The sequence below is a fragment of the Bos indicus genome, chromosome 14 (assembly GCF_029378745.1).
Source record: "Bos indicus isolate NIAB-ARS_2022 breed Sahiwal x Tharparkar chromosome 14, NIAB-ARS_B.indTharparkar_mat_pri_1.0, whole genome shotgun sequence".
Lineage (NCBI taxonomy): Eukaryota > Metazoa > Chordata > Mammalia > Artiodactyla > Bovidae > Bos > Bos indicus.
The window spans coordinates 55,128,745-55,361,346 of record NC_091773.1 but is presented as its reverse complement, the minus strand read 5'-3'; the positions used below and the strand labels follow the sequence as shown (position 1 = coordinate 55,361,346).

Genomic DNA, 232,602 nt, shown 5'->3' with positions numbered 1-232,602 from the left:
AAGGAATGATGCTAAAGCTGAAACTCCAGTACTTTGGCTACCTCATGTGAAGAGTTGACTCATTGGAAAAGACTCTGATGCTGGGAGGGATTTAGGGGAAGGAGGAAAAGGGGATGACAGAGGATGAGATGGCTGGACGGCATCAACGACTCGATGGACATGAGTTTAAGTGAACTCCAGGAGTTGGTGATGGACAGGGAGGCCTGGCGTGCTGCAATTCATGGGGTTGCAAAGAGTTGGACACAACTGAGCGACTGAACTGAACTGAATCACTTTATTGATATATTGAAAAGTTAGGAAAGTTTTCCTTTTTATTATAAACAATATAGATTCTTCCTTCAAGAAAGTGTGCCTATTTCAACAACTCCTGGTTAAAAATCACAACATCAGCATATGTCTGTAACAAGATTTTTCACCTACTTCTAACTTATTCCATATTTTTGAATGACATTTTCTACTTTTTAACACTAAAAGCATTTTAAGTATCCTCTTTAGTATCTTTTAGCCTCTGCCTCATAGTCTATTTAAATTAAAAAATTTAAAAGCCTGTGCAAAAATCAGAATTTTGAATAAAATTGAATTCACTTTTTACTGAGGTCATCTAAAATTTAATTTAGATTATTTTAACTTGAATTTGAAAGTGCCAGAAATAAATCAAAATTAACCAAACAATTCCATACAGAAATTCCATAAATTTTTATTTTGTTTATTGATATTGAAATATATACTTCTACATGGTTTAGTCGCTAAGTCAGGTCCAACTCTTGTGACCCCAGGGACTGTTGCCTGCCAGGCTCCTCTGTCCACAAATTCTCCAGGCAAGAATACTGGATTGGGTTGCCATTTCCTTCTCCAATTGCTATTGCTATTGCTAAGTCACTTCAATCGTGTCCGACTCTGTGTGACCCCATAGACGGCAGCCCACCAGGCTTCCCCATCCCTGGGATTCTCCAGGCAAGAACACTGGAGTGGGTTGCCATTTCCTTCTCCAATGCATGAAAGTGAAAAGTGAAAGTGAAGTCGCTCAGTCATGTTCAACCCTCAGTGACCCCATGGACTGGAGCCTTCCAGGCTCCTCCATCCATGGGATTTTCCAGGCAAGAGTACTGGAGTGGGGTGCCATTGCCTTCTCCGTCCTTCTCCAATATGTCTACATATTTCATAGCTAATAACCTAAAGTGAGCATTTTTGTTAAAGCTGTTAATTACTGCTCTATTCCTCAGTGATCAGTGCAAAGAAATAGAGGAAAACAATAGAATGGGAAAGACTAGAGATCTCTTCAAGAAAATTAGAGATACCAAGGGAACATTTCATGCAAATGGATTTCATGGGCTCAATAAAGGACAGAAATGGTATGGCCCTAACACAAGCAGAAAATATTTAGAAGAGGTGGCAAGAATACACAGAAGAACTGTACAAAAAACATCTTCAAGACCCAGATAATCACAATGGTGTGTTCATTCACCTAGAGCCAGACATCCTGGAATGCAAAGTCAAGTGGGTCTTAGGAAGCATCACTGCGAACAAAGCTAGAGGAGGTGATGGAATTCCAGTTGACTATTCCAAATCCTGAAAGATGACGCTGTGAAAGTGCTGCATGCAATATGCCAGCAAATTTGGAAAACGCAGCAGTGGCCACAGGACTGGAAAAGGTCAGTTTTCATTCCAATCCCTAAGACAGGCAATGCCAAAAATGCTCAAATTACTGCACAACTGCACCCATCAAACACACTAGTAAAGTAATGCTCAAAATTCTCCAAGCCAGAATTCAACAATACATGAACCATGAACTTCCTGATGTTCAAGCTGGTTTTAGAAAAGGCAGAGGAACCAGAGATCAAATTGACAACATCTGCTGGCTCATTGAAAAAGCAAGAGAGTTCCAGAAAAACATCTATTTCTGCTTTATTGACAATGCCAAAGCCTAAGACTGTGTGGATCACAACAAACTGTAGAAAATTCTGAAAGAGATGGGAATACCAGACCACCTGACCTGCCTCTTGAGAAACCTATATGCAGGTCAGGAAGCAACAGTTAGAACTGGACATGGAACAACAGACTGGTTCCAAATAGGAAAAGGAGTCCGTCAAGGCTATATATTGTCACCCTGCTTATTTAAGATATATGCAGCGTACATCATGAGAAATGCTGGGCTGGAGGAAGCACAAGCTGGAATCAAGATTGCCGGGAGAAACATCAATAACCTCAGATATGCAGATGACACCACCCTTATGGCAGAAAGTGAAGAAGAACTAAAGAGCCTCTTGATGAAAGTGAAAGAGGAGAGTGAAAAAGTTGGCTTAAAAAGCTCAACATTCAGAAAACAAAGATAATGGCATCTGGTCCCATCACTCATGGCAAATAGATGGAGAAACAGTGGAACAGTGGCCAACTTTAGTTTTTGGGCTCCAAAATCACTGCAGATGCTGATTGCAGCCATGAAATTAAGACACTCCTTGGAAGGAAAGTTATGACCAACCTAGAGAGCATATTAAAAAGCAGAGACATTACTTCACCAACAAAGGTCCGTCTAGTCAAGGCTCTGTTTTTTCCAGTGGTCATGTATGGATATGTGAGTTGGACTATAAAGAAAGCTGAGCACCAAAGAATTGATGCTTTTGAACTGTGGTGTTGAAGAAGACTCTTAAGAGTCCCTTGGACTGCAAGGAGATCCAACCAGTCCATCCTAAAGGAAATCAGTCCTGAATATTAATTGGAAGGACTGATGCTGAAGGTGAAACTCCAATACTTTGGCCACCTGAAGTGAAGAGTTGACTCAGTTGAAAGAACCTGATGTTGGGAAAGATTGAAGGCAGGAGGAAAAGGGGATGACAGAGGACGAGATTGTTGGATGGGATCACCAACTCAATGAACATGAGTTTGAGTAAACTCAGGGAGTTGATGATGGACAAGGCGGCCTGGTGTGCTGCACTCCATGAGGTCACAAAGAGTTGGACAAGACTGAGCAACTGAACTGAACTGAACTGAATTAACACTACAATCTTTAAATTTAATAAATTTGGCAAATCATAATTAGCAAGTTGGCATTCAATTAGATAATCTTCTGCTTATTGGTCTGCTTCTGGATAGAAGAGGGGAAGAGTAAAAAAAGAAACCCTGCAGTAATATCAATTTTCAGAAGTGATGGATGAGAAAAACATTAGATAGAAGCAATTGGAGAAATAGGAAGAAACCCAAGCATATTAGGAGGAATGGAATTTCAAGAAAGATGTCAACAGTGTCACGAGCTTCTGCGATTTCCAGGAGAAGTAAGGAAGGTTAGGGTACCTATGCAGGCATTGCTTTCAGCAGAGCAACTGACAGTCCGTTTGCACAAAATTATAAGGTGACTATAATTAACTGAATCTAACAACAGCAACAACATTTTACCCTGCTGAGATTCCTGAAGAGCAAGGAAGCTTGCTTTTTTTATTTCTAATTTTATTTCACTTATTTTAGAGTTCTGTCTTTCCAAGTAGAGTTGTCAAATTTAGTAAATAAAAATACGGAATGCCAATTTAAATGCAAATTTCAATAAATAATGAATAATTTTCAGTGTGAGTATGTCCTAGACATTGAAGTCTGCCGAATAAGAGCCAGTGCAGGGCATAAAAGCCCGGGCTCTGAAGTTTCTGGGCTCAAGTCCTGGGTCGACACTTAGGTGTGTATGGCTTTGGGCCAGTAACCTAAAGTTCGCCTCAGTTAGGGCGTGTGAGGATGGGGGTCATAATCACAGTAACAGTCCTTATGGAACCATTGTGAGTTGAAGTCTCTAGGGCGCCTGTTTGCGGGGTTGGGGGGACGTGCCCAGAGATCAACAAACACTGAAGTCCAGAAATGGTGGGGCGGGGGCGGGGGTGAAAAGAGAGAAAGGAACGAAGGAGCGAAGGAAGTTTGGAAGGAAGGGAGGAAGGACGGGGTGGGGGAGGAGGTGAATAGCGGGAGGGAGAAAAGGCGGAGTTGATGAACACTTGCCGCTGGATCTTTCTTGCGAAGAAAAAGTGGGGTTATGGAACCTGTGGAGACAGCCTTGCAGCGTCAGCACTCAAGTCTGAGTACGGAGGTGCGATAGCGACCAACGGGCCAGGGCGCCAGGCGCTGGGTGAAAGGTGTGCGTCTGCGCGCGAACCCCGGGGGCGCCGGGGCCGGGGGGCGGGGCGGGGCGGGGCGGGGCGGGCGTGGGCCGGCCCCGGGGCTGCGAGTCCGCCTGCGCGCCTGCACGAGGCGGGCGCGCTAGCGGGCTGAGCGCGGCGCTGGCCGAGCTGCAGGCGAGTAGCGGGCGTGGACCCTGTGCCTCTAGCGCTGCAATGGGACACCTGTGGCTTTGGGGGACCTGCGGCCTCTGGGGGCTGCTCCTGAGCATCGTAGAGCCCCGCGCAGGTAACTCAGTTGGGGCACCAGGGAGGCAAGCAGGAGAGTTTGGTGTAGACGCTCCCGAGGTCCGGGGAGGGGCGGCACCGCCTGGCTCCTGCCTAGGTCAAGGCTGAGGGTGCGCAACTGCATGGCGATACTGGGGACTAGGTTTAGTAATCCTGGGACGCAGGATTAGCCTGAGACAGACAGACACGCAGTCACAGAAAGACATACGAAGACAGATTGCTCTTGCCGTCAGAGGTGCTGTTTGAATTATGGAACCTCACGCCTTTCATCCGTGGTGACTCAGTTGAAAAATAGACTGCAATTTGGCTGCGGGTGGGCTTCCCTGTTGCCTCAGACGGTAAAGACCCCGCCTGCAATGCGGGAGACCTGGGTCGGGAAGATCCCCTGGAAAAGGGTATGGCAACCCACTCCAGTATTCTTGCCTGGAGAATCCCATAGACGGGGGAACCTGATGGGCTTCAGTGCATGCGGTCGTAGAGTCGGACACGACTGAAGAACTAAAACCTCACCTTTTTCACTTGGCTGGGGGAGGAGGACACAATCCGACCCCCCTCTTCTCCATTTTTGGGTCCCTTCTCCATTAAAGAAGGACAGAGTCTCCCAGTAGGACAGGAATGGGTCTTTGTGGCGGGTGTCAGTCATTTCCAGGGGCAGCTGCCCTGTGCCTTCAACTAATACCCAAGAGAGGGCTGGGACGAGACTTGATAAGATAAGAAACTGGAGTTGGCGGTGGAGATAACGGGAAGGATGAACCTGAGATAGGTGAGAAGCAGTGCATCTAGGAGATAGGATCCAGCCTGTTCACTGGAGTTTCCTACTCCTGGCTGTGGACTGCTCCAGGTTACAAATGTGCCTGAAGCAGGAGTGGCCTTGAAACTCTTGACAAAGACAGACGTCAGGGACAGTCATTGGGTCTTGGAGCGGGGAGGCAGTCTTCTTTATGGTGGAGAGCTTTTGCCACTGTAGGTGAAGTCCACACTAAACTTTTCTCAGGCAGGAATGAATTAAATCATAATTTTTAAACTTTTTCTCAGTCGTCCATTTCAAACATCTGTGGCTTTTCTTTGTATCACTTAACTTTTCCCACCTATTCTGAGAATTTGTTACTGGACTAAATAATTACCAGTACAGTTTAAGCAGAAAATAAATCCCTTAAGCCATCCTGTAACTTTTGAGTTATTTTGAAGCATGAATTCCAGTTCCCCAAAGAAACTGCTCACTCATCCCTGTGTTTGCAGAGGCACCTGTCTTGGCCTAGAAGTCTACCTTGCCCCCGGTTTGTCCAGTCTAGCTAATCCGTGTTTGCTCTCCCAGGTGCAGCAGCTACATTCTTTTTTCAAAAAGCCAGTATGACCCAAGCAGTGTGGATGAAATACCCCCTTCTTACTCATGTCACCCCTGTGCTCTCTTCTGTCACTCTACAAGTTGAGCTTTTGGAAAAGTTGGGAATGCCACACATTTGTCAATGCCCAGGAGCCTAACACTGTTTATTGAATGAACTAGTGACCTTTACATTGAGAACTCACTATTATCAGAAAGTTTCAGAAATGATCTTCCCTGAAGTCTTAACTCTGTCACAGAAAACAGTTTCTTCTTAAAACACACCATTCCTTTCTGTACCTGGACTATTCTTTCAACTTACCAGGCTATGCATTTCTTAGGGGTTTTGATAATGACCATATTCTCCACAGAGCTGTTTCTCCAGCCTTGTCTGCTGCTCGTGTGGGCTGATAGCTGTAGTTATGAAACTGACTATATCTAGCAGAGCTCTATATGCAATTAAGGGTCTAATAAATGTTTAATATGATAGGTACGAATGCTGAAAATGATCATGTATTATTCCTCTTTGTAGCAGGTAAGATAGTGCTCTACATGAAGCCAATGAGTATTAACTAAGTTAAAGACTTAACTCCCTGTCTGGTCATTGGTTAGGAATAGAACCAAAAATAAAACATAAGTGTATTTACTTTCTGTCCTGTAATCTCCATGATGATTTTCTTATACCATTGTAATTTGTAACATAACATTTGATGCTGAAATGACGTACTTTAGGCTTTTACTTCTACTGTACTTTCATATCTTTCAGATGGCTCTAAAATAATTCCCAAAATCACAGAAATAATACCTAAATATGGCAGCATAAATGGAGCAACAAGGCTGACTATCAAAGGAGAAGGTACGGTTGCCTTTTATTTTTCACCAAGGTTGAGGTATTTTAAAGACTTTCACATTTAGAGATTGATTTTTTTCCTCTTCTAAATCCACTAGAGTTGCTTTTCTATTTGGCCAGAGTAGGAAAACTCTATCCTCTTTGACACCTAATGAAACCCCAGAGAGTCTCTATCAACCTGACAATCTGAATTTGTATTATAATTACTTGTTTAACTCCAGGATCTGGACTATAATGACTGAATTGAAAGGAACATCTGTAACCCAACTCTGCATTACCTACTTTGTTCCTCATGGGTCTAATAGCATTTATTTTTATATTAAATAAAATATTTGTGGAGTTCGAGGGAGTAGGATGTTAGTAAGGAGGTATGATGGAGAAGTAGAATGGTTATGAAGGGAAAAAGACAGTTGAAAGCAAAGCTTTGGATCCCTTCTTCTGCCACGCAATCCTTATCATATACTTCATCAGAACATGGGTTATGTATGACTTTCTCCTTGCCTGGTCTTGGGATGGAAACAAAGTAGGCAATTACCAAATATATTTAATGAGCAACTGTTTCTTGAGTTAAATAGAAATACATGGTTCATTTAGCCATTCAGCCTTTACAATCTAAATGATGGTAGTATTCAGATAGTTATGAATTTTTGAAGGATGGGAAAGAAAGGTTTTTAAAGAATATTAATAAAAACTTTTATTTAGTCTTTAAAATAAAAAGTGCAATGGGATTTTTTTGGAGTCAGAGAATTAACAAAGCAAGATATTTAACAATTCTGTCATCTGTATTGAAGTGTCTTTCAATATTTCTAAGTAAAATTTCTGTAGAATTTTAATCTCTCGGGTGTACTTGAAATGGTTTGTGCCTCTAAATTGTGAACAGTACATTTTGGATTAAAGTGTGTGTGTTTGTTTGTTTGTTTGTTTTAAGAGTTAGACACCTGGAGACAATGTGTTTGTTAAAGACTTTTTAAAATGTCTTTATCCATAGGTCCCTTATAATATTTATTGTTAGTATTTCTTAGATAGTGCTGGATTTTTAACAGAGATTTAGATGCCATGAGAGAAGCACCCGAAACAAAACAAAACAATAAAACCGCTCAGCTATTTCCTTCTGCCGCAAAAGTGGGAAGCTGCTATATTCACACAGGGAGCCCAGCCTGGTGCTCTGTGACTACCTAAGGGTAGGATGGGGGTGGGTGGGAGACTCAAGAGAGAGGGATATGTGTGTGTGTGTGTGTGTGTGTGTGTGTGTGTGTGTGTGTGTGTGTGTGTGTGTGTATAGGGCTTCCTTTGTAGCTCAGTCGGTAAAGAATTTGCCTGCAGTGCAGGAGACCGGGGTTCGATCCCTGGATTGGGAAGATCCCCTGGAGAAGGAAATGGCAACCTACGCCAGTATCCTTGCCTGGACAATCTCATGGACAGAGGAGCCTGGTGGACTGCAGTCCATGGGGTCGCAAAGAGTCGGGCACGACTGAGCGACTAACACTTATTTACTTATATATATATATAATTATGACTGATTTGTGATGTTGCACAGCAGAAACCAACACATTATAAAGCTGCTGTTGCTGCTAAGTCGCTTCAGTCGTGTCCAACTCTGTGCGACCCTATAGACGGCAGCCCACTAGGCTTCCCCGTCCTTGGGATTCTCCAGGCAAGAACACTGGAGTGGGTTGCCATTTACTTCTCCAATGCATGAAAGTAAAAAGTGAAAGTGAAGTCGCTCAGTCGTGTCTGACTCTAGCGACCCCATGGACTGCAGCCTACCAGGCTCCTCCATCCATGGGATTTTCTAGGCAAAAGTACTGGAGTGGGGTGCCATTGCCTTCTCTGCATTATAAAGCAGTTACCTCCAATTAAAAATAAATAAATAAACACCTACACCTTTTCTGTGGGCTTCCGAGGTGGTGCTAGTGGTAAAGAACCTGCCTGCCAATGCAGGAGACGTAAGAGACAGGGTTTTAATCCCCCTGGGTTGGGAAGATCCCCCTGGAGGAGGGCACGGCCACCCACTACAGTATTCTTGCCTGGAGAATCCCATGGAGAGAGGAGCCTGCTGGGCTGTGGTCCACAGGGTCACAAAGAGTTGGATGCCACTGAAGCGGCTTAGGACACATACTTTTTATCATCCAGAAACCATGGCTTGAGTTTAGTTACATAGACTCAGATCATCCCTAGTTAGAAATAGGGAAAAACAAAACAAACCATTCCATTCTTAAGGCATTTTGGAGGAACATCCTTATTAATCCAGCTATAACCTTTTCTCTTTGGTAAACTTTCTGAGTCTCAGGAGTAGTCCTCTTACTTATGAAGCACAAAATGTCATGATGAATTTGTATTTCTTCTAGTTTTCCCATCAATCTGTATTTCTGGATGCTTCTGGCCAAGAATTATAAAATAGTTAAATCCTATTTGAATTGCAGATACGTCTGCCTACTCTGATATGTCTTCCCTCGCCTTGCTTTAACCACACACAGTAGGTGACTAAAATTGTGATACCTAATGTCTTTCTCAAAGGTGGGTCTAAATACTGTTTGGGGAGCAATGATATATATAGACTGTGTCTAAGGTAATGATAATGAATTTACAAAACACACCAGACCTCCAAGGCTACGTGAATGTGGTACTTGAACAAAATTTATTTGGAGTAACTACTTTAACCTGTTAGTGTTGTGTCTGACCCAGACTCCATGTTTAGAATTGAATACAGAGATAATTTATTAATCACAAAAGAATACCTTCTAATGGGATTTTAAATACTCTATCACCTAAATGTTGGTAATGGCTTTTTAAATACTTGATCACCTAAATGTTGGTCCCATATAACTTTTAAAATTTTTGTAGTGGTCACGATGAAAAACTAAATATAGAAATATTTAACTTGAATTCTCTGAAATTCCACCTTCCAGAAAGATCTATTGTTAGTATATTTTTGGTATCCAAATGGCTTTTGTATATTTCCACACATAATGAACTTTACAGGTAAAAATTTGCTAGTGTTTTACTTTCTTCTAAAGTCTATCTTCAGGAGTCAAAGTTATACAGTTTTATAATTATGCTGCCCAAGTAAGTGTTTTGAGCAGCGGCAAAATTGTAGAAATCATTGTATCTCCTTCTAAGATGGCTGATTTAATGAGGAGTGTTATCATTTTGATAAGTTCTGGAGTGTTTCTAACTTTATTGTGTTTATTTCTTGATGTTCATTCCTTGTATTTCTCAATTGTCTTCCTTGATATTTCTCTTTGTTAAAAAAATCAATTGGAAGGTATAACATTTTACTTTTGTTGTTTTCTAGATATTCCCTTATTACAATGTCTAGCAGGTATATTTTTGTTTAACTGAAGTGCTGAATTATATAAGCTTTATAATATTATGGAAAGCACATAGACTTTAGTCAGGTTCAACTGGCTTTCAGCTCCAACTTTGCCACTTCCCGCTAGGGGACTGGGGCAAGTTTCTTATCTAAGCCTCGGCTTCCTCATCAATGAAACGGGCTATTAATTCCTACCTGTTGGGGCTATCGTGAATATTGAAAAGGACGATGTAGCTAAGGCACTGGTATATAATATCTGCTCCATAAATTAGAGACATTTTATTTTTATTATTCTTTTGCATTTATGTTTTAGGGATGGTTTTCTTCTTTAGAAGTTCTCCTCCATCACACTGCATCATTTTTCCCATTGTTTTTAATGTTACAGATTTTAAGTGGGTTTGTACTTTCTCAACCCTGATTTTTTTATTTTTTAAACCAGAGGAATCAAAACAGCCTGCATGGTACATGCCAACTGCTGGCTGTGACAGCACACGCATTTTTCATCATAGTAGCACAGGCTGCTATCAGGAGACCCAGGACTGCGTGCCTGGCTAGTCTTGTCTCCAGTTCTTCTGAAAAAAGGAAAAAAATACATCAACATGTCAGGAATTTCCATCTGAAGCCTCCACCTTTTCTGTTTCCAGGGTACACCCAACCCTTCATGTAATCTTTATGCTTTGGAGTACTTCCAAAGGTATCTTCTTTATACCCAGTGACTGACTTAGAATTATACTTAAGCTGATTCTTTTCTATTTCCTTTTAACTCTTTGGAAGTAGCTAATAAGTTATAATATATAAAACACATTGAAACAATTCCTAAGCTAAAAACAATATCATCTTTTGTTGGTGTTATTTTTTAGATTTGTATTTGTCATAGAAATGCTGAAAAACATTATCCACATTACCATATCATTGATGTGACATGTGCCTAACAGGAAAATAAATACACATATCTCATCCTGAGCCACACCACAAGTAAAACTCTGTTCTTTAGTTAGTGGCCAGCAGCCCATCTATGTGTTCCAAACTCAATGTGAAGAACAGAGATAAGCAGAAATTGGCAAAAGGAAAAAGTGGCTTTGCAAGTAGTTTGCTTTTCTGTTTTCATGTATCCTCTCAAAATTCCATTTGAGCAGTAACTGCCTTCCTAGATTGCAAACTCAATGCAAGTATCTTTCACATGTCAAATTGATATGTTTGTATTTTAACCTACATTGGATGAGTCCAATTTGGTGAAGTTTTAAGCTTAGAAGAAGAGAAGAAGTTTATTAAAATCCCACCCTTTGTTTAGTTTCTGCTTACTTTTTCTACCTACCTACCTACTTTTTCTACCTAGTTTCTGCTTACTGTTTCTAAGCTAAGAACATAGGTTCTAGAGGAACTTACATTGGATAACTGGGAATGGCTTTGTAATGTGCATTTTTAAATATTATTTTTCTCTGAACATCACAAGGGTGCCAGGTTGGCATCACAGCCGTGGTTCAGATCCTGGCCTCTTACTTATTTGTTCTGTTATTTTTTTAAAAGGATATTAATATTCACTAATAATGACTATAATATTTTGTGACTTTGTATGCACGCTAAGTTGCTTTAGTTGTATTTGACTCTTTGTGACCTATGGACCATAGCCTGCAGGCTCCTCTGTCCATGGAATTTTCCAGGCAAAATACTGGAGTGGGTCGCCATTTCCCCATCTAGGGGATCTTCCCAACCCAGGGATCAAACCTGCATCTCTTATGCCTCCTGTGTTGACAGGTGGGTTCTTTACCACTAAAAGCCACCTGGGAAGCCGACTTAAAATATAGTATATATCAACTGAGTATTTATCAATTGAGCTCTTAACCTAGGAGCCAGGCACCATGTTAAGTACTATATATAAGGCCTCATTTAGTCTTCCTGATAATTCCTGCTAAGTAGATTATTGTCATTTTTCTGCTGAAAAATGACTAACTGCGTTTATGTCTAAAGCTAATGCTCAAGTTCAGACAGCAAGGAATTGCTGAAGCTGGGATTCCAACCCAGGATGTCAGGGTCCAGACGCCCTTTCCTGTAAACAGCACTGTCCCCTAGCATGCAGTGTTCCCACAGCTGTAGTTTATGGCTCTGCCATTTGATGAACCTGACACAGTGACCCAGGGATTGAACCCAGGTCTCCCACACTGTAGGCAGATTCTTAACCATCTGAGCCACAAGGCAGGGCTGCAAACCTGCAGATCTCAAGTTAATTTCCACAAGACAGAGACAGCAGAACGACTGGGTTGACTAGATGACTCGTTCAGAAGCTTCTCTCCTTCACTACTTGAGTGCTTGTCCAATGACCTATGAACAGAGGGCCGTGGGGGAAGGCTATGCGTGGGCCAACACTAGGAACCTCTTTTCATCAACACTGAGCTGCCTACTGCTGCTGCTGACTACCTGCCCTGTCAGTAGCAGAGACTAGCACGTAGGGTAGTCTCAGTAGGGACCATCCTCAAGAAGTCCACCCAGCCACTCAGTCATGTCAGCTGCGTCACTTTCCTTCCCTCGTGGACAAGCAGAGATTCATTATTCCTGGTACTGACACCCGCTCCACAGAAGGCTTTTGCCTTCTCTTTCCACAGTGCCTTTGCTGGCCTCATCTTCTGAGAGTATAATTCCACAAAATACCATGAAATTCCATTAAGAGCCATAATATTTCACAAGATAGGACCTCAAAACAAGGAACATATTTTATCGTGAAAAGTTGTGATATTGGACACATGACCATGAACCTTGCGTCTTCCTGAAACATGTGGCCTAACAGAATGATGGAACAGCCCACAGCTGGCAAGACTTAGAGCCCAGCTTGGGAACAACATCCTGTGAGGTGGGACACTGTCTGTCATCAGAGCCATAGGCACTGAGCCAGTGGCAGATCCGAACTGTTGTTTCCCAACAGATGGATACATGGAGCTGGGAATGAAGGGTTACTCCCTGTCCTTATCACTTCCAGTCATCAAAAGATTGAATCTGTGCTTTCTGTTCTTGCAATTTGAGGTTCTGCTGGGTTCTGGGTCTGAGTTTCCAGATAGAAGATGCTTCTGGCAGGGATCCCAGTCTGGGTTCCACTGAACTGAAACTACTGCTACTATCCTGTCAGTTTGAATTCAGCAAACGTAAGCGGTGGACTGCTAGAGATAGTCAGTTCTGATGATCCTGAAGAGGCAAGGTTGCTTTTCCTTAATACAGAGAGGGAGGAGTGTGTCTGGAATTTGTGGTATTCTTGGGGCGTCTCTTGGCTTCCGTGTGCAGTGATAACTGTCAATAGGCATAGGAGACAGCCACAACCACACGTGGGGAAGAAAACCAAGGGCTCAGATCCTCAGGATAAAGGTTAGCATCACTCCATTAGCTGAAGTTCTGGCATATGGGTAGGGAAAGTACAGTGGCTGAGAGAGGTCAAACAAGTATCAGTTGTAGCCTCAGGGCCCGGGAGGCCTGTTGCTTGTCCCATTAACCCTGTTGTGTTAAATCTTTTAGAAAATGTTTTATTTTTTTATTTGACTGCATTAGGTCTTAGTTGCCCCAAGGCAGATGTGATCTTAGTTTCCTGACCAGGGATTGAACCCACGTACCTTGCACTGGATGATGAATTCTTAACCACTGGATCACCAGGAAAGTCCCTCTATTACATCTTTAACAGAGCTCTTAGCTGACCACTGTCTGGTAGACTTGATAATGCAGTCTACTTCAAATGTAGGGTCTAAGCATATCTGTGGGCTTCCCAGGTGGCACTAGCAGTAAACAACCCACTTGCCCATGCAGGAGACGTAAGAGACATGGGTTCGATCCCTGGATCGGGAAGTTCCACTGGAGAAGGGCATAGCAGGGCATTCCAGTATTCTTACCTGGAGAATTCCATGGACAGAGGAGCCTGGCAGGCTACAGTCCATAGGGTTGCCGAGAGTCAGACATGACTGAAGTGACTTAGCATTCATGAGCATATCTGTATGGCACAAGGAGTCAACTCTGTCAGATGCCTTTGTTACTCAGCCGCACATCCTGGTTCCCACCTCTTATTCTAGCCACAGCTGTGGCAAAACGTCCCTGTGTACCCTGACTCAGTCCACGCTTCCAGCTCTCACCACCAGGCCCCACAGTGTGTCTTTGTCCCAGGGCTTCTTGGATGCAGTGGCGTTGGAACCTAGATGGCATGTACCTATGTGCAGCCTGAAGGTGCAGGAAAAACCATTTCCCCCATGGGGAACCCTCAGTGAATGGGAGAGAATTCGATGAATATACGCTTCTTCTCGTTGATTCTTTGCTTCTGAGAGGCTATCTGTGTTTTCCTTAAAAGTCTTTCCCAGCAAGATTGAGCCCCAGCTGCCTTCAGTGGAGTCCAGGTTTTCTTCTCTCTTGTTCCTAAGGGATTAACTCTCAAACTCTCTACTTGCAAGTCCTTACCTCAGATTTTGCTTTATAGGTACTCAAGGTAAAGACCCCACGCCTTATAAAATCCTGTTCACTTTGTCTGATCTTGCTGTGCCCCTTTGCCTGCTGTTTTCATAGTAGTTATCACCACCAGATACAACATCTGGTGGTATGTATTTGTATATTCTCTATTTCTTTACCCATCTCTCCCATTAGTACGATATAAGCCATTTGATTCCAATGCCTTTAATAGATAATAGACATAATAGATTTGCAAGCATTGCTTTTATGAATTCATTAATTATAGGCTAATTTTTATGTTTTCAAAGAGGGTTGCAATCACAAGGGTAAATGTAGATTAACTGCTTACATCAATACTCTTCCTTATTCATTTGGTGATTCAACACAAAATGATAATTGTTAGATCTTTGAAAACAGAGTTCCGTTAGTAATAATTGAGTGTTTTTACTCTTCCAGGTTTTGCTCAAGCAAACCAGTTTGACTATGGAGTTGACAATGCTGAATTGGGAAACAGAGTGCAATTAATTTCTTCTTTCCGATCAATTTCTTGTGATGTAGAAAAAGATTCAAGTCATTCAACCCATATTACATGTTATACTAGGTATGTTGTAAAGTGTCTTTAATAACATCATTTTCATCATATCAGAACCACAGTTATACATATTATTTTTATAATAGTTTAGTCACTCTGGCAATTACAATAATATTTTTCTGATTATCAGTTATTATTTTTGACTTCATGATGTTTAGACCATTTTATATCTTTATTATATTCACTTGTAGTACTCTTTCCACATACTGGCATGATCAAAATGTGTTCTATATCCTTTCCCAGGTTATTAGAGCTATTATCTAATCATTATTGATCTCTTTTAGAAGATAAATGGCCACTATTAAATTGCAATGATGCTCCTCAAAATATCAAAATTATACCTTCCTGTCTGGTTTGATTAATTTTGTTCAGAATCTTGACACACTCATTAAGATTAAAGATGATCATTTTGTAGATTGACATTTCAAGTTCTTTACTATCAACTCAAATTGATGTTTGTTATTAGCTACTTAGGAGAAAAATTAATCATTTTAAATGGCCACTTTGAATACTGAGACAGGTAGCCTGTATTCCAGAGGATTCTATCCGTATTAGGCTTGTTGATGTTTTGCAGCTTACTTAGAGAGAAACATGATTAAAACTTTTTAAAAAGCAAAGTATAAAATAATTGTACCAACGTGATATGTTACAATTTTAAATGATTGTTATTATTGTTTTTCTTCTCAATAACCAGTGCATTGGTCAGAATAAGCATTTGCCTGAGATCTATGATGTGAGAATTTGCAGTACAGAGTTCAGGATGGAGAGCATCTTTCCATAATATAGAAGTGAATTGCACAGAAGCACAATTAATTTTGAATTTAATTCTACAATAGCACAGTTGTACAACAGCAACTTAGCATGCACGCACACACATACACAGTTAGAATTTCAGACACTTTTTTTTTTTTTTTTTACCAAAATGACATGTAGTCTGGGATGGTATTTTTCATGAATGCTATACATTAAGTAACAGACTTTTGCATTCTGTATGTGTTTTCCATTTGCTTTCCAGAGCAATGCCAGAAGATTCCTACACTGTTAGAGTCAGTGTGGATGGGGTTCCTGTTACAGAAAATAATACCTGCAAAGGTCACGTCAGCAGCCGGGCCTGCATCTTCAGTGTAGGTGGCATTTTCTCTCTGACTTATGTGTACTTGATCTTGTACTTGGTTTCTTTCAGAAGTGGATTTTTATATTTTAATTTACAAATTGTTATCTATTTCCACATTAAAAAATTTACTGGCATGATGCTGGGAGGGATTGGGGGCAGGAGGAGAAGGGGACGACAGAGGATGAGATGGCTGGATGGCATCACTGACTCGATGGACATGAGTCTGAGTGAACTCCGGGAGTTGGTGATGGACAAGGAGGCCTGGGTGCTGCGATTCATGGGGTTGCAAAGAGTCAGACACGACTGAGCGACTGAACTGAAGCTAAGGATAATTTCACCCAGTTTAAATTATCTTCTATAGTAATGAAATCTTACCATTTCCTGTTTTGCTTTTCAAATTAATTTTATTAATGAATTCAGCTTTTTTTACTTTCAAATTGTTTTCTTGTTCATACTGTTTTTTCACTTTCTCCATTTCTGCTCTTACTTTGATTTCCCTTTTTCTGTTTTCATCAGACTAAGCTTCATTTTATTTTTAAAAATATTTATTTATTTGACTACAGTAGGTCTTAGTTGCCACATGAGGGATTTTTTTTTTAGTTGCAGCATGCAGAATCTTTAGCTGTGGTATGAGAATGGCATGTGGGATCTAGTTCCCTGACCAGGGTTCAAACCCAAGTTCCCTAGTTGGGAGCATGGAGTCTTAACCAGGGAAGTCTCTCATCTTCATTTTAAATAGAAACATAATTATGTTCTCTTTCTTTGTATTTTCTGATGCAGTGAGCACAAATGTGACTGCATGTAGACCAGAATCATTCAAAATTTAGTTCCCCTAAATATAGGTGTTCATAATAATAATATTTTCTTCTACAGACCATCTCATGTAATTTAAAAACTGTATTTATGTTTTAAGTTGTTGATTACTGAGTGCTATAACGTTCCAATGTAAGACAAAATGCTGAGGAAATTAGTAATGACTTCTGTCCTCAAGAAGCGCCTATGATTCTCAAACATATGATTCCCAAATATCTTTGGCTCACTTTTTCTTCCTAAATTGGGAGCCATCTTTTGTTTGCCAGAATAAAACACCTAAATGGCCCCAAAGCAACCTCAATTCAACTAATCTCAAATTGGACGTCTAGTATTCCTCCTTAAACTTCAGTTAAGTCGCTCAGTCGTGTCCAACTCTTTGCAACCTCATGGACTGCAGCAGGCCAGGCCTCCCTGTCCATCACCAACTCCTGGAGCTTGCTCAAACTCATGTCCATCGAATCAGTGATGCCATCCAGCCATCTCATCCTCTGTCGTCCCCTTCTGCTCCTGCCTTCAATCTTTCCTAGCATCAGGGCCTTTTCCAGTGACTCAGTTCTTCACATCAGGTGGCCAAAGTATTGGAGCTTCAGCTTCAGCATCAGTCCTTCCAATGAACACCCAGGACTGATTTCCTTTGGGATGGACTGGTTGGATCTCCTTGTAGTCCAAGGGACTCTCAAGAATCTTCTCCAACACCACTGTTTAAAATCATCAATTCTTTGGCACTCAGCTTTCTTTGTGGTCCAACTCTCACATCCATACATGACTGCTAGAAAATTTCTGATATTTATCACACATCTCAAGCTAGAAGTCTGTTACATCCCTAGTGTCTTCCTTGACTTCATCTTCAGCTCCAGAGCTATTCAGAAACCAAACCATGATGATCTTACCCTCCAACTTAGCTCTGAAGTCCATCATCCCCTTATCCTCTTTCCTGCCATACCCTTGGTTTTAATTCTGGTCTTGTCACTTCTCACCCACTATCGCTGTGGCCCATTGGGCACATCCTTTTTGATGGCACCATTCAGATGCCGCATTCAAAACCATGCATATGATTATGTCTTTCCCCTACTCAGTATCTCTCCTTTACCCGTTATCTGTAAGTTTCCTCTGTTATTTCATAGTCTGGAACCAATCGTTTCCAGCAGTGTCTCCTAACATTCTGCCTGACCAAGGATCCATACAGCTTGCTCACTTCTGCTTAGCGAGTCCTGCTCTTTGCTCGGGACTCTGAAGATTCCCCCTGCAGAGCTAAGTGACTTCCCTTGTGTTCCTCAACTGTATAGTGGCTCAGTGCTGGTCAGGGTTCATATACAGGCTTCATTATCTACTCTGACTTGGTCATAGTGAAACTCTGCCTCAGTTTCTTCGTTTTCTATAAAATGGAGATACGTAAAATGAAGACTATCTCATCGCATCATGTAAAATGGAGGATTAAATAATAAAGTGATCAGAAAGAACCCGCACATAGTTATTACTATATAGTGTTTTATCTATATATTCCATTTATTACTATTTTAGCACCTAATCCACTGTGCAGTGATTATATTTTATGTGTTTTTCTGAGTTAGAGGGTTTTATTCAATGTTTCATCCCTAGAACAAGCATAACATTCAGCACTTAGTAGGAGCACAGGTTATATTTGCTGACTGATGCTCTGTACTTTTCCTCTGATTAAGACAAAAATAAGAGATTTAATGCCATGCAACTGAATCTTCTTAAATTATTTTTGTCCTTTAATAATTTCAAATTTTAGTGGTGTGTGGCCTGAAAATGTAATACAGAAAATTAAAATTTTTTTATTTAACAAAGTTATAGTTTTATATAATGAAAAACAACTGGTTCTACAAGGTTAATCAAAAACAAACAGGACCTCTTTGACTACTCAGTCCACTTCATGTTCATTCTTCACATTCCCCCACTTTCAATAACTTTAGTTTTTTATTGTGGTATTTCTAAACAAGAAGAATTTTTTTATGGTTTTTAAAAAGTTGAAAAAATATTTATTTTGGTTTCACTGGGGTTTTGTTGCTGCGCTTGCTTTCTCTAGTTGAGACAAATGGAGTCTGCTCTTCATTGCAGTGCACAGGCTTCAGTGATTATGGCACAGGGGCTTAGTTGCCTCAAAGCCTGTGGGATTTCCCCAGACCAGGGATCGAACCTGTGTCCCCTGCATTGGCAAACAGATTCTTAACCATTGGACCACCAGGGAAGTCCGAAGAGTATTACTTTTAATGTATGTAGAAGTATTTCATATTCTCTATTGTGATATTTCTAAATAATATGCTTCTTATTAAGAAATATGTTTATTGCTATTACTGAGTCTTTAAAGTTTATTATCTACTTTATTCTTACAATGGAAGATGAGATTTTAACACCTGTTTTCCTACATCTATTCACTACTACTGCGTCACACAAGTCCCAAGCTTAGCAGCTTCAAGCAGCAACTGTTCATATTGCTTATGTATTCATGGGTCAGCTGTGTGGTTCTTCTGTTCTGGACAGAGCTAGACTGATCTCTGCTGCGCTTACTCTTGTATCTATGGTCAGCTGTGGGTGAGGCAGGAGGCTTTGCCACCCTCGACTGGGTACTTTGGATGGCTTCAGCTGGAACAATCCAGCTAATTAGGCTTTGTTCGGTGTAGTGTCTCTGCCCTCCACAAAGTAGCCCAACTTATCAGATACTAGAGGCAGGGATCCCTCAGGAGAGCAGAAGTGTGCAGGGAGCCTTTAAGACTAGGCTAAAAAATGTCATGCTACCTGTACTACATTCGAGTGGCCAAAGCAGGTTCTAAGGCCAGTCTGTATTCACATCTCCCACTAAGAAGAGCTGTAAAGAGAAATTGCAGGTGAAGATATGGGGAGCGAAAGCCATGTATGAAATAAACCTGCTACCGCTTCCCACGTCCAACACACTTATCCTCCCACTGCTCCTCTAGTTAGATGTGCCCCAGTTTTTAGTTGCTTCCCAGGTGGCGCAGGGATAAAGACTCTGCCTACCAGTGCAGGAGACACAGGATATGCAGGTTTGATGCCTGGCGCAGTTCGTGAAGATCCCCTGGAGTAGTAAATGGCAACTCACTCCAGTGTTCTTGCCTGGAGAATTACATGGACAGAGGAGCCTGTAGGGCTACAGTCCATGGTGTTGCAAAGAGTCAGAAACATACACACACACACAATCTTTTAGATCAATATTCATAACATCATAACATGGCTCAGTATCATGTAAAATACAATAAAAACGTGACAGCAATGTCCAGTTGCTTTAAAAGTCTCTAAGTCTCTATGGCTCATATGCCATGCCATATAGGGCCACCCAAGGTGGACAGGTCATAGGTGGAGAGTTCTGACAAAATGTGGTTCACTGGAGAAGTGAATGACAAACCACTTTAGTATTCTTGCCTTGTGGACCCCATGAACAGTATGAAAAGGCAAAAAGATAGGACACTGAAAGATGAACTCCCCAGGTCGGTAGGTGCCCAACATGCTACTGGAGATCAGTGGACAAAAAACTAGAGGAAGAATGAAGAGATGAAGCCAAAGCAAAAAGAACACCCAGGTGTGGATATGACTGGTGATGGAAATAAAATCTGATGCTGTAAAAAGCAGTATTGCATAGGAACCTGGAATGTTAGGTCCATGAATCAAGGCAAATTGAAAGTGGTCAAACAGGAGTTGGCAAGAATGACAATCGACATTTTAGAAATCAGCAAATAAAATGGACTGGAATGGGTGAATTTAATTCAGATGCCCATTATATCTACTACTGTGGGCAAGAATCCCTTAGAAAAAATGGAGTAGCCATCATAGTCAACAAAAGAGTCCGAAATGCAGTACTTGGATACAGTCTCAAAAATGACAGAATGATCTCTGTTCACTTCCAAGGCAAACCATTCAATATCACAGTAATCCAAGTCTATGCCCCAACCAGTAACGCTGAAGAAGCTGAAGTTGAATGGTTCTATGAAGACCTACAAGACCTTCTAGAACTAACACCCCCTAAAGATGTCTTTTTCATTATAGGAGACTGGAATGTGAAAGTAGGAAGTCAAGAAATACCAGGAATAACAGGCAAATTTGGCCTTCGAATACGGAATGAAGCAGGGCAAAGGCTAATAGAGTTTTGCCAAGAGAACGCACTGGTCATAGCAAACACCCTCTTCCAACAACACAAGAGAAGACTCTACACATGGACATCACCAGATGGTCAATACCGAAATCAGAATGATTATATTCTTTGGGCCAAAGATGAAGAAGCTCTATACAATCAGTAAAAACAAAACCTGGAGCTGACTGTGGCTCAGATCATGAACTCTTTATTGGAAAATTCAGACTTAAATTGAAGAAAGTAGGGAAAACCACTAGATCATTCAGATATGACCCGAATCAAATCCCTTGATTATACAGTGGAAATGACAAATAGATTCAAGGGATTAGCTGTGATAGACAGAGTGCCTGAAAAACTATGGACAGAGGTTTGTGACACTGTACAGGAGGCAGTGATGAAGACCATCCCCAAGAAAAAGAAATGCAAAAAGGCAAAATGTTTGTCTCAGGAGGCCTTACAAATAGCTGTGAAAAGAAGAGAAGTGAAAGGCAAAGGAGAAAAGGAAAGATATACCCATTTGAATGCAGAGCTCCAAAGAATAGCAAAGGGAGATAAGAAAATCTTCCTCAGTGATCAATGCTAAGAAATAGAGGAAAACAACAGAATGGGAAAGACTAGAGATCTCTTCAAGAAAATTAGAGATACCAAGGGAACATTTCATGCAAAGATGGGCTCAATAAAGGACAGAAATGGTATGGACCTAACAGAAGCAGAAGATATTAGGAAGAGGTGACAAGAATACACAGGAAAACTATACAGAAAAGATCTTCACGACCCAGATAACCACAGTGGTGTGATGACTCACCTAGAGTCAGACATCCTGGAATGCGAAGTCAAGTGGGCCTTAGGAAGCATCACTACGAACAAATCTAGCGAAGGCGATGGGATTCCAATTGAGCTATTTGAAATCCTAAAAGATGATGCTGTGAAAATGCTGCAGTCAATATGCCAGCAAATTTGGGAAAGTCAGCAGTGGCCACAGGACTGGAAGAGGTCAGTGTTCATTCCAATCCCAAAGAAAGGCAACGCCAAAGAATGCTCAAACTATCGCACAGTTGTACTCATCTCACCCGCTAGCAAAGTAATGCTCAAAATTCTCCAGGCCAGAATTCAACAATATGTGAACTGTGAACTTCCAGGTGTTCAAGCTGGATTTAGAAAAGGTAGAGGAACCAGAGATCAAATTGCCAACATCCGTTGGATCACTGAAAAAGCGAGAGAGTTCCAGAAAAACATCTACTTCTGCTTTATTGACTATGCCAAAACCTTTGACTGTGTGGATCACAACAAACTGTGGAAAATTCTTAAAGAGATGGCAATACCAGACCACCTGATCTGCCTCTTGAGAAATTTGTATGCAGGTCAAGAAGCAACAGTTAGAACTGGGTATGGAACAACAGACTGGTTCCAAATTTGGAAAGGAGTACATCAAGGCTGTATATGGTCACTCTGCTTATTTAGCTTATATGCAGAATACATCATGAGAAATGCTGGACTGGATGAAGCACAAGCTGGAATCAAGGAGAAATGTCAATAACCTCAGATATGCAGATGACACCACACTTGTGGCAGAAAATGAAGAACTAAGGAGCCTCTTGATGAAAGTGAAAGAGGAGTGAAAAAGTTGGCTTAAAACTCAACATTCAGAAAACTAAGATCATGACATCTGGTCCCATCACTTCCCCCGTGGCAAATAGATGGGGAGACAATGGAAACAGTGAGAAACTTTATTTTTTTGGTCTCTAAAATCACTGCAGATGGGGACTGCAGCCATGAAATTAAAAGACACTTGCTCCTTGGAAGAAAAGTTATGACCAACCTTGACAGCATATTAAAAACCAGAGACATTACTTTGCCAACAAAGGTCTGTCAAGTCAAAGCTGTGGTTTTTCCAGTAGTCATGTATGGATGTGAGAGTTGGACTATAAAGAAAGCTGAGTGCCAAAGAATTGATGCTTTTGAACTGTGGTGTTGGAGATGACTCTTGAGAGTCCCTTGGACAGCATGGAGATCCAACCAGTCCATCCTAAAGGAAATCAGTCCTGACCATTCATTGGAAGGATGATGCTGAAGCTGAAGGAGCTCCAACATTTTGGCCATCTCATGCGAAGTGACTCATTTAGAAAGACCCTGATGCTGGGAAAGATTGAAGGCAGGAGGAGAAGGGGACGACAGAGGATGAGATGGTTGGATGGCATCACCCACTCAGTGGACATGAGTTTAAGTAAACTCTGGGAGTTGGTGATGGACAGGGAAGTCCAGTTTGCTGCAGTCCATGGGGTCACAAAGAGTTGAACACGACTGAGTGACTGAACTGAACTGAAGTGCTCACTCTTACTTTTTGTTCTTACTGAGAACCAATAACATTTGCACACTTTCATTGAGTTTTTTAAAACCCTTTACACTGTTACACATTTGTAGGATCTAATTCTCATACTATTTTTAAATTTTATCATTTTTATGATATTCATTTATCATGATAAAGCATTATCCTTGATTGCTGTTGTATTTCAGGTTAATTATTCTTAATTTTCAGAATCTTTTACCTTCTTTTTCTGTTTTCTATGAAATAATTTTATCTGCCATCTTCACTGATCCTTTGCTGGTGGTGTATTGAAAATCTGTTTCTGATCTGTCTCCTCAAATTATAATAGTTACTAATCTGTTGTTTAATATGCATTCTTCAATTATTTTTTACCACAGATATAATTTATGTGAGTATACTTTGACTTAGAGAGATTGATTTGCCCACAATTTGGCAGTTCCTATAGCTTCTCTTCCTCCACCTTCTCTATTATTCTACCTCTAAAAGTGGTATTTTGCCCAAAATAAAAAAATTTTTAAAGTAGTATTTTGACTGGGTGTTTTACATCCTACTACCTTTACATTGATTCTCCATTAAGCGTTTCTAAAGTGTGAAAGAATGAGTCCAAAGTCATCCTTAGCCTCAAATTTCAAAATTTATCTCTTATTGGCAGTCTTAAAAAAAAAAAAATCTGTCCTTTTACTTCAAGTACCTGAGCATCTTTCTTTTAGGTTGTTCCTGAATGAGAAGGAGTGGGGAGGGGGACAGCTGCCATTCACTGAGAGTCTACTTCGTGTTAAGTTTTTTTTGCTAGTGTAGTTTTTGTATCCATGCAGAGGTCATCCTTTTCTCCACCAGCATTATTCCTCCTCCAAAAACTTCAGTTATTCCTTTAACTCCTGCCCGTGTTCCTGTCCTCTTCCATTTTCTGAAGCACCCTTTTCTTTCTGCAGATGGACTCTTCTTGATCTATTTCTAGCTTGTTTTCTCCTGTATTGTTTGTTTCTAGGTGTGGATTTTGATCTGCACGTATCCCAGTCATTGAGGAATCTTAATCTGTCCATCAGTTCTGCTTTTCACCTGAATTTACAAAATTCAGAATTTTGTTTTTCAATTATAGTATATTTCCCTTTTGTGGTAATTATTTCTCATTTTTTTCTTTTCAAACGAAGTTGGCATATGTTTACTTGATTGACTAATAATAACCAATGATTAATAAAATGTTGATTTTACTAATGTGTCAGGTGGTGGTCTAAGTATTTTTTGTGTAACTCTGGAGTTATCATTAGCTTAGTTACTAAAACTTACTTTGATGAACTCTTCCCAAATTTTGCTTCTATGTTTTTGAAAAATGCTTTGCTATTTTTTCTTTATGAGTGTAACCCATAAAGGGTGAAAACCCATGTAGGCTTTATTTAATTTTATTCCACCAAATTCTTAAAAGTCTTTACTTGACAGCTTTATTACTGTGGTTTGGCTTATACTGATGACAAAGAGTGATTGAATTTTAAACCTTCAAAAAGAAACACTTTGAAATGAAAGATGATTTTTAGGGACAGGGAAAAAAATTTGGAATAATCAATAATTATCTAAACTCTATTTCTTATATATAAAAAAGAATATTTTCATACTCATATTATGGCTGTTGTTCAAATATAAAATAATGAAAGAAGCAGAGATATTTCATAAAGCTAGGAATAAGATAGAGATAAGATTGCTTATCAACAGTATTATTTTGCAGGCAAAAAGTTTCAGAACCCCAACAATAAGGAGCATCACACCTTTATCTGGAACTCCAGGTCTGTTATATAACAACCAAAATATCTTTTTTGGTTTATAGTAATTAATTTTTAGTATGTAAAATATATGATACCTAAAAATTTATAAATAGCATTTTCTGATTATAAAATATTGTTTAATGCTTTTTAATAGCTGCATCTGAATCTATTATAATATATTAAACTTTCCCTATATTGAATGTTAGTTGGCTTCCAGTGTTTTTTATAATAACTATAGTTGTATCAGCTTGTAATTCCAACAGGAAAATGTGAGAATGTCCTTCTTTTTAAACCTTGACAATTCTAGGTACTCTTGTATTTTCAAGAATTTATGTGAAAAATGTACTCCTACACAGCCCCTAGGGGGCTGACCCTGGCTTCACCTCCTCCAAGCCCAGTGGACATTGGTTACTGGGAGGCAGAAGGGCTCTTCTCCTTTTCCTTTTTTATAAAAAGAATTTATGTGAAAAGTATTGTAGATTTTGTCCTGAATTTTTCCACTTCTTTGATTTATGTAATTAATTTTGTATTTATTAAAGTTTTTTATTTCTTCTTTTCATGAATTACCAATTCATCTCTTTGATAATTTAAGGCTAGTCGTTTATTTCCATATTAAGTTACAAGAATTATTTGTATCTTAAGACTGTATGTCATATATATATCTTACTGATGGGAAATATTTTTTAATTTATTATTTGCTTTTTAAATATATTAATGATGTTTCTGTCCTCACTTAATTTTTATTATTAAATCTATAGATCTTAACCTTTGTTATTTCTCCCTTCATTTTATGCTCCCTTCATTTTATAGTCAGGATCCCACTATCCTGACTATATAAATACTAAATAAATTTACTACATAAATCTTTGCTTATTTTGCAAGAGTTTTTGTGGTTTTATTATTTATATTTAATTTTTATTTCACCTAGAATTTACTTCATTTTTTGGTATAAAGTAGGGATCTTATTTACATTTTCTCAAATAAATCACTCATGACCCGAGCAATATTTATTGAATAATTCATCCTATCTTCCACGAAACACCTCTTAAGCTATAAATACTTATAGATACCTCTTTAATACTATACATATTTATTTATGATTTATTTTTTTATTAGAACTTTCAGAGCAGTTCTAAATGATACAATGAACACAAGATATAAGTGTCTGAATGCTGGTTTTATTGGGATAACCTGTAAAGTTTTAATATTAAATGTATGGATATATAGATAGATGATCTTGCACTGAGTTTTTTTCTATTTGCTTTTAGGTACACTAATAACAATCCGAGGCAGAACCTTCACTGATGTCTATGGAAGTAATACAGCACTAAGCTCTAATGGGAAAAATGTGAGGATTTTGAGGTAAGTTTTTGATGTGGCAACAAAAAATTCTTATAACTCATAGATGAGATGTGATAGCCCATGAATAATGGGTCCAATGATATTAAAAATCACTACAATGTGATGAGATTCCCAGTATTTTCCAGCCATATTATGCAAGGAAAAATAGACTGTTGCATAGTTCATTGACATAGAAACAATGGCCATCATTGTTAATCAGCTATATTCCAATACAAAATAAAAAGCTAAAAAAAGGAGAAACCATGGCCAATATACTTTTCTCTTTTGGTCTGACAAAACTGCTTATTTTTCTATGATGGACTTTATTAATAGGAGGTACATGGAAGAAGTCTAATAGTAATTGAGCTGAAATCGCAGAACTTCATTACTGGAGAACTTTATTACTTTATCAAGCTGCCTCATTTTGTACATATTAAAGAAAAAAAAAACAACAACAAAACCTTTAAAGCCTGGAGGTCCATGAGTTAGTAAAGGTCAGGAGGAGAACCCAAGTTTCCCAACAGGCATTTTGGCACTTTTTCTACTGCACATGGTGTATTAGGGGAGAGCTGAAACTGAAAAAAGTCAATAATGTATTAACAGGCCAAGATTTGAATCCTAATTCCTCCATGTTCTAATTGTGTACCAGATGGTAACATTGCTGGTTATCAAAAGTACTGTCCACACTTTGGGCAGGAAATAGCAATGTCGCTAGAGTTATATAACTTTCTGCAGCGTTGGTGGGGTTATCTCCGTCCTGCCTTAAAAGACCGGAAGTCTTGCTCATTTCCTCTGTAGTTGAAATTTACTTCTCTTTAATACAAAGGAATGGATAGAAATTATTTCTTGAAATCAAAAATCACAGTCAGACAAGACTTCAGAGATCAGGCTACCCAGCCTCTATATTCTGGTAACCCTGAGATACTATATATAAACATAGAAAAAAATTCACACAGAATCAAATCATAGTTTCCAAGATACTTCATGCTTATTGAATACATGTATAAAATGGGCAAATGAATAAATTAATATTCAGCACACATATATGTACATATATATATAATTTTATAAAACATGCAATTTGAAAGGTTTTGCTAAATGAAATAAAGATGATTTGTCTGGCATTCTATGGGGCAGAGCTCTCAATTAAATCACATTTGCATGAATCTATTATTCTAGAAATATTTTTATTGATTCCTTATATAAAATAAAAGAACTACTAAAATAAACAAATATTTAACATTTTATATGGACTGTTTAGTATAAGTGTTTTGTCTATTTCTGTATAGTTGAGTATTATGAATGTTTTATATCTCAATTCTAAAAGCAGATTTTCTAAGTTATCCTTTCCCTAATGATGCCAGGAAATAGAAAATTTAACTTTCAAGTGATTCCTTTTTTCCTCCTCTGTAGTTGAAATTTACTTCTCTTTAATACAAAGGAATGGATAGAAATTATTTCATGAAATCACAGAATCACAATCAGAAGAGACCACAGAGCAGGCTGCCCAGCCCCTATACTCTGGTAACCCTGAGATACTATTAATATATATAAATGTAGAAAAAAAATCACACATTGAACTATAGGCAAAAGTTTTAGAACTGCTTTTATCTCATTTCTATCACATTCATTTTGACACTGGAGCCCTCAAGGCACTCTGTTGTGCCTGAATTTTGTAAGTGGGAGCAGTGAATGGGCTGAGTCTTGACAGGAAGTCAGGAGACCAAGCACCCAAGCTGCTTCTGCTTCTCACAAGCTTTGTCAGTTTGGCCAAATCTCCACATTCAGACCAGGTACAAATGATAGAGGACATGCAAATGACTCAAGGACCTAGTGCCTACTAAAGGAGCTTTTGGTCTTAAAGTGAGGGGAAAAAAATAATAAATATATGTATTTAAGGGCAAATAGGGTAATATTACCAGAGAGAGGCAAACCCACACCACTGTAGGAATTACAGGGTATGGTTAAGAATGTACACTGGAGCAGAGCTTTCTAGGTTTGAATTCCTGCTCTGCCCCTTCCTGGCTGCAGGCTTGGGCAAGCTACTTAACCTCCCTGGCTCAGTCTCTTCACCTGTAAAATGGAAGGATATTAGTTACTAATGTGTAAGTACTAACACATAAGTTGCCAGGACTTAATGTAGTAATGCTGTAAATGCTGGCTGCTAAGTTTGTTGTTTATTTGCCTGAAGCAAAAGGTTAGAAAGAGAATATGAACTCATACATTTCTGTAATAGGTATAGTAATTCAGTTTATTCTTTATAACCTAATGTATTGATCAAATGAAAGAATTTGTATGAAAAGTATGTTAAAAAGTTCAAAGTTCTCTGCTAGGAGATATGCTAGTAATTCAGGCTTGTATCTGGCCTTATTTTGTATCTGGATTTGCTGTCCCAGAAGCTGGGGATTTAGTCTGGTGTTGCAAAGAATCTGATAGCTGTCAGTTACCTACAAGCCTCCAGTATCACTGGGTTCTATCAGCCTTAAAGTAATAGTTCAGTCTAGTCAGCTGGGGAAAGAAATGTGAAGGCAGATTTTCCTCTCGGCTTCTAATCCTTCTCAGCTTCTTGTTCCCATTTCATTGGCACTGATCCTATTAGACATTCTTTTCATCCCAATTATTTTGTGAGACGTGAGCCTTGTTTAACTCATATGAAACTTAACTACAAAATTATGTTTTGTATTGGAATTAATTGAACTTCAGATGGAAGAGTCCCCGTTATCTACATTTGCTATCCCTATAGTATTCATCACTTTATAACACACCAAATATGTTATGATTATCATGTTTATTGTCATTCTTCCCCAGTTAGATTGTCAGCCCTATAACGGCAGAGATCTTGGCTCACTGATGTGCTCCAGCATCTAGAGCAAAAACTGTAACATAATAAGTGGTCAGTAGATGTTTGTTGAATGAATGATGGATACTATTAAGTGATTGGGAGAAAAAAAAAATAAGGTGGCAGTAAGCTTGGTGGGAGGAGAGCATTTTGAAACAATATATTAAACACAATTTGATCTTTTCCAATAAAATATTTATACAGGGTTTATATTGGAGGAATGCCCTGTGAGCTTCTCATATCACAATCTGATAATTTGTAAGTAATTCAAATAATTTTCTTTAGAAAAATAAATAGTAGATATACTAGATTTAAATAGTAATTTCTAGCAATAGTGCATATCCAAATGCTTTATAACACAGTATAAATTGTAATATTTGATATGGTAATTTATCAGTCATTGATATAGTTAGATGTAACCTGATCTCCACTATCTCCAGTGTATTATGATATGAACTGTTTAAATTATTTTGAATAAAGGGTTTTGAGAAATACCTTTATCAAATAATTGTTTCACTTGGTAGTGTTTTGAATTCTTTAAAAGGAATATCAATGGGGATGACCAAATTAATGACAAAATATTTAATTTTTAAATAACTTCAACAAAGACTGGGAAATATTTATTCAAATAACTTCAGCTAATATTGGGAAATATTTATTCAAATAACTTCAGCTAAGATTGGGAAATATTTTTATTTTACAAAAATCTTTGTTGTAGCAACAGTTTCTGTCCTGATACATATTCTGAAATTCATAAGATTTTTTGAGGGAAACACAATATTTTAAAACTTCAATGTCAATGTAAACTTTGAAATTAAAATGCATATTTTATTAGGTATGGTCTAAAACTAGATCATCCAAATGGAGACATGGGTTCTATGGTTTGTAAGATGAGTGGAACTTACATTGGTAAGTGTTGACCATCACTTATCATAGTTCTCAGAAATGCCTGACTGTATTTCCTTGTTTGGTATTCTCTTAGACCGCTCCTGTAGCCTCATCCCTTTTTTAAAAATTAGCACTTCCTGGCTTTTTTTCAGCATCATGTAAGCATGTATGAAAAACCTTTTTCTAAGATTTACACTGAAGTGTCTTCAAGTATCTTTTTTTCCATTTCTTCTGTCATTTAAATGTTTCCATTACTAATTTAGCTGTTTACCTATAGCTTTAATTTTACTCTGATTTTTATTCCTTGCTCTATGTACTTCAGAATCATAAGCATTTTAGTTAATGAGCTTTATTCCTTCTGCCTCGGGCTTCTCTGGTGGCTCAGACAGTAAAGAATCCACCTGAAACTCGGGAGATCCAGGTTCAATCCCTGAGTTGGAAAGATCCCCTGGAGAAGAGAATGGCAACCTACTCCAGTATTCTTGCCTGGAGAATTCCATGGACAGAGGAGCCTAGAGGGCTACAGTCTATGCAGACGCGACTGAACGACTAACACACGTGTGCGCACACATATACACACACGCACACACACATATACACATTCCTTCTGCTTCACAGCCTTTGCAAGTTCCCGGTCCTGAAAGTTTCAAATAAAATGTCATGTCTTTGAAAAAACCTGATCCCCAGCTTTACATTCTCGAAGTTCGTTCTCCTTTTCCTTGATAGCTTTATCACAGTACTTAGTTCTCTGTGTCGTTGCTTTTGACTGACTATATCCTCCGTTTGACAGTGTGCTCACCCTGCACCTCTCAACCCGTCACTGACCCAATTAAGTAGCTGTTAAATGAATGAAAGAAAATTGAGGGCAATATGATTACATATATGTTCTTTTATTCTTCATTCATTATTATACTTTGTGAGGTTTTCCTGGTTACAACGTTGAGACATCTTATTTGTATATCTTAAAGTAGTAGGTGTTTCTTTAAGATATTTCGTTTTCATTTCTTTGAGGATTAGTAGATGGTTGCATAATTACGGTGTTAATTTTCCTTGCTTTTAAATCAGCTTTATAATATATAGTTATTATTCTCCTGTGATTGAGAATTTAATTGATTGTGTATTTTAATTAATTCCAGGTCATCACAATGTCAGCTTCATCTTGGATAGTGATTATGGAAGGTAGATCATTTTGTAAATAATAATTTTCATAATTGATTCAACTGGGAAAATAAAAGTGTATATTTACTTTGTGCTATATATCCCTAGATTAAAAACTTAATTACTTTCAAAAAATTAATCACTTTACCCAAATTAACATTTAAGGAGTCTGTAACTCCTGTTCACTAGTAATTTGTGTCTCAGACATGGCCTTTCAGTTGCTGGGAAATCTAGCATTACTTAAAACAGTAAATAAAAAAAAATATTTGATTGTGATATGAAAAAGTGTGATTTTATGTTTTTAGCCCTTCTTGTTTATAAAGTTGTTTTGATAACTAATTAAATTTTTTTGAATGTAGGAATAAATAAAGCTTCATGATTAATATTACCTGATAATGATTTTCTCCTGAAGTATCAAGACAAATAGAATTGTGAAAGATGGTAGCTACAGCTTTTAATTGTTCATTCTAATACCAATATTAATAACATATTTATGATTTCTAGTAAAACTAGAACTTATTTCCAGATATCCTAATTTCAGTCAGAAAGACCATCACATACTTATAGAAATACGAGAATATGCAAATCTCAGCACATGTTGCAAGTCTTATAGATATAATAAAGAACCTTTAGTGGCAGGCATGGCATTAAGCACTTTACACATATTATCTAGCTCAATACTCCCAGAGAACCTATAAATTGGATGTTTTCATCTATCCCATATTGCACACTGGGAAAGCAACACTTAGGAACATTAAATTATTTGCCTAGGAATATTCAGCTGGTAGGAAACAGAGCTAGAATGTGAACCCATGCAGTCTGACTCCAGGACCTAAGCCTTTCTTCCCCATGCTTTGTCATCACCGATGGAGGGTCTCAGTCAAAGAACCACATCTCATCACTGTTTAACGCCCTGACCCAGGATTCTCTACCGTGGGGGGATTACCCCACTCCTGGAGCATTCACAAAGGTGTGTGTGGGGCATTCGTTGGCCCTCCCAGTCACTGGAGCATGCTGCTGGCCTTTTATGGGCAGGACTATGATGTGCCAAACCTAAATTGTTCTTCCCAAAATGTCATAGCATCTCCCATTTGGAAAGTGAACTGGTTGATTGAAATCCAAATAAGTCACATCATTTAGCCATCCAATACTAATATAGTTGTAGTAGACCGATGATGAAAAATTGTTTATTTTTTTGTCTCTGAAGAGAGACTCAGTGATTAGAAGTTTGGAAAGAGTGGCAATATTATAATCAAAGCAGATGTTATTCCTGTTCATTGTTTACAGGCTGTAAGAGAAGGATGAGATTTGGTCCCTGCATGTATGGAAATGCAGTTGGGTTGGTGAAACTAAATCCATTATCACTGTATTTACAAATGAGCTAGTTCTAGACACCTAAGGTCAGTAGATTTATTGCCAAGTTATAAACGTGGGCTGGACTTTTTTTTAAAAAATTAGTTATTTTTAAAATTATTTATGATAATAATAACCATAATACTTAAATGTGAGACTTACTGTGTTCCTGCCCTATTTTAAGCCATTAATGAGTATCAAAACAACCTTATGGAATGTGTACTATTAGTACCATTTTTCAGCTGAAGAAATTGAGGCACACTTTTTAAAAACTTGTGGGTTCCCAAAGCCCAGGGACTGTATTTTTTCTTTTTTACAAGTTTTTGTTATTATTTGTTTTGGACCATGACTCATGGCTTGTGGAATCTTAGTTCCCCAACCAGGGATTGAACCCAGGCTCCAGCAGTGAAAGTGTCAAGTCGTAACCACTGGATCACCATCAGGGAATTACTTAAAGTGCCAAGTCCTAATCACCAGACACTTTATTATAGAATAAAATACACTGCACTAAAATCGTGAAGAATTTTATAATTCAAGATAAAGCCAGAGTGGGTGATATGTAAACAGTGCTAAGATTTACCTTTATGATTTACAAGGGACAGTGACTTGTCCCATAACTTAACTGTGATTTTCTGTAAGGACATGGCCTACTTAGATATAACTTGATAAGATCGGACAATAGGATTTTATTGAAATATTAGCAAAACGTGTTAGAAGCAATGATATGGAGTTTTAAATGATTTTGTGAACTATATATGGTTCCTTTATGCTCTCAATGTCATTCTTCCTAAGGTGAGAAAAGTGAATTCTTAGTTCCAAGTCTGAATGAGAGGTGCTAATTGCCAAATTCATCATATCTCTCTCAGAGAAATAATTATCCAAAAATAGAAGGTTTGAGTGATTGAGCTTGATTGTGATTGATAGGTATACATAAGTCAATATGCAGCATTAACATACCCCCCAAATTAGAAAATTTGTGCATATGTAGGCAAAAATATTGCATACAATTGTTATTGCATAAAATTTATTGCATAAAATTCTGTGATCTTGACTTATAATCATTGTTTCCTTTTTTAAGCCAATGGATTTCCTTTTGTTTTAGGGTCTCAGAGTTTAAGAAATTGTATTTCTATATAAAACAGTCTTAAGAATTTAAGGTGATTGTTAAAAACATGATATTTACTACTTAAAAATCTAGTTTTAAGATTACATGGCATTTTTAAAATGTCATCATTTTATAATTAATAAAATCAATATTTTACAAATTTCTGGAGCATTGCTGAATATCAGATGAACCAATTGGAGACCATGTGACATCTATTTTGTATTACTTTTAAAAAGAAAATTTGTTGAAGTATAGTTGATTTACAATATTGTATGCATTCTCTATTTCTTTTAATGGGCAACCTTCCCTCTTCTATTACCCCAAGTCAAACAACAGCTGTTCCAAACTGATAAGGTTTAGATGAGACTCTCTTAATTGAGAAATGCCTAGTTATTATCAGTGAATTAGTGAAAATCACCTCAGTGTCATACCAAATAAATTACATTCAAATTTTATTTCAGGAGGCAATTTCCCCACCAGCTTAAAAAGCAGACTTAATTTTTCAGAGACAGGATCTGACCACAGACATTGTTGGAACTGGCTTCATTTTAAATCAACTGAAAGGCTTATAATATAAACATTTAAAATCCAGTGTGAACTTCTTAAATAGCTAAGTTAGCATAGCATGTTTTCAGGGACTCTCTAGCTTTGCAGATGCACATTATAATGCCTGTGTTGGATTCACAGGGAGTTGATTGCTGGTCTCCACCACAAGGTTTCCGTTATCCTTATAGATTCCGGTTCATTGTGCTCTAATTATGATGAATGAGTTTGGAGTCTTAGATAACGTTAGAAGATCTTAACCTTTCTAATTATGAATTTAATGGAGGTAACTAAGAGAAAGCATTCAGTTTTAGGATCATATTCTTTCCATCCCTAGCCCTTTAGGCTATGGACGTCCAAGTACGTATCTATCAAAAACATGAATAGGCTCCATGTTTATTAAGGGTGACTTAGCTGTGGCGGACTATTGTGAACTTGCACTCATACTTTGTATCTCATGTAAGTTAGTGGCTAGAGAGGAGAACTGTGTAGTACCCAGGGCTCTGGACTCAAACTGCCTGGTTCAAATTCCATTTCTGCTACTGTCTTTGTGATCTTGACTAAGATAAATGTCAACTAATTTTTTTTTTTTTGGCCATGCTGCATGGCATGTGGGATTTTGGTTCCCTGGTCAGGGATCGAACCCATGCCCCCTGCATTGGAAGGGTAGAGTCTTAACCACTGGATCGCCAGGGAAATCACTGATCTTGACTAAGAAAAAATTTCTCTGAGTATTACCTACCTCATGGGATTGATACAAGAATTAAATTGCATACTAATTAGAAGCTTAAAAAATTTAAAATTTTAGCATACCTGATAATAGTTCAGTGATCTTAGTTACTCTATCACTAAATGGGTTATGCTGCTGCTGCTGCTGCGTCGCTTCAGTCGTGTCCCACTCTGTGCGACCCCATAGACAGCAACCCACCAGGCTCCCCCATCCCTGGGATTCTCTGGGCAAGAACACTGGAGTGGGTTGCCATTTCCTTCTCCAATGCGTGAAAGTGAAAAGTCAAAGTGAAGTCGCTCAGTTGTGTCTGACTCTTAGCGACCCCATGGACTGCAGCCTACCAGGCTCCTCCGTCCATAGGATTTTCCAGGCAAGAGTACTGGAGTGGGTTGCCATTGCCTTCTCCGAAATGGGTTATAAGAGCACAGAAAGCCCAAGATGGTCATCTATAGAGCCCAACTTTTATGAAGGGCAGTCCTCCTGTGTGTTTATTTTTTATGTTAATACAAATTCTTACTTTACTGAAGTTTATTTATTTGCGTATAATAAAAGGTGCATATTTTAAATGTGCAGTTCAGTGAGTGCTGGCAAATGTGTTTGGTATATTTGTGGATTTAATAAACCAGGCTCTAGAACATCTTTATTTTCCTCAAAAGTTCTTTCTTGGTCCTTTATAAATTTTGATATGATTTCTATCACTGAAGTAAAAGAAAATTTCCTAAAATAAAGGTCATTTTTAAAGCAAGAATTTTTACTTTTTTTTAAACAGGAGTTTACCAGAAAAAATGGCATATTTCGTTTCTTCTCTCAATAAAATTTCAATGTTTCAAACATATGCAGGTATGTGACCTTTCTGTGTGAGGGGAAGGCAGGGGAAGAGAAGTGCATATACTTTATTTCATCAAATCAAATACAACAATGATTGTAAAGTGTACTGTATTATTTTATGTAGTTCTAAGAAAGAAAAACACCCAAGATAAGGAGTGTACTAGGAAGCCCTGACATTAAGCCAGGATCTACAAAAAGCCAGGATCTGTAGCCAAAAACTACATTTCTGGTGTCAGGTTGATTGAGAAATAAACTTATCTCACTAAAAGAGACAGCAGGGAAACATGCATCTCAACTTGGAATGTTGATCAAGGAAGGAAAAAAAATCTCTGCTGTCAATTTAAACCCACAAACCAGCACTCTCGGGGATTTATGCTTTCAGTGTGGTCCAAAAAATTCCTCAAGGAGAATATAATTTATCTCAATTTAAAGAGATCTCAGTGCCAGGCCTGGGGTGATTCAGACGTGAAAGATGTTCAAAAATGAAAAAAATATGTGTCTTGGAATCAACCAAATATGATCTATCCTGTTTTTTTCTGGAAACATACTGTGAAACTTACGTGAAAATGTTAGTTGTGTCCAACTTTTGCCATCCCACGGACTATAGCCTGCCAGGCTCCTCTGTCTATGGGATTCTCCAGGCAAGGATACCAGAGTGGGTTGCTATTCCCTTCTCCAAAGGGTCTTTCCGACCCAAGGATGGAACCCAGGTCTCCTGCATTGCAGGCATATTCTTTACCGTCTAGGCTACAGAACTCTGTTTTATTCAATGTGAAACTCCTATGGAAAAATACATAGAACTTTGATAGAATGAACTAATAAGAGTAAATTTTAAAAAGAATGTACCTTGTATCATTACTGGTCTATTTTACCAGTATACCTAAGACTCTTATATACAAAGCTGCAAGCATTCCAGTTATAGTTAATGTATTAGTATGTGAGAAAAATATAAGATGTTGGTCCGTAAATATAAGAAAGATTTCATTTTTAAAGAGCATAGAGAAGAGGCTGTTCTCTTGCTTTCTTGTTTTCTTTTGGAATCAAACATCTGTGCTTAGCCCAGGCTTTCCTTGTTCTCTGGATCCTTCCATTACCAGTGTCTGTTTGGTACCAGTTACCACTTACCCTTGGTCCCCAGGAGATGCAGGTCTGTGTGAAAGCCATGTTTATTGTTCTCTTTGCAAGACTGCATCAGAGACAAAAGAACGAAACACCTGCTTCATTCCTTTGGTAATCCAGTACCTTCGCTGTGTTATTTGCTATGTCTAGGGAATTTGGGAAATTTGTAAAAGACAAACGTTTACGTTTATGTGGAACGTTCATGACATTTTATTTCTTGTCCTTCCCCTCCCCATCCCAGAGATTACTAGGATTTCACCTTCACAAGGAAGCACTCAAGGCGGCACTTGGCTAACAATCAGTGGACGGTTCTTTGATCAGACAGATTTCCCAGTCCGAGTTTTAGTTGGAGGTATTTTTCATGATTTTTTAATAAAAGAATGAATACTTCCTTTAATTATTTCTGTGAAAAATAGTAGTTGTGCTCAATTAATGTCTTAATTTAAGAACTGGTATTTCCAGGTGGGCATTTGGTCCTGGAGCTTGATGCTTTTCCCACTGCAATTTTCCAGTGAGGACTGCTCCTTGCAGCCTTATGTGACCAGGATTTGGGCTCTGAGGTCAGCACTGAAGGGCATTGCACAGCAGCATCATGGCTGCCATCAACAAATTGCTCGCCACGCTAAAGACACACATAACCTCTATTTAATAGACTTTCAAATTACCTCTCTGAACTGTTACTATTTCTTAATGGGTTAGATAATTACAGGGAAATTTAAAATGGCATTTCGGGAGACTCCTCATCCCTTTGTCATATACTCTGTCTTGTCTGGACATCAGTAATTACAGATTGTTTTGGCCTTAGAAAAAGCATTAATTGATTCACAAAATGTACATTGGGCTTGATTCCCTGGATGTGCGTCACTTTCATATGTCTGGTTCAGCTGCTCAAAGGTAGGGAGCTAGGCAACTCAAATGGGAAGTTGGGAATGAATGTATAATGGGGATCTTCTCACTGAGTTAAAATGACCTTACCTACCTTGATGGACAAAGAACAGGACGTCTGTCCAAGTACCTGGCATGTAATTTTTCTGATCAAGCCTTCTGCTCAGATGATTTCTGCTTTTAAGGAATCTGCTGATGAGCTAGCCAAAATGTGATTTCAAGAAAAGAAATTCACAGAAAGCAATCCTGTGTAGCATTCATAGGACATCTTTCCTATCCCATGAATTCTTCCTGGCCACCTGCATAGGCCAAAAAATTTTAACATTTCATATAATATATTATTCTGTTTTACTATCTTTTAAAATATTAAAAACAGGAACATAATTTTGAATTTGTATGTTTTACATCTGACATTATGATACAGCTGATATACAAAGATTACATGTTAAGTTTTTTTAATAGTATTTCTTTGCCATTAAAGTGCAGGCAGATTTGAGATTCTGAATCCTCAATAATTTCTTGAAAATCATTGGTTTTTGTATCTTTCCTTTGCTCCAACAAAAATGAGTTAAGTTGGTTTAAAATATTGTTAAAATGTACTGTTTTATAGTTCAGTGACTTTGTATCCACAAAGCATTCAAATAGTGAAAGGTTGTATTGAAGTATACATTTTCCAGGCCACCAAACAAAACTTGGTAAAGATGCTTTCCTCCGTTTCCCTTACTTCTGTATTCATGGATTATTTCCATGTCAATAAATAGTTAATGAGGGTCGACCTTTCATGAAGCACTGTGAGGAGCACTTGGGAGTCTAAAATGTACACTCTTACTCAAGTCTATTTGTGCTTATGTATTACGATAATCGTTCTTATTTAAAACCTTGTCTGTTTTGGTTTCCATCTGTCTGTGACATAAATTATTATAAATTTATTTTAAAATTATTATCCTTTTTGTTTTTATTTTAAAAACTTGAACAAAACCACTATTATCCTAAGAAGACTGGAATCATCTACTTTTGTAAATTTTAAACATGACTGATTTATTCCGAAACTTTTCTCCAGGGAACAAAACATATAAGGCTTCACTTTGGACCCAGATAAAATAGTTTACAGTGACATCATTTTATCAAACTTTTAACTTTGTTTCTCAGAAATTATTAAATATTCTAACTCAGATTTGTGAGATTTTGCCAGCAAAGTGTTGCCCTGTGGAAGTACAACTAAAGTACAATTAATGAGTGATAAGCTTTGGTGGAGAACATGTAAAGGAAATGAAGACCCTTCAGCTTTGCCTCTTGCTTGTGTGTCTTGGTTCTAGTTGAAAAAGCACTCCAAGTTAGGCTGGTGTGATTTGCATTCTGAAGCTCTGTAGTAATGGCTCTGCCCTTGCTTCTCTGTAGGTCAAGCCTGTCATATTTTGAATGTCACAGAAAATAGCATATGTTGCAAGACACCCCCTAAACCTGATATTCTCAGAACTATATATCCAGGTAAGTCACCATTGGAGAGAAAGACCATTTCTATATTTGCATAAGAGGAATATTACTGACAGATATCTATAGTGTCTTAGTCTGTCCAGGCTGCTATAACAAAACATCATAGACTGAGTAGCTTATAAACACCATTGATTTCTCAAGATTCTGGAGGCTAGGAATCCAAGATCATGGCCCTGGCAGATTAGGTATCTGATGAGAACCTGTTCCTCATAGATGAGGCATTCGAAGGGGTATGGTGCTCTGTGGGGTCTCTCATAAGGACACTAATCCCATTCATGAGGGCTCTACTCCCATGGCCTGAACACTCCCCACAGGCCACACCTCCTAATACCATCACATTGGGCATTAGGTTTCACTAGGTTTCAACATTTTAGTTTTGAGGGGACCCAAACATTCAGCCCGTAACATAGTAACAAAAAATACTATTTGAGCTTTTTACAATTTGTAGTGAGAATGATAATAAATTTCTTCCTAGTTTTTCTTTTCTTTTTATTTCTGGATTAGGAAATATTTCTATTCAATTAGTTGAATCAAGGCTATACCAGTGGAGGTAAACTTGGCCTAAATTTCTCAGACACCCTGTGAAAGCTCTTTTGGTAGAGTATGAAGGTGCTTTTATTTCAAATCAAAGATTGTTACTAAATGTTAGTACAGGCTAATGGAAACATTTTAAATGCTTTTTTCCTAGTGAAAAAATAAATCAGTTCAGTTCAGTCACTCAGTCATGTCCGACTCTTTGCAACCGCATGGACCGCAGCATGCCAAGCTTCGCTGTCCATCACCAGCTCCTGGAGCTTGCTCAAACTCATGTCCTTTAAGTCAGTGATTCCATCCAACCATCTCATCCTCTGTCATCCCCTTCTCCTCCCACCTTCAATCTTTCCCAGCATCAGGGTCTTTTCCAATGAGTCAGCTGTTTACATCAGGGGGGAAAAGTATTGGAGTTTCAGCTTCAGCATCAGTCCTTCCAATGAATATTCAAGACTGATTTCCTTTAGGATGGACTGGTTGGATCTCCTTGCAGTCCAAGGGACTCTCAAGAGTCTTCTCCAACACCACAGTTCAAAAGCATCAATTCTTTGGGGCTCAGCTTTCTTTATAGTCCAACCCTCACATCTACACATGACTACTGGAAAAACCATAGCTTTGACTAGACGGACCTTTGTTGGCAAAGTAATGTCTTTGCTTTTTAGTATGCTGTCTAGGTTGGTCATAGCTTTTCTTCCAAGGAGCAAGTGTCTTTTAATTTCATGGCTGCAGTCACCATCTGCAGTGATTTTGGAGCCCCAAAAATAAAGTCTCTCACTGTTTCCATTATTTCCCCATCTATTTACCATGAAGTGATGGGACTAGATGCCATGATCTTAGTTTTCTGAATGTTGAGTTTTAAGCGAACTTTTTCACTCTCCTCTTTCACTTTCATCACGAGGCTCTTTAGTTCTTCTTAAATGGCAGAGGTTAAATCCTTATATAGTATGATTTAGGTGTGATCACAGGGAATGGGGAAAAATGGAACTCAAAAGTCTTTCCAGATTTTTCACCTGTGGCCATTGAAAGTGCAGCTGAGGGCTTTGAGGTCTGAAACTAGACCCCCGTGATGCTGTACATGTGTGCAGGTGGATTTTGTATCTCATCTTGTGCCCCCAGTGAAATCAGTTTATAATTGTATTGTTGGTTGGTGTTTGAAGCCAAACAAATTCAGTTTATTAACCTTTTAAATGTCTTTGTTTTGAATGATATTTAAAAAAATGGTTTTATTTATTTATTTACGGTTGTGTTGGATCTTCATCGCTGTGCAGGCTTTTCTCTGGTTGCAGCGAGCAGGTGGTGGTGGTTTAGTCACTCAGTCATGTCCAATTCTTTGAGACCCCATGAGCTGTAGCCCACCAGGCTCCTCTGTCCATAAGATTTTCCAGGCAAGAATACTGGAGCTGGTTGCCATTTCCTTCCACATTGCAGCTCTCTAGTTGCAGTGCACAGGTTTCTCATTTCCGTGGCTTCTCTTGTTGCAGAGCACAGGATCTAGGGCACGTAGACTTCAGTAGTCATGGCCTGTGGTCTCAGTAGTCGTGACTCCCAGGCTGTAGAGCACAGGCTCAGTAGTTATGGTGCACGGGCTGTTGCTCTGCAGCATGTGGGATCATCCTGGGTCAGGGATCAAACCCGTGTCTCCTGCATTGGCAGGTGGATTCTTTACCACTCAGCCACAAAGAAATCTCTTGAATGATATTTTTTAAATGACCAGTTTAAGAGGAGAATTTTGATATTCATAATTGATTACTTTAAAGAAAGTTGTGTATACCAGAGCATACTTGTTGCTTAAAAAGTTTGAAGTGCTCAAGCACTTCAAAGAGAAGAGTTGCAGAGGAAGAGCTGCAGTCATTATTTTCCAGATTCTGACACTCCAGCCAAGCCTAAACTGCTGGAGAAAGACCTGCACTTGATTGGTGTTGTATTTTCAGGAAGAAGAATAAAAACTGAGATGGCTCCATTATAATTATGAAAAAATAACACTGGCAAGTGTTGTTGTTGTTCAGTCACTAAGTCATGTCCGACTCTTTGTGACCCCATGCACTGCAGCAGGCCAGACTTTCCTGTCCTTCACTATCTCCCTGAGTTTGCTCAAACTCATGTCCATTGAGTCAGTGATGCCATCCAACTATCTCATCCTCTGTTGCCCCCTTCTCCTCTTGCCTTCAATCTGACAAGTGTAAGCTTACTTTAAATGAGAATGTTTTCTCTCTGATTCTGTCCAAGAAGGAGATGAAATCCTAGAGCACAAAGTAATGTTAAAAAGAAGAAAAGTACTAACAGAAACCTAAGGCCAACAGTGTGTGTTCATTGAGCCATTAAATGAGTAACTTTTATTGGAGATAATAATCAGGGTGAATGTTTTGTAATGAAATAGTCTGAATCTTGAAGTTTTGAGTCTTGACTACATAAAGCAACATCAGTCTTATCAAAAGTAATAATTATATTATTACTATCTTATGTAAGGCATTCACTGAGTACCAGGTACTTTGCATGTGTGTGTGTGTGTGTGTGTGTATAATATGTAATCCCTATAGCAGCTACGCAAGTCATAATATTAGACTCATTTTATAGAATGTAGAATCAGAGGTTTAGGTGTATGAAATAATAAATAAAATTGTAGACTGTCTTAATAGCATTCTATCCTCTGGGCACAGATACAGGTAGAGATATATGTAATTATTTTGTTTATACATATAGTCTAAAAATATGAATAGAAATAGAATATCTATAAGCACTACCCAAGTAAAAGTTATTGAGATACTGCATCAAAATTCTGATGAGAGCCTTCTTTATTACGTTCAGGAGGGAGAGGCCTAACGCTTGAGGTGTGGAATAATAGCCGGCCAGCACGTCTTGAAGAGATACTCCAATACAGTGAAAAAACTCCAGGGTACTTGGGTGCCATTTGGGTAGATTCAGCTTCCTATGTTTGGCCCATGGAACAAGACACATTTGTTGCACGTTTCAGTGGATTTTTGGTGGCTCCAGAATCTGACGTTTATAGATTCTACATCAAAGGTGATGACCGTTATGCCATTTATTTCAGCCAGACTGGACTTCCAGAAGATAAGGTAGGGAAGCCACAGCATACCACATGGTATCATAGAAACAATATGGTAACCTTTATATGTGTCCCATTTATTCGACACTAAAACCAATGAATATACTAAAGAATCTATGTGGTGGGTATTTGACTATTTTAACACATGTGATATGAGCCATAAAGTCATTATGGAAAACTTGTTGTCTAAAAGAAAATGTTTTTCCCATACCTAAATTTTCCTTCACTAAGAAAAAAATAGACATTTTCTTTAAAATTAAAGATTATTTTTATTATGAAAGAATTATAATCACCCATAGGGAATTTGGAGAAAAGTACACATATTTCACTGTTCTACTAGATCTGTTTCACTATTACTTGATCATGAGATTAAAATCTTTTATCTCCTTTTGTCTATATTTTATTTTTTACATAAATAGGATCCTGTGACCAAATTTATAATCACTTTTATCATGTATTAGTCTTTTCACATATTATTAAATAGCTTTTATGATGCAGTGTTTGATGACTAAATAGTATGTTATTGCGTGAGTTACTAAACTTAAGTAACTTTCCACATACTGATACATTTTTAACTTCTGATATTTTATGATCACAAATAATACTCTGTTAAACATTTGTGTTCATTACATTATTACATGTTTTATGTTATTTCTTTAGGAAGTGAAAGTGAAAGTCGCTCAGTCATGTCCGACTCTTTGCAACCTCATGGTTTGAGGCCCCAAGGTTTGAGGCCCCAAGGTTTGCGACCCCATGGACTGTCCATGGAATTCTCCAGGCTAGAATACTGGAGTGTGTAGCCTTTCCCTTCTCCAGGGGATCTTCCCAACCCAGGAATCAAACCCAGGTGTCCCACATTGCAGACAGATTCTTTACCAGCTGAGCTACAAGGGAAGCCCAAGAATACTGAAGCTGGTAGCCTATCCCTTCTCCAGCGGATCTTCCTGACCCAGGAATTGAACCGGGGCCTCCTGCGTTGCAGGCAGATTCTTTACCAACTGAGCTATGAGGGAAGGACCATTTCACAAATGTGAAACTGATAGATCAAATCAAAATGACTCACTACATATATGGCAAGGTTGTCTCCCAGACTTAAATGCCTGCCTGTAACACATGAATTCCAATTTTGCAGTAGTTTTTCAGCATGTTTCTTTTAAGGACAGTGTAGTCATTTCTGTTGAGAAGCCTCAAGTCTTCTCTTTGTAGAGTGTAGACGCATTTAGTGATCTTTGGCATCTTTCATATTTCTTTTTAATGATCTAATTTGGATTAAGTCCCTCAAAGTTTTCTGCAGAAAAAAAGAATATTTTACTTAACAATAAGCAACCTTCCTCCCAGGATGGGTCTTTAAAATTTCCATTTGCAGTTCTAATTGTGAAAAAGCTATGATCTGTGTGTGTTCATGGAATAGTATGGTTGATATTCATTAAGGTTGGCAGGAGTGAAATGAGCTTTGATAATTTTTTAAGATCCTTTTCATCATGAATAATAGAAGAAAAATATGAAGTATTTTCATGTTTTTCTGTTCATAAAAGGTCTAAGACTGAGAGAAATAATAAATGATAAATAAATGCTGAAAGTCTTATTAATAAGTTCTCTCTCTCCTCCCCTCTCTCTTTCTCTGTCTTTTTGGGATAAGGTGAGGATTGCCTATCATTCTTCCAATGCCAACAATTATTTTTCCAACCCAACACAGAGATCAGATGATATTCATCTTCAAGAAGGAAAAGAGTAAGATTTGTTTTCTTTTCTTTAAACTATTATGTGATATTTAAAAGCCATAAGTTTATATGTAAAAACATTTTAAATTTGTTTCATGGGTGGAAGTGATGCTAATTTATTATGCTAATAATATTATTATGCTAATAATCAATTTGTAATTGGCCATTCTCCATAATTTTGTTACATTTTGTTCCTATATTCTCAAGAATACTTCTCCATGTAACAGCTCTTTTGCATATATCACGTTTTTTACCTCCCTGTTTTCTAGGAATCCTGAAGAGCTTTTTGAATGGGATTATTAGCTATTTATTAGTTAGCATTCAGCTAACTAGGGAAATTCGAAATCTAAATTATTCCTGTTACAGAAATTATAATTTTGTGAAATTTTCTTAATCCTGCTTCAGTTTCTTACTAGGACCTTTCAGTCAATCCAGCCATCAAGTTCTCTGCTCTTATTTTCTCTATTGCTGGAGATAAACCACAAAACCACATTAACTGGTGCCACAGTTAATATGTATTTAATAGTCTCATGATTTATTTCAGACCCTGGGCCTGCCAGTACTGGAAATTTAATACTAAAGATATTAAAACATACTCCCTGCCCTTAAGTGGTATATTTTTTAGTGCTGAAAGGTCCAATTTCAGAAAGAAAATGAGAATATTATTCAAATAGCTAATAATCCCATTCAAAAAGCTCTTCAGGATTCCTAGAAAACAGGGAGGTTAAAAAATGTGATATATGTAAAATAGCTGTTACATAGAGACCATCAAGAGGTACATGTGAATTACCTTCCATTTACCATTTGTATTTGTTAGGTTTTGCTGTGTAAGAAACCATTCCCCCAGATTTGGTAGCTTGAAGCAACCCAATTTTGTGATTATCTAGGTAGGTCTTTTGATCCTGGCTGTGTTAGCTGGTGATTAATGGTCCAGGACCGCCTTGTTCGCATATCTGGAGTCTCGGCTGGCCTGGCAGGGACTGAAGTATCGAGGATATCTCCAGCCAGAAGGTCTTTCATGACGGTGTGTTGCAGTGTCCCCGCAGACAAGAGGGCAATTCCTAATGCACAGGGGCTTTTTAAACTCTGCTTATGTCACATTTGCTAATATCTCAGTGACTAAAGCAAAAGGCCAGACTTAGATTCAGTGGGTGAAGAAACAGACTTCAATCCTTTTATTTTTTAATTTATTTTTGCCTGCACTGGGTCCCTATCGCTGCACTCAGGCTGTCTCTAGTTGCCGCAGAGAGGGGCTCTGTTCGTCACGGTGCACGGGCTTCTCGTTGCAGTGGCTTCTCTTGTTGCAGAGCATGGGCTCTAGCCACACAGGCTTCAGTGATTGAAGCTCTCAGGCTCTATTGAGTGTGTCATTGGTAGTTCTGGCACATGGGCTTAGTTGCTCTGAGATATGTGGGATGTTCCGGAACAGGGATCAAACCTGTGTTCTCTGCTTTGGCAGGTGGATTCTAAACCACTGGACCACCGGGGATATCCTGGGCTTCGCTTCCTGGTGGGAGGAGTTTTGTTTTTCATTCTACCACATCACCCTTCCAGATATTGATTAGGTTATGCTCATAGGCAGCATCATGGAGTTGGTCAGAGAGGGTTGGGATCAATGGTACCTGAGAGAAGCTACACTTAATGTTCTCACTGAAGTCTTAGGAATAACAAGCATTGCATTCTTTTTCTCTTCCCCCTTCTACTATCACTGCTTTATATACTTAAGCCTTTTCTTTTTTAACCAAGATTGCGAGGCCAATTCAGAGAAAATGGACTACCTTGTTAATTTCTATTGCTATTCAGTGTCAGTACACCTTCAGGCTTTGCTTTGACCTTGGAAAATGAGTTCAATTTACCTGCTTGATAAGAGCACAGAGCTTGCATGAAGGTGGCTTGTAATACATCTGCCACCTGGTTTATCTGTGCTTCTGCAAACTAGCTTGGAATTTACACATTGGCAGGAATAATGATGCCTGTGAGTTCTGAAATTGAGGCCACATGGCTGGTTTGTTGCACAATGGTCCCTGGGACCTTTTTGAAGATAACTTGTCTTGCCAGTTCATTTTACTCAAATAATACAGCCTATCTCTACATGCATATCTCTTGGGTCACCCCCCTTTCTATTTGAATCCTACCTCAGTTACTAACTTCTAAATAATTTTTCAGTCTTTAAAATTCTTAGTTTCTGTAATTCATATAAACAAACAGAATAATATATGTATTTATAGGACTTCGTGACACTTAAATAGAGTAATGTCTGTGAAGTGCTAGCATGTAGAAAGTGCCTTAAAATATATTTAAGCTGCCAATAAGGATACAGAATTTAGTGGTTCTTCTCCAAGTCCAGGCTTCCCTTATGGGTCAGCTGGTAAAGAATCCACCCACAATACAGGAGACCTGAGTTCGACCCCTGGGTTGGGAAGATCCCCTGGAGAAGGAAAAAGCTACCCGCTCCAGTATTCTGGCCTGGAGAATTCCATGGACTGTATAATCCACTGGGTCTCAAAGAGTAGGACGTGACTGAGTGACTTTCACTGCACTTCACTTCTCCAGGTCCTGCTCCACAGTTAGTATTGCCCACCTTGATTTGGCAGAGATGGCAAACAGGTTTCTCAGGGCAGCTGAAAGCCTGACATAATCCTCCAGTATCAGTCCTGTGGAGGAAATGACCCAGAGCCCCATCTCCTTGCCAGATGGGAGATAAAAAATGCACTCCATTCACAGTCTTTCATGAACCGTGGACACTTCATCTCCATATACAAGAGTATCTGCTGAATGATGTGAGGCCATTTAAAGGAACTCCTAGCTGGCCTCTTCAAAGATGGGAGCAGTGTGACACTGATTGAGACTTAGGTAGGAAAGGTCCCCTGGAGGAAAAAATGGCAACCCACTCCAGTATTCTTGCCTGGGAAGGCTCATGGACAGAGCAGCCTGGTGGGCTATAGTCCACGGGGTCCCAAAGAGCCAGACACAACTGAGCGACTGAGCACACACACAGTAGTAGCTTTGCACTCACCTGTAACGACTGGTGGGTGAACAGCTAATTCTCAATAGGCAGTTGGATGATGGGCAGGGACCCTCAGGAATCAAGAATTCCAGATTTAAGGTGTGAATCTCATCCAGCTTGTTGGAGGGCCGTCATCAGCCTAATCAGTAAAAGTTTCCTAAGGCAGTGTTTTATTTCCCAAGTTACAAGTGGAGACAATATTTAAGGAACTTAGGGGAGAATTTCATCCCTGACACATACAACCACTCAGATACAAAATATGTGGTATGTCTGAGTCTACCTGACATTTTCTTATACACATTAGAGTACTTTAACCTCTTTGTGTCCTCTGGTTTTATGTCAGGAAGTTTGTTATAACCTACAATGTAATTGTTTTCAGCTCCTTGAGGATAGAAGGTAGTATCTCTTCTCAATTCGTCAGTTTCTTTATCTCTAATGCAGATATCTTACACAACTCATTTTCTTTTAGCAAACTGCTGTGAAATAATTTGATAGTTAAAATCAGGGATGTGTGTATGTGTGTGTGCTAGTCACTTCAGTTGTGTCTGACTCTTTGAGACCCTCTGGACTATAGCCCACCAGGCTCCTCTGTCCTTGGGATTCTCCAGACAAGAATGCTGGAGTGGGTTGTCATGCCCTCCTCCAGGGGATCTTCCCGACCCAGGGATCAAACCCTTGTCTCTTACATCTCCTGAATTGGCAAGTAGGTTCTTTACCACTAGCACTACCTGGGGACAATATAAATCATTTATTGGGCATGTATTTTATATCATGTAGAAATCTATTCATTGAAAGCAAAATTCATGATTAAGTGCTCTGGAGAAAAAGTTCCAATCTTTAGTTATTCTATTTTCCAGATATTACATTGAAATCTTGCTGCAGGAGTACAGACTAAGCGCTTTTGTGGATGTTGGACTGTACCAGTATAAAAGTGTCTATACTGAACAACAAACAGAAGATGCAGTGAATGAAGAACAAGTCATCAAATCCCAGTCAGCAGTTGTCCAGGAAGTACAGGTTGGCCGTGGTTATAGATTCACCTTAGAAAGAGCAAATATTCAAAGATAGAACTCTATTTGGTTATTAACTGTACGAGGTAAGATACTGTTTGAAGGGGAAACACTCGTGGAAAATTATTAAGTTGTGCCTTGGAATATCTGTAATTATAAAGAGCCTGTTATTTGATGACTTACACTTTAAAATAGTTTATTGTTTACAGTAGCTGGTTTATGATGCTTTTAAAAATGTATTTTTCCATGTAGTAAATAGATGCTTTTTTTAAATTGGGGAATAGGTTATAACATTGGAAAACTGGGAAACAACTCATGCAACAAATGAAGTGCAGAAGGTCGTGGTAACCAGCCCGTGTGTGGAAGCTAATTTATGTTCACGTTACCAGTATAGATTGATCTACAACATGGAAAAAACTGGTAAGTTGTAAAAAATAAGGGAGACTTTATTTCCCTTTATGTATAGACAAAATTTTAAAAAGGTATTTGCTCTAGTCAAATTCTACTATCTGGAAAATACAGTTTTAATAGTATGCTTGGTAAAGAAGCAAAAAAAATATTATGAAGAAAACTCCTCAGACTGGGATAGAAAATGGCATCAATAAAAACAACTTTCAGGTATATACTGTCATTTTCTTCTATAAGGATCATGATAAATGCATATTTAAACACACAAAAACATACCTGCAACTCACAGGTATAAGTTAATAGGAATTAAATTTATCATTACAGACAGGTAATCATTTCTTTCAATTTCTCAAATTAAGCAATAGACCTATAAGACACTAGTTTATCTGTTAATAAAGATATTGTATTTCTTATTTTATAACAAATCCAGAAAAATAATTTTTGCTACTTCTATCATTTCAATAAGTAAATACTGATGAATACTTACTGTTTGCCACATGGGATGCTTATTACCATGGGAACATTGAAACAGTAAAATATGAACCTGTCCTCAATAGATCACAATCCAATTAAGTACTCAATAATATTGAATTTGAATCTTTCAGAACATAATTTCATTAATAACTTATGGTACAGGCTATAGGTACTTTAAAAAATTCAAATATAAGGCATCACTGCTGGTTGGGGTAGAGCAGAGATTGCAACCCATTTTTTTTCTGATTAAAGTTCCTAATCATTTGACTTTTAAATTTTATTTTATTTCGTACAAAGTCTGGCTACCTGCTGATGCTTCTGAGTTCATACTGCAGTCAGCCTTAAATGACCTCTGGTCTATAAAACCGGACACAGTGCAAGTCATAAGAACACAAGACCCCCGAAGCTATGTTTACCTGATAACCTTTATATCAACTAGAGGTAAGCCTGTATTTCATTTTGAAGTTCTGTAATGTTTTTTCTAGGAAACAAATTCGTATCCTGTGCACCTCCACTGAAAAAGGTAAAAGCACCATAAAATGAGAGGAGAAAGGAAGTGGATTCATAGTGCTGATCAACTTCAGGAGAAACAAATTAAATGGTTAATTTTTTATATTGTAATTTAAATTTTAGTTGTATTTCAAAGAGTGTACAGCTCCAAATGCATGAGAAATACACTGCACTATAAACTACAAATACTCTATTAGTAATAGTCTACTTTATATTTAGCAAAAATTAGTGAAGATATTTAATTCTGGAAATGAAATTTAAGTAAATCAGTATTTCTCAGGAGACACTTAGTCTGGCCAGATCTTGCCCACTGAAAGGATTCTCGGGTCAAACCCACATAGGAAACACTGCATACCACACCTTCTCCTTGAAGATTTATAGAACCCATTAGAATATTAAAATCCCCAAGGAACCCTGCAGTGAGCAATAAAAACAACAAAGCAATAAAAAAAAAAAGCAGTGCACTTGTATTTAATATAGCATTTTCCAAAATTATTTGATTTCTTTACCCTTTTCAAGTAATAGCTATTAGCTTCCAATTACATTTTCAAGTCTTAAAGACAAATTTAGCAACCAGTTTGGTGTCTCAGACAGTAAAGACCCTGCCTGCAATGGAGGAGACCCAGGTTTGATCCCTGGGTCAGGAAGATCCGCTGGAGAAGGAAATGAGAACCCACTCCAGTATTCTTGCATGGAAAATCCCATGGATAGAGGAGCCTGGAGGGCTACAGTCCATGGGGTTGCAAAGAGTTGGACACAACTGAGCAACTAGCACTTTCTTTCTTTCTTTGGGTATTTGGGATTTCTGGCCCATGAAATCGATCCCTGAATAAATTCCTTTTTTTGAGCAATCACTATTTTCTAATTCATATAAGTAAAATGTTACATCAATATTTATGTCTCATTGAATGAAATTGTTAATTTCATTGCTGAGTAGAGAATTTTGTTTAACATAAAGTTCTAAAAATTTCCCATAGGTTATCTTGTCAAAATGCTATATAAATAAAGATATTGTTATCTTTGTTCTCTCAGAAGCATGGTTTTAGATCAAAGAGAAATTTTAAAGGTTCAGCAGAAACCTTAACCAATATGGTACTTAAGTCATAACTGGGCAGATTCTAGTACTTTACTCAACAGAGAAAGGCAATAGGATTCCATTGTTAAAGCATCTTCCCAGTGAAGAGAAACATCTGAGGACAAAGCCTGATTTCTCTCAAAGTGAGATGGTATGAACAAGCCTCACAGGCATGAGACTGTTTCCTGTGATTCACCTTTGTACTCTATTCATATCTGAGGAAAAGAGCAGTTCCCAGCCTAGCCCTTTACACTATGATGGTGGTACTGGAGCAAAAATAAAAGGATTTTTGGAATATTCTGTTGCCCATTGATTTTTACCTCTTGATTCCAATGCCCAACTTCTATTTATCTTACAAAACATCCTTTTAAGCTACAAAAACAGAACCTTAAAATATATAGGTTACCTTTATCTGCTATTTTGCTATTTCTACTATGGCTAAATGGACTGGAAGAGGTAAGTTTTCATTCCAATCCCAAAGAAAAGCAATGCCAAAGAATGCTCAAAATACCGCACAATTGCACTCAACTCACGCGCTAGTAAAGTAATGCTTAAAATTCTCTAAGCCAGGCTTCAGCAATACGTGAACCGTGAACTTTCAGATGTTCAAGCTGGTTTTAGAAAAGGCAGAGGAACCAGAGATCAAATTGCCAACATCCGCTGGATCGTGGAAAAAGCAAGAGAGTTCCAGAAAAGCATCTATTTCTGCTTTATTGACTATGCCAAAGCCTTTGACTGTGTGGATCACAATAAACTGTGGAAAATTCTGAAAGAGATGGCAATACCAGACCACCTGATCTGCCTCTTGAGAAACCTGTATGCAGGTCAGGAAGCAACAGTTAGAACTGGACATGGAACAACACACTGGTTCCAAATAGGAAAAGGAGTACCTCAAGGCTGTATATTGTCACCCTGCTTATTTAACTTCTATGCAGAGTACATCATGAGAAACGCTGGGCTGGAGGAAGCACAAGCTGGAATCAAGATTGCCGGGAGAAATATCAATCACCTCAGATATGCAGATGACGCCACCCTTATGGCAGAAAGTGAAGAAGAGCTGAAGAGCCTCTTGATGAAAGTGAAAGAGGAGAGTGAAAAAGTTGGCTTAAAGCTCAACTTTCAGAAAACTAAGATCATGGTATCCGGTCCCATCACTTCATTGCAGATAGATGGGGAAACAGTGGCTGACTATTTTTCTGGGCTCCAAAATCACTGCAGATGGTGATGGCAGCCATGAAATTAAAAGATGCTTACTCCTTGGAAGGAAAGTTACGACCAACCTAGACAGCATATTAAAAAGCAGAGACATTACGTTGCCAACAAAGGTCTGTCTAGTCAAGGCTATGATTTTTCCAGTGGTCATGTATGGATGTGAGAATTGGACTATAAAGAAGGCTGAGCGCCGAAGAATTGATGCTTTTGAACTGTGGTGTTGGAGAAGACTCTTGAGAGTCCCTTGGACTGCAAGGAGATCCAACCAGTCCATCCTAAAGGAGATTGATCCTGGGTGTTCATTGGAAGGACTGATTTGAAGCTGAAACTCCAACACTTGGCCACCTGATGCGAAGAGCTGACTCATTGGAAAAGACCCTGATGCTGGGAAAGATTGAGGGCAGGAAGAGAAGGCGACGACAGAGGATGAGATGGTTGGATGACATCGTCGACTCGATGGACATGGGTTTGGGTGGATGCTGGGAGTTGGTGATGGACAAGGAGGCCTGGAGTGCTGCGGTTCATGGGGTCGCAAAGAGTCGGACACAACTTAGCGACTGAACTGAACTGACTATGGCTAAGTCTCAGATTCGAGGATCTGCATCTTCTCCGTTCATCCTTTTTTGTGTGTGATAATTCAATTCCAAATAAAACAAGTTTTGTTAAATCTAAATTTCTTTCATGGCTATATTGGTAATTAATTGACTGCCTCAAGTTATGTTTTATATTTCATTACAGGAGACTTTGATCTGCTCAGTTATGAAGCATTTGAAGGGAACAATGTCATGCTGGCTATTACAGAACAAACCAAAGGAAAACCCAGTTTGGACACCTTCACACTCAACTGGGATGGGATCACTTCTAGGCCTCTGACACCGCAGTCATCAGAAGCTGAAGTATGCTGTGTTCATTTTTCAAGCAGAAAGCTACTTAAACATCAGCCTTCTACAAAAACATATTTTAAGGAGTGGTAATACATCTCCTACTTGGCATGGTGGGTTAGAGCCAACTCATAGCGAGCAGAGAAGTGGGAGATACCACAGTGACAGAGGGAATGAATGGGGAGTTCTTAGGTCTGTGCCAACAGGGTCCGGGTATCTGTATATGGGGCATCTGCTCATAAGGAACGTTTGCTTGTGAGTTACTGCATTTCCACAACTGCCTGTACAATGAGCATGAGTTAATATTTGTTTGATGACTAAAGATCATACGCTATTTCAACTCTTTAATTCTAAATATGTATGCTTTGCCAGAGAAATAACAGTGTGGAAATTATAGACCTCGTGAATGTGTGCCAATTCCTGTATTATCTAGATTTTTTCTTAAATAATAAAGGATTGCATAATCTGTATTTCTTCTTTTGAGAAACAGAATGCATTGGAGTATATATATATTTTCCAGTTAGTTTTTCATTTGATTGGGAAAGCTATTTATTTGAAACTGTTTAATGAGGGGCTAATTCACTTAGTTTTACCTCATTGACGCTTTTAAAAAACTGCTAAACAAATATGCCTACAGTATGTAATAACATAATAAGCTAAGATCAGCCAGTTGGATGTAACTATTGACATTCTAAAATAAAAATCTTTTTTATTTTAATTAAAAAAAATTTTTGGCCATGCCAAGCATCTCATGGGATCTTAGTTCCCTGACTGGAGATCAAACTCAGGCCCTTGGCAGTAAAAGTGCCGAGTCCTAACTGCTGGACCATCAGGGACTTCCCTAAAATAAAAATTTTGAAACAGTCATTATACTGAGATTATCATATATAAACTTAAAAATTATTTAAGAAATTACCTCATAATTATGGCTAACATGGGAATTATCTTATGAAATTATTCCTTTAAAACTAATTAGAATTAGTAGTAAAATTACTAATGTTCTAACCCTTCATGAAGAAATTACTAAAGCTTTAGTTATTATTTATTAATTATTGTTAATTTAGTTTCAGGCAGCACTGGAAGAAATGGTTAGCAGCAAGTGTCCACCACAAATTGCAAATTTTGAAGAAGGATTTGTTGTGAAATACTTCAGAGATTATGAAACTGATTTTAACCTGGTATGTATTTAATCAACCTCAAAATGGACAAGATAAGAATTCATATAAATGTTTGGAATTTTGTCATTTTTTGATTAGCATTAATTACTTTATCATTTAAAGTCAAGTTACAAATATAATTTTGTTATATGTTTATTGATAAGGTTCTAGCATCTTCCTGCATTATAAAATGATTCATTTGTAAAAGCAGTATTTCTACCACATATGAATTTTCTTAATCAAGAGACAGTAGGCAAGATGGGTAAATGTGAGATCTGTAGGGTTTTTTGTTTGCTTTCTTAGATTCAGAGTATATTCTTTTTCCTCATGGCTTCAGAGAATATAATTTGTAGTAGAGCATTATATAGTGAAATTGCTTCCATTACTTTTTGAGATCACCCTCTGGTCAGTTAGTATGAGGCCTAGTCAGTATTTATTTCTTGATAAAATACAAAGATTTTTCTTTGATTTACAGTAAAGAAAATTTAAAATATATTTATCTTCCTAATTCTTATTTTGAAGACTCAAGGAAGCCAGATAGTCACCATTTCCAAGTGAATACCTCAGGAGTAAGAAATGTTTAGGCAAGTTATTCAATTTAGATCAATACTCCAGAACTAAATGTGTCTTTAAAAAAATATATATATATATATATAAAACATACATCATGTCATGCTTTATGCAAACAGATATGTTAGTGAAAAGGGAAAATCATTTAATGGGCCATGTTTTAATATACATGTATTGAGGTTCTTCTGTCCTGAATGTGATACTTGCAGACAAGGAAACTGAACAACTAATTTACATTATACTCCTTTCCTACTTCATCTACAGTCATCGTCATAACACACATTCTTGACTCATGTTACCTTGACTCCTTTAGTTTCCCAGCACCACTCTCACATCCCCACTTCTCTGCATATATTTTAACCCTTTCTCTGATGCTCCTTAGCTCCCTTTTCCTTTTAGATAGCAATCCATTTGTCTTGTCTCCTGAGTCATCTTTTTTAATACTATTATATGAATTAGACACCTCCCTTCAGGCTTAGTTTTATAATACTTGGTTCCTTTGTCCCAAACTGGTAGGCCCCTGTGTGTACAGGTAGGGTGCTTCACTCCTTGAACCCTGAAGATTAAACAAAAAACAAGCAAATGAACAAGCAAGCAAACACCAGGCACAGAATGAACACTAAAAATCATTTGTGAAAAGAGTGAATAAATATCCTTAAGGAGTTCATAATGTAAAGGGAAATATAGGACTTAGGAAATAGTCAAATACAGGTACAAGGATTATATGATTATGGATCTAAGTGAATGATATAGAATGAGAGCATTAGACTTTCAAAGAAGAGAGAAAACATTTCAAGTTAAAGCAGTTTGGGAAACAGTGGGATCTGAGTTGGAACTTGAATGACTTAGGTGAAGAGGCTGGGGAATAAACCAGAAAAATAAATCATGTTTTCATTTGAAATATTATTATTGCTGTAGGAGCATATTAATAGAGGGCAGAAGACAGCTGAAACGGATGCTTACTGTGGTCGTTATTCCCTGAAAAACCCAGCTGTTCTTTTTGACTCAGCAGATGTTAAACAAAACAGACTACCATATGGAGACATTTTATTATTTCCTTATAATCAGGTAAGCTCAACAAAATGATATGCTAATTGAATTTGTAAAATACCTTGGTAATAAAATTTCATGAAATTTTGAGACAAGGAGAATTGCTTGTCATGTGAAATCTCATCACACTGGCCTCGCTCCATGCTTCACCTTCTGGGGGCTTGTGATTTCCTCTTCAGCTGATTCTCAAGTAAAGAAATTTGGAGTCACAGATGTAAAGAACAAACTTGTGGACACTGAGAGGAGAGGGTGGGCTGCTTTCAGAGAATAGCATTGAAACATACATTACCATATGTAAAATAGGTAGCCGGTGGGAGTTTGATGTATGACGCAGGGAACCCAAAGCTGGTGCTCTGTGACAACCTGGAGAGGATGGGGTGGGGAGGGAGGTGAGAGGAGCCTCAGGAGGGAGGGGTCACATGTATGCCTATGGCTGATTCATATAGATGTATGGCAGAGGCCACCACGATGTTTCAAAATAATCATCCTCCAACCAAAATAAATAAATACATTTAAAAAAATATGTAGTGCCACACACATGTATTCTGCTTTATCTTATAATTTTGGAAAAAATTATGTGCACATTAGTGTAAATAGTAAAACAATTAAAAATATATAATCTCCTCAATATTCCTCATTATTTAAGAAGAAACAAAAATGGATAGCCATTATAGTGATTTTGGGTATCCACTCAGGAAAAAGTGAAAGAAAATCACAGAGGAAATGTCAGTTTTAGGATAGATATTACACACATCTAAGCCAAGAGATCATAGATTTACCCTTTCTATTTTTAAAAAATTTTCCAGTTGTTACAACACATGTTCTGAACTTCTAAATTCTAGATATACCTGGCATTCTTAGGAATTATGGACAATTAAAATTAGTATTTAATGAGTTTTGTATGATAACAGGGCTTCCCAGCTGGCACTGGTGCTAAAGAAGACACCTGCTGATGCAGGAGACACAGGAGACACGGGTTTGATTCCCGGGTTAGGAATACCCCTGGAGGAGGGTGTGGCAATCCACTCCAGTGTTCTTGCCTGGAGAATCCCACAGACAGAAGAGCCTGGCAAACTATAGTCCATAGGGTCGCAGAGTTGGACATGACTGAAGCTCCTTAGCATGCATGATGGTAACATGTCCATCTGTAAATGCTCACCTGCATTCACATCCTAGTTAATCTACCTGAATGCTTCTGTCTTCTTTATGCATGTAAAGGGCTTTTAAATTCACTGAAGTGTTCAGAGTTGACCTTCCTCTTTACATAGCTTTATGACTAAAGAGAGTGAATTATTTCCTTTTCTTAAGGAAATAATATCTAAGAAAACAATAAAAGAATTAATCATTTATTATGAGGTCACATCACTCCACTTCCTCTTCTATAAAACCTTCCCAGTTCTTCTGTATCTGTGTGTCCAGAGTTAATCATTCCTTCCTCTATGTTCTGATATATTTTGTATTAAAAAAGCTCAGTAGACATTTATTGGATTGTATTGAATTAATTTGAATTTCTAAAAAAAACCTTAATGGTAAGATATTTTAATAATTTTTTTATATTTTCTATGTAGTTATGTTTAGCATACAAAGGATTCCTGGCAAATTATATTGGTCTAAAATTTCAATACCAAGACAGAAGCAAGATTACTAGAAGCACTGATACGCAATTTACATTCACGTTTGCATATGGAAACAAGTAAGTTGCACTGTGAATTTGAAAACTTTATACTATAGTGTGTAAACTATAAATATAAATTCATTTCTTGTTTGTTTGTTTTTGAGAAATCTTGTGCCCCATGGGTCCAACCACGATTTTTCTGCCTTCTATATAAGTTTCCTTACAGAAGTAGTTGTGCCAAAAATATATCTGTAGATTATGAAAATAAAAACTGTTTGTTTCATCATCCATGACCATTTAAAAGACAAAACAATGGTAAACTTTAGAATTTAAGTTATATATTATTAAATCTAATAGTGTTTCTAGTTACTGAAGGAAGGTAGAGACTGCTTTATCACAGTATTATCATTAGACTGATCACTGAAAAAAAAGTGAATGTGTGAATGGAGAAAATAAAATATTTTGATGGACATACCAAAGGGAGAAAAGAAAGCATTCGTCGCTTAGTCCTCAGTCGTGTCCAACTTTTTGCAACTCCATAGACGGTAGCACACAGTCTTAACCACTGGACCACCACGGAATTCCTGAAAAGAGGGTCTTGATGGAGGACTTTGCCGCTGGATGAAGAAACTGCTCCATTTCAGGAGCAGGCCATTTCAGGCTTCCTGCTTTCTTGATCATCTCAACGTTGTTTTCAAAATGTAGGGATCAGCTTTTATTCCATACCTTCAGAAATGTGTAAACTCCAAAACACATATAAATATATTGGACGATAAGGGGAATTTTATTTGTTAAAGATTTAAGAAAACTTTTTAGATGGATTTCCCATGAATGGGAGGGAAGGAGTGTTGTAAGGAGAAAACTAGAGTTGCCTGTTGGTGCTCCCTGAATTCCATCAGGAGAAAACAAGATGTGCCCACTGGCCTGATGACAGGAGCAGATGACAGGACCAGACAGGTGGGAGCAGACAGAGCCAGTCAGAGTTGTGGACTTGGATGCAGTATCTAATGATACACTGCACTTCTGTGCCCCAGCCCAGCTTTTTGTTGTTGTTGTTGTTATATCTTATGTATTTAGTTAAAATCATATTTAACATTCACATTATTGTGCCAATGTAAATATCTATGGTGAGCTCCTAGAATGTACCGTTATTATGTTTCCTTGTTTCCTCCCTTCTTTCCTTCCTTCCTCCCTTGTATGTATTTTTTAATTAATTTATTTTTTATTGAAGGATAATTGCTTTACAGATTAATTTGAAAGTTTTTAAGTTTTGCCAGTGCTCGTAGCTTTCTCCTTGCAGAAGTGGGATGACCTTTTGTTAAGAAAAGAAGGGAAGTTATAGTCTTTGGTTTTCAAAAAAAAAAATGTTGTATTTCACGCATAGCCTTCTGGCATCATATCCTGAGCATATAGCCCTAACGACCTTCGAGATTTTCTGCTCAGTTAGATGAAGTGGGGGCAACTGGGAACCAATTTTAGATACTGGTGTCAGAATCTCTAATCTTGAGGTAGGAAGCCATAGTTGAAATGTAGGTACCCAAGAGATGTTTGTCAAAGAGGAAATATTTAAGAAGAACCTTTCAAAGAATGGTTCAGAACACATGAAAATTCTACCACTGAATATTCCTTACATTATTAGACTAAGCATTAAAGGATACTTATTTGTGTTTTACCCAAGGAATAAAATCTAAAATCATGTTTTCATAGGGTAGGATGTAAAGAAATAAAAAAAATTTTTTATACACAAAGACAGAAAGTTCATCAGGTTCTGAAGTTTGGTAAACTTGAAGTGGACTTCGAAGGGCAGAGAGCTGAGGGAGCTCTGTGTATAAAGTGGACTGTGTTAGCACAGAACTATGGGAAGCTGCTCTCTGAGAAAGTTGCAGGACACTCTTGAGTCTTGTCTTAAGATGAGTCAAAACCAATTCCTTCCCTGCCCTAATAAAAGAAAAGTAACCTTCCTGAATTAATGCTTTAAAAAATGTCCTTTTCCTGACAATTCAGATTTCACTCTCAAATGACATTGATTAAACTGAGTATGGCTCTTATGTTTGCACTTTTGGCATGTTTTATACATTTGCTCCATCTTTGTCTGGGGCTTCCCTGGTGGCTCAGATCATAAAGAATCTGCCTGCAGTGCAAGAGCAGACCTGGCTTCAGTCTCTGGGTCGGGAAGATGCCCTGGATAAAGGAATAGCAACCCACTCCAGTATTCTTGCCTGGAGAATTCCATGGACAGAGGAGTCTGGTGGGCTACAGTCCATGGGGTCACAAAGATTCAGACACAACTGGGTGACTAACACTTTCACTTTTTCACTTCATCCTTATTTTCGACAGAAGATGAAGAAGATAGGCAGAAAAAGAGAGAGTCAGAGACAGATAGAGAGAGACAGAGTATTGAAGAAGGTGTTGGTTTCCCCTCCCATGCATAAATATATCTTTGAGGCTATTATAACAGTTTAATCCAATATATAAAATCTGACCAAAGTTAGCTCCTGGAATGAATGAAGTGACTGAGAACAATTCTGCAATTCCCTAGGGTAATTGTTGAATCTGAAGAGGCCACAGCCACTCTCTGTTAGCTGTCACACAGGAGGAAGCAATGCCAAGGATCAAGGTAGCTCTCTCCATGTTAATAGGCAAGGAGCATGGAAAGCCTGTGCACAGAAAGAACGTACCCAATGTGTCATACTCAGTTTGATTCAAATCAGGGGTAGTCTGTGAGGGATTATTGTGAAGCAAAAGTCCTTCTTGAAGGAACATCCCTCATACCCAAATTGAACTATGGAATCACAATTTTAATTTTGATCACCACCACCTATATGCATTTCATTCTTCTTATTGCAGCGGGATTTTGGAAGATTTCACAGATCTCAGTTCTTCCATGTTAGTCAAACCGTCACTGAGCACATCACTAAGTAGTCCTTCCTTTAGTCTGCAGTGTATCTGCTGTGCATTAATGTGAAGATGCATTACATTTGGTGAAATTAATGGGCTTCCTTTACCCTAAATGCCACAAGATCTTTCAACAAGAATATCATGCTTTAAAAGAGGATGGTTCTCTGGTTAAAAACTATTAATGTTACCAACGAAGGCAAAGTAAATTCTCCTGCTCCTAGCTGATATTTCTAGACCTGCTTTTATGTAGGTAAGACAGTCCATTTATAGATCAATTAGGTGTGTTAGCATTAGTTTATTTTCTGTACATTGTTAGTATCAAAAGAGGCACATTTTCTCAAATGTTGTCTCCAAAACCAGTGATATGTATAGCTGTAAATTCAGCTTCAAAATCCCAAAGATAAAATCTGGTTTTCCCTTAGAAAATGAAATTATCTATCCACAAAACACAAAGAGTACTATTTGCTTAAGTTTTGATATCGTCTGTAGTCTCCATTTGTCTTATAAAGGGTCTGGCTCAGTGGGCTATTTTTTCCTAAGTAGTTTTTAGAACTTCAGAATCATATAATTAGTCATAGAGGTCTGCTTAGAATCCCAAAGTACTTTTTTATTTTAAAGAGCACTTTAACTTAATGTAGTTCTGCATATAATTTTTTTAAATAATGCAGTCTGAGCTTTGATGCACTAGAAATGGACTCAATGATGAATTTGCAAACCATGGAGTTTCAAAATGAGCATAGAAGGTGCTCAAACAATCAGTTAATCAGTTCATTGGTAGCTGGCGCAAAGATTATTGTTAAATTGTATTTAGTTATTTGAATGGCAGTATTTATCTCTTTATTGCAAACTCCAGTTACTGAATTGCTTTTGTAATTTATGAGATTCCAATGCAGTTAATATTTAATGGAACTCTGAATCTAAATTTAGATGGTACTGTGAAACCATTTGTATGGATTAATAACTTCTGCAATGTTTGTCCCTTAGTTATAGTGGACAATGCAACTCCACTGAGCTCTTTTGGAAGTATTATCAAGTTACAGCCTTGCCTCTTACTATTCACTGAATTCACTGCTCTATCCCTGATAAATATATTTTTTTACTAAAATGATTTCTTTATTCTTATGTCTTAATTCTATATGCTTTCCATCAAGGTGCATGCTCCTTAGTTGACTTACTTGTCACTGTAGAATATTGCTTTACATTCCTATGCCTACTGCCAAGGCTACAAATAAAAGCTATCTTCGCAACATTAAATCTTTCCCTGCCAGTGTAAGTTTCTGCCTGCTATCCCTTGTTGTGACTGCTTTTCTGTGCCATTAAAGTATGCTTATAGTCTTGTGGGGAAAGAAAGACTTTTCTTCCTTAAGATTTTAATGTGTTTTATAGTGTATTGGTTTACATTAAACATTGTAACTGAACTGTACATCTAATTAAACAACCATATTTCAGCTGGACCTACACTTGTGTAGACCTTCTGGATCTTGTACAAACCAAATACACTGGGACCAGTTTTTCTCTTCAGAGGATTAGCTTGCAGAAAGCATCAGAATCACAGTCTTTCTATGTGGATATTGTATACATTGGACAGACATCTACAATGACAACATTGGATGGTACATAGTATCATTTCATATCTAAAACTTAAACCTTTTAAACCTATTTTGTACTAAAATCTTATCATAGATGTTATTTATATTCTGTAGCTTAGATAGAAATGTTTCATCTCAATAGTATTGTGGTTTAAATCATATTTTCAATGAATAGGGCCAGATGATTATTCTAAAGATGAAAGCATCCTTAATGTAAACTTTGTCAGTACAGCAGGAATTCGCTTTATAGTTCTAGATTCTATTTATAGTTAAGTACACTGTGGAAGGGCTTCTCTGGTGACTCAGTCGGTAAAGAATCTGCCTGCAATATGGGAGACCTGGGTTCGATCCCTGGGTAGGGAAGATCCCATGGAGGAGGGCATGGCAACCCCACTCCAGTATTCTTGCCTGGAGAAGCCCCATGGACAGAAAAGCCTGGTGGGCTACAGTCTGTGGGGTCGCAAAGAGTCATACATGACTGAGCGACTAACCACCACCATGCTGTGGAAAACATTCTAATTTTGCCTAGTTTGATTTTTGAGAAATGAATCACCAAGCTAGAGATCTGTTCCTGAAAGGCAACTATTGCCATTTATATCTGTCTAGTAAGAATGAGTTGAAACCTTCCATGGGCTTTATTGTGATAATTAGTAAAAATATAAATGAAAATCTTATTTCTGATAGTTTTAGTTTTTTTTTCTAGTTATGTTAATAGACTCATTTATGTGAAATGTGCTAATAAGATAATAAAAATTAAACTTCAGTCTTCAAAAAAGTGAAAGTGAAGATAGCTCAGCCATGTCCGATTCTTTGCGACTTCATGGACTATACAGTCCATGGAATTCTCCAGGCCAGAATACTGGAGTGGGTAGCCTTTCCCTTCTCCAGGGGATCTTCCCAACCCAGGGATCAAACCCAGGACTTCTGCATTGCAGACGGATTCTTTACCAGCTGAGCCACAACGAAAGCCCAGTCTTCAAAAAAAAAAAAGATCAGCCTAATTCCAAACAGTCACCTTAATAAGTGACTTTTACCATATTTCAGAGGAGTTTCGGAGTCCTTTTCTTTGGAACTATTTTAAAACTAAATGAACCCGCTCTCACTGGGCCTTTGTGATTGGTGGAGCACAGAAGACAGGTGATTTGTGCCGGGTTAAAGGCTCAGGTCATCGTGAGCACCACATTCAGGGACCTAGGCCCGAACAAAACTAAGTGGCCGGCAGAGGGCTGCATGGAGCCCAGAGCTTGGTGGCGTTTCAGTATTTTGTTTTAATTACCCAATGAGACTCATATATCAAAAGACTTCAAAGCTTTATGTTCTAGAAGTGAAAGTTTGCCAAGCCTCACAAACTACTTACCTTAAGGTCTTTCTAAAAGTTGATTTCAAACAGTTTATTCCATGACACATGGCTATCATTTGATGCTTTCTTTTTTTAGCAGCAGAAGCTATGCAATTTTATCTCCCATTATTTTGTTTATTTGTATTCTTTAGAAATGTCAAAGAGAAGACTTCCAGCATTAGCAAATAAAGGAATATTTTTAAAGGACTTTCAGGTGAATCAGACCAAAAGTAATGGATCCAGTATAACCAACCAGTATTCTGTCACCATGACATCATATAATTGCAGTTATAATATACCCATGATGGCTGTAAGCTTTGGGAAGGTAAGCTTAGAATTTTACAAGTAAATATCTTCAACTTAACATTAGATTTGACCCAGTAAACCTAAAACATTATTACGAATAGATGACACAGAATAGATACCTTTTAATAAGACAAGACAGTTATTCTAAGGATTAAATGAAGATTTAGAGGCTTGAAATTGAGCATAAATTTTCACATTGACCATGATAATTCACTTTAAACATTAAAAATTTTTTAAAGAAATGTATCTATGGGGAAAAAAGCGGGAGGAAATAACCTTAAGAATCAGCTAACCAGATTTAAGTTTTAAATCAGCTAGCCAGAGTTTTCTCTGGTGATGTAGAAGAAAAAGCTGTGGGCTCTCCCAATAAAGATCTTTGAACATAGATTATTGGAAGAAAATTTCTGCATTAGGTTGTTAAATTGTTTCTGTTATAAACACTGTTTATTATTTGTATAAAAATTGATACAAGGGGAAAGAGATGGTTTTCCATAATTCCAAAAGGATCTAAAGAGTTCTTTTATACTCTTTGAGTATGAGATCTGTGTTAAATGTTACAGATATGAGAATTAATTTTACATTTAATTTTTATAACATCTACAATTAGTTATATAACTTCCCACAGCAAACCAGAACCAAGTATACGGCATTCAAAATTCAAGGTTCAATAATAATTAAATATTATCATTTGAGCCTCACAAAGAACTTTCTGTTAAGTTTTATGATTTAAAAGACTAAAACACTATAAGTGTTCCACAAAAACTGCTTTTAGCCCTTCCAGACCCAGTGTTTTAGTCTTGGTATCTCTAAGATAAACATCGTATGTTTTTCAGTCTGTGAGCTGACACAATGTGTCATATGTGTATATGCGCATACTTAAATGTCCACATGAATGAATTGTTTTAAAAACTAACTTTGAGATCATTGTAGACTCATGTGCAGTTGTAAGAATTAATACAGGAATATTCCCATACCTTTCACCATTATCCCCCAAGGATAGCATCTATAAGCATAACATAATAGCACAACAGGAAAATTGACTTTGATACAGTTTACCAACCTTACTTGGATGTTATCAGCTCTACATGCTTTCATTTGTGTGTGGTGTGTGTGTGTATGATTCTTACACACAGCTTTTTATTGCATGTATAGATTCAGCTGACCACCACAGAACAGTTCCATCCTGAGAATCCCTATGGATACACTTTCATATAGCCACACCACCTACCTCCCTTTGCCACTGTCATATCTGGCAACCACTAATTATCTCTGTAATTGTGGCATTTACAATGTTACATAAATGGAATTAGACTTTATATAATCATGCTAGCATTAAGTCTTTTGATATGGACTTTTTTCACTCTGAGTAATTCCCTCGAGATCTCTCCAAATTGTTGTATATATTAATAGTTTGTTCATTTTGATTGCTGAATAGTGTTTAATGGTATGGATGCACCATAAGTCTATTTAACCACTTAATTCTTGAAGGACATTTGAGTTGTTTCTAGGTTTTTGCTGCTTGAATAAAGTTACTATGAACATTCATATGTGGGTTTCCATGTGACATAAGTTTTCATTTTCTGAGTTAATTGCCCAACAGTGTAATTATGGGGTCATGTGACAAACACATGTACAGCTTTATAAGAAACTACCATACTCTTTTACAAATGGCTACACCATTTTACCTTCCCTCATACAGCAATGTATGAGTGATCCATTGTCTGCACAAATATGCCAGCATCTAGCATTATCACTATTTTTTGTTCCAGCCATTCTGACGTGGTATATACTGTTAGCTCATTTTGGTCTTAATTTGCATTCCCTGATGGCTAATGTCAAACACCATATATGTCCTTTTGTGATATCTGTTCATGCCTTTTGCCCATTTTTTAATTGGACTATCTTCCTATTGTTGAACTTTTAAAGTCTTTCTGTATCCTAGATATAAGTCCTTTGTCAGGTGTGTGCTTTGAAAATATTTTGTCCCAGTCTGTACCTTGCCTTTTCATGATCTTCATGAGGTCTTTCACAGAGCAACAATCTTAATTTGACGAGTCTCAGTTTATCAAGTATTTTCTTCTATGAATGGTGCTTTTGGTTTCAAGTCTAAGAACTCTACTTTTAGCCCTAAGTCCTAAATATTCTTCTTTGCTTCCCCTGAAAGTTATATAGTTATGCATTTTACATTTAAGGCCACGATCCATTCTGAGTTAACTTTTGTATGAGATACGAAGTTCTAGGTCCAGGTTCACTTGTTTGCTTATCCCTATGGTTGCTCTAGTACCATTTATTGAAAAAACTATCCTTTCTCCATTTGAATTACTTTCGTATCTTTATAAAAAAAAATCAGTTGGGCATATTTGTGTGGATATGTTTCTGGATTCCACTCCAGTATTCTGGCCTGGAGAATTCTGTGGACTGTATAGTCTGTGGGATCACAAAGAGTCAGACATGACTGTGTGACCTTCAGGTTCACTTCTCTCTATTCTGTCCCATTGTTCTGTGTGTCATTCTTTCCACCAATAAATACCACACCCTCTTGATCACCGTAGCTATGTAGTGAGCCCTAACATTGGGTAGAGTGATTCTTCTGACCTCACTCTTCCTGTGAAAAATTGTTTTAGCTATTCTAGGTCCTGTGTCTTTCCATATAAAATTTGAAATAAGCTTGTTAATACCTACAAAAATCTTGCTGATATTTTGATAAGAATTGCATTAAATCAATATATTCTTTTGGAAGGAATTGATGCCTTTACCATATTGAGTCTTCCAATCTATGAACGCAATTTGTCTCTCCATATATTTGATCTTCTTTGCTTTTTTCCCCAACATTTTTAACTTTTTGATTACATTTACCAGCATTTTGTAATTTCAGGTCAGATTCAGTACATGTTTTGTTACATTTATATGTAAGTGTTTCCTTTTCTTTGAGGTCGTTGTCATGGATCTTATGTTAAGTTCAGTTTCTCCATGCTTGTTATTTTCACATAAAAATATGATTGGTTTTTGTGTGTTGCTCTTGTATCCTGTAACCTTGCCAAAGTCCATGACTTTTTACAAAGTAAAGGCACTCATGTAATCACTTCAAGATAAAGAAAATCATTAGACCCCCGAGAACCTTCTTTGTGCCTTTTCCTTGTCATTGGATTATTTGCCCACAGCCCTAGATAACTACTATTTTAACTTTACCAACATTAGTTAGTTTTGCTTTTTTAACTCATCATATCAATAATAATACACTATGTACTCTTTTGTTTGTTATTATGACATTCATGTTGTTGCATACAGCTAGCTGAAGTTTGTTCTTTTTCACCGTACAGTATTCCATGGTGTTCAGTTCAGTTCAGTTCAGTTCAGTCGCTCAGTAGTGTCCGACTCTTTGCGACCCCATGAATTGCAGCATGCCCGGGCCTCCCTGTCCATCACCAACTCCCGGAGTTCACTCAAACTCATGTCCATCGAGTCAGTGATGCCATCCAGCCATCTCATCTCTGTCGTCCCCTTTTCCTCCTGCCCCTAGTCCCTCCCAGCATCAGAGTCTTTTCCAGTGAGTCAACTCTTTGCATGTGGTGGCCAAAGTACTGGAGTTTCAGCTTTAGCATCATTCCCTCCAAAGAAATCCCAGGGCTGATCTCCTTAAGAATGGACTGGTTGGATCTCCTTGCAGTCCAAGGGACTCTCAAGAGTCTTCTCCAACACCACAGTTCTAAAGCATCAATTCTTCAGCGCTCAGCTTTCTTCACAGTCCAACTCTCACATCCATACATGACCACTGGAAAAACCAGAGCCTTGACTAGACGGACCTTTGTTGGCAAAGTAATGTCTCTGCTTTTGAATATGCTATCTAGGTTGGTCATAACTTTCCTTCCAAGGAGTAAGCGTCTTTTAATTTCATGGCTGCAGTCACCATCTGCAGTGATTTTGGAGCCCAGAAAAATAAAGTCTGACACTGTTTCCACTGTTTCCCCATCTATTTCCCATAAAGTGATGGGACCAGATGCCATGGTGTTAACATACAACAATTTATCTATTCCGTTGATGGGCTTTTGCACTATTTCCAGTTTGGGATTATTATAAATAAAGCTGCTCTGAACATTCTTGCACATGTCTTTTGGGACTTATATTTGCTCATTTGTGTGGGCAATAGGACTTATAACTTTAAATTCCACAAGATTAACAAGGATCAGCAGCCGGAGAATATCATCTTCACTATTAGAGTTACAATCTATGAATGTTTATCGCACACATTGCTTCTGTCACTTGGCACTTAATATTAGACAGGTATTTCCTGAGTCTGGATTAGGCACTGTATTGATCATATATTTCTTTATATCATTAGTTAAGTTTTCAAGTTTTTGTATGTTATTTTTCTAAAAAGGTTTTTAATTTTTTAATAGCCAAGACCATGTTTCGTACTTCTTTGCCTCACCACCCAATGTGATTAGCATTGTACCTTGAACAGAATGCCTGCTCAGTAAATATTTGTTCCTTGAATGATGGCGGGCACTCTCTGAATTAATGAGGTATTACTGTGGTTCCAGCTGATTGCCGCGCAGATGACTGCGTTGACTTGAGCCTCATTAGCGCAGCCACGTTGGTACGGCCTGTGTTGATTTATGTGACTCTCCTTAATGTTCTGAGGAGTCCTGAATACCTGAGGCTCATTTATGTCATGTCACAGGATTGTACCCTGGTGAAATAGAAATCGTGTTCACCATTGTTATATTTAACCATTTTATCAATATTTATTTTGGAAATTAGAGAATCACAAATGAGACAGAGAATGAGTCTGTTTATAGAGGAAATAACTGGCCCGGGGAGTCAAAGATTCGTATTCAAAGAATTCAAGCAGCATCTCCACCTCTCAGGGGCAGCTTTGACATTCACGCGTATGGACATGTTCTCACAGGTACATGAAAAAGTCTGTAACTTTGGTCTGTGTATCAGTTGAACTGTACTGATCTAGATAACCATCATAAACATTTCAGTGTATTTCCTTTTAATATTATTTCTTTATGTAATTTATAGAGTTGAAATCTTCATTAATGTAAAGCTAGATTATTGAGAACAAATGACATTTTCATGTTTTCTTCATCACCTCACCAGATACCCTAGGTTAAATTCCCAAAAGTTTGTTTCTCTTTTATGTCCATAGCTTTTTGGTTACCTGTGAAATTGTTTTTAAGTATTTGAGCCAAGGATCAATGTCTGAGGTACATTACTCATGTAATTTTTGTTTCTAAGAAATATGTAAATTTGTTGCATAAGCAATATAGAAATTTCATTTTTTTTTCCGTATTAGAGGAGAACAGTTGGTTTACAAGTAATAAACTACATCTCATGTATGTTAAAGGTGACCATGGGCCTTCCCCAACGGCTCAGCGGTAAAGAATCTGCCTACAGTGCAGGAGTCGTAAGGGATGTGGGTTCAATCCCTGAGTGGGGAAGATCCCCTGGAGGAGGGCATGGCAACCCACTCCAGTATTCTTGCCTGGAGAATCCCATGGACAGAGCGGCCTGGTGGGCTACAGTCTGTAGGGTCGCAGAGAGTCAGGCACGACTGAAGCAGCTTAGCATGTACAAGAGTGACCACGGTTTTGTGAATTTTTGATTCCCACTGTTTGCCGTCCTTCTGCAAGTGCAGGTATCCCCGCTGCCGTGTCCGCCGCAGATTTGCAGTTTGCTCTCCAGAGTCTTGAAGAAGTGGGACAAGTCTCGGTGACCCGAGAGGGAAGCTGTGCTGGATATTCATGGCGTGTCAAGTGGAGAAGTACATGTGGAAAGCAGCCTCTCCTGCAGGTTCCCTCACATCACCTGGGTTTTGTTTTCTTCTATGTGTTCTTTGCTTATTTGCACCCTGCCTCATGCCAAGGAGACCTGGAGACTGTGTGTATTTTAAAAATGCAAATGATAGACTAAACATTCAAGGAATTCCTTTCCATTCTTTTCCATAAAAGAAAATTGAGGGAAAGAAGATTATTCAAAATGAAGTTGACCAGGTATTCTCTTTTGTGGAGAACAGCTGTTGGTGCTTTATGCCTGACATCCTATGGGGGAAGTTCAGGAATATATGGATTAGAAGACCCTTGATAGGGGCAGGAAGAGCAGAGGCAGGGCCAGTCTCAGAACTAAATCTGCATAAACTGTGAGGGAAGGCATTGTGTAAGGGGGAGGGTATACTGGGGATATACTGTATGGGGGGCCAAGCGTAATCTGCCTTGCTGTCTATAATTCTGTCTGTTTGCTAGAGCTGTATTCTGGGTCCTTGGATAGTTTTCTGGTTCCAAAGATGACCTTTTCAAGTTCATAACAGAGCCACACTTTTAAGCGCTTATCTAATGACTTTCGCTTAGAGTGTGGTTGGGAGTACAGGAGGGAAGTCACATTTAGAATATGTGAAGGTGAAGGGTCTGGAAGAGACTTTGGGCTCAGATGGTAAACATCAAAAGTGTGCTTTCTAGTGATGATGAGAGTGTGAGAGGCACTCTTATCCTCATGTACTATTGGTGAGACAGTAAAACTGGTAAGGCCATTTGGGAGGATAATTTAGTTGCATCTGAATACATAAACCTTATGATTCAGCCATTTCAGATCTATAACTCCATTCTACTGAAATAATAATACAAATAGGAAATGAGATAGGCACAGAGTTAGTCAATGCAGCATTATTTGTAATAGTAAAAGAAAAAAACCCCTAGAAACCTAAATCCCCATCAATAGAAAAATAGTTGTTAAAATGACACAAATAGCATGAACACCAAGCAGCCATGTATAGACCCACATATGTTCACCTGGAAAGATGTCCTTGACAAAAGGTGGAAAAAAATACAAAACTGCTTTGGGAAAATAACAGAGGAGACTCAAAGAAGTATATAAACATAGAATATAATATGCCATAGACTGTATGGATGTCATACAGAGGTGGGCCTTATTTTAAGAAAGCACATATCCTGAAACTAGACATGTTCCTGAAATTAGAAAATTCTGTAACTGAGACATCTCTAATGACCGATGTCCCCTTGGTACCTCTGCGGGTGTCTGCGCACTCTTCCCTTCGTTCTTCCCTGACCGGCCTCCTCTGCTTGTTCATCATTTCTGCTCCTGGTCACTTTGGCTCCCACAGACCCAGCATGAAGACTCCTGTCTCTTTTCTGGCCTCTGTATGCATCGGAAGGCTACCGTGTTAACAGTGAGCTTTGGAATGACCAAAGTATGCATATTGATCCGACTTGGTTTCATTTTTACCATTGGCAGAAAATATAACTTCATCAGTAGATGAAAAACCAGGGATAGTCAGAGGCCAAAACTGCTAAAGGGGAAACATTGACTTTTGGGTGGAAAGAAGATGACTTTTTTTCAATTATTTAAGAATCATTAATCAAAATGGTCATTTTCAGAAAAAGCATAGAATATTTTGACAAAAATTAATAAATTTGTGTTTCTCAGACATATTTTATTCTAAATATTCAAGTTAATTTTAGTCATTTAATTCAAGTTGTGACTGCTGCAATATCTAGTAATGCTATGATGTTACCAGTTTTTTCTTCAGTAGATTTATGATCATTTTTGAAGAGGCTTCTTTTTCAAAAATGTGACCAAATGGTTTTGAAATTTTTAATCTTCTGGCATTTCACTTTTAACCATGCTTAAATTTAAAAAGAAAAACTGGTGTGGTCATATTTATCATAACATTGCTAGTAAAATAGTCTTATCTAAAAATAGATCAACGATTCCAACATTTTTGGAGAAAATGCTAACATGACAGTAACAAAGATAAAGGAAGGTGGCTTATTCAGACAGCGTATACTGGGAGACCTACTTCGTACACCCAGCAAACAGCCACAGGTATTATTAAAAGTTTCTTCATAATTTTAAACATATAACTATTTTGTAATAAATTTAAGACCCAGTAAAATTGAAGAGGTGACATCCTTATTTTCATGTGACTTTTTGTTAACAGAGGATCAATTCAATAATATTATTTCATGACTTTTGGGAAAATTATTAATATCTTCTTTATGATAAAAATGGATTTTAAGCTCTGCTGTTGGTATTTGAAAATATATCCTTTCATTTAATCTTTGTCGTGTCTCTGTAAAGCGATTATTAACCTTACCACTTCCTGAGAGAGAGGGAGTTAAAGAGTAAGGAGTTAGATGACTTTCTCAAGAGCAACCTTTGTTTTTATCCATAGCACTACTTACCCCCAGGGCATAATGTTCATTTATTTTTTTGGATAAGTTTATAGCCTTATGCAAATCTCTGCCCTACCTCTACTAGAATGTAAGTTGAGTGACAACAGGAATGTCATCTGTTTTGTTAAATGTACTCGTCCATTTACAGCTGTGCCTGATACAATGGACACATTTGTAGAATGAGTCAATGAAGTGTCAAAGCAGAAAAAGTATGAGTAGAATAGACTAATTTTTGGAAACCAGCAAACTAGCAAACAAGCAAAATTCTATTACTTTTCTAAATCCTACATATATTCTGTTTAACCATGCTACCTCTGTTATCTCTGTGTTTGTTTATTTGTAGGTTGAAGTCTTTGTCAATGAAATTCCAGCTAAATGTTCAGGCAACTGTGGGTTTACATGGGAACCCACAACTACTCCTCAAATCCGGGCCATAAACCCTTCCCAAGGTAATCTCTTGCTTTCGAATTTGGAGTGTAGGGTGGAAGACAATTAGCAAAAATGTAAACTCTGATAGTGGTTTTTAATTTCTAAATAAGGTAAGCAGACAGTTCTACATAGTGAAAAAAATGTATCAAATCAGAAAGCTATGGAAAGATCATTAATTTTCTTTGGGAAAAATATCAGTGTTTACATTGGACTCACTAGTATTCTACTTTTCCCATTTCACCAAGTTAAAATCAATACCTAAGATTTCTGATATTGAGGCAGTTTTGTTGAACTCTACCACCTAGGGTTTTAACTGGAATCTTTCATCATATGAGACCACTTCTCCTAGGAGATATAATACTAAAAGGTCAGTAACAGGACAGCTGCTGTTTAGTAAAAGAAAATAATTAGGCCCCAGGTTTGAGGATAAGAGAAAAATTATTGTCAAGAACTCAGTCTAGAGGGACGCATCATGAAACACTTTCATGGTATGTGATTGCTTTTAAAAAGTATTACACTTTATGTCTGAACTTCAAGGGTTGAATGACTAAGATTGTAATGACTAAGAATTACTAAGGATTGTAAGGGATGGCTTTTTTTCAGACAGAAAGATAAGCTCAGATACTGTAATCACTTATTTAGTATTAATGGCTAGTAGGAAAACTCACCCTTTCAGCAAGCAAAAAAACACCCATTGAAATCTTTAAAATATCACATTATGTTGAAAGAATATATTCTGAAGAATATATAGTATTTTATCATAGTATTATAATTGTAATACTGTTCATAACTTTCTAATGTAATTATTATACTAATACCTTTTTATAGTATTATATATAAATTCATGTTATCCCAAAGTTAGTATCACTACTGTAAAACCTTCAGAACTCTCAAGAATAAAGATTTCATGAACTTTAATTTGGTTTTAGTCCTTTGATATTCTTGTTTTTGAATCCATCCTTGTATTTTGTAATGGATTTCCACTTTTAAATTCCACTTTGGTATTCTTGTTTTTGAATACATCTTTGTACTTTGTAATGGACTTCCACTTTTAGGGCTTCCCTGGTGGCTCAGAGGTTAAAGCGTCTGCCCGCAATGCGGGAGACCTGGGTTCTATCCTTGGGTTGGGAAGATCCCCTGGAGAAGGAAATGGCAACCCACTCCAGTATTCTTGCCTGGAGAATCCCATGGACAGAGGAGTCTGGTGGGCTACAGTCCACGGGGTCACAAAGAGTTGGACACGACTGAGCGACTTCACTTTCACTTTCCACTTTTAATTCTTGAAAATAATATTTCTTACTCAGTTAACGTGAAGTACCTTTTGCCACACTTTAAATGTAAAAGTAATAAAAAAAAAAGTAAGTATAATAATGCTATTAAAAACACCCATTTTCTCCTCAATGAAAATTTAACAGCTGTTAACACTTGTCATATATATTTCTAACCATCAGAAAGGAAATATTATAGGAGCAGTTATAGTTGTCTCTAAGCACTGTGCTCAGTGCAAGTGCCCTACCACCTTCCCCAGAGGCAAGCACAATAATTAATTTTGTCTGTATTCATCCATGCCATTTTAATTACCCTTTGTGTATAACACAGACATGGTAATTTTTCCAGTTTTTTAAGTTTATGAGCTATTTCGTTGTATATATCACTTCCACCTTACTTTTGTCATTCAGCATTTGTTTTGAGAAATATATGGTTTTATGTATATGTAATTAATCAGTTTAAAATACTTCATAGATAAACCAGTTTATTTGTTCCTCTATTGATGGACATTGAGACTGTTTACAAGTGTTTTTGTTTTTGCCCATGACTGTATTGAACTTTCTTATGCAAATCTGCTGTAACATACATGCTAGAATTTCTTCAGGATTTGCATCCTACATATGGATTACTAGGCATATGTGTATTCACTTCATTAGATGACCAAATTGCTCCCCTAACTGACTGTACCTCCAGTGGGTATGAGAGCATCATATTATCCACACCCTTAGCAACAGTTAATAACATGAGTTTTCTAATTTTGGTCAATTTGATGAGTGTAAGAAGTTATCTCATCATTGTTTTTATGTTGTCTATTCCCTAGTTAGTAATGCACAGGAACATCTTCAATGTTTCTTGGACATTTAGATTATTTCTTCTTCTGCAAATTGCTTGTTAACATCTTTTATCCATTTACCAGATTGTCTTTTTTCTATCAACTTGCACTGTGTATTATATATTATGTTTGTCAATTCTTTGCACATGTCTTTTCCTAGTGTATCACTTACAATTTGTTTTAGTATCTTGTTCGTGGAAACATTTAATCTGTGTATGTTTTCCTTTATGGGTAACCATGGCTTTTTGTGTCTTACCAAATCCATCTCTACATAAAAGTCTTTAAGATATTTAACTATGTATTTTTCTAAAATGTTGAAGTTTTGATTTTTCATTCTTAGCTATTTAAATCCATGTTAAATCTATGTTGTGTGTGATGTTATATAGTTAGGGTGACCATTTCATTAATCGATCAAACCTGGATACCTTAAGAGTCAATGGAGAACATTCAGTATAAGATCCTGGGCCAGAGAGTATAAGCCTGGAATAGCCCAGGCACTTCAGGATTGGTGTCACTCCAGCTTAAGTAATCATATCCTGTTTCAAATGGAAAGTGTCCACTACATTACTTGCACAGTTTATTCTTTTTTCATGAGTTTGTGATGGCAGTTCTGTCACAGTCTAAGTTACCATATGGAGATGTCTGTTTAATTTCTTTGTCATAAGAATAATTTTCCTTTACTTACCTCATTCCATTCCTCAGATAATTCTTGCCACTAATCTCTATCAACACACAAATTCCAAACACGAAGCAATGTGCAGTAATAAAATGGGAAAAAAAATACCATTGCTAAATAAATGTCTTTTTTCTCTGCTTGCTTAAAGGCTTATTATTTATATATTTTAGAAGGTAGAGTCATTTTCCTCTAAAATGTCTGATTTTAAGCAACAGATTCTATGTTTTGTCATTTTAATATTGTCATTTATATTTATCATTTTCAGGGTCCTATGAAGAAAGCACAATTCTAACCATCTCGGGTTCAGGATTTTCTCCTAGTTCATCTGTCTCAGTCTCAGTTGGGCCAGCAGGTTGCTCTCTTCTTTCTCTGAGTGGTAGGTTCTTTTAAAATGACTATTTTTGAGTCTAATTGTTTTTCTATAAGAGAAAATAGAATCAAAGAGCGGTGTTACGATAATAATTTGCCTATAGAGTTCCTTTGTGGTCATGAAATTGGGAAACTCCTCTAGATAAATACCTTATCTTTTTAATCTTTAGTTATAACCACAGACTAATTCTTGTTCTGTTGTGTAGTACCTCTATCCATAACAGATGATTTTTGTTCTTTTTCCCCTCAAATCTTTCCTTCTTTGCTATGTCTCTGGAACACAAAAACACATAGATTGCTGCTCTGATATTCCGCAATCCCCTCTGCTCATGCTTTGAAAATGTCACATTAGTCATAGCAAGAGGCCATAGCCATCTTCCTGGACTTATAGTCCAAAAGAACCTCTACCCATTAATATAAAAGTTAAATATCATTGATACTTTCTATTCATGGAAATGAGGAGCATAACTATTTATTTACCTAAAAATTCTCTTTCATAATCCTAGTTATTTTCCCTAATTTTAGTAAGTTTAGATTATATAAGTAAATTCATCTTCTGTATCATTTACGTCTTTTTTTTTTTGTACCACATGGCACAGGGGATCTTAGTTCTCTGACTAGGTATCGAACCTGTGCCTCCTGCCTTAGAAGCACAGAGTCTTAACCACTGGAACACCAGGGAAATTCCTTATTTAAATTGTTTTAAATTTGCATCTTCTATGGATTCTTGAGATCTAATATCCAATATTATTATATGGTATATAATAATAACAATGATGGTGATGACATGCACTGTACTATAAATATACATATACTGTTCTAAATGAAGAATTGGTTTTTTAACTTAGTTTTTAATCACTTTTCTTGTTGAAACCTAGTATTTTACTCAGTTTGTGACATAAACAATGTATTGGACCAAAATCTTTAAATTATTGATATAAATTACCTTATATATTAGGATTTAAAATTGTTATTATAGTAACTTTTTTTGCCACAGTAGTACTCAGGAGCAAATTGTTTACTCTGACCTCATTATTATTTTACCTTACTATTTTTCTGGGAGGGTCTGATCCATAGCATTAGGTAGATTGTAAAGGTTTTCCTCCTATTAATACATGAGTAATTTTCCTTAGATATGTTTCTTTGGAATATAAAAATGAAGGCCACTTTTATATTTGCAAACATAAATTTTCAGTAATTTTTTACAACAAAAACATTTCTTGACCATTTTCTTCTTCTTTTATCACAAGAAAATGAGATCAAATGCCAGATTCTGAACGGAAGTGCTGGACGTTTCCCAGTTGCTGTGTCCATCGCTGGTACTGGACTAGCACAGAATGCAGAGGAGAAGGGATTCCACTTCATTTATCAGAGTCAGATCTCACACATCTGGCCTGCTTCTGGAAGCCTCGCAGGTAACAGTTAATTGTTCCAAACAATTAGAACTATTTCTAGAACAGGGTGAAGGGAGAGGACTCCAAACCTTCCTCGTACAGAACAAAGGAGACACCTCCTTCGGAAGGCACGGTGATTCCCTGGATGACTAATTCTTTTGTTTCTTATGAAGCACAAGTCAGGGTGACTGCTTCTACTACGTCTTAGGTTATTGAATTAATATCATCAATTATTACATGTTTCTATAACAAGCTCATTAATTATGTCAAGATAAGATTTATTAGTTATTATTCTGCTTACCAACTGCTCCATTTGTAATCACAGTCTCAGTGGAGCTACTTGACCCAGAAAAAGTTCCAGGAATAAATCGGGGAAAGGGAGGCTGATGCAGAAGATGAAAGAAAATAACGCATTTTTCCAGTCTTGCTTTATTTCTTTTGCGTTTTGTTTGCTTGTTTGTTTGATCATGCTTAGTTTTGGATTTTGTGCTTTGGTCTTGATTTTTTGGGTGTGTTCTGTGTTTATATTTTAAGTTATTTTTATTTTGTTGGGGTTTTTAATTTACTTAAAAGTAATTCACTCTCATTTCCCACTAGTTGAATAAATACAAATAGCATAGGATGAAGAAGACACTATGGAAAATAGCAGTTGCTGCTAGTAATGTCCAGAAGCAAATGTTAGTTGCAAATCTGTGTTATTTCATTCAGTCACCTAGCCCAGCCCCTTTACAATTCCAAACTCTGGAGCTCAGGCTATGTGGTCCCTGATCTACTTGCCAACCCATCTCTTGGATGATTAGACAATTCTTGAATGATGAGTTAGATTACGCCAAAGGGTCTTTTTGTTATTGTTAATCTATTGTGTTTTTGTTGTTACTTGATTTTGTGTTTTTACTAATGAAGGTGGTACTCTTCTGACTGTATCTGGATTTGGCTTTCATGAATATTCAAAGGTATTAGTCGGAAATGAAACCTGCAATGTAATTGAAGGGGATTTGAATAAAATAACCTGCAGAACACCCAAAGTAAGGCATCCAGTTTTGGTTATTTTTTTCTAACTCTGAAATTGTGCGAATTACGGAGCATCTCAGTAGAGGGTGAAACAAATGCCTTATTTACCTAATGAGTGCAGAGGTTCATTATGCTCTTTAACAATTCTTCAACATTTTTCTGCCAAGATCCAAATACAAAATATTATCTCCACAATCTTAACATCATTGAGGAAGAGAGGCACATACACTAATGTTAAATAGTGTGTTTCATGTGAAATAATAGAAGTAAACACACAAGTGAAGGTAAAATACAGTGGGGAGAGGATGTCAGGAAGAGTTTCATGAGCAGGTTCGTGTCTTGTCAGAAGTGGAAGGATGATGAATGGGAGTTGACCAGGAAAATCCAAGGATGAAAAAATATACCAGTAATAAATAGTATAAAAAATTCAGGGAAGCAACTCTAGACATTTTGGGTTTTTTAAAGGAATATATAAATACATTAAATGTGTTAAAGTTTCAGTTTGTTGAGAAAACACACAAAATGTGAGTTTTCCCATGGAATTTTACATTTTAGGACCACTCATTGTTCCTCTATTTTTAAAAATAGTGTTTAAATTTAAACCAAAACTGTTTTACTTACTGTGTGCAGAAGGATGATGAATTAAGACACTAATATCTAAGGCTATAGGCAATCAAGTGTATATATTACTATGTAGTTGATATGAGAAGTGAAGTTTGCTTAGTTGTGTCCGACGCTTTGTGACCCCATGAACTGTAGCCTGCCAGGCTCCTTTGTCCATAGAATTCTCCAGGCCAGAATATTGGAGTGGGTAGCCATTCCCTTCTCCAGGGGATCTTCAAAACCCAGGGATCGAACCCAGGTCTCCCACATTGCAAGCAGATTCTTTACCATCTGAGCCACCAGGGAAGCCCAAGAATACTGGAGTGGATAGCCTATCCCTTCTCCAGGGGATCTTCCCGACCTAAGAGTCAAACAGGGATCTCTTTCATTGCAGATCTCTTTCATTTCTTTACCAGCTGAACTACCAGGGAAGCCCCGAATTTGAGCATGCATTGGACTGAATGATGGAGATAAGAATTTGGGGGATATAGCAAATTAAAACTTCATTTAAATTATGTCATTCAGTTAAACACTGAGTGGGCACTAAGTAAATACTAGATGCTGGGAAAACTGTTTTTCCTAATTGGGAATTGTGTGCTGTATTGGTGAAAGCATCTATTTTTCTTAGGTTTCAGTCTTGGATTCTGGAACCATGTCAACAAAAGATATAATAATGTCTTTTGTCCATGAAGAGGAATAAATATTTCATTCAAGCCTATTTTAAGAGCAAAAGACTCAAAACTTTTAGTATCATATGCTTTATTAATTAGAGAATCACTTGTCCAAAACATTGAAGAACCCTGGGGAATCCAGTAATGTAGATGTGTTTGAATTGATCATAAGCACCCACAAAACCACTATATCATATACCTTTATCTAAGAATTTAAACATATAACCTACATTTGATACAATAACTTTCCTCCTTTGACATCACAACTTTCAGAGTATCTGGTAATTACTCTGATTCATGACTTTGGGGAAAAAAATCTTTAAAGGTTTATTTTGAGAGATTCTTTTTGCTTTTAGCCATGGAATTTCTGTATCTTAACATTTAGTATTTTCTAATTGTTTTATTTTTCCCTCTTGTTTCAGAGAATTGAGGGTACAGTTGATATTTCAGTTATTACCAGTGGAGTTCAAGCCACAGCAAAAAATGCTTATAGTTATAGTTGTTTACAGACTCCAGTTATAACCGATTTTAGTCCAAAAGTACGGATAATATTGGGTAAGGAATTCTTCAACAAAATTAGTCTTTTGATATATATATGTGTGTATCCAGTGCATTGGACAATATATGTATTTGTCTGATGCAATGAACATGAACTTGGGCAAACTTCGGGAGATGGTGAGTGACAGAGGCCTGGCGTGCTGCAGTCTATGCGATCACAAATAGTTGGACATGACTGGGCGACTGAACAGAACAGAACAGAATACATATATAATAATATATGTATGTGTGCCATTTCTGGACAGGCTTTGAAGCAGTTTCTCCTGCAGTTATGTTTCTTGAAGCAAAACCTGTCACAGGTTTTCTTTTTTAACCATGAACTGGTCTGTTTATTTAGAACATATGCAATAAGAAAAATTTAAATTAAAAAAAATTCTTTGCCATTTTCTTTTCCCTGTTAAATAATTGAACATGAATTTTATCTCCCTCTGGCAGCTATCAATTATTTCACTGATTTTCTTTTACTTCTGAAAGTGTTCAGATCAGTTCAGTTCAGTCACTCTGTCTTGTCTGACTCTTTGCCACCCCATGAATCACAGCACACCAGGCCTCCCTGTCCATCACCAACTCCCGGAGTTCACTCAAACTCATGTCCATCAAGTCGGTGATGCCATCCAGCCATCTCATCCTCTGTAGTTTCCTTCTCCTCCTGCCCCCAATCCCTCCCAGCATCAGAGTCTTTTCCAATGAGTCAACTCTTCGTATGAGGTGGCCAAAGTATTGGAGTTTCAGCTTCAACATCAGTCCTTCCAATAAACACCCAGGACTGATCTCCTTTAGAATGGACTGGTTGGATCTCCTTGCAGTCCAAGGGACTCTCAAGAGTCTTCTCCAACACCACAGTTCAAAAGGATCAATTCTTCGGTGCTCAACTTTCTTCACAGTCCAACTCTCGCATCCATACATGACCACTGGAAAAACCATAGCCTTGAGTAGACGGACCTTTGTTGGCAAAGTAATGTCTCTGCTTTTGAATATGCTATCTAGGTTGGTCATAACTTTCCTTCCAAGGAGTAAGCGTCTTTTAATTTCATGGCTGCAGTCACCATCTGCAGTGATTTGGGAGCCCCCCAAAATAAAATCTGACATTGTTTCCACTGTTTCCCCATCTATTTCCCATGAAGTGATGGGACCAGATGCCATGATCTTAGTTTTCTGAATGTTGAGCTTTAAGCCAACTTTTTCACTCTCCACTTTCACTTTCATCAAGAGGCTTTTTAGTTTCTCTTCACTTTCTGCCATAAGGGTGGTGTCATCAGCATATCTGAGGTTATTGACATTTCTCCCGGCAATCTTGTTTCCAGCTTGTGCTTCTTCCAGCCAGCGTTTCTCATGATGTACTCTGCATATAAGTTAAATAAGCAGAGTGACAATATACAGCCTTGACGTACTCCTTTCCTATTTGGAACCAGTCTGTTGTTCCATGTCCAGTTCTAACTGCTGCTTCCTGACCTGCATATAGGTTTCTCAAGAGGCAGGTCAGGTGGTGTGGTATTCCCATCTCTTGAAGAATTTTCCACAGTTTATTGTGATCCACACAGTCAAAGTGTTAGGATGTCCTAAATCCAATGAAAGATAAGAGATGAGTTGGTTTACTTAATATTCAAATTTTGCGCTAAATAATACATGGGCTCTTTTTGTAAAATTTTCTTTCCTTTTAAAATAATAGGAGAAGTTAATTTAATGATTAAGGGTTATAACTTTGGAAATGAACTGACACAAAACATGGAGGTCTACGTTGGAGGGAAATCCTGCCAGGTCCTTCACCGGAACTTCACAGATATTAGATGCCTTTTGCCCAAGTTGTCTCCTGGAAAACATGATATCTGTGTCGAAGTCAGAAACTGGGGTTTTGCATCAACAAGGTATGGTAATTAGATATTCAATTATTTTCTCTTAAATGAACCATGTCCTAAGTAGAGTTAAGCAATATGACCCCATGTAAGGCTCCTTGAAATAGCTGTTAATTTTTCTTTTGCAGAGACAAGTTAAGTGCTTCTATACAGTATATTTTGGAAGTGACCAACATGTTTCCACAGAAAGGCTCCTTATATGGTGGAACTGAAATCACTATAATGGGTTTCGGATTCAGCACGATCCCAACTGAGAACACTGTGCTTTTAGGTAATAATTTCATCCTCACAGGAGGGCTGTTATCATATTTCTCATCTTAAAGGATGCACTCTGGGTGCCGAGTTATTACACAAATACTCTCAGTCATGGAAGCTTCATATTTTCTATTAATGTATAAAAGGTTAAGTGTATTTGGTTAGCTGGTATAAAAGAAACTAACTGTTTTTGATTTTGATAGTTTGTTATTGTTGTTCAGTCGCTCAGTTGTGTCCGACTCTTTGCAACCCCATGGATTGCAGCACTCCAGGCTTCACTGTCCCTCATCATCTCCAGTAAATAGTCTGAATATTTAATGTGTATCAAACACTTTAAATGAGAGGTCTCTGTTCTAAAAGTAATCAGTACTCAAACATAATTACTATCAGAAAAAAGTACCAAAGATCCTACTGTGTAATTGGAGCTTTTTAGGGCTTTGACTATCTATTACTTATGCTTCATCTCTGTATTTCTCAAAAACTATTTGAGAAAATGTATTTTCCCCCATCTTTATTCTTTCCAGGGTCCTTCCCTTGCAATGTGACATCATCATCACAAACTGTCATAAAATGTGTTCTACATTCAACAGGGAATGTATTTAGGATTACCAACAATGGGGAAGATTCAGGTATAAGATGGCCTTTATATGTTGTAAATAATGGAGGCATGTTACCTTGGAATTAGATTTTTACTTATAATACTTCAGAGTATTCAGAGCATAAGTATTGTTATCTCTTTGTATAATTTGTTTATAGTTTGTGTAGAATTTATCCATTTGACATAGGGGGCACATGTAGTATGAATCAGTGGTAGACTTGAATCTAAGAAGGCTAGGTTTAAAATTTCCAAGTTCAGGAATTGCCATTTGGTTTTATTGCCATTCAGAACCTTCTGAATTACTATAGTTTGTTTCCCATTGTGGGTTTCTAAATAAATATCCAAATTGAAATTATGTAGAATTTTGCATGCCTCAATGCCTGAGAAAATTTTTGAGTTTAAAGAATTGATCATGGCTTTATAAAATAGCCCCATGTGATATTTCTGAACAATTTTGTTTATTGACTCTGATTTTTTGCAGATTGTCTGCAAAAAAGACTCTGATTGTCTCTTAGTCATCAGTTTTGAAGTTGTGTGATTTATCTTTTCCTTAGCTTCACATTATCTCACTTTCCATTATTTCTGTTTATTTTTATTATGTGTTTGAGTTAGACACATAAAAATTTTATAATGTTAACTGAAATTTTTTCACTAGTGGCTATATAAAAAGGCAATATTTTAAAAGATAGTTATTAAGAATTTTTCCTACTTTTCCTTTTTTCTTTAAAAAAAATATGACTTAATTGCTCCCAGTACATGGATTAGGTTATGCCTGGTCACCATCAGTCTTAAATGTGTCTGTGGGAGACACAGTGACATGGCTTTGGCAAGCACATCCATATCTCAGGGGAATAGGATACAGCGTTTTCTCTGTCTCCAGTCCTGGAAGTGTAATTTATGATGGCAAAGGATTTACCAACGGAAGAGAAAAATCTGCATCAGGTATGTTTCCACTTTGCTGCATTTTGCATCATATTTCTTTTTCCCAAATATAATAAAAAGAAATTTGTTTAGATTTAAAATACTTTTGCATAAATAATGTATACAAATACAGGATATGGTTTAGTTGACATTTTATTGTTATCACAAAATACTTCAAATTTATAAAATATTCTTAATGAATGCCTGCAAGGCATTTTGTACATCAGAGTTGAGTTTTGATATCAGATATATCTCTTTTCATTCTGAAATAATCAACCAGAAAAGTATATTGAAACAAGCAAAATACAAAGATAACTGAAGTATGTGTTTTAATGATACCAACCTGGTAGCAAGTAATGAATTTCTGTTGATTGAAATCAGCTCTAAAATCAGTCTTCCAGGACAGCTTAGTGTACAATGTGCCTTTTAGACTTCCCATTTTGTTCTTCATGTGTAGCAGCTTGAACTTCTTATTCATGAACTATTTTTCATTGCCTGTTGAGTTTTTCTGTAGGAGTCAGTAAGTTATGCCAGATATCACATGTTTTTTTCTAGAAAAATTAATGCTGGAGCTTGCCTTTATGGAATAGAATTTCATTATACAGGACAGTTCTTTTATAGCCATTTTATGGTCTTTTGATAGTCATTTCCTTACTACTTCTGTTGAAATATCATATTCTTGAAAACCTGTCGTCTGTATGTGAGTTTGAAGGATCATTTCAAATTTATTTTCAAAGATGCATTAATTGCTTATATTTATTATGTACAATCTCATTTTATGGCAGGTTCATTTTCTTACCAGTTTACTTCACCTGGAATCCATTATTATAGCAGCGGGTATGTTGATGAGGCTCACTCCATTTTTCTCCAAGGAGTCATTAACGTTTTCCCAGCTGAAACCAGTCACATTCCCCTGCACCTGTTTGTGCGAGGCGCTGAAGCCACATATGCTCAGGGTAAGAAGGTTAAAGGTGGAAACCCTGTCACTTCTGTTAAAGATGGAAACCCAGGGGGTATGCAGTCTTTCTGAAGTAGGAGGCAGATGACTGGCTCTGACTGTCTCTTACTAGCCGCATGACCTTGAATGGGTCTGGACTGCTCTGAGGCTAGCATTTATTCTATAAAATGAGGATCCTGTTAATACTGTCCTGCCAGTCTGCAGAATCCTCATGTGCCTCAAATAAGATGTAATGTGAAAAAGTTCTGATACTCTGTGAGTGTCTGAAAATATATTAAAATGTGAGATAATGTTATTATTTTATTTTCTCCATAGGATCTGGCCTTAGAGAAATTGAAAAATTAATCTTATATTCACTCTTAAGCATATCATCTTTGTCCAGGTCTTTTAACTTTGCAGTGCCTGGGGCTCCTCTTGTCATTTGAAAAATAAAAAGGATTTACCAGAATATAAACCACCATCATCAAAATAGAGTAATGTAGCCTGAAAACAGTTCTTGTTTTAGAATTTTATCCATGACTTACAAGCAGTTCTTTTGTTTAAAGGCAGACCCGTGAGTTTGCACTTGGGAAGCTCTGTGGCAAGCTGCCAAGCAAGAGAACCCCTGTGTGCCCTGAACAGTACTAGGGTTGAAAATTCAGAGAGATTGCTCTTTGAGCTTTCAAGTTGTCTTTCCCCGTCTATAAGCCACATTAGTCCATCCGTCGGAACACTAAATGAATTGATAACAATTACTGGACGTGGCTTCAGTAATCTCACATGTGCTAATAAGGTAAGACTATAAAGATCTTCTTTTTACTTCTGTATATGCATACAAGGAAGATGTTTCATCCGTAACCTCATAGTTTAATTTATAGCAGCTCAAAATTACGATATAATTCATATACCATACAATGCATTTATTTAATGTGCAAAATTCAGAAGCTTTTAGTATATTCACAGAGTTGTGTATCCATTACTGTGGTCAATTTTAGAATGTTTTCATTACTCCCTGGTGACTTACCTGGTGGCTCAGACAGTAAAGCGTCTGTCTACAATGCGGAAGAGCTGGGTTTGAACCCTGGGTTGGGAAGATCCTCTGGAGAAGGAAATGGCAATCCACTCCAGTACTATTGCCTGGAAAATCCCATGGACAGAGGAGCCTGGTAGGCTACAGTCCATGGGGTCGCAAAGAGTAGGACATGATTGAGCAACTTCACTTTCACTTTCATTACTCCAAATAGGAACCCCGTGACCCTTAGATATTATCCGCAACCCCTCCATACCTCTGGCCCTCCCTAGACAACCATGAATCCTTCTGTCTCTGTGGATTTGCCTCTTGTGAATATTCTTATAAATAGAATCTTAGAATATGTGGTCATTTGTGAGTAGCTGTATTCACTAAGCATAGCGTTTTCAAGGTTCATCCACGATGTACCATGTAGCAGTACTTCATTTCTTTTTCGGCTGAATAATATTCCATTGCATAAGGTATACAGTTTATTTATCCACCCATTTGCTCATGGATATTTGGGTTCTTTTCACCTTTTTGGCTATTATCAATAATGTAGCTACGAATATTTGTGTATGATCATAGTTTAGGTTTTTAAAAAATATTTATTTATTTATTTGGCTGCTCTGAGTCTTAGTTGTGGCATGTGGAATCTAGTTTCCCAACCAGGGATCGAACCCAGGCCCCCTGCAGTGGGAGCCTGGAGTTCCAGCCACTGGACCACCAGGGAAGTCCTCATAGTTTAGTTTTAAGGTCAATCCAAAATATACCTTAATCAGTCTCCCAAATTAATTTTATGAATAAAAAGTTTTCACATGATCGATTTTTCAAATTTAGTCATTGCTAATGCAAAATCTAAGTTCATGCTCGAGTAATGTATTGACTTGTTCGTCTGTTCACTTTACTTTCAGGTTAACATTGGTAGCTATCCCTGTGTTGTAGAAGAAAGTAGTAACAATTCCATTGTGTGTCGTATTGACCCTCAAAACTCAATGGATGTTGGCATCAGGGAAATTGTCTCAGTAACTGTCTACAACCTGGGCACTGCCATCAACACACTGTCCAGTGAACTTGATAGGCGGTTTGTACTTTTGCCAAACATCGACATGATATCACCAAATGCAGGGTCAACTACAGGAATGACCAAAGTGACCATAAAAGGCTCTGGATTTGCAGTTTCTTCTGCTGGTGCACAAGTCCTGATGGGTCATTTTCCATGTAAAGTTCTGTCAGTGAATTATACAGCCATTGAATGTGAAACATCTCCTGCACCCCAACAGCCTGTGAAAGTAAATCTCCTAATCCACGGGGTGCCTGCTCAGTGTCAGGGGAACTGCAGCTTTTCCTACCTAGAAAGCATCGCTGTGTTTGTAACAAGAATCTTCCCAAACTCTATCCAAGGATCTGAAAAAGTTCTTATTGAAGGGGAAGGTTTTGGCACTGTCTTGGAGGACATTTCTGTTTTCATTGGAAACCAACAGTTCAGAGCAATCGATGTTAATGAAAATAACATCACTGTTCTCATGACTCCCCTTCCGGCTGGACTTCATTCTCTTAGTGTGGTGGTGGGAACAAAAGGCTTGGCTCTGGGAAACTTGACTGTCAGCAGCCCCGCAGTAGCATCTGTCACCCCGACTTCTGGAAGCATTGGGGGTGGAACGACTCTGATGGTCACAGGAAATGGCTTCTCTCCAGGCAACACCACAGTCACTGTTGGGAATGAACCTTGTCAAATTCTTTCTGTCAATTCCAGTGACATCCACTGCCATACCCCGGCAGGGACGGCTGGCAGGGTCAGTGTGAAGATCTCTGTGAATGCAGTCGCTTACCCGCCTCTGTCATTTATGTATGCCTTGGAAGATACTCCACTTCTCAAAGGAATTGTCCCAAGTACAGGTACTCCAAGACCTGCCTTTTGGGTGTCTTGATATAATATGATCAGTTAGCATAGAATTGAAATAATGTTTACAAATGATTATTAGGATTGTTTTTAGACAATACCTCTTAATCAATACGTGGGATTTGAGTTCTGTATAGTCTCTGTTTTGTGATTATTTTTTGTATATTCTTGGGCTTCCCTGGTGGCTCAGGTGGTAAAGAATCTGCCTGGAATGTGGGAGACCTGGGTTCGATCTCCAGGTCTGGAAGATCCCCTGGAGGAGGGCATGGCAACCCACTCCAGTATTTTTGTCTGGAGAATCCCCATGGATAGAGGAACCTGTGGGGTCACACAGAATCATACACAACTGAGCAACTAAGCACAGCATGTAGTGTCTATTTTGTGATTATTTTTGTACATTCTTGAGATCATAATTGTAGTGACATTCCCACTTCTATTTTAAAACAAAATCCCCATGAACTTAAACTAATTTTGAAATGAGGAAGAAATAGCTGGATATCGATGGATAAAATTGCTCATTAGTTTGTGTCATTGGTGTTGATATGGCACAGAAAATACCTGTTAAAATTCATAAGTAGTCGTTCTTTTGTTTCCATGAAACTTCAGTTGATTATTAACACAACAAAATTCTTCTTAAGGGAGTAATTGGCCCATTCAGATGGAAAAAATATTATAAAACAATATTTACTTAATTATTTGGAGTGAGTTGTTTTTCTAAGCTAAGAATCGATGGAGTGACTTCTTGATCCTTTGTCACTGTGCTGTGCTGTTTCTGATCATCTTCAAGCTGTTGGAATGCTTATGATCCATGTAATGAATTCTGGAGAGGCAGCTATAGTCTCGTGGCTGAGAACATGGCCTAGATACCTGGGTTCACATCTTCTCTGTTCTACTTTTCAGTGGTGAAACTTTGGATACGTTTCTTAAAATATCAGATTCCTTATACATGCAGATACCTTTCTCATAAGGTTATAGAAGTTCATTCATATAATGCAACTTAAAAGTTCCTTTAATAAAGAACTTATTAAATGTTGGGCTTTTAAAAAAAGCCTTTGTTAGTTTACAGTGTCATGGGTAAGATATATTCTCTGCTTTCAAGAAGCTTGCTATTGAAATTTTTTGTTAGACATCAAGTTTTCTCATTTAGAATTTTAAAAAGTAAATATTAGCAATAACAATGGCGTCCGTTCAGTTCAGTCGCTCAGTCATGTCTGACTACTTTGCAACCCCATGAATCACAGCATGCCAGGCCTCCCTGTCCATCTCCCCCATATATTTGTAATCATTGCAAATGAAGAACTAGATATTGACATATGCTCCTTATTTCCATGAACCATTTCTGTCTCATCTCACTTTGAATGTATTTTTGAAAGCAGCATATCTGAAGATAGAAGAGACTTGTAGACAAGTGAGAACTGAGCTATTTTATTTACTGAAGAGACACAAGGTACAGATCGTTCTTAGAACAATGCTTCCATTTGAAAAGTGCAAATACTAGACAAGATTAAAACTTTAAGACCTTAAAGCATTTTAAAATCTTATATCCTAAAACTATTCTCAACATGAAAGATCTCATTAATATCTATGGTCTTTAAAATGCCAACTTACATTTCAGTGATGCTTACTATGGTCAATTACATGGTTACTTTTACTATCACTAGTTGAATTAAAAACCAACTACTACTTGGTGATTCTGCATTTGTAACAAGTTATGTTGATTAATATCTATTCACTTATTGTTTAGGTATATAAGTATGTGTTTGGATGACCTGTGAAAAATTCCATATGTGTAATGCCCTCAATGCTTTTTGTCAAAAGAAGGAAGAAAGGAAACAGAAGGATTGAAATACTTTATTCCAGTTTCATTTTTTCAAGGCATTAACATCAACATTCATCTATGTCTTTAATTCCTTCTTTCTGTGTTGATTATTATACACCTAATTATTTATATATCATGATTTGTTTATCAAGTCATGTATATTGAAAATATCTGAGTGAAGAAGAAATAGTTCATTCCTCAGAAAGGTTGCAAATATCAAGAAAGTACCAAAAGTTTTACAAAATAAGTTTCATCCCTGAAATATACTCTAACCCACCACCCACTGCTCAGGCATTAATTTCATCTTCCAGGCATTCGTCCTTCCTTCCTAACTCTAGATCTTGTCTATTTTATTCTCTCTTTTCCATTAACCTGAATTACGAGTAACTTATAACTTCCATCTGTAGAATGGACAGATGCACTGGAAAATAATAAACATTGTTATAAATATCTTACAGTTAAGATACCAAAAACTGCAATGAGATTATAGCCAAAATGTGTATGACATGTATTGTTTACATTAACATTAGTTTTAAAATACTAGATATAATTTTGTTTATGTAGGTGAATAGGTATATCTTTAAATGCATATCTAAGTATTAGAGTTTAGGTATGTATATGCATAGGATAGATAATGGACTGCCTTTCTTTTTAAGGTCCTCCTGAAACTGAAATTCAGATCACTGGATCTAATTTTGGTACTGACATCTTGGAAATTTCGGTGATGATAAGTGACACGCAGTGTAATGTGACCATGGTCAGTGATACTGTATTGCAGTGCATTGTTGGAGATCATGCTGGTGGCACTTTTCCCGTCACGATGCATCATAAAACAAAAGGCTTTGCCATGTCTGCAGTTGTATTTAAGTACCCACTTACTATTGACAGTATTCATCCAAGCCAAGGTAAGCATGAATGTGCCAGAGCCTAGAAATATTTCACATTGTTTCAGTAAACACTTACTTAGAAAGAAACATACGCTTCCAACCCTGCTAAAATATATAGTTCCTGTAGCACATTAAAATATTTTTGTTTATGCACCAAGAAGCATGCATTGGTATCCATAGTTTCAAAATATTTGTTTAATGCTTATATTTCTCTTCATGCTGTAGAATATATTTAAATTTTAATACTATTGAAAATGTCCAGATTGTGTGTGGAAATGTTTTAAAAAAAATGTTTAAATATCACTGACATATAATTATGTCTACATAAATAAATATCTTTTTCTGTTTGAAAATTATTTTAGTGGTTAAAAACCTTAAGAAATTATAACCAATGTACTTTTAACTAAAATAGGAATTTTACATTTGCATTTTGACTATTCAAATTCTTTGTGACATTTCTATTAAATAAAATTTAAATTCCTAGAAGTAGTTTAAATAAATGACTAAATGTGACATTTACTCAGTGAGGGGTTTAAAACACTACAATCAAAAGAGATTCTGCTGCAATAATATCAAAATTTTCAGTTCTAAGAATCTTTTCATTTAATGAAATTAGCTTCCATTTCAGGTATTAAATATATGTACAGATGAGGTTTTCTTTTCATTAACTTTGTCTTTCCTTCTTACATCTCTTCACTAGGGAGCTTCGGTGGTGGTCAAACCATGACTGTGACAGGCACTGGGTTTAATCCACAAAATTCAGTTGTGTTAGTGTGTGGCTCAAAATGTGCAGTCAACAAACTGAAATCTAATCGCACAACATTATTATGTGACATTCCACCAAGTAATGGTAAGTAGTCCCTTGGAGGAGAGCATGGCAACGCACTCCAGTATTCTTGCCTGGAGAATCCCATGGACAGAGGAGCCTGGCAGGCTACAGTCCATAGGGTCGCACAGAGTCAGACATGACTGAGCTTAGCATGCACGAACAGTCAGAAAAAGAATGGCAGTCTTTGAGAACTGTTTCATTTTATAGAGATCAGTCTGAGTTTCTTTTTTATCAAGGTTTAGTGTTCATTAGGGCAACTGAATCAACTTTATGGATTTCCTGATTTTCAGCAGTTTCTTCAGAATTTTCCTTTCTACCCTTGTGTATTTCCAAGATTCATGACATCTGAGTTAAACTGAATTGTTTGTAACAAATTGCAGTTTTTTGGTTTATTACATAAGGAGCATACCAAATGGAAAACAAGTTTTTAGTACCTATTGGAGTATTAACTTTTCCTTAAAGTTAGGACAGTGTATATGGTACAGTATGCTATATATATGGTGTGTGTGTATATATATATATATATATATATATATATATATATAGTATAATGGTTATGAAGGAAGTGAATTCTGATAACTCATTGCCAAGATGCCAACCCCGGCTGTGTTTCTGAACAAGTTATTCAACCTCTCCATGCCTTGGTTCCCTCCTCTGTAAAAGGAAAATAATTAGCCTACTTATTGTGAGGCTTGATAAGCCAATGTGTGTAAAGTGGATAAAATGATATCCAAACATGATCCGTGACTTGCTGTTATTATTACTCTTATTTATTTTTTAAATTTTTAATTATTTATTTACTTTTGGCTGCACTGGGCCTTCGTTGCTTTTTGCACAGGCGTTCGCTAGTTGGGGCCAGCAGGGGCTGCTCTTCCTTGCGACGTGCAGGCTTCTCATTGCGGTGGCTTCTCTTGCTGTGAGCACAGGCTGTAGGAGCACACGGGCTCAGTAGCTGTGGTCCATGGGTTTAGTTTTCCTGCAGCGCGTGGAGTCTTCCCAGACCAGGGCCCCAACCCATGTCTCCTGCATTGACAAGTGGATTATTAACCAGTGGACCACCAGGGAAGTCCACTCTTACTTAGTTTTATTTAATGGTTAAAAGCCCGCCCTTTTAGGAGCCCCTGAATTCATTCTACCATTGTCATCTCAGCTAAGTGACTCAACTCCTTTCTGCTTCAATTTGTCCAGCTATTGAAAGGAGATAATATTAACCCTAATTCGATGGGTTATTGTGGAGTTTAAATATCGGGTATCTTAAGTACACAATAAACTTTAATTATCTAGCAAAATTTAAGAAGAACCAAAGAGAATAATATAGATGAATAAGGGATATGGTTTATATATAAACATTTTTTTAAAGCATTAACAAAATTGGATGAAGCTTTTCTAAACATTTTTGCTTCTTCTGATTTCTTAAAGAATATTTAGGAAAATGTAACATTTTGTGACTGGGCTTGTTTATCATTTTAACATCAGAGTTGGTATTCTGATTGGTTTTTTTTTTTTTTTTAATGCAGCAATGCTATCAAGACCTGTCAAGATTTGTTTGCCTTAACATGAGCTCTGCTTCTTTTTTCAACATTTTTGGATTGCATGTCTGTAGTTTTTCTGTCTCTCACCTTACTTTTAACTGCCACTCCTTGCCATTGTCAGCGCACCTGCTGTGAGTGGTTCTTTGTTCCTTCCTCTTTAATTTGCAGTGTTGAATCCTCTAAGACTGGAAAACTGAACAGGCAGGTTTGTAGAATCATCTATAGTAAGAGGCTCTGAGGAAGGACCTAAGGGTTTTCCCTCTGGTGAGAACGTGCATTTATTTTGTGAGGTTTTTGACTAATGCTAGACATTCTTATTAACTCACATATAGCCAGTGAAAGTGACTTTGGGTAAGGAAGGTGTTATTGAAAATATTTGGGGGTTTTGGACATGAGTAAGGGCCTGATGGCAGAACTGAACTCAGTTTGATGTCCTCCTATCACAGGGAGGGGACCCGAGCAAGCCTGTGAAGTGAGTGTGGTCAACGGGAATGATTCCTCTCAGTCCACGGCTCCTTTTACATACAACATGTCAATGACGCCGTTCATCACGGAAATAGCTCCCAAGAGAGGCAGTACAGCAGGGGGCACCAGACTTACAGTCTTGGGATCAGGCTTCAGGTACTGTCTTCACATTACACGTACAGGAGTGCGTCTTTCCAGACTCAAGCCATTACACCTGCTTTCTCATGTGCCAGGACAGTGTTTAAATATAGTCAAATAATGTGTACCCGGAGAAGGAAATGGCAACCCACTGCAGTATTCTTCCCTGAAATCCCATGGACAGAGGAGCCTGGAGGCCACAGTCCATGGAGTTGCAAAATAGTCAGACACGATTTCGTGACTAAACAACAACAACAATGTGTGCCTGGGTTTCCCAGGTGGCGCAGCAGTAAAGAATCCACCTGCCACTGCAGGAGCTGCAAGAGACATGGGTTTGATCCCTGGGTTGGAATGAGGAGGAAATGGAAACTCCAGCCTGGCGGGCTATGGTCCATGGGGTAGCAAAGAGTCAGACACGACTGAGCAACTGAGCACTTGAAATGTGTGCCCATCTGCTGAAAAGCCACACTACTGTTTACTGACTGCACACTCTGTGTCACAAACCTTTCTACTCCATAGAATCTTCCTGGCTTACCTTCTTAGATATTTTAAATCCCATTTTATAGTTAGAAAACTAAAATTAAAGAAGATACTGATTTTCCCCATATCCTAGTAACATCACAAGTATAAATCACTTTCCTGTTATGCTTTCCGCCAAATCTTATTTGCAACCATCATCTGCTTCATTGGTTGAATGAAACATCTCTTCAAGCACCAGATCCATTTCATTGTAACTATTTAGATTCCTTCTTCCTAAACAAGTTCCATTATTTTGGCTCAAACTTATGTACTGCACTACCATCATCCTTCAAGTAGTTAAGGCTGACTTCAAAACCCCAGATCATTGAAATCATAGCAGGCAAAGCTAATTCCTCACATACTTATAACTACATTGGACTTGGATTTTTACACAGTGGTTAAGTCCCAAAGTCTATGAATATGGCAAAAATGTCAGCTAGACAAAATGATCACAATAAAGTCTCTTATTGAAGTGCCATTTTGGAGAAGAATGTAGAATCTCTCAGTAGTTTGAACCGAAGCATTTTTTTCTCCAGTGCTGCAGAACTTGCTAGTTTATATAGTTTTATTTCCCAACCTCTTAATCTCTTTGTTTACTTTTTTCTCAACAAATATTTTAAAGTTTTACTGCTCAAAAAAGTGTCAGTCTGCACTTTGATAGCTCATGGGGTAAGATCATTATTTTTACAATAATACAAATAATAGGGTGGTCAGTGTGACCTAGAAATTTGAGAAAAACATCAACGTTTTGTTTTCCTCCTTTTTACTTTACAGTGAAAATGTAGAGGATGTTCTCGTTACCGTAGCTGAAGCCACGTGTGATGTTGAGTATTCCAACGAGACCTGTGTCATCTGCATGACAAATGCCCACTCTCCTTCAGGGTGGGCTCCAGTCCATGTCAGCATCAGAAGCACCGGCCTGGCCAAACGGGTAACAGTGCTGTGGCATAGAGTAGTCTCGGCAGTAGAAAAACTAGCCTTATGGGAAGTGAAGTCACTAGTAATGGACTTTTTACTTTGTTAATTTCTCCAAAAAATAACTGAGATGTGACTATAAAACATTTAAAGTAGGTTTTTTTTTACTTATTACTAAAATGTTTATAATTTCAGACTTCTGATTATTCTGGGTTGCAGGTAATTGGTAATAGATTTTTTAAGTTTTTTATTATTGTGAAATGAATCAACTGGCAGCTCTAATGTATTTAAAGTAGGTTATACTTTATTGTTAATGAAGATGTTTGTTGTCAGATTTCTTCATTTTGAGAAATTAAATGATGAAATCTCTAAATTAAATTTTTAAAGTCTCTTATGTTATGTTACAGGCTAATGCTGACTTCCTGTATGTGGACACTTGGTCCTCCAACTCCTCATGGGGAGGAAAATCTCCCCCAGAGGAAGGCTCCCTAGTTGTTATTACAAAAGGACAGATAATTTTGCTGGATCAAAATACCCCTATCCTGAAAATGTTGCTTATTCAAGGTAAATTTTTGAAAATCTGTTTCTAAGACTCTGCCTATGAAATGGTTCTGTGAGATTAATTTAATCAAGATTCATGATTATGAACATCCACAGTTATATCATGTTTCAAATTCAGAGTGTAGTGCTAAATTTATTAAATTGAGTGTTATTATCCATTTGTGGTTATAAAATTATTTACTGTGTTGCCACCAGAATGTTTTTAATAAAATAGAATAGAAAATATCAGAGTGTACCACATTCATATGGGTAAGCGTGTTTTTTTAAAGTTAAATATTTCTTAAACTTTTGTTTCAATAACTGTGTGTGTTTGTGTGTGTATATGTGTAAGTGAATCCACATGGAGTGAATTAAACAGTAAAATAGTATTTCCTATTTAGAAAAACTAGTATAGTGGGTCCTGGGGATTGTAAAAACCACGGAGATGTGTTAAATTCTATACTAAATGACCCCCTCTTGCTCCTCTTGGATGTCAGATTGGGGTTTAACCTTTGCCTGTGAACCTGCTTTCAACTGTTACCCAAAATTCTCTCTGCTTCTTAATATTCTATTTTTAATACAGAAAATTAAATAACCAGAACTGGTACAACTATGTGTAAAAGAGAGAATAATTGGCAAGAATAAAACACTTGGAGCTTTAATATATAAAGCTTTGCCATAATGGTCTTAGCTAATCAAAGACCTTTGCTTTTTGTTTTTGTTTCAAATCCTGATATAATAGCAGCATTTCACTTCTTTGAAGTTAATAATTATTGAACATTTGAACAAGTGAAGTTTTACTGTCCACAAAACTACATCAGTGTCTTAAAAAAATGTATCCCAGCACATTCTTTAATTATGCTAATCATAGGCTATAGCTATTGCTGGTGCAAATTAGTGGATAAAAGTTCAATGCTAATGTTGACATTACAATACTTTCTATAAAAAGTATTTTTCTTTTCTTTCAATTTTTTGTTCTTAATTTAAATTTGAGGTCCTGTGTTTGTAGAACTAGAAACTGTAGCTGCACTATTTAGTAGCATTTAAAATAACAAATGATCAAGGGAAAATAATCTGGCTTGGGGTTTGATTTTATTTAATATTGCCAAAGAACTGAAGTGAAGTGACATGCATAGTGATAGCAGATAGGAATAAAAAATCAAATTTTTAATGTATAATTTAATAAATAGCTTTAATATGAATTTTCCTTGTAATATATTTCAAAATTGTATGGTTTTTAGGTGGAACTCTAATATTTCATGAAGCTGACATTGAACTCCAGGCAGAAAATATTCTAATTACAGATGGAGGCATTCTGCAGGTATATGAGATAATTTGAACTGTGTTTATTGATAACCTCTCTCCATTTCTTTTTAAAATATCATGTGTAAAGTGGACAGTTAATTATGCTATACTATCACCAATTTACTTTTTTGTAGATCTCAGTTCTTAGCATAAAGTCTTTTTTCCTGGATCCCAGAATATTTTTGTGCTTTTAATGCGAAGATAAAGCATACTTGCAGAGAGCAGAAATTTAAATAGTGCAAAAAAAAAAAATTACCTCTGAGCTATATGTGGCCAAAGTCAATCAGTATCCTTTCCAAAGGCCTGACACAGTGTATTTGACTGACTAGAAAATGTAAGGTTTATCTTATGGAGGAAAATGTAAGGTTTATCTTTCTCTCTCCATATTGAGAATGGAGTAATCCATTCTCAAAAGAGGGGAGAGAAGGAAGGAATTTGTTTTTGGGTGATTACAATCGTGGCTAATGAGTTTCAGCTTTTTGAGTGATGCTCGTGAAATCCCTTGCAGATTGGGACAGAAGCAGCCCCATTTCAACACAGGGCGGTCATTACCTTGCACGGGCACCTGAGGTCTCCTGAACTCCCAGTATATGGCGCCAAAACGCTGGCTGTGAGGGAAGGAATCCTGGATCTGCATGGTATGGCTCAGGGAATTGGTCCAGGAGAGACTAGCCAAGAAGCCAGAGATAATCCTCCTGATAACTCTCTAAATGCAGCCTTGCCAAGCTTCTCCTGTCTTTATGGATTCTCTCTTTACCCCCCTTTATCTCTTCCCTCCTTCACACAGGCCAGGTCAGCCCCTACAGACTACCAAGACACACAACCAAGGTCACTCCTGGAAAGCCCTTCCGTCACATTGTTTGCCTAATTTAGCACTTGAGACTGTCCATATTGATTGTTTTCTTTATTCATCCTATCTGAATAGAAAAGCATTAAGTCTGGAAGCAAAAATTGTCACGTCTTCCATTTGTATTTTAAAATGGGCTCTTTCTAACATACAACTATACATTTATAGTTGCATTTTTCTGTAACTATATTCTGGAAAATTATCAGCAAAGAAAAATTATTGTAATCCTGTTTGTGGTGTCAGGGTAGCATTGTTTAAAGGAAGTATGGTGTGAACCTTTTTATATGAAGTCTTCTCTATTGTAATGTGCGTGCGTGCTAAGTCACTCCAGTCGTGTCTGACTCTGTGTGATCCTATAGACTGTAGCCAACTGGGCTCCTCTGTCCATGGGATTCTCCAGGCAAGAATACTGGAGTAGGTTGCCATGCCGTCTTCCAGGGGATCTTCCCAACCCAGGAATTGAACCCACATCTCTTATGTCTCCTGCATTGGCAGGTGCGTTCTTTACCACTAGTGCCACCTGGGAAGCCCTCTCTATTGTAATAATCTACTTGTTTTATCAGTTTATAATATAGAAACACAATACCCAATTATGACCATATATGTCCTGCATTGGGCTAAATATCTACACTAATGAAATTTTCAGAAATTTACACATTTCATTTGTTTCCAGATTATCAATTTAAGCAACTCCTATCAACAAAGACAAGGTAATAGGCCTCTGCCCATGTTATCAATGTATGTCCCTGGTCATTTTATCAATGTATGCCTCTGGCCATTTTATCAAGAGTATTATACCATTCTGGAGAAGGAAATGGCTACCCGCTCTAGTGTTCTTGCCTGGGAAATCCCATGGACAGAGGAGCCTGGTGGGCTACAGTCCATGGGGTCGCAGAGAGGCGGACATAACTGAGGGACTAAACAGCAAAATGATGCCATTGATACTGAGTTTATATAAAGGAGATTGTTATCAATGAAATATATCATTGCCAGAAGGACTTTTACAAAATGTGTAGACCCATACATGTTATTAATGTGACTGTTACTTTTATAAAGCAAGCACTCTAAATGTTTTTTTTTTTTTTTTGAGAAAGGTATAAGATGGTAAGTTAAAATGAATCTTCTCAAAAGTTATTCAATCCAGGAGATTAAAATGCATAAAACTCTTAGTATTCCAGAAGACATACCTGAGGAAACTCTCAGTTGGTTTGTATGTTGGCTCCAGGCCTGCCTGTTCCTGTGATCTGGACTCGTTTGGCTCATACTGCAAAGGCAGGGGAATGGACTTTGATTTTACAAGAAGCAGTAACATGGAAACCAGGAGATAAGATTGTAATTGCAAGCACAGGACACAGGTATGATATCTTCTAGATCTGATAATTTTGATTTAGAATAGAAATGTGTAACTGTGTAAAAAAGGTAAGATTCAGGAGGTCCACAGCCATTTAATTTAAATTTGAAACCTCAAGTAAAGAAGCCTGGACAGCCAAATATTTATTTGCCAGATATTAACATTGAGTTGATCCCCCATGTGAGTTTTTATTGACTGAATTTACCATAAGAAAAAGTATAAATATATACTAATAAAAGATTTTAGTCGCTTTTCATGGTGCAGTTCCCACATAAGATTTCATTTGACAACAGCATTCTGCTATTAAAAGTTATTTGAAAACCTCTGAGTGATGTCCTGCAGAGTGCAGTAAGTCAGAAAGAGAAAAACAAATACCATATATTAATGTATGAACGTGGAATCTAGAAAGATGGTACAGATGATTTCTTTTTGCAGGGCAGGAATAGAGATGTAGACGTGGGAAATGGACATGTGGACAGAGTGGGGAAAGGAGGGTGTAACGAATTGGCAGAGTAGCACTGACATATATACACGACCACGTGTGGAATAGATGGGCTATGGGAAGCCGCTGTACAGCACAGGGGGTTCACCTCAGTGCTCTGTGATGACCTGATGACCGAGAGGCGTGGGATGGTCATTGGGGTGGGAGAGAGATTCAGAAAGAAGGGGATATGTGTATACTTATGGCTGATTCACATTGTACAGCAGAAATTAACACAACATTGAAAGCAATTACACTCCAATAAAAAAAAAAAAAGAAAACCTCTGAGTGAGAGCTGTAGCTGAGTACATCAATGCATGCAAAAATGTAAATGAGCTTCTTTGTTTGGGGTCACCAACGAGCACAGTTGAAAGCAGCTAGTTAAGTCTTTTTAATCTTACAGTCTTGGCAGTGGTTCCCATGGAGCAAAATTGTTAGTAATGATTGAATGATAGAGATGAAATTATAGTGTAAGTAATAATTAACATGACCTTTGATGTCTGACATTTTATCATGAAACTGCTTATGACCCTTAATTAATGTTTAATTATATAGTTTAGCAAATAAGAAATACAAGGAACAAAACTAATATAGCTACATCTCTTGATGTAGGAGCTTTATAGCAAAGAATATAGCAAGAGGAACTTTATTTTTGCTCTGTTCAAATTATGTGATAGCAAAATTGGATATAGTTATGTGGATCAGGGAACAAATAGTAATTTATGACAAGAAACAGCTAAGTTGTATTAAGGTCATGACTCAGTTTAGAATTAAAATTCAAGATGGCATTTTGATTTTGTCCCTTTCCAAGTTAAAAATAGACTTGCAGATGTTAGGAAGAGTTAAATATATACTTAGCTTTATAAGCACCCTCTTTTTTTTTTCCTCTGCCCTTGGGATGATATAATGACAAAATTAAAAAGCAGCAAAATGACAGGGCTTGCTTATAGAATAGGAAGTCCTCATAGCTTTTCTGGGTGAAAGAAAATTAAGTTTAGAATTTAGGGGGTCACAAAGAGTCAGACACGACTGAGTGACTGAACAACAAACCAAAGTTTTAATAAACAAGAATTTAGGAATTTCCCACCAAATCTAATTAGTTGTTCACTATTTCATTTGTAAATCCTATTTGAGAGTTTGCAAAGCAGGTGGTTAAGAATACTACTTCTAAAGTCAGTCGACCTAGGTCCAACCCCCAGCAATGCCCCTCTCTGTGCTTCACTAAAGTTGGAATGCTGTTAGTATGTATCTCAAAATTATTGTAAGGATTAAATGAGTTAGTATGTGTAAAACAGAGTGGAACTTGGCTCAAAGTTAGTGCTATATAAATGTTGGATATTATTACAAAGGAAGGAAATGTGCATTTAGGTGCACCTAACATATAAAATGGCACCCCACTCCAGTACTCTTGCCTGGAAAATCCCATGGACGGAGGAGCCTGGTAGGCTGCAGTCCATGGGGTCGCTAAGAGTCAGACATGACTGAGTGACTTCCCTTTCACTTTTCACTCTCATGCATTGGAGAAGGAAATGGCAACCCACTCCAGTGTTCTTGCCTGGAGAATCCCAGGGACGGGGGAGCCTGATGGGCTGCCGACTATGGGGTCGCACAGAGTTGGACACGACTGAAGCTACTTAACAGCAGCAGCAGCAGCAACATATAAAAATCCTTTTGAGAACTTCTTTTCTAAAAATATCATCTCTGTATCATCTGAATCCAAGAGAATTGGGAGAGGTTAGTCCAAATCACCTGAGGGATCTTATAATATTATTGATACACCCTATCTCAAATATCCTTAATCTCCACTTCCCCCTCCCACCTCCCCCTCTAATTCCTTCCTTGGGTCTTTGGGAATTATGTCTTTCCATCCACTTACCCTTTTGGGGAAAAAAACAGCTTTGGTCTCCTGTTTCTTCTAGCTTTTCTGTCTCTCCCCTCGCCACCTCCCTTTCTCTCTCTCAGTTATTCAATCACTTAAATACCATGCCCATTTCTTCTATTTCATTCTCACTCTCCATTTTTTTCCCCTTTAAGCCCTACAATCTAATTTTCATCTTCACAAAAATTTGCCTAGTGACCTGAATATCAGCTGTCTTCACTTCCTGCACATCACCAAGTTCTTTGGGTTCTGCCCTTGAAATGCCTCTTCCATCAGCTTTCCTTACTTTCAGTTGAATTTAGACTCCCAGTCCCTCATGCTGGAATATTCCATCATCTTATTTGGGTTCCGTTCCTCTACCTTCTTCCCTCAGGAATTTATTCTGCATTAATTTGTTCAGTCAGTCAAATCTATGATTGAGTTGTGACAGGTACTCAGCATACAGAATGATTCAGTGGTTGCCTTACCTAGAGGAGCAGACAGGTATGGGAGGACAGAGAAGTAAATGGGGGATAGGTCTGCAGTGTGGTAACTGTGAGTCCTCATGGGGCCTCGGGCAGCGCTTATGGGGAATCTAGAAGGGCTGGGAAAGTTGAGACAGGTGCCTTCCAATCTATTTAAGATGCAACATTGTTGTTTGACCTGGTAGTTAAAGGAGGAGAAAGATTTGCAAGGAAGAGAGGAATCAAAAAGCAGTGTCAGGAAGATACATTGAAAACTCCCCTAAAGGCACCTCTGTCAATTGCATCAGTCACACACTTTAGTAGATAAAACACAAAACCAACCATAGAAACACTTGTCTCTCTGAAGTTAGGGGCACTTCTGCTTGGTACCCACCTCCCAGTATTTAACTCTATGTCTAGAAAACAGGCTTGTTCTTGTTCAGTGGCTATGTAGTGTCTGACTCTTTGCAACCCAGTGAACTGTAGCCTACCTCTGTTCATAGAATTTCCTCTTTTCATGGAATTTGCCGGCAAGAATATTGGAGTGGGTTGCCATTTCCTCCTAGACACTCAATAAACATTTGTTGGAAGGATTCATACATGAATGTGTATATTATCAATTTGGCCAGTCCTTTTGTTGGAACTTGGGGTGTGTTGAAGGAATGGGTAGAAATAAGACCTCCTGAACTCAACCTCAGTCATTTCTTTACCCTGCTCTGAAACCTCCAGTAGACTCCCTCTGTAAGGTTTTTTCCAACCTCAGCACTATTGACGTTTTGGACAGGTTAATTCTTTGTTTATCACAGGAGGTTTGGGAACATCCTCAGCCATTGCCTACTAGTAGCAACACCAACACCACCACCACCACCACCACCACCAATACCAATACCAACAACACCACCAACACCACTCCCACCAACACCACCTCCACCAACACCACCACCACCAATAATAATACCACCACCAACAACACCACCTCCACCAACACCACCACCACCAACACCACCTCTACCAACACCACCACCATCAATACAAATACCACCACTAACACCAACACCACCACCACCATCACCACCAACACCAACACCACCTCAACCAACACCAACACCACTACCACCACCACCACCTCCACCAACACCACCATACCAACACCAACACCACCACCACCACCAATACCAACACCACCACCACCAATACCAATACCAATAACACCACCAACACCACTCCCACCAACACCACCTCCACCAACACCACCACCACCAATAACAATACCATCACCACCAACACCACCTCCACCAACACCACCAACACCAACACCACCTCTACCAACACCACCACCATCAATACCAATACCACCACTAACACCAACACCACCACCACCATCACCACCAACACCAACACCACCTCAACCAACACCAACACCAACACCACTACCACCACCACCACCTCCACCACCACCACCTCCACCAACACCACCACCACCAACACCACCTCTACCAACACCACCACCACCAATACCAATACCACCAACACCACCTCCACCAACACCAACATCACCAATACCAATACCACCAACACCACCTCCACCAACCCCACCTCCACCAACACCACCACCATCAATACCAATATCACCACCAACACACCACCACCAACACCACCTCCACCACCACCACCACCAACACCACCTCTACCAACACCACCACCACCAATACCAATACCACCACCAACAACAACACCACCACCAGTACCACCAATACCAACACCAACAGCACCTACACCAATACAACAGCCCCTGCTTTGCTGTGTTATAACAACCAAAAATGTGTCCAGGCATCGTCAAATGTCCCCAGGGGAATAAAATCATCCTTGGTTGAGAGCCACTGTGTGTGATCCTCAAAGTTGTAAAGGAGCTGTTCTTTTGAATACTTTAGAGAGAGTAAACTACCATCTTCAAATTCCTCTTCAGCATATTGTATGACATAAACATTTTTTTCCTATTTTACAGATGAAGTTTTCAAAATAGAATAAAACAAATATACCAAAGCAATACTGTGTTAATTTATATTAATTCTGACAGCTTGTGGTTAAAATTTTTACAGACACAGCCAACAAGAAAATGAAAAAAGGACCATTGCATCTGTATCTGTTGATGGCAGGAACATAACGCTCACTGATCCACTGAATTACACACACTTGGGGATCATTGTCACCCTCCCTGATGGAACTCTTTTTGAAGCAAGAGCAGAAATTGGAATTCTTACAAGAAATATTTTAATAAGAGGATCTAACAATGTGGAGTGGAATAACAAAATCCCAGCGTGTCCTGATGGATTTGACACAGGTAACTTTAGTAGCCTTAGTGTGTCAACTTTAATGTTTCCAGACATTGCAGAAATATTCCCTGTGGGCAAAATCAGCTCCTGTTCAGAACTAAGAGACTTGGTTATACACTGGCAATAAATAAGCCCCAAATTTTAGTGAGTTAAAATGGTAAAGGTTTATTTCTTATTTATACTACATGTGTCCAGTATGAGTCAACAGGGGGGCTCTGATCACTGTAATTTTCCAGTGTCTGGGTTGATGGAGGCTTCATCTCCACATGGGTTTCCATGGTCTCTGAGACAGGAGATCAGAAGGCCGGGAAGTTAAGCACCAGCAGTTACTTTGGTCCTAAAGGGACATGTGCTCTTCTACTCAGGTGTCAGTAGTTGGGACTGGTTCTATGGCTATCCTTAACCTACCATAGTTCTCATATATATAATATATATCTATATATATGGACTTCTCCAGTAGCTCAGCAGTAAAGAATCCACCTACTGTGCAGCAGCTGTGGAAAACAGAGGTTTCATCCCTGGGTTGGGAAGATTCCCTGGAGGAGGACATGGCAACCTACTCCAGTATTCTTGCCTGGAGAATCCCATGGATAGAGGAGCCTGGCAGGCTACAGTCCACAGCATTGCAAAGAGTTGGACACGACTGAAGCTACTTAGCATGTACACATGTATGTGTGTGTATACACATACACACACACACATGCATATGTGTGTATATATGTTTACATAAAACTATGTATAACTATATAAATGTGTATAGTTAGGAAGCACAGTGCATTTAAGTCTCTTTAAATATTTTATGTGATCACTACTACTGTTGATGGTTAGTTGCTAAGTCGTGTCCGACTCTTTGAGACCCTGTGGACTGCAGCCGGCTAGGGTCTCCTGTCCATGAATTCTCCAGGCAAGAATACCGGAGTGGGTTGCCGTTTCCTTCCCCAGGGGATTGAACCTGCATCTCCTGCATTGACAGGCAGATTCTTTACTGCTGAGCTGCCAGTGAAGCCCACTGCCATTACAATCCTATAAATAGTTGAATAATAACTGGTACACCTTAGGTATAGCCTTTTCTTCAGTGGGAAGCATAATACAAAGCTCAATGGATTCAATGTCAAGTGACCTGCATTCTGATTCCAGTTCATCTGCATCATCTCACTATGTCCATCATAAACCTAGATTCATCCTGATTATTTATATAAAGATATTTCCTGTTCTGCCAACCTACTATCATAAGAATTAAGTGAGATAATGCATGTTCTAATCTTGTACCAGTGTAAGATTGTATCAACTATGTTAATCCCAAATGTTGCGGAAAATAAATTCAGAGATAATAAAGCAAAATACCTTTATCAGCATTCATTCAGCCATTCAAACATTTATCTAGTATCTTTGAAAGATACTAAAGTGAGTACTTTTGGGCTTCTCTGGTAGCTCAGACAGTAAAGAATCTGCCTGCAATACGGGAGACCTGGGTTCAGTCCCTGGTTTGAGAAGATCCCCTGGAGAGGGTATGGCAACCCACTCCAGTATTCTTGCCTGGAGACTCCCCTATGGACTGAAGAGCCTGGCAGGCTATAGTCCATGGGGTTGCAAAGAGTAAGATACAAGTGAGAGACTAAGCACAGCACAGCAAAGTACTTTAGGGAATGCAGAGGTGAACAAGACAAGGCTCTTACCTTCCTCACTGTGCAGAGGAAAAGATAACATGAATGCAAGCAATTATGTTCTAGGATAAGATTAAAATTATATGTAAATAAAAAGATATAACTAGGTGTGAAAAGCAGTCTTTATATGAGAGGATTTTGACATGGTTTTCCTTTATTGTATCTTAAAAATTATTTTTAAAGGTGAATTTGCTACACAGACATGTCTCCAAGGAAAGTTTGGAGAAGAAATAGGAAGTGACCAGTTTGGAGGCTGCATTATGCTTCATGCTCCTATAGCTGGTGCTAACATGGTAACTGGAAGGATAGAATATGTAGAGGTAAGAGACACTATTATTAGCGGCTTGTCCAAAGTTGTCTATACAATGAGTATGTATTGAGCACCTGCTTTTTGCCAGATGCTGCTTATAATGATGTTTGGTAGAGGAGACAGATAAATAAACAGACAGTGTCAATACATCTATTGTTATTCATGTATGTCATCATGCCAAAATTTTGTTTCTCTGCTTTTCTTATACCCACCCCATGTCAAATTCATTAACAAGTTCTATCCCAAAATAGTGTATCCTGAATCCACTATTTTTCCAGCACTCCACCTGGTTCCGAACCCAAACCACTGTCACCTCTCACCTGGACTACTATGCTTTTCTCCTAATTGGTCTTCCTGCTTCCACCTTTTTTGCAGCGTAATCTCCACACCACAGCCAAAGTTCAGCTTTTTTATTTTTAATTTATTTTATTGGCGAATAATTGCTTTGCAATCTTGTGTTGGTTTCTGCCATACGTCCCCATGAATCAGCCACAGGTATACATATGTCCCCTCCCTCCTGAACCCTCCTCCCATTTCCCTAGAGCCTATTATCCAGCGTGAAGTAAGTCAGAAAGAGAAAATAACATATGTTAGCGCACGTGTATGGAATCTAGAAAGACGGTCCTGACGAACTTGTTTGCAGGGGAGCAGTGGAGACACAGACGTAGAGAAGAGACTTGTGGACAAAGTTCAGGCCTTAAAGTGTGAAGCAGATCTTGCCACACTGTGTTCGAAACTCTTCAGGAGCTTCACAATACACTTAAAATGTCCAAGCTCTTCCCAGAGGAGCCACATCATCTGACCCACTCTGGCCTCTTGCTGTCTTGTGTGAACCATCCTTGGCGCCCGCCATGCTGGCCACATAGGCCTCCCTGTGTATGTGACTACGTCAGGCACGTTCCTAGCTCGGTTCTTTGCACACGCTCTTCATCTTCCTTACAATGCTTCTTTCCCAGGTACTTCTGTGTTCACACTCATTTCAGTCAAATCTCTCCTCAAGTGTATCTCCTCAGAGAGGCCGTGCCTCACCACCTTTATTTGAAAGAGCTGCCAAATTCCTATTTTTCTTTATTAACTCATAACTCCAGTTATTTTGGTTGTATTTTTTAATTTCTTCTTCTAGAACATAAGCAATCCTTCTAGTTTTCTACTGATTGCTCTGTAGCTGGAGCAGTGCTTGGCACAAACCAGATTCTTAATTGCCTATACATTGAATAAACACATAAATAAAAGAATAAATATACCCAAGATATCAGGAGCTCTTCTGTATCTTTAGTCTATATAATCTGGGTTTAGCACAGTTTTTATCAAGTATTCAATAAAAGGAAGGAGGATGCGAAGGAAGGAAGGATAGTAAAATCCATAAATTTGTTAAATTGGGAACATCCAACTGTAGTAAGGGTAGCAAAGTCAATGGCTACATTTGGTAAAATTCTCCTCCTCCTAGGTTATATTACACACGTGTAACTTCTGGATATGGACTAAGTCACGTTACCAGGGTTGACCTGTATAGTAAATATTAGTAATAGTTAATTTTTATTTTTATATGAAGAATGAAAATAAATGGATGACGTAACATTTTATTTCCAAACCTCATAAGATTATATTACACAGATACACACACATACACACACACAGAGGTGTCTTCTGTCTTAGATTATTAGATCGTTTTGGTTGTTCAGTCACTAAGTCGTGTCTGACTCTGCGACTCCGTGGACTGCAGCATGCCAGGCTCTCCTGTCCATCACTATCTCCTGGAATTTGCTCAGATTCATGTCCATTGAGTTGGTGATGCTGTATAATTATTTGATCCTCTGCTGCCCACTTCTCCTTTTGCCTCCCATCTTTCCCAGCATCAGGGTTTTTTCCAATGAGTTGGCCCTTTGCATTAGGTGGATTGTAGACCTTTGAAAGTATAGCAGAGTGGTTAGTAAGAGCGCCAACTCTCTAATCAGACCAGTGGGTTTAAGTGGAGCTTTGTGACTATGAAATAGATACTCAGCATTCAACATTTCACTTTCTTCATCTATAAAATGAAGCTTCTGATGAGTGGCTACTTCCTAGGATTGTAGTAAAGAGTGTGATCATGCATATGACATTTAGCACAATATCTGGCACTTAATAAATATTCAATAAATATTTCTTATAATTAAGTAAGGATTAAAAGGAGGAGAAAAAGAAGTATTTTAAGAGGTTGTGTTTTGCTCAACACCACAGTTTCATATCAGAGTAAGGTGAAAAGTGGAAGAGTTGAAGATGACTTTTGTTCATTCATTCATTTGATAAAAAGCATGAGCACACATGGGCTGTTATATTCATATATTGAATAAAACAAGGTGGGTTGGGGGTCAAAGAACATTTTAAAATGATAAACAGGAATAATATGGGAGAGATCAATGCATTAATAATAATTAATGTGAAAGTGGATATTATTTTGAAACAAGAAAGTATGAGCCAGCAAACTCTATGTGTATCACTGAATAGCTGTAATTTCTGGGCTTGACAGATATTCCATGCTGGTCAGGCATTCCGGTTGGGACGATATCCAATACATTGGCACCTTCTTGGAGATTTACAGTTTAAATCTTACGTAAAAGGCTGTGCAATTCACCAGACCTATAACAGGGCTATTACTATCCATAACACACATCACCTTCTGGTCGAGAGGAATATTATATATGATATCAGGGGAGGAGCATTTTTTATAGAAGATGGCATTGAACATGGCAATATCCTGCAATATAACTTGGCAGTATTTGTACATCAGAGTACTAGTCTTCTGAATGACGATGTGACTCCAGCTGCATTTTGGGTAACCAATCCAAACAACACCATACGACACAACGCGGCTGCTGGTGGCACTCACTTTGGCTTTTGGTACCGAATGAACAACCACCCTGATGGGCCGTCCTATGACCGAAACATTTGCCAAAAAAGAGTCCCTCTTGGAGAATTCTTTAACAACACTGTTCATTCTCAAGGTTGGTTTGGATTGTGGATCTTTGAAGAATATTTCCCCATGCAGACAGGATCGTGTACTTCTTCGGTGCCAATGCCTGCAGTATTTCATTCACTGACAACTTGGAATTGTCAAAAAGGAGCCGAATGGGTCAACGGAGGTGCCCTTCAGTTCCATAACTTTGTGATGGTAAATAATTACGAGGCTGGAATTGAAACAAAGAGGATCCTGGCTCCTTACGTTGGAGGATGGGGTGAAACCAATGGAGCAATGATTAAAAATGCCAAAATAGTTGGTCATCTTGATGAACTGGGGATGGGGTCTGCATTTTGCACGACAAAAGGCCTGGTTCTCCCGTTTAGTGAAGGATTGACTGTTTCTTCCGTACACTTCATGAACTTTGACCGTCCTGGATGTGCAGCTTTGGGAGTGACGTCCATCACAGGCGTTTGTAACCACAGATGTGGAGGGTGGAGTGCAAAATTCGCTGGCATCCAGTATTCTCACACGCCGAACAAGGCTGGCTTTCGATGGGAACATGAAGTGGTACTGATTGATGTTGATGGTTCGCTTACAGGTAAGGTGATGTTTTCATTTCTGATAAAATATTTTGGAACTACATTTTTCACTTAACACGAACTTAAATTGTCATAGCATATTCAGGTGAATCACAGATCTTACCTGGTACCAAACTTTCCTGATGACCTAAAGATATAGGTCAGCACTAGTCATAGATGACACATCCTTTTCTGGAGAAGTCCCAACCTATCACATTCAGCCTCCATGTGTGTCCTTTTTTTTCCTGCATTTGCACTTTGGTTTTGAGTTAATAGCAAATTTTAAACAATATTTATGGAATTAGGGATCACAAAAGAAAGCCATGTCAGTCTGAAAATGTCATTATCTCTTATTCAGTTAATTACATGACTACCCAAATTCTCCAGCCAGTCAGGCCTATAGACGTATAAATTCCAGGTTTATTTACATAAGCAATGTGGACAGACTGGATACATCCTGTTCAAGTACCTTAGAGGGAAGTAGTAAGTCCCAGGCCTACTGTTAGCCTTTTTCTTTCCAATCTAAATTCTGAATTTGGAATTGGTTCAAAGAATATGTGAACTTTAGTACAAAATTCAACATTCTTTGTAGGTTAAATTTTTCTACCATCTGAAGTTCAGATCTTTCTGTAAATATGATTCCTAGAATTTAGCATTTTTATAAAATTTTAATGATAACGACTTGGCTTCCCTGGTGCCTCAGTGGTAAAGAGTCTGCCTACCAGTGCAGGAGACACAAGTTCGATCCCTGAGTTGGGAAGACCCCCTGAAGAAGGAAATGGCAACCCATTCCAGTATTCTTGCCTGGGAAATCCCATGGACAGAGGAGCCTGGAGGGCTACAGTCCATGCGGTGGCAAGAGTTGGACATGACTTAGTGACTAAACAACAATAACAATTTGGCTAAATAAGATAGGAAGGATGTGTATGTATGTATGATTCTGCATAATACCTTATAAAAGAGGAACAACTGACAAGTAAACCTACAGATACCAACAAATGTTTTTGAAAGCCTTGGAAAGAAGGTTCATCTCAATAGTCAAATAGACTGAATACTCACCTATAATTGTTGATTTGTTTCCTATTCTAATTGTGGCTTTAAGAAGGAGAACATTTGGATAATTCCAATATAGAGAGCTTTATTGATGTTTATTCCTTAATTCAGCTTAGATTCTTCTTTTTTTTTTTAATATTTATGTGTTAGGCTGTGCCAGGTCTTAGTTGTAACATGCAGGATATTTAGTTGGGGCATATGAACTCTTAGTTGTGGCATTTGGTGATCTAGTTCCCTGATCAGGGATCAAACCTGCACCCCCTGCTTTGGGAGCATGGAGTCCTAGGCACTGGACCTCCAGGGATGTCCCTCAGCATGGATTCTTAATGTTTGTTGACAGACTCTCGGTTGAGAGCCCAGGCTTTATGGTCAGACAGCCTGGATTTAAATCCTTCCTTGTGTCCTTGACCAAGTCACCTATTCCCCATCCCATCCCCTACTTTGTCTCTCATGGGTTCTTCAGATCCCATATTTCTGCTATGTTCATGATAAGCTCCCTGAGCAAAGAGTCCATTGTAAAGCCTTTTAAGGAGGGCCCCTTACTCCATGACAAAAAAAGAAAAAATGAACCAAGACTTCTAGATTGTATTGGTGGCACTCTGGATCATAGTAAGCATATGCTGTGGACAGTTTGGCTTTTCAGTTTTCTGACATGAAACGTGCTGTTGCGTCCATCTCCTAGGTCACAAAGGACACACCGTCATTCCACACAGCCCTCTGCTGGACCCTTCTCACTGCACTCAAGAAGCCGAGTGGAGCACAGGGTTCCCCGGGTCTGTCTGTGACACCTCGGTCAGCTTCCACCGGATAGCATTCAACAAGCCGTCTCCAGTGTCCCTGCTCGAAAAGGATGTGGTTCTCTCAGACTCTTTTGGTAAGTGGAATGTAATCAGGTGACCCACTCAGTTAAATGTTTTCCATCAATTTCATCACCTTTCTGAGTTGTCACTCACTATTTAGAACACTGAAAAAAGAATAATATTGATATCAGTCATAAGCCAGGCAGGAAACTAATAACACACCCCGAAACGACTTATGAGGACTATTGAGTAAATGTGTGGACGAGCATGACATTCTGCTGATTAAGGCACCCTAATATCATGGGCTCCCCTGGTAAAGAATCTGCCTGTAATGCAGGAGGCCTGGGTTTGATCCCTGGGTCAGGAAGATCCCCTGGAGGATACTCCAGTATTCTTGCCTGGAGAATCCCATGGACAGAGGAGCCTGGCAGACTACAGTCCATGGGGTCACAGTGAGTCAGACACAACTGAGGGACTAAGCAGTGTGCAACCATAGCCAATACTGTGACAGAGAGCAGGATAGTTGGCATAGCTTTTGGATTAAGACAGTGAAAATACATCGTTTCTTCCCCTGAAAGCAAATTATTTTGATTATCTTTGCTGATTGATGTAGGATGGGGGTGCATCTGCTAGGTCCCTGGCTGCACCCCAGGTGCCAGAGGCTGTTGATTTACTGAGTCGTTTGAGTAAAGATACTATATGTGGAACACCACATGTGCTTGACATTGTTGCCTGATGAGATTGCATTAATTTACCATCATTATTCATGATCCATCTGGCATTTGCACCAGCCAGACAAGCAAGTTAAATGGAGATTGGTAGGAATCCTGATCATCACATCTCTCAGATTTTTTGTTGTGGCATTATTTTCTATATTTTCCCCCCTCGAGGGTTTAGAATTGCTTTTAATTTGTTATCTTGATAAGGGGGTGACAGGGGGAAGTATGGTTCCTGAAGTGTTCACTCAGTCCTTCCTACCTGATTTTCCTTCCCTCCATTGGGAACTCTTCCAGTTACTAAATATGTCTATTTTCATCATGTCTGACCTGGCCTGACTGGACTAGCTCTTATCTCTATATCATTCCCTCCATCCCTTTATACACACATCCATCATCTGTTTGAATTATTGGTTAAAATGTGTGTGTTCTCAGTTGCTCAGTTGTGTTCAACTCTTTGTGACCCATGAACTGCAGCCCACCAAGCTCCTCTGTCCACAGGGTTTTCCAGGCAAGAATACTAGAGTGGGTGGCCATTTCCTCCTCCAGGGGATCTTCCCAACCCAGGGATTGAATCCACATCACTTTCATCTCCTGCATTGGCAGGTGGATTCTTTACCACTTAGCCAGCTGGAAGCTGCATTAGTTAAAACATCTATAATTAATCCAGTCTCCTATACACTGTTCTGATAGACTGCAGATTTTGGAAAATAGGAAAAGCATTGGTGCATCAAAGATTTGCCAGACATGATTCTCAAATATAGTTTTCCACATTTTCTGCATAAATCTAAATGATACAGCTTCTTGATGATAGTGTTTCCAAATTTCCATGTTTAATGATATTTACAAGGTAGAAACTTGCAATTTGAAACTAAAATTATGTATCTCAATATAAGCCAAATGAATTTTGAAAACATGTAGCATGATTATACCAGTAATACTATAGCTGCTAAAATTATAGCTATGTCAAATCCATCAGGACATGCTAGGGTTTTGTTACTTCACCCCATATTATCAGATCCTCTTGGTAGGATATTTCTTGTGAGCATTTCAACTTCTGCTCTTTCTCCAAACAGAGTTCTATATCTATTCCCACTATACTTTTTGGAACTGAGGAATTACCATAAGATGACCCAGTGGCCTCAATGGACCAGCCATGAGATGAGCAAAGACTCATTCTATGGCCTGGCCTTTGTAAGCTGCCACTCCAGCTGGTTGACTGTGGCGGCATTTAGTCCTCGAGGGTTTATATCAGTTCAGATCCAGAAACTAACAATTATTGGAAGATTTGGTTAGTTTGCTCTCCCTAGTAGGCAGTAGCCCCATAAATGGCTACATTTCTCTCACTCGGTGTTAGGTGTTTTTAGTCTGTGAATTGGCTTGGATCTAGGAAATAGATGAGAAGTAGCAAGTGTCCATTTGGGTAACTTGAGTTAAATCCATGCCCCTGAGGGGAGGAGCCAAGATGGCGGAGGAGTAGGACGGGGAGAACACTTTCTCCCCCACAAATTCATCAAAAGAGCATTTAAACGTCGAGTAAATTCCACAAAACAACTTCTGAATGCCGGCAGAGGACATCAGGCACCCAGAAAAGCAACCCAACTCTTCGAAAGGAGGTAGGAGAAAATATTAAAAACAAAAAAAAAGAGACAAAAGAGGGAGGGACGGAGTTCCGTCCCGGGAAGGGAATCTTAAAAAGAGAGAAGTTTCCAAACATCAGGAAACCTTCTCACTGCCGAATCTGTGCCGAGCTTTGGAAGCACAGAGGGCAACATAACAGGGAGAAAAAATAAATAAACAATTTAAAACTCGCAGATTGCGAGCCCTACAGTAACTCCCCCAGCAGAGAAGCAGCGCAGACGCCTGCATCCACCATTAGCAAACCGGGGCTGGGCAGGGAGGCGCGGCGAGGGCTGCATCGCTGAGAGTAAGAATCTGGCCTGAATACCCTGAGCGCTATCTGAGCGAAATAATTTGGGCTAGCAAACCAGACTGTGGGATACCTACCACGCGAAAAGCCAGCCCTAACCTAAGACCGCCAGGCCCGCGCACGGAACAAAGGACTGAACAGAGATAGCAGGCTGCAGACCTTCCCCCTCCGGTGACAGACAGCCAGAGCCGGAAGGGGGCAATCGCAGCCCCAGAGAGACTTTATCTATAAAATTGTAAGCAGGCTTCTTTGCTAACTAAAACTTCTTGGGGGTCTGGACGGTCAACATCTGCCTGAGAAGGTGCGCCGGTTTTACATCCAGATAACCGAGTGGCGGGGAGGCGATAAGTCGCAGCATTGGCGCTCGCCTGGGAAGAGCAAATTGGCGCTCGGACCTGGGAAGAGCACAAAACGCAGGCCCAACTGAGTCTGCGCCTCTGAGGACTACCCGAGTGCCTGAACCTGAGCGGCTTGGACCTGGGAGGTGCATGCAGCCCAGGGCCAGCCTCGGATTGTTCCCGGCGGAACAACCTAGAGTCCGAGCAGTGTGGACAGGGAGGCTACACGCGCCGTGAGCAGGGGCAGACCCAGGGTGGCTGAGGCACTGCGAGCCCACGCCAGTGTTATTTGTTTGCAGCATCCCTCCCTCCCCCCCTACAGCGCGACTGAACAAGTAAGCCTAAAAAAAAAAAAAAAAAAAAAAAAAGTGTCCTCCACCGTGCCCTTTGAGTCAGGGCGGAAACCAGATACTGAAGAGACTAGCAAACAGAAGAAGATATAACAGAGGGAAACGCCTTGGAAGCTACAGGCAATAGATCAAAACCCTGTGGTTACTACGGACTACATAGGAAGGGGCCTATAGATCTTGAGAAATATAAATCTGACCAAGGAACTAGCCAAAAATGAACTGAACCCACAACACCCAAAAAAAAAAAAAAAAAAAAAAAAACAAAAAAGTCCTAGATATATTTTTATTATTTTTACGATCATTCTTTCTTTTTTTTTTAATTAAAAAAAAAAAAAATTTAAGTCCTCTATTGTTCCTTTAATTTTCACTTTTATAACCTATTACTTTGCAAAAAAAAAAAAAAAAAAAAAAAAAACCCTATTTTTTTTCTTCTTCAGCAAACTTCATATATATATATTTTATAATTTTTTGACCTTGTTTTTTTTGTTTGTTTGTTTTTGTTTTTTTCTTCTTTTCTTTAACATTGTATTTTTGAAATCCCAAACTCTACTCTAGATTTTTAATTTTCGCTTTTTGGTATATGTTATCAATTTTGTACCTATAGTTTTTTTTTATATAATTTCTGTGACTTTTTTTTTTTTTTTTTTTCTTCTTCTCTGTTTCTTTCTCTTCTTCTTTTATATAACATTGTATATCTGAAATTCCAAACTTTACTCTAGATTTTTAATTTATGCTTTTTGGTATTTGATATCAATTTTGTACCTGTATTTTCTTTATAATTTTTGTGACATTGTTCGTATTTGTTTGTTTGTTTTCTCTCTTTATTTTTCTTCTTCTTTTTTTTTTTTTTTTTTTTAACATTGTATTTTTGAAATTCCAAACTCTACTCTAGATTTTTAATTTTTGCTTTCTGGTATTAGTTATCAATTTTGTACCTGTACTTTCTTTATAATTTTCGCGACCTTGTTTGTTTTTGTTTGTTCGTTTTTTCTCTCTTTCTTTTCCTTCTTCTTTTCTTTAACATCGTATTTTTGAAGTTCCAAACTCTACTCTAGATTTTTAATTTTCGCTTTCTGGTATTAGTTATCAATTTTGTACCTGTACTTTCTTTATAATTTTCGCGACCTTGTTTGTTTTCGTTTGTTCGTTCTTTCTCTCTTTCTTTTCCTTCTTCTTTTCTTTAACATCGTATTTTTGAAATTCCAAACTCTACTCTAGATTTTTAATTTTTGCTTTTATGTATTTGTTACCAACTTTGTACCTTTAAGGACCCAATCTTCAGGACCCATTTTTCACTAGGGAGTGAGATTACTGGCTTGACTGCTCTCTCTCCCTTTGGACCCTCCTTTTTCTCCACCAGGTCGCCTGTGTCTCCTCCCTAACCCCTCTCTACTCTACCCAACTCTGTGAATTTCTGTGTGTTCCAGACGGTGGAGAACACTTAGGGAACTGATTACTGGCTGGATCTGTCTCCCTCCTTTTCATTCCCCCCTTTTATCCTTCTGGCCACCTCTGTTACCTTCCTCCTTCTTCTCTTCTCTGTATAACCCCGTGAACATCTCTGAGTGGTCCAGTTGTGGAGTGCACATAAGGAAGTGACTACTGGCTAGCCCACTCTCTCCACTATTGATTCACCTCATCTCATTTGGGTCACCTCTAACTCCCTCCTCCCTCTTCTCTTCTCCATGTAACCCTGTGAACCTCTCTGAGTGACCCTTACTGTAGAGAAACTTATCATCTTTAATGTAGATGTTTTATCAATGGTGCTGTATAGAAGGAGAAGTTTTGAAACTACTGTAAAAATAAGACCGATAATCGGAAGCAGGAGACTTAAGTCCAAACCCTGACTCCAGGGAACTCCTGACTCCAAGGAACATTCATTCACAGGAGCTCATCAAATGCCTCCATACCGACACTGAAACCAAGCACCACACAAGGGCCAATAAGTTCCAGGGCAAGACATACCAAGCAAATTCTCCAGCAACAAAGGAACACAGCCCTGAGCTTCAAGATACAGGCTGCCCAAAGTCACCCCAAAACTATAGACATCTCATAACTCATTACTGGACATTTCATTGCACTCCAGAGAGAAGAAATACAGCTCCACCCACCAGAACACCGACACAAGCTTCCCTAACCAGGAAACCTTGACAAGCCACCTGTACAAACCCACACACAGCGAGGAAAAGCCACAATAAAGAGAACTCCACAAACTGCCAGAATACAGAAAGGACACCCCAAACTCAGCAATTTAAACAAGATGAAGAGACAGAGGAATACTCAGCAGATAAAGGAACAGGATAAATGCCCACCAAACCAAACAAAAGAGGAAGAGATAGGGAATCTACCTGATAAAGAATTCCGAATAATGATAGTGAAATTGATCCAAAATCTTGAAACTAAAATGGAATCACAGATAAATAGCCTGGAGACAAGGCTTGAGAAGATGCAAGAAAGGTTTAACAAGGACCTAGAAGAAATAAAAAAGAGTCAATATATAATGAATAATGCAATAAGTGAAATTAAAAACACTCTGGAGGCAACAAATAGTAGAATAACAGAGGCAGAAGACAGGATTAGTGAATTAGAAGATAGAATGGTAGAAATAAATGAATCAGAGAGGATAAAAGAAAAACGAATTAAAAGAAATGAGGACAATCTCAGAGACCTCCAGGACAATATTAAACGCTACAACATTCGAATCATAGGGGTTCCAGAAGAAGAAGACAAAAAGAAAGACCATGAGAAAATACTTGAGGAGATAATAGTGGAAAACTTCCCTAAAATGGGGAAGGAAATAATCACCCAAGTCCAAGAAACCCAGAGAGTACCAAACAGGATAAACCCAAGGCGAAACACCCCAAGACACATATTAATCAAATTAACAAAGATCAAACACAAAGAACAAATATTAAAAGCAGCAAGGGAAAAACAACAAATAACACACAAGGGAATTCCCATAAGGATAACAGCTGATCTTTCAATAGAAACTCTTCAAGCCAGGAGGGAATGGCAAGACATACTTAAAATGATGAAAGAAAATAACCTACAGCCCAGATTATTGTACCCAGCAAGGATGTCATTCAAGTATGAAGGAGAAATCAAAAGCTTTTCAGACAAGCAAAAGCTGAGAGAATTCTGCACCACCAAACCAGCTCTCCAACAAATACTAAAGGATATTCTCTAGACAGGAAACACAAAAACGGTGTATAAACTCGAACCCAAAACAATAAAGTAAATGGCAACGGGAACATACTTATCAGTAATTACCTTAAACGTAAATGGGTTGAATGCCCCAACCAAAAGACAAAGACTGGCTGAATGGATACAAAAACAAGACCCCTACATATGTTGTCTACAAGAGACCCACCTCAAAACAGGGGACACATACAGACTGAAAGTGAAGGGCTGGAAAAAGACTTTCCATGCAAATAGGGACCAAAAGAAAGCAGGAGTAGCAATACTCATATCAGATAAAATAGACTTTAAAACAAAGGCTGTGAAAAGAGACAAAGAAGGTCACTACATAATGATCAAAGGATCAATCCAAGAAGAAGATATAACAATTATAAATATATATGCACCCAACACGGGAGCACCACAGTACGTAAGACAACTGCTAACAAGTATGAAAGGAGAAATTAACAATAACACAATAATAGTGGGAGACCTTAATACCCCACTTACACCTATGGATAGATCAACTAAACAGAAAATTAATAAGGAAACACAAACTTTAAACGATACAATAGACCAGTTAGACCTAATTGATATCTATAGGTCATTTCATCCCAAAACAATGAATTTCACCTTTTTCTCAAGCGCACATGGAACCTTCTCCAGGATAGATCACATCCTGGGCCATAAAGCTAGCCTTGGTAAATTCAAAAAGATAGAAATCACTCCAAGCATTTTTTCTGACCACAATGCAGTAAGATTAGATCTCAATTACAGGAGAAAAACTATTAAAAATTCCAACATATGGAGGCTGAACAACACGCTGCTGAATAACCAACAAATCACAGAAGAAATCAAAAAAGAAATCAAAATTTGCATAGAAACGAATGAAAATGAAAACACAACAACCCAAAACCTGTGGGACACGGTAAAAGCAGTCCTAAGGGGAAAGTTCATAGCAATACAGGCACACCTCAAGAAACAAGAAAAAAGTCAAATAAATAACCTAACTCTACACCTAAAGCAACTAGAAAAGGAAGAAATGAAGAACCCCAGGGTTAGTAGAAGGAAAGAAATCTTAAAAATTAGAGCAGAAATAAATGCAAAAGAAACAAAAGAGACCATAGCAAAAATCAACAAAACCAAAAGCTGGTTCTTTGAAAGGATAAATAAAATTGACAAACCATTAGCCAGACTCATCAAGAAACAAAGGGAGAAAAATCAAATCAACAAAATTAGAAACGAAAATGGAGAGATCACAACAGACAACACAGAAATACAAAGGATCATAAGAGACTACTATCAACAATTATATGCCAATAAAATGGACAACGTAGAAGAAATGGACAAATTCTTAGAAAAGTACAACTTTCCAAAACTGGACCAGGAAGAAATAGAAAATCTTAACAGACCCATCACAAGCATGGAAATTGAAACTGTAATCAAAAATCTTCCAGCAAACAAAAGCCCCGGTCCAGACGGCTTCACAGCTGAATTCTACCAAAAATTTAGAGAAGAGCTAACACCTATCCTGCTCAAACTCTTCCAGAAAATTGCAGAGGAAGGTAAACTTCCAAACTCATTCTATGAGGCCACCATCACCCTAATACCAAAACCTGACAAAGATGCCACAAAAAAAGAAAACTACAGGCCAATATCACTGATGAACATAGATGCAAAAATCCTTAACAAAATTCTAGCAATCAGAATCCAACAACACATTAAAAAGATCATACACCATGATCAAGTGGGCTTTATCCCAGGGATGCAAGGATTCTGCAATATCCGCAAATCAGTCAATGTAATACACCACATTAACAAACTGAAAAATAAAAACCATATGATTATCTCAATAGATGCAGAGAAAGCCTTTGACAAAATTCAACATCCATTTATGATAAAAACTCTCCAGAAAGCAGGAATAGAAGGAACATACCTCAACATAATAAAAGCTATATATGACAAACCCACTGCAAACATTATCCTCAATGGTGAAAAATTGAAAGCATTTCCTCTAAAGTCAGGAACAAGACAAGGGTGCCCACTTTCACCATTACTATTCAACATAGTTTTGGAAGTTTTGGCCACAGCAATCAGAGCAGAAAAAGAAATCAAAGGAATCCAAATTGGAAAAGAAGAAGTAAAACTCTCACTATTTGCAGATGACATGATCCTCTACATAGAAAACCCTAAAGAGTCCACCAGAAAATTACTAGAAATAATCAATGACTACAGTAAAGTTGCAGGATATAAAATCAACACACAGAAATCCCTTGCATTCCTATACACTAATAATGAGAAAACAGAAAGAGAAATTAAGGAAACAATTCCATTCACCATTGCAACGGAAAGAATAAAATACTTAGGAATATATCTACCTAAAGAAACTAAAGACCTATATATAGAAAACTATAAAACACTGGTGAAAGAAATCAAAGAGGACACTAATAGATGGAGAAATATACCATGTTCATGGATTGGAAGAATCAATATAGTGAAAATGAGTATACTACCCAAAGCAATTTATAGATTCAACGCAATCCCTATCAAGCTACCAACAGTATTCTTCACAGAGCTAGAACAAATAATTTCACAATTTGTATGGAAATACAAAAAACCTCGAATAGCCAAAGCGATCTTGAGAAAGAAGAATGGAACTGGAGGAATCAACCTACCTGACTTCAGGCTCTACTACAAAGCCACAGTTATCAAGACAGTATGGTACTGGCACAAAGACAGAAATATTGATCAATGGAATAAAATAGAAAGCCCAGAGATAAATCCACGCACATATGGACACCTTATCTTCGACAAAGGAGGCAAGAATATACAATGGATTAAAGACAATCTCTTTAACAAGTGGTGCTGGGAAATCTGGTCAACCACTTGTAAAAGAATGAAACTGGACCACTTTCTAACACCATACACAAAAATAAACTCAAAATGGATTAAAGATCTAAACGTAAGACCAGAAACTATAAAACTCCTAGAGGAGAACATAGGCAAAACACTCTCCGACATACATCACAGCAGGATCCTCTATGACCCACCTCCCAGAATATTGGAAATAAAAACAAAAATAAACAAATGGGACCTAATTAACCTTAAAAGCTTCTGCACATCAAAGGAAACTATTAGCAAGGTGAAAAGACAGCCTTCAGAATGGGAGAAAATAATAGCAAATGAAGCAACCGACAAACAACTAATCTCAAAAATATACAAGCAACTCCTACAGCTCAACTCCAGAAAAATAAACGACCCAATCAAAAAATGGGCCAAAGAACTAAATAGACATTTCTCCAAAAAAGACATACAGATGGCTAACAAACACATGAAAAGATGCTCAACATCACTCATTATCAGAGAAATGCAAATCAAAACCACTATGAGGTACCATTTCACACCAGTCAGAATGGCTGCGATCCAAAAGTCTACAAATAATAAATGCTGGAGAGGGTGTGGAGAAAAGGGAACCCTCTTACACTGTTGGTGGGAATGCAAACTAGTACAGCCACTATGGAGAACAGTGTGGAGATTCCTTAAAAAACTGGAAATAGAACTGCCTTATGATCCAGCAACCCCACTGCTGGGCATACACACTGAGGAAACCAGAAGGGAAAGAGACACGTGTACCCCAATGTTCATCGCAGCACTGTTTATAATAGCCAAGACATGCAAGCAACCTAGATGTCCATCAGCAGATGAATGGATAAGAAAGCTATGGTACATATACACAATGGAGTATTACTCAGCCATTAAAAAGAATACATTTGAATCAGTTCTAATGAGGTGGATGAAACTGGAGCCTATTATACAGAGTGAAGTAAGCCAGAAGGAAAAACATAAATACAGTATTCTAACGCATATATATGGAATTTAGAAAGATGGTAACAATAACCCTGTGTACGAGACAGCAAAAGAGACACTGATGTATAGAACAGTCTTATGGACTCTGTGGGAGAGGGAGAGGGTGGGAAGATTTGGGAGAATGACATTGTAACATGTAAAATATCATGTAAGAAACGAGTTGCCAGTCCAGGTTCGATCCACGATACTGGATGCTTGGGGCTAGTGCACTGGGACGACCCAGAGGGATGGTATGGGGAGGGAGGAGGGAGGAGGGTTCAGGATGGGGAACACATGTATACCTGTGGTGGATTCATTTTGATATTTGTCAAAACTAATACAATTATGTAAAGTTTAAAAATAAAATAAAATTTAAAAAAAAAAAAAAAAAAAAAAAAAAAAAATCCATGCCCCTAAGATCTATATACTTTTTCTATCCATGTATGTCAAACGTCACCTTAGTGTGCTACCCACTGTTCTCCTAGGGGTGCCTCTTTGCATTGCAGTGACAGAGGCTCAAGAGGGTGTGTTTCACCCCGCAAGCACTTTTTAAGTCTTTGCAGTGTCAGTTCTGCTAATAGTTCCTGGGCCGAAGTAGTCACCCAGTATCAACAGAACGCGAGTGTATTCTGCCCTCAAGGACAGGAGAGGAGTGGATATTTGCTGAATAATCCAAATTATCATTGTTCTTCTCATATACTGCATATCTTTTTAAACTGTTTTTAGTGCCTCTGGTCATGGGCTCTTCAAAACTTAATGCTAGTTCATAAGCCTAAAAATATGTTCACCCTTAATATTGGAATTCATTTTGCTTTATTCCCTAGTGGCTCAGATGATAAAGAACCTGCCTGCAATGCAGAAGACTCCGGTTCTATCCCTGGGTTGGGAAGACCCCCTGGAGAAGGGCATGGCAACCCACTCTAGTATTCTTGCCTGGAGAATCCCATGGACAGGGCAGTCTGGCGGGCTACAATCTATGCGGTCGCAAAGAGTCAGACACAGCTGAAGTGACTTAGCATGCATGTACACATCCCCAAAGGAAAAGAATGACAGTTTATTTTTGTTTTGTTCATTTTTTGTTTTTTTAACTTTGGTGTGATTTTGTTACTTGTTTTTTTTTTTAATTTTTTGCTTTATATTGGAATATAACCAATTAACAATGTTGTGATAATTTCAGGTGGACATCTAAGGGACTCAGTCATGCATATACATGTATCCATTCTCCTCCAGATTCCCCCCAGGCTGCCACATAACAATAAGCAGAGTACCCTGTGCTGTGCAGTAGGACCTTGTTGATTATGCATTTTAAATATAGCTGTGTGTGCTTGACAGTCTATTTTGTAATCTCACTTCTGACTTCTTCCTCCTAATTTGGAAAGGGAAGAGGTTGCAAATTTAATGTAAAATTCAATCAAAGATGAAAGAAGGGAGAGGAAAAAATATAATTAATTAATCACAGATTTTTTTCTTTATATTGTGAGATATACTTTCATATCTTCACCCGAAGTTGTCAGGCATTTATTCAGATTAAATCTTTTTCCCCTAACAGGTAGTTCAGGTTCCAGGTTTGTCATTAACAAAATTTAGAGTATTACAACCAGTGTTAGAGGCTGCTTGTAGCCTACCCTAAGAGCTATCAATCAAAGATTTCCATTCATACTCATTAGGCTGATTTTTATTAACACAGCAAGTATGAGAGAATCTAATAATGTTTAGGACATGTATTTACATACTCTGCAAATCAAGGATTTTGAAGAAGAATAGAAATGGAATAATATTTCAGATCAATGATATTTTAAAAATTGTATTGATATATTTAAGCACTTTGTCTTAGTCATTATGTCATCATATTTCAATTTTATCTTTCCCCAGGGAATATAAGCTCCGTATCAATTCAAAATTCCAAGTGAGAAAACATTTTATGTTTCAGTTAAGTGTGATATTAAGTATTGGGGCCTTCAGGTCAACAAAGATGTTTAGAACACAAGTAATGAAATGCTATACTGATCTCTTTAGAGGCTTCCATTGACTAGACTAATATTTACCTTTGCACTTACTCATAACAGAAGAAATTTTCTAGAGATAGATTACTATTGTTTGTTTATGTCCTATAGGCACAAGCATTGTTCCCTTTCAGAAGAAACGACTGACTCATATGTCTGGCTGGATGGCTCTGATTCCGAACGCAAAACACATTAACTGGTATTTTAAAGGTGTAGATCACATAACCAACATATCGTATACGTCAACATTCTATGGATTTAAGGTAAATAAAGAGTTGCACAATCCATCTTCTGATCACTTATGCTGCATATTATTCTAACGCAGCCCACTCACACCAGTTGTGAGACCCAGACTGTCCTTGCCTCACACATTTACACTTTTCATGACCCATCTTAAATCTCAGAAGCAAGCCAAAAAAATCCTTCTTCAAAACTCAGAAGTAAGCAATCTTTCTGCCACATTTCTGTAGTACTAAGCTTATTATATCCATGATAATAGCTAACATTTATTGAGTACTTATGATGTTTTGGAAAATAGTAAAGGGCTTTATTATTTGTATTGTGAAATACAGCAGATACAGAAAATAGCAGGCCCAAATCCCATATGCCCACTACCTAGCTATCTGAATCAAACATTCTGTAACATTTTGTGACTCTTTACCTCAGATTTTTTTAAAGAAATAAATATTTTTGGATGAAGTGGAAGTCCTCTGCATGGCTTACTCTGATATCAGTCATCACTCTACTGCTAATGGTCACCAGTTTCCTGAATTGTGTATCTTCCTCCCTGTTCACATTCTTCTGCTTATACTACATGTGGCAACCAAAAAAAAAAAGCCTAGCATTGTTTCAGATGTTTTGAAATATTATAGAAATTAAATATTCTCTGAATGTATGCATATGTATGTGTGTATGTGTTAGGTATATATATATATGATGCTCAAGCTTGTTTTAGAAAAGGCAGAGGAACCAGAGATCAAATTGCCAACATCCGCTGCATCATGGAAAAAGCAAGAGAGTTCCAGAAAAACATCTATTTCTGCTTTATTGACTATGCCAAAGCCTTTCACTGTGTGGATCACAATAAACTGTGGAAAATTCTGAAAGAGATGGGAATACCAGACCACCTGATCTGCCTCTTGAGAAATTTGTATGCAGGTCAGGAAGCAACAGTTAGAACTGGACATGGAACAACAGACTGGTTCCAAATAGGAAAAGGAGTACATCAAGGCTGTATATTGTCACCCTGTTTATTTAACTTATATGCAGAGTACATCATGAGAAACGCTGGACTGGAAGAAACACAAGCTGGAATCAAGATTGCCTGGAGAAATATCAATAACCTCAGATATGCAGATGACACCACCCTTATGGCAGAAAGTGAAGAGGAACTAAAAAGCCTTTTGATGAAAGTGAAAGTGGAGAGTTAAAAAGTTGGCTTCAGCTCAACATTCAGAAAACGAAGATCATGGCATCCAGTCCCATCACTTCATGGGAAATAGATGGGGAAACAGTGGAAACAGTGTCAGACTTTATTTTTCTGGGCTCCAAAATCACTGCAGATGGTGACTGCAGCCATGAAAGTAAAAGACGCTTACTCCTTGGAAGGAAAGTTATGACCAACCTAGATAGCATATTCAAAAGCAGATACTGAAGCTGAAACTCCAGTACTTTGGCCACCTCATGCGAAAAGTTGACTCATTGGAAAAGACTCTGATGCTGGGAGGGATTGGGGGCAGGAGGAGAAGGGGACGACAGAGGATGAGATGGCTGGATGGCATCACTGACTCAATGGACATGAGTCTGAGTGAATTCTGGGAGTTGGTGATGGACAGGGAGGCCTGGCGTGCTGCGATTCATGAGGTCGCAAAGAGTCGGATACGACTGAGCGACTGAACTGAACTGAACTGAACTGACACATATATAATATATACATATATGTATATGTGTGTACATATATGTCGGAGAAGGCAATGGCACCCCACTCCAGTCCTCTTGCCTGGAAAATCCCATGGACGGAGGGGCCTGGTAAGCTGTAGTCCATGGGTCGCTAAGAGTCGGACATGACAGAGCGACTTCCTTTTCACTTTTCACTTTCATGCATTGGAGAAGGAAATGGCAACCCACTCCGGTGTTCTTGCCTGGAGAATCCCAGGGACGGAGGAGCCTGGTGGGCTGCCGTCTATGGGGTCACACAGAGTCGGACACGACTGAAGTGACTTAGCAGCAGCAGTACATATATGTATGTACATATAAACGTATACATATATATACGTATATATACATATAAAAGAAGGAAAAAAACTTTCATTGCCTTGGTGATAAACTTAGCATTATTGCCATACACAGATAAAATGTTAAACAAAATATAAATGCAAAATGAAAAACAAACTAAACCAAAACTTAACTTTTAATATGGGGGTTAAGTGATTCATGTCATCAAAATGAGTGTATATTATCCAGTATATTAACATCTAAAATAAACTTTAATAGGAAGAAGACTATGTAATCATATCTCATAACTTCACTCAAAATCCTGATATGTTTAATATCATTGATATGAGGAATGGCTCTTCAAATCCGCTGAATTGGAATACTAACAAGAATGGAGACTGGCACCTTGAAGCAAACACTAGTACTCTGTACTACCTGGGTATGTATTCAGTAGGCCAAAGTGATTTATTTATTGCTTCATCTAAAGGAGGAGAATAGTGGCTCAATGGGCAAATGCATTATATATATATATTATATGTTATATATATTATATATGCCTTGTATACAGCAGGATTTAATGAGTGTTTGTTGAATTAAAGAATGAGACTAAATTTATGCTGGAAAAGGCCTTGAATTGAATTAAGAACTTAACGTTTTATGCTTGGAGGTAGCACCATCATTCATAATTGACTCCAACATTTATTTTACAAAATTAGAGGAAATGAGTACAATGAACTGTCATATATTTTGTTTCCATTTTTATTGTTTAACTAGTTTTAAAAAATAAAAATATTTAAGAATTCTCTTATTGAGTTAAGAGTTAAGAACTCTTAAGAGTTCTCAAATATTTGGTTTTGTCAAGATACTTTGACTCTACTTCTCAGATGTGCATTTTGTCGGAATTTCTTCATACCTATTCCAGACATTTGAATTATACTCAGTTACTGTCTAAAGAGTATTTTCAAATTGCCGTGATTTTGTTTACATTCAGATGCTTTGATCATCATGTTAGTTTAAACTGTTTTTATTTTCGCTTCCAGTGTCAGGAAAAAATGACCACCATCAGAGCCAGTCAATTTCTGGGACCCTGGATCCTGATGTGAAGGACGTTATTATTAATTTCCAAGCTTACTGCTGTGTTCTCCAGGATTGCTTTCCTGTACATCCTCCACCAAGAAAACCAATTCCTAGGAAGCGACCAGCCGCATATAAGTATACAGGCCTTCTTTCTATTCATTAATACGCTTCAGCGGTTCCTGACAGCATCCTTTTCCTGTGTCATTCTGGCTGAGATACTGTGCCCTCCTCCTGCACAGAGGGTCCCAAAACACTTCCACACTCATTGCCTCACTTGAGCATTACAGCTACCTGATGACAAGATGGAAAAATCTCACAAAAATTATGTGTGAAAGTTACTGGGAATCTCATACTTGCAGAATGTTAGATCAGAATTATTAGACCAACTCCCTTATTATTTGATGAGAGAGCTGAAGCCCAAAGACCTTAAATGAATTACCTGAGATCACAAAACTTCTCGATGACACACTCAGAACAGCACCAGAAACTGTCTCCTCATTGATCCAGTGCTTTCTGGTGCTGTGCTGTGCTTAGCTGCTCAGTCGTGTCTGACTCTTTTCAACCCCATGGACTGTAGCCCGCCAGGCTACAGCTTCTCTGTTCTTGGGGATTCTCCAGGCAAGAATACTGGAGTGGGTTGCCATGCCCTCATCCAGGGGATCATCCCAACCTAGGGATTGAACCCAGATCTCCCACATTACAGGTGATTTCTTTATTGTCCGAGCCACCAAGGAAGCACAGGAATACTGGAGGGGGTAGCCTATCCCTTCTCCAGGTGATCTTCCTGACCCAGGAATCAAACCAGGCTCTCCTGCATTGCAGGCAGATTCTTTACCAGCTGAGCTACCAGGGAAGCAATGCTTTCTTAGCAGGCGGCACTTCTTTCTCTAGAATAACAGTCTTTTTGTGTCGGTGTGTGTGTGTGTGTGTGTGTTTTTATTGAAGTATAGGTGATTTATAATGTTGTGCTAGTTTCTGGTGCACAGCAAAGTGATTCAGTTATACATATAGATTTTTCATATTCTTTTCCATTATAGTTTATTACAAGATATTGTGTGTAATTCCCTTGCCATACAGGAGGACTTTATTGCTTATTGTATACATAGTAGTGTATATCTGCTAACCCCAAACTCCTAATTTATCCCTCTTACCCCTTTTTCCCTTTGGTAACCATAAGTTTGTTTTCTGTGTCTGTGAGTCTGTTTCCATTTTATAAATAAAATTCATTTGTATCATTTTTTAGATAGACTGTCTTGGTCAAATCTCATAATACAGCTTGTTTAATTTTATTTCAGATATTTGATTTCCTAAATATATGTTAACTCTCCTAGTTAAAAATAATTTTTCTATCTTTGAAACTTGTAAAGTCCTTTACCTATATTTCTCATATGAAACATCACTTTCTACCTCATATTATAGTAATTACCATATATGGTGGGAAAATCCCATGGACGGAGGAGCCTGGTGGGCTGTAGCCCATGGGGTCGCTAAGAGTCGGACACGACTGAGCGACTTCCCTTTCACTTTTCACTTTCCTGCATTGGAGAAGGAAATGGCAACCCACTCCAGTGTTCTTGCCTGGAGAATCCCAGGGACGGGGGAGCCTGGTGGGCTGCTGTCTATGGGGTCACACAGAGTCGGACACAACTGAAGTGACTTAGCAGCAGCAGTACGTGACAGTACTAGTCTTTAAGACCTTTAAAGGCATGATCCTGATTTGATGTATATTGCGTCACCTACAGGCAAATAATAACCATAAAAATAATGTTGGTAATGATAAAAATTAACAATCAGTAGGCATGTAAGAGCCCAGTACTGCACATCAAGTACAAATCAATATTTATTAAGTGAATTATAATTTCAAAATATACAGATACTGTGATAACTGTTGCACAAAAGAATAATAATTGAATTTGTTTATACATTCAACCATAAAAAAAAAGTTTACTGAGTACCTGCCATGTTCCAGGCACTGTACTGAGCACTGAGATTAGGTTGAGAGATGTGGCCTCTGCCCCCCTAATATATACTTCACATATATACCATAGGAAGAGTTTTTTCCTCCCACAGTATGAGTTCTGCTCACTAGAAATAGATGCAATTGGACTTGTTAGTTTGTATTTTGCAGATAGCTATCAGTGAGAGTGGGCTTCCCTGGTGGCTCAGCGGTAAAGAACCTTCCTGCAATGCAGGAGATCCAGGTTCGATCCCTGGGTTGGGAAGATTCCCTGGAGAAGGGCAAGGCAACCCCCTCCAGTATTCTTGCCTGGAGAAACCCATGGACAGAGGAGCCTGGTGGGCTGCATTCCATAGAGTCACAAAGAGTTGGACACGACTGAAGCAGCTAACCAGCAGCAGCAGCAGTGAGAACAAATAGACTCTTGATCCAAAATTGTACCTCAGGAATAGAATATGCAGTTCTACCTACGCAACACACAAGTGCTTAGTCCAAGAGGTATTAGGCTTTATTGATCATAACAGTGGGCAATTAGAAGAATATATAGCATCTAGTATAGTGCTGCTGGGCATAAGACTGAAAGGCTTGAGAAAAGCTTGAGAACTCAGCTATTGAATCTGTACAATGCTGATCAAGTTATTCAGTTAGATAGATATAACCTTTAAACAACCTTCATTGAGATCGCTTCATTAAAAAATGTATTATTGTTAGTATAAATAATCCTAAATGACCCGCTAGCTTCTGTTTTAAACCCATGAAGACAAAATTTTTATAACAGGATTTCTGAGCAACAGATTTTTTTAGTAATACACCTGAGTAATTAAAATGTGTCATAAAAATATACTTTTAACCAAACAAACTATATTGGTATTCTTTAGACTTCCTGCATTAGTATCAGAAAAATTTTTAAATTTCTTACTCAGGCAGCATAGCAACCTCTGTGATCATTTTTAAACAGGAAAATACCCTCAACTGTGTAATAATATTGTTTGTAACAGTTTGTACTGAGATAGTTTCTAGCAGGCATAGTGACGGTGAGTAGAGATGGTGTCTCCTCCAACACACTTTCTGTATGCTGTGCTATGCATGCATGGTCAGTCGTGTCTGACTCTTTGCAACCAACCCCATGGACTGTAGCCCACCAAGTTCCTGTGTCCATGGAATTTTCCAGTCAAGAATAGTGAAGTGAGTTGCCATTTCCTTCTCCAGGGGATCTTCCCAATCCAGGGATTGAACCTGTATCTCTTGTATCTCCTGCACTGGCAGGAGGATTCTTTACCACTGGTGCCATCTGAAAAGCTGCACACTTTCCATATTTATTTCAATTTAACATAACACTTTTCACTCTGGTTATAGACTATTATCTGTGCACCCAGCCCAGGGCCTTACTCTCATTGACCCACCCTTTCCAATTCAGAGACCATTCTTCCAGGCCTCCTTCACAGAATCTAACCAACTATATGCCCTCTTGCCGTTTTCCCCTTGAAATAGCACCATATCTAAGAATCTTTAAATGGACAAAGAATGCGTTTCTTTTCACTTTTCCACCTGCATACACACTGCTATATTTAAAGTAGGTAACTAGGGAGGAGGGTTCAGGATGGGGAACACATGTATACCTGTGGTGGATTCATTTCGATATTTGGCAAAACCAATACAATATTGTAAAGTTTAAAAATAAAATAAAATTAAAAAAAAAAAGTAGGTAACTAACAAGGACGTACTGTACAGCACAGAGAACTCTGCTCCATATGACGTAACAAGCTAAATGGGTAAAGAATTTGAAAAAGAATAGGCACGTGTTTATGTATAACTGAGTCACTTTGCTGTACACCTGAAAGTATCACAACATTGCTAATCAACTATGCTTCAATATAAAATTAAAAAGTTTTAGAAAAGAAATCTTCTAAAGAAATCAAATTATTCATGTGATAGACAAAATTAGCATATCACAATAAGGCTTTAGTAGGATAAAAAGTGATTCAGATAGTTTTCTTCAATGGAGAAAAATCTCTATGTAGTTATGTGTGTTGAGTCTTTTACTAATTGCATACATTAGCTTTCAGTGAAATTACAAACTATCTAATTTGCATTCTGTTATCCCCAAAACATCTAGTATAGTGCTACACTCTAAGGAGATGCTTATTAAATAAACAGAGATAATACTAAATGGAAATATTTCTTTTCTCTTTTCAGCTTATGGTCGAATAATTCTTTTTGGCAATCATCTCAAGAAAATAATTATACCATACCTTACCCAGGGGCAAATGTTGTTATTCCTGAAGGTAAATGCATAAATGTAAATAAATAAAATGCTTGTGTTTATCACCTTTAGGATAGATGCCACAATACTTAGCAGTTAGGGTAGATACTGTTATGCAGCACACACTGGAGAAAGAAAATGTGAAGAGGTGGGTTCCATTCTGTATCCTGGATGTTATATTATATGGAAAAAAGACTCACTAACTTCAAAATTAGGACTCACTGATAAGGCTGTCAATGTTTTATCTATAGGCTATAGTCTATGGATTACGTTATGTTCCTTACATTAAAGTCTTGTTTTATAGGAACATGGATTGTGGCAGACACAGATATTCCACCAATGGAAAGGCTTGTTATTTGGGGGGTTCTAGAATTGGAAGATAAACATAATGTAGGAGCTGCAGAGTCTTCTTACAGAAAAGTTGTTCTGAATGCTACCTACATATCACTGCAGGTAAGACTGAGGGTCTTGTTAACTTTCACCCTTACTAGCCAAGTGCTAAAATGTTGGAGATTTATTGAACAGCTTATAAGAAAGCATATTCAACTGATGTGAATTGAAACACAACTGGCTCTACCCCATGAAATGCAAGCCTAAGTTCAATACATTGAACTTATATTTCTGCTCTCCTTTACATTTTAACACATTCCTTATGTGGTAATTATCATGCTACTTTGTAGTATGAGGTCTCCTCATTTTCAGTCCTTTAAAATAATTTATATCATTGTTAGGTAAAACTAAACTCACAGCTTGCTGCAACTAAGAGAGAATTCCCTAGAGTTCTGGGGGAAAAAAAGATTTTAAGTCTTTTTTTAAAAAAAAGAAAAGAAAAGAAAGTGAACAGTATTTCTTAAGATGAATGAATGTAGAAGGGATTATGAAAACCAGGAGCAGGCTAATAAAAATATTTCAGTTTGAAATAATCACCTCGTTCTCTCATAAACCTCAGATGGTCTTGAATATGTAGTAGTTTAATCAATTTAATTGTTCTGTCAGTGTTTTATTGGTGTTCATTTAAAAGAATAGCTTAACCAAAAGCTATTAAGCACCACTAAAAAATAAATGGGAGCCTTCTTTCATAAAACTAGGCCTTTAAAGCTTTAAAGATATGGGATATTTTGGTTAGATGCAGAGCTTAGAGGGAAGTTACCGCTACAATTGAATCCTTACCTCGTTGTTAAATTGTTGGGTAACAAGTTAGGTTATTTGACTTCTTTCCACATCAGTTTTATGATCTATGAAATGAGGATAATAATTCCAATTCATGGGTTTAGTGTAAAGATGAAATGATATAAAATATGTAAAGCCTTGCATGTTAAACCTGGCATAGAATCAGAAACCATTTAGTAATAGTAATTTTTATTAACAGTGATGGCTCATGAATAGCATAGCTTGGCTTCCCCAGTGACTCAGCAGTAAAGAATCCACCTGCAATGCAGGAGACAGGAGTTGGATCCCTGAGTTGGGAAAATCCCCTGGAGAAAGAACTGGCAACCCATTCCAGTCTTCCTGCCTGCAGAATTCCATGGACAGAGAAGCCTAGTGGGATACAGCCCATGGGGTCACAAAAGAGTCATAGCAACTGAACAAAAATGAAAAGAATATACTTTATATATGCTGTGTTATTTTAAGATACGGTGTGATCTGTTCAAACGGCATTAGTTTAGGTGTCAGGAGGTCTCAGTTTTAGGTCCAGTTCTGACCAGTAGAAGTTGAATTTGGCCTTGGAAAAAATCATTTAAACTGCCTATCCCAAAGTGGAGGAGTTAAATTAAGATCACTTCTAGTTACAATACTGTTTTTCTGTAAAACAACAGTTCATATATTTTCATTAAGAGAGGCTGCAAGCCTTCCTAATTCCTTTTTTATGGGGAAGTTTGTCCTGCTCAGTTTCTAAGTATTAACAACTTTCTGCTTCACTTCAGGGAGGTAGATTAATCGGTGGCTGGGAAGACAATCCTTTCAAAGGAGAATTACAGATTGTTCTGAGAGGGAATCATTCTACTCCAGAGTGGGCTCTTCCAGAAGGACCAAATCAAGGATCCAAGGTCTTAGGTATGTGCTCCCAGACACCGAAAGAATCGTGTTAGTTTTGAGAATCTGCTATAAAACATGGAGCACTAATAGACTTGCCCTCAGTTCATAAATTTACAGTATTAGAAGTTTTTACAAACACTGATTTGTAGTAATGGGTTATAAAAGTTGCCAACATTTAAAAAAATTAAATCATGCCACATTAAATTCTAAACCAAAATGTAATTTATTACAAAACTAACATTGGTCACTCCATATGTAGATTATTTCTCTAATCTGGTTTTCTTCATAATCTTTCTTTTGTAGAAACAATACTATTTTTCATACTTTAGGACTTTTCCCCTTTAAGGTAACTTTCCTGCACATTATTCCTACACAGTATTAGTAATCTGTGGATCAGTTGACTCTGGTGTCAGTTATCCAGTTGTAACTATTGTTGTGTTTTAATTTTCCAGTTGCATTTGTGTGGTTGTACAGATTCCCATTTGAGCCTAGAAAGCAATGGACCTGAGAGGGTTTAATTTGGTCCCAGTAAATAACCGCTTTTATTAATGCCACTGCATCTTTTTTTTTTAATTTATTTATTTTAATAGGAGGCTAATTACTTTAAAATATTGTAGCAGTTTTTGCCATACATTGATATGAATCAGCCATGGGTGTACATGTGTTCCCCATCCTGAACCCTCTCCCGCTTCCGTCCCCATCCCATCCCTCAGGGTCATCCCAGTGCACCAGCCCTGAGCACCCTGTCTCATGCATCGAAACTGAACTGACGATCTATTTCACATACGATAATATACATGGTTCAATGCTAGTCTCTCAAATCACCACTGCATCTTTACTTAAAAGATACATGCTGTGTTGGCCAAAAAGCTCGTTCATTCAGACTTTTCTTCCCCCATACTATCTTGTGAAAAAACTGAAAACGAACTTTTTGGCCAACTCAATAAATGTGCTTCACTCGCTCTAATGTACAATTTCTAAAACAGTGATAGTAAGTAAGGGGATTTTTTAAATGGCTTAAAATTGAGTTAGCTGTTCCAAGACAGACAAATTCAAATCTTAAAAGTTTCCTGGGACTTCCTTGGGGGCTCATTTGGTTAAGAATTTGCTTCTTGGGCAAGGAGTATAGGTTTGATCCCTAGTCGGGGAGCTAAAATCCCACACAGTGTGGGATAAAGAAAAGGAAAAAGAAAAAAAAAATTTCCTGAGGCAGACAAATGCAACCTTAAAAAAATTTTTTTTGCTTTTATGTGTTTATTTTTTTATTTCAAAAATACCAGTTCTAACAACACAGAACAATATCAAGAAAAGACATACATCTTACCAGTTCTCCTCTCTGCATGAGGAAACTAACATTAGCAGTTTCTACATGTTCTTTTCATGCTTTTTATCTTTGTCTATATTCATATTACATAAAATGACTTGACCAAAAACATGGTCAAGCTAAATATATTACTGTGTGTTTTCTTGTTAACATATGAATATCTTTCCAGATCGATACTTACATATAAAGCTCTTTCTTTTTGTGGCATATTACACTACAGTATTATAATATATTCTAATTTACTCCTTCATTCTGCTCTCGATGTACATTTAGATTAATTCTAGTTTTTCTAGTATTTCCAAATATTGCTGTATTAAGCATCCTCATTCGTGTATCCTTGTGTACTGGATTTAATTTCTAGGGACCAGATTCCTAGCAATGGGTCAGACAGCCAAAGCCTTCTTCTATAGCCCTGAGCAGATAACCCTAATCCTTTGCATTAATTCTAAAATGTTCAATCACTTACTGAAATATATCTATTGTTTCATTTTATACTAGCACCTAACTCAGTTCTGTATGGTGAATAAATAGGAGTGGGTTTTTCTCCTTCAGGGGTGTTTGGTGAACTGGACCTTCATGGAATTCCACATTCGATATATAAAACTAAACTCTCAGAAACTGCAGCGGCAGGTTCCAGAGTCCTTTCTCTGATGGATGCTGTGGATTGGCAGGTAGAGGAATTACTCTGCAGGGGAAGTAAAAACACGCAGTGGGTCAACTTAAAAAGGTTTCTTCTTTATTTTCATGGACATTAATTTTCTCACATGATTACCCAGGCAAGAAATGTGTGTTTTACAATTAGCTTGCACTCAAAAATCTGACTTTGACAGCAGGCATTTAAAAATTGTGGTGTCAGAGGTTCTTCAGAATATAAAGAACATTATGTATAAGTTATAAAAGGGAAATATGAAGGTTTGAGGGTAAAAAAAAATTGTTTACAAATTCTTGGCAAACAGAAAAAGGAATTTTTTTAAATGCACTTTTGTGTTATCTCACTTGTCTGAGATTTGCTTCTAATTTGTGATTTTACACATTAAGTGTTTGGAAAGAAACTAGATCTTGATGCCTAGTGATATTCAAAAAAGGCCTATATTAAGTAAGAGATTTTGGTAGAATATGAACAGTGGCAATTCCAATCTCTACTACATTCATAGGTTTGCATGTGATAATTGTGATAGTTGAGGTGTGATTACTTTTTAAAGGTGATTAAATGATTTAAATATCCCCGTTATCCAATTATCATTTATTATTACTTATCCAGTTAATATTTTATGCATATTAATTATACAGTTGATATTTAGCTGAGTGTCAAACATTTTCTAGGCACAGGATTCATTTGTGAAGAAATTGGTCAAAATAGAGAGGAAATTGCATTGAGGTGGGAGAGGCAGACACTAAATGAATAAATAAATACGTGTTATTTTAGATCATAATCTTCCTAATGAAGGAAATAAATCAGGTGTGATAGAGACTGCCATGGTAGAGGGTGGCAGATGACATTAAATTGAGTTGCCAAAGAAGGCCTCTGTCAAAGGTGTGACAGTATTCAGGACATACTATCCAAAAATATTGACTATTTTAAGCCAAAAAATTTCTGCGTGTGCAGGAGGACTTTCCGACCTTCCCCTGAAGCAGGTCATAAAACCTTCATGTGAAAGTTGCCTGTACCCAGAAGAAAGGACCATCCTCAGCTTTAAAGACAAAGAGACATAGGAATCAGAATGGACAGGTGTTGCTGTTTATCCCAGTTTCCTACACTTAGCTCATACCCTATCACATTTTCCCTATACTCCCCACTGTTCCATAAAAATGCTCAAGGTTGTGGCCCAGTAGTTAAGAATCTGCCTGCCAATACAGGGGACACGGGGCCAATACAGAGGACATGGGTTCAATCCCTGGTATGGGAAGATTCCACATGCTGTGGGGCAACTAAACCCGTGCACCCCAACTACTGAACCTGCATTCTAGAACCCCCAGGTTGCAACAACTGAGCCCAAGTGCCGCAACTCCTGAAGCCCACGTGCCCTAGAGCCTGGTCTCTGCAGCAAGAGAAGCCATGCATGGGAAGCCCGTGCACTGCAGCTAGAGAGTAGCCTCGCTCGCCACAACTAGGGAAGGCCTGCGTGCAGCCGCAGAGAGTCAGCGCGTCAGTAAATTTAACAAATGAATAATTTTTTAAGTGCTCAGGTTTAACAATTTCTTCAGGTTTTCTGTCATTTAAAACTTACACTGAATAAAACATACGTTTTTCTCATGTTATTCGGTCTTTTATTACAGAGGTCCTAGCTAAGAACTTGGTAGGGTAGAAGCAAAAGATCTTTTTCCTCCTCTGCAAGTATAGTTGAGCAGAGGCTTGGATGACAAAGAGGAGCTTATCATATATGATAGAGATTCTAAGACTTGACCCTGTACTGTCACTTTTCTCTGCCTTTCTCACCTTTCAGGAATATCCAGTGATAGTTAATTGTGTAAAAAAATCTGGGGGGAGTTTTTTTAAGTCTTAAGAATATTATTCTGACCAATTTTTAATATATATATGAATATATTTGCTTTGATCTATCTAATTTTAAAAATGTATATTAAGTGACTGAATTCAACTTGAGGAAATATTGACATAATTCAGGATATAGAATTCTTGGTATCAAACTAAAGCATATTTATTTTAGAAACCTAAAGATATGGTTTGTTTTCTCTGATAATACTATGGTTGTAACCAATGTAAGTTAAATCAGAATTATTTAATAGTTATTAAGAGATATGAACCTATTTTTTAAAATTGTCTTGAATTTGGAATTTTTCTAAGGAGGGTGAAGAGATTGTGATAACAACCACAAGCTATGATTTCCACCAGACGGAAACTAGAAGCATCGTTAAAATCCTGCATGATCACAAAATTCTCATTCTCAATGATACCCTTTCCTACACCCACTTTGGTAAGTGGCTGTTCTTTAACCAAATAGCTATATCATTAAAATGTCTTGAAAGAGTCACATTTTAGTCCTCTCCTCTGTAATTGCAATTATTTGATGAAATATCTCACAGTTATTTTATAGGTGCATTTCAGTGAAATTGGCAGTGGTACCCAGCGGGTGCTACTCTTCACGTGTTGGCTGCCAAGAGTTCCTGCTATATGTATTCGTTTATTCAGCAAATATTCGGCAGTGACCGTTATATTCCATGGGATAAGGCTGGCACTTCCTGTTTTAAGCAAGCTTCTAGACATACTTAGCAGCAGCAGTAGTGGTAGCAGCAGACATACTTATGCACACTGAAATTTAAGGAATCTTGATCCAAGAGCATCTTTGCCCTGATTGGTTTCACTGACACATTCCTCAGTGGTAACTGCATTTAGACAAGCTACTGCAAAATGGTAAACTCTCATTCTCAAGGAGAGAAGGAATTAATCAGAATCAATTGAAGGTTATCTTTCAGCTTGTAGAATCAGGGCCTTCCCAACACCCCAGCCTTTTCCCATTTCACATGCTGTGCTGTGCTTAGTCACTCAATCATGTCCAACTCTGCAACCCCATGGACTGTAGCCTGTCAGGCTCCTCTGTCCATGGGAATTCTCCATGCAGGAATACTGGAGTGGGCTGCCATGCCCTCCTCCAGGGAATCTTCACAACCCAGAGATCAAACCCAGGTATCCTGCATAGTAGGCGGATTCTTTACCATCTTAGCCACCAGGGATGCCTCATTTCACATGCTCAGATCACATCAGATCAGATCAGTTGCTCAGTCGTGTCTAACTGCGACCCCATGAATCGCAGCATGCCAGGCCTCCCAGTCCATCACCAACTCCCGGAGTTCACTCAGACTCACGTCCATCGAGTCAGTGATGCCATCCAGCCATCTCATCCTCTGTCGTCCCCTTCTCCTCCTGCCCCCAATCCCTCCCAGCATCAGAGTCTTTTCCAATGAGTCAACTCTTCGCATGAGGTGGCCAAAGTACTGGAGTTTCAGCTTTAGCATCATTCCTTCCAAAGAAATCCCAGGGCTCATCTCCTTCAGAATGGACTGGTTGGATCTCCTTGCAGTCCAAGGGACTCTCAAGAGTCTTCTCCAACATCACAGTTCAAAAGCATCAATTCTTCGGCACTCAGCCTTCTTCATAGTCCAACTCTCACATCCGTACATGACCACTGGAAAAACCATAGCCTTGACTAGACGAACCTTTGTTGGCAAAGTAATGTCTCTGCTTTTGAATATGCTATCTAGGTTGGTCATAACTTTCCTTCCAAGGAGTAAGCGTCTTTTAATTTCATGGCTGCAGTCACCATCTGTAGTGATTTTGGAGCCCAGAAAAATAATGTCTGACACTGTTTCCACTGTTTCCCCATCTATTTCCCATGAAGTGGTGGGACCGGATGTCATGATCTTCGTTTTCTGAATGTTGAGCTTTAAGCCAACTTTTTCACTCTCCACTTTCACTTTCATCAAGAGGCTTTTTAGTTCCTCTTCACTTTCTGCCATAAGGGTGGTGTCATCTGCCTATCTGAGGTTATTGATATTTCTCCAGGCAATCTTGATTCCAGCTTGTGTTTCTTCCAGCCCAGCGTTTCTCATGATGTACTCTGCATATAAGTTAAATAAACAGGGTGACAGTATACAGCCTTGACGTACTCCTTTTCCTATTTGGAACCAGTCTGTTGTTCCATGTCCAGTTCTAACTGTTGCTTCCTGACCTGCATACAAATTTCTCAAGAGGCAGATCAGGTTGTCTGGTATTCCCATCTCTTTCAGAATTTTCCACAGTTTATTGTGATCCACACAGTCAAAGGCTTTGGCATAGTCAGTAAAGCAGAAATAGATGTTTTTCTGGAACTCTCTTGCTTTTTCCATGATCCAGTGGATGTTGGCAATTTGATGTCTGGTTCCTCTGCCTTTTCTAAAACCAGCTTGAACATCTGGAAGTTCATGGTTCACATATTGCTGAAGCCTGGCTTGGAGAATTTTGAGCATTACTTTCCTAGCGTGTGAGATGAGTGCAATTGTGCGGTAGTTTGAGCATTCTTTGGCATTGCCTTTCTTTGGGATTGGAATGAAAACTGACCTTTTCTAGTCCTGTGGCCACTGCTGAGTTGTCCAAATTTGCTGGCATATTGAGTGCAGCACTTTCACAGCATTATCTTTCAGGATTTGGAACAGTTCAACTGGAATTCCATCACCTCCACTAGCTTTGTTCTTAGTGATGCTTTCTAAGGCCCACTTGACTTCACATTCCAGGATGTCTGGCTGTAGATCAGTGATCACACCATCGTGATTATCTGGGTCATGAAGATCTTTTTTGTACAGTTCTTCTGTGTATTCTTGCCACCTCTTCTTAATATCTTCTGCTTCTGTTAGGTCCATACCATTTCTGTCCTTTATCGAGCCCATCTTTGCATGAGATGTTCCTTTGGTATCTCTGATTTTCTTGAAGAGATCTCTAGTCTTTCCCATTCTGTTGTCTTCCTCTATTTCTTTGCATTGATTGCTGAAGAAGGCTTTCTTATCTCTTCTTGCTCTTCTTTGGAACTCTGCATTCAGATGTTTATATCTTTCCTTTTCTCCTTTGCTTTTCGCTTCTGTTCATTTCACAGCTATTTGTAAGGCCTCCCCAGACAGCCATTTTGCTTTTTTGCAATTCTTTTCCATGGGAATGGTCTTGATCCCTGTCTCCTGGACAATGTCACAAACCTCATTCCATAGTTCATCAGGCACTCTATCTATCAGATCTAGGCCCTTAAATCTCTTTCTCACTTCCACTGTATAATCATAAGGGATTTGATTTAGGTCATACCTGAATGATCTAATGGTTTTCCCTACTTTCTTCAATTTAAGTCTGAATTTGGCTATAAGGAGTTCATGGTCTGAGCCACAGTTAGCTCCTGGTCTTGTTTTTGCTGACTGTATAGAGCTTCTCCATCTTTGACTGCAAAGAATATAATCAGTCTGATTTCGGTGTTGACCATCTGGTGATGTGCATGTATAGAGTCTTCTCTTGTGTTGTTGGAAGAAGGTGTTTGTTATGACCAGTGCATTTTCTTGGCAAAACTCTATTAATCTTTGCCCTGCTTCATTCCGTATTCCAAGGCCAAATTTGCCTGTTACTCCAGGTGTTTCTTGACTTCCTACTTTTGCATTCCAGTCCCCTATAATGAAAAGGACATCTTTTTTGGGTGTTAGTTCTAAAAGGTCTTGTAGGTCTTCATAGAACCATTCAACTTCAGCTTCTTCAGTGTTACTGGTTGGGGCATAGACTTGGATTACTGTGATATTGAATGGTTTGCCTTGGAAACGAACAGAGATCATTCTGTTGTTTTTGAGATTGCATCCAAGTACTGCATTTCAGACTCTTTTGTTGACCATGATGGCCACTCCATTTCTTCTGAGGGATTCCTGCCCACAGTAGTAGATATAACGGTCATCTGAGTTAAATTCACCCATTCCCGTCCATTTCAGTTCGCTGTTTCCTAGAATGTCGACATTCACTCTTGCCATCTCTTGTTTGACCACTTCCAATTTGCCTTGATTCATGGACCTGACATTCCAGGTTCCTATGCAATATTGCTCTTTACAGCATCGGACCTTGCTTCTATCACCAGTCACATCCACAGCTGGGTATTCTTTTTGCTTTGTCTCCATCCCTTCATTCTTTCTGGAGTCATTTCTCCACTGATCTCCAGTAGCATATTGGGCACCTACTGACCTGGGGAGTTTCTCTTTCAGTATCCTATCATTTTGCCTTTTCATACTGTTCATGGGGTTCTCAAGGCAAGAAGACTGAAGTGGCTTGCCATTCCCTTCTCCAGTGGACCACATTCTGTCAAATCTCTCCATCATGACCCGCCCGTCTTGGGTTGCCCCACAGGCATGGCTTAGTTTCATTGAGTTAGACTAGGCTGTGGTCCTCGTGTGATTAGGTTGACTAGTTTTCTGTGAGTATGGTTTCAGTATGTTTGCCCTCTGATGCCCTCTTGCAACACCTACCATCTTACTTGGGTTTCTCTTACCTTGGGCGTGGGGTATCTCTTCACGGCTCCTCCAGCAAAGCACAGCCAATGCTCCTTACCTTGGACGAGGGGTATCTCCTCACCGCCACCCTTACCTTCATCTGAATCAGAGGAGGTGGAAGCAGACAGGAGTGTAATGTTAGAAAAGCCATTCAGGTACTTCTGATGTTCCTGAGAACCCAGCTAAGGTGGCATGATACACTGGTGGATATCTGACCTGCATGATAAAAGAAACTTTTTAAAGCAGTATTTTGATAGAAGCACGTGTTTATCATTCTATATCACATATTTTTTCTTTAAATCAAAAGTAAAGGGTTTCTTTGAAGAATATTTTAATCATAAGGTAGTTTTTGAAGTTTGATAGTATAGATTCTTTCATTTAAAGTGCCAGATACTTCTCTCTGTTTGAAATGTACCTGCTTGTCTTAAAGTTTTGAGTGAGATCTCTTGAAATGTAGAATGTAATTTAGGTTATGTTTTTAAATCATGAAAATGTAAATGTACAGACTGTGTTTGATAAAAAGGATATACTACATATTTATAAAGAATTGTATTTCGTAAAACATATCACAGGAAAAGCAGAGCAAACCAAGGTTTAAGCATCAGGAGAGGTAATATCTATGGGTTACTGATTCTCCACGTGGCCATAGGCAAGTTCTTTTACTTCTCTATCTCATTTCCTCATCTGTTAAAATTACAGTAAGCTCCCCAACTTGCCTTACAAGTGTATCTTTATGTATAATTTGAAGTGATTGCAAAATACCTATGAAGCAATAACTTTCTAAGCAATTATAATAATTGCTTTGGTATAAATGGAAGAACTCCTTTTGATTATTTTTTTATAAATAAAAAGGTGTAATTTCTAGCTGCCATCTGTATACGTTTAAGTGTGTAACTCGAATCAATTCATGTATTTGTTCTGATTTTTGGCATATTAGAAAGTTATGTGGCCTGTAAGCTGCAAAGAAACTAATAAAGACAGATATTTCTGTATTGGTAATAATCCAACTGTCCTTCTGCTGCAGCTGAAAGATACCATGTTCCTGGAACTAGTCAGAGCTATACATTAGCTGCCGACGTTGGGATACTGAGTAGGAACATCAAAATACTTGGTGAGGATTATCCAGGTTGGTTGAAGGAATCTTTTGGTGTACGCGTCCTAGTCAGTTCCTTCACTGAAAATATGGTGACTTTTAAAGGTTAGTACAGATTCAGTTTATTTTTCTAAATGAAATATAGCATGGTCTCTTCATGTTTAATTTTTAAATAATCCTCACTCTTTATAGGATCACTTGTGTTATATATATATATATATATATATATATATATATATATATATCCAACTGAGTAAAATTTAAAGATCTCATTAGCTTTATTCAAGGATACACAAAAGGGGCAGCAGCCAATCTAACAAATGCAAAGGAGCATCAAAGAGCTGTGCAAAACAGAAGACTTTTGTAGGCAGAAGGAAGCAGCAACAAGATAGTTATACTAGGCAAAAAGAGGATTGGCAATTGCAAGGCTAATGTAGGGGGAGCAGAGGTTTATCAAGCAGATTACCTAATCAATGCTAATCAGGCAATTCCTAATGGGCTGGTTTAAGATTCCATTTCAGGAGAGCTAAAAATGTAATTAAGTCTGTTTGGTGATGCAGGGCTTAGCAAAAGGGACTCTGTTTTGGGCCTAATGTATTGTTTTTTAAAATTGAAAAACAGAGCCTTGATATGTATTATATAGTCCAGGTACCACTCTCCAGAACCAAATTCCTAACATTATTCTTCTAATTTTATCTTCATAGACAAACTAATTATCAAATTAACAGTGACCTTAGGTAACAGCTTACCCACTGGTGCCTGGTGCTAAGTTGCTTCAGTCATGTCCAACTCTGCGATGCTATGGACTGGGTAGCCCACTAGGTTCCTCTGTCCATGGAATTCTCCAGGCAAGAATCCTGGAGTGGGTTGCCATGCCCTCCTCCAGGGGATTTTCCCAGGCCAGGGATCGAACCTGCATCTCTTATATCTCCTGGATTGGCAAGCAGGTTCTTTCCCACTAGTGCCGCCTAGGAAGCCCGCCCAGCATCACACTCAGAGACAAATCAATTCATAACAAGCACAACCAATCTGTTATTCTTGTGTGAAGGAAAATTTCTAACATATATTAGAAATAGAGAAATGTATAATGCTTATCATCACCAATTATCACAAGTATCAGCTTTGGCCCATCTTGTTTTACCTATGTGCTCACCCACTTTCTTCAAGCCCCAGATTATTTTGAAGCAGCAGGCATATATTTTTTAAGATATAATGGACACATAATATTGGGTAAGTTTCAGGTGTACAGTATGTTGATTTGATACTTTGATATATTGCCATTTGATTACCACAGTAGTGTTAACTAACATCTCTGTCATGTCATATAAGTATTATTTCTTTGTTTGCGGTGAGCACAATTAAGACCTAGTCTCTTAGCAACTTTGAAGTTTATAATATGGTATTTTTACTGTTTCCCCATGCTGTACATCGGATCTCCAGGACTTATTTATCTACTAGTTGCAAGTTTATACCCTTAAATAGCTCCCTATTTCTCCCACCCCATAGATCCTGATAACCACCTTTCTCTTTTCTGTTTTTATGAGTTCAGCTTTCTTGTGTATGTTAGTCACTCAGCTGTGTCCAACTCTTCACGATGCCAAGGACTGTAGCCTGCCAGGCTCCTCTGTCCGTGGAATTCTCCATGCAAGAATACTGGAGCAGATTGCCGTTTCCTTCTCCAGGGGATCTTCCTGACCCAGGGATCGAACCCGAGTCCATTTCATTTATATGCAGAAGTTTTTAAAGATTCCACATATAAATGGGATCATACAGCGTTTATCTTTCTCTGTCTGACTTATCTCACTGATCGTAATTCCCTCCAGGCCCACCCATGTTGTCCCAAATGACAGAACTTCATTCTGTGTTACTGATGGCTGAATGATGTGATATATGTATATAGAGAGTGGAATATTTTAGATAGATAGAGGGGAGGGTACCTCACATCTTCATCCTTTCATCCATTGATGGACAGTTGGGTTGTTTCTATATCTTGGCTCTTATGAATGGAGCAACCACATATTCATCTAGAGATATTTCAGTGTGTAAATCTAAAAGACATCTTTAAAAACATCTGTAAGAATCAGATTTTAAAATGTTAGCTATAATTTCTAAACATCAAACGACTGTTCAGAATTCTCCAGTTCATTCCTTCTTCTCCTTCCTCCTTTCTTCCCTCCCTCCCACTCCCTCTTCTTTCCTCCTCCCCTTTCCCATTTTCCTCTTCTTTCTTTATCTTTCTTCCTTTCTTTATTTCCTTCTTTCTCTTTGACTCTTTTTGTTCAAGTTGGACTCTAAATAGATCCATATTGCAACTGGTTATGAATCTTAAATCTCTGATTCATTTTTCTTCCCTTGTAATTTACTAATAAAAGAAGCTAGGTCATCTGTCATATAGTGTCTGCAATAGCCCCAATTAGTGATGCACCCCTAGAATTTAACATGTTCCTGCCTCCTTTGTATTCTCTACGAATAAGTAGCAAATTTAGAACTAGTAAAATGACCAGACCCAGAGTCGATTTTTAGGCAAGAATTCCTCACAACTGGTGGTTGTTTTTCCATTAATAGGCACATAATATACAATTGTTCTTCCTTTTGTGAAGTTAGCTGTTATTAATAATTATTGCCTGGATCTATTAAATCACTGAGGTTTAAAAAGATAATACTACCATTCCCCCCTCTTTTATAATCTTGAATATTTCTATAAAGAGAAGCTTCCCCAGACAACTGTTTGACCACCTTGAAGGATAATTTAGATGGAAAAAATGTTGAATTCTTTCCTTTTATTTTTTGGTTTTCAAAATAATGAACTTGTTCCCAATCATCCTCTGAAGGTGACAAGGAGTTTTAGTTTTGTTTTCTTATTAGTATCATTATGAACTTCTTAAGTTCTTCACCATATATACAAACACTGGCTCATGGATTTACAGACAGAAATCAATTTTCCTTCTAGTGTAAAATAACTCTTCTCCAATGCATTTCATTAGATATCAGTTTTTGAAACAACAAATATTCTCTACTGGTTTTTTTTTTTTTTTTTTTCAGACATGAATCATTGTGCCCCAGTTAACCTGTATACAAAACAGGAGTAATCAGAGTTCCTGACTCATAGATGTTGTACGAGAATTAAACATAGCCTGTTAAGCACTTAGTACAGAACTTGACATAGAGTCATCTCTCACAGATTGTTATGGCTGTTCCTAATAATCTATGAAATTGCTTTTTGTCACTTCAGTGGCACTTACAACAAACTCAATCTGCAGATACTTGGCAGTACATATTCTGGAAAAAATTATGTAAAGATAATGTCTTTAAAAAGCTCTTTGGAGCATCAAAATTGAAATGTCAGGTAAATTATAAATTGTATCTCATGCCATGCATTCTTAACAGGGACAGTATAACACCGACAGGTGTAAACTGACTCTTGGGGGCAAAAAAAGTTTAAACAGTCTATGGTCCTCCAAAGGGCCGCTATACAGTGACAGATACGTAGTTGTTGTTCAGTTGCTAGGTCGTGTCCGACTCTTTGTGACCCCAATGTGTGGTACATCTGTGATATTAAAATTTCATGGAGAATGGATGCTATTCAGAAAAAAATATCTAAAGAGGTTTTCGGAAGGGCAGTGAAAAAACATCTTTAGAAACATTACCTTATTTGGATTAAAAGAACAAAAAATGAATGTAATTTCCTTGAAAAAATTGAAAACAAATTTGTAACTTGGAAAATTACTAGAACTTTCATAGTTCTTGAAAAATTTGTATTCCATTTCAAAGAAAAAAATGTGTAACTCTTTTCCCCACCAGGAAATGCAAGAATAAGTAATGTGGAATTTTATCACAGTGGTCAAGAAGCCTTCAGAGATAGCACAGACCCAAGATATGCTGTAACATTTCTTAACCTCGGACAGGTTTGTACTTTATTTTGAATTTTTGCATATACTCAAAATTAAATATTTTAATTTTATTTTCATTTAACTTTACTTAATAGCCATATCTTAGAATTTCTGAAACTAAATTTAATATAATAAAAATTTTGTGGCTGTATTTCCCATTGACATTTTTAGACTCACAGCAGGAGTCTAACCATGTCTTGCTGGTTGTGTCATGCATGTCATGTGGGAACCATTTGACTCCAACCATGTCATTCATTTATTTAAGGCCAGTAAGAAAAAAAAAAGGAAATGGAGCACAGGAGGTAGAAAAATTGAAGATCTATGATACTATTTCACATCTCTGCTTTGTTTTACAATGACCAAAAATATGTCCAAATAGTTACTATTAAACAAAGTGAGTACTGCTTAAATTTCTCAAATGAAAACCATGTCTGAATATCCATGCCTCTGTCAAAAGGGCATATTTATCTTCCCAGATAAATATCTGGGAAGATAAATATGCCTAGAGGGCTGGTGACTTAAGAAAAATGAGAAAGAGTGTATTTCTTATATGGAATTTGAAAAAGAATTGATACATATATGTATAACTGAATCACTTTGCTGTACACCTGAAACTCACACAACACTGTAGCCAACTACGCTCCAATATAAAATAAAAGTGTTTAAATAAAATATGTACATATATTATTGGGGAGGAGATAAATTAGGAGTCTGGGATTAACATATACACACTGCTGCTGCTGCTGCTGCTAAGTCACTTCAGTCGTGTCTGACTCTGTGTGACCCCATAGACAGCAGCCCACCAGGCTCCTCTCTCCCTGGGATTTTCCAGGCAAGAATACTGGAACAGGTTGCCATTGCATTCTCCATATACACACTGCTGCTGCTGCTGCTAAGTCGCTTCAGTCATGTCCGACTCTGTTCGACCCCATAGACGGCAGCCCACTAGGCCCCCCTGTCCCTGGGATTCTCCAGGCAAGAACACTGGAGTGGGTTGCCATTTCCTCCTCCAGTGTATGAAAGTGAAAAGTGAAAGTGAAGTCGCTCGGTCGAGTCCGACTCTTAGTGACCCCATGGACTGCAGCCTACCAGGCTCCTCCGTCCATGGGATTTTCCAGGCAAGAGTACTGGAGTGGGTTGCCATTACCTTCTCCGATATACACACCTACTGTATGTAAAATAGATAAACAGGGACCTGCAGTATAGCAAGGGAAACTATGGTCAATATTCTTGTAATAACCTATAATAGGAAAAACTATGAAAAAGAATAGATATATATGTGTAACTGAATCACTTTGCTTACACTTGAAACTAACACAACATGGTAAATCAACTGTCTGTCAATAAAAATAAATAAATAAAATTTTAAAAAAATCATGTGTGTTTGAAGTTGAAACCCCTAAACTACTCATTGACTGTTTTCCTACAGATATTTGAATTTGAATCCCTTGCCTAGAGTATCACCTTTCGTGGTTAAAAAAAAAAAATCCCTGGTCATCATATAATAAACTATTCTGAAAAAATAATTTTTAATTTCTTTGCATTTTATGCTATGCTATGCTAAGTCACTTCAGTCGTGTCTGACTCTGTGTGACCCCATAGACGGCAGCCCACCAGGCTCCCCTGTCCCTGGGATTCTCCAGGCAAGAATACTGGAGTGGGTTGCCATTTCCTTCTCCAATGCATGAAAGTGAAAAGTGAAAGTCAAGTCGCTCAGTCGTATCTGACTCGTAGCGACCCTGGGGATTGCATTTTATAAGTAGTGATAAAATATAAATGCATTGAAAACCACTGGAGAATTTTTAATTCACTTTTAAGGTAAACAATTTTTTTTTTGCTTTATTTAATCATAAATTGAATAATATAGCAATTTCCTAGGATTAAAAGATCTTCTGGGAAATCATATCCTTTCATGGAATGTAAACTGAGTATTTTATTTATCAAGATTTGTTTACTGAAAATCACCTACTTCAATTTTTTTTTCTTTAAATATACTTTAGTTTTATTTTTTAAATGTTTACTAAATCTCAATGTTTTATAGATTCAAGAACGTGGCTCATCTTATGTTCGAGGCTGTGCTTTTCACAACGGCTTTTCCCCTGCAATAGGTGTATTTGGGACAGATGGATTGGACATAGATGATAATATCATTCACTTTACAGTGGGGGAAGGTAATATGATAATATTTTGGTTCAATAATCTGTCTTTCTCAGATAGCCTTGAATGCAAGCTTTGGAGCCATGGTGTCCAATTGGTCTTTCTGCAAAAATGGAAATGGCCTAAGTTTGTGCTAACATGGGAGTTACTAAACTGCATGTGGCCATTGAACACTTGAAATGTGGCTAATGTGACTGATAAGCTGTATTTTTAAGTTTAATTATACTTAATTTAATTGTACTTACTGTACATATAAGTAGTCATATGTAGCTATGGACAGTACAGCTCTAGAATTATTTACCAGACGGTGCTCTTATGTGAATTATCTAATCACCAATATTTTAAATTACTATGACTTTTAACATATCAATCAGAGAGATTATTCACAAATAAATGCTATTATTTTATAAAAAGTAAGTTTGATTGTAGGGAATTAACCTGTCTTGAATATCAGTCTAAAGCACAATATAAACTCAGTGAAGGTGTATACAGTATGAGTGTGTGTTTGTTAAAATCTAGGGCAGAACCTGTGAACCCACATATTTAACAAACACCACAGAAAATTCTATTTCAGGAAATCTGTTAAAGAGGTAGAGTATCAAAGAGTTTAGAGGATTTGCTCTAAAATTGAAGAGGTTCGTTTGTCAGGCTCAAACTAGAAAACTAATTTCATTGAAGAAATGAACAACATTCTCCATAGTACTCATTACAAATTTATATGTATGGGGGGACTTTATTTTTTTCTAGGCATAAGAATATGGGGGAATGCCAACAGAGTCCGGGGAAACTTGGTTACACTTTCAGTTTGGCCAGGAACCTATCAGAACAGAAAAGATCTGAGTTCCACTCTCTGGCATGCCGCAATTGAGGTAGTATGAACAAATTTGAAGACTGTAAGCTACCATGTGTAAAAGGGAGAGATAGTGGGAACCTGTGGTATAGCACAGGGAAATCAGCTCAGTGCTCCCTGATGATCTAGAAGGGTGAGATGGGGGAGTGGGGTGGATGGGCGTTCCAAGTTGGGGGATATTTGTATACATATAGCTGATTCACTTTGTTGTACAGCAGAAACCAACACAATATGGTAAAGCAATTATACTCCAATTTTTTAAAAAGGTGAGCTCCAGTCGCCATTGGATTTTTCTGTGTTGGCATCCTTTGGTTTAAGTAGTTTTCCCTTATTTCCTTGCTTCTCCAATATTACTGCTTTCAAGCTCCACTACAGGATTTCTCTGCTGCCAATTGACTGAATGCCTTACACGTATTACTGTTTAACTCTGAATTTAGTTTCCTTCCTTATATGAAAAATTGGAATGATAGACTTATATAGAAGGTCTAAAATTCATTTTTCATCTAAAATTCTTCTCTATGCAAGGTTATTTCCTCTTATCAGATATTACTAATTGAACCCTATTTCCCCTGAAGTTTCTTCAGTTACTTTAGCTATTTGTTTAGATGTAGAGTGAGATTGTGAACAAGAAAATAGAAAGTACAGAAGGAGGATTTGGAGGAAAGACAGCTTCCTTTTGTTTTTATTTTGCTTACTTAAACCATAGGAAGGAAAAGGGATTAAAAATAGCTCACTTTGAAAGATGGGATAGGGATTGAATTTTGTTCTTGTGCAACCATTAATAATCACCTTAAAGCAAAATCCAAAAGTCTGGACCTTAGTATACATTTATGAGATAATAATGTTCTCTTTTCATCTGTTTATAGATGTTAGAATGTAACCAAATGTCAATTAAAGTTAGTTATATCTTTTGAAAGACAATTTATTTTACTTTTATGAGTTGTATTTGACTATTTTTATCATCTTTAAAGATAAGGGTGTTTAATATGCTTTCAGTTCGATTTTGTCTGTTTTGCTGATACTATTAGGCAAGAAATAAACCTTCTATGCTTGTACCTTTCATTTCTACCACTCTGATTTGGCTTGTAAAGTAAAATTGTTTCGTAATTACCTAATACTTGTTCTAACCCTGTTTTTATTATAGCAGATTTTCTTTAATGAAGGCCTCTACTGAATTTAATGACCCACTATAATTGCCTCAGTTGCCTTTTTCTTAACTAATCAAATTGGTGACAGAATATAACCAAAAAGAGTGACAAAAGTTTTGTAATCTTACTATAATACTGGAATTTGGTGTACGGCTTGTTAATATTGAACCACGTCCAGTGGATTTTGTGACTGAAATGTACTTTAATGTATTTTTCTAATGAAGACTAAGGTATAATATCTAGTGGTGGGTTTACACCAAGAACCTAAGGTAATTTCAGCACTTCATTTGCATTATAAATTTGAATGTGGGTGAATAATGAATTAAATTTTTGTTTCAGAAAGCATTGTGATAATTAGTTTACTGGTGTATGTTGCATACCTGCTCTCATTGCGTAATTGTGTAAAAGCCTGACCTAAAGCATTTTCTTTATCATTGTACTAGATAAATAGAGGGACCAATACAGTCTTACAAAATAATGTAGTGGCTGGATTTGGAAGGGCTGGATACCGCATCGATGGTGAACCTTGCTCAGGTAAGTCTTTGGGTCATTAAAATTAGTAAATATCTTGTCCAAATTTGTTAGAAATAAATAATTATTGTTTGTCAGTTGAATATGTAATATCACCTCTTCCTGGGCACTGAAAGAACTCAACAAACAAAATTTTTTCTATATAATATTGGGTTTAAAGAAAAAATTAAAAGCGATTTTCCTCTCCTCCTTCACCCACATCATTCTTCACACAGTGATATAACCCTTCCAAAGGGGAATCTGGCAAAAGCTACCAGAATTATAGAGGCATTTACCTTTGACTCAACATTTCTACTTCCTGTAATCTAACAGTTGCCTCTACAACAGTGAGAAAAAGATTTGTGAACAAGGTTATTCATCACAGCGTTGTCTATACCGGCAGAAAACTGAAAGCTACCCTGTGTCCAGTTATTGTGGGCTAGTTATAGAAAGCCAAACGTTGGAACACTAGGCCCCTCTAAAAAAGAAGGAAAAAGATGCATACCTATGTATTAGCATGGAGAAATCACCAGGATATTCTAAAATGATAAGTGGAGGTTGCAGAATAGTGTATGTAAAACTGTTTTGTGTATAGTATGTTTCATGGAAGAAAGGGAAGAAAAGACTATGAGTGGTCTATGAGGGCTTCTCAGGTGCCCCAGATGGTTGAGACTCTGCCTACAATGTGGGAGACTTGGGTTTAGTCCCTGGGTTGGGAAGATCCCCTGGAGAAGGGCATGGCAACCCACTCCAGTATTCTTGCCTGGAGAATTCCATGGACAGATGAGTGTGGCAAGCTACAGTCCATGGGGTCACCAAGAGTTGGATATGACTGAGCAACTCACACACACACATATACACACACACACACACACACACACACACACACAGTATATACATTTACATAAAAAAACATTGAAAGTGTTAAAGCAAAAAGTCATTGAAGGTAAGTAGGAACAGGGTGCCTGGTCACTTACTACTGTTTAAATTTTTATAACCTCTTGACTACTAAACCAGGTAAATTAATTATTGAATCAAAAAAATAGAATAAGAGAACTGCAGGCCTTACCTCTTGAGAAACTTAGGTAAAGGAAATGGAATTTTCTCTGAAAAATGTATAGCCCTTCTACAGTTGATTTTTTTTACATCTCTGTAGTTATTTTTGAAATTTTTTTGAGTAAGAGTTTTTTCTATAAATTCAAAAAATATTGGACTTTAGCTAATTTTATTTTTGTGCAAAATACATTTTGAAGGAATAAAACAACTTTGGCACAGGTTTAACTGATTCCTTGATGTATGCTCCTTTTAAATATTGTAGTTCACAACAGCGTAAAAGTGGCTTTCCTTTGACTTAAAATTTTAAAATATGTAATTTTGTAAACTTTCTTTGAAGTGTTGTGGGTTTGTTTAAATCAAAATATGACCTGTGAATATGAGTATTTACTAATATGTATAATGCCATGTAATACATTTTTACTGACTATGTTGATCTTCCCAAATAATTGGGAGTGTTTATAAGGAGGTTTTAGATTTAAAGCAATTGAAAAGTGAGACATCACAAAGGAATTGAAGATTTAATTCCTGGGATGCAACATCAATTTACGCAATTCATGTCCCAGACAAGTGAGGGGCTGGGAAGCTGGGAAAGGAGCTCTGACACAAGTAGGTGCAGAGGGGAAGCCATGCTTGTCCATGTGGCTACGCTGTGCAGAAGCAAGGTGTAGGCATGAAAACAGCTTCTTAGGGAGAAAACAAAACAGGAATCAGGCAAACTGACCATAGGCGAAATGTCAGTGTCAAAGAAAGAAGGGATAAGCAGTAGAAGATGGAGGAAGTGAGATCTTGGGGAAATTGGACAAAAGAGCTGGTACAATGTACAATTTAGGAGACAGTGGCCCTCTTTATAAGGAATCCTTAAATTTATGCATGGTTAGGAGGGGTTGTCGGAGAAGGCAATGGCACCCCACTCCAGTACTCTTGCCTGGAAAATCCCAGGGACAGGGGAGCCTGGTGGGCTGCCATCTCTGGGGTCGCACAGAGTCGGACACAACTTAAGTGACTTAGCAGCAGCAGCAGCAGGAGGGATTGTTTAAGGTTACTGCTCTGGTTTGTCCATAAGTAAAACTTTCATGAAAATCCACTTCAATTATCCTGTATATTAATAATGGATATAGCTTCCATTTATTGAAGCACTTTATTTGATTATTTCATTTCATTTTGAAACAACCCTGAATTAGGCAATAAAATTTTTTATATATGAGGAAACTGAAGTTATAAAATTTTAAGCATCTTTCCCAAGATCATGCATGCATTAATTCAAGAAATACTTGATGAGCACCTACCTCTTCATTACCTTCTAGGCTTTAGGAATCTGGCAGTGAAGGAGCTAGAGACAGTTCCTTCTCTTATGAAGCTTATTTCTAATAGAAGAGAGGAGATGAATAATTCACAAATAAGTGGTAATTAAACATCAAAGTGAAAAAAATGTAATGCCATGTTAAGTGACTTGAGGTGCTGCCTCATTTTGTTTTTTGTGTTTTTTTAAAAACATTTGTTTATTTACTTGACTGCACCAGGTCTTAGTTGCAGCACGTGGGATCTTTTAGTTGCAGTGTGCAGAATCTAGTTCCCCAACTAGGGCTTGAACCTCCTCCCTCTGCACTTGGAGCATAAAGTCTTAGCCACAGGACCTCAAGGAAAGTCCCCCTAAAGTGCTACTTTGAATCAGGTTGTCAGAGAAAGCTTTTTAAAGAAGTGACTCTTAATTTGACACAGGGATGATCAGAAGAGACCAGCAACATTGATAGGCAACAAGTGCTACCACTGTATTTTTCAGTTTAGCCTTGTTTGAATCCAAACTTCATAATCTTTCTAAGGAAACTCATCTTTAATCAGATATAATAAGTTAAGGGTACTAACTCTAAGTCAAACTTTTGCAAATGAATATACAATTATTCTGAGTAACAGTGAAGAGACAAATTAGATGAGAAAAATGTTAAATAAACCATAAATGGCAGAGCCATGCAAATATTTGATTATCTTGTTAAAACTTGCATCAGAATTATATATTTAATTTTTGAAAAGAATTTCAACTTTAACCAATACTGCTTATAACTGTCATTTGATTCATAATGTTAATTCTTTGCTTCTCTATTTCCTTCAAAGGTCAGTCTAATTCTCTGGAAAAGTGGTTTGACAATGAAGCCCATGGAGGTTTATTTGGTATCTATATGAACCAAGATGGCCTTCCTGGATGTTCGCTTATACAGGGATTTACCATTTGGTCATGCTGGGATTACGGAATTTATTTTCAGGTAAATGGATCCCCAAAAAGTGATTGTTTATTTTCTTTAATGATTGTATTCTGTACTGTGTAACCTACAAATTCTATTACAGACCACGGAGAGTGTGCATATCTACAACGTGACCCTGATTGACAATGGAATGGCCATTTTTTCAATGATTTACATGCCGTCTGCTGTATCTCACAAGATTTCCAGTAAAACGGTGCAAATTAAGGTAAGAATTGAATGCAGCCACACAAAGCAGAAAGAACAACTCTGAGAAGGGTAAAATACTGAATGCAAATGATTTTCTCGACTTCACCCTTCTAGTCATACCTCCTGCTTTTGTGCCCGTCGTCTTCTACCAGGAATCTCTCCATCCTTCCCTCTGCCCGCTCCTTCCCTCATCTCTTCTTGCTTATCACCTACTAATCTTGTCACAGTTAGTTTAATTTTCACTCACACTAGGAAGTCTCCTGAACCAGCTTAGGTAGTTTTGACACTTTGTCCTCTTTCTGTTGCTACTGTTTCGTGCACAAATTCCTATCATAGAAACACAACATGCCATTATATATAATTATTTATATGCCTGTCTCCCCACTCCTGCTTTAAATGTCATCCACTCAGGGTAGAAATCACATCTTTTGCATCTTGGTTTACTGAATGATCCATTTCTCAAAGTTATATAGGTTGTGCTTTGCTACAGTGGAATTCAGTACTATTCATTGTCATGTTGTTATTAAAGCTTACCTTTTGAACTTTTTTAAATAGAACTCCCTAATTGTTGGAAGTAGCCCTGAATTTAATTGCTCTGATGTCCTAACTAATGATGATCCCAATATTGAACTTTCTGCTGCCCATCGAAGTTCTAGACCTCCATCAGGTAAAGATTTTAGAACTTTTGATTTGGGGGTTCATAAGAGTGCATATTCAAATTTCATTGACTTTCTTCTTTTTATAAAAGGTGGGAGAAGTGGGATTTGCTGGCCTACCTTTTCTTCAGCACATAACATGGCGCCTCGGAAACCCCATGCAGGGATCATGAATTATAACTCCATCAGTGGTCTTTTGGACATCTCAGGCAAGTTTAAACATAGTCTTTGAAAATCTACTCAATTAAGTTATGTAAAGACTATGTAGAATATAACTAGTAATTTCACTGTTAGTTTAAAAAAGTAATGATTAAGGTAATCTGTTCAATATGACAAGCAAAGAAACTGAACATCAGAGTCAATTTCAAGAATGGTTCCCTTGGGAGTTCTCTGGCAGTTCGGTGGTTAGGACTCTGCATGTGATGTGGCCAGAAAAATTAAAAATTAAAAAATTAAAGAATACCATTTTTGTATAAATATTAAAGAATTGACATTACATTTTCCTTCTCAAACAAGAGAAAAGGCACTGGTATAATGATTTAATATTACTTAGTTTCTCTAAATTGGAATGCCCTTTTGTATCATTTGGGTTATATTTTATTAGAACCTTTTACAGCTGAAAAAATTTTAGTTCATAAAACTTAAATGTTTTCCCAAACTTCCACTGCTTTTGGCAGAGCCAGGATTAGAATCAAGATCTCTTGACTTAAAAATACACTGCTTTTTCACCGAACCAGGCTGCATCCTTAAAAATATAAAATAGTTATATATAAATTCATATAGAGAATATAGCAAGTACTTTCAATTTTCCCATTAAATACACTGAGTCATTCTCTATTTCAGCTTAGCAAGTCTCCCTTTCATGAAAACTTTAACCAGTGTCCCCTCAAATAAACCAGGTCAATAACTTAGACACCTAAGTTTTGACATACTATTTCTCATAATTTTAATTCCTAGAAATGCAAAACAAATTATCATCATTTGTCTGTAGTGAGAACCAGAGTGAGGCTATGGTGAGGGTAAGTGTCAGGCCAAAGTGAGGATTAGGATCAGACCCTAGTGAGCATGAGAGTCAGCCATAATGAGTATGAGAGTCTTGCAACAAGGCGGACAAGAGTCAGGCCATAGTGAGGACCAGAATCAGGTCCCAGTAAGGAATCATTCAGGCTTTAGTGAGAAAAGGAGTCATGCCCCAGTGAGCCAAAGAATCAGGCTTCAATGAGGAAATCTTTCAGGCCGTAGTGAGGCATAGAGTAAGGCATTTGCTAGGCAAAGAATCAGGCCATCGAAAGGACTAGTGTCAGGCTCTAGGGGACGAGTTTCAGGCCCTAGTGAGGCCAAGAGACAGGCTGATGTGAGGACCAGGGTCGGACCATTGTGAGAACAGACTCAGGGCCCGTTGAGGAGCACAGTCAGTGCACAGTGAGGACAGAGTTGGGGAAATGATGGAAATTTGTTTCACATTTTTAGGAGTTAAAATTATGAGAAATAGTATGGTAAAACAAAAATAGATGTCTAAGTTATTGACCTGGTGTCTTTGTTGATGGGCTTCCCTTGTGGCTCAGCTAGTAAAGAATTCGCCTGCAGTGTGGGATACCTGGGTTCGATTCCTGGGTTGGGAAGATCCCCTGGGGAAGGGAAAGGCTACCCACTCCAGTATTCTGGCCTAGAGAATTTCTTGGACTGTGTAGTCCATGGGGTTGCAAAGAGTCAGACATGACTGAGTGACTTTCACTTTGTAACGTGGATAGCCTCGCCAAAAATTGCTTAACGTGCCGCATGGGTTTAAGACCAATGAAGGATATCTGTGTAGTGTATGAACAACATCTACTGCTGCAATATTCTGTTAATATTATTCTACAGGTTTATATTCATGTATATGCAATATTTTCTTACAATAAAATGTAATCAAGCAGGGTAGTAGATAGCACATAGCTAATTTGAGCATTTTTTGGAGCCACTTTTTACTGTTTTAAGTTTTGAGTAATGAAATTTTAAGTGTGAAAGAGCTTGTTTTTTGATCCAATCAAAAAACTTTGGACCGCAAATATTTGCAGTAAAACCAAGGGAGCAATAGTGTTTCAGTTATCCTTTTCTGCATAACAAACCATCCTCCAAATTCAGAGCCTTTAAACAACCATTTATTAGCTCATGATTCTGTGGCTTGGCAATCTAGGTTTTGTTCAGCTGAGTAGTTCTGCTAATCTTATCTAGGACTGTTCACTGAGCTGCTGTCATTTTACAAGATGTCTTAGGGACTGGTTAGTCTGGGATAGTTTCACTTCCATGTCTGGTGATTGGTGCTGGCCCTTGATGGGATAATGGGAATGACTGAGCCAAACATCTCCTAGGCTTACTCACATGCTGATAATCACAGAATTCCCCCAAAGTACCAAGAGAGTGAGCCCTCATAATATGCAAGCTCTTTTCAGATCTGTTTATGTTACTCTTGTCCCATTGTATAAAGCAAATCACAGAGAAAATATGCCAAGCTCAGAGAAAATACAGGAGAAGACTACTCAGTGGTGTGGATTTAGTCCACAAGTAGTGGTGGTCTTACCCGACACGTGGGCTCGCCTGGTAGCTCAGAGAGTAAAAAGTCCGCCTGCAGTGCAGGAGACTCGGGTTTGATCCCTGGGCCAAGAAGATCTCCTGGAGAAGAGAATGGCAACCCACTCCAGTATTCTTGCCTAGAGAATCCCAAAGACAGAGGAACTAAGTGGGCTATAGTCCATGGGGTTGCAAAGAGTCAGACATGACTGAGCGACTAACACTTACCTGACACGTAAGAGCTCCGTGTTCAAGGTAGTGTTAAATGACATGTTTGGTGCAATAGATTTGAAACAAAACCGATTCGACACTTTCTCTACAGCAGATTATCATTTTCCTATTATTTTTGTTTTAGATACAACGTTTGTTGGATTTAAAAATGTTTGTTCAGGTGAAACTAATGTAATATTCATTACTAACCCTTTAAATGAGGATTTACAGCATCCAATTCATGTGAAGAACATACAGCTGGTTGACACTACTGAACAATCGAAAATATTTATCCATAGGCCTGATTTAAGGTAAAATATGTGAAAATTAAGCTTCTTCCCTGTCATCACAGTTTTCCATTGTTTTATTTCCCTGCCATAGACCTGAGAAAGTTGCTGTATTTAAAGTAACTGTTCATGTCTATGAAATTTTAATCAGCATTATGAAAGTGTCTAATATATCTATGCCTTCAGGTAAGTTGAAGAGTCTAGGCCTTATTATGTATATTTTCCCATGCTTTTCTGCTCGTGTATCATAAATAGCACCATCTTTAAACATGAAAGATAACAGACTGAGTCCGAAGTGTATTTGTACATTAAGATCTCTCTGTTAATAGTCATTAGAAATGAAAATCATGTCTATCATTTCTTCTCTTTTCCTCACCTCTTTTATTTCCTTTTGCTATCCAAATATCTTATTATGTGCACCGCAGTGTATATTTGGAAATTAAATGAGAATCATTATAATCATTGTGATTGAGAATATGCAGAAACTTTGAATGATGATTTTTTTTCAATCACAAAGGTTAGTTGGTGTCAGAATATTTCTAGAAGTTGAACCACTTAGATCCTAAGTCTTGAAAGAATATAGCCAGTAACTTCTATTCTTCGTTAAGATGGACAGACCAGGAATTTAGATATAAGAAGGTACTGGAGGAAAGAAAATTTCCATTAGAGCTCTTTGACCATTTTTAGTACAGAGAGAAGACAAGAAATAATGCTAATTAGATAGACATCTTTTCAGAGAAATGCAGTATTTCTTAATTAGTTTGATTTCATCTGATCTTATTTTGATGAAAACCCAGTATCTCCTCAATAACTGTTAAACCAAAGTGTTTTTTGGCTACTGGAGGCTCCCCTCTCCTAATAGCTAATAGGAGCTATTAGCTCCTATTTAGTTATCATTGAATCTTTCATATTTCATATATAACTTTAATATCTAGGTCATGGAGAAAACATTATGTTTTAAAATATGTCTTTGAATTCTATGCTTTTATTGGGATACTGTTGGCACAGTCCCAGATCCCTTTTACTAGGTAGCTCATCTAGCCCTCAAATGCTCTAAATGTTGGCCAGTAATGACCTGCATTTGCCTGCTTTTCCAGAAGATTATTCAAACAGGAGTAGTTCTGAGAGGCTAAAGCGCTCCCTACTACCACCTTCTTGCAGTCCATAAAAAAAATGATTAAATTATACAAGAAGAGGTAGAACCCCTCTGGGTGTAATTCATGATCCAGAGGTTCTCTTGAGATCAGATTGAAGCTGGTATGTAGACCACAGTTGTCCCCCTTTTCTTTCCCTTGCTGTATATGGCTTCTCTCCTTTGCTCTTCTCTCCTTTCCTTATTGAGAACTCTCTTTATAACTCACTTGAACAAAAATCCGCATCTCAGGTTCTGTTTCTTTGGAACCTGAAGTAAGATGGAGCCCTACACTATAATGTAAGAGTGCTACTGGGCACTCCATTCACAGACTTGCTCACAAAAACACTCTGCACACACTTGAACACAAAGAACACATAGCCTACAGAAATGTTTATTCAAATCATCTCCAAAACTCATAGAGGAAGGAATAGTTTATGGTTTCACGTCTTTTTTAGCAAAAAGCTCAGGTCTACCAGATAGTATTTTGTTGTTATAAGTCTAGAATAAATTTTATTTCCCCATTGTATATATCATATAGTGTAAGTATACTATATACCATGTATATACAATGTCTAGTACATTGCAAATTAAGCAGCCATTTTTATTATTATACCTAATAACAGTCAACACTCCAAGTGGCTCAAGATGAAAGCAGAATACCATCTATCATTGAACTGCATGATGGGATTATAGTATTTCATCTCTTACGGTTTGGATATCTACAGAATGGTTATTAAAATATGTAGCATAAAAATTGTAATTTAAATATATCCGCTTGTATATACATAGACAAAAGCCTACAAGAATGAATATATACTAATCTATAATTGTTGATGAGCCTAAAAACTTGGGATAGAAAGGTGAAGTGGACTGAGATTTTATTAAGGATTTATTTTATAGGAAACATGCAGTACATTTATAATTCTTAGAGAACCATTAAAAAGAAGAAAAGGAAGGTAAAAATATAAAGATTTCCCTGCCAACACAAGGATTTTATATGTCTGTACTACTGAGTAATTTACCTACTCTTTGAGCAGTGTTAATATATTTTGAGCAATGCACAAATATGAAATGTATCATTCAACAAAATATAAAATAGCAAAATGGAATTTAATTTTTTTCTCACAGATATAAATTGTCCTTTTGAAATGTTAATGAATCACAATAATAGACCAAGTCAATACAATGGAAAAGCATCATTACAATGCTAATTATATATGCTACCTGGTCCCACTTTGAATCCTTTCTGAAATAAGATTCAAACAATGTTGTGGTACTCTAATCAAATATGCAACTATATTTTAATGCTCTCCAGAAATAGGGAGTTTATACTAAATCTAAGTATTTATGCATTTCACCTTTTCTCCACAGTAAGGTGAATCCATCAGATTGTGTAGATATGGTTTGTGATGCCAAAAGGAAATCTTTACTTAGAGATATGGATGGCTCCTTCCTGGGGAATTCTGGTTCAGTGATACCTGAAGCAGAATATGAATGGAATGGAAATAGCCAGTTTGGAATTGGAGACTATAGAATTCCTAAGGTGATGCTCACATTCCCAAATGGAAGTAGAATTCCTGTCACTGAAAAAGCACCTTATAAAGGTTTGTTGGCTCTTATTCTGTTAGTCTTCAGGTTCATGGAACAAAACATTTTTTATTTTTAATGATTGATGTACTCTAATGTATATTTTGTACTTATTAGTCATATGTACAAGCAAAAGATAATATGTGAATGCTTTTGTAAGGAGATTCTGTTTCATTTATAAATGTGTTTTCTACCATTTCCAGGAATCATTAGAGATTCAACCTGTAAATACATTCCAGAATGGCAGGGTCATAGGTGCTTTGGGATGGAATATGCAATGATGGTTATCGAAAGCCTGGATTCCGACACAGAAACTCGAAGACTCTCCCCGGTGGCTATAGTGAGCAATGGTTATGTTGATCTCATTAATGGTAGGTATTCAATGTAAATCAAATAGAGTTACTCAAAGCATTCACTCTTTATTAGATTCATGGACATATCTCATAAATTATCTGTCACAAAGAACTAGCAAACATCTGAACTTCCTTGCCTTCTGATTGTAAGAAAGATCTAAGGAAGGTAAAGAGACTTGACTCTTCAGCAGTACCCCTCCCATTAGAAAGCAGGCAATGACTCTAAACTGAACGTTAAAAGAAGAGCAGGCAGGTTATGCCTTGAGTCATCTTTATAGGTATGAATGTGGACGGAGGAGCCTGGTAGGCTGCAGTCCATGGGGTCGCTAGGAGTCGGACACAACTGAGCAACTTCACTTTCACTTTTCACTTTTATGCACTGGAGAAGGAAATGGCAGCCCACTCCAGTGTTCTTGCCTGGAGAATCCCAGGGACGGCAGAGCCTGGTGGGCTGCCGTCTATGGGGTCGCACAGAGTCGGACACGACTGAAGCGACTTAGCAGCAGCAGCAGCAGCAGTGGCATAAATACATTTAAGAAAAAATTGATCTGAATGTCTGCAAAAAAACCCCAATTTTCCTTACATAAATTAAAAAACTGATAATGTGATATTTATAATACTTGAGAAGGAACAGTGTCAACCTACACCTTTCATTTTCATGAATCCTTGGAAGATTTAATCTAGAATCAGTGAGTTGTGAGGTTTTTTGTTTGGCTTTGGTTTTTGTCCATCCTGATTTCTTTGACTATGAAGACTATCTTGTCAAGCTCCAGAATCTAGGTCCCTTCCATTCTGGCCCTTGTTGGCTCTCATATAATGGAAGGCAGTGGTCTCCTGAGGATTCAGATCAACTCTGGTGTCCAAGAGTTTTTGAATAAACAGGTGACGTTCTAAAAGCTACTTAAAACAGAGGGCAAGGACTCATTATATATTCCTGAAGTGGCATTGGGGGCTCAAATATTAGTCCCTAATCGTGCTTTTAGAGTCTTTGAAATGCTGAAGGGGCACATAACCAGGATCAGAAAGATCTCTCTGTCCTGACAATGTCACAACATATACCAGAATATTCTGAAATTCCCAAAAGAGCCAATACCCTACAAGTTCATTTTGTTGCCTTGTTGAAGAGACTAGAATAAGCTATGTCAGCTCGTTGATTTTAACTCGCTCCACAATTCTGCTCTGACATATAATCTGCCTGGTTTCTATGACCTACAGTCAACCCAGTTTCAAATTCTACCTTTCAGATTTATAAAGCAGAGAAATCATGGAAAGAATTTTAGACCACTAAGTGACTAATGAAGAGGTTTACAAATTGCTTTGTTTTGTATGAGGAAAGATTTTATTCTTCTTATTTTTATATTTTGCTTTTCCTGAAAGACATTACAAGTTTTCCATTTATAATAGTGATATGACATTTCTCTTTTAAATAAATTTTAAAAAGTGACTGTCTAAGGGTAAAGAACCCACCTGCCAACGCAAGAGACATGAGATGTGTGTTCGATCCCTGGATTGAGAAGATCCCCTGGAGGAGGTGATGGCAACCCACTCCAGTATTCTTGCCTGAAGAATCCCATGGACAGAGGAGCCTGGCGGGCTACAGTCCATAGGGTCACAAAGAGTTGGACATGACTAAACTGATTTAGCACACATGCACGTCAGTTTAATGAGAATATAGTTTCAGTTCAGTTCAGTTGCTCAGTCATGTCCGACTCTTTGGGACGCCATGAAGCATAGCACACCAGGCCTCCCTGTCCATCACCAACTCCCGGAGTTCACTGAGACTCACGTCCATCGAGTCAGTGATGCCATCCAGCCATCTCATCCTCTGTCGTCCCCTTCTCCTCCTGCCCCCAATCCCTCCCAGCATCAGAGTCTTTTCCAGTGAGTCAACTCTTCACATGAGGTGGCCAAAGTACTGGAGTTTCAGCTTCAGCATCATTCCTTCCAAAGAAATCCCAGGGCTCATCTCCTTCAGAATGGACTGGTTGGATCTCCTTGCAGTCCAAGGGACTCTCAAGAGTCTTCTCCAACATCACAGTTCAAAAGCATCAATTCTTCGGTGCTCAGCCTTCTTCACAGTCCAACCGTGACATCCATACATGACCACAGGAAAAACCATAGCCTTGACTAGATGGATCTTTGTTGGCAAAGTAATGTCTCTGCTTTTGAATATGTTATCTAGGTTGGACATAACTTTCCTTCCAAGGAGTAAGCGTCTTTTAATTTCATGGCTGCAGTCACCATCTGCAGTGATTTTGGAGCCCAGAAAAATAAAGTCTGACACTTTTTCCACTGTTTCCCCATCTATTTCCCATGAAGTGATGGGACCGGATGCCATGATCTTCGTTTTCTGAATGTTGAGCTTTAAACCAACTTTTTCACTCTCCACTTTCACTTTCATCAAGAGGCTTTTGAGTTCCTCTTCACTTTCTGCCATAAGGGTGGTGTCATCTGCATATCTGAGGTTATTGATATTTCTCCAGGCAATCTTGATTCCAGCTTGTGTTTCTTCCAGCCCAGTGTTTCTCATGATGTACTCTGCATAGAAGTTAAATAAGCAGGCTTACAATATACAGCCTTGATGTACTCCTTTTCCTATTTGGAACCAGTCTGTTGTTCCATGTCCAGTTCTAACTGTTGCTTCCTGACCTGCATATAAGTTTCTCAAGAGGCAGGTCAGGTTCTCTGGTATTCCCATCTCTTGAAGAATTTTCTACAGTTTGTTGTGATCCACACAGTCAAAGGCTTTGGCATAGTCAGTAAAGCAGAAATAGATGTTTTTCTGGAACTCTCTTGCTTTTTCCATGATCCAGCAGATGTTGGCAATTTGATCTCTGGTTCCTCTGCCTTTTCTAAAACCAGCTTGAACATCTGGAAGTTCACAGTTCACATATTGCTGAAGCCTGGCTTGGAGAATTTTGAGCATTACTTTCCTAGCGTGTGAGATGAGTGCAATTGTGTGGTAGTTTGATCATTCTTTGGCATTGCCTTTCTTTGGGATTGGAATGAAAACTGACCTTTTCTAGTCCTGTGGCCACTGCTGAGTTTTCCAAATTTGCTGGCATATTGAGTGCAGCACTTTCACAGCATTATCTTTCAGGATTTGAAAGAGCTCAACTGGATCCCATCACCTCCACTAGCTTTGTTTGTAGTGATGCTTTCTAAGGCCCACTTGACTTCACATTCCAGGATGTCTGGCTGTAGGTCAGTGATCACACCATCGTGATTATCTGGGTCATGAAGGTCCTTTTGTACAGTTCTTCTGTGTATTCTTGCCACCTCTTCTTGATATCTTCAGCCTCTGTTAGGAAATAATAGCAATGTGGCAAAAATTATGACAGTGTTAGAAGGATTATTGAAGCTTGGGATGTCTCTACTAGGTGGAAAGAATAATTCCAAGATAAAATTAGTACATACCACTAAAGTTTCCCTCAATTTTATTTGTTTTTTACAAAAAAATTTGTTTTTTACAAAAAATAATTTTTTTTATTTTATAAAATAAATTTTTATAAAATAAAATTATTTTATTTATAAAATAAAATTATTTTTATAAAATAAATTTTTTTTATTTTATAAAATAATAAAAATTATTTTATTTTACAAAAAATAAAGTAAAAGCTTGGGATGTCTCTACTAGGTGGAAAGAATAATTCCAAGATAAAATTAGTACATACCACTAAAGTTTCCCTCAATTTTATTTGTTTTTTACGAATAAATTTGTTTTTTACAAAAAAATTTGTTTTTTACAAATAAATTGTTTATTACTTTACAATATTGTATTTGTTTTGCCATACATCAATATGAATCCACCATGGGTATACACATGTTCCCTATCCTAGGATTTATGTTTCTAATGCTAAGGAATATGTTATGCTCTATTTGAGCTTCAGAAGTTTATATTGATGTAAAATTCAATCGAAGTTCAGTTATAAATATTGATAATTCCAAGCAAGCTAGGAAATTGAGCAAAACTAATGAATAAATACATCAGGAAAATTCATCATTCCATATCTCACTGCTGTGTATATATATAATCCCAGCCACTTTAAAACTGAAGTGCAATAGAGAAGTTTCTTACAAGTCATGTTACATGTGTTCTGGAAATGTCTGGATTCAGGTGAAATTGTTCACTTCCTTTTGGCTTTTGAGAGAGTTTAAGGGAGTGTTATTTTTCACGTTTCTTCTGTTTATGTATGATGTTGACCCTCCAATGTACCTATCCTCATTCACAAAAATATTAAAATAAGAAGGAATGTTAAAGGCAATAAAAATAAACTTAAAAGTTTGTCAAGTTAAGAAATTAACTAATGAACAAACGAGTGTGTGAAAGAAATAATGCATCAGTGATTTGGACATTCAAATGTGTATGTTTTCTAGGTACAAGCTGTATTTTTAGCAAATTAGCTCTGCTAGAGTGTATTTCTCAATAAATGGTTTGAGAAAGTTGTTTCCTCACCCAAAGTCACATCTGATAGGAGAAACAGGAGAAAGCATCAAGCATTTTCTTCCTCACTGTGGGGCCTGGACATGATTATTAAAGTAGATATATAAGTAAACCTGCTATTTCCTTTAATAACCTTCCAATGCAGATCCTCAACATATTAGTTTACCTTATGACCCTGGGCTGTCTAAAAGTAAGGATAGTAGAGAGGCAGTTGCTTCCCTGAGTTCCTTTTCAAAAAAAAAAGTTTCCGTGCAACCCATTGTTGTCTGCTTAAAGTCCTTCAGGAGCCTTTATTTGCTGGCTGCACTGGGCCTCTGTTGCCACGCACAGATTTTTGTTGCTGTGCCGGGCTTCCTCTAGTTGCAGCGAGCGTGGGCTGCTCTCTAGCTGTGGTGCCCAGACTCCCTGTTCAGGTGGCTTCTCTAGTTGTGGAGCACAGGCTCTAAGGTGCACAGGCTCAACAGTCGTGGTGCACGGGCTTATCTTCCCACCAGGGAACAAATCTGTGTCCCCCACATTAGCAGGTGGCTTCTTAACCACTGAACCACAGGAAAGACCCCTGCCTTCTTTTTTAAGGCAAGGCTTCAGAAATAGCTTAGATCACTGAATGGACATGTGGATGGATAATGGCTGTAAATGCTGAGCTTGACCACTGCAATTTATTTTGAATACAGTTACACTTCAGGCTTTGCACTAGTAATATTCATAATATGGAACATGAACTTTCATTTGTGTGGATGTAGGCCCACAGGATCATGGCTGGTGTGCCGGGTACACATGCCAGAGAAGATTGTCCCTGTTTCACAGCATCGTGGCTCTGGGCAAATCTTACGAGGTCTACTTCACAGGCACCAGTCCTCAGAATCTTCGACTGATGTTGCTTAATGTTGACCATGACAAGGTAAGGCAAGACAGAAATAATTTCTTATTTTATTATTGGTTCCAGGTGTACAGCACAGTGATTGATTCAGTGGTACATATACACGTGTCTATCTGAAACTAACACACACTGTTAACCAACTATACTCCAATGTAAAATAAAAAGTATTTAAATAAATAAATGAAGTAATTATTGATAGGTATGTAAAAAATAATAAAAATTATTTCATTTATTGACTTTGTCAAGAAATGCACTTTATCATTCAGTAATCCTATGACGATTATTTCTGTTCAATTCTTTCGAAGTAATTTATTTTAAAAAGTCTAAAAACAAACAAAAAAAGAATTACTGGGGAATCCCCTGGCAGTCTAGTAGTTTAGACTCGAGGCTTCTACTGCATGGGTCGGGGAACTAAGATCCAGCATGCCATACAGTGTGGCCAGAAAAAAAGAATGAATAAACTTAAAATCAAAGGCTTAAATAAAGAGTTATTGAAGTTATTTGCATATATATCTATCCACTAAGGACTTTACTTCCTTCCCTGTCCTCTGGAACAACATCAGCCTTACAGCTCCTTTTCAGGAACCAGTAGGGTACCACTAAGAATACTGAGAATCCAGACAGCTTAATCAACCTGAGAGCACACAGGAGTTCCCAACACCTCTCCACATAGGCACTGGCTTGTGCTGCTACATCTGAGGTGTGACAGTGAGCCCTATGATTTGTGTGATTAGCAAGCAAACCTGAACTTGTACATAAAAATACCATGCATCTAAAACCAGCCCCTTAGGATTATATTGTCATTCTTCCATGCTGCTGTTATTCATATATGTCAGGAATACACCTTTGGAACTTACTTCAGAGATCACAACACATTATCTAAAATATCTTCAATAATGTCAGCTCTTTGCTGTAAAATGAATTCATCAGAGATAATTAACTTTATGCTATGTCAGTGGGAAAAGAGTATGAGGTTAAGTAGAAGTCTCATACTATAGATTTTTTTCCTGAGTATGAGACTCAGAAGTCCCAGAGTATCAGCAACTGATACTCATCAGTAATGAGTATGAGACGAGGCACAGAGAGGAGTAAGGAAAGGAGACACTTGAGAATGGCGAGAGCATTTCCATCCTCTCAGCTGCTCAAGATAAAACCTTGGAATCATTCTTTATTCCTCTCTTTCTTTCACATTCCTCATCTAGCCCATTGCAAATCCTATTGAGTGTTCCTGCAAAATGTCCAGGATCTGGCCACTCCTCACCTCCAGTGCTTCTATCCAGCTTGAGCCAACATTATGTCCTCCCTGAAGTAACGCAGTTCCCTCCCAACTCTTCCTCCTGCTCTGCCTTTGCCCCCTCTGTGGTCTGTTCTCAGTAACAGAGCTCAGTAACCACCAAGATACCTTCGAAAACACAGGTCAGGGCAGGCCACGCCTGTGCTCCAAATCCTGCAATAATTTCCCCATTGTCTCCGTACAAGAGCCGGAGTCCTCACAATGGTCTACAGGGCACCTAAGAATCTCCCACATCCCTTACCGCTCTGACTTCTCCTCCATCCATGCTGTGCCCCTTGCTATTCCTCACCACACCAGACATCTTACCCTCTGGGCCTGCATTTCTGATGATGGTAAGTCTGCCTGGAACATTCTACATTCTACTCCCAACTTCCTCAACTCTCATTCTCCTTTGTAGGCCTACCCTGACCACCCCTCCCTGCTGGCTCACCCAGTTAGTCAGACTCTGATCTACCTTTCCTTTTTTTTCTATGGCACTTCTCACCTTTTAACATGCTTCATACTCTAATTTTTATTATTTCTATTAGTTATTGTCTCTCCCTATTCTAGAATGTAAGCTCGAAGAGGGCAGGGACTTTTGAAAGTTCCTAAAATAGTGCCTAAATCAGACAGGGACTCAATTTTTTGAGTGAAAGAGAATATTTTTATGTAGCTTATTAGATTTCTTGTAAATTCTGCCCCGCCTTTGCAAAAGCCAAGTCTCCTTACTTTATTTGATAGCATGAAATATGGGGAATGAACATGAAGGATGACCCACACTTAATCAGGATAGTTATTTTGACTGATTTTTTTGTTTTTTTTTGTCTTACTAACAAAATTTTCTCAGAGATGAGCAGTGTTTTCAACATTAAGTACCTAATTTTGTGTGGTTGCATTGTACAGAAGAGCACTGCTAATGTTCCCATTTCCCCTGCCCCTGGAGTTGAAAGCCTGTGTTGAACATCATCTTTTAAAGGAATTCTTTCTTTAATTTAGAGGTTGTCCTCTAGTATTTTTTCTTACATTACTTTCTTTCCTATGAATGCATGCATGCTCAATAGCTTAGTCATGTCTTATTTTTTGAGACCCTATGAACTATAGCCCGCCAGGCTTCTCTGTCCATGGGATTTCCCAGGCAAGAATACTGGAGTGGGTTGCCATTTCCTTCTCCAGGGGATCTTCCTGACCCAGGGATTGAAACCAAGTCTCTTGCTTCTCCTGCATTGGCAGGCAGATCCTTTACCACTGCACCACACGGGAAGCCCTTCCATGAATTCACACGCACCTTGCGTGCCTGCATGCATGCTGAATCGCTTCAGTCATGTCCAACTCCTTGCGATCCCATATTGAATGTAAATCTGTTTAAAGTTTTTAGTTTAATATTTACCCTAAATCCATAAAACTTTGTTTTAATATTCTATGGAAGGCATGTATAAAGAATATTTTCAAAGTGCTAAATTCTAGTATTCTGTTTCATTGTTCTCTTTAGATGTAAAAATGTTGTTTATTTTTAATAGGCTGTTCTGGTAGGAATTTTTTTCCCCACACGTCAGCGTTTGGATGTCTATGTGAACAATACACTGGTCTGCCCCCAAAACACAGTGTGGAACTCCCAACAGAAACATTGTGAACTTACTAGACAACTATATACAGGTATTTGCTCAGAAAAATACTGCATACATTGTATATGTACTTAACCGTGTATAAAATTCTTCATAGTGTTTCATTATTAATGTTTTTAGTTCCTTAGCCCTTGACAAATACAGAGAAAATAAATGTTTACCCACGGTCCACCACACACTAAGATGTGTTCCTTTAGAACATGTGTGCCCTGAAAGATCCCTTCTGATGGAATTCTTATCTATCTGCACACCTGCAGATAAATGTCTGTGTGTACCATGGCTATTCCTTTGCCCCAGGAACATTTATATGCTATGCATTTAGTTCAGTTATTCCTGCATACAGAAGACATTTCGCTTAGAATTTTTACCCTATGTTTGCTTCACTTCTCTTTCGTAGAGGTCAGAACCTAACTTCATTGGTAGTCACCAGAAGTATTGCCGAGAAAGTTAGTATAACAGCAGTTGAACACTGTGAAGTAAATATGTGAAATAAACTCTGGATTTAAAGGAAATATATGAAAGAAGCTAACTTGCGGATTTACCAGTGTTGCAAAACTGGGATTTATCTCTGCTCCTGGAATTTTTTTTGTTAAACATGGTCCTAATAAGCCCAGTCCACTCCTTTCTACATGTGCTACTTATCATCATATTTTAGTTGCGCCCCCTAATCCTGGTTAATGATTACATCAATGTGTGCTGTAGATCATAATAGAAGCTAGACAGGAGAGTATGAATGAACAACCCATAATCATTACTGTCTATGAAGCAAGTCCTACTTCTACTAACATGAATAGCTGCTATTTCCAGAGACGTTGCTATGTGTCAGGCACTGTGCTAAGTGCTTTGTATATAATAACTCGCTGTTCCTATGTCCTAATAATAACCCTCTGAGGTAGGCACAGATGAGTAAACTGAGACATAGGGCGATGAAGTAATTTGCCAAGGTCTCTGTCTTAGCTCAGGCTGCCATAACAAAACGCCATAAACTAGATGGCTTAAAAACAGAAATTTATTTTTTTACTATTCCTGTGAGATCAGGATACCATTATGGTCTGGTTCTGAATACTTGCAGATGGCTGCCTTCTCACTGTAATCTCAGGTGGCAGGGAGGGGCTGGGGAGAGAGCATGACCTCTCTGGTGTCCCTTCTTATAAGGGCCTTAATTCATCATGAAGTCCCCACCCTCACTTCATCTGAACCTAATTACTTCACAAAGGCTTCATCTCGAAATCCTGTCACATTGCGGGTTATGACTACCGTAGGTGAATTTGAGTTGGGGGACACAATTCAGTCCAGAGCAATATCAAAGCTGGAGGGGCAGAGCAAGGTACTGAACACATAGAGTCTAGCTCTATAACCCACGCTCTTTGTTATGCTCCTTGGCCTCCTTGTAAACCAGGAGAGTCAGTGTTATTTTTAGACACAAATGATTGCACCTATTTGCAGCTTAATTTTTATAAATTTCAACTCTTTTTTTTTTTAAAAAAAAAGACAATACTTTTGATTCAAAGTACTCCATCATTCAAGTCAAGGAAATAGAATATCAACAGACAGAATTTAATAAATTGGTTACAGGGAATTGATTACAGAAGTTTGCAAAACAGTACCACCACCGCCCTTTTAGAAAATTTTTTTCTGAAATAGCATTGTTTTTAGACAAACATTTTGCTTTGGCACTTGGAATGAGAATAATATCCTATTATGACTGTACATATCGCTTTGCTGCTGCTGCTGCTGCTAAGTCACTTCAGTCGTGTCCGACTCTATGTGACCCCATAGACAGCAGCCCACCAGGCTCCCCCGTCCCTCGGATTCTCCAGGCAAGAACACTGGAGTGGGTTGCCATTTCCTTCTCCAATGCAGGAAAGTGAAAAGTGAAAGTGAAGTCGCTCAGTCGTGTCTGACCCTCAGCGACCCCATGGACTGCAGCCCACCAGGCTCCTCCATCCATGGGATTTTCCAGGCAAGAGTACTGGAGTGGGGTGCCACTGCCTTCTCTGACATATCTCTTTAGGTTGCCCAAAATGTGAAGACATGAGAAAGTTACCTAGAATAAATGATATATGCATCTCTAATGGTAGCTTGAGAACAGCTTCAATTTATAATACAAAAGCACATGCTTCAGATTCATGGAATGTTTAAGCCAAATTGCAAGTAGATGTTCAAAAATATATAGTAATAATGAAATGCCTTCTTAATGCCATTGCTATGAATGTCTATTATGTTAGTAAGAAATAATCTCTTTTTTCTAAGATTCTAATTTCTTTTCCTCAGTATGCCCCACTATGAAATGTGGTAAGAAGCTTCATATCACATTCCAGTATTATACAGTCAGACTTTGTGTTCAGTATGTGTTAGTGGATTTATTACTTCTTGGACATTGTTTATACTATGCCCTAAAATCACATATATACTTATTCATTACATATATAGGTATATATAATCTCAATCACTTTTACAAAAATTCAGTGCCCTAGAAGAATTTGTTTTGCATTAACTAAAGGGTTTTCAGTCTGAAATGTAAACTTGTGTTATTGATGTGAGATCCTTCTGAGATGTTTTCATATAAACTTCATTTATAGTATATACTTTTGTCCTTAGTAAAAATAGAAGCACTGAATCATCAATTTTCCTTAAGAGCTGGTATAGAGCACTGCATAAACTAAATGGCTATTAAAGTTAAATTTACACTTTTAAATTACAAAATGCCTTTAGTCACGGCTTTAAAATTCTGAAAATATAGAGAGTATTATAAGTACAACATAGATTTCTAGTTTATAATTAGATTTTATTTCTCATTAGTATGTCTATAGCTAGTTGTTTTTTATACTAAATTTAATATATAATGATTATTAATAGTATTATTTTAAAAATTGACTAATTTTGCACGTCAGTTCTATAAATGTTTTTGCTTTTAATATGCACATTTTCCTGTAAAAGAATGATAATATTGAACTTTTTCAGAATTTCATACATTTAAACAAATATTAAATACTGCATGGTAATTATGATAATATAAATAAATGTAACTGTGCTGTTTTGGCTTTTTCTCCTTTATAGAGCAATTACTTCCTAACCTGAATTCCACTCTCCCTGGTGAAAACTACTTTGATAGAACCTACCAGATGCTTTACCTTTTGGTTAAAGGAACTATACCTGTTGAAGTTCACACCACTGCAGTCATATTTGTCTCTTTCCAATTACCTGCTGTAACAGAGGATGACTTTTATAGCTCTCATAATCTGGTTAGAAATCTTGCTTTGTTCCTAAAGATACCAAGTGACAAAATCCGTGTCAGCAAAGTAATACGAGGGGAGAGCCTGCGGAGGAAGAGATCCATGGAGCTCACAGTTGAACTGGAGATTGGTGATCCTCCCCCTCAGCTCATAACCAATGACACCGCAGGTATGAAAAGTAGACACTTGAGAAAGGGTAATGTCATTACCAAAACCGCATCCACAAATAACACTATTGAGGCTTGATAAGCCAGGCTCAGGAAATCTCACCAACCCCACATCCTGAACCCTCTAAGGACCTGGAAACCCTTTTCTCTGCTCTACTCCTGTAATCTCAAATTATTTTGAATTATGAAGAAACTTCAACCTCTATTTTGTAATTATAGCAATTAATTACTTCCATAATAGGATTTGACCTAACGTAAGATCCAAAAAATGACCTAAGGAAGTGACCTTATAGTTGAGAGATTCAGGATGAAAAGAGTTGGTCAATGAATGAAAAGAGTTGGTCAAAGTGGGTGGTAAGAATACTGGAGCTGAGGAAATAGGTAGTGAGAGTTTGGTCCAATTGAAGAACTGGAAAGGACCCAGAAGATCTGCAGCAGAAGGCTCCAGGAAGAACAAGCTGCTGGAGACGAGGTTGAGAGGTAGACAGGTACTAGATCGTGGGAAACCGAAAGAGGTTCTCCTCTTTGTAAACCCAGAAAAAGGAAGTAGGGGTCTTCCTAAGGGAGATAAATAAACCCTTGGAGATTCTGAGAGGTGGAGTAGTAGGATGGATTTCTAAAGTCATCTATTTGCCCTAATAAGTGCAAATGTGCAAGAATATGTCCTGTCTTTCATTTCTGTGAATGACCTAATCAGCCTTGCTAGCCATCACCCCTTTCTCTGACACTCACTCACTATACTCTATTTTCTAGTTATCAGAGATAAAAATAAGCTCAGCTATTCCGCCAGAGGTAACTTTGGTGGCTTAAATTATGGTTTCCTTAGGCTTACTCTGGCTGAGCATTTGGGTAAATGTTCAGACCTTCAGATTTTGTTCCTCTCCATCTTTTCAAGTTGGTATCTGAATGACAAGGGACTTTCTTGACCTCAGACCCTCACGTTGCCCTCTTGTCTTCATAGTTTCTGTGACAGGGTGGGTGGTCTTCTCTGCTCTGCCCGAACCTCTCTGGTGCAACTGAACTTTCCCGGCCTCTTGACATGCAATCACATTCTCAGCTGTAATTCCATGCCGATGTCTCTGGTGGTCAAGCCAAGTGTCTAGGCATACGCATCTCCAAGAGGATGAGATATGGGTCTTTGTAGGGGGAAGATTAGCATCCAGCTTAAACTTCAAGTCCCTTTACTTGTACAAGTCCTGGGATGGGCTTTGACTTTCAAGGCCCTGGAAGAATGGTCCACTTAATAATGTGGTCAAATAATTGACTATTATAAAAGTTGTACAAATAAGACTTATTCTTAAAGAGAGTCTCCTTGTTGTATGAATTTCAGACTCAGAAAATCCTCATCTACCCCATTCCTGTTAAGCATCTTCTTCATTCAACTCCCAGGCTCTCTTATGTGTCCACTTAGGTACTGAGTGTTCTCATCTTCTGCCACCAGGGTCATCACTCATTTCCCCGGCGGTTTGCTTCTGAGCTTTAACCCCATGCACCAGCCATGTTGCTCTTCTGGAATTCTACCAGTTAGGCAGGCAAAAGCTTCCTCCCTTGTGGGGATCAGCCTGTGGAAAGGCTTGCATGAATGGAAGGAAGTGCTGATCAGCTCTCTGTTGAAGGAAATAGGAAGCACAGGCTTGTGTTTGCAGCCAGATCTTCCATTGGGCTTCCCTGGTGGCTCAGCTGGTAAAGAATCCGCCTGCAATGTGGGAGACCTGGGTTCGATCCCTGGGTTGAGAAGATCCCCAGGAATAGGGAATGGCTATCCACTCCAGTATTCTGGTCTTAAGAATTACGTAGACTGTATAGTCCATGGAGTCGTAAAGAGTCAGACAAGACTGAGGGACTTTCACTCTCTGCCCAGTCATAGGTTACTCTTCTTCATCAGCCTTGGGTTTCCTTATATCTACAGGGTCAGGGATTTGGGATCAACATAGTCTCTAATTTAGTCTAGGAGTTGCATCACATTGAGATACAGGTCTGTATATATAGATTGTTCACTGACTAAAAATTTCCCTGGTAAGCCCTTACGTGTATTGAGGTCCAGTACTTACTACACTAGCCACTCTAATGTCAAAAAACCCTGTGATTTATTTCCTGTATGTAATCTAAATTGCTTCACATACAACCTCTCCTACCCTCCATTCTCTTAAAGCAGTTTTATCTTGCTAGCCAGATTTAGATATAAATTTGGATATTTAGATATCCAGATATAAGCACACTGCTGTTTAAAAACATGGAAATAGGGGCAGGAGGACAGATAGGCTAACGGCTTGTTTCTAAGACTTAAACTGAATTAGGGTTTGAGGTCTCAAGGAAAGCCCTATAGTCTGGCAAGGAGTGACATCACAGCAAAATTTTGCAAAGTGGCAAGAAAGATATGCATGGAATAACACTTCTGGCCCCTCACAGCCTTCACAAAATGTTAGGACATCTATAAGTTTCCAGGTGTCCTAGAAAGTGGTTGCTTAAGTACTGAGGGGACCTCTGGACAAAGAGTCGTGTCAGAAAAAACAGCTCTTCAAGTGAAAGTCTTTGGTTTCTAGCTGGCAGTCAGCAGAAATCAATGCCTTCATATGTCAGATGGTCAGAGAGAACCTGTTAATCATGCCAGCAGGTCAGACGTGCCACCCTGCACCAAAAACCACTGAGGAGAGATGGGAGTAGCAGTGTATGGATGTGAAGCACCTTTGTACAGCTGGCACGAGGTCACGTGGCATACCCAGAAAGCCATCGTGTAGGAGCGTGTGTGGGTGGGGAGAGTCTGAAAGACTGCCATTTATCCCAAAGAGACTGAATCAACCAAAAGAGGCCTTTAAAATGGACAGGAACTAAAAATACCCAAGACTGTGATTTTCAGTGTCACATGAGACCTTCTGCCCGAGAGCACCGCCTGAGCACACTAAGCTTGAGGGCCTAGGCTTCATGGAAGAAACTCAGTGACTAAAGCCCTCAGGGCATGATTCTGGATAAGGAAGGTGCTAGAGACGTAGGAACAGTACACCAAGACACTGGCTGTGGTTGTTGTTGTTTTATTTTTTGTTTCTTTTTTATTGGAATATAATTGATTGTACAGTGTTGTGTTAGTTCCTGCTGTACAACATCATCAATCAGCCATTGTTGTTCAGTCGTCCAGTCGTGTCCAACTCTTTGCGACCCCATAGAGTGCAGCACGCCAGGCCTCTGTGTCCATCACCATCTCCCAGAGTTTGCCCAATTTCATGTCCATTGCATCAGTGATACCATCCAGCCATCTCTTCCTCTGATGCTTTCCCAGCATCAGGGACTTTTCCAATGAGTCGACTGTTCACACCTGCTTCAGCTTCAGCATCAGTCCTTCCAATAAGTATTCAGAGTTGATTTCCCTTAATATTGACTGGTTTGATCTCCTTGCTGTCCAAGGGACACTCAGGAGTCTTCTCCAGCACCACAGTTCAAAGGCATCAATTCTCTGGCATTCTGCCTTCTTTACAGTCCAGCTCTCACAACAGTACATGACCACTGGGAAGACCATAGCCTTGACTATATGGACCTCTGACAGGAGAGTAATGTATCTGCTTTTCAACACACTGTCCAGGTTTATCATAGCTTTCCTGCCAAGAAGCTAATGTCTTCTGATTTCATGGCTGCAGACACCGTCTGCAGTGATTTTAGAGCCCAAGAAGAGGAAATCTGTCACTAGCTCCACCTTTTCCCCTTCTATATGCATGAAGTAATGGTATTGGATGACATAATCTTAGTTTTTTTAATGTTTAGTTTTAAGCCAGCTTTTTCATTCTCCTCCTTCACTCTCATCAAGAGGCTCTTCAGTTCCTCTTCACTTTCTGCCATTAGAGTGGCATCATCCACACAAGAGAGGTTGTTGATATTTCTCCCACCTATCCTGATTCCAGCTTGTAACTCATCCAGCTCAGCATTTCTCATGATGTGCTCAGTGTATATGTTAAATAAACACGGTGACAGCAGACAGCCCTATTGTACTGCTTTCTCAATCCTGAACCAATCAACTGTTCCATACAGGGTTCTAACTGTTGCTTCTTGACCTGCATACAGGTTTCTCAGGAGACAGGTAAGATGGTTGGTATCCCCATCTCTTTAAGAGTTTTCCACGATATGTTATGATCCACACAGTCAAAGGCTTTAGTGTAGTTGATAAAAGAGAGGTAGATGTTTTTCTGGAATTTCCTTTCTTTCTCTATGAACTAACAAATGTTGGCAATTTAAATCTCTGGTTCCTCTGCCTTTTCTAAACCCAGCTTGTATGTCTGGAAGTTCTTGGTTCTCATAATGCTGAAGCCTAGCATGCAAAATTTTAAGCATGACCTGATTAGATGATTAAGCAGGTTCTGATTAGACCTGGGAGATGAGGCAATTGTCCGATGATTAGGTCATTCTTTAATACTGCCCTAAGGAGGGGATACATATGTGTATATGTGTACATATATCCCCTCCTTCTTGAGCCCCCCTCCCACTGTCCCATTCCACTCATCTAAGTTATCACAGTTCCAGCCCTCTAGGTCATCTCAGAGCACTGAGCTGAGCTCCCTGTGCTGTATGACAACTTCCCACTAGCTGTTTTACACATGGTAGGGTATATATGCCAGTGATACTCTCTCAGTTCATCCCACCCTCCTTCTCCCACTATGTCCACAGGGTCCATTCTCTACGTCTGTGTCTCTGTTTCTGCCCTGCAAAAAGGTTCATCAGTACCCTTTTTCTAGATTCCATATATATGCAGTAATGTACAGTGTTTGTTTGTCTCTTTCTGACGGGCTTCACTCTGTAGTTGTTTCTTAAATGATCGCTCTGACTGCAGTGTGTAGAACAGAATGCAAGAGGGAGAGAATGGATGTCAGGAAGCCAGTTTGAAAGCTGTTTTCGTATCTCTGCTGCTGATGGGTTGACTAGGATTTGAGCAATGGAGTTAGAGAGATTTCGAAATGGAGGACTGATTATATGGTGTGGGGGAGAGGTGAAGGAGAAGAAGGGCTCAAGAGAGAGTTCCAGGCTTCTCTGATAAGAGGTGCCACTTCACAAGGTAAAGAGCCTTAGCAGGGGAAGTAGGTTTACAAGGAACTGCAAAGCTAGAAAAAGGGAATAGAAACTACCTACAGTGTCAGAATTAACCTTGAAAATCGTCAGTGTCCAGAGCAAGGAACATTTTTGTTAGTAATTTAATGATAATGTTAGCCACTCATTAATATATACTATAAATTCAATGGTGCTAATTATCTCCTTCCATTCTGCAATGAACACTCTATTTTTTTAAAAAGTAATATTTAATGATAGACGTACATGAGAGTGCTTCACTTCTAAACAAAGAATGACATAGGAAAGTATTAAATTAAGAAACATTTTTCCCTGCATACTCTCACTCATTTTTCTTGAAATTATATTATCACCTTTGTTTTGTCTTTTGTTCTTTAATTCTAGCTAAATATATATATATATATATTCTACAGAGTTTTTTATTTTCCTGACCTCCTTAGTATGACTTTGTCATGTTTAGCTCAGGAATGGTTAGAAAGCTATAGAATTCTCTGATGTGGATGGAGCGAGTGGCACAAACAAAAACTGAAGTGGAATATTCTCACATGTTCTCCCTATTCCATATTCTTACAGTCCACGTGTCATAACACTTTCCTCATAGGTCAGATGCAGTTACCTGAACTCCAAGAAATTGCTGGTTCTCTTGGACAAGCTGTAATTTTAGGAAAAACCAATAGTATCCTTGGATTTAATGTCTCTTCCATGTCTATTACCGATCCTATCCCCAGCTCCAGTGATTCTGGCTGGGCTAAGGTAAGAAAATGCAACTAGAAAGATGCATTTTGCTATTTAAAACATTGCTTCTTTCTTATTTTAACAGTTCTTCTATTTCAGTACAGTAATTTAGAAAGCATGTCTTTCTAATTGTTGCCTATTTTTTTTAAGTATTGCCAAAATCATAAAGTAGTTGAAAAAGGAGTGTATCTTCTAAAAAAGTATTTATTGGTGTAAAATATGCTTTGCTTTGCTTATTTACAACAGTGCTTCATGAATATGCTCTAGAGGAAATATTGTAATAATATTGACTTCACGCCTTGAACATACTTTAACAAAGAACGTTAAACACTTAGCCTGGCCAAGACGAGTTTGCTACTGAATGTAGTTGATCACATGATCACCACTCTGTCGCTCGTGACCATTCACAGGTGGCTGCCCAGCCGGTTGGAAGGCTTTCATTTCCTGTTCATCATGTAGCCCTTGTGACTTCGCTCTCAGTGGTCACTCAGCCAGTGGCCACACAGCTGGGACAGCCATTTTCTCAACAGCCTTCAGTAAAGGCAGAAGATGCTGATGTAAGTTATAACTCAGAGATTTATTTAAGTGGAAGAATGAAGTTATCAGTTCTGGAGGGTGATCCAGCTTCACTAATCCTGGTACACTGACAACCTGGGAATGGCACTGCCTCTTCAACGTTGGACTGTTATCTATGAATGTCGTCTTTTATGTTTTAAAAATGTGCCTTCTCTGTGAACTTGCTCCACAGCTTGTTATTTGAACTCTTTGTGTAGGAAAAGGAGCTTCTGTAGATTTAAAATTTGAAATGAGACATTGAAAAAGATAAAGTTCTATATATCTTTTTTTTTTTTTTTTTTTAGGAAAAAAAAAAAGCATGGTAACAGGCCAATTGTTGTAATTCTCTACTCTTTTTTTCTTTAGGGTAATTGTGTATCAGTTGGGATTACTGCACTGGCTTTGAAGGCCGTACTAAAGGACTCCAATAATAACCAAATCAGTGGACTTAGTGGGAATACAACAATTCCGTTTAGCAGCTGTTGGGCCAACTACACAGATCTTACTCTTCTTAGAACAGGTGAGTGTACTATTTTTGATCCTCACATGTATACCCATAAATAAGGATAATTATAATTTCCTTTTAATGAACAAAGTGGTCTATACTACTCTGGTCAATAAATTATAGAAATCAGAATGTCTAGCTTACAAAAATATATCTAATATGCAAAATAAGGTGAAAAATAAAATAAGCAATTAAGGGAATTAAAACAGGTAATTTGAGGATGTAAATCAAAATTATATCATGATTCATATTTTCTTCCTTATCCATGTATAATTTTTCTAAATCATCTATGTAAAAATTACATATTACATGTATAGTAAGAAAATTTAATATATAGAGTTTTCAGTTCAAGAAAAGAAAGGGTAAGATAGTATCAGGTAATTTTAATGGCCCATGCTGGAGTTCAGAGTTGGGCTGGAAAGTGGGTTCTAGTCTTTCTATAAGCCAATGCAAAGGAGGAAACACGAGTGTTTTCATGATTCATAGCTCTCTAAAGATAAAACAGTCACTCTGATGAATTACAATTTGCTCTGAGACCAGAACAGATGTCTCCTGTGAGTTCTCATGAAGTATATTCATGATCTCTTCAACATGGTTAGCGTAAATATAGTCACAACTCCCACAGTGAGGTTTCTTATATTATTTCCATGTGGACTGATGGCATAGCTTCAACTGGTAAAAGCCTTTCTACCGTGGCAAAAATGATACATCCAAAAAGTAGGTCTTTAGTGATGATAGATGAATCAATGTCAAAAGGAAGGAAATAGACTCGCTGTGCTGGAGACAGACCAGCATTACTCCGTTTACCTCAACCCAGGGCTCATTTAGGACCTTTATAAGCCCTAACTCCTGAAAAAGTTTTATCTCAGCCCTCACTCTCCTCACCAATATTATTTCAAACACACACATACTAAAAGTCAGAATAAAAGCCACAATAGGGCTTTCCTGGTGGCTCAGTGGTAAAGAATCCATGTGCCCGTGCAGGAGATGGGTTTGATCCCTGATCCAGGAAGATTTCACATGCCACAAAACAACTAAGCCTGTGTACCACAACTGTTGAGCCTAAGCTTTAGAGCCCATGCTCTGCAACAAGAGAAGCCACCACAATGAGAAACCCTTGCACTGCAATTAGAGAGTTGCCCCTGCTCAGCACAGCAATGAAAACCCAACACAGCCAAAAATAAATTCTCTTTAAAAAAACCAAAATAAAGAGTAAGATAAGTTAAAGAAATTCTAACAATAATCTGGATTTTTTTTTTTTTTTCATAAGGCCTAAATATCAAAAGCTAATATCATTCCAAAAGAGAGAAACTTGATCTTCCTACTGGGCAGCAATATCTCAACCTAGAGTTTTATGGAAATCCAGTGGCAATGAGTTCAACATTGTGCCCTGGGGCAAGAGCCTGCAGTGTCCTATAAGCCCTAACAGTCAGCCTAAATGATGAGCTATGAGGCACTTGACAAGAACCCCCTCTGAAAGAAGGTTGCCCACCTCCCTGGGAAGGTGCCCAGTGGCAGAGACCCAACCTGAGGATCAAGGTCTTCATACTATGACTTTCAAAGGCAGTGTTCCAAAGTAACTGGGATCACTAGAGTGCTGAAGCAATAATGTAGATTTTGACGCTTTTCATGATAACAAAATAGTGCTCTCCTTTTATCCAGTAAATTTTCCTTTAGAGTTCAAAGCTTCCCTTGGAATGTCTATCTGTTGTTTCTAATTCTCTTCCTCCCTCCCTCCCTTCCTCCTTTCTTCCCTATTTCTTGCTTTCTTTTTTCCCGTAAGTGTAGGCTTTCAGTTCCCTGCTTGTGTACAGTAAGGAAGGTCAAATATAGTCATCTCTTCATGATTTTTAGATCGGTTAGCCAGTTTGTAGATTAACCACTGTAAAACTGTACAAACAACAAAGCATATGCAAGAAAAGTGATAAAGTGTCTTTCCATTGCTCCTTGGTCAAGTGTACAATGATCAGACAAGGCTCAGCACCCTCAGCTCTCTTCCATACTGTCCTTTGTTTCTAACAGCCAGTCCTGGGCACTAGGAGAGAACCCCTAAGAAGTAGGTATTGACGGACCAGAAGGAAAATCTATCCAGAGTCCTCCTGTCCATAGCTGATGAGCAGATAGAAGTGAAAGTGTTAATCGCTCAGTTCTGTCTGACTCTTTGTGACTCCATGGACTGTAGCCCACCAGACTCCTCTGTCCATGGAATTCTCCAGGTAGGAATACTAGAGTGGGTAGCCAATCCTTTCTCCAGGGGATTTTCCTGACCCAGAGATTGAACCTGGGTTTCCTGCACTGCAGGTGGATTCCTGACCATCTGAGCCACCAGGGAAGTTAACTATGGCAAATAGAACACTTCTGACTCTGAGACCCTCTCTACCATTGTTTATACTTCAGTTCATTTGACTCAGTTTCCAAAAGTACTTCATTAGGGGTTATACAGTATTTGTAAGTTGATGAAAACCCAGTTGGAAGTGTATGACAACAAACAGATAATCAAAGGAAGTCAAACACTGCTTATTTTTTCCCCCCCAGGAAAAAATTTTAAGATCGAATTTATCCTGGATGAGTTCGTTCGGGTGGAGTCCCAGCCTCTCGGCCTGGCTTCGCAGTCTGTCTCCAGCCCGGGCAGTAGCAGCAGTGGCAGCAGCAACAGCAAAGCGTCCACTGTGGGTACAGCTGCCCAGATAGTGACTACAGTGATAAGCTGTCTGGTGGGAAGAGTGTTGCTCTTGGAAATATTTATGACTGCAGTTTTGACATTGAACGTACTCTAGGTAAGCACGGTACATGCTGTTTGTCTCCACGTACTAAAGTATCAGAAAATGTTTACTGAAGAAAGACCGCAGCATGGCACCACTATGGTCACAAAGAGTCTCGGCCATTAAGGACGTTGTTGTTCAGCTGCTCAGTTGTGTCTGACTCTTGGTGACCCCATGGACGGTTGCACCCCAGGCTTCCCTGTCCTTCACCATCTCCTGGAGTTTGCTGAAACTCGTGTCTGTTGTGTCCATGATCCCATCTAACCACCTCATCCTCTGTTGATACAGCTAGTGAATTGAATTTGGTACTCAAAACTGAGACATACACTTTTCTTTCCTTCTTTGTTCTCCTTAATTAGTAATACTTGTTATTGTGGTTCAGCTGCTCAGTCATGTCCAACTCTTTGCCACCCCATGGACTGCAGAAACTCGTGTCTGTTGTGTCCATGATGCCATCCAACCATCTCACACTCTGTTGCCCCCTTCTCCTCCTGCCCTCAATCTTTCCAAGCATCAGGGTCTTTTCCGATGAGTCAACTCTTCGCATCAGGTGGCCAAAGTATTGGAGCTTTAGCTTCAGCATCAGTCCCTCCAGTGGATATTCAGGGTTGATTTCCTTTAGGATTGACTGGTTTGATCTCCTTGCTGTCCAAGGAAGTGATAGCTTCAAATGTAAAGACAAAATACCACCCTGTGGAAATGTTATTCCATTATATGATGGGGTATAAGAATGTGGGGAGTGAGAAGTTCAGGTTACGTCAGTATTCTTTCAAGGTGCAAAAGCTCAGCTCCAGTTGGTTTGGACAATAAAGTGAACTCGCTTAACTGAGACACTCAGAAGTAATCTGATTTCTGGCAGAGCAAGAACCAAAGACTCAAATGACATCATCCAGAGCCTGAGTCTCTGTCTCTCTGCTCCATTCTCCTCAGTGATAGATTCACTCCCAGACTCTCTTTCTGCATCATCCACCCCAACCCTCATGTACAAATACCACCAGCATCTTCATGTTTACATTCTAATGCAGCTAATGCAGAAAGAACAAACCTCTTGCCCAACACTTCCAGAAAAAGTCCCAAAATTATTGTCATTGACTCAGCTTGGGTCACATGCCCATTCCTAAACCATTCTCTGTGGCCACACATTGCCATAAATTTGTGAGGAGATACCCCACGTCCAAGGGCAGAGAATCCCCAGCAAGTTGGTAGGAGGAACGAAATCGTGTTTTGAATCAAACCCCCTACTGGTCAGAGAGGCTCAGAGGGTTCAAACAAACCTTGTGCACACCAGGACCCAGAGACCTCACAGAGACTGAGACAAAATGGTGTTTGTGCGTCTCCTGTGGAGGTACAGGTCTGCAGTGAACTGCACCTGGGGCAGGGGCTCTGGATGCAGCAGACATGGGTATGGCATAAGCCCTCTTGGAAGAGGTCTCGTTAACCCCACCATAGAGCTGCCAGAACTTACACAGAACTGGGGAAACAGACTCTTAGAGGATGCAAACAGAACCTTGTGCCTACCAGGTCCCAAGAGAAAGGAGCAGTGACCCCACAAGAGACTGACCCAGACTTGCCCCGGGGAATGTGCAGGAGTCTCCAACAGAGGCATGGGTTGGCAGTGGCCTGCTGCAGGGCTGGGGGCACTGAGTGTAGCAGTGCATGCATGGGACCTTTTGAAGGAGGTCGCCATTATCTTCATTACCTCCCTCATAGTTTGGCCCCAAGTCAAATAAAAGGAAGGGAACACAGCCCCACCCATCAACAGAAAATTGGATTAAAAATTTACTGAGCCTGGCCCCGCCCATCAGAACAAGACTTAGTTTCCTCAGTCAGTCTCTCCCATCAGGAAGCTTCCATAAGCCTCTTATCCTTCTCCATCAGAGGGCAGACAGACTGAAAACCTCAATCACAGAAAACTAACCAATCTGATCACATGAACCACAGCCTTGTCTAACTCAAGGAAACTCGAGCCGTGCCATGTAGGGCCATCCAAGATGGATGGGTCATGGTGGAGAGTTCTGACAAAACATGGTTCACTGGAGAAGGGAATGGCAAACCACTTCAGTATTCTTGCCTTGAGAACCCCATGAACAGTATGAAAAAACAAAAAGAGAGGACACTGAAAGAGGAACTCCCCAGGTCAGTAGGTGCCCAATATGCTACTGGAGATCAGTGGAGAAATGACTCCAGAAAGAATGAAGAGACAGAGCCAGAGCAAACACAACACCCAGTTGTTGATGTGACTGGTGATAGAAGTCTGATGCTGTAAGAGCAATATTGCACAGGAACCTGGAATGTTAGGTCCATGAATCAAGGCAAATTGGACATGGTCAAACAAGAGATGGCAAGAGTGAACATCAACATTTTAGGAATCAGTGAACTCAAATGGACTGGAATGGGTGAATTTAACTCAGATTACCATTATATTTACTACCGTGGGCAAGAATTCCTTAGAAGAAATGGAGTAGCCATCATAGTCAACAAAAGAGACCGAAATGCAGTACTTGGATGCAGTATCAAAAACAACAGAATGATCTCTGTTTGTTTCCAAGGCAAACCATTCAATATCATAGTAATTGGAGCCTATGCCCCGACCAGTAATGCTGAAGAAGCTGAACAGTTCTATGAAGACCTACAAGACCTTCTAGGACTAATGCCCCCAAAAGATGTCCTTTCCATTATAGGGGATTGGAATGCAAAAATAGGAAGTCAAGAAATACCTGAAGTAACAGGCAAATTTGGCCTTGGAGTACAGAATGAAGCAGGTCAAAAACTAACAGAGTTTTGCCAAGAGAACGCACTGGTCATAGCAAACACCCTCTTCCAACAACACAAGAGAAGACTCTACACATGGACATCACCAGATGGTCAATACCTAAGTCAGATTGATTATATTCTTTGCAGCCAAAGATGGAGAAGCTCTATACAATCAGCAAAAACAAAATCTCAAGCTGACTGTGGCTCGGATCATGATCTCCTTATTGGCAAATTCAGGCTTAAATTGAAGAAAGTGGGGAAAACCATTAGACCATTCAGGTATGACCTAAATCAAATTCCTTATGATTATACAGTGGAGGTGAGAAATAGATTCAAGGGATTAGATCTGATAGACAGAGTGCCTGAAGAACTATGGACAGAGGTTTGTGATATTGTACAAGAGCAGGGATCAATACCACACCCAAGAAAAAGAAATGTGAAAAGGCAAAATGGTTGTCCGAGGAGGCCTTACAAATAGCTGTGAAAAGAAGAAACACGAAGGCAAAGGAGAAAAGAAAAGATATACCCATTTGAATGCAGAGTTCCAAAGAACAGCAGGGAGAGATTAGAAAGCCTTCCTCAGTGAACAATCAAAGAAATAGAGGAAAACAACAAAATGGGAAAGACTAGAGATCTCTTAAAGAAAATTAGAGATACCAAGGGAATATTTCATGCAAAGATGGGCTCAATAAAGGACAGAAATGGTATGGACCTAACAGAAGCAGAAGATATTAAGAAGAGGTGGCAAGAATACACAGACTAACTATACAAAAAAAAAAAATCTTCATGACCCAGATAATCACGATGGTGTGATCACTCACCTAGAGCCAGACATCCTGGAATGCGAAGTCAAGTGGGCCTTACAAAGCATCACTACGAACAAAGCTAGTGGTAGTGATGGAATTCCAGTTGAACTATTTCAAATCCTAAAAGATGATGCTGTGAAAGTGCTGCACCCAATATGCCAGCAAATTTGGAAAACTCAGCAGTGACCACAGGACTGGAAAAGGTCAGTTTTCATTCCAATCCCAAAGAAGGGCAATGCCAAAGAATGCTCAAACTATGGCACATTGCATTTATCTCACCTGCTAGCAAAGTAATGCTCAAAATTCTCCAAGCCAGGCTTCAACAGTACATGAGCCTTGAACTTTCAGATGTTCAAGCTGGATTTAGAAGACAGAAGAACCAGAGATCAAATTACCAACATCTGTTGGATCATCGAAAAAGCAAGAGAGTTCCAGAAAAACATCTATTTCTGCTTTATTGACTATGCCAGAGCCTTTAATTGTGTGGATCACAACAAACTGTGGAAAATTCTTTAAGAGATGGGAATACTAGACCACTTGACTTGCCTTCTGAGAAATCTGTATGCAGGTCAAGAAGCAACAGTTAGAACTGGACATGGAACAACAGACTGGTTCCAAATAGGAAAAGGAGTACGTCTAGGCTGTATTTTGTCACCCTGCTTATTTAACTACTATGCAGAGTACATCATGAGAAACGCTGGGCTGGATGAACCACAGGCTGGAACCAAGATTGCCGGGAGAAATATCAATAACCTCAGATATGCAGATGACACCACCCTTATGGCAGAAAGCGAAGAAAAACTAAAGAGCCTCTTGATGAAAGTGAAAGAGGAGAGGAAAATGTTGGCTTAAAGCTGAACATTCAGAAAACGAAGATCATGGCATCTGGTCCCATCACTTCATGGGAAATAGATGGGGAAACAGTGGAAACAGTGACAGACTTTATTTTTTTGGTCTCCAAATGGTGATTGCAGCCATGAAATTAAAAGACGCTTGCTCCTTGGAAGTTATGACGAACCGAGACAGCATATTAAAAAGCAGAGGCATTACTTTGCCAACAAAGGTACGTCTAGTGAAAGCTATGGTTTTTCCAGTAATCATGTATGGAGGTGAGAGTTGGACTATAAAGAAAGCTGAGTGCCAAAGAATTGATGCTTTTTAACTGTGGTGTTGGAGAAGACTCTTGAAGAGTCCCTTGGACTACAAGGAGATCCAACCAGTCCATGCTAAAGGAAATCAGTCCTGTATATTCACTGGAAGGACTGATGCTGAAGCTGATAGTCCAATACTTTGGCCACCTGATGCAAAGAACTGACTCAACTGAAAAGACCCTGATGCTGGGAAAGATTGAAGTTGGGAGAAGGGGACGACAGAGATTGAGATGATTGGATGGCATCACCAACTCAATGGACATGAGTTTGAGTAAACTCCGGGAGTTGGTGATGGACAGGGGGGCCTGGCATGCTGCAGTCCATGGAGTTGCAAAGAGTCAGACATGACTGAATGACTGAACTGAATTGAACTGAATAATTTAGAAGGAGAATAAAGTATTTCAGTACTAAAAGCCAAGACTAAATTTAAAATTAAAAAAAAAAAAAAAGTCAGGATGAAGGGAAACAATAAGGCTGGCTTTCTGGGAGAGTGGCAGAACAACTGGAGCCTGGGGCTTCAAGAAGAAATAATCCGTTCTTCCCTCCTCCTGGTAGAAACTAATTAGAAACCAGTTGTCAAGGGAGAAGCACAATTTGAAAAGTCCCAGCCCTGCCTCTTATAGATAATAGAGAGGATGGGTTTGGAGCTGAAGGATCAAAGGTAAACAGCAGCACACAAGTTATTGTATTTTAATGCCAGTTTTCTTGTCCCTAGAATTCTAGTAAGAGTAAACTTGCTGTCTGTTTTAGAATCTTGTGATAGGTACTGTTTAAGTTCATTTCTTTCTTCCAAGAAGCATTAAAATATAAAGTATAAATACTGCTTATTATTATTATATTTGTACAGTATTATTATATCTGTACATTTTGTGTTTCTTCATTAAACGGATTTTTTTTCCTAATTATCTTCATTGACTTCCTCCCTACTTGTATCTACAACTTTGGAATTTTACAAAATTCATAAAATCCTACTTTCAAGTCATTGGTAAATGATATTGTTCATGGTGTTTTTTAGGACTTTTTTCGCAGATAAAAAGTTAGCAGCCTCCCCTTTGCTACTAAATAATCCATAATTCTTCAATCAAGACATGAGAAGACTTAAACACTGTCTTCGTCCTTTCAGGCTGCTATAACAAAATACCAAAGATTGAATGGCTTAAGAACAACAGAAATTTATTTCTCACAATTCTGGAGGCCAGAAGTCTGAGATCAGGGTGCCAGCATGATCAAATTAGGGCCCTCTTCTGGGTCACAGACTTCCACTGTATCTTTATGTGGTCGAAGGGGCTGGGGAATTCTGTGGAGTCTCTTCGCATTCATGGAGGCTCTGCCCTCAAGACCTAAGCACCTATCAAAAGCCCTATCCCTAATACCATCACATTGGACATTAGATTTTAAAACATAAATTTGAGGTGGGGCTTCCCTGGTGGCTCAGCTGGTAAAGATTCCACCTGCAGTGCAGGAGACCTGGGTTCCATCCCTGAGTTGGGAAGATCCCCTGGAGAAGGGAAAGGTTACCCACTCCAGTATTCTGGCCTGGAGAATTCCATGGACTGTATAGTTCATGGGATAGCAAAGAGTCAGACACATGACTGAGCGACTTTCACTTTCTTTCCCATTCAGATGGGGTTTCCCAGGTGGCACTATTGGTAAAGAATCTGCCTGCCAGTGCAGGAGACTTAAGAGATTCCTGGGTGGGTTCAATTCCTGGGTGGGGAAATCCCCTAGAGGAGCAAATGGCCACGCACTCCAGTATTCTTGCCTGGAAAATTCCATGGACGGTGGAGCCTGGCGGGCCACAGTCCATGGGATTGCAAAGAGTCAGACACAGCACACACTCACATATTCAGCTCATAGCAACAGTTGATGAAATTCTGTTTTTCTTTTTTAATAACTTTGCATTCTGGATTAACAATATTTTAGTTTTAAGAGAGTCCTGAAATTATGCTGGGAGCCAGCACGGGAGTTCCCACCCATGACAAAGGTCATGCGGAGAGATCTGACATGCAAAGGTGAATCAGAACTCAAGGGGCCCCCCTGGACCTGCCTGAGCATCTACCCCAAAACCAAAATCTGTCTGTTTTACTATTTCACGACTTTCACCAACTCTTCTGACATTAACGGGGGGCTATCCCCAACCACCTTTCTCTGTAAGAAAATCAACTTAAAACCCTAGTTAATAAGTCTCCTGGACATAATAGGTGTGTTTCAATTCAAACCCTTCTGATGACTTTCTAGCTTGCCTGACAGGTTTGTTCGGACTCCTGCAGCTACACATGTGATTGTTCACAGCCTCCCAACCACAAGAGGCACAGGAAGCTTAAGATATTCTAACAATGCAGAGCTTCTCAGAGAGTTAAAATTGTTAGAATAGAACAAAGTAGAGGATTTCTTTGTTGAGCTAATGCTTGCTGCCAAGTTTCCATATCCCTTACCTATTGTGTCCCTGGGAGTATATTGATTAATACAGTTGGTATATAGAAATGTAAGTAGTAGCTTTAATGTTAGTAACCTTGGACCCTTGAATTAATTCTTTTCTTGTTATAGCCCACCACACTTTTGCCCTATAGGAATGCAACTTTATCTAATGCTTTCAGAGGGTGGCGCCTGACTTTAGAATAATCACCTTTAGAGAAAAATAAGTTTTCTGAAGAAAGGGTCATAAAATGTTAACAGGCCTCCTGGCCAGAAGATGATGTAAATCACCTAAAGCTTTTGCGTATGATAAGTTTGCAGAAAGAAAGCCTGGCTTCGATAAGGATGAAGGACTGCTGACCTTGCATGACTCTACCCCCGCCCCACCCCCACCCCCCCATTATCCTCTATGCACAACTTAAGGTATAAAAACTACTTTGGAAAATAAAGTGTGGGCCATGCTCATCAAGCTTGGTCTCCCCATGTCATTCTTTCTCTTTCATTTTCCTTTTCAGGCTGATTCCCTGGAGCACAGGGGCCTTCTGTGTTCACTTTCCTGCCTGGGCTTCTAAGACCCACTCGAGAAGGTGCCTAAGGTGGGGCATCTTCAGCTATTTGAGAGGGCGCCTGCAGCCCACATGAACAGAGCAAGTCCCATGCTGGGGCTTTATTGGCTTTCTGCATAAACCAAGGAATATCAGCCTCTTTTCTCTCCTCTGTTTTCTTAACTGCAAAATTCTTTCCTTATCTCCTTCTCTATTTCTCTCAGTCGCCAATGCCGTCCTCCCAAGGGAATCCCTGGATCTAACCGGGGCTGGACCCCAGCAAAATTATACTAAATAAAATAAGAAAACTTGAATGTGAAAACTACAATATATAAGGACCACTGTTCTCTCTCCACAGTTCCGCACAAGAGCAACTTAAATTGGTAAACTCTGAAATAGTGATTTTTGTCTTATTAACCATTCCATGAAATAGTAAGAAAGTTAAAATTAATTAAACATATTTTAAAATTACACTATATGTTCTTAAAAAATGTTTGTATTGTTTTTAACTTTTCAGGAAGCAACTGAAGTGCTATTCTGAAGAACAGGTTGAAAACACAAATATAGAAACTGCATATTTAGGAACTGTTGTGTTGCACATCAATAAAAAGTCTAATGTTTTCAAGAAAATATGCTAAAAATATTTTTACAATATATAAAATGTATTACTTAGCTTTAATCACAAAAATCAGACTTCCTCAAAATATAAATTTCTTTTGCTTCTTTGTGTTCGTATGTTATTTCATTTTAAAAACTTTTAGAAATATTTGATTTGTAAGTAGATATACCACCTCCAAGTTGCTGTCCCAACAGATCATAAAATCCTTTAAAGAGTTGAAAGAGCTGTCTAGTTTTGACTCAATTTCTCTAGATCAAATTGAAAGCATTCTGAATTTTTATATTGTACCGGGGATCTGTTTTTCTCTATCCTCATAAGGCTATAATTTCTGATGATCTAAGCCATTTTAATTTCTAAGGATTTTGGAGAAATGAGATTGTTTTAAACCTTTTTTTTTTTTTTTTCAGTCAAAGTTGATATTTTTCAAATCCACAGAAATGCCAGGAATTCTAGATTATCCTAGATTTCTGAGTCTGCCACCCCTGGTCAGTCTTCTAAGAAGAGCTTTCCTGGTGTCCTTTGTTTGAACAAATCCAAACTCCTCTGCTATCCCCTTCTTCCCACTCAAAACTGTCACTATGAAGAGTGTGACCTCCTGCAACCCAAGATTATACCAAAAGAGATACTTATTTTCAAGAGATAAAATTAGAGAGTGCAAAAAAGCCACAAATTACCATGGCTAAGTTAACCAAAAGCTCTCATACTATAAAAATTACACTTTCTACTCAGAAAAGTCTAAAGGAAATGCTCAATTTAGAAGAATAACTCTAATCAAGGCTTTGTGGCCATGTCGCAAGCAAGGAGAAGTGACATTCACAAGTCACCTTCCAGCAAGTGACAGGAAGCATATGGAACAGCTGGGAGAATGCAGCAAGTCTCAGAGCTCTTTCTACAGGATACCGCTCCCTAGAATACTCGCCCCAGGTCATTGTTAATCTTGCTAAACATGAAAAGTTTAATCTTGCTAAATCATGAAAAGTTATTCAGTTCAGTTCAGTTCAGTCACTCGATCATGTCCAACTTTTTGCAACCCCATAAATTGCAGCACACCAGGCCTCCCTGTCCATCACCAACTCCCGGATTTCACTCAAACTCACTTCCATCGAGTCGGTGATGCCATCCAGCCATCTCATCCTCTGTTGTTCCCTTCTCCTCCTGCCCCCAATCCCTCCCAGCATCAGGGTCTTTTCCAATGAGTCAACTCTTCGCATGAGGTGGCCAAAGTACTGGAGTTTCAGCTTTAGCATCAGTCCTTCCAAAGAACACCCAGGACTGATCTCCTTTAGAATGGACTGGTTGGATCTCCTTGCACTCCACGGGACTCTCAAGAGTCTTCTCCAACACCACAGTTCAAAAACATCAATTCTTCAGTGCTCAGCTTTCCTCACAGTCCAACTCTCACGTCCATACATGACCACAGGAAAAACCATAGCCTTGACTAGACGGACCTTTGTTGGCAAAGTAATGTCTCTGCTTTTGAATATGCTGTCTAGGTTGGTCATAACTTTCCTTCCAAGGAGTAAGTGTCTTTTAATTTCATGGCCGCCATCACCATCTGCAGTGATTATGGAGCCCAGAAAAATAAAGTCTGACACTGTTTCCACTGTTTCCCCATCTATTTCCCATGAAGTGATGGGACCAGATGTCATGATCTTAGTTTTCTGAATGTTACCATGTAATAAATCCAGGTATCTTTGTATATATTTACTTTGTATACATTTACTCAATAACAGGCATTCTAGTGAGAAGACTACAAAAAATAAGATTGTGTCTTCACCTTCCAGGAGTCTGCAAGGTAGTTGGGGAAATAGTAGCAGAAAAGGTGATATACAATACACAGAAGTGTAACATGGTACACGAGAGAAAGACGTAGGTGCTGGAGGGGTACAGTGGAAGGGCACTTGGCTGGAGGAAGGGCATCTTGTGAGGATGGAGATGGATGAGGGACAGATTCCAGAAGACCATGATGCCTGAAATAAGTGGTGAGATAAACATGAGATTAGCCAAGTAAGAGCGTTCTGACAGAAAGTGTGGGGGTAAGAACGAAGGCTGAAACACCACTAGATAGCAAGTTCCTTGGAGGTAGTGAGGCTCTTCCTTACTCAACATTTTGTTTGCCATCTTATGAGATGTCTGACACTAGGAGATGCAGACTCACTGTTCTGCATCTGTGTGCATTCTGCATTGTGTGAATGCAGCACGGAGCTTGGGGAAATCAAGACGCCATCTGTCGTATGGGCACTGCCATGTGTAAAACAGATAGCTAGCACAGCACTGGGAGCTCAGATCTGTGGTCTGTTGATGACCTAGAGAAGTGGGATAGGGGGTGGGAGTGAAGTCTAAAAGGGAGGGGATACTGGTGGCTCAGCAGTAAAGAATCCACTGCTATGAAGGATATGCAGAGACTTGGGGGTTCAGTCCCTGGGTCCGGAAGATCCTCTGGAGGAAGAAATGGCAACCCACTCCAGTATTCCTGCCTGGAAAATCCTGTGGACAGAGGAGCCTGGAAGGCTACAGTATATGGGTCACAAAGAGTTGGACATGATGACTGAGAGACTAAACAACAACAAATATGTATACACATGGCTGTTTCACTTCGTTGCATAGCAGAAACTAACATGACATTGTAAAGCAATTATGCCCCAGTTAAAAAAAAAAAAAAAAAAGAAGCCATCTGATGTTACTGGAGCACCAGTCTACTCCGTGAGGAACAGCTTTCATGTCCCGAGAGAATTGATGAGACCACACCACTTGTTAATTGAGGACCCTAATAATTCCCTCAGTTCCACCCCAAAGAGGCAAGAAAACTCTACCATTAAAATGAGGAGAGAGAGAGACTGACAAGAAAGACTTAAAAACCAGATTTCCTAGTGAAAATCCAATTTATTCTCCATTTCACAACACTTCCTTTGCTTGGAAAACTAAATTCCAAGAACTACAATTGTGACATCTAATAAACAAATTCCTACATTTGGCTTCTGGAAGAGGTGCAGAAATCTTCACATCTAAACACTGTGAAAGCCACAAAATTGATTACTCTCTGTAGGCTTTCCTTACTTCAAGCTGTATTCAGTCCACTGGATTTTTTTTTTTAATTTCCATAGATTTTCAATAAAGAACTTTTCTAATGTAACAGAGCAAGGGCTCATGGGCCTGTGGCACAGAAAGCCAAACTCGGACAGAGGGTGTTTGCAACAAAGTAAGGGTTTCTTTGCAGGGTGGCAAGCAAAGAGAAAGGGCAGCTCAGAACTCCCCAGTGGCTTTTAAACAAGGGTTAGGGAAGATAATTAGGATGAAGATAACAGGGTCTCAGGATGCCTAATCAGCTCATGGACATTCTGACTCACTGGCCGGTGGTGAAGTAACAGGGTGATTTTCAGGAATCTCTGTCATCAACCATCTGGCTCCAGGCTGGGGTCTGCATGCTTGTGGATAGCATGCAGTCATCCTCCTCCACTGGGTGAGGGTGACTTAGTTTTTACTGAGAAACTCATAGATATGCATCAGATTGCTTTATATATTCCTTCAGGAGGGACGAGGAGTCTTGTGACTCTACTGCTCCTATCATTAGGGTAATGGGGGATATGAAAGGACTTTTATACCTGGAAAGACTCCACAGGGTTCTGCTTGGTTTCAGCCCCGCCTCTTTCTTTGATACTCCTCAATCCTGAGGGGAACAGAGGTAGGACAAGAAAGGGGGAAAAGTTTGGGATAGAAGTACTACCCGTAATCTCAGGGGAACTCAGTTTTAAGAGGACTGGATTTCTCTAGACAAATCATTTGAGAGTAAAGGGAATTTCTAAAAATTTGCTTCTTAGCCACAGACTTTGTTAAAAAGTTTCTAATTCAATTGCTCTAGGATTCTGGCTGTCTGCTTTTAAAATTTTTCCTAAAATTATTATAGCGATTACTTGCTCAGTTGCTCAGTCGTGTCCAACTCTTTGCAACCCCATGAACTGTAGCCCACCAGGCTCTTCTGTCCATGCAATTTTCCTGGCAAGAATACTGGAGTAGGTTGCCATTTCCTACTCCAACAGTTATTATAGTCAGTCAGTTCAGTCACTCAGTCATGTCTGACTCTTTGCGACCCCATGAATTGCAGCACACCAGGCCTCCCTGTCCATCACCAACTCCCAGATTTCACTCAAACTCACGTCCATCGAGTTGGTGATGCCATCCAGCCATCTCATCCTCTGTTGTCCCCTTTTTCTCCTGCCCTCAATCCCTCCCAGCATCAGAGTCTTTTCCAATGAGTCAACTTTTCACATGAGGTGGCCAAAGTACTGGAGTTTCAGCCTCAGCATCATTCCTTCCAAAGAACACCCAGGGCTGATCTTCAGAATGATCTGGTTGGATCTCCTTGCAGTCCAAGGGACTCTCAAGAGTCTTCTCCAACACCACAGTTCAAAAGCATCAATTCTTCAGCACTCAGCTTTCTTCACAGTCCAACTCTCACTTCCATACATGACCACAGGAAAAACCATAGCCTTGATTGCTGCTGCTGCTGCTGCTAAATCACTTCAGTCGTGTCTGACTCTGTGTGACCCCATAGACGGCAGCCCACCAGGCTCCCCCGTCCCTGGGATTCTCCAGGCAAGAACACTGGAGTGGGTTGCCATTTCCTTCTCCAATGCGTGAAAGTGAAAAGTGAAAGTGAAGTCGCTCAGTCGTGTCTGACTCGTAGCGACCCCATGGACTGCAGTCTACCAGGCTCCTCCACCCATGGGATTTTCCAGGCAAGAGTACTGGAGTGGGGTGCCATTGCCTTCTCCAGATGGACCTTTGTTGGCAAAGTAATGTCTCTGCTTTTGAATATGCTATCTAGGTTGGTCATAACTTTCCTTCCAAGGAGTAAGCATCTTTTAATTTCATGGCTGCAATCACCATCTGCAGTGATTTTGGAGCCCCCCAAAATAAAATCAGACACTGTTTCCACTGTTTCCCTATCTATTTCCCATGAAGGGATGGGACAGGATGCCACGATCTTTGTTTTCTGAATGTTGAGCTTTAAGCCAACTTTTTCACTCTCCTCTTTCACTTTCATCAGGAGGCTTTTTAGTTCTCTTCACTTTCTGCCATAAGGGTGGTGTCATCTGCATATCTGAGGTTATTGATATTTCTCCCGGCAATCTTGATTCCAGCTTGTGCTTCTTCCAGCCCAGCGTTTCTCATGATGTACTCTGCATATAAGTTAAATTTGTACCAGAAAAATTGCAGTTTTAACTAAGACTTTTTTAAATGCTTAATTGTTAAAAATCCATGGGCAATATGGCTTCACATAGCCTTCATTCATAAGCCAGCTACTTAAAAAAAAAAAGTTTCTCAGAATAATTCTGCCTTACAAATTTGTGTTTAAATTTTTTAAAATAATTTTTAATGTAAAAAATGGCCACTTAGCTGTTGAGCAAGTCATTAAAAAATACTTTGTATATTAGCATGGTTTCTTCAGGATCTGAAAAATTCATAAAGTAAATCAATATGATGTTCCCATCTTGGTCAATGTAAGGAACAGAGAATAAGGAGGTAATAAGAATATCTTCCTATATTTCTGATAATAAGTGAAACATTTATTCTTTTACAACCGTCTCTACTCTTCTAAGTTCCATCACCTTTTGATCATTGCAGTGATTTCTGGGTAATACATCTAATTTTACCTCTTGTCCACTTTATCCTAAAGAGTGCTATCTAAAATGCTACTACTGCTACTACTGCTACTACTAATAATAATAATTAGAGATTTACCACATCCTTACTACACTGAGTGTTCTACATGGACACTTTCCTTACATTTTTACTATGAAGTTATTATCCCTTTTTCCGGATGAGGAAACAAAACCTAAAAATTAAATCAAATGTCCCCGTTCGCAGAGCTTTTAACAGTAAAGCTGAGATTCAAATCTAACTCCAGATCCCAGCTCCAACATTTAATTGCCTCCCACTTTTCCCCAAGTAGGAGAAAGTGTTTCACTATGAAGAGAGTTTTTAGAAAAACATATTTAGGTCCAAATTCCAATTCAAATTGTAAGTTTATGTTTTACCACCTCTGTGCCCTTGGGCAAATTCTTAGTCTCCTTTATCTTCAGTTTCTTCACCTGTAAAATATGGAAAATATCTACCTTGCGATGCGGACCAATCTGAGGACTGATTACATCATACATAAGGCATCGAACACAATGCCCACCAGGTGGTAAGCTCTCAGTAAGGGATGGCCACTCCTATTATTGTTACGACTGTACTGTTGCCTATATTATGTCAATCGCTGGCCCATTAGGCTTCTTATTACACCAGAACAATGCCTAGCACGTAATGAACACAACACGAGTGTTAACTGTTAGAATCATTGGCCGGGCACAGGGCCATGAAGAAGAGACTATTTCTCATCAGTGAGTGCAGTGAAGAGCGACAAACTTGTGTACGGTGAGTTATGAAAACAGAAGTAATCTTGTGGCGTATTCTAGAAACTTACCTTAAAAGATGGCTGTCATGCATTCCTTTGCCTTTCTCCAGCCTTTCCTGTTTTTCCTGCTGCATGGAGCAGGGTGCCTCGTGGGACCAGGAGGGCAAACGTCAGCCCCTTTGGGGAAGGTGTAGAGAACTGAGCTGAAAAGAGGTTGGGTCCCTGACAATACCAGCCTTTGCTCTTTCAGGGTTGCATTGCTACTTGACCAGAGACCCAATCCTAACTGCTCCGTCTCCTGGTTTCATCAGGCAAAATATTAGCAGAACAAGAAAATAGGGAATGCATCCTCCCTACAGGGGAAGGTAGGCAGAGACAATGCCAGGGCAAAGAAATTGTTTCAAATTGCACAAATATTTTTAACCTTTTTATTTTGAGATAGTTATTTGAGATCATCACATATCATTTTTTTTTCAAGTAATTTTACTTTATGTATTTGAGGTTGTACTGGGTCTTCGCCACTGCGTGGGCTTTCTCTACTCGTGGAGAGTGGGAGTTACACTCTAGTTGAGAGGTATGTGAGCTTTTCATTGCAGTGGTTTCTCTTGTTGCAGAGCACCGGCTCTAGGGAGCAAGGGCTTCAGTAGTTGCAGCTCTCAGGCTCTAGAGCACAGGCTCAGTAGTTGTGGCACACAGGTTTAGTTGCTCAGAGATGTGTGGGATCTTCCTGGACCAGGGATTGAACCTGTGTCTCCTGCATCAGCAGGCAGATTCTTTACCACTGAGCCATCAGGGAAGCCCCAGCACATACATCCTTGAAATTATTATGTGTATCCTCCAAAACTGAGATGCTTAACCCTTGATCTGAATCCATGGTGTATTTGGTTTGGGAAAACCATTGGAGGGTCACAATCTTCTTCCATTCTCATTAGTAGGCATTTCCAGTTTCCTCAGGTTGCCACTAGCTGAAAGGAAGTGTCCAAGCTCCAGCGAAAGAAACGTAAAGATTTATCTCCCCTGACTTTGCCTTCCCTGAAAGTAGCCACAGACAGGATGTTTAAGACCAAAAAGAAGGGGCCTGCTGCCTGGGGTTACAGTGGGCACCTGGATACTGTGGGCAGTGTGCCCAGCTACAGACCTCTTCCCACATTACTTGCAGGCTCTGATATTCCAGTCTAGTTATTATGATCAGATCTTGCTAAAATTATAAAAGCTCTTAGGAAAAACTGTCCTTCCAGGAATTCTGTTTACCCATGACAAACTGATTTTACAAGAGAAATTACTCTCGGTTAAGGTACTTTCAACTCCTCTAACATGCTTAGCACACACTGTGCCCAAGTGTTGAGTAAGCTGTTTAATTAAGCAAATGAATAGACAGTATGATGAAACTTTCCCTCAATAAGATTTTTGAGATAAAAAACATCCTAACAAAATATATATTACAGAAATTGCACTTTATCTTGACTTGATGCCTGAGTATTTCAAATAACTGTATAAAATTCACATCCAGTTAGAGACCACTAGTTACGGTTACCATGGTAATGGGTCCTGTGCCTATGAGCAGAAAAAGATGATTCCTTTTGGGCAAGATACTTGAATGTGTCTGGCTGTGTGGAAAGAGTATTTTCCTTTTGTTTTTCTTCAGAATAATTTATGTATTTAATCAGATGATCCTGAAAGTTTGTTGCTGAACCACGAAAAGACACCAGGATTCTCGGCCTCTGGAGGAGAAGAATTCAATCCGGGGCCAGAGACGAGGCTTGATTGCTCAGAGCTTTTATGTGATAAAGTATTATTAAAGTATAAAGGAGATAGAGAAAGCTTCTGACATAGGCATCAGAAGGGGGCAGAAAGAGTATCCCTCTGCTAGTCTTCAGCTGGATGTTATATAGTCACTAGCAGTTTGTTAATGAAAGAAAAGAATGTCTCAAAACTCAGAATGACACCAGGCCCCTCATTCATAAAATGCATTTTGGGATAATCTTGGCACCAGATGAGTCATCTAGGGTCATAAAATGATTGACTTGAATCTTGTAGAAGGGCAGATTACCATATAAATAGTTTCTTTCACAAAGATTAGGGGAACAATGTCTGAGTATAACATAATGGTTTGTCAAGTAGGTTCTGAGCCATTAGAGTCTGGGATAAATGCATAGTATATTAACATAGTTTAAGATAAACATTTCCGTAAGAAAAATGCATTGGTTAACTCAAGGTTTGAGAATAGTTAACTTCAGGTGGGACCAGGTGTCATTATGGCAACACAGTATTTTAAGAGAAACCCCCTTTTAAAATTTGTATAGAGAAGGGGGAAAAAATATATCACTAGTTTGTTTCCTCCTGCCACTTGAGAGAGAGATAAAAATGTCTCACACTTGCAACCTATTTCCTCTGTTTAGAGACCCCTGGCCTTCCTGCCTGTTACCCTCTCAATCCTCTATACATGTAAATTCTTCCTAGGAAGAGGGAAAACAAATTAAGTTCTTTATACTAGAAACTTCTAGGATGATGATAATATGGATTAAATTCTCACTTATAAAAGGTTTAATTTCACATAAAAATTAGAGCAAGGAAAACATATTCCATTGTGAGGAGGTGAGTAATTTTCACTGAATGAAATGTGCATCATATACAAACAAGTCCCTTTAACAAGAAGTATTGATATGTCTAATATTTTAAAGGGCCAGAGGTGGTCAGAGAAAGATCCAAGAGCAGCAGTTTGAAACTAAGAAATTAAAAAGCAAAAGTCAAGACACATATCCTCCTAAGGTGAATTTGAATTGATGGACAACAGCAACTCTCTCTTTATTTTGAACAGGAGCTTTAGCATGAAGAAGTATGTGCTTGAAAAATATTTATATTAATCGTGCAGTGAAGCACCAAGCTGAATTAGAAGATCGAAGATCATTATCATAATCCTGGTATGCTAAGATAATAGATAATAGACACTGAGAAGAAAAAATGGACAAAATGTGGCAATGGATGCTATTATGAGAAAAATATACCATAATTAATAAGGAAAAGACCAGAGAGGGAAGAGAAGAGTTGAAGGTGTTTTTGTTCTAACAGCTGCTCTTTCACCCCGTGTCTTTAAAGCCAAGGAGGCAAAGGAGGTGGGGGTGAACTCAGAGCTTAGCTTCAAAGCTGAGTGTTTCCTCCTCTTTTCACCTTTGTAACACATTACTAATATATATGTCTAGTTCTGGTTGCTGATGACATAAAATTCATCCCTGTGTTCCTTGTGTTAGGTAGTTAGAATAGGAAACAGTCCAGAATGGCAGTGGCTAAAACATAAGGAAGGGAAAAGCCCATAAAAACAGAACAAAGGAAGGTCTGAGGACCTGAGTGAGGACCTCAGGTAGAACAAACAACACTCGTGGCTAGCCCAGTTTACATAGGGCAGGCCCAGGGGGAGGAAAAAACATATAAAAAGAGGAGCCAAACCGCCAGGGTCTCTCTCTCTGTCTCCCGCGCACTGGGGTGCTCTTCTCTTCATGTCTTTGGGTCGACATGTCCTCACGCCTCGAAGATGGATTTTCCTGATATTTTCTAAATAAAATAGAGCTGTAACACAGAGCTGTAACACTTGATTTGTCTAAGAGCTATAACACCATCTGTTCGAGACCTGAGAGGTATAACATGGTCTGTCCAAGACCCAAGAGCTGTGACACGCCGAGGGCTTTAATGTCCGTCACTCCAAATCTTTGTTGTGACGAGACAGAACCGAGGAGCATACACTCACCTGACACTTGGAAGGACTTAGTCCTTGTTGTGAGCTAAAAGAAGATTCTAGGGACTTGAAGAGGATAAACTTGTACACCTAAAAGCTTTCATTGATTTTATTGCTTTGTTTCCATCACATTTCCATGTACATTATGCCCCTTACTTTACAAAAGAAATTCATAAGGCAGGAATTATTAACCTAATTTTTCAGTAAAGGCTCAAATTTGTTCAAGATCAAAGCTACAATGTCTATCATGCTATAGCATCAATTAGGCTTTCATTATTGATTCAGTGTTGCTTTCTTTTTTTTTTTTGTTTGTGCTACGCAGCTTGCAAGATCGTAGTTCCTGGACCAGGAATCAAACCTAGGCCCACGACAGTGAAAACACCGAGTCTTAACTAGTGACTTCCCTATTTAATTTTTTAGTTTTCAATTCACATACAGGATAAATTATATTATAAACTGTAAAGTTATATTGGTTAAATGAATCTCAACATATTTATTATTAGAAATCATAAATGGCATTAGATCGCCAGACTTGCTCAAATCAGGTCTATGTAACTCATAATAAAGCAGAACTATATTATAGCTCTAATAACAATATGGACAGCACCAAGGGGTATTACATGGCTGAACCTCTCTACTGAAACATAAGAGTGAAGAATTCATGCCATTTTTTATATGAATTTATTTCTAATCTATGATTAGATTAGATTATTTCTAATCTAATAAATTATTTGTCTCCATTCCTATCCAGACATCTGAAGGGACCTGGTAAACTCTTAATTATTCTTAAACCTTGGGTCTTCCTGTATTTAGCAATAAAAATTACTATTAATTGAAGCTATGCTATAGAAATAACTATGATGAAAAATATTTATTTAAATGTTTCACAGGATGTTAATTTTCTTTTAATAAAAAAGAAATTAAAAAGCTGCTTCAGGGTTTTTGATTTCTCTATTAAGCAATGGTAATTTTGGATATTAAAAAATAAATTATGGTTTTCTATAATATTAAAATGTACCATTTTGAAAGCAAGCAAAATTCTGTAGACAGAAATATCAGTAGATCAATCCATTAGAATTATCCCCAGATAATTCTTTGCTTTCAAATGTATCCGTTCAAAACTGTCACTCTATAAGCTGTAAGGTTTTGTTTTGCTTGATCAAGAAATGAATGTGACTTTATGATCTGTATTCAACCATGAACAGCTGCTCATCAATAAAAAGTCATTAATGTCAGAACCGTGCTTTCCAGGTGGCACAGTGGTAAAGAATCTGCCTGCCAATGCAGGAGGTGCAAGAGACACAGATCCAATCCCTGGATCAGGAAGATCCCCTGGAGTAGGAAATGGCAACCCACTCCAGTATTCTTGCCTGGAAAATCCCACGGACAGAAGAGCCTAGTGGGCTATGCGTCTCAAAAAGTCAGGCCTGACTAAGCGACTGAGCACACAAATGTCAGGACAATGGGTCTAAGATTGTGCTTGAGGAAAAACCATTCCTTTAATGAAAAGTCAGGGAACTGAATGGGGGAAGATCTGGAAGCCTTACACTGTGTTTGCACCGTCTGCCCTACCTCCCAGGCAGGATGAGAGATCAGTTGGCAAGACACTACTCAGAACCTGGACAGCTCAGAATAAGGAATTCTACCCAGGCTTTGAACTGGGAGACTAAGTGGTGTGTTGAAAGCTGAAAGAATGAAAAAATCAAGCTGGTGATTGGGAACTGGGCAGGCAAATCAGAAGCCTTAACGTGGGCAAAATGGTCCTGACACAGAGTAAGTAGAGTTAGCTGTACCCCACGAAAGAGGGCTTCTCAGGTGGTGCTAGTGGTAAAGAACCTGCCTGCCAATGCAGGAGACATAAGATGCGGGTTCCATCTCTGGGTTGGGAAGATGCCCTGGAGAAGGGCATGGCAACCCACTCCAGTATTCTTGCCTGGAGAATCCCAGGGTCAGAGGAGCCTGGCAGCCTAAGGTCCATAGGGTCACAAAGAGTCAGAAATGACTGATGTGACTTCACATGCACACACACATGAAAGAGAGGCAATCCAAAAAGAGATATTTCACATATCAGGTTCTATCCCTTATGCTCCTCCCACTTGACATTTGGTGGTCCCCATCCCTACCCCATCCAAGACTTGGGCAGAGGACAGGACTTCACACTGCACACTTCCAAGAGTGGTCCCCAAACAAGACCTCAAATTATCGAGACTTAATTCCCAGTTATGGGATTAATGCTCAACAACTAATGATGACTTTTAAATATTCTTTTATAGGTATTTTTCCCTGGTGGCACAGCAGTGGAGAATCCATCTGCCAATGCAGGAGACATGGGTTCAATCCCTGGGTTGGGAAGTTACCCTGGAGAAAGAAATGGCAACCCACTCCAGTATTCTTGCCTGGGAAATCCTATGGACAGAGGAGCCTGGCAGGCTTACAGTACATAGGGGTTGCAAGAGTTGGACACAACTTAGCAATTAAACCACCACCACCACGTCGGTATTTTTAAAGCAAATTTTAAGTTTGCAGTCTAGCAAGATTTCTGTTTGTTTTCTTATTGTGCTGGAAAGCAAATATTCATTATTTGTTTCTAGAAAATATGTACCTTTTGTTTTGTTTCATTTGGAAATGGAAACTTTAATAAAGAAAACTGACAAATAATTTTTAAAAAGAAGAAAAGACAGAAGAGCCTGGCATGCTGCAGTCCATGGGGCGGCAGAGTGGGACTTAGCCACTGAACAACAACAACAACAAATAATAATAATAATAAATAGCTGAAGCAAGTATACACATCACTAAGGAAAAGCATTTTGAAAACATGTTCATATCAAGATGTAAACTAGTCTGGATTACTGGATTTGGGGAATCAAAAAAAAATTCTAGAAATTTTTAATTATTGGAATTTAGGCATTTGAAGAAATTAAGGGCTAGAACAGGTGTTTAAGGGACTGTGGAGGGCAAAGTGGACCTTCAAGAGCTATGGTTACTAGGAATGATGTAGTGGTAATGTAGTAGTAACAGCTCTTATTTAAGAATGTTTGCTATACACCAGGTCCTGCCGTAAGAACTTTATAAGCTTTGACCATGAAGTAGGCACTATTACGTCCATTTCACTGATGAGCAAAATGAGGTTTAAGAACTAATACCTTATTCAAGGTTGTTACATAGAATAAATCCAAAACAAAGTCATAAACATTCTCTTTCTTCCCCTCTTGAGGATAAACAAGTTAAATTAATAGAAATGTGGTACAGATTTGGAGGGTAGAAGTGGTGAAGATATTAATACTATAAAGTAAAATAGGGAGATAAGTGTTGGTCAGGGTAACAGAACAACGATAGTTGTAGCCAAATAAAAGGAGAAAAAAGGCTGGTTGGGGAACAATTTGCAAGAACAGCTTTCAGTCTTTGACTATATAAATTTCTAACCTCCCTCACTGGTCACTTTACAACAGTGAAGCAGTTACTTCAGGGCCCCTTACCCACAACATCAAAGGATCTTAGCCTTTTAATAGCAAATGGCATGAAAAGAAAAAAAACAATCAGGCTTCAAAGAGAAATTCATAGAAAACACCTTAGTTTGAAGAAAGACTAACTTGGTAAGCAAGAGAGGAACAAAGGCAAGCACACGGTGAAATGTCACTTTTTAACTTTCAGTTAAAGGAAATTCCACCAAAAATTACTTGCAGAATCCTAAATTCTGAATTAAACTCGGGGTTTCGCACCTGTACAGTGGTAGATTGAATGAGATCTGACCTACCCAGGTCCAATATCCAGACACATGGGCCTCCCTCATTTTTGGCAATCTAGGCTCAGAGGTTAAAGCGTCTGCCTGCAATGTGGGAGACCTGGGTTCAGTCCCTGCGTCGGGAAGATCCACTGGAGAAGGAAATGGCAATCCACTCCAGTATTCTTGCCTGGAGAATCCCATGGACGGAGGAGCCTGGTGGGCTACAGTCCACGGGGTCGCAAACAGTCGGACACGACTGAGCGACTTCACTCACTCAAATATGTATTTATTTCTCTTGGTTCCATCTGGTAGGGGGATTCTGTGGGCTTAACAAAAAAGGGTATAGTTTGGAGCTGAGGCTCTGTGCACAGAAAGTAGAGAACACGGGAGAAGTCCATCCACTCCACAAAAACAGCAGTCTGCGCTGACAGAAACGGTCACAAAAAACCTACTCCTTTAATAAAATTAAATAAGTTAACACTAGGGAAAAAAAAAAAAAAAACAAACCTACTCCTAACCCAGCCCCAGCAGCTGCCACGCCAGCCGCCGCCGCTCGGCCCGCCCCCCAATGCTCATTGGTTCTCAGCCCCGACGCCGGACCTATAACCTCTTGCCTATTGGGCCAGACAGGACCTGGGGCGGGGTGCGGAAGTGAGAGCTTGGGACTCCTGAGAGCCGCCTTCTGGAGCGAAGGTGGAGGGGCAGGAGGTGGGACCGGGGGAGGGTTTCCCGAGGAGGGGGCGGCTATGGCAGCTGCGCGGAGGCAGCGGCGGCTTAGACAGAGCGCGCGCCCGGCTTTGAATGAGCAGGGCTGGGACTGAACCGGCGGAGCGCGAGCTCGAGGAAGCGACCGGCAGCGCGCGTGCGCGCGCCTTGCGTGCGCGCGCGGCTCGCGGCAGCTTGGAGCCTCCGCCGGGCGGGCGGGGAGGGGGAGGGGCAGGTGAGTGTGTGCGGCTCGCGCGCCCTCGAGGGGCTTCCCTCCCCCACCCCCATCCAGATCTGGACCCGAGTCCTGAGGAGGGGGGCGGGGTTGTCCTCTGCTGTTCTCGGGTTAGCCCTCCTCTTTGCCCCGCACTTCCCGCCCTCCCACCTTCCTTTTCTTTCACCCGGTCTTCCCCCCAACCCAGGCCGACTGCCACTCTAGGATACTGTTTCCGGGTCAGGGTGACCTCTGGGGTGAGGGACCTGCGACCCGGAGCGGGCCCCGGTCGAGCAGCCTTCACCATGCTTCTCTCGCGTGGGAGAGCGGCTGGCGGGGCCCCGGCCCAGAGTCTCCCCTCTCCCCAGATCTGCCCCCCCAAGGGGAAATTTGCCCCTTCTTCCTGCCCTTCCTCTACAGGCCTTGCTCCTTCCCAGACAGATTTTTCCAAAATCCAAATCCCAGTCCACTGGGCACCCACATGGAGCAATTGAGAGCGTTTCACCGAACGCCGTACGTATGGCGTCGGATTGTGTAACCTCAAAACGCTTCTGTCGATTTTTGCATCTGTACAGTGGGTATGATTTTTTTTTTTTTCATCAGTTAATTTCAGGTGGGTAATCTGAAGTTAAAGCATTTTAGTTTTGAAACTCGTTCCTTTTGAGCCTTTCAGGAGACTTTGCTCTGCCTTAGTAAGAGCCTCGGTGGTGTTCGAGGGTCTGGCTTTGCGTTGCCAGAGGCGGTCCGGTTTTGAACTTTACCACCTGCTCTGTCATTCTACTTCTTGTTCCCTTTCTCTTGCCGCTGCTGAACTTTGGTTTTTCAAATTTGAGTGAGGTCAGGTGGTTTTATTTTTGGAGCATTGCGATATACCGTAACCTACTTTAGAGAGTTACAAACTTAATTTAAGATTTCTGTACAGTAGTAGATCATATGGAGTTTCAAATTTTGGTATTAGGAAAATTCAGAACTATCGTTTTAGAAATTCAACAATTAATGACTTGTTTAGTGTGTTCCAACATAGATTTTGGCTTGGCTTATTTAACGATTTATGACATAGTATGATATAGTGACTACAGAAAAGCAGTTTACATGGAATTACAGGGAGGAAAGGTGCATTTAATCTTTCAGATTCTAATGCAGCATTCTTTTTTAAAATTGTAGGTGAATCTTTTTCACTTTACATAGCCAAGCTGTCATTGCTATTGATTTCCTAGAGAGATTATTTGTCCTTGATGCTTATTTCGGCTTTATCTCAGGGTTTTGTATTTTTGTAGTAATTTTTAAGGAAATCTTAATTTTTAAATTGTTTTAGCATTTGTCAGTCCTACTAAGTAGTTTGAAGCAGTCAAAATGCAGGTAGCCTAAGATGTGTACTTCTCAGATTAGTGATCTAGAGAGCATTTCAAAAATCAACTGAGGCATTGAGTGTCAAAGAGATCTCTTAAATGGGATGCGGTGTGGGAAGAACCTTGGCTTTGGGGTCAGTCTCTTTAACTTCTGGATGAGTGAATGTGAGTTTCACTAGTAGTTGAGCCTCATCTGTTAAATGGGAATAGTGAAACTCATCTCCTTTGTCCTTAGCATTCCCGTGAGACTATAGAAACGAAATAGATTGTCTTGAACTATATTGAGTGCTCAAGGAATGATAATTTCCCTTCCTTCAGCAAATATTTGAATACCTGCCATGTGCTTGACATTGGCTGAGACCTAGAAATAACCAAACTGAGCAAGACTGATGGGGCTCTGCCTTCCTAGAGCCTTGCATTGTCACTAGCTTTTGACACTTGAGCAACATCGTGGTCTGTGTACTGGGTCAGTAGTATTTCCTATCACCCAGGGTAGTAGTATCTGTTACAGAGTGGATACTTGAACTGGATTGGAACAGTAAGTAAACAGGTCCCAAAGAATATTCCTGCCTTCAAATCAGTGTAATTGATAAAATAAAAACTGTTGCTTGATGTGGTCAACTTGATTACATTTCCCCACCTTTCAGTTGCAGTTGGTCAGAAAATTTATCTTGAAAATTATAATACCATCATTGAATTGCTAAGATAGTTTATTGTTAGTGAGGTATTCTTGGTTTTCGAATTAAATAGACCTAGGTTTGAATCTCGGAGAAGGCAATGGCACCCCCACTGCAGTACTCTTGCCTGGAAAATCCCATGGACGGAGGGCCTGGTGGGCTGCAGTCCATGGGGGTCACTAAGAGTCGGACCCGACTGAGCGACTTCACTTTCACTTTTCACTTTCATGCATTGGAGAAGGAAATGGCAACCCACTCCAGTGTTTTTGCCTGGAGAACCCCAGGGACGGGGGAGCCTGGTGGGCTGCCATCTATGGGGTCGCACAGAGTCGGACCGACTGAAGCGACTTAGCAGTAGCAGGTTTGAATCTAGATCATTGGGTGTGAAAACATAAGCTTACACTTTGTGCTTCAATTCTATGAAAAGAGAACAATAATATCTATCTCATAAAATGGCTTTATGGGTTGAGAGAATACCTAGTGCTTGGCACATAGTAGCTGATCAGTGACTATTAGTTTTTCTCTTTTATTGTAAAAGCAAATTTTCCATAAAATGAAGATATTTTTAATTGCTAGGGAGAGAATTCTGTTCTGGTGTCAGTAATAGTCCCACTTGACAATTTACTGTTGAAACAAAACTTTAGATTTTATTTGCAGGCATCATTAGTCATTCACATTGAGAATACTTATTGAAAATGACACGTAGCAGTATTTATGGCAGGGTGATGACCGTTGTTACCAAAACTCCGCATGAAACTTATTCTCAAATCTTCATTCATATAAATCCTGAGACTGACTTTCCGCTCCAGTCCTTAAATATTAAACATCTTCTTCCTTCAAACATCCTGAGAGAGGGTCTCAACTCTTTCCCCTTTTCCCCCTGGTGCCACATGCTCTGCAGTTTCTTTCCTAGCTATCTTTTTTTTGTTTATATTTTTTTTCTGAAAATTCTAAATCTTCATTTAGGAAGTTTGCTTTCTTTTGGTTGAGTTTAATCCTTGACAAATCAGCCTTAAAATGAAGCTTTTATTCATCATCTTAATTGTTCAGATTATTCTACTTATATGGAAGCAATCAAATCTTTCTTCCAGGTCTTACTTTGCAAACAGTAACTGGCAAGGTAACATGAACAAGATCCTCACAGGAAGGATTGTGCTGGAAGAATACAGTATATAGAAATAACTAAGGTACAAAATGGAAAATATAGGTACAGTAAGAGAAAAATACTGGAATTAAAACTTTGCAGTAGTTCAGCAATAAGTAATGAAGTCTTATGCCTGGGAGACCTCAGTGGAAATAGGAAAGAATATGGGCATTATTAGGAAACAGGATAAAGTCTTTTTTGTAGTTGGCATATAAGGGGATAAGACAAAGGAGGAGTCAAAGTTGTTGCATTTTTTGAACCTCTGTTGGGTGGTTTATCACTAGTAAACCACTGTTTGGAGATGTTTTTGACAGAAATAAGTTACTTGAACAGTGAGATTTTTAATATGTTTTTTTGTTCAATTTCTTTTAGAGTAACTGTTCTTTTCATCCTCTCAATTAGTACACCAACTCCAGAAATCAATGACTTGACCGTTGTTTCATGTACATATTTACTATTGTGTATCTGCTTTGTGAAGTGCCTATGCACAGCTTTCACCCATTTTTTAAAAATTAGGTTTTCTTACTGCGTTTTGGGAGAACCTTATATATTCTGGATACAAGTCCTTTATCAGATATATGCTTTGCAAAAGTTTTCTCCTAGTCTGTGGCTTGTCTTTATATTCCCTTAACAGTGTCTTTGAATTATATAAATTTTTAATTTTGATGAAGCCCTGTTTATCCATTTTCTTTTAATGGGTTGTACTTTTGGTGTCATTATCTAAAAAACTCTTTTCCTAACCCAGGTCATAAAGATTTTGTCCAATTTTGTTTCTCTAAGCACTTTTGTAATTGGGTTTTATATTTACCTATGCAATCCATTTTGAGTATTTTTTGTAAATGGCATGAAATATGGATTGTAATTCTTCAGGTTTTGGTGGTTTTTGTTTTTGTTTTTGTTTTGCATATGGATATCCAGTTTTTCCATTACTTTTTGTCAAAAAAACTCTTCTCCACTGAATGGGTTTTACATCTTCATAAATTTCAGTTCTTCATATTTTATGGGCCTATTTCTCTACCTCCCATTTGTTCCATCAGTTTATCAATCTGTTTATCAATCGACTCCAGTACTATACCGTTTTGATTACTGCAGCTTTATAACATCTTGGAATCAGGTAGTATTAGCCCATCTGCTTTGATCTTTTTCAACATTGTTTGACCATTATAGACCCTTTATATTTCTATATGAATCTTAGAATTAGCTTATCGAATTTTAGAGAAAAAAGCCTCCTGAGATTTTGATTGGGATTTCATTGACTCTGTAGTTCAATTTAGAGTGATTCGCTATCTTAATAGTATCACGTCTTTGAGCCCTTAAAGATCTTTTTAAAAATTAATAAGGGTCTTTAAATTTCTGTCAGCAATATTTTGTAGTTTCCAATATATATGTTTTTCACTAGATGTGTCCCTAAGTACTTCGTATGTTTTGTACTCTTACAGATTCCTTAAAATTTTACTTTGTGATTGTTTGTTGTTGCTACCATATAAAAATACTGTTGATTATAGATTCCATTGAATTTTCTACATAGAGTATAGATACAGTTTTACTTCTTCCTTTCCAATCTGAATGCGTTTTATTTTCTTTTCTTGCTCGATTGCACTGGCCATACAGTGTTGAGCAGAAATGGCGAAAACAGATGTGCTGGTGGGAAGTAGCCAGTTTTTCACTGTTAAGTCTCAAGTTGCTATAGGCTTTTCATAGGTGTCCTTGGTCAGGTTGAGAAAGTTCCCTTCTATTTCTAGTTGGTTGTGAGTTTTCAAGGAGTTTTGTGTCTGTGTTCATAAGATATTGGTCTTCAGTTTTCTTTTCTGGTAATGTCTTTGGTCTAGATTAGTATCAGTGTAATGCTAGCCTCAAAGAGTGAATTAATAAATAATCCCTTCCTTCCGTTTTCTGGCAGTTTGTATAGAATTGGCACTACTTCTTAAGTATTTGGTAGAGTTCACTCATGAAACCATCTGGGCTTAGGGGATTTTTAAGTATAAATTAAATATCTTTAATAAATTTAGAGATTTTCAAGTTATCTCTGTCTTCTTGCTGTGTTTTCATAACTTGTTTCTTTCAAAGAATTTGTCGATTTCATCGTGTCAAATACAGGGATAAAGTTATATTTTTCTCAATATCCTCTTCATATTTGCAGACTCTGGTAATGTCACCTCTCTTTTCTGATATTGGCATAATTTGTTTTTAGGGACATATGTTTTGGATTGTTATGTACTTTTGATTAACTGACCCCTTTATCATTATGAAATGAGCATTTTTATGCCTGCTAATGGTATTTTCCCTAAAAATCTACTCTCTGACATTGAAATATTTTAACCTTTTGCTCTTCTGTTGAGTATTTTTTATCTCCTTTGTTGGCTTTTTGACTGTAACTGGACTTTACCCCTCAGAGAATATGACTTAATAGATTTGCTGGTGCTGGGCCATTTTTCAGTATTTCTTTAAATATGTGTGGGCCACTGGTCTAGATGATCTCTGTAGTTCTAACTTGTTAACTGTGTGCTTTTAAGTTATTTGACTTCTCTTAATTTCCTCACCTATAAAATGGGTATAATGAAATGTATCTAGAAGTTGAAAAAGTTTAAAAATATTTTGAATAGTATTTCTATGTTCATATGATTCAAATTTCAAAAGATAAGGAAGACTCAGTACATTCTGTTTCATACACTTTGATTTTTCCTAGAAAACAAATTATAAATAAATTGTAAATAAATATTTAAGTACAACTTAGAAAACCACTCTGAGAATATTTTGAAAAGGCTTTTTTCCTCTCAACTGTTGAAAACTCTTCAGAACTTTCTTGTCAACATGATTTACGTTTTAATTTTTAAATTTACTGTGTTTTATCTGTGCTGTCTAAAGGAAAGTAAAAATATGTCTGATTTTTACAGTTCAAAATAGGACTTTTCAGGTTGACTTCAGAACATAAATATAGCTTATGAAATCACCCTAATGCATTTATTTTTGTGCTTTTTTCCACAGGTTTTGCTTTCCATCATGGCTATCACACAGTTTCGGTTATTTAAAGTTTGTACCTGCCTAGCAACAGTATTCTCATTCCTAAAGAGGTTAATATGCAGGTAAAGAAATTTTATGTTCAGATTGATCTGGTTATCTTCTTGCTAATTTTGGATACCTTCATAAGTTCAAAAAGGCAGGGCATATTATATTTAAGCTAAGCATCTTGATTGCAGTATTCATACATTAATCTCTAGTAGTTTTTAAAATATTTTCTCAGATTTTTATATGTTTTTTCAGATCTAGAAAGCAGAGGTTCAGGTCTTTTCATCAGATTCTTACATCTTCCATTAAAATAGCATTCTGTACTGTAGAATTTCAGAGATAAGCAAACCAACTTTCATATTGTAATCATTATGAAGTTTTTATGTACATAAGTGTTTTATTATCAGGGTATTTTTAAGATGATTAGGTGGAATTAGGCATAGGTATTTCTTTACATAGTACATTATGAGTGTTATGTTTATATTGGAAAAAGAAAAGTTTAACAGAAAAACCCCAAAGAAAATAGATTTTCTTTTTTTTTTTTTGATCTTTTAAATAATATTTCAGCATGTACTGGGAGTCCAGGCTAGGTAAGTCCTTCTGCTTCAGTAAGTCATTCAGAGACTTGTATTCCTTCTATTTTGTCATTCTCCTGTACCCAAGAGATACAGTTCCTGAATGGTATGCCAGGGCACTTCAGGGCTCGCATTACAGTCACAGGGGTACCGAAGGATACTCTAAATTTCTAACAAAACACGCTGAATGTGATAATGTCTATTGAAATTATACAATCTGTTGGCTCAAGATAGTTCACGTTTGTAACATTAGATCCTGCAGTATTACTTTTGATGATGTTCTTGAATATTTGAGATAAGTTTTTGTTTACTTGTGTTTGGAGTGACCTATCTTTACAAAGCTAGGATTTTAGGTTGTAATTAAGAGCAAGCACTAAATCAGAACTAACATAGAACAGAAAATGAAGCTGACAGAATCCAGTCTGATTCCAAGGCTTGAGAAGCTATACAGTACCCAACAGGTACCCACATTCTCTTAGTAAGTTGTAGTTATTAAAGAATGAAATGAAAATGTTTTTTCTCTAATTTCATATGTGATTTTTCCTAATGGCTACTAAGCAGATAGGACATACATAAGTATTGTTTGGGCCTATGTACTTAATCAGTGGAACTGTTAGGTATTTCCTTTGGCCTAGAGTACTGTGAAAAAAGCACCTACAGAGTAAGAGTCGGATAGAGAGGAGATGGAGGGTAGTCAGCTCTCTTTTTTAGTGGATATGATTTAGAAAGTACACATAATTCTGTTCACAGCCTACTGTCCAGAGCTTAGGCACCTAGCTACAAGGGAGGCTAGGAAATGTATTCTCTGACTAAAGGGCCATTTTATAACTACTAAAACTCTGAGGATTAAGTGGCATAGAATTTATTGTTAGAAGTATCATGACCAGAAAATAACTAGGTTAAAGCAGGATGAGAATGGGTATTAATGCCAGGAGACTAGAGGTTGAAAGGAATAAGTTGTTTTAACTGTGGTGATAAATTCTAGGTGTTTTTCTCTTTGCATCTGTTATTTCAAAAAATTTTTGTTGAATATAAGTTACTTTTAATATAAGATATTGCAATTTTCTATCATCTATATACGTTTCCCTGGTATCTCAGTGGTAAAGAATCCACCTGCAATGCAGGAGATGTGGGTTCCATCCCTAGGTGGGGAAGATCCCTGGAGTAGGAAATGGCAACCTGTTCCATTATTCTTGCCTGGAAAATTCCATGGACAGTGGAGCCTGGCGGGCTGCAGTCCCTGGGGATACAAAATAGACCATAGTACTTTTTAATGCATCCTTTAAACAAATAAAATAAGATTTCTAAACTTAGTTGACTTTATCAACTAGCTCTAAGCAGGTGTTTCATAGATTATTTGACATGAAGCAAGTGACTAATCATTTATAATAGCTATCATTTTTTAATGTCATTAAAAAGCAGGCACAGTCTCGTGTCTCATTATTTTAAATATGTCAGTTAAATCTTCACAGCAACCTTGCAAAGGTCAGTTTGAATACCTGCCTTTTACAGATGAGGATACTGAGGCTCAGACATAGGTAATTCTAACTAGATTCATAATTAATAGAAGTAACATTGAAAACCATGGTTTACACAGATTCCATTGCCCATGGTCTTAACAACTCTATGACAATACCTATCTGGTTTCATGTAGTACTTCACTAATCCTTGAAAGTTACGGGGTACAGTTTACAATTCAACCCAGTGATTTTCAAACTTTTCAATAGTTTAATAGTAATCTTAATAAGAAACCAACTATGTAAACAAACAAAAGCCAGGCCACCCTGGTTAAAGCAGCGTAGACATCCCAGAGCATCACCCACAGAACTCACAGAACTCTCTGGAGTGTGATTTGAAACCAGTTTCTGGTTTTGGTTTTGGCTTTATAGTCCTCCTGAGTTTGACTCTAATTCTGAGTCCTAAGCCAAAAAGCAGTGTGATATTCTGGTCCAGTATTTAAAAACATTGAAAAGATCTCTAATATATGCCTTTCTTTTCATATATTAACAAACAACTGTTAATTATTAAAGTAAATAATTTAAAGCTGCAGAAGACCTTCTCTATAAATCTTAAGTTACTGTCTTTAGTGCTTTTACTTATGCTTGTTTTGGTGGTTTCTTGAAATAAATTATTTCATGTTTTTGTTTTAGATCTGGTAGAGGACGGAAATTAAGTGGAGACCAAATAACTTTGCCAACTACTGTTGATTATTCATCAGTTCCCAAACAGGTAAAATTTTTTTTGTACATTGAATAAGTGCTCCCGAACCATATTTTTCAAAGTGGGTTGCAAACTATTAATGTGTCATGAAATTAATTTGGTAGTCACGGTCAGGATTTTTGTTGTTCTATTGTTAAATTTCTTTATTCTAAAATTTTAACTTTATTCTTTATTTTCTATTTCTCTCCTGAGATTTTCTATTTTTTTCTTTGGTTTTAAGAGTGTTTGCTGTTGCTTATTGGAGCATTTTTGCAATAACATATTTAAAGCCTTAGATAATTACATCATTTGTATCATCTTGGGTTTGTTGTCTGTTGCTTGACTTTTTCAAGTTGAGATTTATTGATTCCTTGTTTGCTGAATAATTTCAAGTTATTTCATGGATTTTTTTGAATATTATGTTTGAGACTATATCTTATTTAAATCTATAAAGAATGTTATTATTTATTATTTCATCAGGCAATAAACCTAGTTAGGGATAGATTGTAAGTTCCAGTCCTCTTTCTGTGGGCTGTAGTTCTAATATCAGTTCAGTTTTTGAAGCATTTTCTTTTGCTTTGTTTGGTTGTTTTTATTTTAATGGTTGGAACAGAATGTCTAACTCACAGAGTGTTTCTTTCTTTTGATCTAGTTTTGCTATCTGGCATAAAATGTATATTTTCCCATTGGTCAACAAATTTTGAAAAAACCACTGTTTTAGAAAGCTCATTTTTGTAATGAATGATGACATTTTTGACTGACAATGCTGATCATTTAAATTTAGACAGATGTGGAAGAGTGGACTTCCTGGGATGAGGATGCACCCACAAGTGTCAAGATTGAAGGAGGGAATGGGAATGTGGCAACACAACAAAATGCTTTAGAGCAACTGGAACCTGACTATTTTAAGGACATGACACCAACTATACGGAAAACCCAGAAGGTACGTTAAAGATGTGTGCTCTTGGAAATTAAACTATGAGACTGCGCTTCAGATTCCTGTAATTAAAGCTAGACAGTATACTTAGTATTTGGTAGAAAGCCTATTTCTAACTGTCATTGTGTTTTTTGTCATATTAGAGAAGTTTATATATTCAAGTGAGCTGGCCATAGATCTGGTAAATTGTACCCCCACATCTTTTAAAATTATATCTAAGCGTTCATAGAAATCCTCCTGTATGTCAGATTCTAGACTCCAGTCTCTACTGTGAAGACTAAACTGAATAAGATACAGTTCTAGCCTTGAAAGAATTCATAGTACAGTGATTTCTACAAACCAATAATACTGATAGTATCCATTGTTTATAACATTACCAAACTGATGCAGAGCTCTGAGAACTTAGAGTAATTGTGGTGGGTTTGCATAGTCATTCACACTTTATTTTATCCCTTTTGAATTGAATGTGGACAGTCACTTCAATATGCAGGAAATTATTAGCAAAAGAACAATGGCTAAGCAGTTTTCTTTCTTTTTATCAAAATAGTACATGTACATTTAAAATTTATTTTTAAATTAAAGATATAGAAAAGCTTATAATGAAAAGCAATACACTTCTGCCCCAACATTCTTCAAACCAGTTCTACTAAAAGCAGCCACTCACAATTTTTTCTGTTTATCTGTATACAGTATTCTTATCTTGCTATTCTTAGGCCAGTCACAGGTATTGTCTACCAGCTTCACACTGTGGTAAATGGGGGTTTATTTCATACCACCCTTACACCCATTTCAAATAATGTAATGCTATTATTCCCGTCTACCTCATCAATCATCCTGCTGTTTCCAAAAAAAAAAAAAAAATTTACTTTAAGTGCCATTTCTTATTCAGTCAAGCATAGAAAATATTTCCTATGAATATATTTCATAAAATGAGGACACTGTTTATTCTGCAGTTCTCTAATAGGGTTTTCACCCTCTTCTACCGTCCAGTCAGTTTTAGCTGTACATTTATTTTTAGATGTTCAAGGCTGATAACATTGACATACTGTAATTATAGTTGTTTTTATTTGTCCAAATGTCTCAGTGCTGAAAAGCATTAAGTTGTATATTTTTCAAGGAGTTTTAAGTGAATTTCTTAGTAGATGAATGCTTTTTGTTTTGAAAGTCTATTGCTGCTCTTAATAGGAACTTAGTATATTACAAGTAATACCTTAGTAAATTAGAATGAAAGTACTTTTAAGGTACAAAGCTAATACTACTGGCTTGAAAGAGTTAATGTGTTCATAGGTAGCCACATGCTTGGAGAGCTGGTTATACTTTTGGTAGGACAGTGACCCTATCCTACCAGAGGATATGCTTTAAGAAAATATAGAACAGGAAAGAAAGGCAGAACATATTTTGAATAATTATAAAATGCTTTGGTCAGTTAATTCGTCTCTTTTTATAGAGTGGTGTGTAAAATGTTTCCGTAATTCTATTTCAATTAATCTTTCAGATCATCATTAAGAAGCGAGAACCATTAAATTTTGGCATCCCAGATGGTAGCACAGGCTTCTCTAGTAGACTAGCAGCTACACAAGATATGCCTTTCATTCATCAATCTGTAAGTATGTTAATTGTATCTAGGCAAGAGATTGTTTTTTTCATTTCTGTTTTCTTTAAGGAAAAAGAAAAAAATTAAAATGACTTGAACATAGTATTTGTATGACTTTGGAACTGGTTTAGCAGATCAAGAGCAGTTGCCAGTCCTGTCCTTTTATGAGACTCTAAATTACATCAGATACTAAGATCAGAGTCCACTGCACACATAAAAGATGGAGACAAAAATGTGAAAATATAAAAGTATGACCTTTAAAGAGATTACCCCTAAAATTTAACCTCAATAGCAGCTTTTTTTAAAGTAAATTATGAATTATTAAGTTAAAGACTTATATGTACATTTAAAGTGTGGTTTAACTTAAAATGGATTTGACTTAAATACAACACTTTTAAGGACAAAAGTAGTGAAGAAGGTATATGTTTTCAACTTTGGAGGCCATCAGATTCATCTTTGAAACTTTTGAGACACATCACTGTCCAAACCCATCCCCAGCTTTTAAGTATTGATATGTTTTGATTATTTTATGCAGTTATCTTACTCATTTAATTATTTCCTCACTAACTAAACATTCCAGAATGAGCATTTTCATTCGTTTGTGGAAGGAAAAAGTGAACTTAGAGGCCTGGCCTGGGGAATTGTGGAAGCTAGTGTGGCCTGCCTAATGGTATCAGGTAAGACAGGCAAAAGGAAGCACAATACAAAAGTACTCCAATAAAGAGTAAACTTTTCCTGACTTGTCATTTTTGCATGGGACCCAGACAATAAGTGCCATTGAAAAGTCTAGAAAATTACTTGTGCTTAAAGGGAGATGACTGTACTAGGTTGGAAACGTAGGTTCTTCGAGTTCACCTTCCCAGCCGAAGAGTAGTCCAGTCAAGCATCTAATCCAGTGTGGGGTCAGCCTCTCTCTTCTCTTTCCCCCCACTTACACACTCCTTCTTCTTAAGAGAGAGAGAAACAGAAGGTATGTCCTATTCTTATTTTTTCCAAACTAAAGTAGGAGAAAGTAAAGGAAAAGTTAGGAAAGTAAAGGAAAAGTTAGTATATTAAAGGAATATTCTTTAAAACATGAAATAGGAAGAAAGCTGGACTTGCTGAGACTTACGTATGGAAGGTCATGCGTCTCAGGAAACCCCTTAGTTCCAGGCACACCAGGGGCAGTCATTTGATCCTGTAGAGGATGTGATAAGAAAGTGAAGAAGACACAGGGCAGTGATGAGGTCTGAGTTATGCTTTAAAATATATCCTCTTCTTGACCACTGAGTGGAAAAAGGATGAAGCGAAGTTAGTCTCTCAGTCGTGTCTGACTCTTTGTGACCCCAAATACTGGGGCTCGCCAGGCTCTTCTATCTGTAGGATTCTCCAGGCAAGAATACTGGAGCGGGTTACCATTTCCTTTTCCGGGAGATCTTCCTGACCCAGGGATCGAACCCTGGTCTTCTGCACTCCAAACTGCAGGTAGACTCTTTACCGTGTAAGCCACCAAGGATGGCTCTTGACTGTTGTAATTTTGTTTTGTTTTATTGTAGCCTGAATTAGGTGACTTAGATACCTGGCAGGAAAACACCAATGCTTGGGAAGAAGAAGAAGATGCGGCCTGGCAAGCCGAAGAAGTTCTGAGGTATTTGAGTAATATTTACACTGTCGCTGGAGTAGAACCGGTTTTGTTCATGTTACATTTAAGGTCAAGAAAGTATCTTCTGCCAAATGTTATATTTTTCTTCCTTCTCATTTGAGCCTTAACCAATCTGGGATAGTTTTTTTGTATTTCAGACTACATGTACTATTTTATATGATTAAAACCTCACAGAAACCAACAATTGAAAACATTATAGATACAAAAGAATAATTTACTAACGAAGAAGGAGATTGTCTACATACAGACACCATATTGTACTGTATGCTTCATACTTCATTCCCTATAAAATGTATCTCTTGAAATGTGAGTCACGACGATGTATTAATATGTTCTCTGGGTCAGAAATTGCAGCTTTAGTTCTCTTTCCCCATGGCCTAGCATAGTCCAGCCCTGCTCGTTCAGTATAGTAGTGAATAGCTCTGCTGGGTTTCTGTGGTCGTGTCCGCTCTTGGCTGCTGCACGCGGGATCTCTCTTGCAGTGCCTGAACTCTGTTGCAGCGCTCGGGCTTAGTTGCCCGTGGCCTGTGGGATCTTAGCTCTCTGTGCATGTGTGCTCAGTCGCTAAGTTGTCTCCAGCTCTTTGCGATCCCAAGGACTGTAGCCTGTCAGGCTCCTCTGTCCATGAGATTTCCCAGGCAAGAATACTGGAGTGTGTTGCCATTTCCTTCTCCAGGGGATCTTCTCAACCCAGGATCAAACCCAAGTCTCCTGCTTTGGCAGGCGGGTTCTTAACCACTGGAAGCCCCCAGCACTGCTATTTGAAAGTAATGTGTGTTGCACTCTACATTTGTATGTGTGTTTCACCTGAGGTACTTGAAAGCCCTGAGGTAGATAACATAAGTCATAATACTTACTGCCTACTCTACAGAAGATACTTTTTCTGGAGGTTTACAAGTTTGTTTTTGTTAGTTATGTTCTTTTTTCTTTGTTTTTGTGAAGAGTAAACTTAATTCTTGCTACTACCGCATTAGATCAAAGAGTAAAAAGAAAATTTACCTTGAGAGTTTGTGACTGTTATCACTGATAAAAACTCTATGTAAATATATCTGAATTACTTTTGCATTTTAAAGATGATAAAGTAAAATATAGCAGTATGTTTTCTTCAAATATGGTTTTTATAATTGGGATAAAAAAATGAATTACCCTTATCTGACCATCTTGAAACAACTGGTTTCATTTTTGTATTTTCCTTTCCCATGTTTACCAATAAATTGTAATTACCTTGAGTAGCCAGCAGAGGGTGCAGTTAAATAACTGAGTTAAGACTGACTTTTTTGGTCTTGTCAGTACTGTTTTCAGCATTTTTTTTTTAAACAGAAGGAGGTCACATTATAAAAGTCAGTAAAGGTGTGACAGTTTTAAATATTTAGTTCCTGTTTGATAATCATTCAGTATAAAGGAAACAGTTTTAAAACTGTAAACAGCAACATTTATGTTCCATGAATTGTCAAAAAAAAGATGTCACTTTTTTAAAATCTATTTCTTTTGGATATATATCATAGAAGTCTGAGTATTTTTAGAACATTTTGGAATTGGGACTTAGTGATGATTGGTTTATCAACCACAAGGATAAAGGAAGGGGCTATTCATTTTTAATCTAATCATCTTAATGACAGCACTATAGAGTTTATGAGTTCACTGATCATAGCTGAACATTCACGGTATAAAAACCATCTCTTTTTCACCCTGTCATCGTGCACCCTGAACAAAACAAGACAAGACAAAAAAACCTCCACAAACTCCGTGCTTTTGAAACAACAGCTTGGGAGGCGGAGACTATTAGTCAGTAATAGACATGCTTCAAGCTGCAAGTTGCATAAGTAGAGCCAAAGACACCTGGAGGCTTCCATATGTTGTTACCACCCCCAGGAGAACACTGAGAATTTTAAAAGTGTATCCATAATCCATGGCTTCTATCCTAGCCTGTTTCCCATTGCTACTTTAAATACTACCAGTACTATGATCAGTATCATTAAGGAAAAAATTCTGGTACTTTAATCATTCCAGACATGTATCTGGACAAGAAAAATATATTTTATCAGCAGTAATGTCCAAGTTGCCTCTGGTACCAGGAAGATTAATTGTTGATGCTTATATTTCGGCTGGTAACTAGGTCAGAGCTGGATTATATTTGTTTGTAACCTAGCAAGCCTTTCATAATTCTTTTTCTTTTTTCTGCCACTGACATTTTGATGTTTTTAGTGCATATTATCAGTTTTTCTTGAAAGTGAACAGAGCTAGTGAAAAGTAGATTTTTTAAAACTATTCTTTTGAAATTTTAATTAGTTGGTGGTGATGGTCAAAATGTTGCCTAAAGTAAGTCTCTCTACTTTGTTGAATTTTGGTCATCCATACCTCTGCTTACTCCCATTTATAAGTATGACTGAGAATTATATGTATACCTTTCACTCACTATAGCCAGCTTTGAGCTATCCCGTGTATGGGTAATGCACGTTAGATTTTTCTATATATAACCCAGTGTTGCCTGTCCTGTGCGCTACTGCTTCCTTCCTCAGCCTTGCATGCTTCTTGACTTACTTTCTCAGACCCTAAGCCTTCAGATCCAGGACCAACTTCTGTTCTCCTTTCTCCTATTTCATTACCCTACTCCTGTCCCCACTTTCCATACGAGTCGGTCAGTAAAGATAGAGCACTTATATGTGGAATCTAAACTGTGACACAGGGACTTCCCTGGTGGTCCCAAGGTTAGTACTTTGCCTTCCTGTGTAGGGATGCGGGTTCGATGTGGCCAAAAAACCAAAACTCAAAGCAAGCAATGTTGTAACAAATTCAGTAAAGACTTTAAAAGTGGTGCACATCAAAAAATCATTTAAAAAATAAATAAAATATGATACAAATGAACCCATCTACGAAGTAGAAACAGACTCACAGACATAAAGAACAGACTTGTGGTGCTGGGGTGGGGTGGGAGGTGGGGGTATGGATGGGGAGTTTGGGATCAGCAGATGGAAACTATTATATATAGAATGGGTGAACAATGAGGTCCCACTGTATAGCACACAGACTACATTCAGTATCCTGTGATAAACCATAATGGAAAAGAGTATTAAAAAGAATATATATATGTGTATATATAACTAAATCACTTTCCTGAACAGTAGAAATTAACAGAACATTGTAAATCAACTATAGTTCAATTTAAAAATCAATAAAGATAGAAGTGTTTAGAGGTTCTATATCAGTAGAGTTAGGGAGGAGCTGGGAGAAGGCACTTCATAAAGTATAATTATTAAATTTCCACCATTCTGTCCCTTCATAATTGAAGTGAAGTGAAAGTTGCTCAGTCGTGTCTCACTCTTTGTGACCCCATGGCCTATACAGTCCATGGAATTCTCTAGGCCAGAATACTGGAGTGGGTTGCCTTTTCCTTCTCCAGGGGAATCTTCCCAACCCAGGAATCAAACCCAGGTCTCCCACATTGCAAGCAGATTCTTTACCAGCTGAGCCACAAGGGAAGCCCAAGAATACTGGAGTGGGTAGCCTATCCCTTCTCAGTGGATCTTCCTGACCCAGGAATCTAACCAGGGTTTCCTGCATTGCAGGTGGATTCTTTACCAACTGAGCTATGAGGGAAGCCCTTCATTAGTAGAGCTAGTTAAATTTTAATCCTTAGAGTTCTAGCTTCTAATTGGAAGGTATGTCTTTGCATTTTGTTTTTGCATTGTGCTCTGTACGTCTGTGTTCTTGATATCCTTCAGCTGACAAGCTTTTAACTATTATCATAGCAGGATATTTAGTCATAAATATCAGGCTTTTCTCAGAAGGAGATGTAGTCCAATGGAAATAGTGTTTTAGTGAAAATAATCTGAAGAAAAGGAGTCAGGAGATATAGGTTCTTAGCCTTATACTTAATCTTATGACTTCGGCCGTTTTACTTAGCCTGAATGCCCCATTTTAGTTATTCTTAAAACAGAGATAATACCTTTTTTATTTTGTAAGTCATGTTCTAAGGATTAAAAGAAGTACTATTTTGAAAATTCTTGAAATTTTCAAAGCAGTGAGAAGAATGAAGACTTTTTAAACTTACATTTGATGATAGTTGAAGGGAAGTGCTCTTTCTTTCTGGACCTTATTTGCCATTTTACCTGTGTAGTGTTCTCTAACGGAGAAGGCAATGGCACCCCACTCCAGTACTCTTGCCTGGAAAATCCCATGGACAGAGGAGCCTGGTGGGCTGCAGTCCATGGGGTCGCTAAGAGTTGAACACGACTGAGTGACTTCACTTTCACTTTTCACTTTCATGCATTGGAGAAGGAAATGGCAACCCACTCCAGTGTTTTTTCCTGGAGAATCCCAGGGACAGGGGAGCCTGGTGGGCTGCTGTCTGTGGGGTCACACAGAGTCATACACAACTGAAGCGACTTAGCAGCAGCAGCAGTGTTCTCTAAAAGTAAAAATATGCTTCTTTTCAGGCAGCAGAAGATAGCAGACAGAGAAAAGAGAGCAGCAGAACAACAAAGGAAGAAAATGGAAAAGGAAGCCCAGCGGCTAATGAAGAAGGAACAAAATAAAATTGGTGTGAAACTTTCATAACGAATGTTCTTCAGATGTCATAGTGCCAGTGGGAGAAATGCGAGCTCTACAAGCCAAGCAGCATTTATATGGAGCCAAAAGTATTTTCAGAATACAAATACCCTGCTTGATTTTAATGCATTCATCAGCCAGCCAGGACACCAGGATTCTCTCAAAGCCCCCTGAACTCTTAGTGATTGAGACTCAGAGAACAAAAAAGACTTATGAGACAATATTTTCTTCAGTGTGTTCCAAGTGTACGACAATTGTTTGTTGTAGAGAAATTATTACAAATGGAATATATCAGTACCTCTTCAAGCTAGTGTTTCTAGCTGATTCAATGGGTGTAAATAATTCTATGATGGGAAAGAATTCTGCTGTCTATAGTGCTTTCCTTCAATGTGTATAATGTTAAAATAAATAATTTTAAATATTTGTTTGTTTCCATGATTACCCAACCTAAATCAGACAGACTTGCAGGGCTTTAACTTCTTATTTCTGTTGTCAGAAGCTCGTGTTGGCATATATTTGCTCTGACTTGAACTGGCATTCATTAAGGCATCTGGTCATTTCAGTTTTCAAGAAAATGACATTAAATGCAATAATTTTATTTATCACAAACATTTTATACGTCATTGTTTTCTTTTAGATGGTGTTGTAATGTTTTACTTATTTGTAATTTATATTGCATGTATAAACATACCGAAAATAAGCTAAAATGGCAAATTTGTTTTACATTATTATAATTTGTGAGTTTTAAAAGCTAGTATTTGTAGTTTTTCTCTGTCATTGTAGATTTTAAGATGTTATGGTATCTTTAAGTACCTTAGCTCCTCTCTGCCAAAAGCCATTAATTTACAAATGCATAAAGCCTTCAGTTCTACTGTTTCAAAGCTTTTAGATGATTTCTGTATCAGTTTTGTATAATGACATAATGCAAGTTACCTATGTTGTTTACTAAGGTAACATTGATTTATTAAACCAAGATAGGAATAATAATACTTCTATTTTTGGATGTTGACAAGCTCCAAAATAGTTTTCAGAAAATAGATATAGACTGTGTTCATAGGGGAAAGTGTAGATTTGATAGTTTAAAATCTCATTAATTTTGTCTCCCCATTTAAAATACATCCAGCCTGACCTTCTTTGGCTTTGGAATTTAAGATTTTTACTTTCTTAAAAATTGCTGCCCAAAATTAACATTTTGTGAGTTTTTAAAATGTCATAAATACAAGCCAAATACTGCTAATTCATTGGCATTAAAGTGATATTTCATAGTAAAATCACAAACTATACAATAAACTCCTTAAGTTCTTAACCTAAGCATCTAGACTAAATGCGGTTGTTTTTTTATTTTCTTAGAATTTTTATTGGAGTACTGTTGATTTACAATGTTGTGTAATTTCAGATGTACAGCAAATGAAATAGGTTGAAATTTAACTTTGGTAAAAAGCTTCCTGTTATAGCCCCAAGCTATATTTTCAGTTATGGTTATTAGAGAGCTTTTGCCAGTGAACTCCCTATTAAATAGAATTAGACTCAAATTTGTAATAATAAATGAATTATTTTATGTCCTTTGTATTTATTTATTTTTAGTTATTATGGGAATGCTACATGATTTCTCTAAACCGAGGGTTCATAAAGGCTAATTTTCCTTCAGTACAATTGGTTTTTACTGCTTTTCCCCAGAGTGGACAAGTATTGAAGTCTGCTTTGGTCATGATTTTCATGGGTGACCTTTTTTTGTTTGATTTTTTAATTTTTATTTAGAAGTAAAGACTGGATCGAATCACGGTCTGTATGATTAATTAGGAAGAAAGAGATTTTTCTCATGGAAAGAATAGAGTGAATTCTTGTATTTTTTGACCTCTGTTGGTGTAAACTAGATTCCTGTGTTTTGCTGGGTATATTGTCCCAACAGAAGTCAGACATGATAAGCCCTTTATAGTAGCAAACTGGTTCCTTCAGCTTCTAAATTTATGGTTTCTGTTTTTTCCGTAATTTTAGCAAAGGATTATCAGTTTTAGGAGCTTATTAGTAGAAGTTAAAAATTCAGGATTCATCCTCTAGTTGAATCCTGGCTCTGTTTTAGTGGCATCTTTGAGTCAATACCCGGCATCTGAATTCCTCATTTTCGACATGCACTTGCCAGGGCAGTGACCGTTCCTGGATGAAGATTGGTGCTTGGGAAGCAGGTGGTAGCTATGGAAACTGGCGTCTGGATTGATCTTCAGCACCACGCTACAAGCTACTACAACAGAATAAATCTAACCACAGCTAAAATGTTCCCCAAAGCCGAAATTGTGTCATTATAGGTGCCCCTTGTTCTATTACACTTCGCTTTATTGTGCTTTGCAGATAGTGTATTGTTAACAAATTGAAGTCTTCTGGCAGCCCTGTGCTGAACAAGCTTATCAGCACCATTTTCCCAACAGCCTTTGCTCACTTCTTTTACATTTCGGTATTTTCACAATATTTCAAACTGTTTCATTATTATATTTGTTATGGTGTTTTACGGGTGTGAACCACACCCGTATAAGATAGCAAATTTAGTGGATAAATGTGTGCGTCCTGCCTGCTTCACCAACTAGCCCTTCCACTGCCTTTCTCCCTCTCCTCCCACCTCCCTATTTCCTGAGACACGGGAATATTGAAACTAGGCAAATTTAAAACTTTACAATGGCTTCTCTAAGTGTTCAAAAAAGAGTCACACAACTCTTTCTCTCAATCAAAAAGCTAGAAATGATTTTAGTCGTGAGAAACACCCACTGAAAGCTGAGATAGGCCAAAACTAGGCCTCCTTGGGCCTAACAGCCAAGTTGTAAAGAAGATGGTGGGTCCATGAAGAGTTTATTTTACTAGCTGCTACTGCTGCTGCTGCGAAGTTGCTTCAGTCGTGTCCAACTCTCTTCAACCCCATAGATGGCAGCCCACCAGGCTCCCCGTCCCTGGGATTCTCCAGGCAAGAACACTGGAGTGGATTGCCATTTCCTTCTCCAATGCATGAAAGTGAAAGTGAAGTCACTCAGTCGTGTCTGACTCTTAGCGACCCCATGGACTTCAGCCCACCAGGCTCCTCTGTCCATGGGATTTTCCAGGCAAGAGTACTGGAGTGAGATGCCATTGCCTTCTCCAATTTTAGTAGCTAGTAACTTGTTTTTCCCATTTACGCAGATTTTTAAAATTTAAGTTCCTCTCCCCTCATCACGGAGAAGGCAATGTCACCCCTCATATCAAAGACAGCTTTTTTCCTTTGTGTCATTTACTTCCACTTTCTTTAATGCATCCAAGGCTGCTCCAAGGTTATAGCAACAGCTGATAACACTTTCTGTTTACTTGGCTTTATACCTTTTTCAGTGTCCGTTTGTCACAGCCTTTGGACTGCTCAGTAACCAGAGTAAGTTTCGAGAGTATCAGATGCTTTTCCACCAGAAGCCTCAATCTCCTAGGGCTGTAAAGAGCCACTTTTCTAGGAGCCTGCTTGTCATCACCCCATAAAACAGATTTCTACCCTTGCAGAGCTGCTGTGGACACTGCTAATCACAAGCTGGAGTGTTACAGAGAAACTCTAGCCGAAAGTCGGTGGTCACCCAAGTCAATCTCCGCCTTTCCCATCAGGGAACTTCATGGCTGTTTAAAGGACTTTGCCTATTTACTGCTCTGATCACATCCATTTTGAGAGCTTCTCAGAGTTCTCCAGCTGCTGTAGAGATGTAGCAGTATTAAAGTGCCTGCAGTTGCAAATCTTTTAAATGGAGGTGGTGGCATTAAGGATTAACCGAGACAGTGTTCAGTACAGTGCCTGATGCACACATAACAGGTGCTCAGCAATGGTAGGTGTTGTGGGCTCCTAGACACACTTCTTTACAAGTCCCTGCACACACTTCCTCCTCGTGGGATCTTGTGCACACCTCCCATACATTACACCACCCATTGATGTTGCAGCCCTTTCCCTGAGCAGAGTGGGGAAACTTGACTGATCTTAACTAAGTTCATTTTTACACACCTTTAAGTTGAACTCTAATAAGAGTAAAGATTTACTTGGTGCTCGGCACCACCTAAGAATTTTAACTATCAATGAATGACTCCTCATAATCCAGGGAGGTGAACATTATCCCCACTACATGTGTAAGGAAACTAAAGCTTGGAAAGGCATTGTGTGCCAGCTTAATTTAAAAGAAATCAGTAAGCTTTGGGAGCAGGTTTTTTAGTGGTTAGGTCAACATTCTAAGTGGACTGTGATTTCCAAAGCCTCTCTTCTCTTGATGAAACTATGAGCTGCCAAAGAGTGAGCTTTTAGGAATTCCTCTCTAGTTCTTAAATGGCGCTAGTGGCAAGAACCTGCCTGCCAATGCAGGAGGTGTAAGAGACGCGGATTCTATCCCTAGGTCGGGAAGATTCCTTGGAGGAAGGCATGGCAACCCACTCCAGTAATCTTGCCTGGAAAATCCCATGGATAGAGGAGCCTGGCAAGCTACAGTCCATGGGGCCGCAAAGAGTCATGCATGACTGAGACACAGCACTGCACAGCACAGTGTGAAAATTATTAAGACTGCTTTCATTTTGCATTTTCTCCATACAACCAAGTCAGAAATAACATGCTGGTTCAGAAAAATTAAACGTCAGTTTAAAATGCCAGCACCTATTGTTTACTGTAGAAAGTGAGGCTACCAAACCACTTCAAACTCTGTTAGCTATTTGATTGCAAGAAAGGAGAGGAAGGATCTTATTCACCATCAAATTAGAGAAATACTGCTGTTGTTAATGGCTTTCATATTCTAGTCTATTAAAGCTATGGTCTAGCAAAATTTTAATTTTTCAGTTATTCAAATAGCTTTGATCAGAAATGATAACTTTCAAGGAACAAGAGCGAAAATATCTCTGAAGGTGAGTCAGGTAGGATTGGCACAGGGAGGAATTCTGTGACCATGAGGAGAAAAGTTCTGATACCTGGCTTTAATAGCATTCAGTAGGGGAGCCTAGGCTTCTCTGGTGGCTCAGATGGGAAAGAATATGCCTGCAATGCGGGAGACCTGAGTTCCATCCCTGGGTGGGGAAGGTCCCCTGGAGAAGGGAAAGGCAACTCACTCTAGTATTCTCGCCTGGAGAATTCCATGGACAGAGCAGCCTGGAGGATTATAGTCCGTGGGACCGCAAACAGTCAGACGTGACTGAGTGACTAACACACACAGACACAAGGGAGCCTGGACTGTGGGTTTTACATCATCATTTCACATCCATAATCCCAGATGCCTCCATGGCCTCTGTAGATGGAATGAGAGATCCTCTTCCCAGTCAAATCAACAGAGAGTGGCCAACGAAGTTCTGTGAGAAATGGTTAGAAAACATCTCCATCAAGCAGAAAACATTTCCATTAAGCATTCAATTGTTTAGGACAGTAGAGGATAGAGTCCTTCAGCATTATCCAGAGTACTTACTCTTCCAACGAACTGAGAGTTACCACCAGGAGCTCTTACATGAACCGGCAGTTTTCAAAGAACTGGTATATGGTGAACTGGCTTTCAAACTGTTCTCAGAGGTGACCCTGGAACCACTGCCGGAGATGAGAGAGAGGCAGATGGGAGGTCTCCAGGCCTGGTGTGCTGTTCCCAGATCTGCACTTTTGTGTGTTCAGTGTATTAGGTTTTTTAATGTTGAAAAATTATTTTGACAGAGACGTGCCGTGCCTTTTACAGAACTTAAACACTGCTGAAATATTCCAGTATTTTAACACAAACTCTTTTGAGTAGCATTTAAACCTTTTTTTAATTTTAAAATTCTTTGAAATCATTGTATAACGATTAGTTACCACAATCACTGTGACTGAGGGAGAATCTGGTCAAAGCGGAGCCTGCCTTCCTGTGGTTTAAAAATAACTACCTGACTTACTTCACTCTGTAAAGTAGGATCTGGGTTCGTTGTAAAGCAATTATCCTCCAGGGAAGGGCAGGGAAACTACCTGATAGAAACTTGTATTCTATTTGGATTTCTAATTGATTTCTCAGGACCATTGGGCGTTTGTTGACATTCTTTCAAGACTTGATTTCTGTAAACTGCTGTTTTTAATGGCCCAAGTTACTGCTTCATTGTACACATTTTGCCTGGCAAGACTGGGAGTAAGTGAATTTTGTAAAAGAGCTCACTGAGCCAAAATGGAAGTCAGAAACCACCCCAAAACTTTTAAAATGAAAAATCCTCAAGAGAAAAAATGTATCAGACCCAACCACGACTAAGGCAGGGCCTAAGACAAACACAAATCACAGACTTCCTTTTTCTTCTGCCACAAATGCCAGAAACGCCTGGCATCTGAGTGTATTGCATTTTTTTTTTTCTCCTTTCTGAACAGCTCAACTTGGAAAGGTCAGCCTATCCCTTTGGGAAAAATCTTTTCTTGTAAATTGGAACGTTTGCACACAAAACTGTAGGAAATGTTTAACATTTGCTTTGATGGGACAGCAGTTTGTTCAATAGAGTAGAATTGTTCTCCTTTTTCCATTTTCCTGTCTGTTTGTACATCACAGGCACCCAAATTATGGAAAGCAACTTTGAGGCGCTTCTTTCTATGGGGTCAGATGATCCTGTCCACAAAACCAGCCAACGCCTTGGACTTCCGAAACGCAGGCTGTGTTCCATCTTTTATTTACTCCGAGGGACTCATTTGTAAGAGACTTTGTTCTGAATAAAAGCAGTAATTTTCCACAGACTATACATAGTGAAACCCTGGAAAAGGAGGAGGAGGAGGTGGTGGAGGAAGGAAATAGGGAGAAAAAGAAAAGTGGAATAACTGCTCTAAGTTCTCCTGTTTTACCTTTGCACAAATTTGTTTCCATGTGTATAACACATGTTGTACAGTGTCCAGTGTTTCAATGAATTAACTTTCTGTGAGTCTTCTGGTTTATGTTTTAAAAAGATACAGGTCATTAAGACAACAAAGCAAGTTGCTGTTTGTGATCAGCTGCCTCCAGTGTGATGATCAACATAAACGTTTGTGGTTCATGGATAAATCTCCTTCACCAGAACCCATCTTGCCATCCATCTTGAACTGATGAAGAACAGTGCTGATTTTATGTGGTTCTATTCGTTTCTGTAGCAACACATGGATACCAAAAGCACACTTATAATTTTTCTTAAAAATGCTTAACTTGGCAATGACAAAAAATAAACAACACAGGGAGGGATTGTAAGGAAGATGGCCAGATCTAGGTGTTGGTCTGGGCTGGACAGCAGGAAGGGACCTGAGTCAGCATGGTTCATTATTTTGGGAGGCTTCCGATTACTCACTTCCAGAAACGGCTTCCCTTTCATTTCTGCCAAGTCCCTCTGCTACTGAGTGTGTGCAGTGTGAGAACCCACATGTATCCCTGAGGCGTATGTGTGTCCCACGGAAGAAGAGGACTATCCAAGACAACCCACTTCTCTCCATGGCTCCATCCTATCCCTCTCACTTCCCAAGGACTTCCCTCCTTCAATTAATTCTTTCTCTCCTAGGTCATCAGTTTCTTTCTTCATCGGCTCAGTCACAAATGTGTACAAACATTATTTCTTCTCGGTATTGAAAAAAATTAAACAAATCCTTGCAACTCATATCCCCTTATAATTATTACCCACAGCCCGCCTCTTCTTCATAGTAAAACTTCAAAATAAGTTAGCTGCACACATTGATTCTTTCTCTCTTCCACTCACTCTCCAACCTACTCCCATCTAGCTTCAATTCCCATTTTTGCAATAAAATGATCTCCACAGTCACTAAGATTTTGTTGTCAAAGCCAGTGGACACCTATCTGTTCTCATGCGACTCAGCTTCTAATAGGACTTCAACACAGTTGACCATTCTCTGCTCTTGGCTTTTGGGATCCTGCCTCCACCAAGTTTTCCTCCTGCCTTTGGGCTGCCTCTCTCCAGATCTCTATCTAGATGTGGAAGCACCATAGGACTCAGTTCCCAGCCTTCTCCTCTTTACACCCTCCCTGGATGATTTCATCCATCCCATGGTTTGACATAGTGTGTGAATGCTGAAGAATCCTGGTCCTGATGACTCCTGTGATTTTCACATTCATACACACCATTACTCTCTTGACATCTCAAATTCATTGTTTTAAACTCGTTTCTCTTGGACTTTTCCATTCTCAGTAAATGACACCACTATTGAGCCAGATGCTCAAGTCAAACACTGTGAGACATCCTTAGTTTCTCTTCCTTAAACCCTACCTCATCTCTTCCCCATATTCCACCAATCAGCAAATCACATCAGTTTTCTTTTCAAGATATATCTTTAATTGTTCAACTTCATCTTTATATCCACTTCTACCTCCAAATTGTCATCATCACTCATTCGGACTATCACAATGGTCTTCCTGCTGTCACTCCTGCTCCTGTACATCCTGCACAAAGCAGACGGAGTTTATAAAAAAGAAGAAAAACCAGATTGTATCATTGCCCTGTATTAAGTCTGTTAATATTTCTCACTGCTCTGGGAATAAATTCAAACCAACCCTCCCACAGTTTGCATGGCCCCATATGAACTAGCTTGTCCTCCCCTTCTCAACCACCTCCTTCCCCTCACTCTGCTTTAGACACACTGGCCTCCTTGATGTCCCTCTAACATATCCAGCCCTTTTCTGCCTCAGAAACTTTGCCTCTGTTCTTTCTGCAACATTTTACCTCCCATATCTTCACTGATTGGCTCTCTTTCATCTGTTAACACTAACATTGTTGGCATTTCTTCAGATATGTGTTCCTTGCCTTTACACCCAAATCTCTTGTTCAAAACATCTTATTTCCTTGGAAGCACTTACCATTATTCAGAGTTAACTTGTTCATCCGATGGCATGTTCTGTGTCTTTCACAGATAGAATGTAAGCTCCCTGAGGGCAGAATCCTTGCCTGTCCCCTTCATTATTGGTAACAGACCTAGCAAGTTGTCTAGGATGAGAGCACCCAATAAGTATTTGTTTGATGAATTCATTCAACAGCTCTGATTAGAACTCCCTATTATGTGCCACCTACCGTTCTAAGCTCTTGACATTTATCTGTGAATAAAACAGAACACAGATCCCTAATATTTTAGTGGGGCAGATGGGCACTAACTAAGACATAGTCAGCAAAAATATAGTATGTCCGAGGGCATGGCAACCCACTCCAGTATTCTTGCCTGGAGAATCCCATGGACGGAGGAGCCTGGTGGGCTACAGTCCATGGGGTTGCAAAGAGTTGGACATGACTGAAGCGACTTAGCACACAAAGCTGATTAGGTGCTGTGGAAGAATTGTTTCTGGGGAAAACTTAGGATATTCTCCAGTCTCTTCCCTTTGTGTGCAAAGTGGAAAAGGCATGTGCTTTGCACACTTGAAACCTTGGCTTCTACAGATGAATGATGACACTCTGAGCAATTTACCTCTTTTAAGGCTCAGCTCCTTTAACTGTAAAATAGAATAATACCCACTTCTCCAGGCTGGTGTAAAGAACAAATGAAATAATACAGATTTGATACTATCTCATCCCTTCCAGTCACCCACCCTCACCCTATCACTCCAAGGACAGGAGCCAAATGGTGCAGTATTTCCTCCCTCTCTGAACCCCTAGCATGCTTTCAAACAAAATCAACCCAAATTCCTGAAAACACTCAGTGTATTTAAATAAGTACAGGGTTGGCCAAAAGTTCGATTGGTTTCTTCTGTTACATCTTATGAAAAAACATGAACAACTTTGTGGC

General features: G+C 38.5%; 2 protein-coding genes across 5 annotated transcripts; both read left to right on the top strand.

The window, feature by feature from the left end:
* Positions 1–4,224: 4,224 nt before the first annotated feature.
* PKHD1L1 (PKHD1 like 1) lies at positions 4,225–190,567 on the top strand. 3 transcript variants are annotated; one of them, XM_070802786.1, is made up of 78 exons: positions 4,225–4,380; positions 6,467–6,556; positions 14,730–14,874; positions 15,881–15,989; positions 24,947–25,004; positions 26,252–26,345; positions 29,368–29,421; positions 29,999–30,072; positions 31,188–31,230; positions 35,710–35,780; positions 37,129–37,239; positions 39,171–39,260; positions 42,603–42,871; positions 44,501–44,592; positions 48,447–48,606; positions 48,884–49,019; positions 49,779–49,922; positions 53,017–53,174; positions 54,224–54,337; positions 55,805–55,954; positions 57,505–57,629; positions 61,899–62,062; positions 63,530–63,702; positions 68,445–68,592; positions 69,328–69,482; positions 71,406–71,528; positions 72,222–72,327; positions 75,350–75,460; positions 76,704–76,868; positions 77,751–77,872; positions 79,555–79,687; positions 81,360–81,555; positions 81,672–81,814; positions 82,323–82,427; positions 83,150–83,338; positions 84,103–84,273; positions 84,821–85,047; positions 86,178–87,162; positions 89,642–89,890; positions 90,573–90,722; positions 92,680–92,854; positions 94,130–94,286; positions 94,678–94,834; positions 96,052–96,131; positions 96,624–96,753; positions 98,188–98,317; positions 103,216–103,457; positions 105,297–105,433; positions 107,930–108,959; positions 110,675–110,866; positions 123,264–123,415; positions 125,646–125,805; positions 126,407–126,578; positions 130,597–130,685; positions 130,968–131,116; positions 132,589–132,718; positions 134,577–134,695; positions 136,828–136,957; positions 142,045–142,218; positions 145,915–146,018; positions 148,045–148,174; positions 148,908–149,029; positions 150,602–150,692; positions 153,834–153,982; positions 154,065–154,187; positions 154,724–154,835; positions 154,917–155,033; positions 157,730–157,895; positions 160,378–160,610; positions 160,797–160,964; positions 166,134–166,291; positions 169,061–169,196; positions 172,226–172,570; positions 178,216–178,367; positions 178,760–178,906; positions 179,271–179,424; positions 181,945–182,186; positions 190,360–190,567. In XM_070802786.1, the coding sequence occupies exons 1-77, from the start codon at positions 4,308–4,310 to the stop codon at positions 182,184–182,186; spliced, it is 12,729 nt and encodes a 4,242-aa protein (XP_070658887.1). In that variant the 5' UTR covers positions 4,225–4,307; the 3' UTR covers positions 190,360–190,567. The 3 variants fall into 3 exon arrangements, with proteins under 3 accessions (XP_070658887.1, XP_070658888.1, XP_070658889.1); XM_070802787.1 differs by lacking the exon at positions 190,360–190,567 and adding an exon at positions 189,813–190,323; XM_070802788.1 differs by lacking the exons at positions 4,225–4,380; positions 6,467–6,556; positions 14,730–14,874; ... (16 more) ...; positions 55,805–55,954; positions 61,899–62,062 and having other exon boundaries at positions 57,531–57,629.
* A 14,474-nt stretch (positions 190,568–205,041) lies between these two features.
* Positions 205,042–224,460, top strand: EBAG9 (estrogen receptor binding site associated antigen 9). Of its 2 annotated transcripts, none has more exons than XM_070802785.1 (7): positions 205,042–205,252; positions 211,387–211,484; positions 214,133–214,211; positions 214,966–215,124; positions 216,614–216,721; positions 218,248–218,339; positions 222,791–224,460. In XM_070802785.1, the coding sequence occupies exons 2-7, from the start codon at positions 211,402–211,404 to the stop codon at positions 222,909–222,911; spliced, it is 642 nt and encodes a 213-aa protein (XP_070658886.1). In that variant the 5' UTR covers positions 205,042–205,252; positions 211,387–211,401; the 3' UTR covers positions 222,912–224,460. The 2 variants fall into 2 exon arrangements, with proteins under 2 accessions (XP_070658886.1, XP_070658885.1); XM_070802784.1 differs by lacking the exon at positions 205,042–205,252 and adding an exon at positions 205,491–205,844.
* Positions 224,461–232,602: the final 8,142 nt, after the last annotated feature.

What these genes read in the sequence shown, in the direction of transcription:
- PKHD1L1 (XM_070802786.1), top strand. Translation starts at nt 4,308, where the DNA reads ATGGGACACCTGTGGCTTTGGGGGACCTGCGGCCTCTGGGGGCTGCTC. An exon ending in CATTTCTTAACCTCGGACAG is followed by an intron (nt 146,019 to 148,044) that starts GTTTGTACTTTA and finishes AATGTTTTATAG; the next exon opens with ATTCAAGAACGTGGCTCATC. An exon ending in ATTACGGAATTTATTTTCAG is followed by an intron (nt 153,983 to 154,064) that starts GTAAATGGATCC and finishes ATTCTATTACAG; the next exon opens with ACCACGGAGAGTGTGCATAT.
- EBAG9 (XM_070802785.1), top strand. Translation starts at nt 211,402, where the DNA reads ATGGCTATCACACAGTTTCGGTTATTTAAAGTTTGTACCTGCCTAGCA. An exon ending in CTAAAGAGGTTAATATGCAG is followed by an intron (nt 211,485 to 214,132) that starts GTAAAGAAATTT and finishes TTTTTGTTTTAG; the next exon opens with ATCTGGTAGAGGACGGAAAT. An exon ending in ATTCATCAGTTCCCAAACAG is followed by an intron (nt 214,212 to 214,965) that starts GTAAAATTTTTT and finishes ATTTAAATTTAG; the next exon opens with ACAGATGTGGAAGAGTGGAC.